A 288,358-nucleotide genomic window follows, 5' to 3' on the forward strand; every position below is an offset into this window, starting at 1 on the left:
GTATAATTAAAATAAAGTACACTCGCTTTATTTTTTCAGTAAGTCATTTCCAACCATAGAGATCAAATAACAGTGCAACAGCAGCATGAAATGTGGTTATAATAGCCTGAGACCACATTTCCTGAAACTAAAACATTGGAGATAATAGTGTGAAGGTACAAATTAAATGCAAATAAAACAGATTCCCTATTGTTGCTAATCCCTGGATTGGGTTTCAGTGGGGAAATTTAGCTGTAATGGTTAACTTCTTTGTACAGTAATCAGTGACACGTTAGCAGTTACATTTTGAGATCACTGATGGAAACTGTCGGTGAGGGATTAAAGAAGCCTACCTGTCCACCTTTCAGGAAGGGAATGGAAGTGGCCTGGGGCAAATCAAATGAAAATACATTGCCCAGACTGCCTCCGGGTCACTTACGGCAGTTGGCAAACATTCACTGACTTGTTTCCTAACTGATGTACATTTTTGTGGCAACCTACTTTCATTTGCCAGCAGAAGCTCTTTTTGATTTCAGAGGTGTGTCAGCATGTCTTAGCAAGATCCCATTTTCTAGGATGACTGTTCTGAAAATATCTCAAATTTTAACACAAATTCTAACGGCTCGTGTTAGAATTTCTGGGTTTCCTACACTGTAATAAGCCTACATACCATGGAGATCAAGTGTGGCTGGTGTAATAGAGATGTTTTTTTTTAAGTTGGAAGCAGGATTTAAAGTAAACCTCACAGAATCACTTTTCCTCTCAGCCCAGTTTCACATGGATCTTGCTGCTAGTATTCAAAACGCTCGTTGAGCAACTGGTTTCTTAGAATTTTCAAGTACACTGACAAGGGTAGCTGTTCTGATGAGATATGGCCTTTCCCTAAATAAGTAACCAGCTCATGTTTTAGAGTTTTCCAGTAAACAACCTCTTTCTAGTCTTTTATAAAATAGCATTCGTCTCCTAATTCTATCATTTGCAGCTCTCAACTTTCAGGACAGTTTTGGGCACATTACACTCTATACTGTTACACTCTGCAACTACAAACAGCAGTAATCGTGTAAGCAAAACAAATGACTTTTTTCTCACTTCCAAAAACTATCAGACACTACCAGAAAGTCTGCAGGAAGTCCCTTCCTCACCTTGAAGCCCTTATGTGTCTGGAAGAATCAAAAGCTACATTTACACAAGTTAATCCAAACTCCCCTTCCTCTCCAGAATAAGGTGCACAGAGCCCTAGGGGCACACAGAGTGACACACTGGGGCACAGAATGATTAGAAGATCAGCTTTTGCCTGCTGACACATTAAAAAGAAATGAAGCTGTACTACTTGTACATATACTATTAATATAGACAACAGTGAAGTTTAGAAGGAAATGTACATATATTAGGGTGAATACTCAAGATTTTTAAACTATTTTCATGCATGATTTTTAAAGTTTGGAGACTACTAGGCCGATGACTGCTATTAATCCTTCAAATTTGGTATGAGAAAGAACTCTCAGAGACTCCATGTAGTAGGCAGACTAACGCCCCCTTCTCTCTCTCAGGATTTCCAGGTCCTCTTCTCCCAAACCTGTGAATATGATACCACAAGTGGTGAAAGAAACTCCGCAGATGTCACCTAGGGTACAGACCTTAAGATGGGAAGATTATCCTGGATTATCTGGGTGGGCCCAATCTAATCACACGAGTCTTCAAAGATAGAGAACATTTTTTGGCTGCAGTAAAAGAGAGAGAGATGACAATGGAACAGGGTCAGATAGATGCCATGTGAGAAGACTCCAACTCCCCATTGCTAGTCTTGAAGATGGAGGAAGGAGCTACAAGCCAAGGAAGGCAGGCAGTCTCTAGAAGCTAGGAAAGGCAAGGAAAAGGATCCTCCCCCAGAGCCTCCAATAGGAATGCCACTCTGTCAACAAGTAATTTTAGCCCAGTAAGACCTCTGACCTACAGAACTGTAATAATAATCTGTGTTATTTTAAGCCACTAAATTTGTGGTAATGTGTTATAGCAGCAATAAGAAACATATACACTCCATCTGCCCTAACTAATTCTGAATGCCAGCATATTAGAACAGATCTAAGTACTACACCAAATGGATTCAAGTTGCAATCACTTAAACAGTTTTTGGCCAATAACTCCTGAGTGTACATCACTAGGAAAACAAATCATGACATAAGTTGATTAAATAGTATTTGCAAGAACGGAAATAGATAGGAACAAGCTCTTCAGCCAAGAAGGGGTAAGAGTTTTCAGATACGATTTTGCAGTGCCACCAAATATCAACAAAGAGTAAAAAGGCTGACCTTGGAATAAGTTGCATTTTCACTAAATTTAAGGCACTTAGAAAATTTTAATACTCATTCCTCAGTATTGAACTTCAGAAGGTAAAATTTCCAGGAACGACAGTATCGTGCTGAAAACATTATTGTGCCAGCATGAAATAATATCATTCTGTAGGAGGTAATAAGGGCATAAATTATGTCAAATTGTATTTAGTTCATGGATGCTACTGTGCTTCTTATGGGCAGATACAGCTAACAGGCAAAGAACACCTGCCTGTCTCCCTCAGAAAATTAAAGTCGTGTGCACAAACAGCAGTCTAAGAAATTAGGGAACTGTTTGTGGCAAAATGACAATGTGCCGTGTTATAGATACATCTCCTAAAGAAACGGAATATCTCTTGTTACAGCAAAACATAATCTTCCTCCTGGTCTTGGTCATCGTAGAAAGAACCATTAAGCCATTTACATTACAAGTGGTGGCTTCTACTCCGGTTAGGTAATATAACGTGCTAAATGAACTTGCCGCTATGCTATACAGTGCTCCATTATGGGCTCTAGCTATTAACTGGCTTGGGGTCATCGGTCACTCCAGTTAACGTGAGGAATCTATTCTCCTTCAAGCAAAATGCTCAATAGCATCTCCTGTTGAAATGGGTCAGATTCAAGCAGCATGTATCAAGCAACATGTGCCAACGTACATGTGTATGAGTTCCCCTGCAATTATTTACTTAGGATGAAAAAACAGACTATTTTGTAAAGTTTAAAGAAAGTAATTACAGACGTCATTGTGTACCAAAGTTGTTTAAAAGGCCGAAGAAAACGTGGCAGGAGGAAAATGCAAAGCTCTATAAGCCTCATTGTGACTTAACCCTTCTGGAGCCAAAGCACTAAGGGGGACCAGCCACCTTTCTCTTCTTTGCCCCTGTCTGAACATGCATATAGAAGACACTGCAAACAGAACCATCTCTTTTGCTACAACCTGGGTAATAATGTGCTCAGTTAATCTATACAACATAGAGCCATCCTCTCAAAAAGTAATTCACTTCTTTAAAAACTGGAAGGAAAATAAATATGGTGCAGTAAAATTGTTGAGTAGAGGAATCTATCTGGACATTTCACAAAACATTTCATTATGCTGACAATTCCCAGAAGTGCTCTCAAGAGTGCTTTAAGCTGAGGATTACTGCACTGGAGCTGATGGACTTTTTTTGTAGCCCCTTTAAAAGGCAGTGAACCGTTTTTCTATTTTATTTAAATAATGCCCCTTAAAATGGATTTTTAGAGGTATAATAACTCCTTAAGAGTCAGTTATGCTAAACAGTTTCTCTTGATAGAAATGTTGTAAAACTCGTTAACTGCACAATTTCAGATGCCGGCTTGGTGAACACTAACTGACATGTGAATGACCAGAGTTTGTAAAATAAATTGCAATAGTTGTTGTATCACACAGCTAGCATTGCACAAGCTGGAGGCCACAAGGGGCTCCAACCTGACAGAAAATTACTTCAAGATGAATGAAAAGTGCTTGTTTCTCTTTATTAGTTTTTAGAGAACAATGAAAATGTTGAATTGTTTACAGAGGGCTGATTAAATGTGGTCAGTGGGGCCACGTCCCTACTGCTAACTGTTGGCCTCCCCTTCCCGCTGGCCCCCAACCTACATACTCACACATCACGCTCTCCAATCACCCACCCCCACCCTTTGCTCCCTGCCACATGCATCTCCTTATAGGCTATTATAGCTGCACATCTGTGTGTGAAATGTGCTCATTCCGACATTCCACTGCTGCTCGGAGCTGCAGACGCCTTTGTTAGGTAAAACACTGTTGTCAAGCCTAACAAGCAGGTCATGCAATTTGCTGGACACTGTGGCAGAGAACAGCCCAGGATGAATTGCTTCGGCCTCAAACAATGCCCAGTTCCATATTGGAATACATATGTATTTCTTTCATTGTGCAGCACTACAAAATGTTATGACTTTTTTTTAAGACTTTGATTTTTAAAAAAAAATGTTTCTAGAGTTAGACTACCACAAAATAGCCTGTTTGTTGTATTTACTTAGGCTAACTACTGTCTTAGGGCTAAAGGAAAAGGCATGAAGTGCTTTAATTGATCATTTGTGGTTTAAACCCCATTTCTGTTTTACCAGAAAGCACGGAGAGAGGAAAGGCACTGGCTGCTCTCTCAGCTGACTGGAGTACTTAAAGGGGTGGTCAAAACCAGAGCATTTAGGAGGATGTTGTGGAGAAGGATTCTCACTTTATATTTCCACAAAGTAAACAGCCCTGGATGGAAAGAAATATGAGAACTCATTAATAAGCATATGCCAAGCAGGAAGAAAACAGTCTTTTTACCAGCCCGAGCTAAATGAATCAGATCCAGAAAATGTTCTGGTAAACTAAAAAATTAAGGAAAGGCAAATCCCTGCCATTTCAGCTCGACAAATAGCCTTCCATGGCTCATTCCCTTCCTCGGTCCCCACCTCTCCCTTACACACACACATGCACACACATGCACATACACACATGGGGGATAATCAGCAGTAACAGAGAACAGTTCAAATGCTATTTGTGGCATTCTGACACAATACAGAGCACACACCCCTAATGTGCAAGCAGGAGTCTCTTCCCCTCTGTGCAGAACATGCATTCTGAGCCTATTATGTGTATAAACAATGGCATATGTAATTACCTTCCTAGGGTGGCAATTATTCCTCAGAATCAACAACCAGACTTAAAGCATGTTCCCCCAAAACACATTTGGGGATTAATTCTGGGTCGGTTACATCAGGCTTTGATTTATCATATGATGTTAGGCCATGTTAAAAAAAAAAAAAACATTATGAGGTAAAGGCTAAAGGTTTGACTCAGATTGGTCTGTTTCCAACTTTGCTTTCTCCCAGTTGCTCTTCCCTCCCCCATTCTCAAAACAACGGTGATTTGCTGGATTTTATCTGTTAGACAGTCTGCTGTTCAGGAATACTAAATGCAATTAATCTGGACTATGTCCAGATTTGACCTGCTCCCCAACCCTCGGGCAGTAAGAATTTCTCCTGGGATACAGCAGAGGGTAGGGGTTAATAGTTTAGGCTCTGAAATCTAAGAGATCTGGATTTAGATCCCCATGACTTAAGCAAGATACATGTCTCTGCACTGGATAATACCCACTTCAAATGGTTGTTGTGTGGTTTAAATGAGATAATTAAGTGAGAGGACATGTGTAAAGCACTGAGCTCAGCGCCTGGCACATCATGAGTACCCAGTGAATGGAGTGATTGCTTTTCTACTGATGGACAAGCCAGAGGAGAAGCGGGGCAGCCCAGCCAAAGCCCCGTCCCTGTGCAGAATAGGGGGAGGCGCAGAAGCAGAATGGACACTGGTACAAATGACAGGGCTGAACCGCTGAATTCAAGACACCAATTAAGAGGCCAAGGGGACTAGATTATATATGAAATACCCAGTTGATCTGGACTTCTTCTAGACAGATTAACTGTAAACTATAAACCAATAGAGGTGCTACTCTGTTAACAAGACCCATCTGTCCTTTACAGAGCCTTACGAACCACAGATGAAAAAATCTACTTTTACAAGCCTTGATCATCAAATGTTTACTGAATACATACCTACTATGCATCAGGCACTGTACTAGGTACAAGGAATACAGAGGGGGTCCCTCCAAAAAATTTCCCAGAACAGTAAATAAATACCTACAATTTAATACAATACAGATTCCTAAGTCAGACTTCCTGGAAGCTACTTCATGCGAACTGAAAGTGACATAACAAATAACCAAAAACACCATCAGGACTTTGGGGTTGACGCAATTCATCCTATTAAGGATGAATCATATAAATAGGCCATTGGTCAAATTAGAGCTATTTCTTACTGAGGAGCAAAATAAAATGTTTAGAAATTAAATAAAAAGAAATGATTTGATATTCACAAATGATACGACTGATAATGGCTTAATTTCCAGAATATACAAACAGCTCATATAATTTAATAACAAGAAAACAAACAACCCAATCTGAAAATGGGCAGAAGAACTAAACAAGCAATTCTTCAATGAAGGCATACAAATGGCCAAGAGGCACATGAAAAAATGCTCAATATTGCTAATTATCAGAGAAATGCAAATCAAAACTACAATGAGGTGTCACTTCACACCAGTCAGAATGGCCATCATTCAAAAGTCCACAAATGATAAATGCTGGAGAGGCTGTGGAGAAAAGGGAATCCTCCTGCACTGCTGGTGGAAATGCAGTCTGGTGCAGCTATTATTGAAAATAGTATGGAGAATCCTTAAAAAACTAAAAATAGAGTTTCCATATGATCCAGCAATCCTACTCCTGGGCATGTGCCTGGAAGGAACTCTAATTCAAAATGATACAAGCACCCCAGTGTTCATAGCAGCACTATTTACAAGAGCCAAGACATGGAAACCACCTAAATTTCCAACGACAGATGACTGGATAAAGAAATTGTGGTGTATATATATACAAAAAAAATTACTCATCCATAGACAAGAATAAAATAATGCCATTTGCAGCAATATGGATGAACCTGGAGATAGATGGGTCATTCTAAGTGAAGTAAGCCAGAAAGAGAAAGATATCACTCATATGTGGAATCTAAAAAAAAATAAAAGACACAAATGAACTTAACTTGCAAAACAGAAACAGATTCACAGACATAGAAAACAAACTTATGGTTATCAGGAGAGGAAAAGGGGCGGGAAGGAATAAATTGGGAGTTCGAGATTTGCAGATGCTAACTACTATATGTAGGATAGATAAACAAGTTTCTACTGTAGGGCACAGGGAACTATATTCAATCTCTTGTAGTAACCTATAGTGAAAAAGAATATGAAAAGGAATTTGTATATTATGACTGAAACATTATGCTGTACACCAGAACACTATAAACTGCCTATACTTCAACTTTAAAAAAAATAAAAATTTTAAAAAAGGAATGATTTGAGAATGCTCCTCAAATTCTTTAGGGAGCAATATAATGCCCCACTCAAAGAACACTTTAAATCTATTTTATATGGAACAATACTGTTTATTCAATACGAGGGAAACGGCACTTACACAATTCATTTCTCAAACAGCACACAGTGCTATTGGCAGTATATACTGGCAGCTTAATTAAGAAGTCTGTTGATGATGTCTCGAAAAAACAGTTGGCCACATTGTCAGTTCAGATGGACACTACTCAAGACAAAGACATGTCTATTGTTGGCTCATACATACTAAAATTTGTCAAAGACACTACATGAAATGACTAATATCCAGTCATGTTAGTGTCTTAACACTGGAAAAATCATTACTTATTTCCAGATTAGAAACAATTTTTTGGAAAAACCTTATAGTCATTCAACTTGTGGAACACAGAGGACAACAATGAATACTAAAATAGTTAGCCAAGTTTTCATACACAGCCATCGCTCAGGTCTGTTTTGCTCCTTCCTTGAACTTTCTTGGGTCCATAAGCAACACCCACAAGCTGATCCAAACCTTCCCCTTCTCTATGCTAATAACTCATTGAGAATGACAGGCCTCTTGGGCATGGAAGGCAGAAGCCTAAAGAAACAAAATGTGAATTCACCTCCCCACTCCCAAAGAAACGTACAAACACAATGTATTTTTCCAACATACAAGCTACACCCAAGAGGGGAAAAAGAATTTATTCAAATTTACTCCAACTGGAATATATATCTCTAAAGCCTACTGAATGTATGTGGAATCAATATAATGGATCCTAATTATCAGAAGTCCAAAAAAATGGAATTAAGATGTTCTGAGTTACCCACATCAGGAGTTTTGTTTTATTTTGTTTTGTATTGTATTAAAGAAACTTAAAATACAGAATATACTTTTCCATTCATTTCCCGGCTTAGGGACACACTTAAGAGCAGAAGACCAAAAAAAAAAAAAAAAAAAAAAAAATGTGCTCTGAAACTAATTGTAAATCCACTGAAGGCAGGGACCACATCTCATTTGTCTCCCTCATTTTCCCTCCCCTATTTTGTGCAGTGATTCACACATAGTAAATACTCAATTAAATTGAAAAGTCAATGGATGTTTCAATTCACTTTAATTCAGAGGCATTGTGCTGATTTAAGAAACAGCTGAGACAACAAAGATAGATTCAACCTTTCCAGATTTCTGGCTAGTCAGGTACACTGTCTTAAAAAATTCCTTTGCCAAAGCTTGCATAACACCAGCATCATTAACTGCTGGCCACTGTGGCATCCTTAGTATCTTGATTTGTTTCCATTTTTGCTGATGGTAACAAGATGATTCTCCAATGGTTGTCTTTCCAACAAGAAAACGTGAAAGGTGATTTGAAGCAGGTATTCAGTGAGGCAGGTATTCAGTCAACCCCCATCCTACAGAGAGTACATCTGTGAACAAAATGGAAACAAACTGTTAATCTCAACCTTTCTAAGAACAACTTCTCAGAAGTACAATGGTTGGTCTTTTACTAATCACTAAACTTATTTAGTTCAACATTTCAAAAACAAAACCAGGATCTTTTATGGTGATAATGTTGTTTAAAGTTTTCTTTCCTTACCTTAAATAATGACTTTGAAATCCATGCCATCCCCAGGTGCAGATCCAAGCCTAATAAAATCAGAAATACCACATATCTGTGCATTTTGAAAACAGAGTTTCCCTACCCAGGTGGGGATACTGTGTGTTTTTCTTTGCCTTGATAAATAGGAATAAAAGATCTCCTGAGGTTCTGAGCCCCACCCCTTCATGAACAGCACAATTTCTGCCTGTGTCCCAACAGGCAGCACCAAAGTGTTTGGCTGGAAAACAACAGCTACAGATAAAGAAGCCTGTTGAGAAGCAACTTGGCCAGGCTGGAGCACACTTTCTTCAGCAAAGGCTCCGAACTAACTGTTTGGGTAAAAGAAGAATGCGTGAACACATCAAACATCAGCTCCATGGCAAAGGCCCCATGAGAGCAGCACGGAAGGATCCAGGCAGGTCCCACCGTAGGCTTTTCAGTCACACCTATGCACATGGATATTAGTAACACTATCTTAGACCAGGAAAGGCAGACATCTTTGCAAGAAACACCGTTACTCATCCACACGCTCAAGAGCTATTGTCCCTTTAAGCTGTCCCACCACCGTGGGATATAAAGTCAAAAACCACTCAAGTAAGTTTGGCCTTAACACAATTTATCAACTGATTTTATTTATTTATTTATTTAATTGGCCAAAAGTGATTGCATATATGTTTAAATCACTCTTCAGCTCATAAGCAAAAATGTCATAACTACACAAGAATCACTGTAGGTTCTTCCTTCTCTGTCCATTATATCAAACTTGTCACTGAAGCCTATTACTTCGCAATTCGAAATGTCTCTTGCAGTCCCTTTTTCTTCTGAATTGCTACTAAAACTACTCCTTTGTCAGGCCCTGTTCTCCTCAGCCTGGACTATGACAGCCTCTGGCCTCCTAGCTGTGCCTAGGTCTCCTCTACCGTAGTCTCAATGCCTTCCAGGTGATGCTCCTTCCATGGGTGGACCTCCACCTTACCCATTCTTTCCAAGATCCCTCTGAGCTGAGGCCCCTGAAATCTCCAGTTAAGAGGCTCTGCATAGCTGTGACCTTCAGCCCATCATCAGGCAGGCAAAAGGGAAGCAACCTCAGCCCACTAGACAGTGGGACTGAAATTCCTTTTTGGCCATAAATGCATTGTATTGCACTGAGTTTACTCTAAACTGCTTCATCATCATTTCTCCCTTTGTTTCCCTACGAACCCCAGACACACTGGCCCAGTCTTCAGAACTGGCTTCTGCACTGACTAACTTCCCCATTTCTGACAATGCTTTGTGCCCTGCCCTGAACCCAAACCTACTTGACAAGGACAGCCTATCCTCAGATTCTATTCCAGGACTCCAGCTGCTTGCTGGGGTCCAGCTGAGATTAGACTGCCCAGCACCACGCCACCACCATTCCTGACTCTGACTCTCACCTTCTATGTAAATTCTAGTTGCTGAACTGGATCTCCTCAGATCCAACACCTTCCCTGAACCATTCCCAAGATCATGACATCCTCTGGGACTCTGAGGACTGGACTGCAGGCTCTCAGACCCTGAAATACCTAGTCTTGAATTCCTCCTGCTTCCTGACAATCTATATTGCTGAGATTTTGCGTAAGAACCCCATTTTCCCAGCCTAGATATCTATCTTTCATTTATTCATTCATTAATTCAATTAGTCAGTCATGTATTAATTTATCCTCACTTCATTCCATAAAAAAAAAGAGGGTTTTTTAAGATTAAAAAAAAGGAAAAGAAAAACTTCACACACCATCTATAGCCTAATCCCTGCCTGCTTTTTGAAGTATTCCACTTCCTTATTCCACTCATTTTCTGGTCTCCAACATGAAGTCTCTGCTTCAGGCATACAGGTCTACTGACCTCTAAGGTCATTCTGAATCTTCGCTCACCTCCACTTTTATTCTTTCTTAATTAGCTCCTTTCATCCTTTGGCCTCTCACTCGTGACACGATCTAAGAAGCCTTCCCCAAGACACAAATCCACATTGACCTATCCCTTATCTGGATTCCCCTGGAATAATCAATATCACATAGTTTAAGTGCTTGGTTTGCACTAAATGTTTCACATACATTAACTTCCCAGATAGACCATCAGTCTGTGAGAACTGAGATGAAGGCCATGTCCTGAACTTGTTATGGTGCCTCCAAAGTACTTGATGGTGACCTCTAACAGGAGGATAAAGCTCCACTTCCATCTTCTCCTTATCCTTACTCCACTCCTCAGCCCCACCACCATGGAGAACCGCCAAGTTACTGGACTCAACTAAACCTCTTAAAAGGAGGTGGAACTTTTGGTGGATTGAGAGGAAAAGTTAAAGTTTTGACCTGTAGGTTTCTGTGGTTTCTTTAGAGTTTGTCTCTTGGGGTTTTCACTCTCTTTAGATTGCTTCTCTCTACTTCCATGTGGCCAGTGAGGCAAAACAGGTCTGGAACTGCCTCCTACTTCAGACATGCTCCCCAACCACCACCCCCTCAACACACCCAGATAAGGCCTAGGGCAGGCTTAATTAGATACAAGCAAGACAAATCCTGGGGATTTTTGAGACTTTCTGCCAAAGATTAAAGCCAGGGGGCTTCTTCCATTGTGAAATGTTGAATTAGCACTTACAGATGATAAAGTCCACTGTCAAACCATGTAATATTCATGATATCTCACACATTTTGAATATTTAAATATATCATACACATGCTGTATATACAACTTTGATATACTACTTGGAAAGAAATGGAAAATGAATGTAGGCATATTCCAAAGTCATGAGATCATCTGTCACTTGTCCAAGTCTGTGGCCAAAACTCCACGTTGAAACAATGTTCTTAATTAGCATATGATACAGAGACTGCCAATTGTCCCCTAATACCTGTTCCCTTCTTTTCACTTTATTAATAGAACCCCTGAACTTGAGAGGTACATGACCATAAAGACTATTTTCAGGCCTGCTTGGCAGTTAGGTATGGCTAGTAGGATGTGAGTAGAAGTTAGGGGTACAACATCTAGGGAATGTCTTTAAAAAGAAAGCTTATGAATCTTCAGACATATGAATGAGGCCAACACCCAGGGATAGCAGAGAAGATAGAAGTTTGTTTCTCCCTTGCCCAATGTCTAAGCGTAAACAGTCTAAAGCTGATATGGCACCTCCACTGTATCAGGAAGCTCCTTCTAGCTTGTTCAAGCCGCTATATTTTGGAGTCTCTTAACCAGAATATAGGTTAGGCTGCTATAACAAATACAGCACTATAATTCTAGCTTTGCCACTAGCTATCCACCTTTGAACAAATTATTTACACTCTGTGAACTTGTTTCTGTATCTATACCTACTTCATAGGTTATTGTTAACAACATGAGGCTGTGTCTTTTTTTTTTTTTTTTTGCTTCCCATTACATCCCCAGCTACTAGCACAGTGTCTGCACATTGTAAGCATTCAATAAAATTTAGTTATTACTGCTGTTCCTATTGTTATGCCAAATCTAGACAAGTAATGCCATACCTTAACAACTAACCACTGGGTACTTCCAATAAAGACCTGAAATAATACAACTAATCAACATGGAGTGCATTAGAGTAATCACACTTTCTGACCCAAACTTAGGAAACACGGTCTGACAAAAGGGTTTTGTCCTGACTTGTAAATTTATTATTATGAAAAATTTTACATGTTAAACCATTGGTTGTCAACTTAATGAAATGACTTTATTTTTTAAAATTACCTGCTTAAATTGGGACAGCCCTGGTAAGGCAAAGGCATATAGCCCCAACAGAATTACTGGTTCTGTCCCCTCCAGGTTTATTACAAGGTTTCACTGTACATGCATATTATGCACAAAAAAACCTGATTTTTATAACTCATTTATAATCGTGAATTTATACTGTAATAGTTCAGAATCTCCAAAAAATAATTCTTATATTTTCCCAAAGGAATACAGACATTTCTTGCTTCTACAAAAATAGCATGGATGAGAGTTTTCAGTAAAGTACATTTCTCCTATTGAAGAGTACTTAATACACACACACCTGGCTGCTTGCATTTCACCACAAGAGGTACTATTTGCCAGTCATCAAAGTAATTCAGTCTGATCTGTTGAGGTGATAGATTTTGACAAACTGTGTAAGCCAGTCATTAAGGGGAGAATAGATTATAGTCTCCATGCAGGACATTATAGTGCTTACATTTCTCTGCCATACAGCCTATGAAACATAAGCGGAAAGCAAGAAGATAGAAATAAAGTTGAACATGGACTTACTGCTTCTCTCTCCAATGAATGATGTGAGCCGATCACCAGTCCACACTTTCTACTACACACATAATAAGTTCAATTTCTTTCTGGCTAATATAAAGACCTTGCATAAAGAACACAAAGATTATGCACAAAAGTGACTATTCAGTCATTTAAACCTAACTTGAGACCTTGTGTTTCTACTTCTAAAATATTATTTTTTCCTTTTCATCCTAGGTATTTAGCCTTGCTTCTGTATAACTGTCTTACGTACTTAAAATCTTCATCTAGAATGGAGATTATATTCAGAATGAAATTCATTAATTAGGTGAACTGAATAAGCCAAGTCTGAATTAATGAAAAGTCTAAACTATGAACTATTGTTAAAAAGATCATGATAATAGCAACAGTTGACGTTTCAGAGTTTACTACGTGAAAATCACTGGGCTGAACACTTTACACGCATTATCTCATTGAGTTCTCACAGAAGTCCTGGAGTAGGTATTATCAATCCATTTTTACAAATTAGAAAACAAAGCCTAAGAGGTATTAAGTAACTTTCCCAAAGCCACATAGCTGATGAGTGATATTTTCAAACATGAGTTTGACTTCAAAGCTCATGTTCTTTACCACCACACCAACCTGCTGGGGTTTTCCCTTTATCAATAATAAGAAAGTAATATCTCAGATGAGGTTAATAAAACTCAAAAGCGCTGAGGAACTCCTTACTGAAAAAAAAAATGAGAAGTATGTGAAATTAGCTCACCAATTATTTTAGATCAGTAATAATTACCTGTCACTTATGAAGTACATACTGTATACCAGGCACTTTTTATACATTAAATCTAACCCTCACAGCAAGCCCATAAATTAAATAACTATCTCCATTTTATGATGAGGGAAAAGACACTCAGAGAAGGTAAGTAATTTGTCCAAGGTCACATGGCTAGAACGTGGCACAGTCTTTACGTTCTGTTGTCTCCACACTACCTCATTACCTCTCCTGCAAGACCCTTCTCCAGAGTGCTAGAAAAGGCTTCTTTTAAAAGGAAGCGTGCCAAGCCCCTGTGATTATTGTACATTATTTATTAGCTCAGGGAAGCTTTAGTTCAGAGACAATGCAAAAGTAAACTTTAACCCAGGCCCTGCCCTCATTATCATAAATTCCAAATTTAGTGGGGTCCATGTTAATGGGTTTTACTGTATATAGAAAAGAGTTTAATAGTCACTTAGCCCTGCTCTATCTCCATTAACAAATCTAAAAAGCCACACAAAGGTGAAGGAAGGAAGAAGAGTGACCTCAAAACTAAAACAGATAAGAAATGCCTATAATTTGTACTCCAGCAAAAAGTTGTAATACATAACATTTGCGTATACCACAAAACAGTAAATATGCCAATATGTAACAACAAATGCAACCCTGCAAGTTTAAGTGCTCTATTCATCAATTAAAGAAAATTAATCCTAATCAGATGTTCATATTAAGGAATATAGCCATAGCAAATCGGCAATAATAATTAAAAGTCCATTTCAAACCTCTTTTGTGAGCAGTAAAATGATCTAACATAGCCAGGCTGCCTGGTCCTTTTTGCAGTGTTGTGTAAATGTGCAATTAGGTGAAAATTCCTAGCTGTTTTACATGGTCATCTTCACTACTCACGCTGCACACTTGTTTCTAATGAAGACACGCTTCCATGTGCACCCTGAGTCGGGAAAATGTACAAGGTGTGACAGTCAAGCACATGTCTACTCTGAGAGCCAAGTCCATAATACACAGGGTTTTTCCACAGAGGTCATCACAGTGTTGCAAAGATTTTAAACAAATTCTACCCACTTCAGAGGGGACTATTTGAAACAGTCAGGAACCCACAGCTCTGTCATGTTACACCATGGTTTCTTTTTTTCTTTTCTTTAGGTCAGCTTGTAAAAGAGCCCCCACATGCACCTTAAGGGAAATAGCCCTGGGACACAATTGAAACAGTCCAGGTGAAGAGAAGCCCAATTATCTGTTCAGGTCTGATGCACTGTCCGGTACATGGCGCAACCAGGTTTAAGATCATGTGTGGTCTGCCTAGACTCTCAACAGATCACCTGCTTCCTAATGATAGCTGAGCTTAAAGGGAGCCAGTTAGCTAAGGGCCGTCTTAAGGGATAGGTCTGCAGTACTGGATACCCAGAGTGAACTAATCTTCATTGCTACTCTATATGAAGGATAAAGGTATAAATTTCCCTACTATATGAATGCTAATTGATCCAAATATCTGAAACTGCCATAACTCGGGTAATCCTGAATCTTGTGTTGCTTGACTGGTTTGCAAACCAGGTTTACTGAAGTATTTTAGGATTCAGTCCTAAATACTAAAGACTTAGGATTCAGTCTCACACTTTCACTTGCCACCCATTTGGCCAGAGCACCATATTTATTACTGTTTCTTTAATAGTCTATTTTGATTTCAAGTCATTATAAGGCATTACAGAACAAGAACATAGAGTCTTATTCTCTGAACTTTTCAAAGTCAGAATGAGAAGAAAACATCCTTCCTGAGAGTGTGGGACAAACTCTGAGCTCTCTCAGAATCTTTCCGAATTTACAAGTTTCTGTCATTAGTCAATTAAATCTTACGAGATTCTAGGAATCTTTCCTACAGAAACACTAACACAAGTTTATAAAAATAAAAACAGTACCCATGTTCACTAAAGCACTGTTTGTAATTGAAAAATGTTAATTGATCTAAATGGCCAGACTGAAGAATGGTTTATTAAGGACCATCTAAACCACAGAACGCTGTGCAGCCATTAGAAATAATATGATAGGTCTCTACTGACATGGAAATGTGTTCAGTGAAAAAAGAAAGATGCAGAATAAAACATACAGTGTGTTACCATTTGGGGGAAAAAATACAACTGTGTATGTATATAAATTAATGTATATATGGAGAATATAGAAAGACTATATGAAACAAAAATATGTTTTAGAGAGATATAAGTATAAATACATAGTTATATATATTTATGTTAATGTCATATTCAAGTTAAAATATTTCTACTATATACTTATATATATACACATCTGTACACACAAAAAATCAGGAAGAATTAGTCAGTTTGGGCTGCTATGACAAAATACCACAGACTGGGCGACTAAAACAACAGACATTTATTTCTCACAGTTTTGCAGTCTGGGAAGTCCAAGATCAAGGCACCAGCAGATTTGGTTCTTGGTAAAATCCTGCTTCCTGGCTTATAGACAGCTACCCTTTCTGTATCCTTACAAAGTGGGGAAAGAGAGAGAGAGAAACCAACCCTCCGGAAAGTGAGATGGGAAGGGAGGACTGTAACTTTTTACTTGTACACACTACTATATTTATTTAGATTTCTAAGCAATTTCCAAAAATTGAGACACTCTTCTTCTCATGCATTCTGAACAAATTAAGAATTAATACAAAAATAAAATAAATGAGAGGCTAGAATATAACCTTCACTACTGATTGAGACCAGGGTGAATGAAGGAGGCAGCTCAGTGGGAAAGCCACAACAAGTCTGGCTGTCTAAACTACAGAATGAGGCCATCTCCACAAGCCAGGCCACGGCTGGGCTGGGCTGGGCCCCCAGCCTCAGGGAGAATGTGGCTCTCAGCAGGCAGGCCCTTCCCAGGGGTGGAAGGAGGGAGACAGTAAGTTGAGCTGGCTCACTTATTCCCTCCAAACTTACCAGTTAGGTAAGCTGCTCTCCCTCTAGGGCAGAGTGAGAAAACTGATCTGTCAAACAGGAGTAAAAGCTTGGTCTGAGAAAGTAGCATTGGTGGCAGCTCAATCTACCTCACAACAGGTTACAGAGTCAGTGGTGAGAAGGCAGAAGCAAGAAAGTAGATGAGTCAGGAAGAACTGAAAGAAAGAAAACAGAGTAGGGAATTGAGGAGAGGGTTCTTTTAAGGACAAGGCCAACAAAATGTCAGATGTGGAGAGCAGAAGAGTCAAAATAATTTACAGTAAAAATCTAAGCACAGCAATGTAATCATGAACACAAGCGAAGCTGGACACCTCCTGCTGAAACACAAAGAACAGGAAATAGCAGGAAAAGCTACAGTGATTCAAGGCAGAGATGAAGGGAGAAAACTGAGTTCATATCATGAGCTCAATTTTGCAAAAAGGGGGATAGATTCTAGGGCTAAAGCCAGACAACAGAAATGAAACTTGCAAACTGCCACAGGACTGGTTATGTTAAAGTCATAGTAAAGCTCAGAAGAACCAAGACCTACTTGTAAATGTTTTATCATACTGTGAAACTTTTGAGAAATTATGTGATTTATTATTTATAAGACATTGCTGAGATTAGTACTGATGTGTATACAGTCTCTACATCATTCAATATCATGAATCATAATATTAGTTGATTCACGTGCTCCTTTGTCCCTGGGAACGCTAAGGAATAAAGGTTTTGATAAATAACGATGGTTTGAGCTTGACTGGCCTCCTGCAATTGTTCATTGCAATTCTGGCTACTATTACACCATATTCCCCAAGTCACAGTGCAGTATAAAGTAAAATCAAACAGACCGAAGAAAGCAGTGGAAAGATTTATAGTCTAGAAGTCTGGCTCCATACTTTTAACTGATAGAGACTAAAACTTCTGTACTGCAAGTTTCTGTATTTCCACTGATCTGTTTTCATGCCGTGGTTTCAGTGGCCACAGAAGTCCTTCTGGTAAACAGATTCTTCTGGTAAACAGGTTTCTGGTAAACAGATTTCTGTGAGTTAAAGAAAGAGGGGAAATCTTCATATCTTTCAACAGTCCCCAAAATTATATCCTTTATCAGGTTTTAAAGTTATGTCCCAAGTCTCTATTCCTTGGTGTGGTTTAATTTTACAACCAGCTGCCTGCCCCCTCTTAACCAGCAGTTTTTGACGTCATTCAGGTTTTGTAAAATGTGTGCTACAGACACATTTACTTGGGCTTCTGGGCTGCTGTTAAAGTTTTAGTGCTTTTGGTTAAGTGTGGAGGCTGGCACCAGAGGATCAGTAATGGTGATTATCATGCAAATCAGCCTCCAGCTAGTCCAGCTCCTCCGAAGGACTTCCAGCTCTGCTTCCTGAGTCCCTTCATTGTCCCCAGGATAAAGCGAGCCATCTTCGATGCTGACACTGGACGCGACCGAGATTGGTTCTCCTGACAGAGATGAGTGGGCAGCAATGAATCTTTCACTTGGGGTAGAAATACAATTTTATTTAAGAAAATAACCATACATAATTGGACTTCTGTCACTTTAAATTTTAATGGTGAGAGTAATATGGAGGCTTCTGGAACTTTAAATTATGACTTTCAGAAGCTTCACACTGAATCTTTCAATTATTCTCTGTAAGTACTTTCTCAAAGCATGTGCCACCATGACATTGATATCACAATTCAAATCTAAATTCAAAACTGACTGCAAGGCTATGAGCTATGAGCTGGCGTGCCGGCTGCCTCATTTTATCTTTGAACATCTGATGAGGCGAAATCAAGAGGCGCTCTCCCAGAGCCCAGCCAGCTGTTTGCCAAGTATTCAAATACCCTGGCAAGCGGAAGAACCTTTCAGATTTCCCCGCATCAAAATTAGAGACAACCCCCTATTTTCCCCATTAGTCTTGGCTCACCTACATCCTTTCACACAGGCCCGCCTGACTCACTCAGCTAAGTGGTCGCTCTCCTCGCTCACCTCTCGGGTCCCGCAACTCCCGCTACTGGATCCAACGTGTGCTGCAGAATGGCAGCCAGTTCAGACAAAACCCTGGGGGAGAGTCTTCAAGTCTGCATTTCCTTGAAGTGGATATGAAAGAGGGGCTGAACTGATATTTGTAGAAGTAGGAAGACAGAGAGCAAAGACAGTGTGTGAATTTTATTTAAAATGCATTCATTAGACTGGAACAAAAACTGCAATTGGGAAGACAGTGCCAAGGGAAAAGTGAAAGGCTTTCCTCTCACTTTTATTTTGGTTGCTTAACTTCCTTGTTATATACCTATTTTCTTGAATCATTTTAATATTTTAATCTTCATATTAAAACAAGTGGGAATGAATAATTATGTAAAGGTTCAGCTATAGACTGCTTCAATTATTTTAAAATGAGTCCCCTACCTCAGTAAATACAGTGCCAAATTTACAACTGTAAATAACTAAATCCAGCTGCACTAATGAATTTACAGTAAAAGACAACCCTTATGTCACATTTTAAAGATCCTGAAGCAGTTTTCCTCAGCTGGATGACTTCAAACAGAGGCTATGGACAATCTGTGAGGAGTTTAGAAGGAGGATGGGACTAAGATACCACAGACAACAGCCTCTACCCAAATAGCTGGCAAAATCTCCTGAAGTTGGACACTAAACCCAGGTTTCCAGCTGGGCGAGAGGGTCTCAATTCCTTCCATAAAAGCTGGGCCTTTCCTTGTTCATTTCCTGTGATGTGTTTACACTTGGACAGAAGGGGCACAGCAGGGATGTGTTCAGGGCACATTTAGGGGGAAGCCATCTCACAGGAGTCATGGATGCCAGATGTCAAACCAGTGTAGGCTGCTGAGCGAGCTCTGAGCAGGATGCACAGGCATCAGATCACGGTTTGAGGAAACTCTGCTGTCCTGATCCAGCAGAAATTTATGTCACTTTAAAAATAATAACAATAATAAAAGAAGTTGCTATTATGAATGTAAAAACTACCTAAGAACCAGACAGGCTGATGGAGTTCCTGTTCTGCCAGTCAAGTATATTCACTCCATCAACATAAGACAAATAACTTACTCCCAGGAGCCATGGGCAGTAAAGGTTAGAAGGCCCACATGTGGAGTGGCTATCACAAGGATGCTGACCGACAGTATTTCCTGAAAACTGCCTCAAACATTGCCTTACATGAGATCAGGACTATAGTGCTCAAGAGGACACATTTCTAAGTCACTGACCATGGACAGAGAAACAAAATTTTTAAAACCCACACTGATTTCGGAGCCCAAAGCACTACAATAACACATCCTGACTTGAATATTTAAGGCTTGTGAAGTGTTTCAAACACAAAACAGTTCTACATAAATCATTCACCCAAACATTTACTGTGTTTCTATTATATGCCAAGTACTATATGAGCCAGTTTTGCTTAAAACATAATCCTCATACTACTGGATTTCTCTGCAGAATTTAGTACCACTGTGGCTTGACCTTTCACCTTAAAGTACCTTCACAGACGTAAAAGTTCTCTTCCTCGTAGAGAAGTCAATGTCTCAGATCATTCTGTTCCTTTCTACGAATCCCTCTTTCCTAGCCGTGTCCTCATCTCACTCTAATTAAGAGGAGGTGAAGGGAAGTATTTGAAAATCTTCAAATTTGGGGGGACATTTTTTCAAACTATACAGGTATTTTCCAACCCCATATGAGACTCATTACCTATATAAACCACTCACTATTTCTACTTGGTGTAAATCATATCTCTTAAGAGTTCGGGGAATGAAAACAACAAACAAAAATAAACTGAAGATCACTGTACTAATAATAACACTTTCTCTTGATGATTTTATCACCTATATATTGATGATTTCAAAAATCATTTTAAGCCTAGACCCACATACATAAATGCCTAGCAGACCTCTATTTTCAAATGACCTCCTAACTCAAACTCAGTAAGTGCAACATCAGATTATTATCTTTACTTTTCTTCTTTTCCCTTTCTTAATAGTATCCACTTAGTGGATACTTTACAATCCCCATTCCCACCCCACATACAACAAACCTGTCTCCAGGTCCTTTCTCTTCTTCCTCAGGAACACATCTTGCGCCTGTCAACCATGTGCCACATCCCATCTGGATGCCTGCAGTAGCCTCCTCACTGCCACCCCCTCCACCAGCGGCCTCTCCACTTCACGTTACTCTCCACATGATCCTGATTCCTACTTATTACAACAGGAAATCCTACACTGCAGCACTCATAATATACAAGATGATTTTTAATACCAAACAGACCAATTTTTAAATATTTATATATTTTAAAAGGCTGAGACAGGTAGAAGTAATACATCAAACTGGGATTTTAAGCTAACATTAAGTTTGCTTAGTAGAAGGAGCTGGAGCTCACCTCCTCTCACAGACACACCAAGACAACAACTAACTACAAAACAACTAGTGATTAAAAAAAAAAAAAAGACTGGAAAGTACCAGAAAGGATCTTCTTAAAGAATAAAGCACGACTAGACCAGTAGGTGGGGCAGACTCGCAGTATTATCAGGTCCCACACTCCCAGGGGGGCGACCCACAAACTGGAGAATAATTATATTGCAGAGATCTCCCAAAAGAGTGAGAATTCTGAGTCTCATATCAGGCTCCCCAGCCCGGGGATCTGGCACCAGGAAGAGGAGTCCCCAGAGTGTTGGGCTTTGAAGGCCAGTGGGGCTTGAGCAGGAGCTCTACAGGACTGGGGAAATCAGAGACTGCATGCTTAAGTGTGGCGCAGAACATCTCACGCTCACTGAGACCAAGGACAAATGCAGTAATTTCATAGGAGCCTGGGGCAGACCTACCTGTGGGGCTTGGGGGGTCTCCTGGGGAGGCATGGGGCGGCTGTGGCTCACCTGACGGGTTTGGTCCAGCAACTTAAAGCAATCATGTATATATACAGACTGTTATACCAAACCTTATGGTAACTGCAAACCAAAAATCTATACTAGATATACACACAAAGAAGAAAAACGATTCCAAACATAACACAAAAGAGCCACTAATTCACAAGAGAAGAGAACAAAAGAAGAAAAGCAAGAGAAAGACCTACTAAAACAAATCGAAAACACCAACAAAATGGCAATAAGAACATATATGTCAATAATTACCTTAATGCAAATGAACTAAATGCTCCAACCAAAAAAAAACCATGTATGACAAACCCATAGCTAACATTATACTTAATGGGGAAAAGCTGAAAGCATTTCTTCTAAAATCAGGAACAAGACAAGGATGTCCACTCTCGCCACTTTTATTCAAGATAGTTTTGGAAGTCCCAGGCACAACAATCAGAGAAGAAAAAGAAATAAAAGGAATTCAAATTGGAAAAGAAAAAGTAAAACTGTCACTGTTTGTAGGTGACGTGATACTATACAAAGAAAATCCTAAAGAGGCTACCAGAAAACTACTAGCGCTCATCAATGAATTCAGTAGTTTTAGGATACAAAATTAATGTACAGAAATCAGTTGTATTTCTACACATTAACAATGAAATAGCAGAAAAATAAATTAAGGAAACAATCTCATTTACCATCACATCAACAACAACAACAAAAAAAACCCAAGAATAAATCTATCTAAGGAGGCAAAGGACCTGTACTCTGAAAACTGTAAGACACTGATGAAAGAAATTGAAGATGACAAAAACAGATGGAAAGATATACCATATTCTTGTATTGGAAGACTCCATATTGTTAAAATGGCCAAACTACTGAAGGCAATACAGATTCAATGCAATCCCTATCAAATTGCCAATGACATTTTTCACAGAACTAGAACAAAAAAATTTTTTAATTTGTATAGAAACACAAAAGACCTCAAACAGCCAAAACAATCTTGAGAAAGAAGAATGAAGCTGGAGGAATCATGAGCACTGACTTTAGACTATACTACAAAGCTACAGTAATCAAAACAGTACGGTACTGGCACAAAAACAGACACATAAGTCAATGGAACAGGATAGAAAGTCCAGAAATAAACCCACGTACTTAGACTGAATTAATCCATGACAAAGGAGGCAAGAATATACAATGGAGAAAAGACAGCCTCTTCAATAAGTGGTGCTGGGAAAACTGGATAGTTACATGTAAAAGAATGAAGTTAGAATATTCCCTAACACCATATACAAAAATAAACTCAAAATGTATTAAAGACCTAAATGTAAGACCAGATACTGTAAAACTCCTAGAGGAAAACATAGGTAGAACACTCTGACATGAAATTCAGTAATATATTTTTTTTTAACCATCTCCTAGAATAATGGAAATAAAAACAAAAATAAACAAATGGGACCTAATTAAACTTAAAAGCTTCTGCACAGCAAAGGAAACCATAAACAAAATTAAAAACCTACAGAATAGAGAAAATATTTGTAAAGGACACGACTGACTAGGGACTAATTTCCAAAATATACAAACAGCTCATACAGCTTAATATCAAAACACAAAAAACCCAATCAAAAAATGGGCAGAAGACCTAAACAGACATTTCTCCAAAGAAGACATCCAGATGGCCAACAGGGCACATAAGAAGATGCTCAATATTGCTAATTATTAGAGAAATGAAAATCAAAACTAAAATGAGGTATCACCTTACACCAGTCAGCCTGGCCATCATTCAAAAGTCTACAAATAATAAATGTTGAAGAGGGTGTGGAGAAAAAGGAACCCTCCTACCCTGTTGGTGGGAATGTCAATTGGTGCAGCCACTATGGAGGACAGTATGAAGTTCCTTAAAAAACTAAAAACAGACTTACCATGTAATCCAGCAACTCCATTCCTTAAAAAACTAAAAACAGACTTACCATATGATCCAGCAACTCCATTCCTTGGTATATTTTCAGAAAAAAACTGTAATTTGAAAAGACACATGCATCCCAATGTTCACAGCAGCACTATTTACAATAGCCCAGACATGGAAACAACCTAAATGTCCATCAACAGATGACTGGTAAAGTTGTGTTGCGTATACACACACACACACACACACACACACAAGAATATTACTCAGCCATAAAAAAGAATGAAATAATGCCATTTGTCACAACATGGATGGACCTAGAGATTATCATATTGAGTAAGTCAGACAGAGAAAGACAAATATCAAATGATATCACTTACATGTGGAATCTAAAAAAAATGATACGACTTCTATTTACCAACCAAAAACCGACTCACAGACATAGAAAACAAACTATGGCTACCCAAGGAGAAAGGGTGGGGAGGGGTAAATTAGGGGTTTGGGATTAATAGACACACATTACTATATATAAAATAGATGAAAAAAACAAGGACCTGTATAGCACAATTTCTTGTAATAACATATAATGGGAAAGAATCTGAAAAGAAAATATATGTATGTATGTATATGTATGACTGAATCACTTTGCTGTGCACCTGAAACTAACACTGTATAAATCAACTACATTTCAATAAAAAGTTTTTTAAATAAATATGTAAAGTGACAGAAAATAGAAAAAAATACATTGTTTGCTTTTTAAATAAATTTTTATAAAAATTAGACAATTTAAATAAAAATCTAACTCGGGGAATACACAGATTTTTTTTTAAAAGATAAAAGCGGTACATCAGTAAATGAACTTTGGGAAGCTTGGTCCTACAAAACAGGTCCAAATTTCTTAACATAATATTGCAAACATTATATGTCACCTTCAGTCACTTTCTCATCCTACATTCCCTGCACTTTACTTTGACCATTTGTGTATCTGCTTAGCTACATAACAAAATGTCCCAAACCTAGTGGCTAAAACATTTTATTTGGTTCACATTTGTGCAACTCAGTTGAGTCATCCCGTCCGGGCTGACAACAGATTTTCCGTGGACTCTCCCCCATGTCTGTGGTCAGTGGTGGATTAGCTGGTAACTAGATGATCTAAAATAATCTCACTCACATGTCTAGTGACAGCATACTGTCAGCCGGAGCCTCTATTCTCCTGCAGGTGGCTACTTATCCTCCAGCAGAGTAACGTGGGCTCATTCACAATGTGATCTCAGGGTTCCAAGCACAGAACCCCCAATGCATAAGCACTTTTCAAATCTCTGCTAGTTTCACATTTGCTAATGTTCATCAGCCAAAGTCACACGTCAACCCAAATTCAGTGATGGGGAACTAGACTCCACTTGTTAATGGAAAGATCTTCAATATCACATTGCCAGGAGTTGGATGCAGTAAAGGGAAGCATTTGTGACCATTTTTACAATCTACCACTCACTCTTACCACCTCTCAAACATGCCAAGCATTTTCATACATGTGCTTATGCTGTTCCCATCACCTGAAATGAATCATCAATCTCCTTCAGTCCTTCTGGCAAATTCTTATTTCTTGTCCTTCAAGGTTCTGCTCAAATATAGCATTCTCTGACATATTCCTCAAATTAATTATGCTGTCATATGTTTCCATGGTCCCTTGTATTTGCATTTATTATAGAATTCAATGAGTTGAATTATAGTTATTTATAATGTCTCCCTAATGGACTGTCTTTGTACCATCAGCATCTAGCACAGTGCCTGGCAAAGAATAGGCATTGAATAAACATTCACTAAGTTGAACTTAAATGAAAACATTCAAAACAAAGATTAAAGTCTCCTTCAAATAAGACTACATTTAAGTAAAGACTTAAGGTGCGACTATACAAAACTGACCTTACGCGTTAGAAGAACTAGTTAGATTCACCTCATCTAATTTGAAAGGCACCAGGTCAATGCTCCCAGCCAAAAACATATTTCCTGTGGCACTGGCACAAAGTCTGAACTTCCAGCATAGATTATTCTAGGTCTTGAAATGTTTTGCTGTACTACAAAGACAATAGGCTTTGGAGTCTGAAACACTAGGACTAAAAACCTAACTATTTGTGTGCACCTAACAATTTACTTAATACATTTCTCTTTTACAGCCATACAGAGTTATCTGTGTTGCAATAACATATGCAAAGCACCTAGCACAGTACTTGCCATACACCTAACACACATCAATCCCCAGAATTTCCTATTAGAAAAGGAGTCAAGTCTTTATCATTAACTTCTGAGGAGAGTGGGCAAAAGGTAAGAAGAAGGATAATGTGGAAGTACAGGAAGGGGTAATAGTCAAAACAACTTCACAATTTAACCAAGAGCCAAGCCTGCAGCTAGTAATTAAACAGTTACATCAGTTTTCAGTGACCCCATCAAGGAATAAAAGTTCCCTCCCACCCCCAGGTATACAGTGAACATCTCTGGTGATGACAGGACTTACGAATTTCTGTATAATTTTACTGGCATCAATATGGAATCAACATTTATACATATGCTTTGGCAAGACTACTGTGCAGAGAGTTAAGGGAAAAAAAGAGGATGTTTAAAAGGATATTATGCTAATCTTTTTCATTTCCTCACTTTTTTCCCTTTTACATTTAAAAGGGGTAGTTGTTGTAAACAAGTTTTTTTCTCCCTACCTAAGGAAACATTTTTTTTAAGTGAGAAAAATGAAAAGCACATTACACACAATTCTAAACTTCAAATTATGTCACTTCTAAAGAAAACGTTACCATTAAAATCAAGACAAAACGAGTTTAGACACACTGAAGTCCTGTTTCAAAGTTAAGCCAAATTTAATACATTTTAATAAAATCTTTAAACTTTCAAAATCCGAGTAGGAACTTGAATCCTATAAGAAGTCTCTACAACTGTCCCTCCTGAAGCTATTCTCACACGCCAGTGGCAGCTCTGGAACACTTCTGCACTTACTGTGCGCTATAAATGAACCTCCATTTCCCTGTTATCTTTCACCGCAGCTTCACTGTACACTTTCTGGTATGCAGGATTCTCCTAATCCACCTCTCCTCAATGCCAGCACCCAGATTGTACTCAATAATTGTTAATTTATGTCTGACAAGGAAATGTGTAAGTAGCATTTGCTGATGGCAAATTCATTGGTCCATTCAAGTTCAGATCAAGACCTCTAGAGACCTTACGGACGAAAAAATTCTGCCCCCTCAACGTAAATCAAAATAAAAATATTACTAAAGCAGAAAACACAAAACTCACGTATTTGTTCAAATTAAAATAACTTGTTCTGGCAAAATTTTATGTAAGCTCATCAAAGGCTGAATTCTTACAAGTGTCCAAATTCTACTGCAGACATGCAGCAGGACAGCTTAACATATTATGAATAGAAACAATATAACATATTACTTTGTCTGCTGTTATAATTGTATTGCAGTTGTGCACAGAAAAGGAGGTGCAATAAATGATTGTCAGCAAAGACTCAGAAGCACAAGTTCTTCGCATTTTATTTCATTAGACAACTATATTTGATAAAATAAGCACCAGATTATATTTGAATAAATTTTCATTAAATAATGTTTCATAGCCATCACAAAGTCTAGAATGCAGATAATAATTACAGAGCCAAAGCAAAACCACCATAGTTTTTAAAATATATAATACATAATAATTTGATATTCATATTCATAGTAACAGATATTGGTTAATACCTCCATTAAATTTGAATATTTTATGCTTAGATATAATTGTTTCAGCTAAACTGTTTCCACCTAATATATATTAAAATCTGAGCGTGTTCTGTGTGAATTGAATACTTTATTTTGATATAACTAAACCTTTTCTTACAAAAAAAATGTCCTGGATACCTAGAACAACATAGATAAATCAGAAAATCCTTGTGAGTTATTATAAAAGTGCTTTACTTCTGATTATATAGGCACTTTAAAACAGTAGGTTTTTTAAACCCTAAACTGACTGTAAAATACAACAAGAATGCAAATTTTGGAATGAGATTGAATAATTTAATAGCTTATTATGGAATCAGATCTAATTGGTCCTTTCTCTGCCCAAGCGAAAAAAAAAAAAAGAAAAAAGAAAAAGATTTCCCCTGTTGGCATTGGTCTAGGAACTAATGTTGTATTATGTCCATTAAATAGGAAGCCAAGGATTATGTGAACAAATAATATCACAGCTCTGTGGAATGACTGATAGTCTGCAAAAGCCAAGACTGGTTTCATCTTTCTTGAGAAGTTATCACTGATTTGTTCTCCGTCATGTGCAGTCACTAAGGCCGGCAGAGGTAACAAGTGTTTGATGTGTGATACTCGAGTCACTTTTGCCAGACTGCATTTATTCTAAGTTATACTCATACTTAGTGTGTGTGTGTATATAAATATATATGTATGTTCTTGGGCTTTCGTTTTTTCTTGTTTCTAGTGATGGGTCAAACAGATATGACAATTATCATACACTACCTTTTAAAGCTGTACAAAAACAACATATATCTGTTTCTTAGCAAGGGATGCTTTTCCACTGTAGATTAAATAAATGACTGTGGAGAAAGTACTTTAATATAAGAACTTACCCTTTGTTCATTGCCTTATTTGCACAGCTTACAACATATCCCTTACCTTTTAGCATGTATTATCCATTTCAATTCAGTCCATTCTTTACAATCTACAGCAAGCCAATCTACAGCAAGTTCTTTTTTAGTTGAAAGGAAATTTTAAGGGAGGAGGGTGTGGAAAAACACATTTAATTTATCCTATTGAAAAAAGACCATTCTATATGGTTTCTGAGCACTTCTGCATCTTCTTACACACTGTAAATCAGCTCAGATATCTTAATCAGTGGCTAGAAGCATATCCTTATCAGTAACATATTCATGAAAGATGGTATGTGTATGAGCTGCAAAATGTTTGGCAGAGACCCAGGAATAAAAAAGAAAAAAAGAATGTGGGAAAGAGTTGATGGAATATCTTTGTGTGTCAACCCTATGAATTGGGGGAATTTTCTATCATCTCTGTTTGTTCTGTTTGGAAGTATAATACACAAACCAACAAAATGTCAGATTTCTGTGACTTGATTTCATCTATATATAGATATACTCACTGTACAGTGATCCAGGGTGGAAGCATATCTATACACAGTGGTGTATATAAAAACATATATACATTCTCATGTCTCTTTCTGAATTTTCCTATTCATGATATTATTTTATTCAAAGTTTAATGCTTTTCTGTTTTGATAATCTAAGCACTGTTTAAATATTATTTCACAAAATCAAGAGTAGTTCCTGACAGTATCTGCAGTCAATGGTCTACTCAAACTGGGCAACTCCCCGGAACTTAGGAGCCACAGCAGAAGACTGTGTGTGTGAAAGAGCAAGACAATTCATTAGCCAATTCTGCAGCAACTCAAAGTGGCGGGGGATGTCAGCCCCTGCTCTGGTGCTTCAATACTAATGAGAGTCATTGCATATTCATAACCTCAAATACAGTCAGCTTCTTGTAAAAACTTTTGTCACCCAGGCTTCATGGCAAGAGCAAAGCGCTGCACAATTCGTATCGTGGCACTTCCGCCAAGTGAGTGCGAGAGCAAGATTGATTGTTTTGCAATGCAGCCTGACGTGGAACTAAAAGATGCTGCCCCAAGGGTCTTAAAACTCTGCTTAGTTTGATTGCAAAGCCCCAAATAATCAAAGAAACAAAAAGGCAGTGAAGGTGAATGTATATGTCTATATATACATATAACCACATATACACCATACATTAAAAATACATAAAAGAATACTTCAAACAAGAAATTTGGCTTATTGAGTCCTCAGAGTTAATTATCTGTTAGGAATGTACCACCACTCACATCAAGTATTATGTTGAAAGAAGAATGGTGTGTCCTAGTAAACTTGGCCTCAAGTCGCAGAAACACCATGGCATAGTTTAATAGAAACAGATTTCTAAAACTGTCTGAAGTTTCCTGTCATTATCAATACCAAAGCTTAGTGAACTGAACCTGTCAGCTCTGCCAATTCTAGAGCTACCTGGAATCCAATTCCTCGGGCAGCTCTTTACGTTGTTGTCACTGCCTCCCTTGCTTTATCATCATCATCATTATGCTTAGCTTCCTGAAGTGAGCTGTTCAGTGCGCTTGCCAGGAAATCCTAAGGGCCCGGCACTACACCATTTGACCCCCCGAATACCTGTCTGTTTGGGGTAGCTACCAGCATCCCCCGGAGTCAGAGAAAGGAAATGTATGTTTCAGCACCCACTTTGAAAAAGCCTTGAGCATTTTTTCACTCGTAATGATGTCTTCAGCTGGAATGCCAGCATACTTCCACATTTTTCTGACAGGCATACAGTCTATAAACTACCCGTAAAAATTAAACAGGACAGTGAAAGAAAAGTTTCTAAATTTGATCGCACTTGAGTTGTTGAAAGTTATTTCTAGATGCATAATGTGTACAAATATCTGCATAGCTAAAGAAAAGTCAGGAATATTGGGAGGATGATGGGGATAGATGAGGAAGTGTTGTGGGGGCAGGGGCTCACCAAACTGTTTTATATCTTAGTCACAGACACACAAGCTTCAAAAATAGAAGGATTTGTGTTTATGATTGATTGAGGTAACTGATTATCCACAGATATTTTAAGTGTTGAGACATTAAATTGTCAGCTCTATCAGTTTGATTGCAGTAAAACATGAAAACATTGACTTTTGTCTAGTTAGAGAAATTTATTTTTCCCAGAATGACAATCCTTTAAGTAGAAGCCAGGCAGCTTGCCAGCTTTCCATGTCATACACTGAAGTTTGCAAATGCAACCCATATTTTCAAGTGTTTTTCAAGGTTCAATGAATGGTGCATAGGTCTTCTGCAAATAGTCTTATAATAAACAGATTCCTGCAGTACTTCTTATTCTTTAAGCTTGAGAAAAGTACTGACTCATTTTGAAGGAAAAAAAAAAAACACTGTAGCTTTGTATTCATGGAGAATATGTTACCAGTGCTCTTCAGTTATTTAAAGTATCTCTCAAAAATAAAATAACCCTCTTTGGACCACCATGCTGTGAACAAGTTTGATTAATATGTTTTATAAGCCTGAAATAAATGATCATCATAACTGTCAGTAAGCTGACAGCTTTCAAAGTCTTTGTTCTCAGAATGAGTAATGCGTCTGATCTTCTTAAGATACCATATCCCAACCTAAAAGGAAGATGTTACAATCAAGTAAATTCTACTAAAATTTGATTGCCATTACATCAGCCTTCTACTCTAGATCCTTGTGTGTATTATATGTGTGCATACTATTTTATAAAATAAAAATACCACATCTTATTTGTTATTATTGCTTGTCAGAACACCTGTGCTTTTCACTGGGCATAACTGTGGTTCCACTGCTTAAAACCTAGTCCATTTTAAGAATCAAAATGTCAGATGTTATATACAGTCAATCTCTTTAATAAAATCTGTGACTGGGGAATCATCACAGAGCCTAATGATTGAAGTGAAAACACCAATCAAAAGACAGATATGGTCATTAATTCTACAAAAACACTGATATTTCTATATTTTCCAAGCATTTATCATGATCATTAAAATACAAGATGTTCTAAAGACAAGCAGACTATTTAGCCCTCCATGTCTGAGTTCTACAGACAGCAGTAGGTAATAACTGGAGAAAAGGGGGTCCCTGAACTGCTAAGCAAGGGTACACCAACTAGAAAAACTTCTTTCCGACCCCTTCAGCCAATCACTTTGTGTCCTGGAGCACAGGATTTGGTTGCCCTTATCCTATCTTAGGGGGTACTAACTATTAGAAGTGGTCATTATATTATCCAGTCTCCTATCCTTTTATTCCAGTTACCACTTATGCTTCACTGCTGTCCTGTGGCAGAACTTTACAAAGCACCCTGTCTATAACTGCCAACAATTATAGCTCCTTTTGTCAACATACTTTCCTCATCAATTCAGTTCTACCTATTTTCATACCATGCCTAGATTATTTTCCATTTAACATCCCTTTTTTTAATTCATACTTTTCCTAAAATCTAAGAAAGGGTAATTTTTATACCAATTGTGCTTTTTACTCCTTCATCATCTTTGTCCATAAGAAGCCATTTTTTGTTTTATTATTTTCCAAATTGCCAAAAAATCACAGGTTCTGTACACATTACTGCTCCTCCTCTTCTTCATTTTGAGATATGAATTATTTAACTGTTAATGAAGTTTATTTTCATTCTTTATCTGCTCTCTATGCCATAACTACCCCCCTTATAATTTCAGTATATCGTGGCAGTTCTGGAAACAATGTTCCTTCACATCTTACACACTGATTTTCCTTCTTTTGTTATTTCTCATCTCTTAAGAGCTTTTAGTGTTTACCTCACAAATTAGGTCAAAAGAAGATAATTTTTGTTCCCTTTTGTTATTGTTTCTTTCCTTTAAGAAAACTAGAATTCCCTTGCACCAGAACTAAAATGATCTATATGCTATTCACATCTTACAATGATTCCATAATTTCAGTAGTTCCACGATGCTTTCTAGACCTTCAAATTCTGTTCACCCTTAAGTACTATATAAGCACAGGGATTATGTTGTTAACTCTAGGAAACACATGGAAATGACACCGGGCTCAGGTAGGGTTCCTTTCTGACATTACAGGTGTTATTTCCAAGAAGTACACAGATAGTACTGACTCAGTACAGCTGCGGACGTGGTTACAAGAATGATACCTTTAATACTGATCCTTTGACTGCTCTCTTATCTATCTTGAATCATTTATTTTTCATTATCTGTCCTCTAACTTACAAAGCCCCCTATGACCTTGTGATCTTAGTGATAGCAGCCTCCCTTACCTGATTATAAACATAAACTAGAATTTCCACACTCTCCTCCTTTCTACGCCTCATTCCAGTTGCACATATAAACCTAAAGAAAAACTAAATTTTACTGCAGCTACCTTAAAATTTTTCTTTTTAACTACTTACAAGTAGTCTCTCTTAGAATTCCTTGATCCCTTGGGCCAAAAATAAGCTTTGCCTTAGTGCTTTACTTTTTTCCATATGTTATGTTTTGTGTTGATCAATATTTACCAACAATCTCTGCTCATTAGCAATATTTAAAAGGATAAGTAGTTTCTTCTTAGAGCTAGTGAAATATTAAACATCTCCTTTCATATATAAAATCATTATTACATGTAAAACTTTTTGCTTTCTCTCTTTTCACTGCTGGAAGGAACGATCACTTTAGAGCAGTGATTCTCAAATTGTATTCAGCAGTGCCTCAGGGGTTCTTTTTAGAAGAAAATAAGTGAAGGGGGACACCAAATAGACAGTGCTCTGGGCCGATTTATCTAGCACACCACCACTTTTTGTCTACAACTTTTTATTTTGAAATGAGTTTGAACACACAGAAAAGTTACAAGCATAATACAAACAACTACTGTATGTGCTTAACCCAAATTTTAACATTTTGCCACAACTGCTTTATCATTCTTTCCTACCCTTCCCCCTCCTCTCTTTTCCTCTTCTTTCTTTCATTTTCTGAATTGTTTGAAAGTTACAAAACCTTGTTCCATTACCTCTAAATACTTCAGGGTGGATTTCCCAAGAATTTTCACTTACATTGTCACAGTGTAATAATCAAAATCAGGAACTTTAACATTGATATCATGCTGTTATCTAATCTATAGAATTTATTTAAATTTTGCCAATTGTCTCCAAAATGCCCTTTATAATAATTCTTGTTTTTCTGGCCCAGAATCAGCCTTTGTCTTTCATAACACTGACACTAATAAATAGTACAAGCAATTTCCTTTGTAAAAATCCCTGAATTAGGTTTGTCTAATATTTCCTCATAATTAGATTTAGATTATACATTTTTGGTAAGAATACTATATAAATGATCCATGTTCTTTTCGCTGTATCACATCAGAAAGCACATAATACTGGTTTGTGCAGTCACTGGTGAAAGTGACTTCGATTAATTACTCAAGTAGTAAAGTAACCTGTCTACCAGGTTATTCCACTGCAACAGTTCTGTTTTTCCTTTGTAATTAAAGAGTAATTCTTAACCACTGATTTTAGCATTCATTGATGATTCTTCTCTATGGTTAAAATGATTGCAAAATGGTTATTTTTCTAACACTACCACTCCTTCTACATTTATTAGATGCTATCCTATTCCCTTGTTTATTTGTTTGTTTATTATAAGTATGGATTCATGGATTTTTTTTAATTTAATGGATTAAAATTTATTGCCCTAGTTATTTTGAAGTTCAAATTGTCTCAGCTTTGGCCAGTGGGAGTCCCTTTAATCTGACTACCAGGGCTTTTTGACATGTCCCTATCATTTATTTGAACTGTAACATCACTTTTATTTATTTTATATTTTGGAATTTGTTTCTAAACAATGCTTTTGAAAGTTTGAAACCCATTGTTCTGCTATAACACTGTTTTCTCCAATTTTCCTTATTTCAAGTCAGGTTTGTATAAAAAGTATCCAGAATATAGAGAAGACTGAGAAAAAATGATGGTAACCCCTTTGTTTCTGTGGTCATACTGGCCAACATACTGTCCCTCCAACCTGGCAGGCACGCTCCTGTATTAAGGGCTTGGCATCCATTGTGTCCTTGACCTGGAAACCTCCTCCCCATGCAGCTTTGTAGTTGCTCCCTCATCTCCTTTAAGCCATACCTCTAACATCGCTTTCTCAGGGAGGCCTCCCCTGACCACTTTTATTATAATAGTACAATGGTTCTCAAACTTCTTAAAGTACCCTTTGAAAACCCCTTTGATGATAACCCCTTCATACCCAAAGTTTCATTTCAAAGCAAGATATAAAATGACAATATGTTTAACCCATGAATGGTTAAGTCAGAAGAAACATGATCTTTACACTGGTTTATTTCACCACAGTGGGTTGACAAATTTTCTAAAGTGTTTCCCTCTGGGTCATGGAAATAAAATAGATATCACCCACAATGCTGTTTCTAACTTCCTTATTTGATTATTTATTCAATTGACTTCCTTATTACATACAGCATACCCACTTCTCTATCACCTTACTATGAATTAGTCTAATTTTTAAAACTATTTGCTCCTAAAAAAAAGCATCAATAAACAAGAATAACGTAGAACTATTTGTCTTTCCTATGGAACACTCTCTAAAGGAATAACTATTAGCTACTAACTTAAGTATTAAATACTTAATATTTGCTAATCCCAAGCAAGTCTTTAAAAAACAAACAAAAAATCCTCAACAAAGAATCACAGATAATAACATCGAAGAGATAGCCAAGGCTTTACAAGTAGTCAAGTGCTTGCACTCAATTTCTATAGAAAAGCTCACTTTTCCCTGAGCACATTGCATCAATATACAACTCAGTGTGACTACATTTCACAGATCAGGGTTAAAGGTGCCCTTGCTAAAATACACAGCAACTTCCATGATTTATAGGGCTTGCTCAAAGCAAACTCGGTAAGTCATAACTATGTATCATCAGTTTCTTAGGACATCTTAAGTTTTTCAAACTACTTAACTCATCTTTTTTTTAACATTTTTTATTGATTTATAATCATCTTACAATGTTGTATCAAATTCCAGCGTAGAGCACAATTTTTCAGTTATACATGAACATATATATACTCATTGTCACACTTTTTTTCTCTGTGAGCTACCATAAGTTCTTGTATATATTTCCCTGTGCTATACAGTATAATCTTATTTATCTGTTCTACAATTTTGAAATCCAGCTCTATCCCTTCCCACCCTCCACCCCTTTGCAACCACAAGTTTGTATTCTATTTCTATGAGTCTATTTCTGTTTTGTATTTATGCTTTGTTTGGTTTTTTTTGTTTTTTTTTTTTAGATTCCACATATAAGTGATCTCATATGGTATTTTTCTTTCTCTTTCTGGCTTACTTCACTTAGAATGACATTCTCCAGGAGCATCCATGTTGCTGCAAATGGCATCAAACTACTTAACTCATCTTTTTATAAAACTACTAACATGCTTCATACTTCAAACTTGAAAAAGTATATTATTTCCAACTTCTGTATTGAGGGCATTTAGGGTGGCTGACTTTTCCCCTCAATGTCTGTTTTTCATTAAATTACATAACAGACATTTTTTAGGTTTTCAAGATGCTTCAGCACAGCGGAATCAATATATCTGTCAACATTGTAAACAAGTAAATCTTTACAAGCCACAAAATGATGAGACACCTCCTTACATAGGATAATAGAGGAAATTCTACCAACGTGTAACCTACGTAAGTGATGCACATGGAACTATACCTTAAATCTCCTGGCAACCTAGTCCATTTAGTGAAATCCTTGAATAGTTTACCAATAATACATCTAAAGGCCTAACTCACTTTCATATGTGTGTACTTTGGGCACTGTAAGAACTAGCTGATTTTAAGTGAAACACATAATCTCCAAAAAAAACCACGTAAATTCAGTGACCATTTGTTTTTTCATTATAATGTTACTTATCCTGTAGTATTCAATCATCTAAGATAAAGAAAATACCACAGTATTTAGTCTTCTAATATATGAAGAACTATATTTATACGTATGATGAAATATAACTCCTTGTTCTTGAGATCTAGACCTAAGCTGTCCAATATGGCAGCCAGCAGTCACAGGTGGCTGTTGAGCACTTGTAATGTATCTAGTCCAAATTGAGATACCCATTGAATTTCAAAGATTAATATGAAAAAAATGTAAAATATCTCACTAGTAATTTTGTATTGATTATGTGTTGAAATATTTGATATACTGAATTAAATAAAATATATTATTAAGTTCATCTGTTTCTTGTTACTTTTTTAATGTGGCTACTAGAAAATTTTAAATTACATATGTGGCTGACATTTTATTTCGGTTGGAGAACACTGGTCTAGAGTAAAGTGGGCAAAAGTCATAATTATGAGGCCAGTTCCATAGTGTGTCATAAATATCCTGCAACCAAACTACTTTCTAATTTTTTGAGGTTATTAGTTGATCATCAAATCCCATGAGTAACAGAAGACCAAGTCTAGGTGAACTCAGTTTGCAATGAATACAATAATAAATCTTACACATGTTAATGATATCATGGTGGTTAATTAGGTAACGTGGCAACCACCTGTTGTAAGCATCTTAAAAATGACTATGAATACTATTACTCTGACATAGCTAAAGTTTATAGATTTTATTTTTATTACCTCATTTCCATAAATACTATACTGAATATTCTTATGAACAGTTTACTGTCTACTGAGTATCTCTATTTAGATATAATAGGCATTTTAAGTTCAATATGTCAATACTGGAATCATTACCTTGCTGTTAGGAGGCAACTCTACACGACGTTTCTGTGGGTCTCAGACTAGAAACAGCATATCCCTCCAGGTTAGAGGGCAATTGTTCCCTGACAAGGATAATAAAGATAATGTCATTCTCCAAGACAAAGGTTGGGCAGGTTTGTTACTAGGCCCTTACAAGATTGGGAGAACACAGATCCACTGTGTGCACAGCATCTATCTGGGCCTCATTCTGTATTACGGGACTTGGGGAACCTATATGAACATGAAGATCATGCTGTCTGCTTTGCTTTGAGCAATAAACTATCTAAGTCTATCTAGCTGAGCTCATTGTTTCCTTATCATAGGAATCTACAGAAGTGTGGTGAAGTTCTCTGGTGAAAACAGAATCAAAACTTTTTTTACTAAAAAACTTTTTTTACATACTATGTGTGTGTGGTTTTTTGTTTGTGTTTTGTTTTGTTTTGTTTTGTTTTGTTTTGTTTTTAGTTGAGTGGTGAATTACATTGACTAATTTTGAATGTTAAACTTTGCATTTGTGGGATAAAATTTAATTGATCATTATGTATTATCCTTTTTATATATTGTAGGGTAAAATTTGCTAAATGTAGGATCAAAAACCATAAAAGTCCTAGAAGAAAACATAAGCAGAACACTTTTTGACATAAATCATAGCAGTATGAAAAATAAACAAACTAGTGAATATAACAAAAAATTAAAAAATAAAACTAGTAAATGTAACAAAAAAGGAACAGACTCACAGACAGAGAGAACAAGCCAGTGGTTACATGGGGACAAGGAAGTGGGGAGGGACATGATAGGGACAGGGGATTAAGAAGTACAAACTACTACCTATAAAACAAATAAGCTACAAGGATATATTGTATAGTACAGGGAATATAGCCAATATTTGATAATAACTAAATGGAGTATAATCTTTAAAAATTGTGAATTACTATGTTGTATAGCTAAAACATATAATTTTGTACATCAACCATATCTCAATTTAAGAAAAGCACAATGGGATATGACTAGATACAACATATCCACTAGAGTGACTAAAATTAAAACCTTAATAACACCAACGGTAACAAGATGGAGGAGCAACTGAACTTTCATACATTGCTAGTGGGAATATAAAATGATACAATCACTTTGGAAAACATTTTGAATTATACATTTGAAATTGGTAAACCTAATTATCTATAATTTATACCTAAAAAAACTGAATTTTAAAAATCAACTTGACAAACCATTTTTAAATTAGTCAAATAAAGTTCTAGTAGTATATTGTAGTGGTCTAATATTTTTTAAATACTAGCCAATTTTTCCACCTATTGTTCTCTGGTTCTTCCTCCATTCAAGCAATAGATAGGCTCACCTTCCCTCAGGGAAAGCACTGACAGCAGAAAGACAGAGTCTTTTTCCTAACCTATGAATTTTAAAATCTTGGACTTTGAGAATAATGGAAAGAACTCAGAACATATGCTTACCAAAGCCAGGCAGGTAAATAATATAAAACAAAAGGGAATGTGGAGACTAGAGTGAGCAAGCCAATGTTATAAGGAGTCACTATGCAGCTCCAGCTGAGTTTTACCACATGGAAATGTGGGCCCAGTGTTGCCAGACTGTTTTCCCCCGAAAGAAATCTGGAAATTCAGATTTTACCTGAAGTTTTCCCAACTTCTGAACTAACTCCCAAGCAGAAAAGCACTTCTGTGAGTCAAATTCAGCTCATGGATTTGTAACATCTGGCACAGAAAACAGATTTAGAACACCTTAAAAACAAAAAGAAACAAAAAACCCACAAAACTTCTTCACCCTCCAGACTTAACGAAAATTCCCTGGAATGAGGAAAAGAAGAGTCAAAGGATCAATGAATACATTGTTCTTACAAGAGAATGGGACGATCTGTGTCACATTTCCTTGGTACAGACTGGAAGGCAGGAAGATCCCAAAGAACTGGATGGCTAATGCGAAAGGCAAACAACATATTAGCCTCTTAAGAGTTTCCTAGGCTCTACGCAGCCCCTGAGAGGCTAAACAAGTGGCAGCCTCAAGGAATTCACCAAGTTTTAATGGAGTTTGGGGACCACAGAAAGATTACAGTGTTATCAATAGCATGGAATTAGCAGAAAGAGTTACTTTACCAGCCAAAACTTTGTGGACAGGAATGAAGAATGAATCAACAGTAACCTGTGATGACTGACTAACTTCAGAAACAAAATGAAGTATAAACATTTCTACAGATGCCACCACTGTAGAAAGATGAAGATATCTTGTAGGACCCATCACCTCACCCAAGAATTAGCAGAGCACCAGTAGGATAACCCTAATTTTAATATTAAAATTTCAGCCACGAAGGCAGAATAGGGGCTCAGTAGAAACTGAGCTGGAAAATAGTAACAATAAGTATTCACCTCGAACACCTGACATTGTAGACTGAGAGGAATTTCTAAGCATCAGCTGCAAGCAAGGAAGTTATCAAGGGGAAGGGGGAGCATTTTATTTTACTTCCTTTAGATGAATTATGCCAAATAAATATTGGATTTGGAATTATATCCTACAGTTAGGCCACCAGAGCATAAGACTTTGATCCACTACTGCTCAATATAATAGAACTAAGCTCCTCAGACCTTTGTAACTTTACTGGAGGTACTGAGTTATCAAACACATTAAGTGCCCAAAACTCATCTGAAGTAATAAATTGTCTTAAGGCAAGTCTAAATGATTGGTAACACTGGACAAAGTGAGTAAAACTTACTCATTCTGCAACTATTAAGTAAATACATTAACAATACCACCAGAATTCACTGGTTTACACTGGTTAAAGTGTTGGTCTAAGGCATTAACAAGGAGAAAGCAGAGGTTGTCACAATGTGTGTTTGTATGTGTGTACAAAAATTGTATTTTCTAATTTTTCTAAAATGACCACATAGTCCTTTAATTTCTGAAAATAATTAGAAAGTACGTGTTTTAAAATACGTCTTTTAATTACCTCTTTGATACATTCTTAGAAATTTAACAGTACATCGCCTGATTAAACGTGATTAATACTCAGATCTACACTGTGGCAATTATCCAAGTAATTCAGGCAAAGAGCCTACTTTAGTGTGAATACTCAGATAATTAATCAAGCTGTGGCACAATGGGACCTCTGAACTTCAGTTTTCTAATGGGAACAAGAACCTGCACAGCCTAACATTTCCAAAAAGATCTAGCACAGAGTATGGATAATATAATAAGCCCACAAAAATATTCACTGAATTAGCCACCACTGACTTCACTTCCACCGGCCTTTGGAAGTGTTAATCAATGAAATCATCAATGAAATCTTTCTAGGAAAATAGTCACCTGCTCCATCATGGTACTGAAGAGCTCTTTCAAAGGTAAACAGACCTTGAGTAGAGTCATCCAGTGCAAGCTGTCCCTGAACAACGACTTCCCACTCCTACCAAAGTATATATGTTAATAAATGCAAGTGGGTAAGTGCCTAAGAATTCTGATAACTTGCAGTTCTGCTTTCATCTGAGGAAATGTTCCTAGAGCGAAGGGAGTCTACATTGCCTCGCTGCTCTCAACCCTCTTAGTGTAATGACTTGCCATCACACTTAGAATGAAATCGAAGGACTTTACTATGGCCTATCAGCCTTTTCATGATCTGCCTCTGCCTAACTCCTAACCTCATTTCCTACCACTCTCCTCCTCCATCTACTGTGTTGCTTTCTGATCTTTGAAGACACCAAACGTAAGCCTTTGCTCTTGACTCATCCCACTGCCAACACACACTACCATGAAACTCATATGGCTTATTCCGTCACTTCATTCGGATATCTGCTTAAATATCACCTCCACAGAAAATACTTTCTTGACTGCCCTTTCTAAAGTAGCACACTCTGTTATTCTCTATACCCTTAATCTGTTTTTTCCCATAGCAAATCAAATATATATTTATTCATCTGTTGTAATGTAAACTCCATGAAGATCAAGACTTCATCTCATTAACTATTGTATCTCCAGGGTCTAGCAGATTACCTGGTATAAAGTGACATTGAATTATAATTGACAGTGAATCTTTTGAATTAACTAAGTTGGAGGCTTTGAATATTCAAGAAAAGCTTTCAGCAAATGCTACTGACAATGGAATGAGAAGTAAGAAGACCAGTGATAGTTATGGTGGCCATGTGAATCTAGAATACCTGCAGATGGAAAAGGTAAATGCCTGGAGAAATAGGATTAGTATCAGAATTAGAGTAAAAATGTTAACAGCTAAAGGACAGTAGGCAGGATGGAAGCAAAAGGAAGACTAGACCTCAGATGGTTGAAGCCTGAGAAGAATTGAGAAAAATCTTTTTTCCTATCCCATGCACTCTCCCTCATTTTCCTTCCTGTCACATTTCCTCTAGTAATATCTACCCACTTTTGCCATTTCTCTTCCTCCTCCTCTTTTGCTTCCTCTGTCATAAATTGTTTGTTTTACACTCATATATTGCCTTCAAAGAGTTTTTTTTTCCTGTGAATCAGTATCCTGAGTAGAAAAAAGCTCTCTAATGAAAAACTCTTAAGAGTATATTTTATTATATTATAATAAATAATATATAATTTATAATATATAATATAATATAATATATTAAAAGTATATTCCTCATATGCCAAGGAGAACAGAATCATCAACATCAATATTAAGTACTCATCATGAACTCAACAGGCTGAAAAAAAGAACCATGAAGCCATTTTCTTTCATCTCCTACATCAAGAATTCTGAATGCTTTGTGCCTTCAACAGTTTAATTTTCTTCTCTTCTTTCTCCAGAATATATCTTTAAAATATAATCAACATCTTTTTTACCTTTACTGAGGTATAACTGATATACATAAAATTGCACATATTTAATATATACATTTTGATGAGTTTGAACATATGTACATACATCATCACATCACCAATCAAGGTACTAGAAACATATTTACAGTCTCCAAAACTTTCCTTGCATTCTTTTGTGTTTGTTTTTTTTAATTTCTGTTGTGAAAGTACTTAACATGAGATTTATCCTCCACATGTTAAAGTACATAATACCATATTTTTAACTATAGGCACTGTGTTGTATAACAGACAATCAATATCTTTGACTTTTATCCTCACATTCCATTAAAAAAATCATGACACATCTACTAAGTATATTTGCTAAAATCCTAAGCCTGGCATTGTCTTTTTTATTAAGTTTATTCTGATGCTTATTCAAGTTAAAACAAATGAAAACTGACAAGCAGCCTCATCAGACTCATAAATGATTGTTTATGTATATATGGCTATCCCAATCCTCATCAAATGACACTGGGCTTGGTGTTCAAAAGGACTCTTTGAAGAGTAATTTCTAATATATTAGTAGCAGCCAACATAATGATATCTATTAATTTCAGTTAAATACCTCCCAAAATATCATATCCCAGAACGTCATCTACTCATTTTTAAATTCTCCCATAAGAGGTTACAGGTAGAACATGATCTCTGTAATTCAAAATGAGCCTTGAGAAAGTAAACTGTAAATCAAAATTTTAGGAAAAAATTCATAGTGAACTTCATGTTTTGCCCATTAATCCTAGACACCACAGAAAAATCAAACCAAGGAGAAATTGATTTTTTTTAATATCAAGCATATTTACAAGTGACAAGGCATTAAGATTTATAAACTACATGATGACCTACTCAGAACTAATCAATATACCCGATAACAAACAAGATAGCCAGTCTTAAATGATTTATTCCATTATTTTGGTAACTATGCTTAAATTAATTCCAATTACAATCATAAGTTCAAGACTTAAGGAGAAAAAAAGTTAATTCTACAAATTAAAAATCTAAAGTCCAGAGTATTAATCTCTTCTACATGTTTCCCTGTTTCGTCTTTCCAATTCTCCCCACCCACACTCCCTGTCTCTGTCATTGTATATTCAAATCTAGAGTACTACTGAGTCTCATAGGGTTAGTGTAAAATATGTATAGATACCAGTGTGACTTTATTATTTGTTTTTCTTAGTTACAGGATTGAAGAACGCTAATTCTAATGCAAAAGGGTGTATGTATGCATGTATATGTGTTTGTGTATGTATATATATATGTATGTGTATATATATACATATATATATTTATATCTCCCCACCCCTTACCAAAGCTGTGCCTTCACTGACATAAACATTCCATAGTACAGAATATAACAACAGTTCATATTTGTCTATATTAGTACCACAACATATTTACTAACAGAGAAGGGATAGGTCCAACTTTAGGTTAGCAGCCTAATCTGGCTTAAAACAAAATGCATCTTCCTATGGCATTCCCATTCTGAAGCAACTCATAACCATAAAAGGTAGGTATTTACAGGATAAAAATCTAGAACAACAGTTAAGAGCAGCAAAAAATTCTGCTCTTCATTTTCATTAACTTGGTGTTAACTTAATGAAATGTGACACTGCTATCAGCATAATACAATAAATACGAAAAAGTGCCCAATGTATAAAGAAAATATGAAAATCCCTTATGACAACAGCAAAAACAAAAACTGTTTTCCTCTTTTCCTTTTATATGTCCTTTGTGTTAGCTTGAGAGCATATGACCTTGTTATCTACATACTATAATAGAAGTTAAATTGGCTGCCCATGTGCCTAGATGGAGGCTTCAAAAATAACTAAGTAAAATTATATTTCCCTGCGCCCCATCAAATATCCATCATACAGGACCCAGTTCTCATCTCCCCAAGTTAGAAGCTCTACTAAATGCAGTGAAACAAGAGAAAAATAGCTAAATAACTCTCAGAAGTGGCATACATAGATATTATATTTTTGTTGAAATCTCAAAACTTACATTCTCTAAAAATTTAAATCACCTTTGAAACAGAATTTATTAAAATTCTAAACTCATATTGTATTTATTTTTTTGTAAGTGGATATATATTCCAAGCAACATGTTCGTATTTGTTGTTACTCATATAAATAAAAGCATATAGTCATTTTAGGGATTAACAGAAAAACAGACATCTGCATAGAACATTTCCCTCATTAGATATTATCATGTTAGCATATTTTTCCTATTTCTGATTATACTACAACATAAAATGAGCTGATTTTTACCCTTAAGTTTCACTATAATGTATATTGCCAATAATGCAAATATTTTAATTGCACATTAGAAGAATCTCATTTTCCTCTAAAAATTGCTACAGAAATTAGCCCTGAAGAGACCTTATAACACATACAAAAAATCAAGATATGGCTGTCAAACTTGCATACCAGTTACCACTTAACACTAAATATTACTTTAAGCATTACTTTTAAATTAAAAGCTATCCTTTTGAAAATTCCAGGCAAGATCACATGGGTCATTAGAATGTTATTTGGCCTCTTCCTAAATTAGTGCAAAACTGAATCAATTACACAAGAATCAAATAGCAAAAAACTATACACTAATCAACTGACTTAACTACTAGCCAAACTGTATATTCAAAAAGCAATTCACCTTTTTGTCAGAAAATCACATTTTAGGCAAGTTGGGAGTATAAATTGATACTTTTCTGGAAAGCAATTTGGGGTAATATATATAAAATAGTAATGTTCATTCTCTTTGACCAGTAACTCTACTCCTAAGAATTATCCTAAGGAAATAATCTGAACTACAAATAAAGTTTTTATATATAAAGATGTGCATTCCAACATTACTTACTGGAGAAGAAGGAGAAAATATAAACCTCAAAAAAAGTTTAGATTTAGCACTATTTACAAAATCCAAGACATAGAAACAGCCTAAATATCCATCAACAGATGACTGGATAAAGAAGATGTGGTATATTTATACAATGGAATACTATTCAGCCATAAAAACTGACAACATAACGCCATTTGCAGCAACATGGATGTTCCTGGAGAATGTCATTCTAAGTGAAGTAAGCCAGAAAGAGAAAGAAAAATACCATATGAGATCACTCATATGTGGAATCTAAAAAAAAAAAAACATAAATACAAAACAGAAACAGACTCACAGACATAGAATACAAACTTGTGGTTGCCAAGGGGGGTGGGGGGGTGGGAAGGGACAGACTGGGATTTCAAAATGTAGGATAGATAAGCAAGATTATACTGTATAGCACAGGGAAATATATACAAGATCTCATGGTAGCTTACAGAGATAAAAATGTGACAGTGAATATATATATGTTCATGTATAACTGAAAAATTGTGCACTACACTGGAATTTGACACAACATTGTAAAATGATTATAACTCAATAAAAATGTTTTTAAAAAAGCTTAGATTTAAAAATAAATACTATGCAGCTATTTAAATCACAATTATGAATAAAATGCAATGACCTAATAAAATTCTCAACACAAATATAAAACACACCAAAATATTTACAGTGATTTCCTTTGGTTGGTATAATTATGTTATTTTTATACATCTTTTTTGCATTTTTAGGAGCTAACACTGCTATTCAAGAATATTTTAATATTCTACACTGAACTATCATAAACAAAGGGGTTTTGTTAGAAGCTATTTCATTGAGTGATAGTTATAAAATATTTCACACGCATAGTGAAGAAAAAGTTGTGGGTCAAAAGTAGATGACTGTCATTAGCTGGCTTCTCCTGACACACCAAAGACAGTGGCACAGTTCCTCCTTGCTAATATCCATCAAAAATCAAATTAGTAGAACACTCATGTTAACAACTTATATTTCCATCTAAGGGTGAATTTATTTAACAAATGGCTGCATTTCCCAGTAAGGACAGTTAGTACAACAAAACTGCTTGAAAAAGGGATAGAAACCAATATTTACTGAGTATGTAACAGACATGATGCTAAATGCTTTACAAATTTCATGTAATCCTTACAGTACTATAAGGTAGTTATTATTCTTCCCATTTTTCTGAGGAGGGAATTGAAGCTTTGAGAGGTTAGGAAACTTAGCTAAGTTCACAAAGCTGGTAAACAGTGATACTGAAATTTGAACCCAGCTTTTCCATATGCAGAACCCCTAATGATATCAGTGAAGGAAATTAAACTAATCCCTGTAATGATGGGATTGTTCATCCTGTATAAGATAATGGTCCTGAAAATACTTCAACCCTAAAGCACTAAAATAAATAGTTTTGAAAAAGGCAATTCCTGATTTACTGATCATTAATACTTCTTAATAGATTCCACATAGTCAAGATAAAAGCAAATAAATGTTTTAACTAATGTTCAACAAGATAATGCCTAATGTTAACTGTCTCTGGAAATAATAAGTGTTTAATAAATCCTTGTGGTATTGAACCAAACTAACATGAGACTAATGAAAATAAGAATAGAAACAAATAAATATCTCCCTATCACTTTCTAAAAGCTATATGAACACAGTCTCAGTGAAGACACAAAAAATTAAATTTATTAAATTATAATATATAATTGATATATTACACAACTATTGATCATAGGTAGAAAATGGAGGAGGGGGTTTACATACATATGGAGAAAACATAAATCCCACACACAAAGTAGTGTATTTAGTCCCTAATAAAATTAATGCAAACTGATTAAGGATCCAGAATTAGATGAAATAAGAAAGAAAGCTTCCATTTTAACTCTTAGAATCCAACCATTAAAAATTTTAATCTGAAAGTTACCTTCCTTTAAATGAAACATTCCAGGGATTTCTAGAATGTTCTTATTTGGATAAAACTATTTGAAATCATAGCCTCTAATAATTTTAATAGTCTGCTAAATTTCTGCTAACCAAGGGAGAGTTAAATGGTTATGGTTTTGATTCACAAACACATAAACTGAATAATTTTTGCCTATTTTTACCAATATATAAAACCTCTACCATCTATACCATTAGGTGATTAAACTAAGTTAAGGCTCATGTGTTCCATAAATTTCCTAAGGTCAAAATGTTTGTTGCTGGCAAATGAACCAAGGGTAAATTTTTCACAAGTTAAAATAGAAAAGGGAATTTAAACTCCTACAAACAAGTAAGGAGCAAACTGGGACTAAAATAACACACACTAAACAAATACATATACTAAGTATGTGTGTATATATAGTATAATTTTTTGTGTTCTAATAAAACTTTAGTTTTTATTTGCATTCTTTTTTATTGAAGTACAGTCAGTTTACAATGTTGTGTCAATTTCTGATGCACAGCATAATGTTTCAGTCATACATATACATACATATATACATACAGATTGGTAACTTGTACAAGATTTGTAAATACAGATCAAATTTTAAACAGTGCAGAGAGTTTTCAAAATAGGTTAAAAAAAAAAAAGAATCACACAGTAATTTCTGAAAATGTGATAATTTGTCACAGTGACTCAGATGCTAAGGTTGTTCATCTTACTCATTGTTATACTCCCAGGACCAAGTGTAGTGCCTGCAACACCACAAATAGTTAATTATATCAAACTGAGGTTACATCTTTCAGCAGGCTATGCCAAATTATTTTTTAAGAAGTTAAGATTTCCCATCTTGAACACTTCAGTCGCATGTTGCCTATGTGGATCTTTCTAGCGAGAGGATTGGTATCTTTCACCACAGATTCAAATGCCTATATGACATCAAAAAAAGTTAAAAGCTACACAGAGATGATTTCTAAACAAAATATGGACATGTTGAATGCAGGCTGTCACTCCCAAACACAGAGTAGAGAGCTAAGGAAGGCACCTCTAGAAATAGTTCAGAAGAGAAAGGTCAGCTCTGGAAGAAAAAGAATGGGATTTTTTTGGCTGTATTTTTTTTATCTGCTTGTTTGTTGCCCTTGTTTCACCTGTGTTAACCAAAATTAGAAAATCACTAAATTCTTCATTGAATTTAACTGGCACAAATGCAGTCACTGACACAGTCACAGTATTACACTTCAGAAAGGTGTACCACTGTTACTGAGTTAAATGCACCTACAGTAAGTTGAACAAGCTGAAGTTACATAAAAAATATCTTACCAGATAATACTCTTTGAAATCCAGAGTTCAGCTTATTAAATATTCTTTTTATTTATTTCTGAAATCCTTGCTTGGTCTAACTCAATAAAACAGTGACTAAACCTGACATGATAAAGTAAGCTAGATTTCGCACTTGTTCTCTCTTTATATATAACTTAAAATATTCTCTTACATTTTTGAGAATACCTGTTTTGTAGGTGAACACCACACAGACCTGCCCCACCAAGCTCACTCTATGTGCCGATCCTCATGCCAACTGTAACTAAAATGCTATAATTCCACATCATTACATTAAGCAAGAGCCAAGTTGCAGATTTTACACTGCCTGATTACTAACATCACATTAGCTCACTACTAGTGGTTTAGCCACTGTATCAACTATTGGTATTAAATCTTTGGATGCAATGAAAGTTAACAATGCTATTTTTATGTTGTGCAAAAAAAATCATTCAGTCTGTTTTCCCTTTTTGATTACAGTTCATTTAAGGGAAAAATATTGCTGTATAGCTTGACAATGTTTTATGTGTCTTCGGCTGATAGAACACACAAAACGTTTGAATAGGCCCATTTATTTGAGCAGACGTATTAAATAATACTTTAAATGTGAACATGCATGTCATAAATTTTGTAGTCTCTTTAAAGAAGGATAAATCTGGTATTTAAAATAGTCTTTGTTCAAAGCCTTTTTTTTCTAACAGTCATAAAGGGACTCTGATTTGTGCTGCATGAACAATGCCAGCATCATCATTTTAATGTTATCCATATGGGCTTCTAATAATAGATAAGAGTCTACATTTGTATTATATGTCTTAGAGACATTTAAAATCTAGATAAGGAAAGGCTGATTTCATTGGCCCCATAGTTAAAGGAAAGCAGACCCTAATTAAAAGAATTCTGTTCTGAATTAACTAGTTTGACATGTGCTAATTGACAGTTCCTGTGAAATGGTTCTAATTAAAGTCAATATGTCTTTTTCAATTAAAAGGAAATTAAGAATATACTAATATACATTAACAACTTAATCTGCCTTCAATATCCCATACATCAGCTGCTTTCTTCCCCCCTAACGTTATTGAAGAACCATCTGATATGAATCATCTACTGTTTGCTTATGGTATCTCATTATTACTTCACACGAGCACAGCAGTAGTATGTGTCCCCTTGAGGAAGAGGATAACCTGCACATGCTTTAATTTTCAGAGCTCCCAACTCTTAGTTCATTAAAAATAAACCCACCGTTTTGAATTTTAAAAATGGACATTCTTACTAAGAATCTTTGCTAACTGAAAACAAAGACAAGTGTTCTCAATTAGTTGGTCTTTTTACTATAGGCCTTAGAGGTAATTGCATTCTGCTGGAAAGAAGGCTGGACTATGTTTTCATCATTTGGCTTGATTCAATACAAAGCTTGATTTGAGCAACATACAACAGAAAACATCTTTCAAATCATGTTCTGTTTCTCGAGTAAAACTTTGGGTAAATCTCAGGTGGGATTTGCATTGTGTATATAACAGAAAAATAGAAAGCAAGATTGCTTAAATGCCAGCAGAAACAGAAGGCCCATCATATTCATTGAAAATGTAGCATTAGAGAAGCTGTTTATAGCAACATAATTAAATATTCAAATGTGCATTACCAAAGCTATGGTGTTAGCAATTTTAATACTAGAGAAAGTAATTTTAAACTCAAGCATCAATACTAATGTACACAGCGTTAACATCACATGGAGAACTATGGAAAAGATTAAAACTATTTGTTTCTTAGTAGATGATTATAATTTAGGTATTTTAGTTATAATAAAAATATTTTTAAAGAAAGTTTTCATATTGTCAAGATACTATACACAGTCCTCTCATATGATATAGCTAGTATTTCAATACACATTCCATCACAACCCTCTTTTTTCCAGAGTTTAAAATTTAACCATAAAATGTGGCTACTTAAAGAAACAGGAAATTGTTCTGCTTAATTTTACCAAAACAAATTCATGTTTAATACAGATCAAGAAAAAAAGTAAACAAGTCATTTCCACTTTTCCACTTTTATTCACTTACATTTTTAAAAGATTACATTTGCTGTTACCTGTAGCATTCTGAGTGTGTGTGGAAGAGATGGAGAGAGAGCCTGAAGTCAACCAAAGATCTCCTATTGAAGTATTTTCCCCAGATATACTCTATTACTCTTTTCTGAGTAGTTACCAAAAACTTTCATGAAAATCATCTTAAGTGAAAATCTAAAAGCATCTGAAGTCTAGTGAATTTCCAGAATGATTAAATGCATATTAATCCATGTTTAAAAAAGCACATCCTTACATTATAAATATAATCAGATTCAACACTCAAAATGCAGTGCTATTCATCACCATGTCAAGCCCCTAGTTTGACTTTCAATGCTAGGATCTTGCTCCTCGAGCTGGCATTGACTGGAAATGCTGCAGTAACAGCATGTACTCAGCTCTCTGAAATGGGAGAGAAGCCAATGTAGCAACTTTTCTGCCCAATTAAAGAGCATTGTCTATAGCAGGCCTACACAACATAAGGCCTGCAGACTGCACACAGCCATGAAGCAATTGTTCATGACCCACCCACAGATTTCAGAAGGGGGAGCAAGTAGAAGAAGACAATATGGCACCCATGTCAGCAACAAGAGATAAGGCTGTTCCATAGGTTCCACCTCTCAATTCATATGTTACAATGACAATACCCCATATCTAAACTCACAATGAAAATCAATGTGATCTGTCAATCTTTCCAACATGGGCATTCACTATACCAAGTCTAGACTAGTACAAAAATTTCCTAAAGGGGAGAAACAATATTGAACTGAAAACTAGGAAAACCCTATAGCATTCATCTGACAGCTTATACTCTTCAAGCAGTCCACATTTATTGATGATCCTCATGCTTTATTTTTTCTGTAAGAATTTTTCATCTTTTCTCTTGCTCCTGCCAGTTAATTGCCAATGGGTGACAGTAAAACTTATTGTCCAAACTGGAACACTTTTAAGAATTAACATGGAAGGGAGTGACATCTTGTACAAGATGACAGAGTATAAAGCTCTAGTGTCAGTCCCTTCACCAAAACAACTATTGAGCTAGTAAGAACTGTCAGAATTAAGTATTTCACAACTATGGGATCTAGTTGAAAACTTGTAGCATCCAGGCAAGTGCTTGACAAACAAAGAAGCTGATAAATTTTGGTGAATGTTACCATTATGCATAGCAGCAACAATCCTCAAGCACCAATGAAAGTAACCATGGGGATGATGGCCTGAATTCCTGATAGAACTTTTTGGCATTGAGGTGGACAACAGGCATCTTCTCCTCCAAAAACCAGAGTTCTGTGTTTTGATCTATTCGGCAGATCACTAAGGGGCAAGCACAGTAGCTGGCCATTGGCTCAACCCTAATAGATTCAACTGCTTCCCTGGCATCATTAAAGGAAGTTAAAGAGACAGAATACCCTTAATGTTTTTTTCTCTTATTGTATCCAGGCATCTAAGGAAATGTGTCAGGTCACTGGCTGACCAGAGATAACATAACATAGACAAAGAGATAACATAACATAGACAATGACCACACAGGACAAGGAATACAGACTTTGCAAAAAAACAATTTGGAAAAGTCACTAAACAAATGGACAACTGCAGATTTCATCAAGTAACAACAACAATTCTTGGTGTAGTGGGAAGAATCTGATTTCCAGTATTACATTACAATATTTAAAATGTCCAGATCTCAACAAGAAAATTACAAAACACACACAGAGAAATAGGAAAGAATGACTCATTAATAAGAAAGAAAAGAAAGAAAGAAAGAAAGAAAGAAAGAAAGAAAGAAAGAAAGAAAGAAAGAAAGAAAGAAAGAAAGAAAGAAAGAAGAGAGAAAGAGAGAAAGAGAGAAAGAAAGAGAGAAAGAAAATTAATTGACAGAAACCATCCTGAGGAAGCTCAAACACTGAACTTACTGGACAAAGACTTTAAATTTATTATCTTAAGTATGCTTAATGAGCTAAAGAAAATCACAGACAAAGAACTAAAGAAAATTAGGAAAACTATGAACAAGGAAGGAATACCAACAAAGAGACTGAAATTATTAAAAAGATCAAACTAGAAATTATGCAATAGAAAAGTACAATAGATAAAAGTTAAGCATTCACGAGACAATCACCAACAGATATGAGCGGGAATCATCAAATTTGAAGATAAGACAATTATAACTGCCCAGTCTGAGGAATAGAAAGAAAACAAAGAAAACTGAACAAGGCCTAAGAGACCTATGTGCCACCATCGAATATACCAACATAAACATTATGAGAGTCCCAAAAGGAGAAGAGAAGGAACAAGGCAGAGAAAAAAATATTTAAGTAAATATTATTCAGAAAATTTCTAAATTTGATGAAATATATAAATACATATACCAAAGACTCTCAACAAACTCCAAGCAGGACAAACTCAGAGAAATCCACAATCTGGCATATTATTATCAAATCAGTGAAAGACAAACACAGAGAGAATCTTGAAACCAATGAGACATGACTAATCACATACAAGGAATCCTCAAAAAGATTAACAGCATATTTTGCATCAAAAACCATGGAGGCTAAATGGTAGTAGAACAATATGTTTAAATAATTGGAAGGAAAAACATATCAATCAGGAATTCTGTGTTAAGCAAAACGATCCTTTAAATATGAAGAAGAAATAATGACATTCATAATTAAACAGAAGCTAAGGAAATTCATTACTAGTAATCTGCTCTATAAGAAATGCTAAAGGGAGTCCTTCAGGTTGAAATGAAAGGATACTAGACAGTAACTCAAAGCCATGTAAAGAAATCTAAAGATCAACGGTAAAGGTAACTATATAAATATAAAACATAGTATTACTGTATTTTTTGTATGTGACTCCTCTTTTATTTCCTATTTCACTTAAAAGAATAATTATAAAATGCATAAAACAGTAATTATAAGTCTAGGTTAATGGGCACACAATGCATAAAGGTGCAATGTGTGGCAATAACAACATAAAGGGGAAGACACAGCTAGATAGGAGTAGAGTTAATGTATGTTACTGAAGCTAAGTTGGTATCAGTTCAAACTAGAGCTTTATAAATTTAGGGTGTTAACTGCCATCCCCGTGGTAACCACTAAGAGAACAACTAAAAATATATGCAAAAAGAAATGGAAAGGGAATCAAAATGGTATACTAGAAAAAAATTAAACACAAAAGAAGTCAGTATTGGAGAGGCTGAAAAACAAACAAAAAAATGACACACAGAAAACAAATAGTACAATAGCAGAAATAAATCCTTCATTACCAGTAACTACTTTAAATGTAAATGTGTTAAACTCACCAATTAAAAGACAAATATTGCAAAATAATTTTTAAAAAACATGATACAACTATATGCTGCTTATAAAAGATTCATTTTAGACCCAAAGACACAGATAAGTTGAAAGTGAAAAGATGGAAAAAGATATTCCATGAAAACAGTAACCAAAAGGAAGCAAGACTACCTATACTAATACCAGACAAAATTAATTTTACATCAAAAACTGTTGCAAGGCACAAAGACACTTTACAGTGACAAGAGGATCAATTCACCAAGACGGTATAACAATTATAAACACATACACATCAAACAACAGAGCCTCAGAATATATGAAGCAAACAGTGAAGAACTGAAGGGAGAAATAGTCTTCAATAACAGCTAGAAACTTCAACAGCTCACTTTAAATAATGGATAGGACACATGGACAGAAAATCAGTGAAATAGGGGACTTGAGCAATACTATAAATCAACCACATCTAACAGACATATACAGAGCATACCAACTAACAATGGCAGAATATATATTTTTCTCAATTGCATGCAGAACATTCTCCAGAACAGACTATATGTTAGGCCATGAAATAAGTTTCAAATTTCAAAATACCAAAATTATACAAAATATCTTCTCTGACTAGAATGGAACAAAGCTAGCAATCTATGACAGAAGGAAAACCAGAAAACTCTCAAACACATGGAAATTAAGTAACACACACTTGAGCAACCAATAGATCAAGGAAGGAATCACTAAGAAAATTAGAAAAATACTTTGAGATATAAAAATAAAAACACAACACACCATCATGTATAACTGAAAAACATTGTAAAATGACTACAACTCAATAAAAAAAAATATTAAAAAAAAAAAACACAACACACCAAAACTTATAGGATGCAGCAAAAGCAGTGCTCTGAGAGAAATTTATAGCTATAAAACACCTACATTGAAAAAAGAAGATTTTAAATCAAGACCCTAACTTCACACCTTAAGGAACTAGAAAAAGAAGAGCAAACTAAACCCAAAGTGAGCAAAAGGAAATAATAAGGATTATAGCAGAGATAAAACAGAGACAAGAAAATCAATAAAAAGAATCAATGAAACAAAAAATTGGTTCTTTGAAAAAAATCAACAAAAATGAAAAAACTTTAATTAGACTGACTGAGAAAAAGAGAGAAGATGCAAATAACTAAAATAAGAGATTAAAGTAGGGACATTACTACTGACCTCACAGAAATCAAAAGGATTCTAAGAAAATACTATGAACAACATTACACCAACAAATTAGACAATCTAGATGAAATGGACAAATTCCTAGGGAAACACATATTACCAAAACTGACTCAAGAAGAAGTACAAAATTTTAACAGATGTATAACAAGTAGAGATTGAAGCAATAATAAAAATCTCCCCAAAAGGTCAAGACCATACGGCGTCAGTGGTGAATTCTATCAAACATTTAAAGAAGAATTAACAACATTCATTCACAAACTCTTCCAAAAAGCAGAGAGAGAAAACTTTCTAACACATTTTATGAAGGCAGCATTAACCTGATACCAAAGATATAATAAGAAAACTACAGATAAATATTTCTTGTGAATATAGATGCAAAAATCTTCAACAAAATACTAGCAAACCAAATATAACAGCATGTAAAGAAAATTATACACCATGACCAAATGGGATTTACTTCAGGAATGCAATGATGGTTGAACTTATAAAAATGAATCAATATAATACACACCACCACATTAAGAGAATGAAGAAAAAAAACACTAGTATCTCAATACATACAGAAGGAACATTTCACAAAATTCAGCACTCTCTCATAATAAAAACACTCACAAACTAGGATAGAAGGAAACTTTCTTAACATGATTAGGTGAATTTATGAAAGACTCAGTTAACATCATACTCAATAGTAAAAGAATGAAAATTTTTCCCCTAAGATCAGGAACTAGGCAAGGATGTCACTTTGAACACTGCTATTCAACACTGTACCAAAGTTCTAGCCAGAGCAATTAGTCAAGAAAAAGAAATAAAATGCATCCAAATTGATGATGCCTTTTAGAAACAGAAAGAAGTAAAACTGTATTTGCAGATGACATGATTCTATATATACAAATACCCATAGAATCCACAAAGAAAAACTACTAGAGCTAATGAATTAATTCAGCAAAGTTGTAGGATACAAAATCAACACACAAAAATCAGCTTTGTTTCTACACAGCAGCAATGAACAATCTGAAAAGGAAATTAAGAAAACAACTCCTTTTACAATAGCATTCAAAAGAACAAAATACTGAGAAATAAATTTAACCAAGATGAAAGATTTATGCATTGAATACTATAAAACACTGAAAAAAATAAAGAAAACCTACAGAAATGTAAATATATCCCATGTTCATGAATTGGAAGGCTTAATGTTGTTAAGCTAACAATACGCCCCAAAGTAAACTACAATTTCTTATACTTATATATGGAACTGCAAGGACCCTCAAATACACAAAACAATATGGAAAAAGAGAAACAAAGCTAGAGAATTCACACTTTTCAATTTCAAAACTTACTACAAAGCTACAGTGTAGTATCAGCATAAGACAGATACAGAAACCAACAGAATTGAATTGAGAGTCCTGAAATAAATTAAATCAGCCATGGCCAACTGATTTTTGACAAGATCATTCAACAGGGAAAAAGAGTCTCTTCAAAAAATGGTGAAGGGAAAAATGGATAATTATATACAAATAATGAAGTTGAATCCATACCTTACTTCTTATACAAAAACTAACTCAAAATAAATCAGTGATCTAAATGTAAGAGCTAAAATTGTAAAACTATCAGAAGAAAGCACAAGGGTCATCTTCATAACCTCAGATTTGACAATGGATTCTTAGACTTGACACCAAAAGCATGAGCAATAAAAATAAAAATAGATAAAGGGGACTTCATAAAAATGAAAATTTTTTGTGTATTAAAGGACATTATCAAGAATATGAAAGGACAACTTACAGAATGGAGGCAAAAGTTTGCAAGTCATTTATCTGGATTAAGGATTAATACCCAGAATGTAAAAAGAAATCTTACAACTCAACAAATAGACAAACAGACCAATTTTTTTAAATGAGTAAATGAATAGACATTTCTCCAGAGAAGAGATACAAATACCCAACAAGCACAGAAAAATACTTTCAATATCATTGGTCATTAAGGAAATGTATGATGAGAAAACACTTCATATCAACTAGGACAGCTTTAATCAAAAATAAAAAATAACAAGTGTTGGCAAGGATACAGAAAACTAGTAAACCTTGTACATTACTGATAAGCATGTAAAATAGTACAGCTACTATGGAAAACAATTTGGTTTTCCTCAAAAAGTTAAACACAGAATTACCATATGACTCAGAAATTCTGCTCCTAGGTATATCCCTAATAGAAATGAAAACATATGTCCTCACAGAAACTTGTACATGAATGTTTACAGTAGCATTATTCATAAATAGCTAAACAATAAAAACAGCCTAAATGGCCATCAGTGGATAAATGGATAAATGGGTTGAGGTATGTATGTAGTGTGTGTGTGTGTGTGTGTGTGTGTGTGTGTATTCAGCCATAAAAAGAAAATGGAGTACTGATAACATGCTACAACTAGGATGAATCTCAAAAACATTATGCTAAGTGAAAGAAAGCAGAAACAAAAGGTCACATATTGTACAGTCTACTTAAATAACTGCTTATAAGTTCTAGTGTGGTTTTCTTTGATCCTTTCAAACACCATGCATTTTTCAAATAGTGACATGATTTACATGGATTTAAGCTAAAATCACCATAGGATTTCCTATATATGGCTCTTCTTTTTCAGTACTTCTCCTGTTTTAATCTCTTCTTCTCTAATGATTGATTTTATCTTTTCTCATTAAGAAAAAGTACAATTATACAACCAAATTTAACATTAAACTAGTTATTTCAAAGTGAGAAAATAAGACCAAGTACATGGAGAAAATGCAAACAAAATTTTAAGTAAGATATTGAGCTTTTAAAATGCAGTTTCTGTAATGAAATGTAAATGTTTACACACTTTTCACCAAGAGATGGGGGAGAACCTAAGCTTGGTCAAGACCAGGTAATGGAAATAAGTTAGAAATCCTAAGATAACACCTATCTTCACTTTCTATTTGAAAAAAAAAAATTTATTCCAAACATTTTTAATCTTTAATATATAACTGTGTACTATATATTTAATACATAACTGTGTACTTTGGGGGGTTAGGTTTTTATTTTTTAATTTTTAATGGAGGTACTGGGGATTGAACCCAGGACCTTGAACATGTTAGGCATGCACTCTACCACTGAGCTATACCCTCCCCCTCCTAAATCTTTATAAAAGTTATATTTGTATATACAAATATGGCTATTATTGGACATATAATTTAAGAGAAAATAGATTTCAAAACATTATTTTCTCAACTAGTTATAAATTATTTTGTAAATGTTCTCCTCAAACAAATTCTCTGAATTTTACATTAAAACCAGGAAAAGAATGTTTTTCAGATACTATAAACTAAATACAGTATATATTTCTCAAAATTGTTTTAGAAGATAAACAGTATTATTGCTAAAATCACATCATGACCATGATCTGAACATAAAGAAGAAACTCAATATCCCCATGCTGAAAGATTAAAAGAAAATAAATTAATGAATTATTTCTCCAAGACTAAGTATCTGTTTCTCACATATTATTAGGTATCTTTGAAAATTAATAAAATCAAAGTGAAACAAACAAAAAGAACCTCTGAATTCCTTTATTCATTCATAGACAGTAATACGAAACAAACGCAAAAGCCACATTTCATCTTTGTTTTTATGTAAATAATTAACAAAGCATTCTAACAATTTATGTCTTGCTTTGATCAAGAAGGCTTGTCCATGAGGAAAAGAAGCTCCTGTGTTGTTAATGCTGACTGAGCCCATCCTATAAATTCTAGAGTTTTATGTAGAAGTCTACTCAAGGAATCAGATTTGGGAACATGGCATAGCTTGGCCCTGATAGAAGAAATCTCCCCCTTTGTCAGAATTGCTTTTATTCAAATACTTCTTATTAATTTTCCCTTCTCTTTCTACCATGTCTCCCTACCTTGAGTATTTTGAAATAATTAGGCATCTTCTTTTAAAATACACATTATGGAAACTGTTTTCACTGTTAAACAGCTGATCATGCCTTCTACATTTGTTGATGAGTTGAAAATAGAGAAATACAAAGTAATTTTAATGTGTTTCTAGCTTTGCCAGCTAAAGTAATTTTTTTCAGGCATTCTTAATTTACATACTATAACTTCTGTGATATTTTCCTCTTGTTAACTAAATATTCATCCTTGGTATCTCAAAGAACAACAACTTTTCACCAAAAACTAATCCCTCCATAGGATTCAAGATCTCTGAGTGCATGATAGAGGACTGTCTATTCCTCACCAGCAAAAGAAAGACATACTTTATGCAGGTACTTAGGTCACTTTCTAAGCGTTTGCTGTAGTTAGCTTCCTCTTTACTGTGAATACACTTACCTGCATTAAATGGTACCAATTTTCAATAAGGCAGCTTACATACAGAAAAAACAACATGAGAAGAAACCTAATGACTCTGAAGTGCTCTGTCCAAATGACTGGACTTTCAAAATGCAGCCTTTTCTTAAATTTTTGTAATACACTCATTAGAGTACTTTTTTTAAAAAGATACAATTCTTCCACATACTTCAGGAATTAGTAGTAGCTTTATCTAGTCTTTCCTGTAGACTGTGATAAATACCAAATAACTCAAAGCCCGGCTTTCTGGTTGAGTTTCTATTAAAGTGATGTGCAGGGCATGCATGAAGAATGCTGAAGCAGGAAATGACTTGGACAGCAATGGAGATACTATGCTATGTTTGCTTAAGCTGTTGTGTGAAAGGCAGACCTTCCCTCTCCCCTCATCACTAGGGCTGTGATTAAAACTCCAGCTGCCTGAAACCAAATAGGAGGTTGTATTCTCTTCACTCAGCTGTCAATCTTTCAACTAGTTGGTTTACAGGTTCCAAGAAAAGACATGCTCCTGTTTTAAATGTGGATGAAAGACCTAGTTCTTACAAATTCAGTTAGACAGAAAATTGAGCTTTCTCTCTTAATTCAGCATCACTGTGGAACAGTGACAACTACAGGACCTTGAATTGTTACTTTGTTGAACCCTATTTTTCCTTATTAATTAATGTGTCTTTTATTATCTCCACCTATAAATTCATATTTAAATGTATATACTATGCTCAAGTACACTTAATGTAATACATATTTATAAATCTAAGTTGATGTAACTTTGACACAGAAGACATCATGAATGTATGAAGAAAATGATGGTGAATGTCATAGCCTGAAGTATTGGGAAAAATCAATGTTAAGATCCTCATTAATTTTCTCACACTCCTCACTCTTTCAATAAACATGTCAGTAAATGTCTTCACTGCATGATCTCAGTCAAGGTTCAATTAGAAAATATTTCACTTTTAAGTTTGCTGATTAATGTACAAGTTTAAACAGAAGTGTGCCATTTTTGCACTAGATTTTCTAAGTGCTCTTTTAAAAAATAACTGAAGTATTATGTTTCAAAACTTAAAAAAAATAAGACATACAACAAAAAATAAAACCATAATAATAATATATTTTGGGGTATCTTGGAGTCACTTAAAGTAATCTAAAGAAAGATTTCATTGTCTTTCTTGCATTATATTTCTCTCTGGTTAAAAACATTATACATAATACGAGATAAAAGCTTACAAAAATAAGTAGGAATAAAATTCCTATTATTTTTTATCTCTTAAGAAACTCAAAAATGTGATTAGGAGGTCCAAGATGATGGTAAAGGAAGACCTGATCTCACCTCCCATGAACACACCAAATCCACACCCACATATAGAGCAACTCCTCTTGAAGAAGACTAACGGCTGACTGAATAACTATTGAACATAAAAGGACCACACAGAAATGGGTAGGAGAGACAGAGACACAGTATCCAGAGGAACCCGACCCCTAACACAGTAAGTTCCAGTAGGGAGGAAAATTGCTAAGGGGCCTGAGAGTAGAATGGCACACCCTGAGAGACACTGAGAAAAACAGCAGTTTAAAGGGCACGTAGACTGTATAGAAAGGAATTCATTTACTAATCCTAGAGCCTCTGTCAAATTGAAAGAGAACTGCTAAAGCCCTCTCTAGAATCTGAGGCACCAGGAGCCATTGTTTGAGTACCCACCCCTCAGGACTTCCCTGTCCATGCCTTCTCCAGCTCCAGCCACCCTACCAAGACAGATTTGGCTGAGGAACTGCTCCCAGCCAGGGCACACTTCAATCCTAGCAACCCCACCAACATGGCCTTGAGTATAGCACTTCCCAAGGGCTAACCTCAGCTTGGGCCTGCTCTGGCCCCAGCTGCCCTGCCAAGTCAGCTTCAGATGCAGTGCTCTCCAGGGGCTGCCTCCAGCCCCTGGCCACTCTAGCTCCAGCCAGCCTGTCAAAGCTGTCAGGTGCAAGCAGTCAACACAGTGGATGCTCCCACACAAGGCCACTCCTTCAAGACCAGGAGAGGTAGCTATCTCACCTAATTCACAGAAACAAAAACTGAAAGTCAAATAAAATGAGGAGACAGAGAAATATGTTTCAAAAAAAGATGAAATAAAATCCAAGGGAAAAAATCCTAATGAAATGGAGATAAGTAATTTACCTGATAAGGAATTCAAAGAAACGGTGATAAGGACGCCCACTGAACTTGGGAGAAGAGTGTAGGATCTCAGTGAGAACTTCAACAAAGACTTAAAAAATATCAGAAAGAACCAATCAGAACTGAACAATACAATAACTGAAATAAAAATACACAAGAGGTGATCAATAGCAGATTAAATGATACAGAAGAACTGATAAGTGATCTGGAAGACAGAACAGTGGAAATCACCCAGTCAGAACAGTAAAAAGAAGAATTTTTTTAAATGAGTAGAATTTAAGGGACCTCTGAAACAATATCAAGCAATACTAACATTTGCATTATAGGTGTTCCAGAAGGAGAAGAGACAAATAGAGAGACAGAAAATGTATTTGAAGAAATAACAGCTGAAAACTTTCCTAACCCAGAGAAGCCCAGAGTCCCAAACAAGATGAACTCAAAGAGATCCATGCCAAAACATATAATGAAAATGGTAAAAGTTAAAGAGAGAATGTTAAAGGTAGCAAGAGAAAAACAACTAATCACACACAAAGAAAACCCCCTCATAAGATTACCAGTTGATTTTTCAGTAGAAACTTTACAAGCCAGAAGGGAGCAGCAGGATAAATGTGGAGTGCTGAAAGGAAAAATACTTACAACCTAGAATACTCTATCTGGCAAGGTTACCATTTAGAACTGAAGGAGAGATAAAAGAGTTTCTTAGACAAGCAAAAACTAAAGGAGTTCATCACCACTAAACTGGACTTACCAAAAATGTTAAAGGGTCATTTTTAAGCAAAAAAGAAAGGCCACAACTATAAATAAGATTATACAAAAGGAAAATCTCACTGCTAAAGGCAAATATACAGTAAAGGCAGTGGATCAACTATGTAAAAAGCTAGAATAAAGAGTAATAGACAAAAGTAGTACAATCAAGTATAATTACAGTAGGTAGCTAAGGAATACACAAAATTTTTTAAAGGTGTAAAATATGACATCAAAAACACACAACATGGGGGTATTAAAAATGTAGTATTTTTAAAATGTCTATAAACATAAGTGACCATCAGCTTAAAATGGATATATATACAGGTCAACCTATATGAGCCATATGGTAACCACAAACCAAATATCTACAAAAGATACACAAAAAATAAGGAGAAAAGAATACAAATAACACAAAAGGAATCTATCAAACCACAAGGAAAAAAAAAGAAAAAAGACAAGAACCAAGAAAAATTATAAGAAAACCACAAAGCAATTAACAAAATAGCAATAATTCACTAACTATTAATGATTATCAATAATGATTAATAATGATTTTAAACATAAATGGATTAAACGCCCCAATCAAAAGACATACAGTAGCTGAATGGATATAAAATAAGAACCATCTACATGCTGCTTATAAGAGACTCATCTCAGATCTAAAAACACACATAGGAATCTAAAAAAAAAAGACACAAATAAACTTATTTATAAAACAGAAACAGACTCACAGACATAGAAAGCAAACTTATGGTTATCAGGGGGAAGATGGGATAGGAAGGGATAAACTGGGAGTTTGAGATTTGCAGATCTAACTACTATATATAAAATAGATAAACAACAAGTTTATACTGTACAGCACATGGAACTATATTCAATATCTTGTCGTAACCTATAATGAAAAAAGAATATATACATGTATATGTATGACTGAAACATCATACTGTACACCAGAAACAGATATAACATTGTAAACTATCTATACATCAATTTTTTTTAAATGGAAAAAGAATTTAACTAAAATAAAATAACCTGTGTCAGAATGGAAATATGAGGAGATATTGGTGAAACAAAATAGGTAATGCATTTATAATCACTGAAAGTGGTGATGGGTACATGGGGGTTCATTATACCATCCTCTCTTTTCACATATATTTTACATTTGCATAATAAAAATCACAATAGAAAAAAATTTTAAATAAAAATAAAAATACACATAGATTAAAACTGAAAGGATGAAAAAAGTTATTCCAAGCAAATGGAAATAAAAAGAAAGTTGGATAGCAATACTATCAGACAAAATAAACATTAAAACAAAGACAGTATCAAAAGAGAAGGGAATATATTACATAATGAAAAGGAAGCCAATCCAGCAAAAGAATATAACATTTGTAAACATTTTAGCACCCAATATAGGAGCACCTAAATATATAAAGTAAATATTAACAGAAATATAGGGAGAAACAGACAGCAATACACTAGTACTAGGGGACTTTAATACCCCAGTTCCATCTAAAAGCAGCAGAATACACATGCTTTTCAAGTACACATGGAACTTTCTCTGGGAAAGATCGCATGTGAAGCCATAAAACAAGTCCCAATAAATTTAAGACGACTGAAACTATATTAAGCATCTTTTCTGACTATAATGGTATGAAACTAGAAATCAACTAGAAGAGAAAACTGGAAAGAACACGAACACACAGAGACTAAACAACATGCTACTAGAAAATCAATTTCAACAAAGAAATCAAAGAGGAAATTTAAAAATACCTTGAGACAAATTAAAATGGAAATACAACTGTGCAAAATCTATGGAATGTAGCAAAAGCAACTATCACAGGGAAATTCATAGTGATACAGCCCTATCTCAAGAAACAAGAGAAATTTCAAACAAAAAAATCTAATGCACATTTAAAGAAACAGCAAGTGGTTTGGAGAAAGTTAACAACAGCATGTAAATCAATGAAGTTAGAATACCCCCTTATACCATACACAAAAATAAACTCAAAAAGGCTTAAAGACTTAAATATAAGATAAGACACTATAGACTTCCTAGAAGAAAACATAGGCAAAACATTCTCTGACATAAATCTTAGCAATGTTCTCCTAGGGGGTGTCTACCAAGTCAATAGAAATAAAAGCAAAAATAAACAAATGAGACCAATTAAACTTGTAAGATTTTCCACAGCCAAGGAAACCATAAACAAAACAAAAAGACAACCTATGGAATGGGAGAAAATACTTGCAAATGATGCAACTGACAAAGGCTTAAGTTCCAGAATTTACTTATACGTGGAATCTGAAAAGCAAAACACATGAACAACAACAACAACAACAACAACAACAACAACAACAACAACAACAACAACAACAACAAAAACAGAAATAGACTCAGATATAGAGAACAAACTGGTGGTTGCCAGATGGGAGAGAAGTGGGGGGATGAAGAAATAAGTAAGGGGAATATGAGATACAAGCTTCCAGGAATAAAAATGTAAGTCATGAAGATGTAATGTACACATAGGGAATTTAGTCAATAATACTGTAACAACTTTGTATGGTCACAGATGGTTATTTGCAATCATTTGCAATCATATGGTTATTGCAGCAATCATTTCATAATGTATAAAAATATCAAATCACTATATTGTTCATCTTAAACTGATATAATATTGTATGTTATTATCACTGAATTGTTTTAATTTTTAAAGAAAAAGATACTAGAAGATTGTTAAAACAATTTTTCTCATACTTTTGCAAAATTCTTACCTCTGCTCAAAGTTCCAAGTAAATGTGTCATTCCCAAAGGAGAATTTTCTGAAAGCTACAGATCTCTTTGAGGGATCTAAAGATTTAACTAGGACTTGTACATTTCCAAACTATTTAATGCCCCCCATATTTTAACTTATAAAAATGCACAGCAAAAGATCAAGTTGAAATGTATGCAATACAAAAGTTCCTCTATGTGACATGCTAATATTAGATACAGTTTTAATTAAACAACTGTCCTGCAAATAGAGGAGTGTAAAAGAAAGTGATAAGGAAAACACAAGTTAGAGAGCAGGACAAGTGAAACAAGACATAAAATCAAACAGGAATAAATGTCATTAGCTGTAGATTCTTTGAAGATTTAAGAAATACCTTGAATCAATAATCTGCCCCAGTGTCCACAAATTATACTTAGGTAATTTTTTCTATTTTGTTAAAAAGAATTTACATTCACTATAATGGTGTTCTAGAAGCCTTGTGACTTAATTTATTGATCATTTGAAAGAAACACTAAGTTAGTTGACCTATGTTTCCCTACATAAAATTTTCTTTGATTTAGAGAAAGAAGAAAATAAGAAAGGCAGAGAGGAGAAAAAAGGAAGAGAATGTACTAAAAACACCTTAAAATAGCTATTACAGAAGATCAATAATATTTTCAAAAAAGTGAAAGAAAGGGGAGAAGACCTGATAGGAAATGTCATAATTCTAGCTATGATGTATATCTTATATAATTGTTTTATACGTGTGAATGTGTTTTCCTTCAGTCAGCTAAAGAAAAGGGATGATGGACATGGGTGATAGAAAATAAATGCTGTTGATCTACTTCTGGCAGTATGACAAAGTGAATTACTCCTGTCCCAAACACAAAGAAATGTCAGATAAAATACAAACAAAGAATAGTAATACATAGCTTAGAAATACCCAGGCTCGAGAAGAAAAGAGTGAACTCAAAGCCAGAGTTACAAGAGTATAAGCTGACAGCATGACAATTTAGGGAAGTACAGAGTAGAAACAGCAGGGCCTAGGAGCCAGTCACTGAGGTTTCAAGGACCTTATATGGGATATAATATATGGTTTATGGTCCACACAAGTAAGGGAGTTAGAAAATAACTAAGACACCTGAGTAAAAAGTTTAGATAATAAAAAGATTGCTTAATTCATTAAACAGGGCATTAAAAACAAAAACACAGCCTCTGCTCACATGCTCAGGAGAGCAGCAAGGAAGCAGGTTCCCTGCCAAAAGCCATAGATAAAAGAAAAAAGTTTCCCATGAAGAGCAAAACCTAAAGAGAGTTTTGGGGTTCAAATTTATATTACATGCTTGGTATGGTAATCCCATGCCAGATAAAAAATAGAGCCTAAAAAAGGAGATTAATCAAAAGCTAATTAAATTACTTACCTGTGGGAAAGGAGAGAAAGTAGAAGAATAGAAGCTAGACTTCTCCAAATTTATCTTATTTTATAGATTTGACTTTGAAACTATGTCAACATCTACATAATTATAAAATAAAACTGAATCAAGAAATTTAAAAGTGATTCCCAAAACTGTGAAACTAAAAGGAAATAAATTAATCTATGTATCAAGTTGATGGCTTAAACACACAGAGAGCAGTTACTTCAAGTGACTCCAAAACAGAGTAATTTGAGTATATCTTTAGTGGGAATATAGCAAAGATCGAAAGAACAGCAAAGAAATTTTAAATGATTTCAGTAACCATATTATTAGTAATGGCACTGGTAGTGTTACACTGATTAACACAGAGAGAGTAAATAACTATATTAATGTCACTAGGAACCAATGTTGTCAGCATATGAGAAAAAAATACAAGCACAAAAACAAAAAAGGTTAACTCTGTAATCCAAATTTGAATAAAAAATATCAGGATAAATTCATGAGGTATTTTTCCTTAAAAAAAAAGTTCATCTTGCCTACCTGTTCATATTTCCACTAAAAAGGCCAAGACACATTGGCAAATCCAGGTCACTGAGCAACCCATCATCCAGATTGTGGTCTCTAAATACCATTTTGTACTAAAAAGAACTAGGGTTATTAACAGCTAATTCCAGATCTAGGGTAGAAAACATACAAGATAAGCCTGAAATATCTTACTATACAGAAAACAAGAAGGTAACCAAAGGCTAATGGTATTGTGTCAAAAGGGCTCAGTAGCTAACTTGAAGAGATAGTAAAAGATGAAACAATTTTGGGAAAAAGATAATATTCCAAAGGATTAAAATACTAAATATGTTGAAAATCCATATGTTCATAACAATAATAAAAAATTAGAACTTTTACTGCCTTTGGAGGATGCTAGGGAACCAACTTATTGTGAAAACTGGTAAATAAAAGGCAAGAATCATGCATTATTTTTCTTACCTTTTCTTTATTTACTGGACCTCAGAGTAACTGAACAGTGGTTGAGAGCAAGTTCTTTATAGAAAAGTTCTAGCTAATAAATAAAAAAAGAAAGATTTTACAACTCTGAATAGCTCTGACCAATCAGATTCATCAACAGGTGCTAAAATCATTAGGTAAACAACAGATGGGTAACTTTATAATGCATGGATCAGGCTGACAATACCCAAACTACTGATCAATCTTAACACTGCACACACACACAAAAAAGCTACCAGGTGTTATATGCCTCCTGTTGTGATGCAATAGAAAGTATACAATATCACCTATGAAATATTCTTGCCCCAAAAAAAGAATCAAGCCTGAATAAGCCTTTGTATCTAACTACCATCTACAGGAAACAGAGTAACATATTTAACAACACCTAGGATACAATCAGCAAAATCCTGAATGTAGATATACAGAAAAGAGTTAACACAGAAGGCCTGAAAATGCTATCCTTAGAAAAGCCTATTTACAAGGGTAGACACTTGGCTGGTGTCTGGGAACTTGGATTTCAGTAGAGTTCCCACCATTCCCAGAATTGGTAAGAGTACTCAATGTGCCTAAACTGTACACTGCAGTCTACGCCGAACGTCTGCTTTCCTTCTGAGAGTCTGGAATTTTGGCACAAGAGGCAGAGGGTGCCTACATAACCAGCCTCCAATAAAAACCCTGATACTAAATCCCTAATGAGCTTTTCTTTTAAACATTCCACACATGTTGTCACAACTCATTTGTGAGAGTTAAAATTAAGCACATCTTGTGTGACTCTACTAGAAGACTCTTAGAGGTTTGCAGCTGGTTGCCTCCATGCTTCACGCCATTGGTCTTCTCCCTTTGCTACTATTACTTTGTATCCTTTTGCTATAATAAATCACTTCCATGAATACGCTGAATCCTGTAAGTCCCCCTGGTGAGTCACTGAACCTAGAAGTGGTCTTTGGAAACCCTAACACAGTGGGAAACTTCACAAATTAATAAACTGAATTCTTCAACAAATAAAGTGCACAAGAAAAAAAGGAAGGAAAATCTGTAAAGAAATTTAATAATAAATGTTAAATTTTACTATTTTGTTTCAGTTCCTCTGATTAAAGATTACAAACCCTAATGGAAAAAATTTTGTGATTAAAAAACTGTACAACTTCAATTTAAATTAACTTCTAAATAATTGTACAACCCTGACATTTATCTCCTGAAGTCATTCAGATTTAAAACTGCACTAAGACTTTTGGGATATGCTATATAAATAACCTAAATTTGACTCAAGAAGAATATAAAAAACCTGAATACATTAATGAACATCAAAAATTAAATCAGCAGTCAAATACCTATCCACAAGAAAGCATCAGTCCAAGGCTGTTTAAAGACAAGTGTTAACAAATCTTAAAGAAACAGATAAACTTGACTTTAAACAAGACATTTTAGAGGACAGAAAAACAGAAAACTATTCAGCTCATTTTATAAGGCTAGTATAATCTTAACACTCAAAAGGACAAACACTATAAAAGAAAAATATATAGTCCAGTCTCATTTACTAATACAGATTTTTTAAATTCTATACAAAATATGAGCAAATATAATCAATTTAATCATGTAGAGTGTGTCTATCTACATCATCTGTGTGTCTATATATATACATGTATCTACATAACTACATCACGATCAAGGTTTATCCCAGTAACTCAAGGAAAGACTAACATTTACTTGCAAAGATGCTACCAACAAGGGATTAATTTTTCAAAATATATAAACAGCTCATACAGCTTAAGATCAAAAAACAAACAACCCAATAAAAAAATGGGCAGAAAACCTAAATAGACATTTCTCCACAGAAGACATACTGATGGCCAACAAGCACATGAAAAGTTGCTTAATATCACTAATTACTAGAGAAATGCAAATCAAAACTACAATGAGGAATCAACCCACACCAGTCAGAATGGTCATCATTTAGAAGTACACAAATAATAAGTGTTGGAGAGGATGTGGAGAAAATAGAATCCTCCTATACTGTTGGTGGGAATATAAGCCACTATGGAGAACAGAATGGAGATACCTTAAAAAACTAAAAACACACTTACCAATACGATCCCGCAACCCCAATCCTGGGCATGTATCTGGAGAAAACTAATTTGAAAATATACATATACTCCAGTGTTCATAGCAGCACTATTCACAATATTAAGACGTGGAGGCAACCTAAATGTCTATCGTCTAAATAAACAATATGGTATCTAATACAATGGAATATTATCCAGCCACCAAAAAGAAGGAAACAATGCCATTTGCAGCAACACAGATGGACCTGGAGATTTTCATTCTAAGTGAAGTAAGTTAGAGAGAGAAAGACAAATATATGATGGCACTTACATGTGGAATCTAAAAAAAAAAGATACAAATGAAATTATTTACAAAACAGAAACCAACTCACAGACATAAAAAACAAATTTATGGTTACCAAAGGGGAAAGCAGAGGGTGAGGAGGAATAAATTAAGAGTTTGGGATTAACATATACAACTACTATGTATAAAATAAACAAGAACCTACTGTATAGCACAGGGAACTATAAACAATATCTTGTTATAACCTATAAAGGAAAAGAAGCTGGAAAAGAATATATACATGTATAACTGAATCACTTTGCTGTATACCTGAAACTAACATAATATTGTAAATTAACTATACTTCAATTTTTAAAAAGGTTATAAAAACCTATGAATGTAATTTGTCACATCAACGTATTAATGAAAAAATTATATGATCTTTTAAAAAGATAAAGGAAAAATTCAACATCCATATATTATCTTTTATTAAGAACCTCTTAGCAAGCTAAGAATACAAGAAAAGTTCCTTAATCTGATATCGAATAGTAAAACTTTAAAAGTATTTACAGACAGAAACAAAATGAAAACGTTTATTACTTACTGCTTCTATTCAACCTTGTACAGGAAATCTTAATCAATTTTAAAAGTATTAAAAGCTTAAAGACTGAAAAAAACGGTCATTATTTTCAAATAATATGATTACATAGAAGGTCCAAAAACATCTACAAATTGTCAAAACTAATAATACATTTCAACAAGGTTACTGGACACAAGATCAATATGCAAAAAATTAACAGCATTCCTACACACAAGGAACAATCAAGTAGAATATAATAAAAGATTTCATTCATAATAGAAAAAAAAATCATAATGTACCTAAGAAAAAAAAATCTAACAAAATCTGAGTAAGCCCTCTAAAGGAAATTATGAAACTTTATTGTTAGGCATAAGTGGAAACTTAGATGAATGGAAAGATATACATGTTGGTAGATGGGAAGACTAAGTTTCATAAAGAGGTCTATTCTCACTCAATGACTCTATAAATTCAATTCCAATAGAAATCCCATGAGGGCTGTTAATAGAACTTGACAGTATGACCCTACAATTCACATGTGAGAAAAGAGACTGAAAACAGGACTATTTGGAAGAGTATGAACAAGGTGGGAAGGCTTACCCTAACAGCCATCATCATATTATAAAGCTCTGATAATCTAGGTGGCATGATATTGGCACAGAGATAAACAAACCTAACCACACAGAATAAAGAATCCAGAAACAGATCCATTTAAATATGGCAATTTGGGAGACGAAAAAAGTTAGCAATATAAGTCACTGAGGAAAGGAGAAATTATTTTTTTAAGTGATGCTGAGAAAATTAGTTATATATATAGGGAAAAAAGTAGATCACTGTCTCACAAAATAAGTCCCAGGTGGATTTTAAAAAACCTAAATCTAGAAAGCAAAATTATAACACTATTAGAGGAAACAGCAGGAAATTAACCATATGGCAACAAAATAGGAAAATCTTGCTAAATAGGACCCAAAAAAGTACAAACATTACAGGGAAAGGCTAAAAAACTTTACACAATAAATTTTAAAATTTCTATACACCAAGTCATCATAAACAAAGTAAAAAGACAAGCCACAAATGGGACAGATTTATAATACATATAACTAAAAATGAAGTAATATGAAGAACTTCTAAATCAAAAAAAAAAAATTTAAAGGACTATGAATAGGCATTTCACAGAAAAGTAAACCGAAATGGTTAATAAACATGTGAAAGGTTGTTCATCCTCACTAAATATCAGGGAAATACAAATTAAAACAAAGTAACATTTGACACTAGAGTCTAATAATTTTAAGTACTACCAAATATGTGAGGAAAAAGAAACCTTATGCACTGCCAGCTGAAGCATAAATTGCTATAGCTACTTTAGGGAATGGGCTGGCCACATTATGTAAAGCTGATGATGATTATAACCAACAAATTCATACCCTAAAGAAACTTTCACACATGTATGTAAAGAAACAAGCATAAAAGGGATCACTGCAGATTATTTCAACCTTTAAAAACTGGAAACAGCCTAAATGTCCATAAATCAGTGTGTCATTTTAGATAAATCTCAGAAACATTATGCTGAGTGAAGAAAATAAGCTCCAGAAGATGAGTAGTATGATACCATTTGTACGAAGTTGAAGAACATGCAAACAATGGTTTGTATCAGAACTTTCTGCAATGATGAAAATGTTCTATATCTGCACTGTCTAATGCAGTAGCCTAAGCCACATGTGGATACTGAACACTTGCAGTGTGGCTAGTGCTTCTGAGGAATTTAATGTATTTTAATGACCTTTTATTTCTTTAAAACAACAAAAATATATAAAGCAAATATGTCAAAATACTAACATTTGTTAAAACTGATGAGCCTGATTAGTCGAATTTTGCAGTATGTTTGAAATACTTTCCCATTTAATTTTTCTGACATTCCCTAATTTAAATGTTTCATTTTAGTTTCTTTGAAATATTTACTAATTTAAATAACTTTTTGAAAGTAAACAAAATTTGAATTTTTATCGTACCGAGAAAGCTAAAAATCCAGATCAGTTATCGTATGTGTAGTCTCAATGAATACATATAACAACGAAAAAAGCAGACAACAGAGAAAAACTTTGACATAGTATAGTTCCTAACTTACATAATATTTACAGTTAATTTTCAATAGTCAACAAAGATATTTTAAAAATGTGTTATTTTACTTAGACTCTGTATGTAACAAATGGAGAAAATCATGCATTAATCCTATGGATAAATTAGAACTATTGTAAATACATTGAATAAAATACTGAAAATAGCAGTGGATGAGGAGTGGCCAGAGCATTAACTTTCTAGTACCAGTTTACATTAACTTTTTGTGTTCTATTCAGGTGAGTTTCCTCATTTGTACAGGATGAACTAAAGAGTCTCCTAAATCACTAACCACTTTTTCTTTGGGGAGGGGTGCTGAAATATTGGTTTCATTTATTTCTTTTGATGAAGTGCATTAACAGAGGTTACTTCTAAGTGACAGGATTATAGGTTAAGTGTTATTCTTTAAGCTTTTCTATTTTTTTCAAATTTCTACAATAAACATTTACTAGTTTTATAATCATAAAAATATGGGATCTGTTAAAGTATATTGTCTGTAATATTTTTTTAGTTTTTTTTTTAACTGTCAACTTTTTTTAGATTGGAACTTTTAATTAAGTTTCCTTTCTTCTTTCAAATACGTACTTGATAATTTATTTAGAGTAATCATTCCTTTGTATCAAAATGTCAAAAATCTCCACACCTGAAACCCAAATTCCCTTACTGCTGTCTGATTCTACCTCTTGTTGTCCATAAAATAGGTAGAAAAAGAAGAGAGTAAATACAAGATCAGCTAGTCAGTGACCTATGGCACTCAAAAACCCTTATCTTTCAAAGCTGGAAGTTTTTCTACTAGGCTTGATTTTTCTTGTGGCTATCCAAAGATCCTCAACAGAAAATGTGATTCTCTATATAAGCTGCATCTTTGCTCATATGAATCTTTATTCACCTTATAAAAATTTAAAACTTATGCATAGTTCCCATGTATCTTGAGCTTGATATTTTCTAGTATTACCCAATACTAAATATTCTATACCAAAAACTATACACTCAGTAAGTTGCTACTCTTCGATAAACCTAAATTGTAAATAGCCACACGGGGCAGGGGGGAACATAAGCAGCACCATCCTCATGATTAAAATATACAATCCAAAGGCATACATTTTTCTCCTCCCAACTTCTAACCCACGAAGTGATTTTTACCTCCAGTACGCAGTGAAAAATTAAAATTCATTCAGGGAACTCACATGATAAAGTGAAAGGTGCTGTTGTAAAGTCCGGCCAGTTTTCCTGCAAACTAAAGAAAAGCTGATAGTGTATAAGCCCTGAAATTATTTGTAAATTACCTGCCATTCAGTAATCAATAAGAACTTAAATATTATTAAAATATCTCTTTTATTGCATTTCAGCAAGAGAAATATTTTAATTGGAGCAATTCTTGTTAGCATGTTGAATTAAATGCTTAGGGAAGCAGTCCTAACATTATACACTAGTGTAACCAGGATTTCAAAATGCTAAATAATTACTTTTAAGGAACTTTAAGCTTAGATTTAGGCTTTGATTATGAAAAAATGAAGAGAAATGTTACTTTATAAAACTAAAAATCTTTTTTTAATTTTTAAAATTCCTTATAATTTGTGAAATTCAAAGCACATAAATAGTTCACATCAAAAAGCAAAACTGACAAATTTAAAGTGAAACTAATGGCTTCCCTTTATAAAGTTAAATTTCAAAAAAGGTAAAACATCAATGAAAAAATAATATAAATTCTTAATGCTCCCATTAAAATCTTAGAAAAAGAATTTTATTTGGCTAGCTTCATAGTTTCCAAAGTTATATCTTCCTACTTTTTAAAGCAAAGAAATACTGCGTATAAGTGGCATGTATAAAGAAATAACTTAGCATGTGAAATAACTTAGCATTGTACCAATTCCAAGTATATAAAAGAAAACCATGAGATTTTTTCCCTAATGGTCCAGTGTTTATATTTAACATTACTTTTATAATCTATTTCATATAATTCTTTATAAAATCAAAATTGTTTGTTCATCTCGCCAATATAAAATTACTTCCACCCATAATTTTATCAGAACTCCTACCACTAGAACTCTGTGATATATAAGATACATGTAATAATTGTTACTGGTTACTAAGAGTAGTTTCTCACCTCTTTTTATCATTCAAATATGTACCTATTACTTTTTCTGTTTCTCTGAAATGTTGCATGTTCTCATATGACCACATACCTCTCTTTAGTAATTTTAAATTTAATTCCGAAATTGTTTGATTAGTGTTCATCTCCTCCACTAGATTACAAGTAATTATAATTTGCTCCTGTTTTATCCTCAGCATCCAGCGTAGTGTCTGACTTAGAGTAAATGATCAATAAACGTGTTAATCAAAGGTGATAGTAAGAACAAAATATTGTTTCTTTCACTTTTAGAAAATCTCTCCATCTGCTGTATATAAATTGGGCCTCAACATATAGGTGACTGAATGGAGATAATGAGAGAAGACCTCTCTCAAAGTACAGCTGTGTATCCAAGAAATATACCATTTTTAATATCTTTTGTATGCCAATTTTGTTTCTTTATGGTTAAATTTAAGGTAATCCTTAAATAAATCCTTATTAAAGAATGTATCCTTATTAATATCTACATCCAGTGATTTCTAGGATCTGTTGAAAAGGCACATAATATGAAGAGAAATCAATAATCATACCATTAACAAATTGATGGCCACATTTTCATAATTAATGTAGTCAAATACTAGAGCCAGGGCAAATAACTCATACCTGACACAAACAGCATAAAGATGAATGAAAAAAAAAAATGAATGAAGTTTTCTCCTCAAAAGGAACTATCTTTAGTGTGACTACTGCAGTATTTTGGCACACACAGACACAATGTATACATGCATTACATGTAAATACACTGCACATGCACACACACAGAGTATTTTCATATGCGGTATACAGGTGAACAACAAAGTTGAAAAGAAAGACTACAAGATTCTAGAGCTGAAAGATGCTTTAAAAATAAGAATATACATGACTGAAATCTATGTCCATATTAAACTTCTCTCTAATCCTCTACTGACAACAGATAAAGTAGTTGGCCTTTCTGGTGTATTCTCACCCTACCTAATAAAGATTATGGTTGGTATCTCTCGTATGAATGTTATTAAATAGAAATAATAATAATACTTTACATTTGTACATTTTTCTTTATACCCCTTCTCATTCTAAAGAAAGTATTTTTGGTGGTACGTCTAATAGCACTTTACAATTTACAAGGCATTTTAATATAAATTCTCGTATGAGCTATACAGCAACCCTGTGAGTTATATGAGTAAGTACTCTTAGCCTAGTTACAAATGAAGACACTAAGGGCATCAGAAGGTAAGTGAATTGTCAAAGATACAAAATTAATAAATAGAAAAGCTAGGACTATAACCCAGATGTACTGACTCTTCATCATTTCATTGCACCACAAACAGTAATGTAAATACACTTGAAACTCATTGCAGCAATACTAAGTATTAACCTAGCAGGATACCTTTGTGAAGAAACTAGAACAGAATAATCTGAATCCCTCACAACATCAAAAAAAGACATCTCATTATTTTATTTAGAATTACATTTATTTCACTGTACAATGCATTAGTTAAAAAAGATTCACTAGAACAGCACAAATCTACTAAACAAGAAAAAGAAACCTGGTAGTAGATTTACTCAATCACACAGTTAATACAAACCATCATGTACTTTGTTTATAAATTATAATAAAAATATTTTCCTGAATCTTTCACTGATAGAATACAATATTTTCAACTAATTCACATTATTATTTGATATACAATTTTCAAGAAGATTATTTACTCTGTCTTATTTTTCCCCTCCCTAAAACTTCAGAAGTTTTTTAAAAACTTCTAAAGGTTCTAAAACAGAGGGAGTAATTGCTTGATACCTTCTTGCTAACACTTAAAAGTGTTGTACAGCTGCTAATGTATGTTTGTGCTGGCATTGCGGAGTGGAGCTTTGGGAATATGAAATCTGATTTCAGAGAAACCAGAGCTAGCTTCAAAGAAAAGAGCAACTCTCTCCAGCTGATAAGATTTTTCCTAAAAGAAAACCACCACCAATTTAGAAACACTGATGATATCTCTTGTTAGTCCTCTATAATCCACAAAACTTTTTTTCATTTATTTGATTACATATTTCCATTTCACAGTTTCTGCGGTGATGGTTTAATTTTTGTTAGCTTACTTGTTTATTGTAGGTTTCAGAGTATAAATCCCATTGTTTCAAAGTACACTGAGTGGGATTTTTAAGGCCAAAAAAAATCAGCTATGTAATTGCAAAATATCCTCAAAAATCTCATCAGAAAGAACATATTTAAGAAGTATAAAGTATTTTCTTATAGATTTAGAATGTTACTGGGCAATGATAATTAGGGAACATCTTCATGAACTCACACTATAAAACTTGAATGTCATAGCTAATCAAATTTATATTCTTCTTTTCAGAGAGAAGAGTGCAATAAACAAACTGGTCAGGAAGTATTCTGGGGAAGACTGGGTTAAAGAAGGAAGAATGAAACCGTGTGGGTAATCTATTACATAACTCTCTTTGTAGTTTACAAACCTGAATAAATGTGAACTGGGGGGAAAAGAAAAGTAACATTCATTCAAAGGACTTCTACAACATATTATAGGTATAAAATTATCTTTGAAGTTTGAATAAGGGTTTTGCAAAACTACATTTATGATAAATATCAGTAATGTGAAACAGACCTAGTAGTGTTTATCTAGTGTCTCCATCCCTGAAGCTGTGTGGAAATAGTTGAAAAGGCACTAAACTATTCTTTTCCAGTAAGTTATTAAACTGATGAATTTACAATTGTAGTGTAGTAGAACACAGTAATCCTGACTTCAAATCTGCATGGAACCTTACAGTTTAAAACATTTTCACATACGTGATTTCATTCGATCCTCCCAACAACCCTCAAAACTCCACACTGTATAAAAATAAAAACAAAATGTCCATACACAAATGTAGGGTGATAGCAGTGAAGAAACTGCTCTAGGCTTAAAGGGGATCAGTGTCAGAACTGATCATTTAACCCACAGTATCATGCTTCTTCAGGCTCCCTACAATATGCATATGAGAAAACATCATGCTAGAGGCAGGAGCAGAAAGCTATTTAAGTAAATTTAAAGCAGATTAAAGTCTAGTAAACTATTAAAATTTTATATAAAACAAAAAAAATCACTAAGTGACCTCTTTCTCAGGGATTAGGATCTAAAGTGAGTCTATAAGGAAAATTCGCATATGGTCAAAATCCGAATTTAGGGCAATGGCGCACTGAAGGTGGACATACTTTCTCTCATAGCCAGTTATCTTTTTTCTCTAGTTGAGTACCGTATGAATTAGTCAGCTTGCATTTCATATTATATTAAAAATGCATTTCATATTAAAAATATATACATATCTTTAAACCCTAGAACCACACTCAGCCCAACACACACAAAAGAACTGAGACTGACAGAAAAAGATTTACATCTCACACTCACTCTCAACTCATATTTATTGGGCAGAATATTTTAATTTATCTTTTTGGCTAAACCTCCATATATGTATTAAAGTAAGGTAATTGTATGATACATCTCTACTGTAGAAGTCACCAAAATAGAAAACATGAAAGTATATACCCACACTAACATTCACATATGTACGGAAATGATATACAAAAAAAACTGTCCATATTTGATGATGCTGAGAGGATTCAATTTTTATTTCTACACTATATATTTTGGTAATAACTTGTTAGTCTATATATAATCCCCATTAAAGAATATGGAAGTATACATAAACGTATATTATATTTTCCAAAGGAAGACCCTCTAAAACAGTGCTTTCTATTTAGACATGCATGTTAAGAGCCTCATGTTTATTGCTACTGCCCAATAATTCATGATTGACATAAAGGAAAACATCCACCTTGATTACAAGAAATGTATGATCTTTTATAGAAAATGATTCCACAACAACTGCTACTACATATTTTGTTCAACATAACACTTAAAACACATGTTTGAAAAATAAGACTAAAATAACATTTAAGAAGTCTAAACTAAGAGAAAAATTGCCAGAATATTATTCATCAGCAATGACTAAGTACAAATTGACACTTCTACTTTAGTTTTTAAAAAGCCTGTTTATAGAAAGATAGATTGATCATCACTGTATCTAAAGTCTTAATGTTAAGATTCATAGGGTTTTTAAAAGACAAATTCACATTCACTGTTCTTTATGGTAATATATACATCCTATTATTCCATGTAAATCACATGTTTCAAAAAGAAAAATGTAGTCTACCCATTTAAAAACTGAACTACATATGTACATATTGTTATAAAAGTTTTCACATGCTCAAAAAGTAAAGATTGTTTAAAATTTTAGTTTTTAGTTGTTTACTTTTGCATCTTTAAGTTGGAAATAGCTTTGCTTTGGTTAGTCTCCATTCTCTATGAACACTTCCATATTCTCTTTTTCTGAAGAAAGAATGCCAAATACCTGAAAATGTTATCAAATCTACAGTATCATTTTCACATATTTACCACACTCAATTATCCAAAGAAAAAGGTAGACAGGTAGATTATCCACTGAAAGTTTAATGAGATCAAGCAAAAAGTAATTTTACTGTATTAATATTCTCTTTTTTCTTTCAACAAGAAGAAATATGCAGGTTCTACTGAATGAAGAATGCCATAATCTAAATTAGAAATTATTTAATCCAGGACCAGATTCTCAATCTATAAACCTCAAGAACATTTTAAAAAGTCACACAGCTCATTCTTAAATGCATTTGCACCAGATATGATGGAGACTGAAATGAACCCAAATCAGTTCTCATCTTCCATCAAAAAAAAGGAAAGTATTCATATGAGCAAAATTAGATGATGGTCAAGGCTGAAACTTCATAATAATATTGTATTCCCGTTTCATGGTAAAATAAAGCTTCCACATATTCCTCATCTAATCCACATATTCCTCATCTAAAAAAAAAGCTGTGACTTACATTTATTTGAACAAAGTTAAGAATTTAAATTACAAAATCAAGCATTTGGGAATGTCAGAATGCTTCATCAATAAAAACATGAGGTGATAATACTTACAAAAATGTTACACATTTTGTATCCCCTAAATACCTGAGAGGAACAATGCAACAGTATGAATTTGCAAAGTTCTATACTTTGTTTATATATGAATTTAAAGAGTAAAGATAAAACTAATTCCATCTCTTAAAAATATAGCTGTTAATAAAAATAAACAGTATGAAAGGCGATTCTTATTATTTGCTTAGTGAAATTCAAAATAGAATATAAGTTATGAAGAAAAAGAAAATTATATGTATGAATGTATGTATGTATGTGTGCTGTGTAGTATGTGTAGCCTTCTTCAACATATGCTGACTAGCCTGGATTAGTGATGCCAAAAACTATTTCTTACAGAATGCAAATGACTTGGAAAGCTGTTATTAGTGCTAGAGACATAAGGAAATAAAATTTCCTGAAGCAGTCCCATATTAAAGGTACAGGGCTTACCGAAGTTACTGGTAACTACACCAAAGCTGAAAGGTGCCAAATACCAACACATACATGAAGAAACATAAAGGCATCAAGAAGCTTAAAACTGACTGGGGCCAACCACTGACTCAGTAACACTTAGATTATAGAAATAATGAAAAATGTGGCAATTATCTTAATTGACACAGAAATTGTACCAAAAATTTTTAAATCCTCTTTCCTTTCCTTAATAGTTTACTTACTTCTAAGTACCTACAATTCTCTTCTTCTCTTTTCCTGGGGAGTCAAAGCCAAAGTGGTCATAGATGAATTATTTAATCAGATGATACATAATTTTCAATAACAGAAATTAATTTATATTATGGAGATACTGAGGATCCAGAAATCCTAGCTCTGAATTTAGAACTAATATTGCACTGAAACTTGAACCTCACTTTTATTCATGTAGATCTGTTAATATAAAATATAAGCAATGAATTGCTATGTTGTAGAAAAAGGAGTAGTTATTTTCTTTCAGTTTGTACAAATATTCAAAACTGTCATACTCAGCAAAAGCAGTGGGTAACTTTTGTAATAAGTTTATAGTTTACAAAGTTCTTTCACATAAATTGACTCATTGTCTCCTTACCTTAGACCTATATCCATTTTACAAATTAAAAACTGTGGCTCAAACATGTTAAATGATTTGCCCCAAAATAAATCATAGATCATAACTGAGAGTCTGAAATTCAGATTCCAATATCTGTTAATAGTTGTCCTTTTTTTTAAGGGTTATCAACTATAGTCCCCATGTCTTACCTTTACAGCTATACAAGCTTTACCTTTGTCACTATAGCCACCATGTTTTCTGTGCTACAGAGGAACTGACCTGGCTGGAGCTGGAAACAGGTTGAGGTACCAGTTGTATATCATGTAGATGATTTCAGAACCCTTACTTTAAAATTTCTATCAAAACTTGTTTCTGAGTTCCAGTCCCAGATGACAACCTAGGAGGTCCCTAAGTCACCTCCTTCCATGGGCACACCAAATCCAGTTACATACAAAACAATTCCCTCTGAAAGAAATTCAGAAGCTAGCTTGGGACACACATATCAGGCCAGCAAGCAAACATCCACATCAAAACAGATATTTACACATCATCAAATATTGGGAATCACTAAGAACAAATAAAGAACAAAACAAATAAATTGTTGGATGATCATCTCAATAGATACAGAAACAGCATCTGAAAAATTTTATGCCCATTCATGGTAAAAATTCTCACAAACTTGATATAAAGGGTACATACCTCAAGATAATAAAGGCCATATATGACAAGCCAAAGCTAACATCATACTCAGTGGTTAAATTGAAACTTTCCTCTAAGATCAAGAACAAGACAGGAATGCCCACTCTTGCCACTTTTATTCAACATACTGGAAGTCCTAGCCAGAGCTATTAGGCAAGGATGAGAACAAAAAAGGCATTCAAATTGTAAAGAAGCAAAACTGTCTGTTTGTAGATGACATATCACGTTTAGAAAACCCTAAGTACTCCACCAAAAAAATGTTAGAACTAATCAACAAATTCAGTACTATTTCAGGATATAAAATCAATATGCAAAAAACAGTTGCATTTCTACACACTAACTTTTTATATCAGAAAGAGAAATTAAGGAAATAATCCCAGTTATAATTGCATCAAAAAGAATAAAACATCTAGGAATAAAATTAAACAAGGATGCGAAAGATCTATACACTGAAAACTATGAGACGTTGATGAAAGAAACTGAAGAAGACAGGTAAAAATGGAAAGACATTCTGTGTTCATGGATTGGAAGAAGTAGTAATATTAAAATGTCCATACTAATCAAAGCAATCTGCATAATCTGCAGATTTCAGTTCAATCTCTATCAAAATACCAATGACATTTTTCATAGAACTGGGAAAAAATTGTACGGAACCACAAAAGACTCCACATAGTCAAATCAATCTTGAGAAAAAAGAACAAAGCTGGAGGAATCATACTTCCTGATTCCAAACTATGCAATAACAGTAATCAAAACAGCATGGCATTGGCACAAAATTATACACAGAATGAAACTAGACCCCTATCTTCTACCATACACAAAATCAACTCAAAATGGATTAAACACAAGCAAAGATCTGAAATCGTAAAAGTCCTAGAAGAAAACACAGAAAGTAAGCTCCTTGACATCAGTCTTGGCAATAATTTTTGGATTGGACACCAAAAGCAAAAGCAAGAAAAGCAACAGTAAACAACTTGGACTACATTAAACTAAAAAGCTTCTTTCTACTCAGCAAAGTTAACTATGAACAAAATTAAAAGGCAACTACCACGATGGGAAAAAAAATAGTTGTAAATTATACATATCACAAGGGGTTAACATCCAAAATGCAAAGAATACATACAACTCAAGAACAACAACAAAAAAAAAATCTGAGTTATAAATGGGCAGAGGAACTGAAAAGACATTTTTCCAAAGACATACAAATAGCCAACAAGTACACGAAAAGGTGCTCAACATTTCTAATCATCAGGGAAATGCAAATTAAAGCCACAGGCTATCACCTCATGCCTGTTAGAATGGATATTATCAAAAAGACAAGAGATAACAAGGTTGGTGAGGATGTAGAAAAAAGGGAACCCTTGTACACTGTCGGTAAGAATGTAAATTGGTGCTGTGGGAAACAGTATGAAGATTCCTCAAAAAAGTTAAAACTACCAGTAATCCCACTTCTCAGTATATATCCAAAGGATATGAAAACAGGATATTGAAGAGATATTTGGTACTCCTGTATTCTTTGCAGCACTGTTCATAATAACCAAGATATGGAAACAACCTAACATCTGTATTTTTAATTTAGATCAGAGGTCCGACCTGATTTGTAGGGTTTTAAATGATCATTTCATTAATGACTCTTAGAGATTTTTGTGCCAGAAATACGAATCTCTGGTTCCACCAGGGATCACCTAGCCCTATCCTTTAGGCCCTAGAGAAGTCCCACTTGCTGGCCTCGTCAGCCTAGGTCTTTGCCTCTTATCCGAGGCAGCAGCAGCAGGACCAATAGCAGTAACTCCAGAGAGTGGTGAAGGGAAGCAGGCAATCAAGGGGATACAATGCTAATTGCCCTCTGAAAATGGATTCACGGTATCTTTCACACTTCAAGGTCCTGATTTACTTTCTCCTTAACATTTTATTCACCGAGGAAAAATGACAGAAATACCAAATTTAGCAAGTCAGAGAGTTCTTTAGTCCTAGAAACATTTGGTCCTATGCAACTTAGCTTGGAGTTGGGAAAAACCTTTAAGATCGATTCTAGCCTCCATAACAAAACAGATTCAGAAAAGCTCAGTGACTTGTCCCAGATTACCTTTCTTACATTATTTTTTATAAAGAGTAAACATTTTTCAAGTTTTTCTCTGACAACCTTTACATGGGAAAAAGAAGTAAAGATCTGCCCAAAGTTATTAAATATATTCTTTTAAAAGTTGTCATTTTCTAATTTGTCCAACACAGTCTAGTTGGAAGTCAATAAATAAAGGAAAATAAACATGTCATTTGTTTAATAAAAAACAGAGAGAATAATAATTAACATAAGGAATACCTCACACTGCAGCAGTGTTCCTGATGTCAAAAAAATCCAAGGAAAGAAAATTAGCAACAAATGACTTCCCAAACTTCAGGGAAATTTTTTCTTTTAGAATTTTCTGAAAAGAGTAAAGACAAGAACACGTGTGAATTCAGATATTCTCAGAAAAAATCTGTTTAAAGACAAATGGGTTTATTTCACGGTTCTACAAGGAAAAAAGAAATCAGCCTAATGAAACACACTGGAAAGTCCCATCCTTCCCACGCCTGTCCTCATCAGTACAATAAATAATGAAAGCCAAGGTAACACTGGTCATGATCCAAACTACATGCTTTGGTTTCCACTAGGAGTTACACTAAATTTCCTAATGAAATGTTTTTATTTTTCCCTTTATCTGGGTGATTTCTTTGTAACTGCTACCATCCCACAAAAGTGTGTTTACAGTTAAAATGGCCTGTGGCTTTACTTTGTGTTTGGGAATGGTTCTTTTGCCATCTTTTTATTGTCCCTCATCTTACCTTTTTCTACTTTAAGAATATCCAGTGCCCACATCTTGATAAACAAAATATTTCAAATACAAGGATGAAAACATACCAAAATTGACCAAGACAGAAGTTGTAATTCGGCAGTAGTGTACAAACAGTAGAAAACAAATTAGTGATGCAGACAAACAAAACAGCCAGGGAACTGAAGAAGTTTCTTCAAGCCAAGCTTTAAGGCCAGAGAAGGTAAATCTAACATTCACTTTACTGTTTTTTCTATCCCTGGGAATGAATTCCCACTCTAAGCAAGAACATCAACAGCAATAAATCTAAAGGAAGGCAAGAAATTTTGAGGAAGCCTAATTATACCTTTTTTCCTTATTGTATACAGAGCAAATCTTAATACTCAACAGCATAACATATAATAGTAGATGAGCTCATTCACTAACATATCTCAGTAGACCATTTAAAGGCTACCTCTGGTGGCCTAGGTGGAACAGACACACACTGCCTCTTTAAAAAAAGCCTACAATTGCCCCAAGTTTTTCTGCCAATATTTTTAATCTTCTTGCTATTTTGATATACTCACTCTTTTTCTAAAATGTACTCTGCAATCAATTTTGCAAGTATTTATCATAATAAATTCAATTTGTGGACCTCTGTCCCTAAAAAAGAGTCAATCTAGATTTATTTTATGTAAAACATGAATTTATTTGATTGCCTCATTTATATACTTAGTTTTATTTTTCAATTTCTTGGATTTCTATAAAATTCAGACAGCAGGATTCAGACAGAAAGAGAGTGGGAGAAAGAGAGAGAGAAGATTTTGTAATAGAATCCTACTTGATTCAACTCTCAGTAGTCTTTTGGCAAAAGGCCTCTGTGAGAACCATTTCCAAGACCTCAGTCTGAAAGGCAGCCAAAGACTCCACAAAAGAACAGGCCCAAAATGACTTATTACCTTTAACCTTTGACCTTTTACCCAGTTGCCTTATACTTTGTGAACTTGAAAAGTTGTGAGAGAATGCTTAGCCATCCTGTTTACAAACAGCCTATTTATTCCACAGGAACAGCTTGGCAGGACATATCCAGGTCACCTGACCTTGTGTTGTCACAGAAACCATGAGACTCAGGCTCCTCTTGTAATTAAGCCAAAACTGCAACATTCTGACGGGCTGAAATCAGTGTTGGACTGTGTAGCAATCATCAATCATTTAACTCACTTTAATATTGCACACTTCACCAAAGTATTAACACACAAAATGTGAATGCATCATAATTGAACTACAAATGGTATAAGTCATGCCTTTCATGGAAGAGAGAAAAAGCATACATTTTTAACCTGAATATTACAAGTGAGTCTCAATTATCACACCGTCCTAGATCTTGCTAAATTTATCAGTACACAGCAAAAATCACACAATCTTTTAGTTATTCACGTATTTTCAAAACTCTACCTTTGTTTTAGTCAGTCTTTATGTTACATTAGGCATTTACCTGAAGAAATTACTTCATTAAATTCACTATCTCCACCATGTTTTAACTAATCCTTCAAGGCTGCTGCTTCGATCACTTTGGTGATTCCTTTAAAATCGATTATATAATTAATTAAGTCTCACAAATTATTAGTGAGTACAAACGTAGCCAGATTTCTTTTTAATGTGAAAACTGACTTCAAGAATGAATATACTAGTGAGTAATCACATTTCAAAGGGTCGTTTATTATTCAATGCATTTATCTGCAGCAGTTATTTTCTGAATTTCCTCACTGTACCCCAAATATAACCAAATTTGCCAAAATACTATATGCACACAGCTTATCAGGAATACCTACCATCTGAAATAACGTTAATGAGTTTTCCTAACTGAGGAAAACTGTAACATTTTATTTACGTGTGTATTTACCACTAAGAAAAATTGCTTCAATGCTTCACAATAGAGTGGCCACTTGATAAATGGTAAATATGATCTTTAATTTAGGAAAAGACCTCCTTTTTTTAATCTAAGAATGATAATGACGATAGGTAACATTTATTGAATTTTGGAAGTACCTGACGTGGATTAGCTCACTTAATCTTTACAACAACCCTATGAGATAAGACACCATTATCATTCTCATTTTATTGGAAGAGGAAAGTGAGACTAAGAGAGGTTAGGCCACACCCTAATAAGAGGAAGATTTGGAAATTAAACTTAAGCAACATGACTTAACTTTACTACCTCTTAGATCATGACCTTTAGAAAATAACTCAGCAAGTACACAAGTAACATAACATGTTATTACTTAGAATATAATATTTGTAAATACCACTTTGCACTTTATAAAGTACCTTCAAAAAATCTCATCTGAGTCTCATAATAATTCTGTGAGGTAATTTCAGTCCTATTTTACAAATGAAGAAGTTAAAGGTAAGAAAGATAAAGTAATTTTTCCAAAGTCACTTGGCTAATAAATAATAGAGTGAGGATGTCAATCCATGTCTTTTAATACCATACCTTGTTTTTTTCCTATTATAATGACTCTCCTTATTTCACAATAAAATCTTTTCTAAGATCTTATTCACTCAATGACAAGTAGAAGGAAGGATTTCCAGTAAAAGTAATAAAAAAAACTAAAGGCTTTCTCAATTTAACATTAAAATAAAGCAGTATTATAGTGAAACATTTTGGTGAAAATGAATCCCATTTCCATATTTTAAAATTATGTAATTCCTAGTAACAAGACATTCACATTCCTTACTTACTAAGCATAAATACATTCTCAGTCCAAATAACGAGGGAAAAGGGCTAGGAGAGCCTTATATCCAAAGGATACTCCTACAACCCTATCATGCAGAGAAGATCACCCAGAAAATAACTCAATTAGAACCAGGCTGGTGTAAAAGCTACACCAAGAATCTGACTTAGAACCTCTACTGGGCCTCCTCCCTTGAACATTTTTAGCAGGGTTCACCATCACCTGGATTATCAGCAAAATTAGGCTAAGCATATGACATGGAAGGTCATTTCCCAAGAGGGACTCTCCTAACTCTTGATTCTCTATTTGTCCAAAAGCCAACAAGTGTTTCAGAAATCTGAGGTTTCAAAACAGATGCCTATAAAAGTTGGATGGTATACAGTTTTAGAAAGCAGTATCTTTTCCAAAAGACTGAATATGACATCTGCAGAGCAGAAAGTACATTAAAGAAAGTTAGTCCACATGTTACTAGAGTAAGGAGTGTTATGAGGAGGCCATTCTCAGACTGACTGAGAGATCCATTAGAGAGAAATCGAAGGAATAAGACCTTAACTTTGCTCATTTGTAATAGATTCTCTCTTTAGCCATGTATGCAGCATAGCTGCAGCTATTACCAAAAAAAAAAAAGTAAAGAAAAATATAAGAGGGAAGGTAGAAAAAGGAATACATGAAATAATGTGAAAATAAATACATGAGGAAATTTTTTTAATATTTGTTCTTTAATAAATAAGAAATAAAGATTTTATACCAGTAGAAAACCTCCCTGCAAATAAAAGTCCACAACCAGATGGCTTCACTGGGGAATTCTACCAAATGTACAAAGAATTTACACTAATCCTTCTCAAACTCTGCCAAAAGACTGAAGAGGAGAAAACACTTTCAAATTCATTCTATGAAGCCACCATCACCCTGATACCAAAATCAGACAAAGACACCACCAAATAAAAAATTACAGGCCAATATCGTTGATGAACATAGATGTAAAAATTCTCAACAAAATATCAGCAAAAAAAATCCAACAACACATAAAAAGATAATACACCAAGATCAAGTTGAATTCATCCCAGGGACACAAAGATGGTTCAACATATGCAAATCAATCAATATGATAAATCACATCAACAAAAGAAAAGACAAAAATCACATAATCATCTCAGTAGATGCAGAAAAAGCATTTGCTAAAATTCAACACCTATTTATGTTAAAAATTCTTACCTAAGTGGGTATAGAGGGAACATATCTTAATAAAAGCTATTTATGACAAACCCACAGCGAACATGATACTCAATGCTGAAAAGTTGAAAGCCTTCCAGCTAAAATCTGGAGCAAGACAAGCATGCCCACTCTCACTGCTTCTATTCTACATAGTATTGGAAGTCCTATCCATAGCAATCAGACAAGAAAAAGATATAAAAGAGATCCAAATTGCAAGAGAAGAGGTAAAATTGTCACTATATGCAGATGACATGATACTGTATATAGAAAACTCCAGAGGCTCCACACAAAAACTACTAGAGCTGATAAAAGAATTCAGCACTACCAGGGTACAAGATTAACATACAGAAATCGGTTCCATTTCTGTACACTAATAATGAAATATCAGAAAAGGAAAGTTTAAAAAAAATCTCTTTTAAAATCATATCAAAAAAAAATTTAGGAATAAACCTGACAAAGTAGGTGAAAGATATATACATGGAGAACTACAAAACACTGATTAAGGAAATTAAAGACGATTTAAAGAAATGGAAAGATATCCCACACTCTTGAGTTGGAAGAATTAATATTGTTAAAATGGCCATACTACCCAAAGCAATCTACAGATTTAATACAATCCCAATCAAATTATCCAGGACATTTTCCACAGAACTCAAACAAATAATCCTAAAATTTATATATGGAATTACAAAAGACCCAGAATTGACACAGCAAAACTGAAGAAAACAAGCAAAGCTGAAGGAACAACCCTCCCAGACTTCAGACAATATTACAGAGCTACAATAATCAAAACAGTGTGGTATTGGCACAAAAACAAGACATATGGATCAATGGAACAGAATAGAGAGCCCAGAAATAAACCCACACACTAACGGTCAATTAATGTTTGACAAAGGAGGCAAGAATACACAATAGAGAAAAGACAGTCTCCTCAGCAAATGGTGTTGGGAAAACTGGACAGCTGCACACTCCCCTACACCATACACAAAACTAAACTCTAAATGGCTTAAAGACTTAAATATAAGACAAGACACTATAAACCTCCTAGAAGAAAACATTTTCTGACATAAAACTTTGCAATGTTCTCCTAGGGCAGTCAACCAGTCAATAGATATAAAAGCAAAAATTAACAAAGGGGACCTAATTAAACTTATAAGATTTTGCACAGCAATGGAAGCCATAAGTAAAGCAAAATGACAACCCACGGAATGGAAGAAAATAGTTGCAAATGATGTGACTGACAAGGGCTTAATTTCCAGGATATACAAACAGCTCATACAAAAATGAACAATCCAATCCAAAAATGGTCAAAAGACCTAAACAAGCAATTCTCCAGTGAAGACAAACAAATGGCCAATAGGCACATAAAAAAATGCTCAGTATCTCTAATTATCAGAGAAATGCAAATCAAAACTACAATGAGGTGTCCCCTCACACCTGTCAGAATGGCCATCATTAAAAAGTCTACAAATGATAAATACTGGATAAATGCTGATAAAACTACCATAAGATATCATATATGTGGAATCTAAAAAAAAAAAAAAAAAAAAAAAGAACTCATTTACAAAACAGAAACAGACTCACAAACATAGAAAACAAACCTATGGTTACCAGTCAGGGAAGGGGGTGGGAAGGGATTAATTGGGAGTTTGAGGTTTGCAGATACTAACTACTGTACATAAAATAGGTAAACAACAATTTATACTGTATATAGCACAGGGTGCTATATTCAATATCTTGTAGTAACCTATAATCAAAAAGAATATGAAAATGAAAATATGTATGTATATGTATGACTGAAACATTATGCTCAACACCAGAAATTGACACAGCATTGTAAACTGACTATACTTCAACTTTTTTAAAAAAAAATAAAGATTTTAAGAGAAAAATTAAAATAGAAGTCCTTAGAGAGAGAGTTCCTTCTATAATAAATTAACAGGAAAATTTAAACAATCAGAACACAACATGACAACATGAAAATTTAAAACACTGTTAACAAGCTGATATATATAACAGAATAAATCTGCAAGAAACAAGGAATAAAGAAAGACAAAAAAGATTAAAACAAAAAGCAATTTATTTACAAACAGATCAGCATCAAAGGATCTTAAGACCTATATGGATTAGCCCATGATAAGCTTTTTTGGCAAGCCTATCATGTGCAATCAAAAGAGCTTCTTGCATATGCCTCATGACCATAAATGCACTCTGGGCTGCCAGTTAACTTACTAAATTGCTATGATAAGTTTATTTTTAAATGTTTTAAAATCATCACCGGAATTATTTCAAATATATATATATATTATAGTTGTCACTGATTTTTAAATACATTTTTACTGAAGAATAGTCAGTCTACAATGTTATGCCAATTTCTGGTGTACAGTGACATCACATGGTATTTTTTTTTCTCTTTCTGGCTTACTTCCTTAGAATGACATTCTCCAGGTCCATCCATGTTGCTGAAATGCATGACATTATTTTATTATTTTTTATGGCTAAGTAGTATTCCATTGTATAAATATATCACAGCTTCTTTGATTTTATATACAGGCAAGAATGATATTTTGGGGACTGGGGAGGGGTGGAAATAATTGTGCCATGAAAAAAAAAGGGAAGTCATCAATGTTAAATATCCTCTTCCACCAAGGATGAATATGCCTGATGAGTGTGTGCCATTTGTTTAAAAAGAAAAAAAAAAAAAGGTAAGATCTTTCAGAGTAGTGTTGAGGCCTATACTCCATCAGGATGTTGCTGGATTCCATTTCTTTTTATTTCAAATGCTGCAGCCCACTCTGCTACTGCTTCCAAAGCCCATCATTCTGTGGAGCTCTGATGCTTTACCAAACAGGCTCAAGGAGCTGTCCTTCTGGAATCCTATCTGACTGCTAGCATTCATTTATTTCTTTGACATTCCATCACTAAAAATTGCTGTGAAGCCCTCGGTGTTTCCTCTGTAAAGCAAATAGACAATAGTTTCAACATGATTTTTGACACAACTCAAAAAACGATCTTTTACAGTTTTAGTTGAGTTGTGCTAAGATCTAAAATAAAAATATATCCTACAAATAAGCATTCAGAGATAAAGAAAAATCCTCCTTTTAAAAGAATTTAAAACACACACACAAGTGGACGCTTTTTGCCCACTGAAAAAAAATACAATAAAATTGTTGTGATACAACTGGAATTGAGAGGTTCTGGGGTAAAAAGCATAGGAACATCAACAAAGAAAGATAGTCACAATTCTGTTGTACTGATGACACTCAAACGGCTGGTTTAACAGGAAAAAAATGGGTTTTACACATTAACAGTTTAGAAATAAATACTTTAAAACACTTTCCAACATTAGCTCTCAATTCGTTTCTCTCACCTCAGGCTTCCCCAGCTCCCCATAGAGGTACACCATTGTCCCCCAGCCTCCACCCTGCGGTTCTGCCTTACCCTGTATCTGGGTTCATTTTGACTGAGGTAAGAAATTCCTAAACTGCTTGAGTGCAAACTTAGCACCTCTTACCATTTAGTCATTCACCTCATTAAGCAGGGGGAGCACAGGAGGTGAGGATAGTAAAGGCTGACCAAATGGTTTCTGGAAGGCTCACTCCTCCCATGTGATAAACAGGGCTACCAAACCCAATCTTTTGAGGCTTCCCTTACCTCTAATGTAACCTAGTCAGAACTAATGAGTTCTCATTATTCTTTTTCTAGGAGCAGCAGAGTAAGCCATGAATTTTCAATCTTCCTCAGTAGAAATCACAGCCCTAATACTTATAGCTATGGTTTTAAGTCTGGTTGCTATGCCTCCTCTTTTAAGGACATCAATCAACTACTTCCTATATGCCTGCTCTCTTAAATTGGAATTACCAACTCAATTTCTTATGTTTGGTATACCTATGAAGGCCCTGCAACTTTACCTTGAATCCCCTGAACAAGAATCTTTATTCAAAGTATAACTAGAGATAAATGAAAATTTGAACATCACACCTCAAACCCTCCTGCATTCTTATATTAGGACAGCAATCCTAGTACCTGTCATGCCCTAGAAATAGTCTATTGTCAGCCCCAGTCCCTCCATCCTATGTTAGCTACCTAGCCAGAATGTCTCACCAACAAGAGGGGCCAGGACTTAAATAAGAGGAGTAGGCACCTTGGGTGCAAATTTAAGAGGGTGCCAAAAAATTCACCAATCAAGATAAATAATATTTTAATGCCTTATTTTAAATTATCAAAATTTATGCAAAAATTTATGATGCACAAAATTTGAAAATTTTAAATTCATACATAGTCAGTATTACTGATTTTTCTTTTTGCCTCAAGCTCCAATATAGCACAACACAGTTAGTGGTTCTGTCTCTATTTAAAATTTTGATATTTTGGGCATCATGGATTTCATGCCTGAGGCAAGTGCGTTGCTCACCTTACCCTAGTTTCAACCCTACCAACAAGTACTAGGACAAATACATTAAAGTGTGATTTTAATAGTAATACTCATGAATAAAAATTGGTTTAGGAAATTTTCTGTAGTTGGAATATGAAATTTGATAATCATTAGTATGAAATAAAATTTGTGAAAGTACAATAGTTTATTCAAGCCTCCAAGTTTTTAAATTATAAACTATCTTCTTGAATTTCTATTTTCAGTAATGGAAGCCTAAATTATTTAGACCTTGGTATTATTGGCATTTGGAGCTAGATAATTTTTTGTTGCAGGAGGCCGTCCTATGCATTGTAGAATATTAAGAAGCACTGCTGGTCTCTACTGACTAGATGCCATGGCTCAACTAACCCCAAGGGTAAGAATCAAAAATGTCTCCAGACATTGCCAATGTCCTTCATGGGGACAAAATCATCCCCAGCTAAGAATACTACTTGAGATCATCCCTTCTGCTGAAAACTAAAAATGAAGAATTTTTTTTAAATGCCATCACCTTAAAGCACTGAGCTGACATGATAATGGGGAACTGTCAGGTCAAATGCTGAGTGAAATATAAACCCAATACTACCTCTCTAGTAAGCAAAACATCAACTCCTATGAAGACATTTGCTCACTTGCAAATTTAAGCTTCAGTTCTCAAACACTGAAGGTGAAGAGCCTTACCTAAGGTGGAGTAGGTAATAGAAAACTCATCATATTAAGTTGGACTTAGAAGGCAATACCTAGAATGAAACCGGTCCTTGCCATGCCCAACTCCACCCCTTCAATGAAGGTTGCTTTGGCACTAAGAGCAGGGGTAAAAAGAGAAGGAAAAAGAGGGGGATCTCTGTTCTCAGATACAAAAGAATGAAATTGGACCCCTAACTCATACCACTCACAAAAATTAACTTGAAATGGATTAAAGACTGAAATATAAAACCTGAAACCATAAAACTCTCAGCCTTCCACTAGTGAAAATCTTTGCCCATAGGCTGGCCCTTGTAGGCATCTGCTGACCAGGTTCTCATTACCTTGATTGAGTATGAAATCTCAAGCTGTGATTTTGGTGAAATGGTACTAGGTTCTTTAGTACAAACAAATGCAAATCCTCCCTATAGGAAGATAGCTATCCTCTATGCCTCCAGGACTCTCCAAAAATTTTGCAAGGGCAATGAAAAAGATAACAAAGCACACAAGGAAACAAGGTTTCATGGGCAAAAGCCTGCATAAATAAAAGACAACTGAAAGAGACCCATTAAGACTTCAAATACTAGAATTATCAGAAACAAATTACAAAACTATGCTTACTACATTAAAAATAAATAAATAGCATGTTTGAAAATATATGTAGGTATAGGAAACTATAAAAAGTGAAAGAGTAGATCTGAAAAAGAATCATATATAATTTCTAGAAATTAAAAATACAATGACTGAAATTTAAAACCCAATATATACAAATCACATATATATGATGAGATTAATATCCAAAATATATAGCTATTACAACTCAATAGCAAAAAAAAAATGGGCAAAAGATCTGAATAGACATTTTTCCAAAGAAGACATACAAATTGCCAACAGGTGTATGAAAAGGTGTTCACCATTACTAATCATCAGGGAAATGCAAATTAAAACCAGAATGAGCTAACACCTCACACCTATTAAAATGGATATTATCAAAAAGACAAGAAATAACCAGTGTTAGCAAGGATGTGGAGAAAAGGGAACCTTTGCACATTGTTGGTTGGAATATAAATGATATGGCTATTTTGGAAAAAAAGTATGGAAGTTCCTCAAGAAATTAAAAAACAGAACTACCATATGATCCAGCAATCCTACTTCTAGGTATATATCTGAAGGAAATAAGATCATTAACTCAAAGAGGTATCTACGCGCTCATGTTTACTGCAGCATTATTCACAATAGTCAAGGAATGGAAATAACCTAGTCAAGGTATGGAAATAACCTAAGTGTCCATCAACAGATGAACAGATAAAGATACATGTATATACATATGTATGTGTGTATGTGTGTGTGTGTGTGTACACAATGGAATATTATTCAGCCACAAAAAGAAGGAAATTCTGTCATTTTCAACAGTATGGATGAACTTGGAGGACATTATACTAAGAGAAATAAATCAGAGAAAGACAAATACTGAATGATCTCACTTACATGTGGAATCTAAAAAGTCAAACTCATAGAACCAGAGAGTAGAACAGTGGTTGCCAGGAGAAGGGGTAGGGGAAATGGGGAGACATTGTCCATAGGATACAAAAATTCAGTTGTAACATGAGTAAGTTCCAAGGATCTAATTTATAGCATTATAGTTTAAAATACTGCCTTGTATACTTGAAATTCGCTAAAAAAAAAAAAAAAAAAAAAAAGTAGATCTTAAGTGTTCACACCACAAAAAAAAAAATGGTAACTATGTGAGGTGATGGATCATTAATTAACTTAATTATGGTAATCATTTCACAATTTATATGTATATTACATCATCACACTGTATACCTTGAAAAAGTAAATTTTTAAAAACTGTGATTTGCCACTGAGAAGTTATTGTGATGTATATTATACTTAAGAAAAACTTTTTTAAAAGCTACTGTGTATATAGAGGCACACAATCTGACATTAGTGAAGCAAATATTCATAACTGAAATAATGGCCACCAATGAGTGGTCATTATACTCTTGTGCTATCAGTAGAATAGACCTAAAGTCCATATGTTGAGGTCCTAATCCTAATTTGACGGTATTTAGAGGTAGGACCTTTGGAAGGTAATTTAGATCTTGAGGGTGGAACTCTCACGAATGGGATTAGTGCCCTTATAAGAAGAGACATAAGAGAGATGATCCCTCCTCCCCACTATGTGAAAATACAACAAGAAGGTGGCCATCTACAAACCAGGAAGAGGGCCCTCCCAGACGCTGAATATGCCAGCACCTTGACCTTAAGATTTCTCAGCTTTCAGAATTGTGGGAGATAAGTGTTTGCTGTTTCCACCCAAGTTATGGTATTTTGTTATAGCAGTCTGAAGTGACTCAGTTACCTTGAAAAAGCAACTAACCACTTACAGGATTTAAGAAAGAAAAATACAAGTATATGAAATTGTGATAGGCTTTTTTACAGAGACACATGTAAAAGACTATATATTAAGCAATGCCACTGAGGAAATGCTTGTCAAATCCTTTGAGAAAAATGACAAATTGTTAAGCAACCAGGGTCAATATGACCAATTCAAACATTAAATAATATACTATTATTAAGGAATTAGTAGTATTTTTCCTCTTTTAGCAGCACATAAATGATGTATCTTAAAACTGATGGTATTTTAGTCAATGAAAAATGGTATTTGAAGAGATCAACAGATTTTCCAAAACTGATGAAAGGCATCAATTCACATAATCAAGAAGCCAAAAATTTCCAAGCAGTATTAATAAACGGAAATCCACACTTAAACACATCATCATGAAACTATTTAAAACCAAAAGGAAAGAGAAAGATCTTAAAAGCAATCAGGGTAGGATGTGGGGAGGGGCAGAAAAAGATTACTTTCAAAAGAAGGTCAGATGCCAGGTTTTGCATGCCATTCTTTCCCCGTACAGGCACATACAGAGCACTCAATTAATATTTTTAATGAACAAACGGGTATCAGCTATTCTCTCTGGAACGGATAGTTTTCATTTCAAGAAAGCTGCCGAGCGATTTCCGGAAGATGGCGGAGTAGAAGGACGCTCGCAGGTCACCCTCTCCCACAGATACACCAAGACCCACAACTAAAGACCCACTCAGCCAACCAGAGCACCTGTGGAACTCCGACAGAACATCGCCCTCTTCAAAAGATAAAGACGCCAAAAATCTGGTAGGAGAAAAGGAAAAAAGAAAGAACAAAAGGCAAAGCAGCGCGGGACGGGTCCCGCGGGGAGGGAGCGGCAAAGGAGGACTGGCGCTCGCTCGCTGGGTCTCCCCTCTCCAACTGAGAGGCCAGCGGGACGGAGCGGGAGCCTCCGAGGCTTGGATCTGTACAGAGCAGCCCTTGACTAACAGAACTAAGTTAAACGGGCACAGAGCGGCCCCCCGACACCCAGCCTGAGACGCGGGCCGACAGCCGTGGGCAGACAGCCGTGGGCAGGGCCAGGCTGCACAAGCCGGGCCAAGGACGGAAGTGGCTGCACGGAGGCAGCCCCGGGGGAACGCAAGGGGCTGCGCGCAGTGGATGTGGGTGCACAGGGCAGAACCACCTGGGCCTTCCATAAAACAGCAAGGTTGATGTGCTCTCGTGGGAAGGGTGCACACCCCCATCTCTGAAAACCCGCGGAAAGTTTTCCGGGGAAGAGAGGCGGGGCTCAGGCACAGCCGCCATATCCTCCGCGCTGCGCACCCAGGTGGGGGCGGGGGCGAAACCTGCATCCGCACGGAAGGGCTTAGCAGCCTCAAAGGCCAGACTGAGACTGGCCTGCAGCCCGGGGCAGATAGGATCCTTCCATCCTGGTCCCTCAGAGAACTTGCTCCACAAAGACAAACAAGGAGCTGGGTTTTGGCTGGAGCAGGGACAGGGCTGTCCCTCGGTCTTCCCCAAGCCCACCCGCAGAACGCCGGCCAGGGCGGAGCGCCGACCAGGGCGGAGGGCGCAGCCGCACAGAGCAGGGGAGCTACCGGAGGCGCAGGTAAGCGAGAGCGGACCCCCGCCTTTCGGGCAAGAACACAGCCCCTGACCGAGGTGCTGGGCGGGGGCACAACCTGCCCTCCTACCCGGCCAGTCTGCAACATCTGACTGCGGCATCCGGAGGGGCAGCGACCCGCCCGCCCACAGCAGAGAGCTGCACCTGACCCAGTGTTAGGAGGAAGCGCGATCTGCTTGCAGACAGGTGCTGGGAGCAGCACAGAAGAGGGCGCCAACGGAGGGCCTCTGAAAACAGCAAGCTGAGCTTCCAAAACAGGACGAAGACAGAAAGACTTCACATTAAAAGCACACAGACTCCAGGAGAACACCGACAAACCCCCCCCCCTTTTTTTTTTAAATGTTTTTACCTGTTCTATTTTCTATTACTCTCTTAATCTTTACTTCTTAATTCATTTCTATTTCTCTTGGGTTTTGATGTCCTGCTATTGATTAGACACAGGTTTCAAATACATCTATTCATCTCCCCCCCCCCTTTTTTTGTAAAGGTTTCAAAAGGACGTCTCAACCCGATTAATACTCTGCTTCAACTCACTCTTCTATTATTCATTATACACTGTTTTCAAACCCTCTTTCTCCCTTCTTTTAAAATTCTTTCTCTCTCTCTCTTTTTTTTCTTTTTTTCCTAAATTCTATTCCTAAATAGGCATCAGATAGATAAAATCCTTAAGGACCAAAATAAACAACTGATACTCCATAAACCACAGTGCCAAAGAGGTATGAGCAAGATGAAGAAGCAGAAAAACCTTTCCCAATTAAAAGAACAAGAGAAATCCCCTGAAAGAAAGATCAACGAAATAGACATCGATAGCCTACTAGATCAAGATTTCAAAAAAGGAGTGATCGAATTGCTGAAGGAATTAAAAGAGATAGTGTTTAGAGATATAAAATATGTCAAAAATGAAATTGAAGCTATAAAGAAGAGCCAAGTAGAATGGGTAAACTCATTGACAAAGATGAGGAATGATCTAATAGCTGTGCAAAGCCGAATAGATAATGCAGAGGAACGAATTAGTGATCTAGAAGACAGGGCAATAGAAAGCACCCATTCAGAAGAAATACAAGAGAAGCAAATAAAAAATAATGAAAATAGCATAAGGGACCTATGGGATAATATAAAGCGTCCCAATCTTCGCATAATAGGGGTCCCAGAAGGAGAAGAAAGATCAAAGGGGATTGAAAAGGTTTTTGAAGAAATCATGACTGAAAACTTCCCAAACTTAAAGAAGGAATCAGATATCCAATTACAGGAAGCTCAGAGGGTCCCAAACAGGAAGAACCCAAATAGACCCACACCAAGACATATCATAATCAAGATGGCCAGAGTCAAGGATAAAGAAATGATTCTAAAGGCAGCAAGAGAAAAGCAAAGAGTAAGTTACAAGGGAACCCCCATAAGGCTCTCAGCTGATTTCTCTACACAAACACTACAGGCCAGAAGGGAGTGGCAAGATATATTCAAAGCCCTGAATGAAAAAAAGATGCAGCCTAGGATCCTTTATCCAGCAAGGCTATCCTTGAGGATAGAAGGAGAAATAAAGAGTTTCACAGACAAAAAAAAGCTTCAGGAGTTTAGCAACACTAAACCCATGCTAAAAGAAATATTGAAAGGGCTATTCTAAATAGAAAAGCAGCAGGATGCTACAGAAATGAGAAACACACAACCGGAAAGGTGATAACTCATGAATTACAAATAAAGTAAACATGAAATTATAAAAGAAGACATACAAATCACTGAGAGTGGGAGAGGGAGGCAGGGAAATATAGAATATTTTTTTCTTTCTTTTTTAATTTTTTTAACAGTAGGATGGGTTTGAGATCATGTTACTATCAGTTTAATAAAAACAGTTAAAGTAATGGGTTGATAGATTTACAAAAAAGGGTAACCACAAGCCAAAAATTTACAAAGGAGTCACAAAATTAAATAAAATCCATGATAATACAAAGGAAAATTACCAAACCACAAAAGGAAGAAGAAAGGAACAAAGAGGATATACCAATTCAACTGCAAAGATAAGTTCAAAATGGCAATAAACACACATCTATCATTAATTACTGTAAATGTTAATGGACTAAATGCTCCAGTCAAAAGACACAGAGTGGCAGACTGGATAATAAAGCAAGAACCTTCAATATGCTGCATACAAGAGACCCACTTTAGGGAGAAGGACACATATAGATTGAGAGTGAAAGGATGGAAAAGGATATTCCATGCAAATGGAAAAGCCAAAAAAGCAGGTGTTGCAGTACTGATTTCAGACAAAATAGACTTTAAAACAAAGGCCATAAAGAAAGATAAAGAAGGACATTTTATAATGATTAAAGGAGTGATACAAGATGAGGATATTACACTCATTAATATATATGCACCCAATATAGGAGCACCTAAGTACATACAAGAATTACTAACAGAGATAAAGGGGGATATTGATGGGAATACAATCATAGTTGGAGATTTTAACACTGCATTAACATCACTAGACAGATCTTCCAGACAGAAAATAAACAAGGCAACAGAGAAATTAAATACTACAATAGAAAAACTAGATTTGGTGGATATTTTCAGAGCATTACACCCCCCAAAAATAGGATATACATTCTTTTCAAGTGCACATGGAACATTTTCCAGGATCGATCATGTACTTGGACACAAAAGAAACCTCAACAATTTTAAGAAGATAGAAATTATCTCAAGCATCTTTACTGACCACAATGCCATGAAACTGGAAATCAACAACAGAGAAACAAAGGAGGAAAAAAGGAAAGCATGGAGATTAAACAATATGTTATTGAAAAAACAATGGATCAATGAGGAAATCAAAGCTGAAATAAAAAATACCTTGAGACAAATGATAATGAAAGCACAACCACTCAAAACCTATGGGACACAGCAAAGGCAGTGCTAAGAGGGAAGTTTATAGCGATACAGGCCTTCCTCAAAAAAGAAGAACAATCTCAAATAAACAATTTAACCCACCACCTGAATGAATTAGAAAAAGAAGAACAAAAAGCCCCAAAAAGCAGCAGAAGGAAGGAAATAATAAAGATCAGAGAGGAATTAAATGCAATAGAGATTAACAAGACCATAGAAAAAATCAACCAAACCAAAAGCTGGTTTTTTGAAAAAGTAAATAAAATCGACAAACCTCTGGCCAAACTCACAAAGAAGAAAAAAGAGAGAGCACAAATTAGCAAAATAAGAAAGGAAAATGGAGAAATTACAACAAAGAAAATAGAAATACAGAATATCATACGAGAATATTATGAAAAACTATATGGAACCAAACTGGATAACCTAGAGGAGATGGACAAGTTTCTGGAAACATACTGTCCACCAAAACTGAATCAAGAAGAATGTGAACACTTGAACAATCTGATCACTAGAAAGGAAATAGAAATAGCAATTAAAAACCTCCCTACAAATAAAAGTCCAGGACCGGACGGCTTCACTGGGGAATTCTACCAAACATAAAAAGAAGAACTCATACCAGTCTTTCTCAAACTCTTCCAGACAACTGAAAAGGAGGGAATACTCCCAAACTCATTCTATGAAGCCACCATCACCCTGATACCAAAACCAGGCAAAGACACTACAAAAAAAGAGAATTATAGGCCAATATCACTGATGAACATAGACGCCAAAATCCTCACCAAAATTTTAGCAAATAGAATCCAACAACACATAAAAAAGATTATACATCATGACCAAGTGGGGTTCATCCCAGGGATACAAGGCTGGTTCAACATACGCAAATCAATCAGTGTAATACATCACATCAACAAGAGAAAAGGACAAAAACCACATGATCATCTCAATCGATGCAGAAAAAGCATTTGATAAAATTCAACACCCATTTATGATAAAAACTCTCGCCAAAGTGGGTATAGAGGGAACATATCTCAACATAATAAAAGCTATATATGACAAACCTACAGCCAGCATAGTACTCAACAGTGAAAAACTCAAAAGCTTCCCACTAAAATCTGGGACAAGACAAGGATGCCCACTATCACCACTCCTATTCAACATAGTCCTGGAAGTCCTAGCCACAGCAGTCAGGCAAGAGAAAGAAATAAAAGGGATCCAGATTGGAAAAGAAGAGGTAAAAGTGTCATTATATGCTGATGACATGTTACTATATATAGAAAACCCTAAAAGGTCCACACAAAAGCTACTAGAGCTGATTGAAGAATTCAGCAAGGTAGCAGGTTACAAAATTAACGTTCAAAAATCAGCTGCATTTCTTTACACTAACGATAAATCAACAGAAGAAGAAAGTAAAGAAACAATCCCCTTTAAAATAGCATCCAAAGTAATAAAATATCTGGGAATAAATCTAACCAAGGAGGTGAAAGAATTATACACAGAAAACTATAAACCATTGATGAAGGAAATTAAAGAAGACTTTAAAAAATGGAAAGATATTCCATGCTCTTGGATTGGAAGAATCAATATTGTCAAAATGGTCACACTGCCCAAGGCAATCTACAGATTTAATGCAATCCCTATCCAATTACCCAGGACATATTTCACAGAACTAGAAAAAATCATAATAAAATTCGTATGGAACCATCAAAGACCTAGAATTGCCAAAGCATTACTGAAGAGAAAGAAAGAGGCTGGAGGAATAACTCTCCCAGACTTCAGACAATACTATAGAGCTACAGTCATCAAGACAGCATGGTATTGGTACCAAAACAGACATATAGACCAATGGAACAGAATAGAGAGCCCAGAAATGAACCCACAAACTTTTGGTCAACTCATCTTTGACAAAGGAGGCAAGAATATACATTGGAATAAAGACAGTCTCTTCAGCAAATGGTGTTGGGAAAACTGGACAGCAGTATGTAAAACAGTGAAGCTAGAACACTCCCTTACACCATATACAAAAATCAACTCAAAATGGATTAAAGACTTAAACATAAGACAACATACAATAAACCTCCTAGAGGAAAACATAGGCAAAACATTATCTGACATACATTTAAAAAATTTTCTCCTAGAAGAAATAAAAGCAAGAATAAACAAATGGGACCTAATGAAACTTACAAGCTTCTGCACAGCAAAGGAAACCAGAAATAAAACAAGAAGAAAACCTACGGAATGGGAGAAAATTTTTGCAAGTGAAACCGACAAAGGCTTGATCTCCAGAATATCTAAGCAGCTCATACGACTCAATAAGAATAAAATAAACAACCCAATCCAAAAATGGGCAGAAGACCTAAACAAGCAATTCTCCAAGGAAGACATACAAATGATCAAAAAGCACATGAAAAAATGCTCAATATCACTAATTATCAGAGAAATGCAAATCAAAACTACAGTGAGGTATCACCTCACACCAGTCAGAATGGCCGTCATTCAAAAATCCACAAATGACAAATGCTGGAGAGGCTGTGGAGAAAGGGGAACCCTCCTACACTGCTGGTGGGAATGCAGTTTGGTGCAGCCACTATGGAAAACAGTGTGGAGATTCCTCAAAAGACTAGGAATAGACTTACCATATGACCCAGGAATCCCACTCCTGGGCTTGTATCCAGAAGGAAATCTACTTCAGGATGACACCTGCACCCCAATGTTCATAGCAGCACTATTTACAATAGCCAAAACATGGAAACAGCCTAAATGTCCATCAACAGGTGACTGGATAAAGAAGAGGTGGTATATTTATACAATGGAATACTACTCAGCCATAAAAACCGACAACATAATGCCATTTGCAGCAACATGGATGCTCCTGGAGAATGTCATTCTAAGTGAAGTAAGCCAGAAAGAGAAAGAAAAATACCATATGAGATCGCTCATATGTGGAATCTAAAAAACAAAAACAAAAACAAACAAACAAACAAAAAACAAAGTGTAAATAAAGGACAGAAATAGACTCACAGACAGAGAATACAGACTTGTGGTTACCAGGGGGGTGGAGGGTGGGAAGGGATAGACTGGGATTTCAAAATTGTAGAATAGACTACACTGTATAGCACAGGGAAATATACACAAAATGTTATGATAACTCACAGAGAAAAAAATGTGACAATGAGTGTGTATATGTCCCTGAATAACTGAAAAATTGTGCTGAACACTGGAATTTGACACAACATTGTAAAATGATTATAAATCAATAAAAAATGTTAAAAAAAAAAAAAAAGAAAGCTGCCTAATACATTATGTAGTGATAGTTTGATAGTTTGACCCTAAGTATTTCTGTGCCTTGTGACATAAATACCTTTTTAATGACCAACTGTAACAGTTACTTTTATGTGTCATATTGGCTATGCTATCATACCCAGTTACTTAATTAAACACTAATTTAGGTGAAGGTCCCAGACAAGAAGTAATTCTGCCTCCAGAATGCAACATTATCTTCCACCTAAGTTTACAGACTGCCAGCTTACTCTACAGACTTTAGACTTCCCAGTCCCCATAATCATGTGAGCCACTTTCTTGAAATTAGTCACAACTGTGCACGTGCATACATATATGTCATATGTTATCTTACTGGTTGTTTCTCTGGGGAACCCTGACTAATATACCAACTAAAGTCAATGACTGTTTTGAAGCTTTAAGGTACTAAGTAGACATATGAAGTAGAACGCACCAACATAGTATTATATGTTGTTTATGACCTTCAGTTTTAACTAAAACAAAATGCCTTTTTTCTGCTCTTCTTTGATATCAATCCTAAATTACTGATTTCAACCAGCATCTATCACCCTTAAAATTCATGTCGCTTGAATCTTTTTGCATAATAATATAGAGATTTCTTGGGATCAAAACCATTTATCATCAAATCCAATTAAAAGGAGGTTCTAAAAGAAAATTCTTTTAAAGATTATCCATAACATCAACAGCATACAGGCCTAAAATCATACAGAGTGCACTTATACCATATTAGTGTTCATGTAATAAAAAATAAAATATCATAATTGTGTACTCTACACCTATTAACCTGTAGCTCTACCCTTTAGCATATGCCTAAACAAGAGATATAAAGAGCTTATCAATCTATGCCAAGGATTTAACCAAACATATTCAAAAGGGCCATAAATGTTAACACATCAGATGCTATTTGAAAACTCACTTTACATCACCAGTATAGAAAATGTCCCTTTTATTGTACAAAACTAGAAGAAGTACACCAATGTAATGCTGATATTGAGAAATGCAAAAATATTTATGTAATATGAGACAATTGGACCATGTTACAAAAATGAATGTTTTATTTTCCTGTACATTCAGATAATATATGTCAAGAGTTAAACTGTAAACTCTGGAATACAAGCCTTTGGCAGACTTTATTTATACTGGACATCCTGACCCCTTTAAACACTCACCTACAAAGGCAAATACCAGAAATTTCTTCTTGAATATTTTCCTTCAGTTTTCCCATTATCTCCAGCTACTTCATTCCCTCTCACAATGACTATACTAATGTTAAACTGTTCAAGGGAATCAATTAATAGAAGCAATCAAGTCGTACTTCACAAAGTGGAGACAATTACAAATCTATTTTATTTAGTCAACCTAAACAAATGATCAAACTTATTCAGTTCAGCCTCAAAAAATATTTTTTGTCTCCTCCTCTCCAACCCAGTCTTCCTCTATTCCTGAGTCTTATGGTCAAGTCACAGCAACAAAAGCCCATTTTACCATATATTGCCTACCTCAGCGTACTTAAAGAAGTGTAATAATGCTTCTAGATTCCAAACATACAGCTATATCACAGAGGTAAAAAGCAGAGCCAGGCTGGAAAGTGGCAGCATTTTATGGCCCCACTTTAGTGTATGGTCATTTCACAAAATCTACCAAAGTTATAAAAGATTTAAAGTTTTTTTCTATAATTAATAAATTGATCCTTTTGTCTCACCATTTCTAATTCCTTAATTCCAATTCTACTAGAATGGTTTATATTGTTAAAAACATCTTTGGAGGATTAATCTTTTGGTCATAATTTTTAAATGAATGTAATAACTGATTACATATATATAATTCATTGCCTAATCAGGAATAAAATTTTAATCCCATAAAAGATGTTTAATAGCAATTTTAACTACTAGGCACATAATTAATGGTATTAGGGGATTAGGAATTAAATTTCAAGGTAGTTAAAGCATAAATTCAAGAACTTTAGAAAATTTTAGAGAGAGCACAACACTAAAATAAAAAGCTTATAACTGTTTATAAAATTATATGTAATTATAAGTTACTATTCCACCTTTTCATATAAATTAATATAGTAGGAGAATATTATTCAGAAAAAAACTTTTGTAAAACATATTTTAAAAACAATGAAATAGCAATAAACAACTTTTGGTTCTAATATAAATAAATCTTATTCATAAAAGAAAGCAAAGAAGGTAAGTTAAAAAGCAGTGGAACTCTGAAATACTAATTCCTCTTCTTTTACATCAAGGGAAATGATGGCAGTGCAATTATATGACCTTTATACATGCGAAGTTTCCGTTAACTTTGATGATTTTGCCTTTAAAAGTAACAGAATTAATCTATCATATATAATATTTTTATTAGTAAGAGGATCTCATAATAATACTGTTAAACAACTGGGGCCCTATACTCCCATGCCTCAGAATGTAGGCTTTTACTACACTTTTACTACTGCAATGACTGAATTTTGTGCAAGATTCTCAAATTTAAAAACATTAAAGGCACCCATTTTATTTTCAATTGCTTGGGTGGATGGGATCAAAGAAAATGCAGTTTTACTATAGGAATTTTCTGCCATTCAAATGCCAGTGTAGTTATGCATGAAGAATTCTTACTAAGTCAAAAGAGAAATGAAGGCATTTGAAAGCAGAACTGATCTTGATTCAGGTTTCAGGAATGGGAAGTCAAGATTCAAGCCACTATGGACCCATCTCCCTACTCAGAGATCCTCTCTATTACTAACCATCAAAAATGCTTCACATTTTAAAGTCTGCAACATCATGGCTTCATTACAAATTAGGTATTCAGGGAAAACTGCACTTCCTTCAAAGGAAAATGTTAAAAACATACAATTCCTCCATCATGCACTTTTTTCAAATACTAAGAAAAGGAGCATAACTGTTTTGTAATCTAGGCTCAGCCAACTGAGCCCAAGCAGCCTATAGGACTGATATCAATAGGATTTTTATGCTTGATGGAAAATCATTCTGAAGATTTTTTTTTTTAATCAAAAATAACGTCATCACTGTGAATTCCACACTGGGATACAAAGGCAGGAATTACATTTTTTGAAAAGGCAATTTAGATTTCCTGAAATAAAGAGTTGATTATATCTCTTATTACTGTTACAAGAATTTGATATATCACAAAGTATAAGACTTACAGCATGTGCCAACTATCAACCAGGAAAAATGAACCTGATTCATAATTCACTTTGAGAATGTCTAGTCAATCAAGTGATTTGCAATCATGAAGGCTGCCAGAAATGGAATGAATAATGAGCCACAGTAAAATCCCTGGATTTTTTTAGTATTCTTATTTCATTATGTGACTTTTATTGCCACTTTTGATCACTGTTTCTCAATATCACAAATTAAATCGCACATATTTACTTAGAAGTTTTTGACTATTAATAGCCTATTAAACAGGCTAAAGGATATACAAGTTGAATGACCAAAGTATTTAATGTCTTCCTACAAAATTAAAAGTCTTAGTGTTTATAGCTTGAGCAAAGAAAATTTCACTCCTTACAACCCCCTCAGTACTCTCTTTATTTTATTTAAATTATTTAGTGAACATGCTATTTCTGCATAGCTTATACTAATTCAAATTTCCTAAGCTATTTCTAGTCTAAAACAAGTAAAATCATTTAACTAATCTAGTTAATATCAAATGCCTTAAACCTCCCTTTAATAACTTCATTGTATACTATTTACTCAGTTAAAATTATAAGCTGATGGCCAAAGAACATTTGACCTCCAATATACATTATTAAGTAATATATATTTCTTATTAACCATACATAATACATATTATTAAATTATAATATATAATCATATTGAATTAGACAACATATATATATAATTAACACAATTTTATTACATTATAACAACTTAAAGTTTGGCATATTACTAAAGGGGTAATATGATAAATTCGTATTTTTCAAAATGTAAAACTGCTAAGCTATGTAAGACTTTGTCATTCTGATAATACTGCCCATTATTAGCATTTTAATCAGATTGCATGACGTAAGAATTACAGTTTTAAAGCAAACAGGACTTTAAATGTGATATTAAGTAGGTTCATTCTTTGACTTACTTTTCGTAATTTTCCAGCAGAAAAGGCTTAATCCAATTTTAGATGGATTGTAACACCAGAGCACATGTGGCCCTCCTTAAGGAAAGTAATAAGTCCTTAAGTCAAGGTCTATTGTACTCACTGAAATCTAATATTTGTGAAAAACTCAACTAAGTTTTGTGGGTTAATTTCCAATAACAAACGTTAGGTTGTTCAAGATAACAAAACTCCAGGTGTACACTATATTGACTCCAAGAAGCCAGTATGATTATGGTAAGACCTCAGAAAAGATACTGTTTCCAGATTGAATGTTCCCTGAAAAGTGTAACAGCACTCTACCATGGAATTCACTTTATCACCATTATCACACCAATTGTGAGGATCATCTTTTTCTTTCCTACCTTTTCTTTTCCTTTCTTTCCTAGATTAACCATTCGTTCACTCATTCATTTTTTCATTCAACAAATGCTTATTAGACATCTACTATGTGCCAGATATTGTGCTAAAAACTTGAGGACAGAAAAGTGAATTAGACACATAGGCTTTGTACCTGCCCTTAAGAAATCCATAGTCAAGCTAGAAAGAGACATATAGGTAAATAAGTGCAATAAAATACAGGTTCTAGAACTATGTACTGGAAAGACTCAGAGAACATAAGGTTCAACGACAGAGGTCAGTAGACACGAAAGGCTTCAGAGAGACAGCAAAGCTGTATCTTGAATGAAAAGTTGGTATTCACCAGGGAGCAAGGAGGAAAGATCACAATGGAAAGAGCGAAATATGAATAAAGAAAAAGTGCCAAAGAGTTAATTATGGTAGGTTGACCAGCAAACTATTCAGTTGAAGTGAGATCAGCATGTAAGGAGTATATATGATGTTGAGTGACAATGGAGAGGGCTGCCAGAGGTAAGCCTGAAGCACATGCAATGGCCCAATAACAAAAGACCAATATGTACACTAAAGAGAACACAACATACACCTTATAAACAATAGAAATCATTGAAGAATTTTAAGCATAAAAATCATAGGACCATAGGTTTCCATAATGTCTAAATACTTTATGCATTTGGCTTTCCTCAACAATGGTCAAAGTAACAATTCACATTTCATTATGTATCTGTTAGAGAACTAATATTGTCATGTTAGCATCACTGTTTTATAGTCATATGTAAATAATCTCCCAGAACAAGGCACTCAGCCTCTAGCAAACTTGTGAACTAAACAGCAAGTCTACTACCTAAAGAGTAGGGCAGACAGTAAAGATACACCACGTTTACCAAGGAAGCATCGTCATGATCCTACTAAAGGAATTCATACCTGGGATACATGCATATGCATACACACACAACATTAAGTATACTAACATACTGACAGACTGTCAAAAGTTATGTACACATAAAGTCACAAAACCGAATGTTTCACACAGACACATCTTGGTGTACCTCATTCAGGCATATAAAATCATTGTGAATTACCCAGACTACGCTTCAAAGTGAAGCAGCCTAGTCTCGAATTGCATACATAACAGCTTCCTGCAGCTTAATACTGCACTGATAAACAGGAGCTTTGACAGATGCTCTGAGGTCAGACAGCCTGGGGCTGGATCCTGGGTCAGCCACTGACCTTATACAAATTATTAAACTCTTTAAGTCTTAGTTTCCTTATCTATGAACCTAGGATAATTATTCCTGCTCCATAACACTGTTGTGAAAATACAATAAGATCCAGAAAGTACTTAGTATAGAGCTAAACAAATACTAATTATTCAATAAATAGTTTATTATTACAGCTATGATAGAAATTATTCTAGTTATGATAAACTCAAGTTTATACACTAAATAATTTTATTTGACTTGCATTATACTATTAAAGAAATGTCCAAAGTCTAGTCCAACTGAAAATGTTTGATGTAGGCTTAATGTGAAAATAGTAATATTAATATGAGATAAACTGTCTAAAAATAATGTTTTCAAGGGAAAAAATTTTGAAAAAATGTATCAAGTTACACTTAATAACTTACAGAGCATGGGAAGGAAGAGTCCAATCTTACAATAGGAATACTGAAAGCCTTTTTGAGAAATAGAAAATTGTACAATCAAACCTATTTTCCAAATACAGTGCCATATCATTACTTTTTTATTTCATGGGCGCTTACAAAAAAATTGAGTACAGATGGTAAGGCTGGTTATACTCATGTAACGACATGTACTTGTAGTGTAAGGATCCTCTCCCTCGAGTTAGTTAGCTTTTGACTTAGTGAGCATCAGTCCTACCAGTTTCTGACTTTGGGATTTGTTTATACCCCAAAAGAAAAAAAGAAAAAAATAACAATAACAACAAAAAAGGCAGAATACCAGCAAAGTAAGACTGTAACAGAAAATTTACTTTGACAATTTGACAATGGAGATGACTCAAATGAAAACAACTAGAATAAAGAGGTCCAAAACAATATGAGTAACTATCAAGTTACTTCTACATACACACATTCATATATGTATGTATATATACACATACACACACATTCATGTTAAGGTTGGGTCAAGTCACAAATGTAATTAGCACAGTAAAATGAAGTTATGATTATTAAATATGCATTAAATGATACTAACCTGAACTACAGCTTGCTATGTAAATTCACTACTAACTCTTGTAATAATGTTAACTGTATATATGTAGTCATCCACTGCACGTCTGGGATAGCAAGCCTGCAGCAAGCATTAACAACGGCTACCAGTTGAAAGACCAAATAATTTATGTATTGGAAAATGGAAAAGAATCTATACACTGACACTGCGGTTATCCTGAAATTTCCTAAAATAAGTAATATATTTTAAAATAAGTATGTAATAGATGAAATTCTGTTCTAGCCAGTATTCATTCAAAAGAAGTCATGAATTATAAGTTAGCTAGCATGTGTTATATGGAAATAAGAATAGAGATGACAGAGAGAAACTAATCAAGCTACTTTTAGGCATATTCATAAATACCAAATTATTACTTTCATTCCTTTTTACTATTAGGCTGACTTTTAAGCAATCCTTTAGACTGAAATAACGAAGCATTATGGTTCAGCATTCTAATAATGTCTCATAAGACAAACATTAAACCAAACTGTTGTTTGATAGCACTGAAAATATAACATAATGCAAGCATGATCTTTCCTGTTTGAAGATGACACGGACTCACCGTCAACAGAGATGAGCTTCAAGTTGTTTTTCCACAGCGGAGATGGACTTGCTGATCTAGCCATTCTCTTGCCAGAGCTCCCTGATGAATAGCAGCTTACATCTGCAAGATGAGTGTTACCAGTGGTCACAAACAATAACAAAATTAAATGATCAATATAAAAATGAAGCCTATGCCTTGCTCTCAAACCAGTATGTTTTGATGAACTAAAAATAAAGTCACAGAAATATATAAATACTGCATAATACATACAAAACTATATATGCATTTATTCTGATACATTAATCGTATTTTATGTATCACTGACCTAAAAATACAAATAATCAGAGCCTGATCACTATCCCTAAGTAAAAATGTTCTCAGCTGCCTTAACTAAAACAAAAATTGCTTCTGACATGTAAAATCCAAAGTGTATAATGAAAATGCTCAAAACATGAAAGCATGCCAACTTTACATCCCTCATCACCAGTAGCAATAACTGAGGAAATTATAGAATATTTTTGTTAATGTTAGCAATATTCTCAATAGCATTAAATGCAGCATAACTACAGCCAAAATTATTTTGACATTTCCCAGAATTCTGAAAAATCCTCTACTTTTTTATGAAGAGAAAAATACTTTCATTACTAGCTACAGTGTTCATTTATGTTAATGCAGAACAGAGATTTTGTAATCAAATATTCCTGATAGGGAATTTTATCAGTTGCCAGTTGAGCTTTCTTCATAAGACCTATGGAGCTGGTTAGACATTACTGAAGACACAGTTTTCAGTAAAAGTATTGTTATGTGCTTCTTTATTATTTAAGGGAGTAAAAAATTAGATTAACATTTGTTTAAAAAGTCAATAAGAAGCAGCTAACAACTCAATACAATTCAAACAAAATCACAATGCTAAGTACCTATGAGGAGCAAGGCACTCACTATTTGAGGGTTTTGTGACAGGTATAAAAACAACAAGACATGGTACACAATCTCAAAGAATTCACAATATCAGTATTATTGAAACCTTCTACTTTCAGCTCTACATAGCTGCTTGTAATAACAAACATCTAAATTCTAACCCAGATCCTCTGCTAGCACAGGATGATGGAGTGGAAGAGCACAGCATCATACCAGAACACGGTAGCTACCAAGGAACGAGGCTCTGAGGCTCCTCTTGCAAACACAGATAAGAAAATTTCAATAGAAATGTTGAGAACATCTGCTACAACCTGTGATATAGGTCTGCGGCCACCTGTAAACAAATGAACTGTGTTAATTTTAAGGCACTATACAGATGTTTCTATACAGTGACAATTGTGTTTTCAAAGATCATTCTCCTTCTCAACTCTTCATTATATTCCTGACCATCATCCCCTAGCAACTCATCAAAACTGGGAATTAGGCTGCAAACTCCTAAAATTCCTTTTCATTTTGGTTTCCCATTTCCACAATGCCTAGCAGCATACCTTACAATTTGTGAATGCTTAATAAATGTTCGAAAAGTTGAACTGAACTAGTAGTCATCTTACTCCTTCACCTGTCACCCCCAAAATTATCACTCATTCTAGCTACAGCCACCATACTTGGCAGGACAGTATTAGATGAAAAGACAAGATTATTTATTAATTCAACAAACATTCTGCTCAAACATCTACTCAGTACCACACTAAGTTCCATGGATACTAGTGTAAATAACACATGACCCCTGCCCTTAAATAACTTAGTCTAATGAGAAGGATAAAGCTGGAACATAGCCATAATAACCCTGAAATCAGTTTACAAGTTTTGTAGAAAATGTTACAGATACTAAAAGGGAGGGAAACTGGCTTAGAATAAAGGCTTTAGAGAGAAAACAGCATGTGAGTTGAGTACTAAAGAAAGAGTAGCTGCTGAACAGAGGGACAAACAGAGAAAGGGAATTCTCAGCAAAAGGAAAAGACAAAAAATTATAGATATGCAAAAGGGTGCACAATATACTGAGAACTTGAAGAAGCTCTGGGGAAAGGAGCAGATGAGGAAGAAAGGGCATAAGAAAGATCACAGAGGTGACTTATTATGCTAAAAAGCTGAACTTCTGTCCTGACCAAAGGAGGTAAGCCAGGAGCATGACACGATTGTTGAAAAGACCTTGGCAGAAATGTGAAAGATGGGAGGAAAGACAAGACTGGAGGCATGGGACCAAATCACATGAGTCAAAGCTGACTTGACTTTAATAGTTCTGGAACTATGGTGACCCAATTCACCAATGACCATCAGGTCTGTTACCCAGTGGATCTTGAATTCAGAAATATATTTAGAGAATACCTCAGACTCTAATTTATTTTAGGAAACTGTTTATGTGACATAATCCTAATGAAAAGCACAACAGGAATTTCAAAGAAATTATATCAAGTTACCACAATATTAATAATGACTAGCTCTGGGTAGTGGGATTACAGGTTATTTTTTTCTTGTTACTGGCACATTTGAAATTTTCTACACAATAAAATTAAAGATCAGTCATAGAGCAATTCCTTGAAACTTAAAAGCTACAACTGGAATTAACCCTAAAAGGCCAGACCCAGGATTCCTTGACAATATAAATGGCTCCAAAGCCTCCTTTCACCACCACTGCCCACTATACGTAAAATGTTCATTCCTACATCAAACATACACCCATGCCCTTTCTGCTTCTGTAACATACTTTGTCCTGAATGCCTACCTAAACTCCACCCTCCTCATACCACCAGCTATAATGATCTTGTGCATGCATTACCAATAGCTCTTTATCTGCCCCACACATTGAGACATCCAATCATATCATTTAATTGATAGCCTCCCTAAATAGTCCTCCAGTTTGTTCTTCCCACAATATTTAGAAGAATACTAGTTCAAGAAAAAGAATGCTAGTGCAAAATCAGTCCTATTCCAAAACAAATATTCAAACATGACTCATTTATGGATATATGTGCATATAATTATACCGATGACTTGATAAACTGCAAATTTATGTATATAACCACTCCAAAAGAGTTTTCAAATCTATTAGTTCAGAAAAACTGTCTATTATTATGAGTTGAATTGTGTCCCCCTAAAAGTTGTTGAAGTCCTAACTCTCAGTACTCGTGAATGTGACCTTATTTGGTAATAGGGGTTTTGCAGATAATTAAGTTAAAATAAGGCCACTAGGGTGGGCTCTAATCCAGTATGACTGACGTCCTTTTAAACAGAGGAAATGTGGCCCCAGAGACAGAAACAGACACGGGGAGGACACTACATGAAGACAGAAGGAAGGATCAGGGTGATGCATCTACAAGCCAAAGAACACCAAAGACTGTCAGACACCAGCACAAGCCACGGGAGGCTTGGGACAGACCCTTTCCCTCACAGCCCTCGGGGGGAACCAACCCTGCCGGCACCTTACGCTCGGACGTCCAGCCTGCAGAGCTGAGACACAATAAATGGCTGCTGCTTAAGCTGTCCTGCTTGGGGTGCTCTGTTACAGCAAGACCATACGCCCACTAAGGGAAATGATGATTGCTTTCCCCGAAAGTCACTGAAGACGAAAACATTCAGAAGAAAGATTGTAAGTCAGAAATAATGAAACTTCTTGCTATTCATTTTTAAATTTTGTAGCAAAAATGCTATTTAATAGCTAAACCAACCTAGTGCTGAAAAACTCTAAGGGGATCTGACTCATTCTACATCCTATATATGTACCATTTATACCTATAACATCACATAATCAAACACTGGAGAGTGTTATCATTCTATAGATATCGTGACATAAGAATAACATGAGATTATATAGATTATCCTTTGTTTTGTAAGACAGTTGCTCTATGTATTTTTATGTACCTGTGAGGATATGATTTGACCCGTAAGTAAAATCAAAAGGTAGTATAATGAGTTACTTGATAAGGAGCAACGAAATGAGCATAGGTCAGAAATGGACTCTGGAATGACACAGACTTCAATTAAATTCTTGCTCTATTACTCATAAGCTATGTGACTTAAGCAAATACTTAACCATGTTTGAGCCTCAAATTCTTTGTCAGTAAAATGAGAATAATATATGAAATGTGTTTAGCATATAGTGATGACAATAGGGCTTTACTATTTATATAATAAGAAAAATTCACATATTAAGTTTTTTTACACTTCTCTAGGGTAAGACAAATAATTAGGCAAGTTTATGTAAGAACAAAAGTCTTAATCATATGTACTATGCATAAAAATATTGCCTTTTGCTAGTGTCTCACTATAAAATGTAGGACTTTTAGAATTTTAAAACTTTGTCAAAACTCAAAACACATTTAAATGTATTAACATTAGAACTGGTAACAAACAGGATCTTGGTGACTTTTGGCTGTCACAGAGATCAGTTGGTATGCAGCTTTCAAAGCTGTACAGTACCACTCCTTTATTCCCTTAGGTCACTAAGTTCTAGCCAGTCCAAAAAACAAAGCAAACAAACAAACTACCTTTACAACTTATACTGACATCAGGTTAATTCTAACAGTATGACATAATCCACTGTAACCTTCTACCAGGCATTACTCATGTGATTTTTCCTTCTTTTTAAATATAAATCTTTTAAATATAAAATACACATGCCAAAAATGTAACCAACTGAAAAGGGACTTATTTTGGAATTTGTATATTCGTATTGAGAAACAGGTAAATAATGCAAAACCCAACTGATCACCAAAATTGAAAAGGACCTTGTTATATCATGCAAGCACTCTATGCAAGACACAAATTAGACCTTCACTGCTCCTTGCAATACTTATAAAAACTTGTATCTACAACTACATCTAAAGAAACAGAAGAAACTACATAATTAAGTCCAAAAAGATTGCATTTATTAGGGAGAGAATGGTGGTATTTTTTGTCAACCTTTTAATCTAAAACAGCTATTTATATTGGTGAAATTTGTCAGAAAATGTATCAACAACCCATTTCTCCTTGTGAGAAAGCCAAATAGTAAATTATTCTTAGCACTTTTAATAAACTTTGGTGAACTATAAAAATAAGTTCAATGCTATAATAAATCCAGTATTATTAGCATCAAAGCTAATGTGGGGTCAAGACCAAACATAGGTATTTATCTAAACATTTATGAAAACATGTTTTGCCTTCATACTTAGTGTACTTCCTAACTTAAACTCACATAGACTTTGCTAGTTGAGTTTTTTTTTTTTTTTTAATGAATCTACTTCTTGCCAAGTGTGGAAAATAAAGGCCACTTTTCAGAAAACATTGTTATGTAATTATTTTATATTTACAGAAAGATCATTAAAATCGGCATACTTAAAATACAGTATGAAGAAAAATTCTTAGATCTTACATTTTTAAAAAACTGCTTTAAAGTTAGCAAATGCCATATTCTATTTATTCAAGATACTATATTAAGAACAACAAAATATTAAAACAGTATGGCGATCCCTCAAAAAAATAAGAACAGAACTAACATATGACCCAGCTATTCCACTTCTGGATATTTATCCGAAGAACACAAAAACACTAATTCAAAAATACATATGCATGCCCATGTTCATTGCAGCATTATTTACAACAGCCAAGATATGGAAGCAACCCAAGAACCCACTGATGTATGAATGGATTAAAAAAATGTGTGTGTGTGTGTGTGTGTGTGTGTGTGTGTGTGTGTGTGTGTGTGTGTACGGAAATAGTAAGCCACAATGGAAAATTATGCAGCCACAAAAAAGAATAAAATCCTGCCATTTGCAACATGGATGGAACTAGAAGGTGTTATGCTAAGTGAAACAAGTCAGATGTAGAAAGGCAAATATCATATGATTTCACTCACAGTGGAATCTAAAAAACAAATGAAAACACAATATGAAACAAAAACAAACGCATAAATACAGAGATCAGATTAGTGGTTACCACAGAGAAAGGGAGTTGGGGACATGAAATGGATGAAGAGGGTCAAGTGCATGGTGATGGATGGTAACTAGACTTGTGGTGGCGATCACTTTGTAGTGTATACAGATGTAAATTACAGTGCCATACACTTGAAACATATAATAAAAAAGAATAATATCACTTTGGTTGGGCTCAGATTATAATTGTAAAAATTTGAATTCTTGAATTGAATTCTAAGGACTATGCCTTTATCTACTTCACATGCCTTAAGCATGACAAGAACTCAATAAATAAGTTTTAATTATAACTTAAGAAGAATAAGCACACCAGAAACATAATTCTCCTAAGAATCAAATAATAGGAAAAGCCTAAAAAGCTGGGAATTCCAAAGATGCATGAACAAAATTTTACAACATGCAAAGCTAACATTAGTAGAAGAAAATTCTATCCTTTTTAATCCATAAACAAATTCTAAGGTCACAGGTGGAAAGTGTACATTGGCTGTGTCAATAGAAAATACATAGCTAATGCAGGTTTTAAAATAATCTCAACTCAGTCTAAAGCAAAGTCATTAATAACTGAGTAGAAACAGTGTATACACTGAAGGACCTATAATCTTGGTAGTATATGTGGCCAAAAGAAAATTATCTTTTTACATTTGGTTGTTGTTTCTGTAAATAACACACCACCTTTCTGCAAAAAGCTATCATAACTAAGAAAGTGAGGTAATGTGTGGATTCTTGTGTCTCACTGGGATCTCTGATTTTAGCACTGTTGGTTTGGTGGTCAAAGTTCCCTTTACTCCCCACCACTGTCCAGATTCACATTGTGGTCAGGGAGAAAACAAGTTAGTCAGGGGCGGGTTTCCTTTACCCATATCTTTTCTCTTGGGTTTTACCTACCTGTTGGAGCAATATGGGGAAATGTAACCAGTGTAGAAAACTTATTATATTACACACTATAGATGCTCACCAGAACTTTCTACAAGACAAGAACTGTCTTTTGAAATACTTCACACATATACACACGCATAGCTTTCTCTCCAGACAGAAATGAATGAAATCATATTCAGTGAGTGTGAGCAAATAAAGCAATGGCTAAATAAAAAGGGTACTGAATGCTGGTATCTGATTACATTGGGTCTCTCCTCCCCAAACCAATATGACAGGGAAAATTTTCCTACTAGGAACTGCTGAACACATAACCTAATTGACCTTAAAATCCTCAGAGAAAAATGTGTTATCTGGTTTACTGTTAAAACACAACTATCGTAAGAATATTTACACATTGAGAAAGCTACTATTAGTAGCTTCATCTGCCCTAAAAAGAATGATTACTACTATTACAAGTTTCCAAGTATGTATTTGCTGAAGGAAGCAAACAATTTATGAAACCAACTTTTTGGTCTTGAAGCAACAGATTTGGAGAAAGGTGGTTTTATATAATTCCACTTCTAGTTACACTGCTGTTTTTTTATAGGAGAGGCATGGTACTGTCTGTGTGAATATTATGACTCAAGCTTACTCATCTTAACTAAGAATGAAATAAATTTGATAGAGTAAAAACCTGAAAGAGAATGAACATGCATGTAATTCTAATTTGCCATTTTTAGAATGGGGGTTTTTCTCCAAAGAGATTTTAAAAACATGTTTCCACGCTATTCTATTTGTGTTACTTTCATTTTAGGGCTCTGGTAAGTTGGCTGCTAAATAGAAACAAGAAACAAACCTATTTTCAAAAAGAAAGTCATTTGTGATTTGACCATAGCATAAGCTACATAAAAAAGAAAAAAGTAATTTGTTAAAATCCTGACTGCCAAAATATACTGAAGTTTAGATAAACCTACATGTAAAGAGACACTTGTGTTTGTGCCCATCCCTGTTTTCCTGGTCCAGTTATCATGAAAAGATCAAAAAATTAACTGTAGGGTAAGAAGCCTACTGCAAGCCTCATTATATCCAAACTGTCATTTTTTCCAAGAAAGTCCAGAAAATATAGAAGGGAATCACAGGCTCTGCAGGACACATAGTCTTCTCATTCTGTAAGAAGTTTTCAGGCTGCTATGGCTTCAATGCTATTCCTTACAGAAAAGATATTCTGAGAAAGAAAACTTTCTCACATGCACAATCACAAAATCATACATGCCTTTGGACAGTCGTTAATCACAGGCTAGAGCAGCAGCCAGCCAGTACCCAAAGATGACACAGCGTTGACTGAGGAAAAGAGTGCTTGAATGGAAGTTGGGAGAATTGAGTGTCATTCCCAGCTCTGCGATTTACCTGCATGGTCTTGGGCAAGTTACTTAACCTCTCTGGGCCTCTGACTATTTTATTTTGTCATGGAAAACAAGAGGTAATCCAAAACCTTTTAAAAATTATGGCTAGAAAAGGTATCAGAGAATGGAAAGATCTATCCCCAACTTCACAGATGAGAACAGTAAAGCAGAGAAGTACACCTAGTCACAGGTGACTAGATTAAAAAGGTTCTAACAGTTGTCACAGCTCCAGCATTTTAAAAATTATTTAAAATGACAAGTCACTTATGTCAAATTTATGGACCATGTTTTAAAAAGTATGTAAAAGCCCCCAATGTTCATAGCAGCACTACTTACAATAGCCAAGACATGGAAACAACCTAAATGTCCATTGACAGATGACTGGATTTAAAAAGCTGTGGTATATTTATAAAACGGAATACTACTCAGCCATAGAAAATAACAAATTAATGCCATTTTCAGCAACACGGATGGACCTGAAGAATGTCATCCTAAGTGAAGTAAGCCAGAAAGAGAAAGAAAAATACCATATGATATTATTTATACGTAGAATCTTAAAAAAAAAAAAAAAGAGAGAGGGAGACAAACATAACTACAAAACAGAAACAGACTCACAGACATAGAAAACAAACTTAGGGTTACCAGGGGGGAAGGGGGTGGAAAGGATAAATTGGGAGCTCGGAATTTGCAGATACTAACTAATATATATAAAATAGATAAACAACAAGTTTATACTGTAGAGCACAGGGAACTATATGCAATATCATTGTAGTAACTTATGGCGAAAAAGAATATGAAAACGAATATATGTATGTTCCTACATGACTGAAGTATTGTTCTGTATACCAGAAATTGAAACAACATTGTAAACTGACTATACTTCAATAAAAAATATATTTTTTTAAAGTATATAAAAGGCAAAATGATTGATAACTATCAAATTTAGGATGATAAATAACTCCCCAAGAAGCCATAACTGAATACAATCAGAAAGAGTTTTGATTGTTCTTGTAACATTTTATTTCTCAAATTGAGTTTGGAGTATATGGATGTCTGTTTCTCTTTATATACCATTTTCTGTCTGAAATATTTTCTAATCATTTTTTAAGTAACCACCAAAACATCTTTAACCAAAAGCTGAGTGAAATAAATGAAAATATTTCTCTGGAATTTTAAAGGTCAATGGAAATAGTGTATGGTTTCAAACATTCTCCTGCTGAGCTTAAAGGTAAATATCACTATGTCTCCTAATATAAGAAAAGAAAGAGTAGTAGAGGCTACAAATATATATATGTACACACACAAACACACACACATATATATATATAATTATTCCCAATTTCCAGCTTAGTAAAATATTAAAAATACACAAATGACACAAAACACAAAATGAACTGTATTATTAGCAGCATGATTAACCATTTAAGAATACTGAGAGAAATACCTAACAATTTGCTCTCTAAACATAAGCCTAAGAGAAATATATTCAAAAGTCTCATCTGAGAGCCTAGTGTTTAATCATCAGGGTTCTTTGTTTACTAGTTTTCCCTAAGACAAATAGGAACTGCAATGATTTACCAAAAGTAAGCAAAGGCCTTTCTAAACCTCTGCATGGAACCTACCTGTAAAAACTTGGTGCCTCTGAAATCTCTGTAATTTTCCAACAAGAAAGTATAGGTCATTCAGCAAAATATATTTACTGTATACTACCATAATAGCTATTTAATTGTTATCATTATGATGCAGATATATAATGGAAACAGATGTTCCTTTTCCCTTTCAGCAAAGCACAGGAAAAGCATAAATTTGCTGATACTGCATGGACTACCACCATAGCACAACAGAGGAAAAAAAGACATTAGCACATGACAATATTAGTTTTTACTACACAACTAATTGCATAAAAAGTATAACTTGAGATCATTAAATCAATATAATTTTCAGCAGTACAGAAGGGAAACAGATTTGTATAACCAGCCTATCTTACATCTGCAGTTGGGAAAAATTTTCTAAGAGACTAAGTATATGCAAAATGCTACCACTGCTTTCAGAACACAAGAAAAGAGTGTTGTTCTGCTTTCTTTGCTCATGTAACATGAATTAGAATGCTGCCTCTACAGAGACAAAAATTTTAAACGGTACTAGTATAAACTAAAAGAACCTTTCTGAAAAGCGGTCACATCAAGAATCTTAAAAAATAGTCTATACCCTCAGTCCAAGTAGTTTCTTTTCTAATAATATATTGCAAAGAAATAACCTGAGGGATGATAAAAGATTTATTTTAAATGCTATTCATCATAACTTTATTTCTAATAAGGTAAAATTAGAACTCTAACTTTCCAATAGTAGAACAATGATTAAATTGTTGCTTATGTCAAAACAATACACAGTGAAATAAATCACTTTAATAATAATTTTAATTATATACGAAAGTTTTCATTGTATAATGCTGACTGGAAAAAAGCAGGACACAGTTTATACCTGCAGTGTGTTTGTTTGTTTGTTTAAATATATATACAATTATAACGTATTTATAAATCTAAAGTGTTTAGAGGAAAAAAGTCTTAGAAAAAAACTCACAAAATGTCAATTCTAACTTTGCAAATTCTCTATTATGAGCAGATATTACTTTTTTAATCAGAAAAAGATATTTTTTAATTTAAACAGTTAATTCTATGTCCATGCTCTAATACTCTGTCCTTGTCCAAAGTTTCTAAAAATTCTTTGGGTCAAATACTCTTATAAATATTTATAAGTAAAGGACTTAGTTACACTAACATGCTATTTGACCCTAAAATCTGCCATAGAAAGAAAAGTATTTGTCAGTCACAAAGACAACACATTTTTTTCTTAAGCAGGATTCTTAAAAATTAGAGAAAATTTTTATTGGACAAATATTATAAATTCCCACTTAAGAGCTACTAATATGATGTGTTTTAAGTCATGAAATCAAGGAAATTTTTCAATTAAAAATGTCTAAGGCATATGAAGTAGCCTATTAACTGCTCTCCCAATATGTGAATAAAAAGTTTGCACCAGCTTTCATAGGACTCCTAGTTTCATGATTCTGTTTTCACAAGGAGCTGATTTGTCTTAGGCTATTACTGTCTATTACTTCTAGAAGTCTTGAGGAAAGGTGGGAAGCAGCAAATTCTGGCAATCTGCCTAAAGAGAAATCAATGAAACAAATTAATCCTTCGCAGGCTGCAATGACACAGTAATCCATCATTCAGAGCTGCTTTTATACACCAAATCAGAGAGCAGAAGAAAGAGCCCTGGGGGACATCACAGACAACAACTTACACCAACACTGGGAAAATACAAGGAATCAGTTTATTTAAAGAGGATAGATTTCAGTTGATTGCCTATTTCATCAAATAAAGATTTTTTCTTTCACAGTGTGGTGAACCCAGGGCCCAATGACTATATCTTTGGAATTCAGTACCATGTATATTGGCTGACATCAATAAGGGATGAATGTTTTAAAATAATTAGCATCATTAATCAGTATGAACAAATATCTTGCTAGAGTAATATTACTTTTTCCATTAAATTTCTAGGTGTTAAAAACATTCTCTATTTTCAGTTGGGACTAATTGTAAGTTCACCTACTAATCTACAACTTAACTGACCAATTCATGGTAAACCACATTTGAGGTAGTTTTTCACACATGAAATGTAACCATGTAAGATATGTATAACTTCCTAAGTACTATGTTCAGTTTAAAAACTTGAAAACTGTAATTTCATCTCTTGTGGCATGAATTTCAACAAGGCAATCAGATTATAAATAAATAATTTGTTTTAAAATCATAAATAGTTCTTTGGCTGAAAATATAGCTGACAATGCTGAAAGATAAACTTAAATGTGCTTTCTTTTTAAAAGTAAACTTATAATCAATGTACAGCAATACATTTACACTAAGTATATTTATTTATACATGCAGAAAGACATATGCCTCTACATTTACTTGTGTTTATGTAGAAATTTATGCACCGGAGTATGTCTTTCTAGAGCAATGTATTCTGAGTGAAAGTATATTCCCTAAATGAAAACTAATGACAAGAACTATAATGTCATACAGTATTACTATTGTTAAATGCATGCATCTTTTTCATGGTTAAATGTGAGGAATTAGTGAAAGAAAAGAATTTTCAAGAAATAAACAAAAACAAACCTGTCCCAATGGTCCCTGAAATGTTAAAACCCTAGAATATCTAACCACAGATCCAAAACAGAAAGAAAAAGGTTAAATGAATACTAACTAGTCAATTTTTGAGTGGCATTTTCGATTCTGAGGTCCATGGCCATAAGACTGCAATTCCTGGCCATGCTGATGCATTTTTAATTCAATGCATAGATCTAGTATTTATTGATTTAATAAGGTTAGGGGCATTACATTGTTGCTGCTACTGATGAACTGTCAGCAATTTAATCTAGTGAAATCTAACAGAGGAATATATATTTTAGAGAAGAGGGGGAGAGAGAGACACAGAGAGAGAGATAATAGCTCTGCAAAGGTAATGCTTTCACTACCTATGATGGTGGCAAAAGCAAAGCCCCTTCTTCCCCAGAATGCTTTGGGCTCCACACATGTATTAAAAATGTTGGCCACCAACTGGTCTCACAATGAAGAGACTGCAAGAAAGCCTTGCAGGTAAACTTTTAATATTAGGGGAAATAATGACTTATCTCCAATATCCACCCTCTGCCTCTCCTCATAGGTTTTGAGGCACATGTGCACATGCATGCACACACATACAAACACACACAAAGATCTAAGCCCTTACCTGTCACCTATCAGGGTTTAAAGGAGCCCTTCAGCAATTTCCTCTCTCTGGACCCTAACATTGTCCACAGCATCATTAGAATGCAGGCAGACAGAAAAGAAGGGAGAAAATTCACATTCTCAAAGACAATTCTACCAAAATACAATTAAAGGAGAGAGGTTTTAAAGGCTATGTCAAAAGATGGAGGTATTATAGGATCCAGAATCAGAGAAGGAGAGAAAAATCCACCCAAACTGCTGAAATAAACACTTGAGGAGTGTTAGAAAGTGTTCTACTACACTGCTGTGCTACCCTGCTTGTGGGCTTATTTCTCCAACCTGGACACCTGGGAAGCATGTTTTGCTCCAGCTTTTCCCTGACTTTGAAGAAATGGATAATCTAAGGAGCGGTGCTGCTGCTGGGGTCAGTAAAACTATGCTAATTGGTGAACCTAATTGCTTCAAGCAGTCCTGCCTCTAAACAGGGAGAGCACAGTTGATGGAGTCAGTCTGTTCCTAATAAAATGAAGAAGCACTGAATTAAATTCCCAAGGAAGGCACTATAAAAGTTTCCACAGTGTAACCAAATGACTTCACCTATGCTATTACCCCTAAGATGACATCTTTGAAAGAAAGCAGACCCCAGTCAGGCTCCATATTCATAAATTGGCTGAGTTTAGGTCAGTGAATCTGGATTGATTTAAAAAGGCTTTTTCATCCTTCCAATCAAATGAAGTCATTGTTAATTAGATGCTTTCTGTTAACAATGTCATTCTTCTCCACATTACCTGCTCACACTTGCAGCGCCTCTAGTTCAACACCTGGAGCACCAGTTCCCCCGCAATCAGTCCTCACAAGTTTGACTGGAGGGTGGTGGTATTTCCGTTTCTCAATCCCTGTCTGAAGGAAGATACTATTCAGTGCACTAGTGACGAGATACATAGCAACCCTCTAAATTGAGAGATAATAAAACAATCTCTGGGAAAACTCTCCAGAAACGGTCTTCCAAAAATAAATTTATGAACTACACAGCAGTTTCTCTGCGCTGTTCCCGCCTTGTAGACGGATGTTTTCAAAGATGCCAAAGGCCACAAAGTTAACCCCCACTGACTCTCCAACTTCTTAAAATCAAGCTCCTCCTTCAACTAGAAAATAGGGTTTGAGGTTTCCCAGACTTGCCCGAGGCCTTCCCCCTACCCGCTCTCCACCCAACACGCGAAGAGGACTAGCTGCCCAAGACAGGGCAAACTAGTGGGCGGCCCCGGAGGAGACCGCAAGGCTCCGAGCGCTCCGGCCAGAGAAAGGAGAGAATTGTAATGGGTCAGTCGTGCAAAAGCGGTCTCGCTCGACGGCGGGTCTCTGAACCTTACAAAGTTCGGCGGAGGCCGCCTCACTGCCTCCCAGCCCGTTCCAAAGAGCTTTTCCAGCGCCGACTCAAGGGGACTCAAATCTCCAATGCCGACCGCGGGCCTGGGTTCGAGGAGCGCGCGCCACCGCCCGGTCGTGCCCGGCTTCTTTCTTGAATCTTCCCCCGCGCAGGCCCGGGACTTTGACATTCCGGCGGCTCGCGGGGTGAGGGCCTTCAGGGCCAGCGAAGGCGCAGCCCTAGTGGTCAGCGGAGGGGCCCGAGCGCCCACCCCGGGCCCGGGCCCCTCCGTCGGCGCGGGGCGCCACGCTTGCGTCGAGCGTTTGGACGCCAACCCCGCGCGAGGCTTGGTGCCCGGATGTGAGCCTCGCTTCCGGGAGCTGCTTCCCTGGGGCCCCGCTTAGGGCGTGTGTTCCTGGGCCTCGAAGGAAGGAGTGGGAGGGGCCCCGGCGCCCCAATGGGGAAAACTGGCGCGCAGAGTGCAGAAGTCGTTCGCAAGCGAGCGCCCTGGTGGGGTGAGGAATGTGAGGAGACACGGGAGTGAGGGCCCTTGATTGCCGTGCGGACGGCGCGCACTTCGGGCAGGTGCCTCCTGGCCGCCCTCGGGGCCCGTAGCGCAGAGGGCCATGCTGATCAGAGGGCGTCGGCGGACAAGTGGCCGCCACTGTCACCTCAGGACCCCTGCAGCCCGAAGGCGACAAACCCGAAGGCTACATGCACTTTATCCGCGGCAGGGAGCTCCTAAGCGAGAGTCGCCGACCAGGGCATGGACTTGGGACCCTGTCCGTGGCTCAGGCTCCCGAGGACCAGACCATAGCCTTGGAGTACTCCCTGGCTGGGGCTGCAGAGGGTCGGGGGGATGGGGGGTGGGAGGCTCGACGGCTAAGCGACTGTGAGTCTTGAATTCCCAGACATCACAGTCGATGAGATTAGACAGTGACGGTGGAACGACAGAACCACGCCGAGACAGGCACACTGCGAGTTGGGACACTGAGTTGCTTTCCTTCTTCTACCCCAAAGCTTCGTCCTGTGACAGTGCACGCCTTCTCCTCGAGAGGGTTTGGGGAAATTAAGTTTCTCGGGACCCTTTCATCCCCGTTATGTGGACTCAGGGAGGAAAGCAGACAATAACAGCAACCGAAACACCTGCGATCTCTCAATACAATAAAATATGGACGGTGATTGGAGTCATTTCTCCTTCCGCTTCCAGAGGGAGCTCAAACCTGAAGCATCAAGGTTATCCTTCTCCTAAGTGTAAACAGGATACTCGCAAAACCAGCTAGGGACACCACCGCCCGCACCTGGAGGGGGTTCCCCTTTGCAAACAGAAAACGCGATCTGATTTTTTTTTTTTCATTGTCATGTTCATGTGAACCTAAGCTGGGGACTTGCGTAGTGTAATACATTCCTCTGGCCCTCTGGAGACTAAACTAGAACTGAGCGAGGGAAATCAGGTGAGGGAAAGGGAAGGCGCTGAGCAGAGAGAGAGTGGCGGGCAGAAGTCCGGGTGGGTGGTAAGCAGGGGCGGCTGGGACCCGCGGCGGAACCCAGACGCGCGCGGGTGAGTCCCCGAACTCCCGGCCCCAAGGCTCTAGACCCCACAGAAATACGGCCACGTGCTGAGGCTGCTGTGCTCTGGCTCTGCGATTCGGGGCCATCTACAAGAACGCGCGCCCGCGGGCGCGCGAACACACACACACACACACACACACACACACACACACACACACACACACACACACAGCGGCGCCTGCCCCCTCACTCCTGGCGCTGGGGTATCTCAGAGGTTGTCCAGGCAGCGGAACCCCGTGAGTTCCAGCCGAGCACCACCACTTGACCATTTCACTCGCTGGTGTGGCTCTAGCCAGGTCTGGAGGGCAGACGAAGGTGCCTGTCTTGTGGGGCTCCATCCCCGCGCTGGGGAAGGGCTGATAAAGTGGCAGAGCCCGGGGAGGGGCGACGTCCTCCCTGGCTCAGGGCTCCTCTTCGCCATTAGGTCCGGTCGGTCACCTGTCATCCCGAGCTTGCCAGGTCTTCCTGCCCCGCTCTCTGCGACCATGCGACAACACCCTGCCAGCCGGAGCTGCGCGCCCTGGTGGCTCCCGGGTGCCCCAACCCTGAGAGCCAGGGCTCACCCCTCACTGAAGCCTCTAGATACAAACAGCACCGGTGTCACTTTACTGGCCTCCTGATCCCGGTCTTATCCTCCCACCCAGCAGTGACTCGCCGGTATTTGGGGTGGTTGTTGTTCTTCTAAAAGTATATTAAAGGATCATTGGCGTCTCCCCGTCAAGTCATTACGCCCTTATCCCCATCAATTAACCACACCTCACAGGGCTGCTATTAAGAGCTAAATTGAGCTGCAAAAGTGAGTATCCCGTTTCAGGCAGATGTTGTCAACTCCTGCTGAGATAAGCGGCCGGCGGGACCCGATCGCAGCTGCCGCAGCTGCCAGAACTGTGCTGGACCTGGCTAAGGACTCTGGTCGCAGGGCTGGAAGGGAGGCCCCTCCTGACGTCTAGCTGGTGCTCCAGGAGCCGGGAGGAGAGGGGAGGGCCCTAGCTCTCGAATCTCAACTGCTGTGCACATCAAGGAGAAGGGTCTCCAGAGTTATGCCAGGGGAAACGCCAAGAGCAAGCCGTGCGTCTTTGCGCAGAAAAGTAAAGTGGAGAGTGTTTCGAAATGCCCTAGCAACCTGCCGGAGATCCAGAAGGGAGACCGGGGAGGTATGGGAAGAGGGCAAAGAAGTGACTTTCCCTGGCAACCCTCCAGCGACACACCCAACTTCCTCTTCCCTCCACTCCAGCCTCCTTCCTCCCTGATAGCAGGCCCCCAGACCCCCTTTTGGAGGAAGGCGCGGTGCTATGGAGGCACTGGATCTGGAGCTAGGGAATCCTAGACAAAACGTGGCGTTTTAGGACAAAGAAGATTCACCAGAGATCGCCACGGCCTTCTGCCTAGATGTAACTTTCCACTCCCTCTCACCCCATATCACTCCTGAGGACTTGGAGCAGGGCTGTGGCACGCAACTGGGAAACCCCGGAGGGCCGAGAGAAGAAGGGAGCAAGGAGACGTGGCCCCCGCTGCAGTTACAGGGCTTTCCTCCCAATAGTGGCCCCAATAAATTTAGCCAAGGCTAAAGGAGATTAATTTCCCAGCATAATCCAATTAAAAGATTTCTAAAGTAATCTTTTACGAAAAAAAAAGTGCGCGGCTAAAGAGGGGACTGGTTTTGATGACAGTGATTTATCGCTTCAGCACAGCATGCGCTGGTCGCTCGCTATCCTGCATGCGATTTGACCAGAGCATCCCATCGGTGCCTCCAGCCCAAACCTTCGCCTTTCTGAAAGACAGCCATCCATCACGCCAACCTGAGCAGGAGAAAAAGTGCAAGGGACTGGGGTTGCCTACAAGCACCAAAGACTTTTTAAAGTGCTATTAGATTTATGGTCTCTTTTTCGACGCCCATCCAGAGTAATTAGCACATATGTTCTAAATAGATGATAGTTTTGTGAGCAATAAAGCAATTACCCATCGTTGGAGCTGACAGTTCCTCCAACTAAACTCCAACCAGCAGCTAATTGGAAAAGTCATTTCAGCTCCATTGTCTGCAATTAGTCCTGCTAAACTACTACACCCTAACTAGCTGGTTTGAGGTTAATTTATTCAGTGTTTTATTTGCACAGACTAACCATTGCCATGCAGGGACTTGCCTTTTGCCCCGCCGGACTGCGCCCTGGGACCAGAAGAGCAGGTGGGAGTGAGAGGCCAGTATTTTGGAACCAGGATTGTTCCCAGGGGAGGGAGTGCGGGGCCTGGCCTCAGCTTCAAGGTCAGTGTCCAGGGCGCGCCCTGGGACAGAAAAAGCCATTGTTTCTCCTGCTGGGCAGTAACCAGGGAAAAAAAACTGCTCAGTTCTCAGTTTGTGCCACCTTAATGTAAACCTTAATGTAAAAGAAAAAAAGTCAGCATAGAGGAGCAACTGGGTTCTGAGTACATCCTTCCTGCTGCACTCCCAATCGTGACCCTGGGCCACTGAGATGTCTCTAAGGCATAAAAGTAGACTCAGACCTGCCAAAACAGCAAAATTCCGAGCCCACAGCCTGGAGAGGGAGCTTCCAATTCTTGGAGTGGTTCAGAAAATGAAAAGACTAGAAAGGTCAGGAAGCCCTGCTTCTGCCTTCAGCCTCTCCCAGCACAGCTACTGTCCCCTTAAAACTAGGTTTTCTCCATGAATTTCTTTCTTTGCTTTTTCTTTTCATTTTTTCCCTTCTTTCTTTCCTTGTCTTTTTTCTTCTTTTCTTTCTAAAGTTAAGCCAAACAGGTCCAAGATTTGTGCACAGTGAGTGGAAAAAATGTGTTAAACGACGGTTTGACGCCCCACCGAAGCTTCCAAACATCCAGCGGCTGGGATTCTTCTACTTAATTTAATCTTTATTGGACAGGGCAGCTCCTACGCTCCTATTCACCAGGAAACCCCGGGAAACGGATTCGTTGGGGTTCAGAATTGAGGGCGGGAAGGAGAGGAGTTAAAGAGGGATTAATCCTCTCCCACCCAACCTCGAACTCTGGAACTGCGATCTCGGGCAGGCTGGGGTAAGAGGGGAGGGGGCCTAAGGTCCCAGCCCTGACAGCCAAGGGTCTCCGGGATCTGGAGCAAGGGGCGGGGAGGCTGGCGGGTTGAGATGGGAACTTGTAGCCCTGGTAACCGAGTATTCCCTTAAAGGAATTTACAGCGAAGTGTCCCAGGCTCTGGGAGCAATGTGAATTTTATTTAGAAGAACATGGAATGGCGGGGGGGGGGGATGTGGGGGTGGAGAATGGCTTCCTAGGGAGTAAAGCCCAGTGCTTTCAGTCCTAGAAACCAAATGTCCTTTTCTGGATAGCCATTCATACCTAAAAATCTGAGGGCTGTTTCTGCTTTATGAAGTGCATACAACAATGCCTAAGGAAGACAACTTAGATGGTACTGTAGTCAAGATATGAGACATACTAAAATAATTCTCACTTCAAAACAAATTATAATCAATTACTCAGCTTCAAAGATTTAAAGATATGTTATCTATAGCAAGAAAAACTTTTAAACTGCCTAATGTCAGGCTCTTGTTTTCCACTTATTTATTGTGTTTTAACCAATTTAATTCCAAGAAAAACCAAAAAGAAAAAATACTGGGGAGAAATCGAAAGTAATGGTCTCATCTTACCCCATCACCTCCCACCTGTCACACAATCTCCACCCTCTGAAGAGAAATCCTCCGGTCAGTGTGGCTTCCAGTTGAAAACGGAAAGGAAATAAGACATCTTCACTAAAAGGTTGTCCATCATGTCCTCAATTATTTGCTTTTTTTCAGGACTTAAATATGACATCCCAGAGAGTGGAGGCAAGAAAAAGCTGAAAAAAGAGTCAGCTAAAAGTATCACCTGGGCTTGGTGGAGAATCCGAACGTGAGTGTGTGTGCAAACTTATGTGTAAAGGCAAAATAACCCACCCAATCAACCCCCAACCCAGAATGTATGGGAAGCATTTATGTGAACATCCACGTACCCTGAAAAATCTCTAAACACATGTGTGCAGAGATGTAGTCCTATGCAAGCTCAGCTAGCTGTCCGCACAGCACACATGTATTCACTTCTGGAGTAAAGGCATTTTCATTGCTCCCATAGTTTCTTTCCATTAAGAGCGATTAGATGATGTCTATTCAAAGTTGCTGATCCAGAGAGAAAATAAGAGTAGATAAAAGGAGATTTCAAGTGACCTCCTCATCCCTTTCACACCAACCTGAGCCCTAGAATAGCCAAGGATCAACTAACACAAAAGCCCTTTCCTTTTTCTTTTCAGCTTCAGAAGATTTCATGCAAAGGGTTAACAATAAAACATAGAACTATTGCTGAGTTTTGTTAGATCATGCACTTGGAATACTTTATTAACTCTTCCCATAGATGGGTTAGGTTTATTGTCCAACTCTGAAGTGGGTAAATAAAATATACATAGCACATCAGAGAGCATAATTATTTACTGCTCCATGTGGTTTGTATCAGTGGTGTACTATGTTCATTCTTTCACTTAAACTTTGCCTTGTCTCCCTCTCCCCTGCTGATGGAAGACACTGTAAAAATCATATTTTTACACTGACAGTTTAGAAGAAAATGTTTGGTTTATTATTTACATCAAACTTCTGATAGGTAAAATAGGATTGTAGCATGACCATAGTTACCAACAGATCTGCTGACTTCATCAGCCAATACTTTTCCACTAGTTTAGTTTACTCTATAGGCAGTGAAGAAAGTGGCTTTGAAGACTTAAATATATTGGAACAGTTTTTTAATCAGTGAATGCCCAACTCACATCCACTTCTAATGGGCTAATGCGGTAGTAAAAGAAATAGGTGCTCTGACAGGTAACTATTAAGGGAAATTATTATATACTGTAGTTGGTGGTATTGTCAAGGTACTTTAACAAGCTTCAAACTCATTTCAAAACTTCCATTTTTCATCCAAACTCAACTCATTTTCCTTCGGAAGAAGAGCCAGACAGTTATTCTTCACTCAAATTAAACATTTAAAATAAAGAACTACATTTTGTAATGCAAAAGTCTTCAGTTTTTTCTTTTTGCATAAATGCATTTTTATAGCTAAGGCTTGATTTTTCTGAAAAGTAAATATTTGACCCGGGCTTCACTTGTGTGCTAAGAATGACTGTCACTCTTCTTCCCTTAAAAGGCTTGATTTGCATCCAAACGTCAGCACTTGCTCTCCTCTCCCCACAGCAACTCCTGGGCCCTCTAACTAGGGCCCCAGCAGACAGGGCAAGTGCTTCCCTTACCTCTCTTTTTCCAAAACACCTGCTTTAACTGGCCAGTCTGTGATAGAAAACTAAACTGCTTTCTACGGTAAAGCACTTATCTCTGGACATTTCGACCCCCAAGGTGACAAAGAAGAAAAGCTAAGGCTACAGCAAAGTGATAGTGAGTGCGAGAGCCTGTTGGACCCAAATTCCCACTGCATGGGCAGGCTGAGGGCGGGCAGCCCAGCAGAAGCCCCCAGCTTGGCCTTTCCACTCTTGTCTTGATATTGACAAAGACAGTACTTTTTACAGCTGGGCAGCCACAATTCAGACTGAGTTCAGTCTTGCAAAAAGGGGTGGTTTCTGACATAGGCAAGGCTTTTGTTTGTTTGTTTGTTTGGGGTCTTGTTTTTAATAATCACAAAACATTATGCAGGCATTTCTGTGCCGCCCTCCACCCTTTTCTTCAAAAGATCTGTTCAAGACCATTTTAAATACATCTTCTTCAACTTCATTTTTCACAGCCTCAATCTCATACCAAGGGAGACTAATTGATTCGGCACCTTTAAAATAAGCTCTTTGGGAAAGGTCTGCAATAAGATCAGAAGAACTGACCTTTCTCCTAACAACTGAAGGCATGTTCATCTCTCCAGATGGGCTTGATAAAACAGGGTTAGTTCTGTGGTCTCTCTAAACAGAATAATACCTTTTTTTTTTTTAACAATTTAGGGGGTAAGAAAGCGGTATAGGAGAGAATTTTCTGCACATATCTGGTCATTTGTAGGATCTCATGGCTCTTGAGCTAAATTTAGAAAACATTTTTACAAAGCCACCTTTTTTCACTGTGATTTACCAAAAAGCCAAAATAAATGTTCTGGTGAGTTTGGAGAGAGCAAAGTGCCAATATCAAAGAGGTCACAGGATTAGTGAAGAATGATTCCAGCCTTAGTAGAAAGAAAGATAGTGAGGAGGGGGTGTTAACTAGAAAGTCTGCCTGGAAATGGACTCTGGTACCTGGAATGTAAGTCCTACTGCATGTGCAGCCACAGATCTCTGCTTCTCTCCTTCTCCCACCAGGTCACAACTGTTTATTGGCTGTCCAGCTAGGAGAGAGCAAGTGTTGTGTGGAAGGCTTTTAAAAAGTGATTAAGGCTGAGCCATGATGCTAGCAAACCACAAGGAGTATTGTAAGCTTACAGACTGATTCCTCTTCCCCAAATGGAGGGGTACCTTCTCTAGTCTTTTGGGAAACCCACGGTGGAGACTGTGCATGCATTAAACTGGCCTATGGGGACCAGGAGGGCAGACAAAGACTTGAGAAGTGAGTCGGAGTCCAGGCCCTGGCGATGCTTTTCCTGTCTCTACATTGACCTAACCAAGAGAGAGAAACCTTGGAGAGGGCCGTATATAGGGCTACCATGCCCACAGTCTCAAGTAGAGTGCTGAAGCAAGGGCCACAGTGGATCTGGGTCCAAGAGCCAAGTCTACGCAGTGAGATTCAGTTACAAGTCCCAGGAAACAAGGGCTTGGGCCAGAAGGGACGGAGAGAGATCTGGAGAAGAGAGGATGAATGAGAGAAAGATGCGAATTCCAACTGTTTTTCTGCTTCTGCAGCTGATCGTGCCTGGACACGTGTGAAATTTCAGTTTTAGGACCGCAAAATATGATCACTTTTCTATTAGGTGCCCTCCCCAACAACAGATATTATCTCCTGGTTGGGGGTGGGGCACACCAGGCCTCAGGACCAGTGTGCCAAGTTGAACCAGTAACAAAAGACAGCCTCGTAGAGAGAAAGCCACAGCTCCCCCAGGACCTGAGCTGACCCCTGGGTCCCTCCACGGAAGCCATTTTGCCGGGGTGGAGCTGTGAGCACAAGTGGAGGCACTCTGCGGATGAGCAAAAGCGGTCGGAGAACAGAAAGAAGGTCCCGAAGAGAAACTGAGCCCAGAGTGCCTCTTGGGCTAGCTAAGTCCAAGAAGGGGACAGCGCCTCTCCCCGAAAAGCCTTGGTTTCTTTCTGTTCCCTCTCACGACAGAAAGTTGAGCATATGCGCTGCAGAAACGCGCTCTGTTCTCCTGCTTCGCAAAGCGAAGGGTTTCCACTGCTCCGGGCACCGCCACCCAGAGCCCCCCCACTTCCGGGACTGAGGCCAGGGGCTGTACCCCCTCCCTCCCTTCCGGAGACGCGGGCGGCTTTGCCTGAGACCTCTCAGGGGCTCCGCTTCTTCCCATCCCCAGGGTCACTCCCGATCCCAGGGGCCTCTTCCAAGTTTGGAAGCTGAAGGCGGGGGCTGGCATGAAGAGCCCACGTGAGGGTGAGTGGGCGCCGCTACTCTGGTGAAGTCTTAGCTCGCCCTCTGCCACGCCTTGCCCCTAGCCTGCAAGGCCGAACCGAGGCCAACACTGCTTGGCTGGCTCCTTCCCGCGCCCACCCAGCCCCCGGGCGCGGCCCCGGGCGTCGGCTCCCCCGCCCCCCGCGCCCGCCCCGCGCGCCCTCTGACGCAAACGCGCGCCCCTGCCCAGTGCCGAGGAGAGCGCTCTCTTTGGCTTTAATTGAAGCTCTTCCCTTCTTACACACCCGCTCGGCCCTCACCCCTGGGAAGTGACCCCTCCCCGCCCCCAGCCCTCTGGCTACGGCGCGAGGAGTCTGGCAGGGCTGCGGGGCTGGTGCTCTCTCGCCTAGCTGCCGCCGCCGCCGCCGCCGCCGCGTGTTCTCCGCTGGGGAGAGCGGCTTGGTGTCCTTTTTAATCCGCTGACACTATCGCCCACATCAAACAGGCAGCCATCGATCGCGTTACGTTAGGGGATCCCGTTACAAACGGCATCCGCAGGTGGGCGGCAGGAACCCGAGCTCGCCAGGGCCTGGCTGGAGCCAGGCGGGGCCCGCGCAACAGGGCCGGCCTGGCGGACTCCGCAGCCGGCTTCACCACGGCTCCGGTTCGGCACCAGTGGAGGCGGCGGCGCGGGTGCCAAACCTGTGGATCCGCCGCCCCGGATCTTCCGACCCCAGGCTGGAAGCCCCGCAGCGGTTTCCCGCTGGTGGGGGGTGGGGGTAGAGAATGGGAGTGCGGGAGACCTGTTTTGAATTTGACTGACTTTTGACTGGTAGGATCCTCAGCTCCAGGGCGGCGCCGCGGCCGCGATCCTGGCCTCCGCGCTGCCGCGGGACAGAGGCTGGTGAGGGTCTCTGGAGCAGGCCCAGCAGAAAGTTGTTTTCATCCTGAACCGGCTGACTGGACTGCGGCCGCAGCCTGCAGAGGCCATGCGAGCAAAGGCTGCCTCCCGGCCTGTCCGCGGTATCAACCCCGAGTTCAAAAGAAACGATAATCATTGCGGTACTTGCCTGGTGGGGCAGGATTTAGTCGAGTCTCGCATCTGGTGCCCACGACTCCCGGTCCAGGGTCCGAGGGCGTCTGGGCCCGCGGGCCGGGTGTCCAGGAGGCCTCCGGTTCCCTGGCGCTCGCTCTCGCTTCCTCTTCCACTGGCTCTCTCTCCACGTTCTCTTTCCTTCTCCCTGTCTCCCTCTCTGCCTGCTTCCTCTGCCCTCCACTGCCTGCCTCTGTACTATATTGGGGAGTAAAATTTAGAATTTATAAATAGAAAGCCCGTTCTTTTAATCAATTTTTCTTTTTCTTTCTTTCTTTCTTTCCTTTTTCTCTTTCGTCCGTCTTTTAATCGTGTTCATTTCACCTTTTAACTGAGAGCGTTTATTTGGGGAGAGGGGAGAGAGCAAGGAGCCGTTGCCGGCCCCCCTCGCCTCCTCTCCATCAGCTGCGTACAATGGGCCGCCGCTTGCAGAGTGTACTTGTCTCTTCATTATTCGAGCTGGAGGGGCTGTGGGGCAGACACGGAAAAGCCTTTATTCTGCTCTTTAAAACCGTCTCTCGTCACTAAGCGGTCGCCTCCTGACTTGTAGGCTAGAGAACCCGGGAAGCACAAAACGCACCCCAAACACGCAGCGCTTCCCAAACCCCTCCCTGGTGAAATTTAAAGTGAGAATGAGTATTGAAATAAAACAAAACCCTACCTCTGTCAATATAGCGTGGCCATTTACTCCCACATTTACCTGAGGGCGTGTTGAGGCTTGGGATGCTGGAGCTGAGACAAACTTTTACGCTCTCCCGAGTCGAGGGGCGGGCGGGCCGGCGCAGCTCCCACCCCCGGCGGCGGCAGCGGCGGCTTTGTCACTCCGCGCCGCTCCACGCCTGCCTGAGCCTGCCTAGGGGAGCGATCTCAAAACGAGGGGGGTGCGAGTGTGCGATTGGAGAATATGTAACTAATAGAAGTATCATTTTCCCCCAGTACGATCTTTCAAGGAAAAAAAAAATCCATTGAAAGAATTTTCAAAGTGCTGTCTTCATTTGGAGAAAAGGCACAGGCAGCCTGCCGGGAGGGGAGGAGGGACCCGACTGTGCGCCTCCCGGGCGCGGCTCCCGTCCGCTAGGTGGCAGCCGGAGCCAGCTATTCCTGCAGGCCTCGCGGCGGGACCCGCTCCTCCCGCCCTCCCCTCCTCAGGCGACCAATCGCCTTGGGGAATCCGGCTCGCTCGCTCTTTCCCTCTCTCTTTCCCTCGCTCTTTCCCTCCCTCTCTCTCTCTCCCTCTCTCTCTCTCCCTCCTCTCTTTCTCTCTCCCCCTCTCCCCCCTTTCTCCCTCCCCTTCTCTCTCTCCCCTCTCCTGCCTTCCTTCCTTCTCCCTCCTCCCCTCCCCCATCTCCCATCTTATTTCCCTCTCTCACACCCCTTTCCTCTTTTTGTGGGACTGAGATTTGACTGCACTAACCCCCCCTCCTCCCAAAAATATAAGCAGCACTTACTACTGTTTTATTAGTAATTGTTGAAGCGTTGTTTAGTTTGGAACAGCCTGAAGATACCAAAGTGAGGGGAAAGGAAGAAAGAAGGAAAAATCAGATTGACTGAAAACTTTATTTTTAAAATCATCTTTGGGATGAAGAGAAACCGTTGATTCGGATTGATTTGGTGGCAAGAGCTGCAAATTCCAGGAGTGCGTTTTGTTGTAATTAAAGCTGTAATTTTAAAACCAAAATATACTTTGGACCAAAAAATACGGAGTCCCCTACTTTGTTTCTTAAATGAATACAAAGTGAGCAGAATCCACTTATATATGAAAGAGGAAAACAATCCAAACCCAGTATATTTCACGAATCATTACAATGGTAAGAGTTTAATTCCCATTTAAAATGTTCCTAACATTTTCAGTGACACTCTTCACGCTCATAGAACCTAATTTCACAAACTTTTCAGAAGAAATCAAAATAATTTCCTTCTAATTCTCTTTTTACCTATTGCAAAGCATTCTTCCCCTCGCCATCCCTTCCCCCTCTGGCGTGCGTGTGTGCGTGTGTGTGTGTGTGTGTGTGTGTGTGTGTGTGACCATAGACGACCCATACTAATCAGGTCTCAGAGTAAATAGCAGCGCAGGGCGATCTCAATGTAAATTGCGCTTGTCAGAAGCACACCCCCCTCCCTCACTTTCTCTCCTCCTCCCCTCGCCATCCCCGTCAGTAGGTAGCTAAGAGGGAGGGGGGAAAAAAGAAAGAAAGAAAAAGAGGAGGGGGGAGGGGATCTCCAACCAATGGCGTGCGGGAGGCTTGGCTAACCTTAGCCTCCCATTTTCTCTCCCCCCCGATTCAGGGCTCTGACCAGTCAGTCGCCTTTGATTATCAGTTGCCAGCAGCCCTTCTCTTGGCTCCTTGACACGAGCTCCATATAAGGCAGCGATCTCCATAGAAACGTGTCAGTTTCAATAGTAGTGTCAAAGTTCACTATATACAGACATTCGCGCAGATCCCCCTTTCGGAAACACTGCTCTGCGAGTCCTCCCGTTTAAACGCATTCAATTTTGGGGTCTCTCTCTCTCTCCCTCTCCCTCTCTCTCTCTCTCTGTCTCTCTCCTCCGCCTCTCTCTCTCTCTTTCTCTCAATCTCTCTTTCTCTCTTCTCTCGCCCTCTCTCCTCCTCCTCTTTTCTTACATGTACTACTAGTTGTTTCCCTCGTATTCTTCTTCTTTCTATCCTTTTTCTCCTTCTTCCTTGTCTCTTTCACTCCATTCCTGAAAAAGAGTGAGGGCTAAACTTAAAAAAAAAAAAAAAAAGGAGGAGGAGGCACCCCCTTCGTATTCTTCTTATCGTTATTTTATACATATACGATTTTTTTGGAGGGAGGGTGTTGGTTCCCGGCTGAAGAGCACTTATTTAAAATACTAAAAAAAGAACATTTTTGGGCGATCTCCAGGGTTTTTTTAACTAGCTCTGTGTGTTATAGCAGAAGAAGCAGAAGAAGAAGCAAGAAAGAGGAAAAGAAGAGGATTATTTATTCGACCTACTTTGGATGTCTCTGTCGCTTTTTTTATTTTGCAATTCTTTTTCTTCTGATTTTTATTTTTTCTGTTTCGCTGTGAATTCGTCGCCGGCGTGAATTATCTTGTATTTTTCTCCCCCTCCGACACCTCCCGAAAGAAGAAGGCAGCGAGAGCCCGGCGCCACCGGCACAACAAAAAGAGCAAAGTGTGTGATCCTCCTCGCTGGCTGCCTCCCGCTCTCCAGCGCTGCCTTCCTGAATGGCTGGCTGCGTCCGGCCCTGGACCTGGCCCCCCGACACCAGCGCTCCCTGATCGTCGCCAGCAGCCTCGCCCTGCGTCCTGCTCGGCTCACCGCGCTCCCCTCAATCCCGAGCCCAGCGAGGGCTCCCGCCGGGACAGCGGCGGCGGCGCGGGCGGCCCCGACCCGGCCTCGGGCTCCGGCTGCGGCTCCGACTCCAGCTCGGACTCCGGCCCGGGCCCCGGCTTCCCCAGCGGCACTCGCCGCTGCAGCTGAGGCGGCGGCTCCAGAGGCGCCTGCAGCCGCGACCTCCGCCGCCGCCGCCGCCACCGCGGCCGCCGCCGCCCTCGCCGGTTTCCTCTATGTCTGCTCTGCCGGCGCGCAGCGCGTAGCCCGAGCGGCCGGCTGGCGGGCGGGCGCCCGGCGCGGGTGAGCGAGTGTGTGTGCGAGTGTGTGTGTGCGCGGGGGTGCGGGCGAGGCGGAGGGTGAGTGTGTGCGCGCGCCGTGGCCCATGCCCGCCGCCCCCGGCGCTGCGCCCCGCGCCGCTCCCGGCTGCCGCCTGTGCCATTTCTGATTTTGCAACTTGGGGAAGAAGAAAAAAGCGAGAGAAGGGAGCTTGCTCGCTGGGGGGGGGTGGGGAGGGGGGGGAAGGAGAGCGTGGCCCCCCCAGGATCGGAGTGCGGGGGGAGCGGGCGAGGGGAGCAGGGGTGTTGGGGGGGGAGCCTGAGAGCCTGGGGGGGCTGCAAAAAGAGAGAAAGAAAACAGCAGGAACCACAACAAAACGCCAGCAGGGCGGGCGGGCGCGCAGCAGCAGCGGGGCGGCCGAGGCAGTAGCGGCGGCAGCGGCGGCGGCGGCGGAGGCAGCGGCCGGTGCCCGGCTCGGGCTCGGCTCCCGCGACCCCGGGGCGCCGGGTGGGCCCCCCTCCCCCTCCCCCTCCCCCCTTCCCCTTCCCCTTCCCCTCCCGGCGCGCCCGCGCGCCCCGCGGCCCTCGGCGAGCAGCTCGGCTCCCCCCAGCGCTCCCCGGGCCCAAAGATATGGCAATGGTAGTTAGCAGCTGGCGAGATCCGCAGGACGACGTGGCCGGGGGCAACCCCGGCGGCCCCAACCCCGCAGCGCAGGCGGCCCGCGGCGGCGGCGGCGCCGGCGAGCAGCAGCAGCAGGCGGGCTCGGGCGCGCCGCACACGCCGCAGACCCCGGGCCAGCCCGGAGCGCCCGCCACCCCCGGCACGGCAGGGGACAAGGGCCAGGGCCCGCCCGGCTCGGGCCAGAGCCAGCAGCACATCGAGTGCGTGGTGTGCGGGGACAAGTCGAGCGGCAAGCACTACGGCCAATTCACCTGCGAGGGCTGCAAAAGTTTCTTCAAGAGGAGCGTCCGCAGGAACTTAACTTACACATGCCGTGCCAACAGGAACTGTCCCATCGACCAGCACCACCGCAACCAGTGCCAATACTGCCGCCTCAAGAAGTGCCTCAAAGTGGGCATGAGGCGGGAAGGTGAATATTTCTTCTCTGCTTCTCTCCCTGAGCTTCGCCCGCCTCCCCGGCCCTCTTTCTTTCTCTCTCGCGGGGGTGGTTGCTGTATGGGGCTGGGGCTCCTGCGGTCCCGGTCCGTCCCAGCTTCCCCTGTCCCCGCTGCCTTCCTCCCCCGGCGTCTCCCCCCCCCCCCCCCAACTCCCCAGCTCGCTGCCGCTGCCTCCCCCTCCCGGCCTGCGCTCCTCTCCCCGGCTCCTCCACCCCGCCCGCTGCCTGCTCAGGATTGTGTCCCTGGGATCGTGAGCTGTGGCTTAAAATCCCCTTTCTCTGTGCTCGGTGTGTGTGTCCCTTTCCCGCGTGTGCGTGAGGATGCTTGGGGGCTGTGCTGGCATGAACTTGGGGAGCGGTGCTTATTTCCCCCAGAAAACTGTTTATGTGTTTTTTTCATTCCACTTTCCCCCCCACCTCTTCATGCCCTTTATTTAAAATGGGGGAGGGCTGGAAACTAGAGTACTCTGAACCATAGATTCATTACTGCATCATCCTTTTGGAAGCTTAGCTTGGAAAAAGAGGAGTGAGATTTATTGCACTTGTAGGTCTAATTAGGGGGGAAGGGGGGCTTCTGGCTTGTTCACTGGTTCCCTCTCCTCTTCACCGAGCTGGGGCCGCCTCCTCCAGAGCTGTGGCCTTGTTTTCACCCCTCTACTTTGAAAGGAAAGTTTGTGACTGAACCGTGCTTTCATAGTTGTGTCATTTTTTTTAAAGCATGATACTCGTTTTATTTCTTCATCAAACTCCACCCTCTGCTTAAATACTGCATACAAATTACAATTTACAACGGCATTTACCGATCCTTCTGATTTGGCTATAATGCATAGGCTGCAGCTGGCAGGAGCTTCCACATCATTTAATCCCTGTGTTGTATGGGTTTGGTTTCTCTTAACACAACTTTTGATGTTGTATTTAGATATGCTTCATGTTCATGTAGCAAGAGATGCAGTACTTTTCTTATAAATATATTTAGCCATTTACAGTTAAAGTTTATCTCCTGACAATCATTAAAAATGTCTTATAGTCAAATTAGTGAACCAGTCAATTTTGCAGAATGCAGATTACTCCTTCTTGTAATTGACTTTAAAATTATATTTTATATGCCACAAGAAAAGAAATTGAATTCCTTCAGATCTCAAGGAGGAGACAAATATGACGACTTCATTTCTAGCTCCAGGGAGATTTTGTAGGCATCTGAAAAAAAAAAACAACTTTGAATTGTACTCTCATTTAATTGAAAAATAACTGCCAAGTTCAAACTATAATTAGAAAAAAGTATTCTAGCTGTTATGTTTCAAGAACTTAAATTTCATTGGGGCATGCATTAAAATTAGAATCAACGCAAACTTAAGAAAACAGTGTACAACCTGAAGTAAGATAACTACGTGTACATGGACATATCTATATTAATTTGTTGTGGGGGAGAGTTTAGTAGCCCTAACTTTTCCTAAAGTTGTCTTTGTTTACATGGCAATTTAAAACGCTGGCATTGTTGAAGTAAAACATACACATTTAAAAAAAAAAAACTTTGGTCAGCTTTAAGAACTCAAAGCATGCTTACGTTTTGCATTCAGATGGTTAATGAATCCAGTGTTTTTGCAGTTGCAAGCTCGTGCATTCACTGGGCAAAAGCTGGCTGCAGGTTGCAGTGGCACCGCGCAGGACAGACATTAATTATATTTCCCACTTTTTTCAATAATGTTTGGCTACTGTAAGTTGAACTTTTTCTTGAATTTTTTCAATTTTCTGTTGCTTTTAACAGTGAGAACTTTGTGTGTGGGGCGATGGGGAGGAGTGGGTAGGGGAGGGGTGCTGGATACTTGTTTTCTATTCAAAAGTTGTAAGTGGTTAGTAGGGTATGTAACTTGTATCTATTTTAAGGATAATTCTATAGCATTTTTAGAGACTATGGAAACGTTTTGGGCAAAACCTCCTTGCTTGCAAATGAAGAGGCAGCTAGGCGTTTGCCTAGAACCACAACCCTTCTCTGGTTTCGCCTGTTTTTGTTTTTGTTTTACCCTGATTTGGTTCTTTCTGGAGGGGTGAGTGGGATCTCATTAATCTGTGTGTTATTCCGTGGTGGTGGAGGTGTGGGTAGCACTTTCTTGGCCATGCCGGGCTGGGGGCCTTGAAGTCAGGCCTAGTTCTGGTAGGGCTGGGAAGGCCAGGGGCGCAGGAGATGGCTGGGCATTCCGAGCCGCGGAGCTGGAGGGCTTCGCCCCAGATTTCCTCCCGGTGTGGGCCGTGAGTGAGAGCGAGAGCGAAAGAAGACGCGCCGGGAGCCCTTGGCTTCGGGAAGAGGCTCCGCATTGTGTCGGGTGCGCTTCGGCACGGCGATGTTCGCAAGCCCCCTGGATGCACATTGCCCCTTTTCTCTCTTTCTTTTTGTCAGCGGTTCAGCGAGGAAGAATGCCTCCAACTCAACCCAATCCAGGCCAGTACGCACTCACCAACGGGGACCCCCTCAACGGCCACTGCTACCTGTCCGGCTACATCTCGCTGCTGCTGCGCGCGGAGCCCTACCCCACGTCGCGCTACGGCAGCCAATGCATGCAGCCCAACAACATCATGGGCATCGAGAACATCTGCGAGCTGGCCGCGCGCCTGCTCTTCAGCGCCGTCGAGTGGGCCCGCAACATCCCCTTCTTCCCGGATCTGCAGATCACCGACCAGGTGTCCCTGCTACGCCTGACCTGGAGCGAGCTGTTCGTGCTCAACGCAGCCCAGTGCTCCATGCCGCTGCACGTGGCACCGCTGCTGGCCGCCGCCGGCCTGCACGCCTCGCCCATGTCTGCCGACCGCGTCGTGGCCTTCATGGACCACATCCGCATCTTCCAGGAGCAGGTGGAGAAGCTCAAGGCGCTGCACGTCGACTCGGCCGAGTACAGCTGCCTCAAAGCCATCGTGCTGTTCACGTCAGGTGAGGCTGCGGCCGCTGGGAGGGCAGGCCGCGCCGGGAGCGACCGCAGGCCCCGCGCCGCCCGGGCCCGGCCTCCTGCGCGGCGCCGCCGCGCCCGGCGCGGCCGGGCCCTCGCACGACCTTGGGGGGGCCCGGCGGCCCCGGCGCGGGGAAGCGACCGGTGGCGCCGCTGCCATCTTGGGAGCGTGGCGGTGCGGGAGCTGAGGCGGCGCGGATGGGGACGGCGAGGTGGCCAGGCCCAGCGGCCTGGACCCCCGCGCCCGGCCGCAGCGGGGGCCGGTGCGTGTCTGGTGGGGGGCGGGGTGGCGGTGCCGTGGATCCGTCTGGCTGCGCGTTGTGTGCGGTGTGCTTGTGTGTGTGATGTGCGTGCGCGTGTGTGCCAGAGCTTAGCGTTTCTGGGGGAGGAGAAGGAAGGAAGAGAACGTGGAAATGTGGCTTTCTCCTCTGTGTGGCACGTTCCCCGGCTGAGTTTCCCAACACAGTGAGACAAACAGAGAGAGGTGGAAGGAGAAGAATACGTGCAAATAAATCATAAATAATCCCGCTTTATTGCTGCCTGATTTTCCCTTATCGGAAACCATTCATGTTTGCAGTTGCTGAGGTTATTGAGGGTCGTAAAAAGCGGATTCGACCTAAACAAGAAAGATAAAAAACAAAAGCAATCCTGTAGAACCCGCAAGTATGGGAGGATTCCTACCCCTGAGATAAATCTCATAGGCATGCAAAACGCACGAACACTGGAAATTTAACAGAGTGCCTTAAAAATATCAAATTAAATGTGGGCAGTGGTAACATGCATGTTAACAATTTCTCTTATGATAGATGGTTCAAATTAACTTCCAGGAAAGTGCATTAACGTTGCCTTTGAAGGCTCTGGTCTGAGCCTCTGAGAACACTGCCCGCCTTTTATTATTGTAACCTGCAAGAGGGAAACATATAAACACCCAGGACAGCAGGTAATGGGGGGAAATATAAACAAAGCCAGAAAGGACGCTGGTGGGGAACAGAGCTGCTCAAACTGGGTCTCAGGCCTTGCCCACTGTGAGTAGGGTTAGTTGCAGTTTTACCATCATTATTGGCGCTATTGTTTTTAATTCCTCCATTCAGAGAACAAATAAACCATCTTAATAAATCTATCCTAGAGCCAGGACCTCCAAAGGCCAAATTAAAACCATTCTTGAGCAGAGATGGCAAAACTCCTTTCCCAAGGCCTTGTTGAACAGTAAGCAGTGGTATAATCTATCAATATTTCTTGGCTTTCATGCGTGAAGAATCGTATTTACATTGTATTAAAATGACTCTTAAATTTGCACAATATTGTAATGTAGCAAATGTAGTATTAATATCGATCTGAACAGCAGATAATTTATTTAGACAAGAGCATCTCATTTGTATGCAGGGTGGCCTGAGCCATGGACTTGGACTGCCCCCCTTTTACTTTCAGTGCAAATGCAGGTCTGCTAGTGGGAGAGGGAGTTATTCTTTGCAAGAGGATAAAGTGCGAACTTAAAACAAATGGAAGATTTATTGAATAGCCTCCTCGGTGTTTGAATGCATTTTATCTTAATAAGTCTTCTTGATGGAAACGTGTTTTTCAAAAGTGACAAAGAGCCTGGGAAGCAGCGACCGGGTTGGTTTAGCTCTGGCAGGCCTGGGGCCTGGCTGGCTCTCCACTACCGGGCTCTTTAGCCAAATTAATCAGGAAGCAAGCCAGTGTCAGGGAAGCTGGAGTTTTAAAATCTCATCTAGTGAGGTGTCTTGAAGTAGAAATGTGACTTGGAGCTGGACAGAGGTCTTCTCAAGAAAAGTCTCACCTTCCTTTTCCTTGTCCCCCCCTAAGGTTCTTTGAATCCCCTTGACTTTTCTGATCTCATGCCCTTTCCCAGAGAGAGGCAAGGACTGTGCAGGCTGCAGGGAAGGTTGTGGAATTATTCATGCTTTTCTTTCAACTTGCCACCCTAAACCATCCCTGGGAAAAGTGTTCCTTTAAAAAAAGTTTCCCCAAAGAAGTTTCTTGAACCAAGTCTTCAAGGTGCAAGGGAGGCCGAGAAGTGAACAATAACATTATTTTGTTCGAAAATTGCAAGCAGAATATCTGAAAATGGAAATAGAGCTGTCAGTAGTAATTCACCCCCCTCTTCCATACAACACATTTCCACTTTTGACTAAACTTGTTTTGATTGCTAGCCAGAAGGGAATTCATGGGAAGCCTTCTCAAAATCATCCAACTTTTAAGTGAACTTTGAATGATGGAAAAGACAGTTTTAGACATATTGTCCAACGAAGTTTGCTCCGGCTAAGTATTTGAAGCTGGCACGGGGGTTCCCTGTGGTGGTTTTCACATTTGGCCTCCGGATGGTATGTTTAATCCTTAATATTCTGGACAGCATCCAACGACTAGGTCATGACCTGAACTTACTTTTTTTTTTAAAAAATTCATTAATTCATACACCCAAATATTCCCTCAAATAAATGAGACTTTTCCCTGAAAGGAGCCATCTAGTTAACATAAATACAATAAATCCATTTTCAGCACAATAATAACTTTGATTTCCAGTTATGGCAGCTGATTACATCTATATTTCCTGAATACTGAACTCTTCTGAATGCACAATATGAAATACTTTCTGTGCACTACAAAGGCTAGGCCAGGAGGGCCCGAGCAGTAGTGGTTATTTATTTACATAATTTCTTTTCCATATACTGTAGAAGAAATATTGAGAGTTCCCACATTGACACTACTGTATAAAAAGTGAGACATGGATTTTGCACGTTCTGCCTCCTTTTCTTATCTGGGATATAACTCCTGGAGCGTAACTTGTTTCTGCATCACACACCCTGCTCACCTTATTTTGCTACCACAACCACCCAGTGGATCTGAGAGCTCAGACTGTCTGTCCACAGTTGGGGGAATCCTGTTGCAGAGATACCCAGAGCAGGAAGGAATATCTAGAATGAGAAGCCAGGCCCGATCCTGCCCGAGGGAGGCCACCAGGCTGGCCGGGTGACACCTTGCAGCTGGGCCCAGCTACAAGCATTCTGCCTCTGAAGGAGTGAAGAACTCACACAGCCAGCACAGGACCCAGGCATGCCTCCCCTGGGCTTGTCTCCGTCGGTGTAGCCTAGCTGGGAGAAGGTAGTGACCTCGCACTCTGGGAGCCCCAGTTGTGAATATCAGATATTTTACAGACCTGAAGAGATGCCATGTGGGTCCTTTAAAAAAAAAATCTGCTGGGGCAGCAATGGGTCCCTTTCATACTGCGCTAAGGCTGAAAGGGATTCTGTGGCCCTATGGGCAGATAATGCATGTAAAGTAAGATATAAGTAAATATGAGTTTGTATGGCGGTCATTCAGCAAGACCAGGTTAGCAAGCAAGGCCAAGGGCAGGCCTCACAGTCCCCTCTCTAAGTATCAAAGCCCCGAAGTGCTCGTGCCTTCACCCTGTTAGCAATAAAATCTCACTGACTTCCCAAGTCAAGCGAGTGTGGATGCACATAAATGGCTGGCTAGAGTAATTATACATCTGAGAGGAACCCAGTCTGGATCTGGGGTCAAAGGAGACCTGCCTCAGAAGCTCTTGAATTATCACTAGGTTTATTTGTATTTTTGCTCAAGGCCATAGCCTTGTAGATGAGGGTATTAGAATGCTTTGTAAATCCCAGTTCTTGAAATATGGAGACATAAAGCTCAGAAACTTAGCAGACACACGTTTCATTTTGAATCATTTGCTGTGTCTTCTTAGAGTCACACTTGCCCACTCACAATTATATAATGTCCTTTTGGGGGCACTGCCATGCATGAATTTCTTCCCAGATCTATATATTAGCAAACTCTGCCTTTGATCTCTAGTCAGCCTCCTGACTGGCTAAGGGATCCTCTGTGATCTTCCTTTTTTTAAAATATTTATTATTAATATAAGAAACAATGCGGGTGTTTGAACTTGGAGAGGAAGCCTTCACTTCATTCCTGTGATTCCACCTTCCTTTTCATTTGCTTGCCTCTGGTTAGTTGATAGAGTATAAACTGCTGTCTTGAAATATTTTAAGGAGAACAAGAAGGAGCCTTGGTTTATGTTTTGAGATGGTGTACAGGTGCCTTTTTCTCCCTTGGTCTTGCCACAGGAAGCCTATCTCCCCAAGTCCTCCCTCAACTCCCCACCTCTCGGTTCTCAAGCAGCAACGGCTGCCTGCAGCCCAGCTTTGTGTCTGATCACGAAGATGTCTCCTTTCTGCAGCCTGGAGTAACTGAGCCATATTCCTCCTGATTATTATACAGCTTACAGAGATGTGACCAATTTTCAATTACTTGATCTAAGGCACAGATAGAAGTGTATACCCTTACTTAGGATGTGCTGCAGAGTCCTTGCTTGCATAGATAGTGGATCACAAATCCTGTACTGCTAAAGCTTGGGCTTGGTCTGATTCCAGGCACTCCAGCCCATGATTTCTTACCCCCTCCCATGTCTGTTCACTATACAATCCAGGTTCTCCTTGAGGTTTCTGGTTGGGGTCATTTGGGTTTCAGAGGGGGACTCTAAGAAGCCTTTTAGAACCGCCTCCAGGCTGCATATTTCTTCAGGGCTCCTGAACACACCAAAACCAGGGGCAAAAGGGGCAGAAGTCCTCCCTTTAATGAGCACAGTGGAAAAGACGCTCCCCTGCAGGCGGAGGACAGGTTGCTACGCATAGCAAACATGGCTCCAGCATTGTACATTATTTAATCCAAAGGTGAAAGAGGAAAAACAAAGGGACTAGAGCGGTTGCTGCCTCTGCATGTGTGTGCTTCCTCTCTCCAGCTCCCCTAGGCTTGGTGGGGTTTGATTTGCTTTTATTTTATTGGGGCCTGGGAGAAGAAATGGTAAGGAAGGAGTAGGGAGGCACGGACGGGAGGATTTCTTTTCTTTTTCCTTCTATTTCTCTTTTTTTCCCCTCTGCTCCTTAAAAGAAAAAAAAATTAATGGCTCGTTGTTTGTGACTTCGCTATTCGCTGACCTAACGGTGTACCCCCTCCCCTCGTCTCTCCTTCCTGTGGCTGCTCGGGCAGATGCCTGTGGCCTGTCGGATGCCGCCCACATCGAAAGCCTGCAGGAGAAGTCTCAGTGCGCGCTGGAGGAGTACGTGAGGAGCCAGTACCCTAACCAGCCCAGCCGCTTCGGCAAACTGCTTCTGCGACTGCCCTCGCTGCGCACCGTGTCCTCCTCGGTTATCGAGCAGCTCTTCTTCGTGCGTTTGGTAGGTAAAACCCCCATCGAAACTCTCATCCGCGATATGTTACTGTCTGGGAGCAGCTTCAACTGGCCTTACATGTCCATCCAGTGCTCCTAGACCTCGGGCGCTTCCCACCTGCCCCCGCCCCCCTAGAGACTCAGAGGACGGCGGGGGCTTTGGACTTCAAAGCCGCAGGGACAGCGGGCGGCTGATGCAGGGTGCAGCGGCCGGGCAGGCCGGGCAGAGGGGAGGAGGGCCGGGACGACAGGAGCAGCCCACCCTGCACAAATGCAACCCGAGCTGCAAACCAGGAGAAAAAGACTCTTTTTAGGATCAGATCTGTGAACACGTTGGAAAGGAAAGAAAAAAGGACCTTGTGTCTGGTGAGAAAAAGAAAAACAATTTTGGAAGACAGGACCATGAAAATTTTAATAAAACAGAAGGAGACTAATGGACCTTCCAGGATTTATTGTGGACGGATGTGGATATATTCTGTACAGAAAACAGCACACATGGAGGTGGACTGAATCCTATGTAGAAACACACACACACACAGACACACACAAACACACACACCCCCCAAACATTGTTATTCATTTTGTAAAATACTAGTCTTTATTTTCATTTTTTTGTAAAATTTAAACATCGTATGCACATAAAAAAAAGAAACAAGAATTAGGGGAAAATAACATTTTCCAGATAATTATAAAAAAAAATTGTCCTGTGTCTATGTATCTATATCTGTTTTGTATTTTTTTCTGGTTCCAAACCAGATTTCCTGTGATTCTATACTAATAATTTTTGATATAACCCTTTGCTTCTTATAATGAGTGCGATATATGTTGTCAAGGCTGTTCTTCAAGAATTAAAATTGAAGTGAAAATTTAAACAAAAAAATAAAAGAATTTAGCAAAACCCATGTCTCCGGTTGCTTGACAGATGTCATCAGTGCAAGAAAACCCTCCAATTTCCACCCCAATAATTATTAGAATGGGAAAAGTTGGGGTGGGAGGACTCTTAAGGTCCGTTACCAAGTTGGCTAGATTTATTTCCTAAAACCAAGCAGCTGTCTTGGTTTTGTAAATGCAGAGGGCCAGGCTCTTCGGGGGCCAGGGTGAGCAGGGAGGGCAGGGCACTTTGGTGCTGGCAGCAGCTTTTGTGAACTTGTAGGTGGTAGGCAGTTAGCACGGAGCTGGGCCCGACGCTGTGGTAGGTGCCCTGTGAGCCCAAGTCTGCGCTGCCTGCTTAGTGACTGCAGGTGGGAATTTGCCTGGCTGGAGAGGCATAGAGCCCTGGACGTGGGGGTTTCAGGATGGAAAAGGCCACTCAGACTTCTCTGCACCTTGCCTGTGACCGGAAGGTCGGAGTCTCCCCAGCTCTGGGCAGGAGTTGAGGCCTCAGAGCTGTGAGCCCTGGCTTTGCTCCCCTGCTCCCCAGGTAGCTGCTGGGAGCTGGCTATGGTTTGTCTTTCACTGCAGACCCTGTAACGGGTTCCCTGGAGGGCCCTCAGGCTCTGTTGGGTGGGCAGAAGGGCTCCACTGTGGTACTTAGGGGTATGGACCTAGAACCTAGGAGTTGAGGAGCTAGGCTGGAGCAGATTCTTTCCAGAAGTGACATTTGAGTTCTAGTGGCCCTTTCAGGGCAGAAACCTCCCACTGAGGTCTCTCCTTGGGTGTGCGTGGGGGGCTGCTCTCTCTAACAGCTTTCAGAGCATGAATGTTTTATAGGATCCGAGTCAGCACTGAGAGAACACATACTGCCAAGGGAGCGTTTCCTTAACATATTAATAAAGCCAGATCTTTTAAAATAACACCTCTCGCCTCTTCCCCCTCCCCCAGCCACAAATAGGTCTGGATGAGGCAAGAGCTTCCCTTTCAGAAGTCGTTGGCAAAGTTTTGCTTTCAATTTGCTGTCTAGAAGTTTCCAGGTTGCCCCACCTTTAAAAAAATACATTAACAAGCTCTAACCCACCTAAAGTTTTAATATTCTGGGAGCAGTGCAGCCTGGCAATGCCATGCTCGCTGTGAAGAAGCCCTGCAAGTCCGCCTGGGGACTGGGCTGATACCATAGGGTGGCTGGGCTATGGAGGGTATAAGGTGTGGAGCCCCTCAGTGGCTGGGGCTCTCCTGCCTTCCAGCAGATCCCACCTGGCCCTGAGCTTCATCCTTTGCACCACACCCAGGGGCAATGTTTTTGACCCTAGGCTGACTTCCTTGCAGATTGGGCACCCAAGGCTGGAGGAGTGCAGGAAGAACTCATATTTAACTACTAACCTCCTCCCAGAAAGTCTCAGGAAGCCCTCCCAGGGAGTGTGGGAATTGGGGTGGGGTAGGCTGCTGCTGGGGCAAGGCGGGGGGAGGGGAGCTGAGCTGCCTCCAAGCGCTCACCGATCTTTCCTGCCTTTCTCGAAATGAGATGTAAATATATTCATTACAGTGTGATCCCTATGATGAAAACAGATAAACATTTTCATAGGTCGGAAACGTATTTTTCAATTAATTTCTATATGGAGGCCCAAGCACCAGGCACCGCGCATGGGAGGGCTGGGCTGTAGGAGGCACTTGTTCCAGGGCCCAGAGATGACAGTGCTAACTGGGCTCTTGCCCAAAGGGGTCAGGAGGGTTGCCCACAGCCTGAGAAATCCCAGCGACCTTTCTAAACCTGGGCCTAAGACCGGGGTGATTAGCACAGCAAAAGAAGACCAGGCCTTCCTACTGCCTCACAGACTCCCTCACAGGTTTGGTCTAGGAACCAGGAGGCCTCGGGGCTGAGCAGAAGGGAAGGACAAGAGATGCGCTCCTCCTGAGCTGGGCGGGCTCCTCTGGAGTCCAGCAGGCAGTGGGTTTCTCCTCTGCTGTCTCCGTAGTGGCTGGGGCAGTCCCACATGCATTATCCACAGAGAGACATTCAGCTTCAGAGGGCTCTGTGTGTCTCAGAGAGACGGAGCCTTCCAGGGACTCAGGGACCATGAGCGCCCCTGCAGAGAAGGAGAGGCTGTCCGCGATCCGACTTGAGACTTTCCACTCTCAGAGCACGCAGTCGGCCCCGTGAATCTGCTCGCGCTAAGGGAAGGTTTAGCAACTGAGACAGAGGCATCTGAGCCACGAGTTGAGCCTCCTGACAAGCAGGAAGCGTTGTCTCTGCCCCGGGCCATCTAAAAGCTCCCCAGCTGGGCTGATCAGTGGCTGCGGCCAGGGGACTAAGGGCGGAGCGGCTTGAGGCCTCCTCGCAGTGCGGAGGAGCAGCCCCAGTCGAGGTTGGGCTGCCCCCTACACCGCTCAGTGTCCTGTGCTTCCTCAGACCTTAGGAGCCACTGGGCAGAAGGCCATGTGAAGCAGGTGGGAGCCTCCTCTGCATGGGTGGCCGCCCGGAAGCCCCTGAGCAATGAGCCCACCTTCGAGCCAAGCGCCAGGGGGAGCCCTGGGACCCGGGTATGAGGCGGCAGGAAGGGGTAGGCCAGACAGTCAGCTGGGGGCGCGCAGCGCTAAGGACTCGGCAGGGTAGGGCTGGCCTAACCGGGCGGGGGAGAACCGACAGGCCCCCCAGGGCCAGAGAAAATACATCTTAACAGCTGGAGAGCGGAACACACAAGGTGACTTCTCTCTGGAAATTACCTGTGACATATGAAAGTCAAACGTTTCCATTTCTAACCCAAACACTTGCTGGGCGACTTAGAATTTTAGGGGCTTTGAAGTCGATTTAAACTACTTTAGCCACAGTCTTGCTGAAAACATCAAAAAAGCTGTCTCGGGACTTGCTCTCCTCCGGGAATCTCTGGGGAACCTGGCTGAGCCTCATCTGCCACGGAAGGGACAAGGGCTGGAGCAAGGGAGTTAAAATATGAACTTTGGCCCCAAGCTCACAACCCAACCTGCAACCGGGCCTGGCGGAAGCACGGAGATGGAGAAGGGCCTCCCTCCCGGCCGCCAGAACAACGTTGGGCTTCCGGGGCTTTGCCCCTCTTGAGGGTTCACACTCTCGATCTCTGGCAGCCGCCAAGGGTCTTAGTCCGCTCCAAGGAACCCCTCCGCCGAGCTTTGCGCTCAGTTGCACTGAGGGTCTGGAGGCCCCTCCATCCAAGCCTACCTGAGCTCGTCTGCTTGGAGCGTGCAAAAGTTTATTTTTTAAAATGCTCCTCCTCCGCTTACAGGCAGTCCTTATATCCCCCGCAGTGGCAGACTCACCTCCATAAGCTCCTGGATTCCTCAAAACAAATCACCTGAATGCCTCTGCCATGGGAAACCTTGATGAAGGAGCGTGGGGAGGGTATGCAGGGAGACACAAGTGGGAACTAATAAAACTCTTGTTAGAGGGCCTGCTCGGGCTCCGTGGCGTCACTGGGCCTTTTACTTGGAAAGCCAAAGAGTTGTATTCCTAAATGAGTTAAAGACCCATTTACCTCTGTCGTGTTCTATTCATCAAGCCACAAGTTGAGAGTTCCTAACATGAAACTATTTGTTTGCTTACACAACCAGCTGGGCGCAATTTCACGTCTGAGATATCTATCTGAAAGCGCCTCTCATTTATTATCTCTCCTTGTCAGCGAATCCATTTTCCAGCTCCCCCTCCCCCGTTTGGACTTTATTTATTTATTTATGGTGGGACATCTTTGCCTGGGAGGACCTGGGTCTGGAATGCTCCCAGGGGAGCGGTCGCTCCCTACGCGGTTTCTGCTGCACCCAGCGCGCGTGGACCAGGGGCCAGCAGAGGCGAGCTCGCCGCCACTGCCACCGCTGACCCCAGCCGGCCGGCCGGCAGGCCAGGGTGTGGGGCGGGCAGCGGGTGGGCCTGGCCGGACCCCGCGGAACTGGCTTTCTGCCTGGATGTCCTCCCCGCTATCTCTCCCAGAGTAAGCCGCAACCACCTGTGCGAGGAGGGGGTGGGAGGAGGCCCGAGAGGGGAGTCGAGGAGCCTCTTTCGGAGATGGGGGCCCGAGATACGGATTTGAGAGATGCATTCACAAAGCCTCACCTAGTCTCGTGGGGCCAATTTCTTCTCCGGGCCGGAGCGCCGAGTGAGTAACCAAGATGTAAATAGTTGTGTGATGGGTTGAGGGAGGGGGCAGCGCATTTATTGTGTGTGGGGATGGGAGAAGGCTGCACGTGGTTTCAATTTTGAAGCACAAAGAAATAACATGCAATGCAGAAAATAGGTTTATGAATGTAATTGAGAGGAAAGAAAACAATTAACACAGTGCAAGGTTGCACACTTGATTCGCCACCCCTCGCCTTCTCTTCTACCCCAATTTTGAGAAATCCGGATCATGTGAATAGAGTAGGTCTAGGCAGTTGGATCCGGCTGACAAGGGAACCCCTGATGGAGATCACAGTGATGGGTGGATAATGTGTCTATCCATCTCCTAGTTGGCTAAGGCCTCCTCCAACCAAGCTGAAAGCAAGAGATCAAATCCCCAAGTCCAGCGTATAAAACAGCCCCAGTTGCAAAGATAGTGTCTGTAAGGGAGGGGAGGGAGAGAGAGAGACATAGTGGGAGATTTCTTCAAGACAGACCAGGCTGGTCTCTGCAAGCTATCCTATTGTGTTGATTTAGGAAGACATTTGCTGTATATAACGTTTAAGGCTGATAATATCAGTGCGCAGCCAGATAAATAAAGCGTTGGCCCAACGGTGGGGTCAGCGATCGATCTCTGGGCTCAGAGGAAAAAGGAGAGAGACAGGGTCGTGCACGAGCCTCTGTCTCTGTGCTTGTCAGTCGGCATGCATGAGCCTGAGCGTGTGTGAGCGTCAGGGTGTGCGAGAGAGAACCAAGTCTTCAGCTGGCCAAGAGGCTCATTAGCATTCCTAACCCATGGACCTGCGCTGACAACTAACAGAGATATCCCGCTCACCACCAGGCCTCCTATCCTTTTGTCTTCAGATCTGGAGAAGAAAAAGATTTCTCGGGTGGAAGTTGGGTCCTGAACTTCCATGTGGTTGTTGGAGATTCAGGGTATTGAAAAATACAAACAAAACAAAAACAAAAAAGAAAACCCAAAAACGTTCCAGGATCTTGCCCGATCTTTTACTCTGCTTTTAAAAACTTCCCTCCTAAAAAAGAAACTTTTTTGATTTTCTTTCTCCAAGTGTAATATGCTTGTTGAAACTCCAAGCTTAAATGAGAGAGAAAATCCTATGAAAATATTTTGCCATTTCTCCTTGTTGACACTCAGCGAGGTGGATGTTTATATGTTTGGCTCACATACACATGTAAAACTGGTACTTGTAGTTAAAGATTTCTAGCATATAGCAACCAGGGGTTGTCTGAGATTTTTCTCTTCTTTTTTCTGCTTGCTTTTGTTTTTATCATGATAAAGCTCATTTTATTTTCTATAATAAATGTCCTGCTTATTACTTAATCACTCTTCGTTGTTTGAATAAAGCACATCTTTCAAAATTAAGTGGGATCTAATTTTCTAGTAACTACCAGAAATAAGCAATTTTAGAGGCCTCCACTCTTCCAAGAAACAGTTAAAAATTATACTCATTTGTGCAACTTTAATCACCTTACACCTGTTGGGGGTGTCTCTTAACCATCTCTCACAGGGGTAAATATGCATCCACTCTGCTCTCCTAGATCCAGTGCCTTGAACTCTATCAAACGTGGCAGATAGTTTTACATTGGAGTGTACAAATTATCCCATGTTGACAGATGTTTGTCACTTAGTAACTTCTTTCCAAGTTTTTCCCCCTCCCCTAAGCCTTCTTTCTAGCTTGCTTTGTTGTTTTAAAATATGCATGTCTCTCACTGGAATGCCAGTCACGAGTGCAAACTTTGTGTCCAACCTCCCACATGAAATGATCCTTTTAGAGGGAACTCGATATGTCTCAATCTGCACTTCACTCAAAGCCTCTGGGTACGGGGCCACTCACTCACTGGTCCTGGCTCCAAAATAACTGAGCAGAAACGAGTTTCCAACTAAAAATCCCCTCGAATGTCTCCCAGGGAAGAAATATAGCTCCTATAATTAAAGGAGGCAACGGCCAGAGGGGGAATGCAGCCGGCAGCCAAAAGAAAAGTAAGAGTTTTATTTATTTGCTGATTGAACTTGGGTTGTCATGACCAGCAAGTTTATCCACACTGGAAGTGCTGGAGGTTTGTACTGTGTGTGCACAAGAGGGAGAGGTGGAGAGGAAGGGGAGGATGACATGGAATAGGAAGAATGGAAGAGACAAGGACAACTTTGGGAGAGAGAAAATGACCTGTGGCACAATGTAGGGAAATTTCCTTGCAGAAGATTTGAGTGAAAATTTGTAGCTGAGAGATATGGGAGGAGGGTACTCAGAGGAGATGAGGGGTAATTATAGTAAATTCTTGAATGTGGGGTATCACCAGGAAGAGGACTCTAACTGTTTTCCCTAGAAAAGTAATGTGACAGCAGGAAAATTATTAGCTGTGCTGTGTGTGGTGGTTTCGGTATGTGGGGGGTGGAATTATGAAAAGAGGAACCAGTGAGGAGGGAAGAAGTTCCAGGACTCAAAGCAGAAGTGTCAGGGAGCCAGGAGCCCTCCAACCTCCTTGGCAAAAGTTGCCTAAGAGGTGTGGACGTGAAATCTTCTCTAGAAGACACATCATCTTTGCATCTTATTTTAATTAGTTCCATCTATTTGAGTTGATTCTGGCATTAGAACCACTTATGGTATGATTCAGCTCCTGAGATGAAGAACACCTCCCAATCTCTTCCACCCCCCCCCCCCCGCCCCAAGCTTCAAAACAGAAGGAGTACTCAGGCTGGGCAGCTCATTTCTATTAAAAAGGCAAAACTTTAGCCCTGATGAAAAACAGATGAATTTTTTCTCCCTCTCTCTGAAACAGTTACTCTCTTTTACTGATGTGAAGTGACGTCAGCAATTCCCGTCCTATCCCCTTGGAGAGAAGGGAGCGAGAAGGAGGGGAAGGAAGGAGGGAGCTGGGAGAAAGAGCTGGAGAAAGAGAGAAAAAGCAAGCCGAGGGAGAGGGATAGGGGAAGGGGGTGGGGAGGAGAGGATGAGAATCAATATTCTACACTTTCGGCCAAAATTCCATGAAGAGTGGGCAAAACAATGCTTTGGAAGCCGGTGATTGATAGGACACCTTTCTCTACTCTCCCCCAATCTACATATTCTAACATATGGAAAGCTTACAGGCCCTGTGCACTTATAGAAGCCGATAATGCATTAGCTCTCAGCAATATTTACAGCACCACTTTTAATATACACCAGATGGTTCGCGACTGTGCCGCCTCAGCCAGCTCACTCCTCGATTTTACTCGGCGGCACTTTGTTGCAATTACGCTCCATGCTGAGACCAATTTTATTGGTGACCTATTTTTCATATTTGCAGCATTTTATGTTAAAAAAAAAAAAAAAGCCCTCCTCTCTGGCCTTTTCGTAAAAGGGCAGCGCTCGGGAAGGGAGAGCTGAGGAGGACGGCAGGGCTGTCTAGGTGGATGTTAATATTTATTACGACGTTACATACCTCGGGTTTAAGTGAGTAAACCGGATACACAGAAGTGCTGCGGTCATTATGCTTGTTCATTCACCCCCTGTTTGTCAGACCCCCACGGACTGTCTACACGGCGCTCTTGCCTCAGAGTCAATACATCCGACCATAAATATTGTATTCCATTAATTATCACGCCACTGGCTTATCCCGGGCGCCGGCGTCCTCGAGCGACGCAGGGCAAATGAGGACGCTTCGCGAGCAGATTTCGAGGCTGGGAACCCCGCTGAAATTTCGGCAGTGCCTGGGAATTCCTAGAGCCCGAGCGCCGGGCTCGAGTCGGGCTGGAGTCGGGCTGGGCCTGGGGCTGGCTCGGGGTTGGGGGGGGGGGGGGTGCGGCGGGCGGAGGCCCGACGCCGCCAGGAGCGCTCAGTACCTGTTATCTTGCGACGCAGAAGGCCCCAGGGAGAATCCCATTTGGCACACCAGGAAAGGCTTTCAACTTTATCTCCCGCCATGTAAATACCCCCGAGTGCCCGACTCAGGGACTTTGTTTTGCACCGCACAATATAAATATCCTATTTGCTACAACGCAGGTGTGCTCTTCTTGCCCAAACTCTTTTTTTCTTCCTTCCCTCGTTTAGAGTAACTCTTTAAACCCCCACCCCCTGGTTAAAAAAAAAAACCCCACAGATGTTTACTTTATTGATATAACCTGTACCGTGGTTAGGCTGAGGATAATGTGCCTCAACTAACAGTCATTTAGCAAATAATAGAGGCGTTCTGGATGCTTTCCAACGTTACACATGTACTTGGTCATAAAATGATACGTGAAAAAATTAACATCTGCTTTCCGAAAATAAAGTGTGCCAAGTAGCTTTTTATGAATGCTTTTCTCATTTTAAAAAGAAATATGGAGAGATAAACTGGCACCCAGATGTATAGCATATTTATAATGGTTTTAGGATTTAAAGGTAGCGTACTCATTGCAGAAGCCATTTAAAACTGACGGTTTAAAAGCTACTTAACCCCAGACATCTTCGAATTCTGAAGTCTTCCAAATTTTATTATTTAAAGAGGAATTTACTGTAATTTAATTGTGTATCTAGGCATAACTCTGTGCAAATCAAGGCGCTGCAGCCTGAGCTCAACAGAAATTCCAACTTGCCTTTTATTTACCTAATTTCTCAGCAAGGTTCCCAGGCCCTTAAGAAGGCAGAGCTGGAAAGTTTAGCTGGGCTCTTTTTTGTTGTTGTTTAATTCCACTATTAGGAAATGAGGCCTACCTTTGAATTATTTCATTAGGATTTGGCCTTTTGGGGGAAGGGGTGGGAACCATAATCATTAGTGGCTTTTTATTATTTCTACAATAAATGGCTAGATTCTTTGTTGAATAAGCTGCTTGAATGTTTTGCAGATGTTCCACTTAGACCAAATCTGACCCCCTATTTCCTCCCAAATAAGTCGCTTAAACTCTCCCACCAGTGCATTTACTGGAGAGCATACTCCCCCATCCTGGCAAGTTTGTAAGTGTCGAGCATATTCTTATGAAATTTCCACCTAGCTGCACACACACACACAACCACCTTTGCACACACACTCCCACCCACTGAGCTTCTGAGCGTGGCAGAGGGTAAGAGAGCAGAAAAAAAGACCAGAAACTGGTGAGGCGGAATGGAAAGGAGGAGGGAAGTCAGTGCAGTGGTTACACCCCTGTGCGGAGGCGCGCCCTCCCTGGGCCCCCCACCCTCCTTTGTGCCTTTGGGTTGAAACCTGGGGGGTAGCTCGGGTCCGCTTCCCCCAAAGTGCCTTGAGTCTTGATTTGCTCAATGCCCGGGGCGTCCGCCCAAGGTGTTTGGGGGCCGTCCCAGGGAGCGGAGGCCGAGCCGAGCCGGGCCGACCCCGCAGTCCTCCCGGAGCATCCTTTCGGCGGCACCGCCCAGCCGCTGCGGCCGTGCGTGGGCACCCGGGGCTGAACAAAGGGCTCCGTGGGGCGCGGGGCGCGGGCACGTGACAGGCCCGAGCGCCGCGGCGCGGGTCCCGCGGGGAGGGGCGCCGACCCAGGGTGCCGGGTGGCTTCCGGGCATAAAAAGCGCGGCCGGCCTCGCGCTGGCTGCGCCGGGCTGCACTCCTCCGGGAGGAGCACAGAAGTACTTGTCTGGCTCCGCGTTGGGGAAGCCGCTCCTCTCATCTCTCCAGCTCTTACTTGAAAAGCACTTGGAAGAAACTGTGTGTGCGGGGAGGGCCGCGGGGTGGGCCGGGGCCTGGCTGCGAGGCTGAGGGGGGCCGGCTGTGGGTGGATGGGGAGGAGGTCGAAGAAATAGCTCTTTTCTGAGTGACAGGAGTCCTTTTCAAAGAGCAAACGGGCTGAGGAGGGGAGCGTCTAATATGAATAGGAGAATTTTCAAGGTTTCGCAGAGTGACTCCCCTCCCCCCCTTTTAAAGACAGGTCTTTCTTTTTTCTTGTCTTTTTCTTTCTTTCTTTTTAAGGTAGGAAGTACGTGTGCAAACGTGTCTTGATGTGTTTCAAGAGAGAATGATCCATTAACTTTAAGAAATCTTGGGTTGGTAAAAATTACTGAAAACATTTTAACAGGTTTTTGTGGACTCACTGGCCAGAGTGGTAAGTCAAGCTCTCAGACAGGGGTCTTCAGTTAAAGACGATATGTTTGTGAGGGAAAGAGAGAGAGTATCTTACTAAGTTTTTCCTCACCCCAATAACAAAACCTATCACATCTTCACTTCTTACTAGAAAAGGGAGTGTCCTTATGAACACCTCTAAGGTGTTAGATGCCTGTGAGAAATAAGCTTGGGAGAGGAAAGCTACACACACACACACACACACACACACACACACACACACACACACACACACACACACACACACACACACACACGGGTTTTTAAAGCCTGCCTGTATTTATAATTCAATCTTAGAAACACTTATAGTATCTGCATTATCAACCCCAGCTCTTAAAAAAATTGTTGTTGGAGGACCATGCCTTATAGATGAGAACACCTTCCTCTTAAAAAAAAAAAGATTTAAACCCACAGTACCAGTTGTTTGTTGTTGTTATCATGATTATGATGGTTATTATGTCATCCCTCCTTTTTTGCACTTGATCTGATGAGAGAACTTTTTTAAAGAGTGTGAAATGAAGGACACAAAGACAGTATATCAATGAAAAGAAGAAAGTGGCCCTTTTAATGAGAACTAAAGAAAACCCAAATGTAGATGAAGTGTACCGTAAAAGCTGCTTCAAAGTCCATCTTAATTCCCTTGGGCTCAGTCATCACAAACATGTGATAATTGGGAGTTCTGCACGGAGGTAAGGCGGCTGTGGGTTGGGGCTCCTGCAGCTGCACCTCCCTGCCCTCTAATTCCAAATACGTTTTAACCAAGAACTTGGAGACCTTATAGAACCCAGGTTTGGCCACTTTGCTTTCAAATGCTATTTACCCACTAAAGTAATTAATTTTCTTCTTGAGTAACTGTGCTCACCATCCTCCAGCCCAAGTCACCCCCCAGCAGGTCAGAATATGCTGGGCCATATTCTAGGTTTTTGACTATTACTTCGTGGGCAACTCTGTTTAATTTTCTATTTATTTTTGGACCCCAGCCTTTCTGGATCACAAAAGTCCCCACAAGCAACACAGCAATAAATCTGAACAAAAATAAGACAGATTTCCTCATCGATGTGTAATAAAGTTAAAGGACATTGTTTTGTCAGACAAGCGCTAAGTAGAAAATAAATCTCAGAGTCTGGGGAAACAAAACGGAGCGCTGCTGGCATGTGTGTAAATTTACTTTTAAAAGCAATAAATCAATGTTAAATTAAACAGCTGGGTACCCTGTCTAGGCGAAGTTTCTGTGTTTAAGAAGACCTTGATGGGAGAAATGTGCTATTTAACCAGACACCACCAACAACAAAAAAGTTAAAATTTTATTGTGATCCGAGGCAAGACTGGCCTGGGAACTTCCCTGAACTTCAGAGAGGAAGAGGGGCAGGAGAGGCAGTGTGAAGTGTATCCACTTTCCACCCTCAGATCTTTACATATGTTTTCAGGCAGAAGGAGACAAGGAGGTTTCATAGAAATGTTTTAGATGTTTTGTAAATTGTTGGATAAGCTCTGACATCCTCTTTTCATTGGCTTAGGGGTTTTGGGTGGGTTATGGTTTTTGTGGGATTTTTTTCTGTAACTACTATAACCTGTGGAGATATTTTAATGAGCACATTGAGCCTATTATCTCTTTATTCTCAGTGTGGTGGTTTTGCACGGTAAATAGCAGAGTAGAAAATAAGGAGAATTGTTATTTCCTATCTATTATGCTTGTTTTCACTGAGAAGCAAACCTGAGATTGGAGTAGCACTTAACTGGGATATTTTAATATTCATTTTCTAAGGTTTTTTGTTTGCTTGGTTTTTTGTTTTGGTTTTTGGCTTCTTAATTTTTTTTTTTTTTTTTTTTTACAAAACATTTCATTGGGAAACTTTGTATGTGTGGGGTTGGGGTAGGGGGCAGAACAATAGAAAACACAAGCTCTGGCTCTGTATTCTAAGAACAATGTGAATCAATGAGTTATTACAAAGACAATATTCAATAGCAGGAAATTAGGAGTAGTTTAAGGCTAACATGAACTGCACTGGATTCCTCCCCCCACCAGTCTTAAAGTGAAATTCCAGAAAGACTCAACAGAAGTACTTTGAAAGCATATGTATTACCGAGATGGACCCCTTAGTCTTTTGAATTCAGATCGACTGGTTTAAAAGAAAAACATGGGGTTCTTGCCTATACAGAAACCAGCAAATTCTTTACTTTCTTCATATCAGTCTCAGAAGCTGTTTTGTTAGCCCATTTCCACAGAATATTCATATAATTAGGGAACCTCATTCAAACCCCAAAGATAGGAAAAGTGCTGTTTTCCCCCTTAAGCTACAAACTAACAGGGATATTTGGCAGCATCCTGGCTGTCTACCTTTGACTTTTCTTCAGCCAAAGGAATTATCAAAGACCCGGTTGCCTGGGGAAGAATAAAGTTATATTATTTATATTTTGAGGGCAGCATTCAGTTTCTGTGACCGGCCGTGGCTTGTTAAGGAAATGTGTGTCTTATGCCACTCAGAGAGAGCTCGAATCGCCTGTCAGGAGACAAACTCAGAATGACTTCTCAAATCCTGCTAGGTTTTCCCAGCGATGTGCTTTCCTCTGCGCTGAAGTTCTGGGAGTCATGTCAGCCCAAGGTGAGCCTTTCAGGCACCGCTCTTTGTCCCCATCTGGAGAAGAAGGTGCAGAATGAGGTAAACGCTGCGCTGGTTTTGGAGCTGGGGGTGGTGAGAAGGGAGAGGCAGCTTGTTCTAATTAAAGACAATAAGCAACCCTGTGAGGAGCTGTCCTTTAGCCTTAGCTGGAGGCAGAAAGGGTCGGTCTCACCTCAGTAGTTAAGTCTGTTTGAGCTGGCCGGTGGGGCGAAGAGCAGAAACCTGAAGGAAGTGCTGGGCTCAGGTGAGACTGGGCCAGTGGTCAAGTCGTAGCGAGTGCATCTTGAAGTTCTCCTTTACCTCCCAATTCCCTGGTCGCTCTGTGCTCTGTGCTGGACTCTGATTCTAACTTTGCTTGCTAGATGGCGCTCGGTGTCTCAGGACTTTCCATTTCAGAATTAAAACGGCTTTTTAGCACCGTTCTCAACTAGTTGTGGGCATTTGATTAGCAGAGTGCTGGTAATGTTGTTACTGCCCTTGTTTTTGTCACCCTTGTTCACTTTTTGATTAAGGTAGTGCCCAGGTGGGAGCTGCCCACATTAATCCATAGAATAATAAAATTGAGTGAAACTTTGCACCTTAATTTAGGGCACATTTATGGCTCAGTTACTCATTCTGATGCATTTCAAAAAGCACGTTAGTAACTTTTCCTCCAGTAATGTGATTGAGGTTTTCAGGAAAAAGATAAATCAGCAGATTCAGATGGTTATTTACAGTCCTTGAGGCTTACCACCAAGAGTCCACCTCCCGACCCCCCCCCCACTACCCTTTTCCATTTTAGGATGAATTCAGCTAATCTTAGGGAACTTACTACTTTCATTTATCATTATGGTATGTCATTCATTGGTTGAAAAGTATTATAATTTGTTTAAAGCCCAAATACTAAAATTCATGGCCACAAAGAAATGTGTTTTAATATTAGTAATAAAAGCTACCATAAACCTGGTGAAGTGTGACTTGTGGATCCTAATGCATAATTTTAATCACTAGGTGATTCTTCCCAGATATTCAAAATACTTCTTTAAAACTCCTTTGTGCTGAAGCACAAAGAGACAGAAAATCAATAGTTCTAAGTTTCTGATGGAAAAAAATTAAGATGAGCCAAAAGAAAATGTATCTTGTTTTGTCGAATGAAGATGTCAATTTCACAGCACCCACCGCTCTCATACCATCGTATGTCCCTTAAGGAATAGGTTGCAGGTGAGGAAGGCAGATGGGAAAAAAGTTTCTGTATAGATATTTTACAAACAATTTAACAAAAGAGAGTTTAACTTGCTACTTGCATTTAGGATTTAGAGAACTAATTTGTTTAGAATGTCCCATCTTTGGGAGAAGCAGTAACATTCAGAGCTGTGTGGTTGGGAAACCTTTTGTCGAACCTTGGCTGCTTTGGTGGAGAACTCCGCAAAGTCTCTCTCTAGGTGTTAGGCTGAAACTAGCAGGCGCTGAAAACCTAAAGCGGAAAATTTACAACTTGATCAGCCCCAGCCACACACCAAAAAAACCTGCTACTGGTGCAAACATATGTTCTAGATTAAGTTAGGCAAATGGCTCTCGTTTTCTCAGGGTTGAAAGTTGATCATAAAAAGTCAAATTTGAGTGTGCTATGCTTCCAGTGGATCACTGGATCCTGAAACGCTTACAAATCCCTCCCAACCGTTTACTCAAGAGATTTCATATATTTTATTACCTTCTTGAGAGCTTGGTTTAGAATCTCCTGCAAATTTAATCCAATCAGGTATTATATTCTAGGGACATGTATAGTTTTAAGAGTTGGGTAAGTTGAACCCTAGGCGCATTCTCCTCTGTAATGTGAGGCTGCTGGGCAGCTAACGTGTAGCTCAGTTGCTCTTAACACTTTGTCTACTTTGTCACCTACAGACTAACTTTAAAGAGCAGAAATTTAACTCTTGGATTTATTTTAAAGTTTCTTTAAAGTTTTAGTCGCCAGAGGAGTAGGTATTTTTTCTTCCCCACAGCATGAGACAAAATAAGAGAGCATTACCCAAGCCTTTAATTATGTCAGGAAAGACTGAAATCATGATGCTTCTTTTAATGGGGGTAACTGTCCTTTGCAAACTCCCTGTGGTCACCCAGCCATCTCCCAGCTGAATTATTTGAAGACCAGCCTGGCTATTAAGATGTCTTGTAAGCAAGTTTAGAATTAACTCCCGGTTCTTCAAGATAGCTAGCTCCCCAGGCAAGTTGCAGAGGATGGAGCCTGGCATCAGACACCTTGGGTCCCTTCCTATGTCATCTCGGGAACCCAAAGTCGTTCCCTATTACCTGCCCGTATTCGAATGATCATCCTGCAGATTTTAACCAATATTGTCATGTTGACGTTTGGTAGTTATTGTATACATTTCTCCCTTCCCCAAGGGGTCTTGGAAAGTGTTTAAGAGATTATTGATTTCCAAGAAACCAAATAAAGAAGCCTGTTCTTTTATAACATATGAAATACACACTTCTTTAACTAAATAGGCAGTGTACATTTGACATTGACAAATGGGTAAGAGACAAGAAAACTTATTTCAGAAGACTTTGAAGGAGGAAAAAAAGGATAGGACAACAGAATTCCTATTCAAGTGTGGGACTGGAATTAAAGAAAAAGTTGGATGGGGATAGGGATGGCTATCCATACTGTAAAATGGTTTAAAGTTTCTTCCAGTATACACAGATGATGAGCAAACTTTGTTGGAGAAGCTCCTTCCAGGGGGACCTAATCAGTATCACTCAGTGTCTTGATTGATCTGTTTTTAAAAATGAGTTTTCCTGTACTTCTTTTCTCCACATTTTTCTCTGACAAAGTGGTCCCACCTGGGTCTGGGAGTTTCTGATTTGCTTAGAATAACCCAGAAAAGTCATTCTGAAGTTGTGTCAAAATACTTTTTTTTTTTTTTTAAGTTCCTGATTAATTAAATAGAGATTTTAGCCACCCTGTGCCCAGGTCATAAGGGATATCCCCATGGAAGGAAAGAAATTGCCCAAAAGCCTGGTTAAGGGAACGAATGCTAGGCACCCAGGAGTTCAGTAACTGCCATCTATTCCACCCTAATCTCCACAACTGCCTGCACCAACGGGGGAAAGCCCCACGTCCTTCCCCAGACCTGATTCCCATTTCTTGCTCCTGAACCTCCGGAAGGTAAGAATGAAATATTCATTTATCCAAAGATGGAAGCTCAGTTCATGGAATAAGCTCCCCCAAAATATACCATGGAGATATTTCAGCTGTAGTTTCAACAACTGAGAGGTGCATCCTAGTCTAGAATATGCGAGTCTCCAAGTTACTGTTATTCAACAGGTCCCCTTTGCTCCCCTGCACGCTTCAGCTGCCAGGCAGCATCTCCCGTCCCCCTAGTTTTCACAGGAGGGGTGTGAGGCTAGTTTAAATAGCTCCTGGCATAGCCGAGTTTCTTTGCTAGCACGGACTTGCCTTAGTATTTGGGCAAAACGACTCTTGAGACCGCAAAAATAACCAAACTATGAGAAAAAATTATCTTTGGGGATAACTCAGCAGTGACTTTCCACACTAAAAAAGGGACAAAAATTTGGTGTAAGCAGCAGTATATGAGAAAGCAGACTAAATTGTTAACATACAAAATATTTAAAAAGATATTTGTGTGTCTTACAGGATAGAAAAATACGGTGTTTTGAAGCAGAATTACTGTTAAACTGAGGAATTCATGGAAACTTTTCATTGTAATACTATGCCAAATAGAAAATAATTTTATCCTGAAATGTATTGTTATCCATCTTACTGTACAGAAGTAATTTTGAAATCGGTTTATCGAGGCTATTTTATAGGAAAGAAACCCTTACTTTAAGATACCAGTGTTCTCTCTCTTTTTCACTTTACTGGACGTTTCTGGTTAAGTTTGGATTAAGTTGACTTGAAACTATTTTTGTACAATCGATATGTAATAGAAATTTGTTTTTAGTCGTCTCGCCTGCTCTAAACGTAATACTTCTGTCCTCAAGGTCGGTTCGAGAGAGTAGATGATTAGAATAGGGTTCCAGAGGGAGGGAAAAGATTTCATTCAAAGTCCAACAAGTGAGGCAAGTTTCAATAAAGCAAGATGTAATTTGAAATCTTTAAAAACTAGTTTTGTCTTAAGATTAGTGACTTAAATGTTGCAGGGAGACCATGAATGAAAATGATACCACAAGAAAGTGATCTTCCTTTATTGTGCTTTGCCTAGCCCGTAAAGAAGAGAGGGAGACGCACGGAAATTGGAGCTTGGAGTTAAGGTCTGAAAGTAGGAGAAGAGGTGGTGGTCGGTACTGAGCCAGATGCGCCCCCTTTTTAGTGCTGTCAGATAAGTTGCTGTCAGACTCTTAAGCGGGCCGCCGGCGGGGCGCTCGCTGCACAGCCACCTGCCTCGCGGCGGTAATTAACCAGTACCTGGGCGCACTCGATCGGTGAGACGGCTCTAGCTACCGACAGAGCTGTGGGACCCAGGGCCCGGGGGATCTGGAGGCACATCTCTTGGATCACAGGTCTCTCGCGGCTGAGATCACCAGCCCAGGGAGAATGGGCTCACGATATAGAGCTCTTAAACCGGTGCCCATACAGCTCTGGCCAGCTAAGGGGTGATGGTGAAAAGTTGGCCAAAGAAAAGTTGTGGGGTTAAGACTTCTACCACAAAAATGACTGAGAGTGGCGCTGCTTTCATTATAAAATAGACGCAAATTCGGGGAGCAGGCAAATGGTGTGTCAAATCTAGGGCGCTCTGGTTAACACCCGGCATGGAGCAAACAAGACTCTCCACGCACAGACAGTATACTTTTGAAACCCATTGTCGCTTTGGGCTCGGGTCCTAAGATTTCGAGTGCCAGTTTCCAATGGTGAGGGAGTGGTCGGAGAGAGGAAATTAGGCGAGGGCCGGAACTTCGGAGTTCTTGCCGAGGGGAGAGGGAGGGAGCGCGCTGAGTGCTGTCCATGGTGCTGGGAAGAACGCGGCTTCGTTTCGTTGTACCCAAACCGAGGTCAGGTGTGAAAAAGGGAAGAGAAACCGAGAACTTCGGTTCGGAATTTTTTTCTCCCCATGAATATGGAAAATAACGCTCATGGATGTACAGTTTAAACAGTCCTCTACGAGGATGGTTCTACCCTATTTCCCAGCCTGTACTGCTTAGTCAGACAGCAGTGTTAACTGGTTAATAGGATGGTTTCCTCCTTAAAGTGTTCTAATATTTCAAGGTAACGTAATCATCAGTTCTTGTACAAAGTATAGAGGAAGGCAGAAAGAAAAAAGGTGATTTGAGACTTTAAACATATCCAAAGGCACTTAGCCATTTCCAGGTTTGGTAGGATGTACCAGCACAGCAAGACTTAGCCTGTTAGATAACATGAGTTTATTAAGAGAAAGTATTAAAATAAAATCCAATTTTATTTAAATAATTCTCTAAACTCCACACTGGCTGGCCAAATGCTGCAGTTGTATTTTTTGTTAGCTAGAATAAAAGGAGCAATTTTTCTATTGTAGTGTGTGTGTGAATTTGAAATGGCTGATTTCATTTTAAGTTCTAAAATGGTAATCTAACAACTGTATTCTCTTAAAACAAATTTGATTTTTTAAAAGATAGGTGCCCAGAAAGCAAGATGAAGGTAAATTATTTTAAAATTAGGATTACAGAACTAAATAGAAACATAGTTTACCTACTAGGTGAATCATAGTTTTGTTTAAAAAAAAAAAGAAGAAAAAATAAAACACATGTAGGATTTTAGCCACGTGTGTGAAATACATATTTTTTCTCTTTACAAAAAGTGTATGTGTGTGTATTTACATATGTGAAATCATGTGAAAAATTTCAAGTAGAATATTAACTGTGTTTGGTCAAACTGGAAATGTGAAAAACAAGAAAAGAATTTATCCTAACTGTGTTAATCATGAAAAATCTTAGTCTCAGCAACTTGAATCCAAGTGACAGTGAAAAAGGAAAGGAACAAAAATTCAAACAGCTGACACAATGATCAGCAGCAACTGACAGCATCTCATTTGATATTTGATATCAAGCACTAGATCAATATTTGCAAGATCAATGCAATTTTAATGGTTTTTCTTTCAAAACTGTATGAAAGCCAAATTGTGACACTCTGTGCTAGGGTTATTTTTAGAGCTGGCTATTCTAGGGGATGATATTAAGTAATTTACTGAGGCAAAAGCAAAAATAACATAAAATAACCCCTCCCAGAACCTCCCAAACCAAAACCAGTACAACAAACCATCAATATTTCTTCAGTTGATAAATCCTGATTATCTAAATGCCCAGAGAAGGTGTGAACATTTATTGGAAAAAAGCCTCTTGTGTAATTAGGGTTAAAAAAAAAAACGAAGAAGAAAATAAGCCTTTGGAAAATTATTTGGAGGTACATGAAGATGAGCTGCATCAGAAACATCTTTTTCACACAATGGGATTAGGTGGCACTTGAGCAAAAAGAAATGAAAATGATAAAAAAAAAAAAAAAAGAGAGAGAAAACCTAGCCCTTTCAGGTATAGGGTCAATTGCCTCATGTGTGGAATTCTGTGGGAAATTTTTGTGTGTCCCAGGCAGAGGAGAAAACTGAGAACCCACCTGAAACTCGTAGCAAGGTCCCCAGAAAGGTCAAATAGAGAGAGAGAAAAAAGTAATTAGGTATATGTATTATCTATTATTTTCCTTTTAAGACTTTATACATTAAAAATAAAATGCAAATTGATCTGAGTCACATAGGTCACCAACTTATACATCTTTAAATGGTAATCTAGAAGGGTTTTACTCTTTATTTTTCAGACTTTAATGCTTAGTCAGACAGCAACAGTAACTCATTTGCGTACGAACTCATTTTGTTTGACAAAAAAATGCTAAACCTGTATTTATTTGTTTTTACAGATTCAATTGTGAAGAATTTTCACTCAGAGGAATCCACGACCTTCAGTCCAAACATCAGTTTCTGGGGAAGTAGATGATGGGGTTGGTGCAGAGGGAGTCTAACTAGATGAACATTTCAGAAAGGACAGTGACAAGGTGAGATGTGGTGATTGTGGATAGCATTAATGATAAGCAGATTAAGTTTTTGCACTAAAAGAGAGAGTGTCTTGCATTTACAGTTCAACTTGAATTAAGAACTTGGGAGAGAACGGTTTCTTTTTCACTTGAAATAATAGGAACATTTTAAGAAATTTCTGATGCCTCACCTAAAGACCTTTCATCCTTCTCCAAGGTAGAGAATGAAATACTTCAAAACTATGCAATTCTTAAGTTCTTTTAGCTCAATGTTTTTTTCTAACTTTTTTTTGATGACAGTAAATTACCTGATAAATTGTTAATATACTATTACCGACAGATCACTTTAAGTAAAAGGCATTGTATTACATACTTTTTAAATGAAATTCATGTCTAAGTCTTTTTGCAGTATGATTAAATCATGCACCTAGAATATTCTTAAGAGCCTAGGTAAAAGTATATTTTCCAGGATTTTAATAACTCCATAACAAACACTCTCTGCTTATGTCTCTATGTTCTATTGTATTTCAAGTCTGGCAGATTGCCTATAAACTAAAGACACCAACAGTTTAAATCAAGTTTTCTTTAATGAAATAAAACCAACCTTAAACACGAATACACATTACATACAGAGAATTTACAGATGCAAATGAAGTTGAGGCATTCAAAAATATTTATTACAATGCCTTGCAAAATTTGAACATAAAAATTTATTTAAAAGAAAGTAAGTTTACAATCCTGGTGACCAACATATAATGAGTACCTACTATGTTACTGGCACTGGAAAGGCATATACACACTGTATATGTTGTCTCTTCTGGTGGAATGAGCATATTTACCCCATGGATGGGTATGTATATGTATGTATGTAGACACACACAGACATATATGCATATAAATATTTTTTTCTATTAGGTCTTTTAAAAAAACACCCTGAGTTATTGCAAAGAAGAAAATGAACCTTATATTCAATTGTAGTAATCCAAACTTCATTTTGGCTAATCATAATTTGACCAATAATTTTTTTTTTCCTGATAGCATGAAGGACAGTACTTAGAATTTAAAAGTTCAGTGTTCCAAAAATGCTGCTCTTCTTAAGCCACTTTGAAGTAATGCTGGTAAGTCTAAGATCCAGATCTACATGTTAATCTCTAGTTTTGCCTTCAAACAGAATTCAGTTACAAAGAACTTGGAAAGATTTTGAATCTATTCAGGAGAGGAAAACTCTTTAATTTTCTGACGAGTAAAAACTCCCCAAGAAACTTCATATAGCTTCTTAGATTTTGCTTAGCATACGTGATAAAACATTGATTGTTGCAGTTTGGTGACCCATGAAATTTGGGGGTTAGTTTTCTCTTCAGACCAGAGCATATAATTATGCAAATAAAGAGCTGTCACTGATCTAGTGAAATACTCACAAACACATGCACTCTGAAATTGGACAGAAAAGTGAAAATGGTTGGTGATGTGATGGTGCCATGGTTTGTTTTCCTGCCAAGTTTCTATCCAAGTTCATTATTCAAATTGTAAACTTTAAAAAGAGACATATTATTCTTGGGGTGTTGGTTGTCTTTTCATTTCAGATTCTTTGTATTGGTACTGCAGGCTGGCTACAAAGTACAGTTCAACATTATTTTTCCTATGACAGTCTCCCATATTACCCAATGTATTAGCCAAGGAAGAAAAACTGGAATGATCTGGAAAGAAAGATGCAGGCCATCTCCAGATTTCTTTCTAGAAACATGTTTCATGTCTGTTTCAAACAGAACTCAACTCCAACAATACAAAGAATATAGTGAAAGGTTTCTCACAAATCTCAGGGCAAAGGATAGGGAAAAGTTGCCTGGAAGGCCTCTTGGATTAAGTCAAATTTCCATTTTCAAGCTTTTTTACATTCAAGGGGAAAATACTGGTCACTGCGTGATATCCACTTAATGGTCAAAATTTCAGGATGATTTTCTCCCATCTAGCAATTAAAGCCCACTACATAGTATTTGGTGACTTTAACCTTTATGGTTCATTTATAATTACCACTCCTCTAAAACCTTTGTGCTAAGAATTAACAAGAGTTCTTCAATCTAACCATGCTCTTTGGCATCAAGGTCTCCCAATTCCAAAGTTATCACTGCACAGGCTGTTGCATAATTTCAGATGTCATGGAGAGTCTCGCTGATGAAATCTGAGAAGGCTCATGTCAGACCACTGACTGCTAAAGACATCACTACATGAAAGATCAGTGGCGTGAAACTTTAAAAACATCGATCCAAATGAATCAATTAAATCAACATTCATCCCTCCTAAGTGTGAGGTTTAAAACTATCATCGTTGCTTTTTTTCCTTAACCCTACATAGATTTCCAGATAAACGCTGGAATGCTTTGATGGCTACTTCTATTCTCGAATCTCTGTTAATCGACTTTGTGCTATTTCCCTCTTTTCAACATCTTCCACTTGGTGTACATTCTTTACTTTTTGTACAGTGCATGACAGTTGCAATGCTTTAAATCTAAAACCACCTAACAAAGCTCACGCTTTAGGTAGGGTAGCTTTAAGCTCTGTGAAGTGTTGATTAAAAACCCTTTCCCAGACTCAAACTGATCTTTTTGGAGATTAATAGAATATTAGATAAAAGGAAGACGAACAATTCAAGAGACTCCCACTCAGTCACACTATACAAGGAAGGAAGGAAGGAAAGTATTCAATTTTTGAAAGGGAGTACCTCCTGGAGTCTTTTATTTTATATTACTATAGCTCCTAATAAGTAATCATAAAATAACCACCAGTATTACCTTTTTTTTGCCACCCATATTTCAAAAATGAGAACATCTCACATTTATTTAAAGACACTTTTCTCTACAGAGGAATAGGGAAAGTTTTTGAGAAATTTTTAGACCTTCTGTAATAGTAACCTTTCTTAAATGAACCAGGATTACAGACACCAAAAGGAACCTGTCGATTTACAGTTACAAACTATGATTATAACAGGAGACACCCATGTGTCTGGACTGGAACTCTAGATAATCCAGATAAAAATGAAAAACAAAACAAAACAAAACAAAACAACTAAACTTATTAGCACTGATAATATAGTTAACAAGTTTTGTCACCCACACTCTCTCAAAGGAATTACAAGTTTTAAAGAAGGAAAAGCTGTAAAATAAATGTAAACAAGGTATTTCTAGATTAGATGTAATACATCAAAGACCCGTATAGGGATCTGGGAGCAATTTAATCTCATCAGACTCCTTTTGGAAAACATATTTGTTTACCGTATGTAGTAAAGTGTGTTTTATAAAACGATAGTTTAACAATGGGTTCAAATTTCCTTGTAGCTAAGGAGATGTTTTAGATCTTAAAAAAAAAGTCTTATAAAATGTTAGTTCTGTGAAAGTTCTAAGCCAAACTGTGACTCAAATCAAAGTTAGGATACTGCCTTACAGCAACAATCATCGTAATAAGCAGCTATAAGGTTTAAAGTATTGGTAAATGCTATCCTATGATTCTTTTTAAGTTTCTGCTTTTATTAACCTCTATATATGATTAAACTTCTGAGCAAGAATCATATGCTGCCGCTTGTTGGGGAAAACATTTTTATTTTAAAGTAGTAAACAGAAATATGTAATATATAGGAAACTCCTGTGCTTTAGTTTTTTCTTTTCTTTTTGTATAAACAATAACGCAATCCAAGTTGAAGCACAAAGCAGAAACTTGAAAAAAGAACAATGATTACAAGTAGATGTCCCCCTGCCCCAAGCAAATATCCATGAAAACTTTTAAGGGCTGCTTGTGTAGGTACCTTTAGAAAGTTCCAAAGCCAATATCTGGCTTTTAAGTTTGAACAGGACTATTTTGAATTGCAGATTTATCAACAACTCCTTGCTTCCCATTCTAATTGCTCTAAGAGCTCACTATATACTTGAAAAAAGCTCACTTCCTAACTTTACACCTTTACTCTCCTGAAAACCTGTTTAAAAAAACCAAAATGGGAGATGATCAGAGCAGAAATATTATTAACACTTGTGTCCAAACAGGTAGGCTACTACCAGTTGATTGTGGTTACTCCAGGAAAATTGAGGTGAATAGGATAATACTACACTATATCACAAACCCATAATCAACAGGTTAAATATTCTACATTATAAGGAATCTTATCGGTTATCAGTTGGAGGTCTGGGATGGTTTGCCTAGTTCTCTCCCGGCTGCTACAGCGCAGATCCACAAGTAGAAATTACATTTACACAACTTAAGTTTGCAAATAGCTCTCCATAGTTAGACAAGGCCTAACAATCCAGTAGTTTTAAAGCATTAAAGACAATTAAACAGTGATTTACTTTAGTTACAAGTAAAGGTTTTTAAAAAGAGGTGAGAAATTGAAGAGAAGAAGGAGGGGAGTAATCTGGTTTATAAGCTGAGCATATTTACTTTGCTCTAATTCAGCTGCAGAAGCTTCACAAGTTGAGCACTGTACAAGTGCTGATTTTAAAAAAATGCACTAAAATTAGTTTCCTGCGAACATTTTCATATACTGAAAACACCACATGATTTGTAACACTTTGAAAAATATATTCAATCCACACCAATTCTCATATCCTCTCAATGGAAGGTACCATTATTTTACACAGCTCACTATTGCTTCTAAGCTAGAAAAGCCGCAGACCAACATGCTTGACGTTGTTGGGGTTGTGCAAGGTAAGCCACTCAACGAGTTGGAAAAAATGATGTTCTGATTTTTCCTCCTATGTTGTTTTTGCTAAAATAACATCAAAAGATATGCATATAAGACTACTGAAAAAAGATCACTTCAATTTACCATCATTAAAATTATGAGAGCTGATTAAGGGATTTGTGTACCAAACATGTATTATCAGTTTTAAAACTTGCTGAAATTGGTTCATAATATAAAAACATTTTACCCATGAGGTGGTTATTTTAAGTTATTTTTCTGAGGAGTCAGACAGTTCCAAGTCGTTTTGGGTACACTTTAGCATGTCCTCAAATAAGGCAGGCAAATTGTTGCATACACTTTAAAAAATGATGAAAAAATATTAAATCCAGAACCTCATCTATGAGAATCGTCACTAAGTAATTAAATGCTACCAGTAATTAAAAATTGGTAATGTTAAGATTTAATATTTGAATTTAAAAATCAGCAAAATCTTAACTTATTTTACCTCATATTTCACAGTGTTGGCCAGATCTTAACTGGATTAAAACACTTAACTGTTAAAACTGTAGAGCAAAACCTTAGAGAAAGTGGACAACTACAAATTACACCACTGGATTGAGAGAATGTCTTTCACACCAGGTCTTTTCTCTTTCTATTTCAGAAAACTAAAATAATCATTTTAGCCCCACCTAGCCTTTCAGAAGGAAAAAGCTCAAGAGCACACAGGTTCATTTTCCTGATGACAATAAAAAATTCTATCCCTAAAAAGGTCTAGCTCCATGAAAGCTCAGAATAGACCATTCTAGTTAGGATTAACAACAAACTTCCTCCACGTAAGTAAGATTTAAAAAGCAAAACTTAAGTATGCTATCTAAATTACAATACCACTCAATACACATTACGTATTTAAAAAGTAAAGTCAATTCTAATGGTAAAGTCGGAAATTCCACTGACAATGAAATCTTTAGCACTTAAAAGATTTACTCATTGTTATGTTTTGGTTTAAACAACCTCTTCTGAAATTAGAGACTTTGGTAAAATCTCAAATTCAACTGGCAAGGATTTTCAAAGATAACCTGGACCCGTACTTTATAGATTTTTATGCGAAGTTTTTCTTCTGGTCTCGAAATGAAAATAGATCTTTAGGGAGAGAACAACTTGCCCTCCCCAAACTACAGAGCACATTATGGCATTCATGTTCTGAATTTAAATTTGGCTTTTGGGGTGGGGGAGGCGAAAGTTCCTTAAAAAAAAAAAAAGGCATAAGACACCCTTAGGGAAAAACCTACTTAAAATGGAAGTTTGAAGCCTAGAATAAAACTTTGCTTCTGTTCGGAGAGGGGGAAAAAAAGGCCATGATTCCGAGGGGAGGAGGACCGGGGCAGGGGGAGCGGCGGCTGCGGGCGGTAGGACCGCGCGGACGCCGCTCGCCCCGCAGCGCCGGCGCGGGCTCCGTCCGGGCAATTAGAGGCGCGCCGGCCACGCCGGGCAGGGCGCTGTCAGCCTTAATCTGCGCGCTGACGGGCAGCGCGAAGCCCGAGCTCAGCCCGCAGGAAGCACGACTAGTGAACCCATATTGCTTTGACAGTTGCACTCATCTAGAAATAATGCAAAACGCTATTTAGATGTATATATCACGACCCTGTGCTCTAGGAAGAAAACAATCTAATGAGGGGCTGGGAGTCTGCTCGCCGACAACCAGCGGTGGGGAGACGTGTGGATGCATGCTCGAGAGTGCTTCCTCGGCTTCCCCTCCCCCGTCTCGCTCGCTCTCCCCTTACAGCTCCTCGTGCTTTACTCGGTGGGAGCGCCGCGTCAGAGCCGGCTTGAGGGAATTGGTCTTGGCCTCAGAGGCTTCGGTAAAGAATTTGAAAATAGACGGGAAGCTCTTCCAGGAAGTTAGCTCGTGACGGTCGGTGCCTGCAAAAAAGCAGAGATTCGGTTACGAGGTGGCCTCGCGCGGTCCCGCGCAGGTGGGACAGGGCCGCCGGGTTCTTCGGAGGCCCCGGCCGCCCGCGCTCCCGCCTCGGAGCCCAGCCCCCACCGGTCCAGGGAGCGCGTCCCCCGGCCGGGCACGCCTCGGCGCACCACACCTGTACCTGACGGTCCACTCTGCCCCCGGGGCTCCGAGGGAGGCTGCCGCCCGCCGCCCCCGGCCAGAGCCCCCAGCCCGCCCTCGACGCGCGGCCGCGGCCCGGACTTCCCCGCGGTCGCCCGAGGCGCGGCCGGCGGCCCCCGGGGCCTCAGCCCCTCCGGGCCAATCGAGGCGCACGGCGGGAAGGGCCACTCCCTCTCCCGCCTCCAAACCACCCACTTACCCAGGCTCGGCGCGCGCGCGGGGATTGGTTTCCCCTGCGCGCGGACTCCGGCTTCTGCACCCGGCGCGGAGCACCCGCGTTTCTTTGCTTCCCGAGAAACAAACAAATAGGATTTCTTTTGCTTCTCTCAGAAGCTGTGCCGTGAGACCCGATTGCCTCAGCGAGGTCACTGGGACCCAATTATACGGGATGTTTAATGGAAGGCCAGGTTCAAAAGAGACGAAACCTAGGAGTGTCCTAGCAGGCTACATCTTTTTTTTAAAAGCAGATTTTAAGGGAACAGTTTTAGAAAAACTAAAATGTTTCAAAGCAGTGACTACTAGAAGAGCACCTAGGAGGAATCCAATTTTCAGGTTTAGTTGTCAGTTTATGGGGTTATTTTATTTTATTACAGCTTCTTTCTGTGGCTTCAATTTAATATTGACGTACACCATTTTTCAAATAAAATCTATCTTCGGTTTAAGCCAGGCAAGAAATAACATTGATATAGACGTAAGAACAGATGAGGACATTAATCTGTTTTTGACTTCTTGTGATAGTTTATATCATTTTACTAATAGTTTCAAACGGAACAATTTTTTTAACGAAAAAATAAAAAAAAAATTACAAAGACTCTCCCATAGAAATAATGAGTGAATAGCCTTGAAAGAGTTGAAATCTCTTCCTAGATCACTCTATTATGCAGAGAGACACTGCCTGGAAGTCTCTGGATTGAGGGCCTCTGTCTGATACTTTAACATTGTTAATGATAATTCTTTAGTCTGTAATAGTAGGTCATTGCTATGGTTACTCTACAATGGTGCAACACTTTGCTTTCCCCTTCAGCTATTCGCTGAGACCTGGTAACCACATTTGTTGCCTAGCAACAGTTTTGTGACAGTATCACAATCTGGGAGTTACAACAATAAGGATGCTATGGCTGCCGTCGACCAGAGAGCAGAAAGCTACAGTCTGTGCATGTGACTTAGCTGTGGGAGCTGGCCTTACTAGAGAACCCCCTTCTTTTAATAGGTGCCCTCAGGAGGCTCTCTATCCTCTTCTCCTCTGCAGACTGGCCTTATGAACCTGCATCTGGAACTAAGATCTAGTATTAAAGTCATATCCTTGAGAAATATCCCCCAACACTACTGTGTTCAGACTGCAAAATAAGGTCATTTCTCTGTTTGCTTACTCATTTTGGGCAAAATTCAATGTTATTCACTAGAAGAGAGAGATGAATGTAGGTTTATCCTGGCAAATCCTCAAGTGCCTGACTGGATTTTTGACCAGTGTCAACAGAATTCCTGGGGAAAAACCTATACATACACACACACACACACACACACACACACACGCCTGCACTGATAGGTGTGTACAATTTCAAGTTCTTTAAAATATATGTGACATTCACATATTCATTTTTATTACATAATTTTCACCGATTTATTCAGGTAACAACCTTAAAAATTCTTTTGAATAGGGAGGCATTTATATTCTCCAAACACAAAAGAAGTTTGTGAGCAGTTCTTGATATGATCAGACATACCTACTTTAAATAATAGTTTGTGGGTGTATCTAGAAGGGGCCTAGTTTCCGGATAGGTTTATGGAATGTCTATCCCTGATTCTATAGTGCTTGCAACTCTAGTTTCATTTTAGTAATAACTACTAATTGCACACTTATAATGATAAAATAAAGTCAACTGTATTGACTATTCTCAGATGCATACTACATGGAAACACCCATCCCCAAACACAATGGAGAAAAAAAGGTGTTAATTGTATCTTTTCCTTCTCATTTCCCATGCTTCCAGGCTCATTTGGCGTTTCCTCCATAGTGATCACACTTAACACTTACTAGTGTTACCAAGGCTATGATCAATTTGTAAGCTTTCTCAGTAAACTCTTCTCATAATTCCTCCCAGCCCTTGAAAACAAATCCCACCCCAATTCAATCTATGAATCTAGAGGGACCTAAGGAGTCAATGGTCTGAAGCAATTTTAACTCCTTTATTTTTTCTTTCTTTGTGACAGTCTTTCTGAAGGATGAACAAATTTCCCTGGTGATAAAAATCACTACAAAGGCTTTTTAGTTTTAGCTTATGATGAGTCTCTGCTTGATTAGTCCTGGGCTGAAAAGACCAAAGTCCCTGAGATAACTGAGGAGCTGCATCGGCTCTCAACATTTATCCTTGCAATTTAAGAGTATAAATAATGAGAATGTGTGCTCAGAGGAGGGAAATTGCTAGGAGTAAAGTAATAAGCAAGGTGGGTTAGAAACAATTATAGAGAATGGAGTGAGTGGGGGAGGAAGAATTCTCCCTAAAGTAAGGTGTGTTAACAGGAAAATCATACAAAAATGGCTTTCTTTTCTAAATTTTTGAAGTAGATATTTAAAGTAGCATTTGGAAGTTAGGTAGTTGCATGTCCATCTGGGGCTTCATATACACATTTTTGAAAATTCAGGACCAAAGTTAAATGAAAATATTCACATATTAATATAAATACCCACCCATGGCAATGCTTAGAGACGGGAACTTTTGACAGCAGCTTTCCAGTATTTAAAAAATATACCACTTTAGGGGAAATTATTCCATCAGAATGGAAACACTAGGCCATTACATTCTCTATTCATAAAAGCATTTAAAAGAGGAACGTTTAGGCCAGTCAAAAAAGTAGCCATTTACTAATAAGCTGCAATGATGTGCAGGTAACATGGAAACCAGTTCATTTAGCACTAACTATGTTATTTGAAGGAGATAAACACGGTTTTATAATCAGGGCCTGGTGTTTCCTCTACCACTACTTCATCCATGTCAAAGGCTGTTTTTTTTAGGGCCTGTGAACTCACTCCATTTTTCAAACCTCTATTTTCCTAATCTAAGTGGTTTCCACAATATAGGAAATAAAGCAAAGGGCTTTTCCATGCTAAATATCTGCCATGTTCTCAGGGAATGATTTTCATATTCTTTTGGCTTGTCAGGCTTGTTTTTACTAGATAATTCACCTTTGGGGCAAATTCAGTTTCCTAACTCATAAAATAAATTCAGTATCAAAATTAATGTGCAGGATCTCAGTTCTATATTACATAAAAGTACCTTTGCTCAGTCTTAATCAGTGGTTCTTAATGAGCAAGGAAGAGGCCTCTGGAGCATTTTGGAAATTTGTATAGAAATTCTGGAGGTCAAGATGATTGGAAGGCGCTATTGGCATTTAGTGGGAAAGGGCCACGGGTATGGACATTCACCAATTTGCAGCGCTATTACAGCATGATGAAGAATTGTTCTGCATCCCACATGGTTTTCAAATGTTTCACCAGCTATTCACGTAGTTGAAAAATCTGTTTATAATTATATGCGCTTAGAATTTAGATCTGTTTAACAAATAATCTCAAAGTACTTTTGGCATGACTTTAATATACGTGGAATTTTCTAGGAATCCAACTACCATGTAAATTGAAGGAATTTTGTACTTTATGTTGCTCAAAATATTACCAAGAGTAGTTTACCATATGAGAAAATCTCATCACTGATGGCCTCCCTGCCCACAGTGCTTGAGCCACCAATAAGCATCAGCCTGCATTTGTAGATGTGGAATTCATGGTGATTCTATGTGCAGGACCCACATAGATTTTTCCTGAGTGCTTTAAATATTCATATGTGTATGATTTTTATTAAGGTTATTTTTCTTTTATTCTGTCTGTTAACAAGAGCAAGACAATAATTTAGCAATCTTGTAAGTAGGTGAATTATGTTATCTCTAGAATTTATTTCAAGATCGTAAAAGCACTGCGGAGTATTTGTTGTAATGGGAGGTATTTAGATGATCAAGGGTCAGCTTAAATAAAAATGAAGTTAATTCTTTTTTTTATTACATTAGAGATTAATTTTCCCTATAATCTGAAACCTACTATAGCTATCTCTTCTATCCTTATGCAGAGTAGAAGGTGCCTTTTGCTTCTCTTAATGTTTCTTCCAAAAATACTGTTTGTCAATGATGTTCTTCATTGTGAAATAACCAAAAGGCAGTGGACAGGGGATCTTCCAATAAAAATACTACACTGAATGAATATTTATCCTTTATAGTTCATTTGTTTTAAAAAAAATGAACTCTAGCAAATTTTAAAGGGGTAGAGACAGCACAAATGGTCAAAAAGATTAGAAAGTTTAAGTATAAAGGATGAGACTATAAATCATGTGAGAAAGAATAAATTGCTAAAACGTATCATGTGCTTTCCCAAAAGACTATGTATTTAAGAAAAAAGTGTCTTGTAATGGAACTGAGAAAGAGGGAGGCTACATTTATGTAATAGCATTTAGAAATTAAACAAAACATGGCTGGAAATAGCTCTGAGAGTGGAATGCTCAAAGAAAAAGATGAGAGAGACAAAAACACTGCTGTATCTTCTGTCTTGTCTATTCCCCTTACTTCTTCCTGTGATGACTTTAATCCAAATGTCTCTTACAAGTCTACTTGGTCCATACTCCCCTTCACTTGATCTTAGTGCTTAGGTTTTTGTTTTTGTTTTTTTTCTGTCAAAAACTATGCCAAAATATGCTATTGAGTTAGCAGCCAAAATCCTGATGTTTACTTTGGTATATGTAGACTACTCTGAAGCTGTACCGCATTTTATGCAGTAGATGCCTTAAAAAGTATAGGTAAATATAATTTCTGTAAATAGGGTAGTTTTAAAGGAAAAAGTGAGTTATTTACTTCTTCAATGAATCTTTTAATAGAGTGAAGAATTCTCTAGGAAAGCAAATAATCATTCTTCAAATGATATTATACACACACACACGCTCGCTCGCTCTCATACACATAATCAGATTTGTCAGAGATGAGGTTTACTAGTACAGCATGATAGAGACAGTCTGAGTAAGGTCTCACTAAAAAGATAATTTAGAGGAATTTCTTGGTCAGCCATTTACTATTCTAATTATTGCTAGTCATCTTATTTTACATGGTTCTAGACCAAAAGGTCATGGAATAATTTTGACAATCTATGCGTAATTTACATTTTGGGGTCTGATTTAGAATAGGGAATATAACTGTTCACAAAGTCACCTTTTGACTTTGTGAATGAGAAATTTTTTTAATCTTTATTTCTGGGGGAAAAAACTAGCACGTGCCCCTACCCTCTCACTAAAACTCCCTTCCCCTGCAACAAAAGACTTTGTTTTGAAAGGAAAAGGTAATGGATAAATTTTATAAGTTTCCTAGGATAAAGGGGAAAGAAGAAAAACTAGAAAGATCTGAACCACATTACTATTAACAGGATAACACGTCTATGGTACTTTCAAAATGACAAAGCTTGATTTTAAAAATTGATCTTTAACAAGAAAAAGAAATATGGGCAATTAAGAAATAATGAAGACCCTGTCAATATAGCTATGTTGATAATAACAGGTAAGGGAATTCTTGAGAAAATCTAATATATAAAAATCAGGAGGTCTGTAATATGCATTACTGAGTCCCTGTGGGATTAACTAATGAATTTATGAGCTCACTAGCAGTTATTTTTAGAAAGTTATAAAGAATTAGAGACATAATAGGGCACAGAAAAATAATGTGCCTTCTAAAAGAAAGAAAATATAACTACTAAAATCCATTTTAAAGTGAATTCCAGAGCTTCTAAGGAGAACATCATTAACAAAAATATAAACTTAGTAACATTTGAACAAAGAAGCGCTCCTAATGGAGACTCTCCAAGTTAGAAGCACAAGGGTGAGACTCAGCCACACTGAGGGTAGTAAGCGGAGTGGGGTGGGGTGTTCATCGGGACTGCGTGAGGGAAGTGCCAAGAGCAGCTCAGTAAACAGGTTGCAGGGCCTGGTTCAATTACTTGTGTAACATACAGGCATGTCTCTTTCCATTGTTAACACTGCTGCAAACCCATTAAAGCTGAGATTGTGTTGAGACCCCAAAGGCAAGTCATCAAGCTTGACCAGAGATAAGAGGCTGAAACAAAGACAGAAAATCAGTGGTAGAAACTTCTGGGTCATTTGCAGCTTCTGGGGAAGGCTGTCCTTTCCTCTAGCTTCTTTTCTATATCTCTCATCTATGGAAGGTGAGTGAGGGGGTGGCTGGGGCACTGGGCAGCTTACGACCCAAGAGACAACTCTGGGAGGTAAACTTCGGCAGAGTAGAGAGCCTGCAGTAGCTGTTGGGTCTCTGACATTGAACCTGGCAGACCTCTCCAATCAACCTTCTTCCAACTAGTAAAAAATGGACACATTTTTATTGCTTCAATTGCCTAACAAACCCAGACAGCTGGTGTAGAAGTGCTTTCTTTGGTTTTAATTTTTGTTTCACAACTACTCTTATTGTTGCCACAAGGGTTGGCCTCCAGGGATATTCCCTTTAAAATTTGAGCCCAGATGTGGGCAAAAGTTCTCTTCTTCCAGTTTCCTTTTGTCAGTTTCAAAAGTAACGTTATCAGTAGATCTTAAGAGCACAAAACACTAAACAAGGAATGCAGAGAATCATAAACAAGTTACTTCCATAAGTACAGGTTTCTGATCCTATCATTCCCAACACAACCAGTAAAGAGCTTTACTGGGCCCCATTCTAACATAACACTGACTGAGAGGGCTGCTGCAGCTTTACAAATACCTTGTCAGGCTCCCCTTTTCTCCCAGCTTCTCTGTGTTCCTAGCTAGTACCTATGGCTTATGGCTGCCAGTTTGACGTGTGTGTGTGTGAGTGAGTGAGAGGGAGAGAGAGGGAGAGAGAGGGAGAGAGAGGGACAGGAGGGGGCAGAGAGAGAGGTGGGGAGGGAGGGAGAGAGAATGAGAAAGTCTGAGAGGGAAGAGATGAGAGAATGAATTGCAAAATACTCTCCTTATTTCAAAACAAGACAAAACCATTTACTAGTTCAAATATCTGAATCTTCCGTGGTCCTCCTCGCTCAATTGTGGATTCTATTCTAAAGGACAGATTTTGTGGGCAGTTTTTCCAGAGGTCCTGTGAGCGATTAATTTATACATTCATGTGTGTATTTATTGTACGGCAGGCACTGCTATTTCCTTGGGCTGGGGATGCGGTGGCGAGAAAAAATATATAAAGACTCTGCTCTTGGTACACAAGTGCTAGTGGGGATGAGAGACAATAAACAAACCAATGAACATGATCATTTCAGAGTCAGAAGCACTGTGAAGAAAACACAACAGGGGGATGTGAAGAGAATGAGGAGGAGGAGGAGGAGGAGGAGGAAGAGGAGGAGGCGGCGGGTCTAGGAGCTGTGGTTGTCAGTTAGACTGGGTGGAGAAGACTTCTGACCTGAGACCAGAGTGCCAAGAGGGAGCCAGATGAAGGTCTGGGGAGAGCGCTGCAGGCAGAGTTCTGGAAGAACAAAGGGAAGGAGGGGCTCTGAGGAGGAACGAGCTGGTTGCCATCAGGGAACTAAAGAGCTGGATGCCTGGAGCGAGGTGGGGGAGGGGGGAAAAGTGGTACAAGGTGATTCAGAGAGGTGGGCGGCTTCCAAGCCACATGAAGTCTCTCAGGCCTCAGTGAAAGGTTTGAATTTTATTCCAGGCACGATAGAAGAGCTGTTTGCAGAGTTTCTAGTAGAGGAGAAATATAATCTGACTTGCATTTTAGAAGAGTATACTAGTTGGTACATGGTAAATGGTGAGTACCTGATGAAGGAGTGGAATGATGGATTTAACTCTTCCTGACAGCATTTACTAACTCCTCCCACCTCTAAACCATTCTCTGGGGCTCACTCTTCTGCATACTTCAGAGTAAAAAACCTATCCACTGCTAGTTCACACAAATAAATAAAAGTGAGTAATAGTAATATGCAGTAAGAGTTGAAAGAGTACCTAAAAAAAGACATTTCAAAGTAGTGAATTAAAAAAATGGAGTTGAACTAGAAACAGCATTTTCCTAACAATCCTGCTCTTGTTACATATGCTGATACCTCCAGTTTCTCAGCCCTAAGAAGGACTGGTGTGTGTAGTGCGAAGGTATTGGGATGGGGACCCTGCTGTCATAGCATTCGATTTCTACAAGCCACCCAGGGAACTGGTGCACTTTCTCTCCAGGCAGCCTTCTCCACTGAGTTCATTATTTCTAGGAATCGACACAATATTTTCTTAGCTACTCACCAGCTCAAAGCCTCTCAGTCATCTTTGATTTTCCTCTTCCCTCGTTTGCCGTCTCTTGATCTAATCAGTGACCAAATCCTGACAATTACAACTCAGCAAAGTTTTTCCAGTCTCTTTCTTCCTCTCCATTCTCCTGTTACCACTCTAGATTTAATGACCTATCATTTAGAATCCAGAAACTTCCTCCTAGCTCATTTCATTGCCTTCAGCCTCTTCTCTTCTATCTTGTACTCTGCTACCAGATGGAAAATCCTAAAGTACAATTTGTGTCATAGGCCTCTTTCTCTGCTCAGACATATCCAATGGGCTCCATAATCTATCAAATTAAGCAGAAATTCCTTAATGTGGTTTAAAGCTCTCCATTCCCTGAACCCAACCTTCTTTTCTGGGTTTAATCCCTCAACTCTTCTTCTAGAAGTATCCCTTATTCTCCTAGGCCCTGGCCAATTAACAATTTTAAAACTTTTTCAAAATCTCAGGGGCTGGACATCTGTGATACTGTGATTCTGAAGTCCAGCTGGAGAAGAAATGGATTACAATTGTTAAAGAACTGAAGCTTATGTAGACCAGTTTGGGGAGAAGTGATATATTTACAATACTGAGTCTTACAATCAATGAATGTGATATATCTTGCCATTTTTTTAGATCACATTTAATGCCTCTTAATAAAGTTTTACCACTTTCTCCACAGAGGATTTGCACTGCAGTTTTGAGATTCATTCATTTATTCACTAATTTATAATTAAGCTTTTTCTTTTGAGATAATTATAGATTATATGCAGTTGTAAGAAGTAACACAGATGGATCCTGTGTCCCATTTATAATTTTTCTCAAGAAGAACACCTTGTAAAACCATAGTACAATATGACAATCAGGATATTGATATGCTACTGTCAAGATACAGGACATTTCCATCACCACAAAGATCACTCATGTTTCCCTTTTATAGCTACAGCCACTTCCCTTCCAGGCCCTCCTTAATCCCTGGCAACCACTAATCTGTTCTTCATTTCTGTGTTTTTTGTCACTTCAAGAATGTTATATAAAGGGAATCACACTGTGTAACTTCATAGGATTGGCCTTTTTCATTCAGCTTAATTCTCTGGAGATTTATCCTGGTTGTTGTGTATCAATAGTTTGTTCTTTTTCATTGCTGAATAGTATTCTATGATATGGATGTACCACCGTTTAACATTCCCATCTTAAAGGATATCTGGGTTGTTTCTAGTTTTTTTGGCTACCATAAATGAAGCCACTCTAAACATTCATGTACAAATTTTTGTGTAAAGTGATCTTCATTTTTCTGAGGTAAATGCCCGAGAGTGTAACTCCTGGGCTATATATTACTTGCATGTTTTGTTTGTCAAGAAACTGCCATACTGTTTCCCGAAGTCATTGTACAATTTTATGCTTCTTCCAGCAATGTGTGAGTGATCTAGTTTCTCTGTATCTCTGCCAGTAATGTACTGAAATTGGGGAGACTGATTCTTCCCACTTTATTCCTCTGTTTCAAAATTGTTTTAAGTATTTTAGTTTCTTTGCCTTTTTATATAAATTTTAGAAGAAACTTGTCTACATTATTGCTGGGAGAAGGCAGCACTGTCCATGACTTGATTGGAAGAGGACAACTGGAAATTCGTCTTGGAGCTTTCCTGGACCCTGCCCTCTATGCTTTTCCTTGGCTGATTTTAATCTATACTCTTTTGCTGCTCTAGACTGTCACCATGAATATAACAGCTTTCAGTGAGTTCTGTGAGTCCTTTGGGAAAGTGATCAAACCTGAAGATGGTCTTAGGGACACCTACTTGCAGTTGGTATTAGAAGCGAGGATAGTCTTGGAGACCTCAGAAAGTCATATCTGCAAGAAAAACCTTGCCAGGAATTTGACAGGGATTATGTTATACTTGTGTATCAATTTGGGGAGAACTGACATCTTTACTATGTTGAGTGACTGAATCTATGAGCACGATATGTCTCTTAGTTTTTAATTTTTTTCTAGTATGACATGTTTGTTGATGCTACTATAAATGGATCTTTAACTGCTTATTGTTGGTATATAGAAATGCAACTGATTTTTGTATAATGATTTTGTATCCAGCAACCTTGCAAAATTATCCTTTTCATCCTAAAAATTTGTCTGTAGATTTTGATTTTTCTGCATAAGCAGTCATATCATATGTGAATAATTTCTATTTTTTTCTGTTCTAATTCTTACAGCTTTTATTTCTTCTAGCCATAAATTTAAGAAAGCTTTAAAGTATAAACAAAACAGCCTCAAATGTATTCATACCATTTACTCTTGAAATAAATAAAATATCATGTAAAGCAAATTATTATGAATAACATAAATCTGGCATAAACTTGCTACATTTTCTATTTTGATTGATTTCTTGATGATGCACTTGAAAAAGAAAAAGAAAAGAACAAAAAAGTTCTGTCAGGTACTGTCAATATAGTTGCTGACTACTGGTCATGAAAGCTCCCTGTCACTTTATGACAGACACTGACAGCTTCTGGAGTATCACTTATGCTACTAACACCATGATTTCTTTTCATCCTAGTTAAGGTAATGCAGAAAGAGACAATTTTTATTACATTCAGTCTCCAAGTCTAGAGCTGCCCTCACCTGTCTGGTACTACTTTAATTTTATTCCCAGTTCTCTTTCCCAAAGTATTTCCTCTCTGAATGTTCTTTTCTTAAAAAAAAAAAAAAAAATCCCATAATGCAACTGCCTTCTAAATGGGAAGAATCCTTAAAGGATCCTGAACTTATTTATATAACACCATTAATACATATAGAGTAACATCTGCCGTTAAGATAATAATGGACTGATTTTAAATTAAATACATATATTCACAAGTATGTCATGTAAACGTAAATTCCTACTATTGACTAGCTTAGAAAATGACAGGGAACATATTAGATATAACTGATTACTTCAATACTAGATAGTATTTTATAGTATCAGGACAGAGAAAATTCATGAGCACTTAAATTAACTAAGTTCCACTAAGGACTGATTAACCATAAAGATTGAGCAGAACCAGGTAAGGCTAAACAATTACTAGAAAGGGTTATGAAAATTATTTACAATTACAATCTTTACTGCATCTGTACCAAGCTTTGTCCCAAAAAGACATTTCAAAACTCTAACTGGATTTTCCATATAGGCTTTTCCGCACCTGTCCAGAAAACTCACAATCTTTCATTATTGCTCAAGGACTTAAATTTTCCTCTCTGGAATTAAATTTACTTCTGAGTTTGTAAATAGTTGCAATTCTGGAGTGTGAGATACTGTAATGAATGTAAAGTATATTTTACATGTGTTACAAAATTTGGCAACTACATATTATTCCCACTTCCTTGCTTGGTATATCAGCTCTAAGCAACATTTTAATTATAGAGCCAAAAAGGTCCCCCTTTTCCCTAAGAATTTTAAAACCAGAGAATTATTACTTGGATCTTGTTAAAGAAGCAATGGATGGGAATTATTTCCCAAAGAATCTCAAATATATCCTTTGGGCATCACTGTAGGTGAATGGCATCTATTATTTTATTTCTATTCCACAGAGAAAATTTAAAAAGTCATACTGATGGGAAAGCCGCTGAATCTACTTGCAAGGTTAACTAAGGTGGAGGATTAATTTGCACAGTGAAAAAGGAAGATGTTGGTTACTGAAAATAAGGCGTCTTCAGTTAGTCAGATTTCAATGCTCTGGGGGCAACAGTTTATAACTATTAGTAGATACATCGATCGTTGAAAACTTTCCTAAGAAAAGTTATAAATGAAAGAAAACCTGTATCAAGACAAAATTACTTCAAGAATCCCAATAGTAGAGTGCTATAACTCATTTACTAGAAAAGATATATTTACAAAATGTGAAAAAGAGGGCTAAAAATTATATAAACACTACAGTGATTTAATAGTGAAAATTTTAATTCTATCATTAAGAATATAGTAGCAGTTATTTTTGCTTGTTTAATATTTATTTATAATCTTCAATGAAAAAAGCATTTGAGATGGCTTATGTATACATTAAGAGAAATAAATGAAGAGTAAAAGGAGCAGAGAAATAGGATAAAGGCAGGGATAGGGTAAGATGAACACATAAGGATGACTAATACAAAGGACTGTACAATTGCCAGATGATGGCCAAAAATTTGACCGAGCTTCCTATTGACAAAGAGGACAACACAGCTGATTATGGGTCACTGCATCTAGGGGATAAAAAGCAAACCAGTCGTGGAGAGCAGTTGTTTTTTAGACTTGTGTCTTTAGTGTAGACCTATGACATGCTGCACTTGGGAAAAGTAACTCAGGGGACAGTAAGATAATGTGTTTCAGGTGACCCGACAGTCTGTGATATTCTGGCCTGCTCAAGAGACAAGCACGTCTAAAGGAATGGATGGTCTTCATCTCCTTTAGACCTTTGTATTATTTTAGACGATTGTTATTATTTTTTATTTTTGCCCCATAAGAACTGAGCAACAGAAAGTCTGAGGTTACCTTCTCTGGCAAAAACTTGGATGACCGATTATTTGCTATTTTGAGGTCATCAGTGTGCTTTAACATTTGCTCTAGAAATTATGAAGCCTAGGCAGGATGTGTATGTGCCCCAAGAGCTGGCTCCTCTACTGACAAAAAGGGGGACAAACGGAGTGAGTGCCTACGGGAGGAAGGGCCACGATTTTGTCCAAAAAAAAATCATTTTGACTTCACTCGGATATGTGACTAGATTACAGAGGTCTCCAATTAGACCCATATTAAAGGTGGGCACTAAACACTAAACAGAAGTTCTGCACAGTAGTCATGTCCCCAAATAAAATGATGACCCATGCCACAGTGGCATGATATGGAAGCAACTAATGCAATACAGAAAATAACTATTAAGGTCATAATTAATATGATACTTCTAAAAAATCTGCATATTCTTTCTTTATATCCATACCATTATTTTTGCTAAAACAGCACCCTGAATGTGTCTTGAGTGTGGGAAGATGAGTATTTGTTCTCAGCTGACGAAAGATACCATCTTTCATAAGCCATGAACACAAACATACTGGAAAAAAGAGCCTCAAAGTCAATGCTTCTAACTTTAGATAGCCAATCAATAAGTCATTTCCTAAACATGAGGTTTCTGTGTAACCATTCCAGATCAGTATTTTTAAAAAGAAGATTTTTTTCCAACACAGTGCAATAAGCTTGTTGTAGACTTTAACATAGAAAGCAACACTCTTACTTTTATATAACGCATATCTCTTCCTGACATGAAAGAACAGCCAACAGGATGACAGGAGGCTGGGGTCTCAGTGAAATACGCTGGACTGTAAAAATCTTGTTTCTTATCTTTAAAAGTGAAATAGAGGAGATGTTAAAAATCTGGGATGATGCAACCCCATGACACTGAAATGTAGTACCTACCATAATTTTTAGAGAACGTTCTTTGAAATTTTGGGAATAATTTTTGCTTGAAATTTAAACATATTTTATATGTGCAAGTCAAAGCACTGTATTTACTTTCTAATTGATAATATTTCACACTTTATTTCAGAATTGCATTTGACCCAAATATATATAGCAGTTCAAGTTTTAAGACTAGAGAGGAAATATCTAACTTACTAAGATAAGTGAATCTCTTAAAACTAAAATTATAACTGAAGAAAGAAGTTTTAGAAAAAAGGATTTCATGGGAAAGTGAGTTTTAGTATTCATAACTCTGGACTTAAAGTTTTTTTCTCATACCACAGACTTCAGAGCAGCCTCACGGACAGTCATAATAGTGCCTAACTATATAGTTAAAAAGAGTATTATATACTTAAGTTTTATAATAAGACAAAGAAGGTGCATTATTACAAAGTATCAGTAACTCTTCAGTTAAAAAAAAAAAATTTCTAAAAGGGACTGGAATAATCTCACAAGACAAATAAAAAATTTCAGATGAAAAGTATTTTAGATTTTCACAAGTAGAAAAATAAAAATCTCCACATCCTTTAATGTGTACAGCTACAGTTACTCTTGTATTATTCAATAACCTATCATGCCAAAAAAAGAAAAAAAAAAGGAAAAAGAAAGAAAAAATCCTGCTTTTTAAAGGAGGTCTCTGGTAAAACCTTCTAAGTGCTAAAGTTTTAGGCCCCGGAGCAAGATTCTACAAATTTAACACCCCTAGAAATGTTGACAGATGCCTAATTACAGTGTTACATATGGTGGCAAAACATATACATTGTGAGTGGATATTTTTATGAACAATTATCATTTAAAACAACTTTGGAAATAAAATTCATTTGTAACTATGTCATTCTCTAATAAAATTGTTCTGTTTATTCAGGATTTTTTCCTACATTTCTTCTTATCTAAGGTCATCACAATTCTTGCAAATGAATTCAAACATGAATATTTTCTTTTGGTTAGTAGCTCAAGTTCCAAATTTTCTTTTTTAAAATATCAAAAAATTTAGTGGTAAATCATGTATAGTGATGTGATTTTGATGTTTCAGACTGAAATATGGAAAATGCTGTTTTAAGTGTATTCTAAGAAAATGAACCCAGAAGTATTAAATTTAAAAATAAAATTTGTTTTAAAAATAACTTCAGACTTACAAAGAAATGGCAAGAATAATATATTTAAATCCTGAATATCTTTTTATCCAGATTCACCAGCTTTTAAAAACATATGTCACATTTATTATATCATTTACTCCTTCACTTTGTGTACACACTCATTTAAAAAAATATACACAAACACGTGTTATTTTTTTCTGAACTATTTGAGGGTAGGTTACAAATATCATGCCCTTTAGAATATATTTCCTAATCACAAAGAAATTCTGTTATGTAACTGTAGGAATCAAATTCAGAAGATTTTACATTGATAGGATACTTTTTAACTCTACCATTTGTACGCTAATTTTGCCAGTTGTCCTTACAGCATTTTTTCTTTCCAGTACAGAATCCAATCCAGGATCACATAGGGAAAACTATTAATATTTAACAATTATTTCTTTTTATTTTCACCCATTTTTGTGGATGTTTAAAAGATAGTTTCATTTGGTATCTTTTATAAGGTAATTTTATTTGGTTTCATCTTCAGGTTGAAACTTCAGAATGACAACACTAAGTTCTATCACATTTTTAGTGAACTATCTTAGTAAAAACATAAGAAAGTGATTTAAATATTCCTGGTTAAGCTTACATATCTAAGAGTAACAGATACCCATTTGACTCCATTTCTTAAACTTGCAATTCGAGTAAGAAGAAAATTCCTGACTATCTCAGTGGGTACCTTCCTGCCATTTTCTTGCTAGCCCTTGGAAGGTTATCTGATTTAAAATTAAAATCAGTCAAGTTCTCAGTTTGCTAGGAGTTCTAGTAAAAAATTCAAGGAAGAGATTAAAATCAGTGACTACAGAGAAGTTTCTAAAATATTTGAGGCTTATATTTAACTATGATAATTTTCTTCCATACCCATTAGAAAATGTAGAATCAACTGCATACATTGTTGCTGATGGCTTAGAAATAGTTTACACAGCTGAATTGAGGGACTTAAAATTTAAGATCTATTTCTGGCTAGTTTATCAATATGCATGAAATTCTGGGTAAGCTGTTTAACTTTGATTTGTCTCAAATTATCTATTCCTAAAAGCAGAAAGAGTATTGTTTACCATACAGATATACTACTAGGATTTTACTAGACAGTTAACCTAGAGAAATTATAATACAAAATGCATCAAAGAAACACAAACACAGCTTATTATAAAGAGTCATCACAAACAGTTTGCCTAGGAAAGCAAAGAAAGGACTTAATGCTCAATCTACGGTTGTTGTACAGAAAAGTAGAAAACACAGATAAGTAAAAAGAAAAAAGTTAAAATCACCAATAATCCTTTTAATCAGAAATAACCTGAAATAAATTTTTTCAGACTTTTTTTCCTTATACATAGACATATACTTTTTCATTTACAAAAATGCATTATTTTAAGAATGGAAAAATTAACCATATTTCAATACAAATGCCAATTAAAAACATACTGAGGCTTCTTGTTCTGATAATCAGGTAACCCTGCTCTGGTAGCAATAATAAACTGTGGACAAAATATAACATACAGCTATTTGATGGCTCTGGAGAAGGTATGAACCACAGAAGATTAAACCCAAAGAAAAGATCTGCACTGTGTGGTTCTTCACTTGAGAAAATTCTCCTTTTTACAAGTGCAGAGTGGCTAGAACCCAAAGGCTGCAATTACTGGCTTGAAGTGTCAAAAGATGGAGTTCAGGGATGCCAGAACAGCTGAAAACTAGGAAGTAAAATTCGTGAAAAAAAGTAGCCACTCACAGAGTGGGAAAGTTCCAAATATGTATATAAATTCCTTTCCACTGAAACCCAGAAGAATTATTCCTTAGGAGTAAAGATGATGTCTCAGGTCTAAGGGTTTACCTTAAAAATAAGGGCAAAACTCACCATAACAAAGTGTAAAATAAAATCTGAACAAACTTAAGGTCATCTGCCAGTAACTTAAATGTCCACTAGAAGAAAAGCCAACACTCACTAGAAGAGTAAGACAGAATCCAGAGACAACGACTCGTCACCCACAATATCCAACATATAACAATAAAAACTTACTACATATACAGAGAAATAGGAAAACGTGATCCAAAGTGAAGTGTGGGGTGGGGGGAAGAAAACAACAGAGAGACTTAGAGATGAACTAGATGTTGAAATGAGCAAACCAAAACTTTAAATCAACCATTATAAATATGTTTAAGGACTTAACGAGATGTCCATACTGAGTGAAAGAGTGTTTCAGCAGACAAACTGAAACCTTAAAAAAGGACTAAGTAGAAAAGCTAAAACTATATATAGTATAATACCTGAAAGGAAAATTTACTGGATGGACGTAATAGCCAACTGGAGACGGCCGATGAAAGCTCAGTGAATCTGAAAACTGATCAACAGGAATCATCCTAACTAAACAACAGAGAGAAGAAAGATTGGGAAAAAAATGAAGACGTTTGAGTGACCTGTGAGACAATATAAACCATTTAATTTATGTGTAATTGGAGTCCCAGAGGAGAAAAAAAAGAGAATATGGCAGCAAAAATACTTGAATAAAATATCCATGAATCCCAAATTTGGTGAAAAACATTAACTTATGAATCAAAGAAGTTCAGCAAATGCTGAATAGGATAGATACAAAGAAAAGCATACTAGGCACATCATGGTAAGACTACTAAATCCAAAGACAAAGAAACAATCTTGAAAGTAGCCATGGGAAAAAAGGACATAATACATACAGCAGAACAATGATAGAGATGACAGTCAACTTCTCATTATAAACAGCGGAGGCCAGAAGACAATGAAATGACAATCTTAAAAAACGAAAAAGGGAAAAAAACTCATCAATCCAGAACTCTACTTCCAATAAGAAAAAAATGCCTTCTAAAAATTAAGGTGAAATAAAGACATTTTCAGATAAACAAAAACAGAGAATTTGTTATCAGCAGACATTCACTAGAAGACATGCTAGCAGAAAGTTCTCTAGTTCTCTAGCAGAAAGTTCTCTAGGGAAATGATATCAGATGAAGCTTGAGTCTATAAGAAGACATACCCATGAAAAAAAAAAAAAAAAAAGACATGCACAACACTGAAAATGCCCTTAAACATAAGGGCAAAAATAAAGACCATTTTTTTCTTCTGCTAATTAAAAAACAAAAAACCCAAATGAATCTTTAACACCAAAACTGTAACAGTGTATTGTGTATGTAGTTTTAGGGTATGTGAATTTAAGATCTATGACAATAACACAAAGGACAGGAGGGTAAATGGAATTACAATGCTGTAAGCTCCTTACATTTTGTATGAAATTGTATAATATTAACTCTGAGTAGACTCTGATAAGAAAGCATCCATCAATCCTTAATCCCTACAGCAACCCACTAAAAAATAATAATACAAAAATGTATACTTAAATGACTTTAGAGCAATTTAAAAAATGACTCAAAAGAAGGCAGAAAAGGAGAAACAGAAGAACAACAAAAAATCCTGGACAGATAGAAAGCAAATAACATAATGGTAGATATAAATATAATCATATTAATAATTATATGAAATTTAAAAGGACTAGTCACTCCAATTAAAACTAAAATGAAAAACATGACAACACAAATGGTGAGAACGTGCAGCAACTCAACTAAAACTCTCATATATTACTCACAGGAGTGTAAAAAATCACTTTGGGAAACTGTGGTTTGTAATAAAACGTGTATCTCTACCTCACATCTCAGCTCTCCTACTACTAGCCATTGATCCAACAGAAAAGAAAACACATGTCTATAAAAACGTGAGTAAGAAAATATTCATAGAAGTTTTATTTAGAACAGCCAAAAATCAGATACAGCCCAGATGTCCACCAACAGGAGAATGGATACACAAATTGTGATATAGTCAAAAAGTGGATACTACTTAGTAATTAAAAAGAATGAACTAGTGATACACGTAGCAATTTAGAGGAATCTTTAAAACATTATGTTAGGTGAAAGAAGCCAAACACAAAAGAGTACATGCTCTGTATGCCATTTATGTGACATTTACAAACAGGTTAAAAAAAAAAAAGACTCTGGAAATATAAATTAGAACAGAGGGTATAGGGGTGAGGAGGGGAGGGCAAGGAAAATTGAATGGAAGGATATAAGAAGAAAATTTTGGAGATGATGGAAATGTTCTATATCTTTATAAGGGTAGTGGTTACAATGCATATAAACACTTCAAAATGCAACAATTTGTACACTGAAGATCTGATCATTTCACTATATGCAAAATTTACAATTAAGAAAAGAAATCAAAATAAAATTAAATATACTTCAAAACATACTTCATAGACAACAATAATAAAGGTACCATACTTCATATACAAACATAATATTTAATTTACATCAATGAATCAAACTTATTGCCCAGGGACATATTTTTTCATCTCTGTGTAAAATCATTGGCCCACCCAAGGATTAAATCCTCCTGAAAGTACTAGCAACTGAGCTAGTCAGTCTACATCAGTCCTTGTTCTTCTGTAGTCCTCAATGATTTAAAATTAAGCAAAAGAATATATCTATAGTAATTAGATGTGTTTGGTAAGTCTACTTCAAAAAGATGAACTTATCCACTAAATTGCAGAGACCCCCAAAATTATTGCTAACAAGATTTCAAAATCACCTTATTTGCCTGTAAGATGGTGACATTCTAATCATGTATCCTTGGTGACTCTCCAAGTAAGGAACTTGTCAGATCAACACGGTGCTGGGTTCAACATTTACGCGTAACAGACAGTTCTGGTCCTTATGAAATTGCCAATGATAAAGACAGTGTAAGAGCACTTTGTCACTTAAGGATGTGCAAAGCTTCCAGAGAATGTTAAAAATTATAGTCCCAAAAGGACAGTTCAGTAAAAATTCACCAACCCTTTTTATTACATAGACTACTAATATGAGTCATTACATCCCAAGGCAGCAGAACTAATGGGCATAGAATAGTAATTTAAAATCTATGACATTTTAACAAAATATATGACAATGAAGTAACACAAACAGGCAATGTACCTAATGTTTTCCAAGAATAAAAAGAGACAAGAGCATTTTTTATTTGAGTTGATTCAAAAAGTATTTGAAGTTCAAATAAAGTCTGATATCAAGCTCTCCTCACTCAAAAGAAGTTTTAAATGACTCCAAAGTAATTGGAGGATCCTGGTCTGACAGGACTAAATAAATTCATGTTGTTCATTTTTCTCCTGGTTTTGGAAGAGGGAATGGGAAGAAGGAGTTCTGACTATCACTGGCTTCTCCTCCAGTTTGAAATGTTTACTATGCTGGTTTAAAATTGCTGATTTAAACTAATGTTTAATAATCAGGATAATAATTTTCAGCAACACATAGATCCAACCGTCTATTAGGGTACAGTTTCTCACATGAAAAAATGATCTGAGTTTATGTTGTGTTTTGTTATAGTCTCAGTTGCCATCAGAGTTAGGAAAAAAATTACTTTAAAGAATCTTTAGGGAATTGGTCAAGCACATTTAGGAAAATTATCAGATCAATTGTACATTTCCAACAACTTAACATATACTTTATGGTGAGATGGTGCTCCATGGCTGTTGGTAGGAACTGACATAATGATTATTGCATTTGCTGGTTAACTTATTCAATAGTCAACCTTTCTTAAAGTTCACTCCATGGACCTCTGGTTTTGTGGGATGTTGAGGGCTGTTGATTTTAGGTTCTGTTCAAAGTTTAGCAAAGCTTGTTACTGCAGCTTTTCTCAGAGGCTCCAATGTTTTAATGTGCACTGCGACACAAGAATGGACGATTTCAATGTGTCCCATCTCCCAAACATCTCTGACCAGTGGTTTCTCTTGGGAGAATTTCATGGATTTTATTTCACAAAACACTTTTTGGAGTATTTTGGTCTAGAGGTATTATAGATATGAACCAGAGTTGTAGAATAAAAGTGAGAAAGAGTAAATGTTGCTTAAGTCACTTATTTCTCAGTGCTAGTTTCCTTAAATGTAAAATGCTATTTCCTAGCTGTAACCTTAATCCCTCTCCTTTTATATCTGTAAAAATAAGACGAACAGCATTAATACGTGCATTGCAGTTTGTGCTGAGAACTTAAGCTGATGTATGTAAAGTGCAAGTATAGTGTCCAGCACGTGGCCCTGCTGGAACAGTAGGAGCAATTATTATTATTTGAGTATTCTGATACAGCTTATATGAACTGGATGCTTTCAGTCATACAGAAAAAGAAGACGTTCCTTCCCATTCTAGCCCATTCTTGTACTTTCACAAAATTAATTTCCAAGTGAAAGGACCTGAGAAGACCTGCTCATTCGAAGCCTTTTTCCCATTAGAGCATCTTGGCACTACTAGTGCCACAGAAAAATACCTTTTTTTTTTGTATAGCACTTGATAACTTCTGGTTTATCTTCACATGTATTATCAGATTCTATCTTTACAATACCAGTGAGGGTGGCAGAAATTATTATCCCTAAGTCACAGATAAGAAAACTGAGGCCCAGGTTGGGTAAGTTATGAACTATCCAAAGTCACAGAATTGGCAAGTGGCAGTGTGTGGACTCAAATTTAAGTTTTTGGCTTCAGTGTCAGTATGTTGAATATCTGAATGAATGAATGACTCAGATGGGCCACAGCCCCATTCCCCTTGCCCTGATTTTGCATTTTAAAATAATTTAGTTCCATTCAATAAATATTTATTGAGTTGCTCCTACATGTGAGACACTGTTAGGTGTGAGGACACAAAATGAATGAGACATTTTTGTCTTTGTCCTTGAAAAGCTTATAATCTAATGGTATTCAGAAAATCAGAATACAGAAAGGAAATAACAAAACAGGTGAGCAGTTTTCAATGTAATGACCTTGAAATGCTTAACAGCATCTAGTTCCCCGGAGGCCACCAGGAGAGACTACATGGTGGCCATAGCACCGGCTTTGTGTAAGAAGGAAAATTTGAAGAATTCCTTCAATGACAGTGAGGCCTGGGGTCCTCTCTATGCATATTCAAAGTCACTAATATTCCACCACATGGTAAAGAGAATGCTGTGGAAGCATTCAGTATGGTTTCTCTAACTTTTCAGCTTGAAATACCTTCCTTTCTTTGTGTCTATACTTCCTCTCTCAACATATCACCAAAGTGCATTTTCTACTTTAGAATGCCTAGTTGTAAGAACATCCCTTAAAAATGTATTTTTCCTTTTTTTTGATATCTTTATATTTCTATTCTATTTTCCTCATTCCTTTTAGCATGGTCATGTTTTTTCAAATGTGTTATGTATCTGGACTATATATTGACTGTTAACGCCTGTTTGTTCATAGAATTACTTGAATACACTCTCAGTTAAGAACCTTCCGTTAAAAAAAAAAAAATCAAATCTCTCCTTGATAACTGCAAAACTTTTATCGTCACCACTCTGCTGTTTAGAAAGTTTCCTTTTAGAAATCATTGATTAGTTCTCTGGCTGAACCTGAGATCCATTTTCCTGTTCTTATCCCCGCAGTCTTCTGTTGCTAAAAGACACTGTTGATATGTTAGCCGTAGCTACAGATTCACAATCCTGTCATCTCTATGACTACTTCTTTTTGTGTCTGCTTCCTCTTGAAAACATCTGTTTGTAGCTGCAGTGGAGTGGAGAACACACCGGACATAGAGATAGAACCCCTGGGTGAGATGTCTGGTTCTAACACTTTCTACCTTTATGATTCTGTGTAAATCATCTTGCTGAGCCTCAGTATGATCATGGATAAAATGCAGATAATAATAGTACCTACTTTACATCATTGTTCTTGATGACTCTATGAGATGTTATGTGTGAAAGTACTTTATACATTTTAAAGCAACTTCTAAATGGAAGTATCATTTGCCAGTTTCAGATATATGGGATTTTTGTGTTCTTTACTCTCTAGATACATTCTAAGAGCTTGTTTTTTAGTTATATTATCATTTGCATATAAATGACTGTGTATATATATAAAGTGGAGCCTGGCTTGAACCAATTTATAGGACAGCTTTAGTTACAATACACTAGCAAAGGAAAACTTATCGCTTTGCCTCGTATCCATCCATTTTCCTCACTTTTCTTACCATGTTCAGTGACTCTATCATTCGAAGTTTGTGAGTCTTTAAATCTGGTAACACCATCAGATATTCTCTACTTAACACTTATAGTGGACACTTGTGGTTGTTTTTTTGCTGCCCAGCATCTGGTTCTCCTTCCATGCCTTCGCAAATACCATGGTGCGTAGGTGGTAGTGGGGGACGGGTGGGAAGTTTCACCTTTTACAACCAGTTAGTAATGCTCAAGGAAAGGGGCAAGGAATGTGGTTGGTCAAGTATATTTCCATCACTTCTTCTAAAGAAAACAACTCAGTCAGTGATGTCACATTGTTCTGTGGTACAAAAAGAGCACGTCGTCTTCAAGTAGTTTAAGGAGTAGCCATAGCAAGACTAGACAAAGTGTGAAGAAAAATTAGCTAAAGGAGAACCACCTCTCCCCTCACTCCCCACCCAGTCACTCTCTAACCCTTCATCTTGTTAAGTGTTTGTCCTAACACTCAGTAGCATCTGAAATGATTTATTTGTTTCTTTATTTACTAGATTGTTAATTGCCCATCTGCTCTGACGAAAATGTAAGCTCCTTCAAGGCAGGAACTTTGCTCCGTCTGCGGCTGTATCTGTTGCCTGGGAGGGTGCCTAGCCCACATCAGGCATGAGATAAAGCCCTGGGAATGACTGACTGGTAAAGTCTTTTGAATAGTGGGAACTCAGTAAACGTTGAACTGAATTTTTAAAGGTGAAATACAGATATTTTCTGAGCTAAGTACTTAACATCAAATGTTTTCCACAGAAAGGAATATACTATTATGAAAAAATTAAAAAATTCAAAAATGCTTTTCAAAAACTATTGGTGCCAATTTCCAAATACTAAAAATGACAAGATAATGCAGGTTTTGGTTCTAACCTGCTGATGTGCCTGTTACTCTCAGTATCCTAAATCATTTGAGTAAAATGATCATAAAAAACATGATTGTAAAAGCTTCTGGAAATACAAGACACATAATTCAAACTGTGGATTTGGTTAAAAACGGAATTCAATACCACTTTACAGCTTTGGTATTAACAGGATTCTCACTAAAAAGAGCTATTTCTATTCCACAGAAATAATTCTCAGGACTCATGTACAATTCACATTCATTTTGGAAAAGTATAGTAAAAAGAAGAAATAAGACACTGTTCATTATTTTGATTTTCAACATATTTTCACATCTAAATAGATTTTAAAAGAAACAAACACAAAATGCAACACTCTACATATTTTTCTTTTGTTTCCCACCCAAAAAAGGAAAACCAAAACTATCCACAACACTACAAAGCAGATTTTTTGAAATTTTTTCAGGGATGCAGCTTTAGGCTCTTGCATAATCATTTACATGTAGGAAAAAAAAAAAAAAAACCCTTAATTTTGAGGGGACCCTGTGTTTCAGTAAAGCTTACCAGGGCTATGTTTGGTTAGTTAAAGCTTCTTAAAGTCTGGGACCATGGATGTCTTTTTTCATTTTTTTAAGCTGTCCCTACCCCCAGCCAGGGGTTAGTTGCTGACTATTTGCACACGTCATGTCTCAGTAAGTGTGAACTACGGATCTGGAAGATGAGCTTCTGTAAAAGGTGTGACTTCCATATGTCAGGGAGAAGCCTGAGAATTGGATACAGGAGTAAGTTAACACTCTCCAATATCTGTAGATCTGAGGTAAGATAAAGGGAATATTGATACCCTAGAAACTGTGGCCTCTCTCTGACCACAGTTAATAGTAGCAATTCCCAACCAATCTGCATCTTTCTGAATATGTTGGGAGCCTGCTACTACTCTCTGAAAGAATGTGCTAGAAGTGGGAAAACTGGGGGATAGTTATTGTTGGCAGGATCAATACATTAGGCTACTAACCACGTATGAAGGAAGCTGGATGTTAAGTTTCCTTGGGCCTTACTGCCTTTCTTCTAGATGTGTCATATTTGATCTTTCATGACATGTCTTATACTTTGTCAGCAATCAACAAAAAATATATAATACAAATAGAAATGATTATTTGCCAAGACAGAGATGTTAAATTAAAAACAAATTAGTACCTTGTAGTCTAAGTATAACACTGTCTTGAAGAAAACAGGCTGAGGAATGACCTCGTAAGGGTTCGGTTCATTTTAGTCCAAACACTTCCTAAGTGCTTTGTATACACCAGACACTGATGGGCAGTGAGCCCACAAAGAAAAACACGACTCAGGGCTCATCCCTGAGGTTACACTACTGACGCCCCCCTGGAGAGAAATCTAAGACACACCTGCCTTATTCCAAATTGTACTATAGGGTAAATGGCCTTAAAATAAAACGCCAATGTTATGTGAGAGGTCATAGTCAGATACATAAATTCTGCCTATAATGAAAATGACACTGCATTACAAACTTTCCAGTGGAACTGAGAGACTATTTCCACTATATTCTACCTTTAGCGAAGTAAACTAATATAGGTACTCTTCTGCTAAAAACAATAGTAACTGCATTTGCTACATGTGTACTGTTTTCTTTAAAACAATGCTTATTTTTTCAGAGTTTTAGTAATAAATGGCTAGTATCTACATTAGGTAAGTATAAGGCTCCATATACCTTTTTTCTCTGTGAAGGTTGAACATTCTTCGATACAATCTTAAGTTATATTTCTTCATGTTTCCAATGGAATATCAGCTGTATGGTAGCTTGTCTGGTATCTCTTTTAGTCAATATCATAAAAACGGTCACTTAAAAGACTCTCATCAGAGGTTTTAGCTTTGAATTCTCTAACATTCAATTCCTGCCATGAATGTGTTTGAGACAATGACATTTAGGAGCTATGTTTAAGGCACATTTAAATGGTCCATTTTCTAGAGTTTTCCATCTTTGGTTATAGTAAAGTTATAGTAAGTTATGGTATAAATTAATGTGATCTCCTGTAGGACTCTCCTGAGTTATGATTTAATGTTATCTTAGAGTTTTATTGTATTGTATCTCTTTTCTCTTCTCCCTGCTTACAGGCTTTTATTGATCATCAGTAAAAAAGTTAACAATATAAAAAAAAGAAGTGAAGAAAATCCCATCTATAATTGCATCAAAAAGGATAAAATACTTAGTAATAAATTTAACCAAGGTGGTAAAAGACTTATACACTTAAAACTATAAGACACTGATGAAAGAAACTGAAGAAGACACAAATAAATAGGAAGATATTCCATGCTCAAGGACTGGAAGAATTAATATTGCTAGAATATCCATATCACCTGACACAATCTATGGATTCAATGAGATCCCTATCAAAATTTCAATGGCACTTTTCACAGAAATACAACAAACAATCCTAAAGTTTGTATGGAATCACTAAAGGCTCTGAATAGCCAAAACAATCTTGAGAAAAAAGAACAAAGCTGGAGCATCATACTTTCTGATTTCAAAATATATTACAAACCTATACTTATCAAAACAGTATGGCACTGGCATAATAATAGATACATAGATTAGTAGAATAGAACAGAGACTCCCAGAAATAAATCCATGCATATATAGTAAAAATTTTTTTCAGCAAAGGAGCCAAGAACATACAATAGGGAAAGGATAGTCTCTTCAATAAACAGTGTTGGGAAAACTGGACATTCACAAGGAAAGGAATGAGACTGGTCCTCTATCTTACACCATACATAAAAATCAACTCAAAATGGATTAGACTTGACCGCAAAAAAGAAAGAAAAGAAAAGAAGACATTAATGAACTTACCTTCAAAATAGAAACAGACTCACAGACATAGAAAAGAAACTTATGGTTATGGGGGTAAAGTAGGTGGGAACAGATAAACTGGGACTTCAAGATTTGTAGATATTAACTACTATATATAAAATAGATAAAAAACCAGATTTCTTCTGTGTAGCACAGGGAACTATATTTAATATCTTGTAGTAACCTATAATGAAAATGAATATGAAAACAAATATATGTATGTGTATGTATGACTGAAACATTATGCTGTACACCAGAAATTGACACAACATTGTAAACTGAGTATGCTTCAATTAAAAAAAAAAAAGAAAAAGGAAAAGAAAAAAAGACTTGACCGTAAGCCCCGAAGCTGTAAAAATTCTGGAATAAAACACAGGGAGTAAATACCTTGATACTGGTCTTGGCAATGATTTTTTGGATTTGATACCAAAAGCAAAATTACAAAAGCAATCAAGAAGTGGGACTACACCAAACTGAAAAGCATCTGCACAGCAAAGGAAACCATCAGCAAAATGAAAAGGCAACCTATGGAATGGGAGAAAATATTTGCAAATCATGTATCTGATAAGGGGTTAATATTCCAAATGCATAAAGAACTTTATACAACTCAGAAAAAACAAAATTAAAAAAAAAAACAATCTGGTTAAAAAAATGGGCAGAGGAACTGAATAGACATTTTTCCCAAGCAGATGTACAGATGGTCAACAAGTACATGAAAAGGTGCTCAACATTACTAATCATCGTGGAAATGCAAATCAAAATAACAATGAGATACCACCTCACACCTGTTAGAATGGCTACCTAACAGTTCTAAAAAGAGAACTACAAGTGATCCAACAATTCCAATTCTGGGTATATAGCCAAGGAAATACAAACAGGATATCGAAGAGTTCTCTGTATTCCCATGATCACTGCAGCATTGTTCACAATAACCAAGATACGGAAATAATCTAAACATCCATGAGCAAATGAATGAATAAAGAAGATGTGTATCTGTTTATATATATATATATACACACACACACAACAGAATACCATTTAAGTCATGAGAAAAAAGGAAGTCCTGCCGTTTGTAACAACATGGATGGATCTTTAGGGCATTATGCTAAGTGAAAAAAGCCAGACAGAGAACAACAAATACTGCCTGGTATCACACATGGAATCTAAAAAACTCATCTCATAAAAACAGAGAAGAAAAGTGGTTGCCAGGGCCTGGAGGGTAGAGGAAATAGGGAGAGGTTGGTAAAAGAGTACAGACTTTTAGGATGAGTAAGGTAGGATGTATAATATGGTGACTATAGTTGGTAACACTGTATTGTGTAATTGAAATTTGCTAAGAGAGTATAACCAAAAAAAAAAAAAAAAAAGAAAAGAAAAAGAGAAAAAAGACAGTTAAAGTGATAGATATGTTAATTAACTAGATGGGAAGAATCCTCTCACTATGCATATGTATATCAAATCATCATAGTGTACACTTTAAAGAGCTTACAATTTTATTTGTCAATTATAACTTAATAAAATTGAGAAAGTAAAACATTATAAAATTAACAGTATAAGAAATGTTAACTATTTTATACAATACTTCCACGGAATATACAGTCTATTATGCAGTTAGTGTTTTATAATAAGAATCCATGTGATTTCATTTCACTTTGATTTCAACCAACTTTTTTTGCTAGGAGCAGGGCACATGGTGGTTATTCCAACAGATGTGGTCACTGACTTCAAGGAGTACACAATATAATGGGAGAAGTACACATTAAACAAATAATTTTACTAATAATTGCTTGGTTACAAATAAACAATATGCGATGATTTCTTTGGTATTTATACAAGGCAAATATCTCTTCAGATGAATGTTTATGCTTTTTGCTTTTCAAGTGAGAAAGATATTGTCAGCTATTATTTACTTTTCTGCCCTGACTGTAAGGAAGCTAGAGATAAAATTTTTATGATAAATTAATCACATCATAGGCTGGTGGACAAGTATCTTTATCTCTAAACAGTTTCTTATCTTGTAAAAATCTTTCACTATTGAGTCTTATATGTCTTATTTCCTGTAGGCTGACCAAGGAAATAGGAACAGAGTATGGGGAGGGAACACAGCTATAGAGCATAAATAAAAAACAATTATGTCTTCTTAAAGTTTTATTTCACAGCTCTATTTGAAAATCAGAATTGTTCTACATATCCATGTTGTATAAAACAGTATAAAATTATTTTAGAAGTCTCCACTTTGGAGTTGTCTCTAAAAACCTGTGATGCTACAAAAAAATAGGGGTATTAATCCCCTTTAGCCCCATGACAGAAACAAGGGACTGATTAAAATTTCATGGAAGTACCATAGAAGACACTACGTTAAGAAACCAGAATTTCATAATCTTTTGAGACTCTGCAGTACTTTAATGGTACTTCTAATAGTGCCTAACACTTGGAAGGATTCCACAGTTTGGCTCCTACAAAGTGGTTTTTGACAGCAAATGTGCAGGAACCAGAATCTATGCTGAAACTTGAATCTGAGCCACTTAGACATCATGATGTTGCCCAAATGTGAAGTGGTTTCCATTGGCAATACCATAATATCTTCTCACTGAAGCATGAAACTGGGTTTGGGGGATATTTAGCTACCAAAAGAAGCAGACATTATCTAAGTCTTGATCAGAGAGAAAAAAAAATTGAAAAAGACTTTCTGGCATTCATTCAGTGGAAAATGAAGACACGAAGAAGCCAAACGAAGTTAACAGCTCTAAAGAGAGGCTAGAAATTGTGGTGCTCTGGAGTCCTCATCATCACTGCCATGCTCACTGATGCCAATGAACATTTATTCAGCTCTCACCATGTGCAAAGTGCAGTAACAGGGGCTTTGGTTATTATGGTCTTGAAGGTCACAGACTTTATACTCTGCCTCCTTGAAATTCCTTTGCCTGGCATGGGGTTTCTGAAGATAGCAGATACTCAGTAAATACGTATGGTTTTTTATGAATGAGACTGCAAGGGGCTTACGGTCTAACAGGGAGACAGAACACAGGTGGCTTTCTCTCTAGCAGAGGTTTTTATACTAACGCCTTTATACTGCTTCTGTCTAGCACAGTGTATAGCCCATAACAGGTATCTGCAAATAGTCAGTTAATCAATAATGTGCAAATAATTTTATAGAAAACATTTATGGAGCACTCACTATGCTAAATTTAGATGCATTTACTACATTGAATTCTCGTGATACGGAGGCATGGTTACTGTCCCCATCTTAGAGATGACATAGCTAAAGTTTACAGGGGTTAAGTAATGAGGTTAGTCACTCAGAGCAACTTGTAGAGGCAGGATCTGAACAGTTCACACTGTATCGTAATGTACATACAAGAAAAATAAACAACATTATAAGGCAGCATATGTTACAGGCCAGCTGAATGACAGTGATAATAAGTCTTCTAACATTAGATTAAGAAGTGACTACTGAGGACTGGGCAGTAGGGACAGCTCCATGAAGAAAGTGGAACTTGAAGTGGGTTTTCAAAGTAGAATAGGAATAGCTGAGTACTGAGGAAGTAAGAAGATAAGTGAACAAAAAAAGTAGGTAGAAATGCTAATAATGTATTTGGAGGTCAGAATTGGACTTGTTTGGATGGAATAGAAGAGTTCATGCAGGATGGTAGTAGAAAACCTAATTAGAGATTTACCAGGAATAAGAGAGTGAAGAACTTAAGAGTTTGGATTTCATTCCTTATGCAGAAGAGGAGCCAACAAAGTTTTTCATTTTTTCCATAGAGAAAGAGGTGTGAAAAGCTGCTTTTTAGAAAGATGTGCAGGATACAATAAAGGGTGGGGACCACATGCCCAGTTAGGTCGGGGTGAAGAAGAGCTAGACTAAGATGGTGGAAGCAGGAAAGCAGAAGGTACAGATGAAAGAGAAAGAAAGAACCAACAAACATGACTACCTTGATGATGGAGAGAGGGTCTCTGTGTGTCAGATGCTGATAATGTCACTGTCAGAAATGGGGACATTTAGGAAGGAGAGTTGGTACCTGGAAGACTACTAACTTATAATTTAAAACATTTGATTCCTATAGGTTTAAGGCATTTAGTAATCAAATAACTTAATGAACATTTGGATGCTGTTACAAGCCAGGAACTGGGCAGGTACAGGTGACAGAATGGTGAGCAAGAAAGATACAGTCACTGTTTTCACAGAGAGCAGACAGGCATCACATAAGTAATTACAATAACAGCGATGAGGTTTATGATGATGATTAAATACAGAGTGTTATGGAAATATATCCTGGGAGCATATATACAGTCTAGTCTGGGACTTCCATGAGGAAGTGACATTTAAGCAACAGATCATGGTAAGAGTTTGGTGCCCCATATCAGAGATAGTGCCAATCTTAATACCTGCTCACCAACCACTCCTTTTAGTGAAATGACATTACTTATAGACCTGTTTCAAGGGACAGCAGTAGGGGTTATCTTTTGTACCACCTGACCTGGCACCTCCCAACCATAGTTGAGTGAGCCAGGGATGGCTACTAATCTAAGTGCATCCAACTCACAGGACCATCATTTACAGTCTGAAGCGAAGAGATGAGAAAAAAAAATTTCTGGAGAATTTGAATGGAAGGAACCAAGAGTTTGGTGGGGGATTGCAGCTGAAGTATAGCGAGAACTGGAGAGAACCGGAGGCCACACATTTGCCAAAGTTCTGAATGGGCAGACAGAGTAAGTAAGAGGAAGAAGCTTGGCAAAAAAACAAGAGTGAACAGAGGAATTACAGAAAGAAACAGAGACTCCTCCAGAGAAATATGCCTTATGAGAGGCAACTGGCAAGAGTAGCTGTTTGACACAGAAATATTATTTGTCAATGATGTTTCAATCACAAGATGATGAGTACCCTCACAATAACCCTTACTGGATTCATTTCAATTAGAGCAGCATTATAAAGTCTAAATGGCTTAAATTGAATTTTCAGCATAGGGTTCAGTTCGTTCATATTTTCTATAAGAATCTTCTTTAGGAGACAAACTAGAAATCCAATCCAAGTTAGCTGAGTGGGTCTCTATTGCTTATAGACAAAAAGGGCTTAACTAAAACACATCATCCCTTCATGGATAAAAGTAAACTAAAAAGGAGGTACTGTATTGAGTTCAGCTACCAGGGTAAATACATTATTATATATAAAAACAAATCTGTCTGCTACCTTTAAATGTCTCTAATTGTCATAATTATAGCATGCCTTTCTCAACACAGATGCATATGATATATTCTTAGGAAAACTGCCACAACTGTTGATACTTATACTCAAGTGTTATATTTGTATGCTGTATACCATCCACATATACACGAAATATATTTATACACACCTAACTAATGTCCTTGGTAAGACATCAATTACACAACTGTGCAAACAGAATTATCTGACTTCCTCACAATTCTGCATGCGTGCCAGGAGCACTGAGATGAGGATCTCCAATATAATTACTGTCTCTTCCCCGACTGCCTCCCAAGTGTCTCACTGGGTAGATTTGGGTGGGATTACACAAGTCGGCTCTTGATAACTTCATCTTTTGAATCTTACTTATACTCTCTTCTTACTCTGTCAGCCAGTCTCCTCTATTTCCCTCAACTGTGCTTTCTCCAGTCCTTTACCTGGTTGAGACCAAACTATGAACAATCAAGCGATAAAACAATTAGTTTATCTATGCCAAACAACCTATATAGGCTAAAAATATGAACTTTTCTATAAAGTTATTATTTGGGACTCAGGGTAAGGTAGCTGAACTAGTGTTCCCCTTCCCCTGAAAGGAAAGGGAGATGTTTCCTCCTGGTTTTTCCTTTTCCATTTGGGCTAAACTCAGTAAATTGCTTCAGCCTAGGAGGAGATGAGAAAGAAACAGGAGAAAACGAGTAAAGAAGTGATTTTAACTGGTAAGGGGATAGAGACCAGGACCAGCTTCTTCTCTCTTGTTTCATGCAAAAGGATGGACTGTGCAAGAAAAAACTTGTCTAAGGGCACTCACGACAAAAGAGGGGTACTGTCTTCCTTTCAGATCACAGCTGGGCTTCAATGGTAGGATATGGAGCAGAGAGTGAAAGTTCAGGCCTTGGTGACAATGAACTAAAGGTAATTTACATACGGGTAATTACAAGTGCACTCAAAATAAACAGTGGGTTGCTTTCCCAATGGAAAAGCAAACATTGCAATGAAAAATTATACCTTTTTGTTCAAGTGAAAGGAATTTGTTTCCAGACATAATTTCTTCAACAGCAAAGAAAACTTTTTGAAAGAAATGATAGTATTTTATAATACTAACTGCATTATTTAAAACTCATTTAATTTTACTATAGTAAGAGGAAAGCTTACCAAAGGGGTCATGAATCAAGAGTGTTCTTATAAACATTAATTCAGTAAAGTAGGTGTTATAAAATACATTCTCTGGGTTTCTAACATGCTTTGAAAAATAACACGGATCATAACATGAAAATACATACACATAATATGAATTATACAAATAAGTAAACAGAAGTTGCACAAATAGATATATCAGCTCTACCCCTATGACACATATTATAAAACCTTCACAATGAAAGTAGACTGAAGGCATCGTATCATTTTGGGATGCACTTCTTAGTGGCATGATACAGAGAGTTACCTTATAAATTTAGACTTAGCTATACAACTAAATAGTGGATGTAATCTACTAAAAAAAGGGCTAAACCTTTGTCTAGCTCTTTTAGTAGTGTAGATATAACGAGTGCATGTTAAGTAACTTCACTTTAAAGAAAACCAACTGACTCACAGATAACAGACTCTGCAGTTTATCTAAATTCTGCAGAGTGCTTAGAAGTCGCTATACATACCCCAACAGCATTTTACATCTACCTTGAATAATAGACTATGACATTGAGATAATATCTATGGTTCACAACAAACTTGGACAACAACCAAGTCTGAATACATGAAAGCACTCGTAGAAGAAAGTGAGGGAGGTACGCTGGAACCGAAACATGGCTGGCAGAAATACACAGATATCAGTTCTAATGTCAAGGAAACACAAACCACTTTGTATTATTTAGAGTGTGAGCTGAGAGAACAAACAGGGGCAGGTACATGGTGTCCTATTACTACAGAAGAATCTTCTGTGTTAGAGTTTATTTTACTCAGAAAACTGCAAATAAATACTGATAAGAGATCACGGTGTGTCTGATAATCTATGAGAACAACTGAACACCGTCCCTGCAGCCGCAGGAGAAGCCTGCGCGTCCTGAGCTCTGACCCCCGCGCCTTTATCTGCGTGTGCGTTCTCCACAGGCCAAGCAAACAAAGGCCAAACGATGATTTACACATGAATCAACTTTCTTCGCAGCGCAGGCACCAGAGACGTTTCTTCTCTGCTGCTGAGAAAAAGGCGGCCAGGCCCAAGCTTGTCTCGCTAGCAATCGCACAAGTGAAACAGGGCTTTGCGGGAAAATGGCAGATCAGCAAAGGGAAGCTGCTCTGGATGCATGATAAAAATGGCAGCCACAGAGGACCAGATGAATATTGAGTCTGAAAACAGGCCTGACAGTAACCATGAGTCTTTATCCTATTCAAAACAGGGAGTGTCATACAAACTGAAATGGAGATACAATCCCGATAGAAGATTATACAAGATGCCTGGGTGGGTATCTTTAAAGACTTCAACCTTTATTTGAATACATGTAGACACATGGATCCTCTGCACCCAGATCATATTCAGAGGACCTACAGTTACGCCACATGAATGTCGAAATGACGTGTGGAGGGCACAGTGCCCACTTTGATAATGAGATAGAAATCCATCATTTAAATTAAAGGATTTAGATTAAAAAAGCCTTGTTCATGAAAAACTGGGTACACATTTTATACCACGAAACTTGTAAAGGAAAAAACAATGTATACAGTATATTTTTCTTCAACCCAGAACCCATGGTACTTAGGTCAACTTTTATAAACTCATTAAACTATCAAAATATTGCTGTAACCTCTCTTACAAGAACACATAATAAACAGTACTTGCTCTGGCTCATTTAACGGAGGAAAGGAGATTTATTATTAAATTTGTGCTAATAGGCCATTCCAAAGATGATTATGAGATCTTCCAACAAATGACAGTACTAACTAAACCAATAAAATTCATTCCCCTCATCACTTCTGTAGTTTTGTGTCTGCCATATTCCGTCTGCCTCCTGGAACGCTTACCTTCCTACTCAACAACGTGTCTCTCTGCTTTCCTTCAAATGCGGTTCAAAGCTCACTGTTCAGGAGGCTTTACCTTAAAGCTCCAGTTGTGGTGTGGTGCTTAGAAATTGAAGACCATCAGTAATGCTGCTAATTATGTACAGGGACTGCCAATGCACAATGGTGGGCCACAATCTTTAAAATAAACTTTATTCATGAGTTGTGAACATAGGAAATGTGGTATAATTTGTGGTTCATAAAAGGAAAATTTGAATTCTTATTCCTTTAGAGTCCAGATACGATCTGAAAACTCCATACCACAATCTGTCCTCTGAGACAATGCCCCAAATAACACGAGTTATGGGATTAAGTCATATCAGTCCTTGGGGATGAGCTACTTGTATAGAACTGGCGGGGAACAGGTTTTTGATACTATTTGTTTCTCTCTACTTGTTACAGCGTTAGTTTTTTATTTTTTTCTACCCTTTCAATTGCTTCCCTTTGCTCTTTTCTCATTCTGTCTTCTTCCTTTTGGTTGAAACTCTCTTTTGCTCTATCTCTCTTCCCAGTAGCCTATTTATTTCCCTAGCTTCTGGGTATTTAGTAGTTTTTGAAGTCAACATTAGAATTTTCCTTAAACTGTAAGCTCCCAACGGGTGAGAATCATACCTAACATTTCCACAAATCTATAACCCTTTATAGTGCCTAAGACAGCGTTAACCATTCAGAATATTCTTGAGAACTCGCAATCAACTGGGTATAGGGGGGATGTACTCAACATAAGAAAGCACACAGATAACATCATACTCAACAGTGAAATGCTGAAACCCTTTCCTCTAAGATCAGGAACAAGGCAAGGATTCCCATTCTGGCCACTTTAAGTTAATAAAGTATTGGAAGTCCTAGTCAGAGCTATTAGGCAAGAGAAGAAATGAAAGACATCCAAACTGGAAAAGAAGTAAAACTGTCCCTATTTTCAGATGACATACTATACATAGAAAACTTCAAAGATTCCAGCAAAAAACTGTTAGAATCAAATTAATGAATTCAGTAAAATTGCAAGATACAAAACCAAAACACAAAAATCAGTTGCCTTTTCATATGCTAATAATAAACTATCAGAAAGAGAAATTATGAAAATAACCTCATTTACAGTAGCATCCAAGAGAATGAAACACTTAGGAATAAATTTAACCGGGGAGGTGAAAGATCTATACATTAAAAATTATGAGAAATTGATGAAAGAAACTGAAGGCACAAAAAAATGAAAAATATATTCTGTGTTCATGGATTGGAAGAATTTCTATTGTTAAAACATCCATAGTACCCAAAGCGATCTACAGATTCAACACAACCCCTAACAAAATTCCAATGGCACTTTTCATAGAAATACAACAAACAACCCTAAAATTTGCGTGGAGTTACAAGACTCTGAATAGTCAAAGCAATCTTGAGGAGAGAGAAGAACAAAACTGGAGGAATCACACTTTCTGATTTCAAAATATATTACAAACCTATAATAATCAAAATAGTACAGTATTGGGATAAAAACAAACACATAGATCAATAGAACAGAACAGAGTTCAGAAGTAAACCTGTGTATAGAGGGTCAATTAATTTTTGACAAAGCAGCCAAGAATACACAATGGGGAGAAATAATCTCTTTAACAAATGGTGTTGGAAAAAATGGAAACCATTATCTTGAAGAGATATCTGTACTCCCATGTTTACTGCAGCATTATGGACAATAGCTAAGGCATAGAAACAACTTAAGTGTCCATCAACATGGTTATACATACTCAATGAAATATTATGCAGCCTTAAAAAGAGGAAAATCCTGTCATTTGTGACAATATGGATGAACCAGGAGGACACTATGCTGAGTGAAATAAACCAATCTTAAAAAAGAAGAAATGGGTGAGTTGCTAGGGGCTGGGTGGGGGGAGAGGGAGGGGTTGGTAAAAGGATACAAAAAAGAAAGAATATTCTTGAGAGAGGCCTACTGTTGAGGACTCTTAATGCATTTTCAAAAGTCAAGCCACAGTTTTGCTATTGATATTCACTGGCTTATTGAGCAAATTTACAGGTAAATTCATAAAACACTTATTTCACACCTAGAGATGAATTACATGACAATTAGACATGAGAGCATCAAACGTCACTTTCAGTGACCTCAAAGAGATAAAAGTTTGGATTCCTATTCCTTTCTTAGCTTTCTTCATGTTAGTAAATGACACCACTCTGATGTTCAAGGTAAAAATCTAGGAATCAGCCTTTATCCCCTCACTTCCTCTCACTTCCCACATCCAAAGGATTAAGACATATCGGACACTCCCCAATTCCACTACTATGATCATTCAAGTCACCAGTCTTCTGCCTTGGCTACAGTAATATCTCCCTAAGCAGTCAGCTGCTTACATTCTTGCTTCCCTACCAATCCACTTTCTTTCTATAGTCAGATACTATCACTCTCCAACTTGAGAACCTCCAGTGGCATCCCACTGTACTCAAAGCAAAACAGAAATGTGGGCTCCAGGTCTATGTGTCCCTGAACAACCTGGCCCTTGCCTTTATCTCCTCCTTGCTCTACATGCTTTAGGAGCACTTGCCTTCTTTCTGTTTCCTTGGTCTGTGTAGAGTAAATCTGGATCTTCAAGTCTGAAGTAAATTCAGCAGCCTTTTCTGAGGGTAAAGGCAATATACTTAGCATAATTCAGGACCTGTTAGTTCCACTTAGAAACGCCCTCAGTGTCATTACAAAAACAGCAGATTATTTTTATTCCCACAAAATGAATATTCACACTGGAACAATTTTAAGCCCAATTTCATTCTTTATTGGTTGTATTCAGATATGTAAAATGAATAATGGAAGATTGTAAACATGTGTTTTGTACATTTCTAAATATGTAAAAATTATGAGTTTAGAAAGGGACAGACTTTCTCAAGAACTACAGTCAGACTTCTGTTTATATAAATACAAGGGTAGACTGTACACCTTATAATGCTGAAAAGATCCGCATTACTTTCATTTATAATTGTACTATTTTAAATAATTGTACTAAATATTTTTCTTACTTGGGATTTTAGAAAAGTGCTTTATGAGAGGAAAGTGACTTTCTTTTGGCTCCTTATGGGAGCATCCGGAATGCCAGTGTTGCAGGACTTCCATTGTGATACACAAAATGCTGACATTGATTATACACTTGAAAATGATGAACTGTTTTCCTTATTAGTATGGGAAACATTATAAACCCTTAAAATAAGATATTTAGCATAGATTTTATCTGACAGGATGCTGATAATTTCAAACCCTCTAGAATCTTGAAGAAGCCAAACTAGTCTAAGAAAATGAATATAGACTGTCATTATTACTGTTGTATCAATTGTTACTGGGTAATACCTGTCAATAACAATTTTATTATAGTTTTTTAATCAACTAAAAAGTACAGAATATAAAGAATCATAATAGAGAAATAAAAAACCCCAGCAAATTAAATTTTTGCTATGTGAAGTAAAGAGTAAAGACAAAAATTTAAATGTAAAAAAGTAATTTTGGATGATAAAGTGAACTACTGTAGAATTAGAATGTTACTTGAGAATTTGTTCCAAATGGCAAATAGTAGGAGCTGAGGACTCATCTCTGTAAAAACCTTTATGTATAATTAAAACTATCTCCAACATTTGATCAATAAAAAGGATGAATTACAGCTCTAATCAGAAACTGAAAATACCATCAGACTTTATATGCTATTAAAAAATAAAGCAAAATTTGGTTTATAGAAAAAAATGTGGACTTGTAGTAGCTGTTTCTTCTCAGAATTTTCCGTAACTTTCAAACGAGCTCTTACACTGAATAAGAGACTCAAAGCTCAGGAAAGATACCACTTTAATGCCTGGACTCTTTTTTTTAATCTTTAAAGTGATTGGTTGGTAGCTGAAACAAATGATCATTTAAAGGTAAACTCTAAAAGGGAAGAAAGAAAAGAATTAGTTTGGAAAAGGGCCAAGGTTGAAGGCAGTGTGAAAAAAGTACAAATGTTACAGATGTACTAAATCTTATTTATTTCAGTAGATAGAATAGAAATGGTAAGTATGTAGGCACAGTAATAAACATTGATCAAGGAGACAGTCACTTTGAGGAAGAGCTGAGTGAGGCTTGCTGAAGCTCAGTTTATTTTATTATTCTCTTGCACAGGTGGGTCTAAGTCCTGTTGAAAATAATCTCTGAATCTTAAGGAAGTATTTCATAAGGGCGTTATTAACTATCGGTTCTAAATTACAAACACACATACGAAAAATCTAATGGTTCCAAGCTATTTTCCAGATCTGGATTGGGCATGACAATGTTCAATTTTTTTAAATGATGGAACTCAGAACAATATGAACTAAAGGGTTAACCACGTTTGCACAGTAGTTTTGGCAAAAGGTGTGACAAAAATGTGGTTATGCATCACTGATATTCTAGTGCGTATAAAACATTTCTCAAGATAATAAGGAAAAGAAGAAAAAACAAGGATGATGGCTCAGGAATACTTCACACAATAATAACCACAAAATTTAGTCTAGGATTAAACTGGGCTTAACTTTGAAGAAGAGAATTTAAAAATTTCCTTATTTACAAGTAAACTATAATTTGCATGTATGATGTTGGGCATTAGCTATTACTAATCTTTAATATAAACCTACAGAAAATCACAATCTGATTTGACTCTTTTAGTCACACTACAAGAAGCTTAATGTGTGACTATGGACATTACCTCAGTCTCCTTCATTTCTACATGGTCTCTTTGTCATTTTAGCCACGGCAGAAACCAAACCAAACCAAACTTCATTTTATTCAGTAATACAAATACATACGAAAAATAGTTCTCCAGATACTGAAGTGTAACATTTTTCTACTATCACTTGATAAAGGCAAGGTTTTCAAAATTAAAAGAATATCTTTCATTTTCTTCTAGTCCCATTAAGTTTTTCTACTTTACAATCTGGATTTTTATATATAGCCAGTAGAACTGACATTTCAAGTGTGAGGGTATTTTAAATACAATAATTTAAAATGGATTGTTTTTAAGCGGCACTGCTCTCTGACACTGATATTTTGTTTTCGGATACTGAATATAAAGCCATTTCCTCAAGATATTTTGTGTTCACCATAAAATATTTAAAATGTCTCATTTCCAAGAGTTCTGGTGGGAGTTCATGACAGATGTGTTACTTCTTTTTTTTTTTTAACAGCATTATTTTGTCTAATTAGCACTGATGAGTTACCCATGGCAGTATGAACTTACTGCGAAGAAAGAAAAGTAGACCAGCTTCTTTAGAGAAAAGAATAAACTGGGAACAGGTGGAAGAAAGGCACTTATTTATTTATTTTTTACCAAGTATTTTGTGGCAAATGCCCACAAACGGCTCAGACAGTTCATTTATTGATGCATCACCATATGATCAATCCAATTGCCTTTAGTCTCAAACAGAGAAAACCTTGGAACACAGCAAAGCATTCTCCAGGTGTTAGCTTAGGTTTGTCATTATTTCCTATTTATAGACTCTGTCTAGTAAAAGAAGACAAATTACTGTAAGTGGGGGTAAATGTGATTAAATGAGTCCTCTGAAGATAAGAGGGTACATGGACAAGGGTCATTAACACAGGTGACCTTTCTCTGCCCAGATCATATTTTTATTTTGTGGATTTGGAAAAAAAAACCCACAAAACAAAACAAACTACAGAGCACGAATAATTTCTACTACATATATCCAAAGAGAGACAGATCTCTTTTATCCCAATAAGCATTTTCATGCTTTTGCAGTATTTTAATAACACACTGCTGGTGCCAAAATACTCTCAGAATACACTAAGAACAATATTGGAGAAATTATTCATCCCAAGGAGGCTAATCAGAAACACTGAGGAAACGTGGTTATAATCAGACCAGATACAAGGTCTAGAATGTAAATTAGTGGATACCAAGATTGTCTGAATCAAATGAAAAGTTTAAATTTGTAAAGTTTCAATTAAAACATCTACACTCTTTCTTTCACCCGATTGTAGCCCCATATGGCAAGGTCAGCCCTTTCAGTGAACAAACAGCTCAGTCGCCTCCAGTGTGGCTGTTATCTTCCTCAACAAGGGGAGACATTTGGCACAGCCTAAAGCTGGGGCATGAACCCTGGCTAAGCTTAAGACATTTATCTGACAGCATCAGCTGACACTCCACAAACACATTTGCTCTCCATGACCTCAGAGCATTCGTGATTAATCAAAAATGTATCTTGGATCTTGAGAACAAGCTACAACCAGGCACACACAAAAAAAGAATATGCTCTCGATCTCGCTTATCGACTCAAGAGGTATATTGAATTTAGAAATAGCAAATAGAATAAAATGATCAATATGTTCTCACTTGTCCATGGAAGAGCAAACTTTAGCCCTCAAGCAAAAGACATTGATCATGTAAATGTTTCTGAACTGCTTTCAAGCTAAAGAATGCCAAAGGTACATGGCTTATTGGGGGTGGAGAAGGGGGCCAACCAAAAAGGAGCATTTGCTTTAACTTAAAAAAAATCTGTAGCTTGGAGACATAAAGTATGTTTGCAGTGTGCTATATGTTTAAAAACCTGTGTGTTCCACTTAAAACCTTTTTTGGTAACGTGTTGCCAAATGTTCTTAATAAAACATTATAAAAGAGACTTTAAAACTTAATGAAGGAACATTATTTGTGCAGAGCAAACTCCCTGCCTCAATTTAAATGAGACACAGTTATAACATATCCCCCATGTACTGTTTACAGTTTATAATTTATAATTTATGTCTCTTGGTTCAAACTCACTATTTTCTGCAGTCATCTGCTAAGTAATAAGATTAGCATGTGAATATTGTATGTAATATTCTGCTTCCCGACATGGTAGAATTTAGTATATTTTAATTTTTTTTTGTACTTTTCACTTTCTAATAACAATACTGAACTCTAATTAAAGCAATGGGAAATAGAAGTCATCTGCCCCACCCCTGGTAATACGAAAATGATTATTATTAAAAACATATCTACAATTGAAATTATTAAACCCCATTCTTGCCTGGTTACCCACTGGTTAGGTTACAGTTGTTCACGATCCTACGGCAGATCGTTCCACTAAAGAAAAACTGCTTGTCCTGGTCCCTGTTGGCATGGCAAACAAACTTTCATAGCATGTGCTCACTCTATAAAATGGTGGTACTAATTAGAAGAGATAAACTCATGCTGAGACATGATATGAATCGGCTTTATGTATCTACTAAGCTCACAGCAGTGCGAGATTTATACTGTTGTTGCTTTAAACTAACACTAAACAGAAAATTCAGCTTCTAAATCTGTACGATAAGCAAGCAAAAGTGATTGAGTTGAAAAAACAAAACCTCAGCCCCTCATTTTCGGTTTCACTTCTTAAAATGTTTCCTGTGCACTCAGAGGTTGCCCAGCATTTCTCTCCCATATGTTTACCTAACTTAAATTCTTCAAACATGAATTGCAAGTACCAGATAGCACAGCTGTATGTTTTGACATCCGTGGTGAAAATGAGCAGAAAATCTAACTGTTCCATATCAAGAAGTATTTTTACTAGTGCTAATGTGCCTTAAATACCTTGTTCCACAGATGAGTGGCCTGGCACCTGCTGCATGAGAAATAGCCAATTACTGTTCAGTGTCTCTAATTTTCTGATTCAATTAGCATGCTTCAGAGCTTTCCAGTTTAATTGCAAACTACTTCACAGTTAGCTCTCTGATTAATCATTGCCCATCTGCAAGCCATCGGAAAACTTAGTGGAACAAATTTGTGTACTTTGGAATGCTGGGAGCTTAGCAAATCAAACTTGTTTTGGTATATAAAGCTTTAATTTTGTTTGCCCTTTTCAGCTGCACTTGTAAGAAGCTCTGTACTGATTAAACAGGAAGTCCAGACAATAATATGCTACATTATGCATATAATTACTGTAAATACAACCGAGATTGTAGAAACATCATTTAAGGTTAGGCTCTAACATGAATGGAGAAGGAGGTCAAGAAAACACATTTGGAATCAATTTCTTTCCATTATGACCAAATGTAAGTATCAAGGAAAAAAAAAATCTGTGTGACACACAGTGATGTCATTACAGCACCTGTTCCCCCGAAGGCATTTTAAATTCTGGCTTTTCATGTATTCATAAAATCTTTCTTGTTATTTAATTAGTAAAGTACTAAGTTTTATAAGCTTTGTTGACAAAACATATATTAGGGATTTTAAAGCAAACTGGCACCACATTGTTTATGCTTCATTTTCCAAGCTTTCTTGCTGGTCCACTAAACGTATGAATGATAATGTCAGAAAACAAAACTGTTTTAATCGAGCTTTGGCTGGAGTTTAGATTATATCTTAACCCATAATCATGATTTCTTCATTTGTGAACAACGAAACATGCACTGCATATTTTGTTCACTCCTATGAAAACCACAGAGGGGCTTTTGCATTGTATGAGGAAGGAGGTTCTATAAAATTAGCTCCAAAGTCCTTTCCACTGCTCGGTTTCTGTTCACATTTTACAAAATCTGGAATTATTCTAATGTAATACATTTTATGGTATAATTTTTAAAAGCTTCTAAATACATCTACTATATAAAAGCTTCTCTTTTCAAGACTAACTTGTAAACTCAGCAGAGCAGGGACCCGTATCTATCTTAGCACTGTATCTCCGGAGCCTCACGGAAGGCCTGCATATCCGTGGTGCTCGATTACTATTTTGGATGAAGGAAATGGAAGCAGTACGGGCTCTGAATTTTCTATGTCATGTCACTGTGCCAGGTTGGGGACTGTGTTCTCCTTCTATAACCTTGACAGGATGCAGTCATGTTATCTCATAAAGATGTTGACAAATATCATCATTCTATAAATACTTGGCTTCCAGAATAATACAGAGAGAAGAGAGCTTTGCTAATTATGATGTCTTGTAATGATGTGCTATTAACAACAAATAACAAAAATTAGAATTTTCCTGTCTTTTCTGAAGATCCTTCCCATGTTATGGAAATGCGTAAAAGCTGAAAGTTAAAACCCAACTGATAGCTCTAAAAATAACATTAACGTTGGAAAAATGGTCCCTGGAAATTGCACGATGAAAAAAGTTCACTTAAAAAAAATTTGCTGATAGAGATACTCAGTGTGGAGTGACTTTCTGACTCTCTTTAACAGTAGACACACGTGAGGCTGAGATTCCACGAGCACTCAAGTAGTTTCTATTCTGTCTCTGCTAAGGGCTGTGAAACTCAAGTGGGCTGACTTGAAGCTTCTCTGAACTTCAGGGGAGGCAGCCAATGTAAGAAATGCTGAGCAGGCATAATCTGATCACAGCTCAGGCAAGTGAGCAGGCTTGCTGCCACATTCTGCTGCCCACGAGCATGGAAGCACGGCTGGAATCCCCACTAAGATCAAATTACAAAATAATCAAGCTTTGTGGCCAGGCGGGCATGAGAGGCGATGCTGAGGTCATGACATAAATCAGAGACTAGCCTGGGCAAAACTGTGAGGTCAAAAATAACATTTTTTATTCCACACTTACAGCACGGTTCTCTATGGAAAACAAACTGTTAATGATGCTTACTTAGTCTTGTAATTCAGGAAAGGGCAAATGGCTCTCCCCACACAAGCTCCCACCAATTGAGCCTTATGTTTAGAGATAAGCAATTATGCCCCCAACATCAAAGAGAAACAATAAGCTGTCCAAAATGGAATGTAGCCAAGGAGAGACCCAACTGGGCCTTGCTCCCTGCCCCGGGGTTTTCAGTCCTACCTCTACTTCTTAACCACTGTGTAGCCGAATGTCTGTGTACATCAGAGAGTGATGATGGAACAACTGAGTGGATAATGAATGAAAATGATTGCAGAGTGCACTGAAAACGCTTAAAGGACCCAAATATGATTTGAGAGGGTGGCACATCTTGGGCCAAGAGAGTTATTTCCAGAAATTATCCCATTATGCAAAAAGAGCAGAATATTCTTTGGGAAGCTGGCTGATGTAGATGGTTCTAATAAGGCACCAAACCCCAGACAATGATATTCTATAGACAAGTGTTACGCTTGTATATGGTTCCCAACCTGCTCTAGAAATTACATTCTAGTTCCTGAGAAGTTTCATCATGATTGCCTGTGTTGTACTGTATATAAAAGACATTGAAATTACAGAATATAGTTAGCCTTTCCATAGGATAAAAATATAAATGTCAGGGTGGAGATTTTTAAGAGGACAACTGCAGAATTCCTGGGGAACTACGGTGTGGTAAACTTTTGCAGTGGCAACCATAATCAAGGTGGGCAGAGGAACTATTTCGAAGACAACAGACAAACAAGCAAAAACCTAAACGCAGTGTAACCAAAGCTTTTTGGTAAACAATAGAAGCAGGCATACCAACAAATTGGTGGCAAACCATTTTGTGAGTACTTCCAAGAGGGGCCTCAGGGAAATACTTGTAGGTGGGTCAGTGTGAACTGAGGGCTATGTGTTAAGTTTTTCACTTGTCCCCCAGTGTACTGATGATTACATCAGTAATATCTTTCTTAGAGATGAAAAAAAAAAGTCTACCTATTTGCACACTACAAATTCAATGAGCGTTTTTAACTTTTAAAAGGAAAAGTATGTGACTACAGAGTTCACAAGAATTTTTAAAAAATGAAAATAAAGGCAAAACATAGTTGCTTTTAGATAGGAAATCTTACAAGAGATATGAAATTTAACATCTACTGTACTTTAAGCCTGTATCTTATTGATAATTTAAAATTATAATTAGTGTTCTTGGGACCGAATGCTACACAGAAAACTAAATATGCACATATGTATGAGATGTGAGATGCTGCTGCAGGAGAGAAATACCCTATTTTTAAAGCAAAAAAAAAAAAAATCCTGCTGAAGTCTATCCTTTCATTTATATGTCTCATGTAAATTACACATAATTTTAAATCTTCAACATGTTGAAAATGGCCAGGTCTCATGGCACTTCTTTATTATCTTCCATTTTCACTTGGCCATGGCAATGAAGGCTTTCTAGAGATAATTAGGGATTGAAAATCATATACTTTGAATTGAACCAAGAAATGACCACTAGAAAAAAATTAATTTTTATTTATACAATCTGGTAAAAAATATATACATATAATTTTTCTACTTTAAAGGCATTTTCTTATGCAGTAACACCACAAAAATAGCTTAAGTTTAAAATAGTGGATTTCCCATATGGTTAGTCCACAGCAAGATAAAGTTGTAAATGAGGGGACTATGTGAAGAAAACATAAAAAAGCCTTAAGGGCACATACAAAAAATGTGATATTGCATGATTTACATGCACAATTTTATTGCCCAAAATTCAAAGAAAAAGCTTAATATGTCGTAATTTAAACTGTATTTCACATCAAGTATTCCTGATTACGTATTTAACTCTAAGATGCATAACTCAATTTAGAGCATAATGTGGGAGAGGAGTTAGTAAGAATCTAACCTTTTGCATTTCTTGACTTTTTTGGGCTTGTGGTAATGCTGTATTTATAGAGATTCTACACTTTCAAATTTAAGTCTTGAAATGTCAGAAAAATCCCAAAGCTGAGATCTCACAGAAGGTGATTTTTAACAGTCCTTAAAAGTAAAGACTTTATGATCTTCTGACAACTGGAGCTTTCACATTTTAAGATTTAGAATTTTCAGTCCTAATATTACATAAGCACACACACTGGTATGCTTTTAAAGATTCCATCATCTTTGATAAACCTGGAAAGAAGCGGAAAATAAGAAAATAGAAAAGTTGTGAAGTTCAGTAACATTATAGAAGTACAGATATAGAGCAGCAAAAGACTTGACTTTAAAAGTCTTCATATTTAAACGTGGTCCCCTGTAAGACATATCTTCAATGTAAAAGAGATCACAACATCCAGTTAATATTTGATTATTTACAGTAATAAAACATGTAGATCTCCCAGTATTTTGGAGCTGGAACTTGGATGAGAAAATAGAAGCCAAGAGAGGCTAAGTGACTTGACCAAGATCCCACTGCAAGTTAGTTTTAGACTTATGTCTAGAATATGTCAGGTCTCTTGTCTCCAAGTTTCTTCACCACTCTCTCATGGCTAAAATTTTATACATTATTCTTGGAATTCATTTATTTTCAATGTAATCAGTGTGACTACGGGCAAGTCACAAACTCTATAGTTTTTTCATTACTTTCAACTCAACAAATATGTTTCTACCACCTACTTGAGCCAGATGTAGAGATTACAAAGCTGACATGACATGCGTTAATCCCATTTTATGGTTTAGTGAAGGAGAGAGAACTGGTAAAGGAATATCATTAGAGGTATCATTAATTTGACTAGAACGTCTTTGAAATCCAGGGTGCCGTTTAGTTTCTGATCAGCAAGATTAAGAAAGGGTCTGAACTACATAAAGTCTAAGCCCCTTTCTGAAAAAATCTGAATTTCACTTTCCCCTCTATTCTAATTTCTTTGATGGACTTTTTGATAAGTAATTGATAAGACCAAAGTTTCTAAATATTGAAAGTGATTTCAATGGAATACAGAAATATGTTTATGAATGTGCAACAAACAAAGCCTTTTATGTGCAAATAAGTTTGTGAAATTTTGGGTTTCTTTGGTATAGGCCTTTAATGTGTAAATGTTCATTGTAACTCCAAGAGGAAATTTTAATATGCAGTGTTTCCCTTTTTTTCATTAAGAAAAAAACTCCCCCAAAGGACCTTCCATTACTATCTTTCTACCTCAGGATTAGTTTTCTAAGGAGCCTAAGTTTGGGTAACTCGAGCCCCAGTATTCTCTCAACTGGTCTCCATCAACATATCCTACACATGGGCTGGCTAGTTAATCCTCATATAATGTTGCTGTCATTGTATTTCCCTGTTCAAAAACTTCCAGTGATTCTTTGCGGCCTGTAAACTGAAGTTCCTCCTCCTTAGGTTCTCTAGACACTGCTGGCACATTTCTCTTCAACTTTCTCTCTCACAATTTCCTTAAACAGACTCCAGCCAAACTGTCACTGAAATTACCAAGCTCTTCCTGTCTGGGCTCCCACTACTTTTCTCTGTTGAGCTGGCTTCCACCTTTCCATCACATTACTGATGACTTCTCTGATAAAATCAGTTTAGACTCTGTCTTCTCAATAAATGAACAGAGTATGCAACCTCTGACCTCGTTATCTAACCAGTTTTCCCCAAATTGTTATGATCTTCTCTTTTTATTTGCATTTCTCTTTTATGTGTACATTTTATACCTCTTTTGGCTACACTGTGTAAGCTCACTGAGGCCAGGCACGGGCTTTTGCTTGCCAGAATTTAGCACGTTCTCTTATACCTAACATCATTTCAAAGGATGGGAATGGTAAGACTATTAGTGAGAAAGTAAAAATCAGAGAAAAGAGAAGGACCTAAACCAGGAGCCGAAATGTTCATTTACAAACTAAATGCATAATGGTTTAGAAATACATCAACCAAATTTCCCAAACATCAAATGGTGACGGCTCAGGCAAGAGTTTTCAACCTTGACTGTTGCCATATCCTAAATGTATAATACAACTGAAATATTTATTTAAAATTGAAACTCTCCTATTTAATGTTTTCTTAATTTAAATATTCTTGAAGAGCTTCAATTTATTACACATAAAAGAATAGTTTTAGTTCCAAAAGAGATTTCCACTCCAATGAAGAAATTTTCAATAAGGAGGGTGATCCTTCTTATTTGTAAGTATTAAACAAATACTTTAAAAGGTCATCTATTATAATTAATAAATTGATTTGATGAAACTGCCAAATACTTAACAGTCTCTGTAGTGTAACTTTAGACTGCAGTGTAACTTATTTTTTTTTTTAACATTCTTCACAATTGATTTGGTCTTGCCCATTAAAAAAATGAGTGTTGCTCAGTAATACTGGCACTGCAATTGTAAATTATTCTGAAATTTGGATAATATTTAACTTCAAGTGACACAAGCTCTTAGTGAAAGAAAAGTTCTAATTTTTAGATATAAAAAATTGCCTCTTTTAGCAACTGAAAAAAACAGCTTCTGAAAAAGTTTTGATTAAGCAAAAAAAGTTTTTTAAAAGTAAAATATCCATTTTTAACCACAGATGAAAATGAACTCCTTTTAAAGTACAGAAATAACACTGCCCTTCCTGAATATCTGAATATGCAGTATTTCTCTTTTACGCATTGTATTATATTCAATAGTTTGGCAGTTCTTATAAATGTGATTAACTATGTCCATTACTTGAGTTAGCATGTGTATACTTTCTTCTCTTTTTTAACCCTTTATAGAGGAGGTGGAAGGTACGAGCCATGACAGCAATGACCCTGTTGGTCTCTTCACCACTGTACCCCAGGGCCTAGGACTGTACTGCGTACATCATGGATACTCAATAAATACTTGCTAAATAAATGAATTGCTAGAATATATGCTCCATGAGGAGAAGGAACATACTTGATAGTTTCATTAATTACAAATGTGGCCCTCTGGATTCAGAGTTGTAGTGTCTGAATTCTGGTTGCACCATGCCATAGCTGCGAGACCTCTTCAGACCTGTTTCCTCACCTGCTAAATGGAGCAGAACAGAAATAGGATCTGCCTCGTACAGTGATTGTGGGGACTCATCCACAAAAATACTTGCACACAGGGAACCGCCCCATATGTGCTGGCCACTATATCATCAGCAACAGCATCGTTATCTTCTCCATTTGTCTCATTTGCCACTTACCTCCTGTTCCAAGCACATAGCATATGCTCAGTAAATATTTGTTAAGTGAAGAAATGAATCAATGAAGTGCATCTGTATCTGCGTACAAATAGGTCTGATTACCCTCAGTAGACTTCTAGCCAAGATTTAGACAAACAGCAATTTTTAAAAAAGACTCAAAAACTAGTGTGACTGAATTACTCTTATCTGACCTGCTATTTGGCGATCTAGCTACAAAGTCCTGGTTACTCTCTAGTTCTTGGGCAACAGGTGTTCTTTCTATTTCCTTTTTGAACTTGTGGTACTGCCTAGCACAGAGGTTTGTATCATTTCTACTAAAAAGAAAAAAAATCATATTTAGCAATCAAGTCACATAAGGTAAAATCTGAAAACAAATGAAGAGACATTATAGAATGGGTAAATGTTAGAATTCTCATAATATTTAACTACATTATCTTAACAAATCCAGTTTGCAGCATTTATATTTCTTGCAATGTTGCTATACATTGAAGTGTCATAGTGAGAATCATTACTTCTACACTTTCTAACTTAAAACTGCAGTAAAAATTATGTAAATAGCAACTAAAGAGTTATATTTCTGTGAACTGCCTTACTGGGAGTGGACAACAAAAGTCAGTCTCAGGTTGTATTGCTTTGAAGGAATTATTTTAGATCTTATATTCATAATATTTTTCATCAGAAATGTTCTCTATTAAATAATACTGGTAAGTTTCCTAATTTATTTTGAGCTTTACTATGGAAAGATGCTCTCAGATTAGAGTAGCATTGTTATAGTAAAGGTTTATATTAGTTCCTTTTAATTTATAAAAAATGAACATGAACTTCAGCAGCAAAGAGTTAATCATTTTTTATTAAAACAAAATAAATAGTGAATAATCATTTTAACTGGGTGAAGAAAAGAAGGAATGAAGACAGACAAGAGTTAATCTTAAATTCCTCTTTTTACTTGTGCACATTCTTTGGGCAATTATTTTGTTTCCACTGTAGTTTCCAAAATGAAAATAAACTGTAAAAAACTCATAAAATATCCATAAACCCTGGTCCTCTGCATCACACCATCTCCCACGAATGTACTGAAAAAAGAACTGCAGGTCCTAAAAGCTGAAATTAGTGATTCTCGAAGGTTCGCTTGCACACTGCAGACTAAACTAGGGGTACTTGTTGAAAATGCACATTCCTGGGCCACACCCAGGCTTTACTTCTGACGTCTTGGAGTGTGTGGCTCAGAGTCAAATGAGAAAAATGTGTCAAGGTAGAGGACAGAAAACTAACCCGGATTTGTTCTATCTAAAATCTAAGAACTTTCTTCTAGTTTCTTCTTTCCTTCTTTACCTATTTTTACTTTCCCCAGGCTTGAATATGGGGCTCTAACTGTTTCTCAGATGCATTTCCAACCCTCTTGGAGATTCCAGAAGCAAGCTTAAGTTGTAGCTGCCTGATCATTTTTATACAGACTGGACCTGGGTTGCTGAAATTCCAACCTTAAATTTGAAAGGACTACTAAACAAACATCAGTTTAAAAACATATATAACTCATCTCCCTCAAATATTATAATTGCTATAATGAATTGACTACCAATATGTGTTAGGCACTGAGTTAATTAAGTGCTTTATGTACATTATCAGTTTCTTTGACACATAGGCACCCACCCTGACCCCAACACGAATGCCTCACCGGAAGCAAGAAGGGTGGATAGTTCTGATTCTGCTTTTGCTACTGATTTCTAATAAACTCAGACTTATTCTTTAGCCACTGGGGATGAGTCTCTTAATGAAAAATGAAGGCTGCCAAAGGTGTTGGTGAGAGAAGACTCAGATGTTCAAAGGATGCTTCTCTTTACTCAAGACCAACTGTAATCTTAGGAGACTCTAATTTCCACATAGATAATCTATTTAGTGCTCTGACTTCTCCATTTCTTGGTCTTCAACGACCTCCTCCTCCACTCCACTCCACTCCACTCCCCATTCTTGATGTTTACCTCTGGTCACTGCATCACTCTTCTGAAATAATAAATTTAGACACTCCGCCAATTTGACTATAACCGCCTATCCTATTAACAATCTTACTCAAATAATCACATTTTCCAACCTTAAAAAAAATCATATAAAACTTTTAGTCCATTCACTCTCCTTTTTCCCTACTAGACTTTTTCTGTTTTCACTTCCCTCCTTAACTGTTTATTAAGCCTATGGTTCAGAATTTCGATGTTTTCCTAAATGGCCTCGCCTCCTTGTCCACTAAGCGCACTTGCCTAGAAAATCCCATGGTTGCATGAACCCAGCTGACTGGCTTCCCTGGATAACAGGTTGTTGCCCCTATAAACAAATCACCATCAACCATAACTGGGTCCTCAGTACTGCTCAGCTAATGTACTGTCATCTTAGATAATTCTCTAAATGTTATAATGTAAAGGCTTAAAAAGTCATAAAGGCACTAAAGGAAAAGAAATAGAATTTGTGTATAATTGTAGGATGGGACTTAAGGCAAGACAATAATGCCAGGAACTACATGAAAACTTCGCTAAAGCCATTGTAATGAAATACATGGATGCCCAATACATTACATTTCTCAGCCTTCTTTGCAGTCAGGTGTGGCCATTTGACTACATTCTTCACAATGTAATGAGTGTGGGATTTATTTGTGTCATTTCTGGCCAGTGCCTTACAGAAGTAGGTATGACTCCTCCCTGTTCTTATCCTCCCTTCCTGGGATCTAGAACACTGATGAACCTGCATCCCAGCTGTGACCAGGCAGATGACAATTCTGCCTAGGTGATGGTCAAGAACCAAGACAGAAGGAACCTGATCCCTGAATCTGGCTGTGTGGGGCAGTGCCATCCACTTATCTGGAATGCCCACCTTGGACTATTACGTGTGAGAGAAATAAATGTCTATATTCTCTATGTATCTGCGGTCTTTTTTTTTTTTTTAAGAGCAGCTTAGCTTTACCTTAACTAATATAGGCAGTTTTCTTCTTTTGGCTGGTTTGTCCTTTAAGAGCAGAAACTGGCTTATGCTTCTTTGTGTCTCCTGTGACAAGCACATAGCACTTAAGTTAATGTTAGCTGAATAAATCTTGAAGATAAAGTGGTACCTTGCCTATGCTGACTCTTGTGGAAGAACCAGAGGCAAAGAGATAAGAAGAAACAATACGAGAAATATTTCATATGTTACCATATCTGGACACCTTTGAAAACTTTTTGGTCTAGTGATAAAGGGTCTGAGAATGCTTAAAGACATGGAACTAGGAAAAGAGATCTAGAACTTCTCCAAAGGAAGGGAGTAAATGGGGATCATCAACTTCACCAGCAGCAGAAACATCATTCAGTAATACCTTACATAGGGGATACTAGTCTATTTTCCCCCTGGTAATGCTGCTTTATTGTTTTACTGTGTATGATAGCTAGTCCCCAAAGACAGGTACTTCCTCTCCTCCACCCCACTCATTCCCACCATGCACCATGCTTCACGACATGAATGCCTTTGTATAGGCTCCTCCTCTCGAATTTGGGCTGGCCTCATAGCTTTCTATTTGAATACAGAATATGGTGGAAGTGATGCTATCTGACTCTTGAGGCTAGGTCATAAGCCTTGGAGCTGTCTGAGACTTTTGGAGTACTTACTTGCTCTTTGAATGTTCCTTCTTGGAACCTAGAACATGCTGGAGGAAGCCCAACATACATGGAAAGGTCATGTGTGGTGCTCCAGTAGACAGCCCCAGCTGAATTCCCAGCCAGTCTAGCATCACCTGGCAGCCTTGTGCATGAGTCACTTTGGACAACCTTTCAGATGACTCCAGCCCCAACCAGAATTTGACTATAACCATCTGAGAGATCCCTGGCAAGAACATCCCAGCTGAGCTCAGTCAACCTATGGAACTATGAAAGATGATAACAGGTTGTTGTTTTAGGCCGCTATGTTTTTGGCCTCTATGTTTGTTATGCACAAACACATCATTAGAACACTAAAACTGATATAAACCCAAGCCTTGGGGGAAGGGTGTTGTAGCTCAGTGGCAGAGCGCATGCCCAGCATGCACGAGGTCCTGGGTTCAATCCCCAGTACTGCCATTAAAAGCACACACATACAACAAAAAAACAAATGAACAAACCAAACCAAGCCTTTGCATAATGTTTTGAAGGCTTTTTGAGCATTCCTTGGAAGTGGTTTGGGCTATTAAAGAACACTGCTTCCCCAAAGCCAATGTAACAGCCTTACTTTTTTCTTGACTTAATGCTTTTTTTTTTTTCTCTTAAGTTTCAAAATCATCATAAAAAACAGTAGATGTTTGAGAAGGCTATTCAAAACCCTATTCTTCTTTCAATGTGCTTATTTCTGCAGGGGATATAAAACTACGTGTAAAAAACAAATAGACTAAATTATGCTTAACTTCCTAAGAAAGACAAGTTGGAGTGGAACACGCAGTCAAAAAGTAAGTACAAACATATCAGAATGGTATTTTGTAGTGATGCACAGACTGCGATTTGCAGCATTCATTACTAAATGGACATAGTTGGAATGTAGTCATTGTGGTATCCAGTCAGAAGGCATTGCCAGGACCTGGTCTGGTATCTACCCTATACATTCCCCAACAAAATCAGATTCTCTCCATTTAACCATCTCTCAATCTGTGCCACCTCCTCCCAACTACAGCTCTGGGATAACTTTGTTCTGCAAAATCAATCATTTGCTTCCAGAGGAAAGTATTCTAAAGGCTTGGTAATCTTAGAAAAGGGCAAGATCGTTTGAATCCCCGAAATAACTTAACAATCTGTAATGTTTGAATGCAAGGAGTTTAATTTCAAGTCTCAATTTCTATGCCTTCTTCTTATCAACCCCTCTAACATCCAGTGTCTTAAAGCTGTTTTTGGTCTATCACTGTAGTATCCTGACTTGCAGGCATTCCTGTGCATGAAATCTTTCCTGAACCTCCATTAAAACTTCCTTGTGCTCCATTCTTACAGCGATTTCACTAAATAGCTGACTGAAGAAAAAACTCAAGATGACACTCAAGGCCAAGTCACATGGATTCTATTTCTGAAAGTCTGTGGATTCTAACCCCTCTCTTCATCTCCACTCTCATTATGGGCATTTAGGCTTTATTACCTTTCGCAGGGACTACAAAAATGGCCTTTAAACTGCATTTTCCCCTATCTTTAGACTTTCCTTCTCAATATATTTCACTCATAGCTGCTAGATCAATCTTTCTGAAGCAGAGCTTTGATAGTTCATGTCCTCACTTAAAAACCTTTGCTCTTCAGGGCTTAAAGAAAAAAATATATACCTTCCCCTCATTAGTCTATCATTTAATGTCCTCTGTCATCTCATTCCCACTTAATTTATAACTTTATCTTCCACTGACTCTCATGATGTGTCTACCAAACTCTCTTCTTGCTACTGTCAATGCTTGTGTGACATATTCTATACTCCTAAGTCCTTGCTCATGTTGACAGGCCTAGTTGAAGTATTCTTCCCTTCTATGAATCTTCAAATCCTCCCTGTCTTTCCAGGTTCAGCTTAATGGACCTCTCCACCCAATGCCTGAATGTCTTGTTGGATCTTTTAATTAGACAAAATCACCCCTTCTTCCAGATTTCTCTATTATTTAAATCAACATCTCCCTTGTGATCCTTATCCCTTTCTCCTTGGATTATTAAGTTTATGAATTTTTATCTCCTTCCTACTGTCCTTTATTCTACTAAGAGCAGAATATTCTGCCTATGCAGTAAATGCTTAATAATCACTGTTGCATGGGTGGGGGTGTTATTATTTCAATATGTTACTCATTCTAGATAATATTTAAATTTACCACTGGTCAGAAAGAGACTAATATGGGGGTGCAGTGGTGAGAAAAAGGAGAGATTTTGTTTTGGTGGGAAAATATGAATCAGAAATACTGCAATGCCTGCAACTGCACACAGCTCTCCTCTATGTTACTTCTTCTCATTTAAGAAGACAAGTTTGGCTAGATCTTCCTGTCACGTTGAGAAAAAGGATACTCCATATCTCCATGTTCACATTTATTTAGTTCTTATTCATCTTTACACTTGTTCTCTTCTCAAAACATAGTAAGAGAAAGCACCACCTCATCTGTCCTCGTGACCACTGGGCCTCTCATTTATATGCTTTTCTCTTGGGTTTTGATACTTTGTGTATCTCTCCCCTTTGCAAACACTTGGGAGTTACCTTGTTTTGGTACGTAGCACCTCTCTCTCTTGCCCATTCGAGTAGCCAATCACTTACTTTCTTTAAATCTTTTGTTTAAAACTTCCCATCTTATTAACAGATGCTTACTTATATCATTTTATGACACTATTATTTAAGTAGGTAAATAATCCTACAAACAGCAAGCTGAATGAAAATCTCACCTCATGTATGATATGGAGCTTTTATATTCTTTAATAAGTGTCGCACATACAATTTCTTTCTACTAGCTATATAATTTTCTTGTTCAATTTTGTGTTTGTGTGATACCTTCATAATGAATTCAAACAATCACCTTAGTGAAAGTTTAATCTTAATGAAAAAAATTTTAAACCAAAATAATGCAGGGAATTTACAGATCACATTGTTTCTTACCACTTCAGCAAGGCACATTTTCCCTAATAACATTGGTACAAGGTAGCATTTTATGCTGTTTTATGTAAAAGTTTTGAGGGGGAAGTAAAATCCCTACTAAGTTGGTAGAATGAAACATATCTTAATACAGGTATTTTAATTTCTCTTAATTAAGACCTTGCAGAGAGTCTGCATTCATGTTCTATGGGAAGTTCATATCCACATATTTAAGGAAGCAGTTTGCTTCTTTTTAAAATGGTTTAACCATTTAAAAAAATGCCTCTAAGACGAGGATCCCATATTACTTTAGAGACATAATCTCATACATATAATATTTTATACAGTAACTTGCAATACATTCCTCAGAGTGAGCCTTGGAGGACTATCTTGGTAAGGATGATTTTCAGAATTTGGAGACTGGGTTCAAGGGCTCAGGGAGGTGAAGTGTGTGTGTTCAGCACAGTCATAAACTATACATGACTGATCTCAAGTTGGATCCCAGGTTTCCTGTTTCTAATTCTTTTTGATTATCCTTTAACAGTAATTTTGCTTTCATATATTTCTACACTGGCAGCCCCAATACACTCAATTTATTAATTAATTCAAAAGATATTTTTAACGTGCCTGCCTGATTTGTGCCAGGCTCTCTTCCAGATGTTTCTGAGAAAAACTAACAAAGTTCACATTCCAGTGAGGCAGGCTGGAGAGGCCAATAACAAATCATAAACATAACAAATCACCCAAATACACAGGGGGTTGGACTGCCGTAATGTCACAGAAAAACAAAACAACGCAGAGAAGAGGCAGAGATGTGATTTTAAATAAAGTAGTCAGGATAGAAATTATTCAGAAGGTGATGTTTGAACAAAGACCTGAAAGAGATGAGGAGGTGACCCTGGTGGATATTTAAGGGTAGAACATTCCAGGCAGAGGCCAGTGCAAAGAAGCCGCAATCAATCATTCTCTGCATGTCAGTCTCTGATGAAAACAGGAAACTAATGTAGTCAGAACAAAACTCTATAGATGAATACTCCAATATTTGTGATACTTTTTTTTATCATATTCTATTTAACACTGATCTAATAATTATTTATAGAGTATAAAGTGTATGCAAGGCATTGAAGGAATAATGATAAAAAGACAGACACAGTTTTTGTCCTCAGGAAGCTTACAGTTTAATGGATGTGGGAGAGACATGTAAATAGATACTATATAGTAATACGCACTATGGTAGGGGGTGCCTTGGGGGCAGAGAATAGAAACACGTCACCTAGATTACAGAAGATGCGATTTTAGAGAGAAAACTACTAGAGATTAAGGTCTTTCATTTCTGCTTCCAACAGCATAGACATTAGATTGTACATAGAATCAAGAAATAAGCGCTTCACATGTGTTTAATCCTCACAACGCCATATGAGGTCAATCCCATTATTACTATCATTTTCTAAGTGAAGGAATGAGAGCACTGAGCAGTAAGGCAACCTGTCTAAGGTGACGGAGATAGAAAGTGTCAGAGCAAGGATATGAACTCAGGCGGTATGGCTCCAGAGTTTGTGCTCTGAACCACTGTCTTACATACTCGTTGAGCAGCAAGCTTGTGCAATAATTTGTTAATGAATAAAGACCTCCAGGTATGTCCTAGCTGCTTGGAGGTAAGGCTTGGTATGGACTATCTGAATACCTTGATTCTAGAATGACTTTTTTTATCAGCGTGATCTAGAATGTAGGAAGTCTGTTTTGTTTAAAAATTAAAATCCAGTCATTGTGTTCATACTATATTATGAACTTCTGACACTGGTATTCACTAGTCCATTAATACAAAAGTCTGCATTAGGAGCAGCTCTTTGGAATCCTCTCTCCCTTGTCTTCTGACATTCTCAATAAATAGAGAACGACATCTTTAAATCTTAGTGTGGTCTATTGAGTGCAACAGATTTTGTCCGATGTCCAGGGTCCATAAATCAATTAAAAAAAATCTGTCCTCTAGAGCCTCAGCCCTGCTCTCAGATACTGCCTTCACTGAGAGAAGCTGGCTTGGCTCTTGCCTAGAGTTGGTAAAAACATTAGAGATGTTCTAGACCAAATCACAAATTACATGACTTCTTCCAGGCTCCCAGAAAGTTGCCAGATGGTAACTGTCCTGAGTAGAAATCGCATTACTGACCTAGCTAAAACACCCAGATAGCTCTGAGCAGAGGCACACGTGGATGTGGGATTGTGCTGTGTAGCCTTGTAGAACTGCATATTTGCTCTGCTGAATTTCTAAGACCTGATTATTTCCCATTTTCATCATGCCCAGCTCCTTGACTAGTTAGACAACTGGAAATTCTAACTGGGGATTGTACAAATCCTACCTGTCGAGGAAACAACATCCTCTAACAATAAGTAACACAAATTTTGGTTGGAATTCTTAGACAGACATAAACAACAGGAAAAGCAAATGTATGTGAAAATGTGGAAACGGCAGGCAAGGGAATTAGAATCCTATCACTTTTAAGGCCACGGATACTTTTCTATAATATCTGTAAGAGAAAGCCATTGAATGATTTAACAAAAACTGTATGGATATTTATAGAGCTTACATTTAAACATCTTTACTGTACAACCTGGTTGTTTTCAGGAATGTACGTAACACTAGATAACAGTGAAGCTTCATGTCTCATAAATCATTCTGAGGATGGATCCATCAAAATGGAATGTCCTAACAGCTTACCTGATGGGGGAGATACAGAATATTTGGAAACAGTCACATTAAGGTATACACTTTAAAAAGAACAGGAATAAAAAATATTTTTTTCAGCTGAATTTGAGAGTAATGCTAGTAATAATGAAAAAACATAAAAAGAAGTCAATAGGATGAAAGAAATTTGCCAGAAATAGTGATTAAACAGTACTATTATATGAGTGTTAACGTCTCATGTAGTGAAAAGAATCATGATCAATTCTCTATTTATAAAGAGAGCTCAACTTACTATCAAAGAAAAATATTGACCAGACTTACAAAGACGGGCAAAATTCAACAGTTGTGATGACTAATTTTTAGTTTAGCTTTTAATTCCATATTCCTCTTAAAGAAAATAAATGTTTCCATAATATAAAAATAACACAATTTTAAAAATTAAGTGAACAGAAATATATAACAAAATATATAACTGCTTCTAAGTACTATTATACTGGTCTGAACGTATCTTGAAACATTAAAAAAAGTTCTCTCCCTCTCAAACACTAGACTGCCTTTGAGAGTTAAAGAGTTCATAAATTTATAATAGTAACCAAATGAAAACAGAGTAAACTTTCTACATGAAAATATGGCTCTCCTAAGGAAAGGCTAAAATACAAGGGAAATGTAATGTGCATTAGATTCATATTGTGGGGAGTATGTTTGTAACTAATCTAATGCTTGCATACATTATTCCAATGCTTTGAGAACACAGTAACAATTGTAATCTCGCTCTGAATCAAAATAACAGAATCTGTCATTTGACATGTTGGAGTGTCTGCACTTTACATTATTGTTCATAGAATAATTGTATGCTTCTTCTTACTTTTATTTTGTAGCAGTTTATCTCTTAAAAAATGCTACTCAAACTATCATCATCAGAAATCTCAAAGTCAAAAATCAGTCACTATATTTCAGTAGACTTTTTCAACATGCACATACACATGCTTATGCATATCTATTCTGATAAAATGTGACTCTTACATGTCTAGTATGTTATTTCATCACAATTTGCATTGTTATAATAGGTTATTGATTGAGTTCCAGTTTAAGGGACTAAGGTAGTATTCGGTAATGACTGAGTGTTACAAGTTTATTGCAAGTGCCCAAGGTTCACTCACCCCAAGCAATTTGGTCAATAACCAATTTTTATACTTCTATCTCCTTTGAAATTCCAAACCAATAATCCCTGTGTGTGTGTTTTTTTTAATTATTTCGGTATCAGACTAACATTTCCCATGGAAATCAATATGGGTGCGATCTATTAGCCAAAAATCTGCAGTACTGCAATGCAAACATATTAAAAATATTGATCTTGCAAAGCTACTGATGTTTTGATTGACTTTAATGTTTGTAAGCAGCAATAACAGAATTTCAATGACTGAAACAAACTTTTGATTAAAATTATAGATTTTCTTGGAGGAGGTTTGCTATTTTACTGGTTTAAAGCATATCACATGGCTTTCTAGCCTGACATAAATGACTGCAGTGGGATATACTTATCCAATTCCTTATTTGTAAATATTTTAGTCTTTCATGGCTTACACATCTTAAATCTACTCTGAACTGCTCTGACATTTCAATTCCACTTCTTATTATATCACATAGTATGGCAGAATTTTCAGACTGAGAATGGCAGGAATTGAGAGCTCTAATCCTTATTTTACTATTATGCAACCTTTGGGAAGGCATTTAACTTCAGTTTAAATTCCCCAAATGTAAAATAGAATTAAGCTTGGAAATCAATGGACATTCTTACTACATTTTGAGATCAATGGACAACAAAGACCATAACATACACACAAAAGATTGTGTGACCCAAAGATATGTTGCTTAAAAGAAAGCACCAAATTGTGCAGCTGTTTAGCGACCACCTAGCAAGGCTCTCATTTATGTATGAAAAGACTGAGCTGAGCTCCCCAAAGTTTCACAGACAACCCAAGTAGCTTGTCAGAGGCCTTTCTTGACAACCCTGTCTAAATATGCCACTGTGCCCCCACCAGGCATTCTCTCACCCTTTAACTTACTTACTTTTTAATCCTAACACCACTATGGCTTTTATATATACACACACACACATATATATATAATTTGTCTATTTATTATCTATTTTCTCTTTTGAAATTTAAGCTCTATGCAATAGGAATTTTGTTTGTCCTCTCACTGCCAAATCCCTGACATCTAGGCTAGTGTCTGATATATAGGAGGAGGATATATAGAATAAAAAATATAAATATTTTTTGAATGAATGAAGGAAAGAAGGAGCCTGAACTGCTGATGGAAGGGAGTTGGGTTGAGTAGGGGTAAAGAGCAGGGAAGGACTTGATCCTCTTACTTCTCAGTAAGGCGCTGTTCCAAGGCTTCCTTCTCAGTATGTTCCTTTCCTTTCTCAGGATTTCTAGGTGTAAGTATCCAAGGGGATTTGGACTCATATCGATTGTACACATTTTTGTCAGAGTTTAAGAGTATTTTCTAGTTTATTTTAACCATTTCATCATTCAATTATAAATCCTTCCCCCTGGATTTTTTCTCCATGTCTTTGCTCTACCTTCCACCATGTTAAAATGGTAATAAATTCTCTAAGTTTTACTTGTGTCATTTCACTGGAATAAAGGAAAACATCAATAATATAAGCAAAAAATAGAAATTAAAAATTATCCACTTATCAGTTGTTTATTTCATTTCTACTCTAATCACTCCTATATAGTCCTTCAGTGGAAGCACCAAAAAATAGCTTGCAAATGTGCAGGGACTTCAGCCTCCTCAGAAATTCTATTAGCTTTCTCCCAAATTACCCTAAATACATACACAATGTACTTGTAAGCTCGAAAACAAATCCCACCGGCCCTCTTCCACCAGGCTGCTGCCACCATAAACCTTCGGGAACCACCTCTGGTGCTGCTGCTCCCTGGTTGGTGTTAAGGGAAGCAGCGGTTCAGAACAGCTAGATCTGGGTTAGAATCCCAACTCTTGTCTTTATAGACTATGGAACCTCAGCTTGCTCATCTGGAGCAAAATCACAACGCTCCCTGCAGAGACGCACCGGGAGGGGCAGAGGCGGGGCAGTAAAGCAAAGGCGCGCAGCCGGTGCGGGAACACGGCTGGCTCCCTTCTCCTCCTCACTCAGGAGAAAAACAAAAACAGCAAAAACAATAACCGAACAATGCTTCCTGTTTATTGGTCCTATTTTTTCCCCTTAAGATTCTCTTCTGTGAATAGACTCAGAGAAGTGGAATCTGTTCATAATGACAGAGCAGAAACTGAAACTGAAAAAAGGGGTTTAGATATTCATGTGAGATCACATGTGGTTCTGGGGAATCACTGAGGCAGATGGAAGGTAAAACTATTTGAAAGACAGGAATGATTTGATCAAATAGACTGGAGAAGATACTCCAGAGGCGAGAGAGGAATCAGAGACGTCGGGGTAGAAGGCGAGGCTGCGTTCTGGCGGGACAGCAGCACTACTCTTCCCCTGGTTGTCACCTCTGGCTGTTCCATCTGTAAGTGATCGGCTGCCCCCAGTGCCTGAACATTCCCACCCTCCTTAATCCATTCCGAGAAACCACCTTCAACTTCATAAGCACCCACTCTTGATCTACCCTTGAAAACAGCTCTCTGCCTGCAGCTCCACTAGGCCTTCCGCTGAAACCCCCGAGGTCTAGCCGTTACTCTGGGGTTCCAAAGCAGGTGAGCTTTGAAAGGGATCCTAAGGTCTAGAAGCAGTAAGCTGAGCTAGTCTTCCATTTTCAGTGGCGTCTTACTGTAGCAATGCCCACAAAATAAGGAAGGTGAAGGGCACCTGCTAGGGGACACGCATACAACTGAAGATTAACAAAATATTAAAGAGAATGATGAGTTTTCTCAAAGGTTTATTTCTATTTCTAAAAACGGGAAGGACTAGAAGTATGAGATGATGAGAAAAGACAGTCTGCAAAAGAGAGAACATGGTTCTATTATTTCTGCCCAAGTGAGCAGCGGGACTTGCAGTGGGCTGACAAACTCAGCATCACTGATTCTTTGTCATGCCCCTAGCACTGGCCTTACTTCGACTCTGCAGTTGAAAGCCTGACTGAAAATATATTCATAACTTAATCACACACCATCCCATGTGGCACGGCACCACAAGAAATGTGTCCCTTTTTCTCTCCAAGTCATTGTTAGAACCAGCAGATCTTCACTTTGGGGGGACCCTATACCCCTTTGGGAATACAATAAAAGCTATAATTCTCTCTCTGTAACTCCAATTCAACCCAGAATTGTAAAGGGTTTAAGGAACTCCCTGCAGCTCTCCATGCATCCCCAGGGCTGAGGGTACTTAAGGGTGATCCTTCTGAGTCAGAAGATATCCAGATGCCCTCCCTCCTCACAGCACTGCAGGTACATAATATGATGATATCTGCTTATGGGTGAAGGAGGGAAGGAGGGGAGAGAGGCAAGTTTTAAATGGAAAGTGTTATTTTTTCTTCAAGTTAGACAGTATTCAGATGAAGGAAAAAGACCATTCAAATGCCAGGACTTGGATGCATGCAACATAAGTTGAATGCATGCAAGTTGGAGACTTGGCTTAACTCCAAGTACAAAATACTTCAGCTCCATGGGGGAAGCTAACCATAGGCCAAAACCTCAAAGCATATATGTAAAGCATTTAGTATTTTTAAAGGTCCAATATTTTAATTTCTCAAGAAAGTCTCAAACTTCTCAGAAATTTAAATAATGCAAACATTTTAAATATAGAGGGCTAGCAGTTGTTGAGAAATATTTTGGCATGGATTCTAATGGAGATTTGTTGATCTTTTTTCAGGGACACACTAGAAAATTTAAAACAGTGAGCACTTGGAAGACACCACCCTAATTTATAACTATTTTAAGGCACATCAGATTAGGGTCTGAAACTTCCAGATGTTATGCTTCTAAATTGTAGGGTAAAGCATTTGTCCTCTTAACTGAAGATAAAAATTAGGAAAAAAATATATTTCAAAGGCTCAAACTCTAGTAGCCCTCCCCCCACCCACATATTATTCTTCACTTAAGCAACTACTGGTCAGAGAACATAGAACAAAAGCCCTCCAGTGAAAACTCAATGAAGCTGGCAGAGAAATGCTTAGTAAAGAAAAAAGAGAGACTTGAACTCAAATAACTTTGTAATTGAGATTACTGCTAAACTTTTGAGGGGCTCAGAAGTTTTCAATTAATAGGGTCCTCTTCCTACAAACTGGCTTTAAAACTTTATATTAAAAATGTGACCAGAAAAACAGTTTGGTGATTCCTCAAAAAGTTAAACAGAATTACTTTCTGAGGCAAGAATTTGACTGACTCCTAGGTATATAACCAAGAGAATTGAACACAGATGTTCAAACAAAAACTTGTACATAAATGTTCAAAGCAGCACTATTTATCATAGTTCAAAAAGTGGAAAAAATCCAAATGTCCATTGATTGATGAATGGATAAATAAAATGGTATATTCATAAAATAGAATATTATTCAGCAATAAAAAGGGATGAAGAATAGATCCATGCTACAACATGGATGAACCTTGGAAATATTAAGCTAAATGAAAGAAGCCAGACACAAGAAACCACATATTATATGATGTTTTTGAATATGAAATGTCCAGAATAGGCAAATCCACAGAAACACAAAGCAGATCAGTGGTTGCCAGGGGCTGGGGGGAAGGATGAATGGACAGTGACTGTTAATGGGTATGGGGTGTCTCTCTGGAGTGATGAAAATACTCTGGAATTAGTGTGGTGATAGTGGCACAAAACTGTGAATGCACTGTAAGTCACTGAATTGTACACTTTAAACTGGTTACAATGGTGAATTTTATGTTATGTAAATTTCACTTCAATTTAAAAAATGTGGCCAGAATTCTTTTTCATTTTATTTGTTATAATTCTGGTGAATAAAGACATTAATGAAACAAATTTCGACTGACATTAAAAACTGGGTATTATTTTTGCTTATCTTTTTTTTAGACTTATAAAATCTCTATGTTTGATTAGGGGGCCTCACAGAAGGGGAAAATTATTTAATCAGTTGCATTATTAAGAATATTATCATAGGTATCTATTTATAATTCTGGCAAAACAAGACAAGGACAAATAGGGTAATGAATTTACTTTGCCCCCAAATTCATTGGGAGCCAAGCAACTCTGCTTTAGATAAAGAAACAAAATCTTACCAAAATGTACAGATTTAACTGTCAAAAATGAAAGGAGTTATTGCTTTATATTCACCCTTCTTGATGTGCAAAAGCAGGTTTTTTTTTTTTTTTTTTCCTTCTTATAGGGTACAATGCAAGATCTGCTTGGTAAGATTCAAGAAGTTTGAAATGAAGTAACTTTACCAAATATTTACAAAGCACCTAATTACATATCTATACAATAATCACTATATTAACTTGATTTTTAAATATATTTTAATTTCATATTTAATTTTTTAATTTAAAAATTCATTAATTTTTAGCATTTGCTCTTTTTTTAATATAAACATTTAAGGATATGAATTTCTCGGTTTAGTCATCTAGCTGTACCAAAAAGTTTTTGTATTTTCATTATGGCTCCAGTCTAAGTATTTTCTAGATTTATCCTTTGATCTGTAAGTTATTTGAAGGACGACTTCTTTTCTCTACTCTTTCACTCCCTCCCTTTCTTCACTCCTTCACTTCCCTCCTCACTCACTCCCTTACAGGTGAGTAAGAGTTGCAACAGTATGAGGATTATCCACATCTTTCTCCTAGATTCAACAGTAGTTAACATTCTGCCGCATGTGCTTCGCTGCCTTCAAGTACTTTTTTTTCCTGAACCATCTGAGAGCTAGCTTCAAACAAAATAATTTACTTAGCAACTGCATCGCAAGTGTTTGTTTCCTGTCAAAATCAAAAGAGCTGTATTGGGATACATTCTTTATTTATAGTCATCCACCTTCATAAAAGTTAGAAAACACAGTATAATAATTATCTTGATTTTTCTGTAAAATTTCTTCGTTGTTCTGTAAGCATTCTGAAGGTAATGTGCCTCCTATTTCCTTGGTATAATATTCAAATTTCTGACCTGGAGATATTTTTCCATCTTAAATGGTCCTCTGCACCTTCCAATTCAAATTTTCCTCCTTTTCCAAGTCTCTTCTTCCACAGACACACCACACATAGTCATACATCTTTCTGTTAGCCTCTGAGTAAAGACTTGCTGTGTATATTTATTTTCTGCTTTAATCTAAATTTTAGTTGCATGATGCATTACTTCAATGACATCATAAGCTCCTTCAAGATAGGATGCAGGCCTTTTTAACCCCATGGTGAGTGGATATGGATACTAACATTCTTTCTCAACTTAACTACAATCTTCCTAGCATGATAATTGTTGAAGGAATGTGAATGCATTGAAGACTCTGTACACTGACTTCTATTGAGTATATGCATGCAATATTGTGCTACAAACTCATATAAGTTAACACTATAGTTTGGTTGACAACTTATTTTTGTGTCATTGAATCCAATTTCATATTCTCTGGATGAAAGACTCTGCCTGCTCAAAGTGTTCTTACAGATTTTTGAGTTCAGTCACATATAAATATACTCCTATAATTTGTCAAGTAGAGGAACTAGATCTACAGAAGTTAACTGCCTGAACTAACATTATGAAACTTTTAAAAAGCAAAACCAAAACTAGAATTAAATGAGTTATTACATCTAAAGTGCTTAGATCAGGGCCTGATTGACAGAGGAATGGCTTAAAAAATATTACTAACCTCAAAATCAAGGTGTTTTGGATCTCTACTTCAGTGCATTTTCCACTAAAACACATGACCTGAGAATTCTACAGTAAAATAATGAAGACAACCACTTGGGGAGCATGTTAAACATTCTTTTATGAACAAGAGATATGTGACAGGAAATTTGGCAGAGACTGTCATCAGAACAAGCTATGCCTACGCTTCCCCACCAGAGGTGGTAACCCGGTTATCTGTGGGCCTGATCTAAATGGCAGTTATTTTATTAGACCTATATAATAGCTTTTAAAACTTAAGTTAGTCACAACACTTAAAAACTAGAGAGACTTCAAATAAATATATATATTTCTGGCTTCCTTGGGAAAACTAGAAAATCTGACAATGCTGGGCTTGTTTTCCTGAATGTCACCCATCAGTTGGGGTTGGAATTTGTAACTCCTGTCCTTTAGCTAAGGTCTTAATTATGATTTATAGAAAAAACAGAATGATAACTTTGAATCATGTAGAAAGAACTACTTTAGTTAGAAAATACTAAGTAGTATTTGTTTGCTAAAAATAATTGCTAGCCATACCTAGGTAGCTGTTTCCTATGGCAGGGAAATGGATTGTTATAATAAGGATAAAAACAAAGGTGACTGTAGTGTTTAAAGGGTTAATTATACTTTAACCAGAAAATCCACTTAAAGAGAGGAACCCCCTCTCTAGACTTCAGTTACATGAGATACCCCTGTATTTTTCTTTTATGGGAGATGCTGGTCCAATAACTGTGATTCATGTGTTAAATAAAAACAAATGACACAATTATATTTGGAAACATTTTTTTTTCCTAATTTAAATATAGCCCTTAAGATCTGAAAATGTTTTTGTTAGCCTGCTTTTGACCGGAACTAAGCAGCTATAAGGAAAAAAACATTAAAAATAAAAATAGGTTACAACACATTAAATATCCTCCCACTGCCACCTTACACTTTTTGGTGCTAAAACATATGCTCTGCCACCTGCAGATAAAAGTCACACACTGAGAGTGTATATTCTGACAAGAATTACTAGTTTCAAGCATGCCTAGTGATTTTGGACAGTAGCACTTAAGAAACCTTCAATCTGGCAGTTTTATCACTGCACATTTTGTAAAGTAGTCCTACAGTCTGAAGTTGTACAAGTTTGGGGATCTGACCTTTGGGAGAAAACAAAATAAAATAAAATAAAAAGGATCCCAGGGTAGCATTTTGATCCAACCTGTTCTCCTTCTTTTGGTCAGATACAAACCTGTTTTTTGGGGGGAGAATTTTGTATTTTCTGATAGAATAAACCTATCGAAAGACCAAGACAACTTCCACTCCCAGGCACACTGGGAAAATCTGTCATAGGAGTTAAAAATTATTGTTGCACCATAAGGAATTTATTTTCTTATTTTTATACTTCCTTTACCCTTACTTTTCTATTTTATCTCATTCTGTATTTATATAGTTAATGTTTCATCTTGTTCCAAAAAGCATTTGTGGCTTACAGAAAAGAAACCCAGGCAGGACTTCCAGAGATGGCAAGTTAAGAGACTGGCAAATCTTCTCCCCAAATACAACTATAAAAGTCGACAAAACTGTCAAGTACAACGATTTCAGCACTCCAGAAATCAACCAAAGGCAAACAACAAATTGAGAAGCGTTTATTCATGAAAAACTGCTGAACTACAGGTAAAAACAGTGTCAATCTTGTGTTGCCTGCAGCTCAGCAGGGACGGTAGAGTTTCCAGGATGGGACTGGCTGTGAAAACCTGCAGCTTTGCTGCTAGAGGAGCATGGCTCAACCTGAAGTAGGAGGAGAAAAACCATGCCCAGTGGTGGTATCAGCTAATAAAGCAAACCTGGTGGGAAACTAACCACAAAGTCCATGGCCCTCCTCGACAGAGGTTCTGATCTGACCTGGGGTGAGCAGCAGACCAGTGGACTAGTCAGAAATTTAACCCGGAGATCCTGGAGGTGAAAGAGCCACCGAGAGACTAGATGAACCTCCACACGCCCCTCTTCACTGGGAGGCTGAGCACTGGCACAAAAATCCCAGGAAAGCCCAGTAGAACATAAACGGTTGACATAGATTTGAAAACTGCATAACTTTTAATATACTCTGCAACTCACACACAGATTCATCTACAGAGCCTTACTGGCTTGGGATGACTGAGCAAACTCAGGCCTTTAAACTAGGCAGGCAAAGGGGTGATCTTTAGGAAGCCAGCCTAAAACAAAAATAGGAATTTAAAAAAATATTGCAGCAAAAACAATAACTCTGAAGGAAAAAAAATCAGAATCTAGAGTTGCTGTCATGACTCCTATTCAATATAGTAGCCAATACAGTAAGGCAAGAAAAGAAATGAAAAGCATGCATATTGGAAAGGAAGATGTAAACTGTCTTTATTCATTGATGACATAGTCCTATATGTAGAAAATCCTAAAGATTCTACCAAAATTATTCTAGAACTAATAAAAAAATTTTAGCATAGTCACAGAATACAAAATTAATATGCAAAAAATCAATTTTAATTATTTATACCAGCAATAAACAATTTGAAAAAGAAATTAAGAAAAGAATTCCACTCATAATAGCATCAAAAATAATGAAAGTTTAAGAATACATTTAACAAAAGAAGTGCAAGAACACTAAAAAAATTTCTAAGAGAAATTGCAAATGATCTAAATAGAGAATAAAGAAAAATTTATATCACCTAATTTCAAAATTCATTATAAAGCCAAAATGTTCAAAACACCACGGTACTGGTGTGGAAAACAGACATATAGATCAATGGAACAGAATATAAAGTCTGTTAATAAACACTCACTCCACGTTAGTTGATTTGAGAAAGGTCCAAGACAATTCGATGAGGAAAAGGTAGTTATTTTCAACAAATGGAGCTGGGAGATATCCACATGCCAAAAAATGAACTTAGATCCCTACCACATACCATAAACAAAATCAGCCAAAAAAGAATCACACCTAAATGTAAGACCTAAAACTATGACACTTCTACAATAAAGCATAGGAGATAATCTTTGTGACTTTGGGTTTGGTAAAGATTTTTTAGATAGGACACCAAAAACACAGCCCATAAAAGAAAAAAATGATAAACTGAAAAATTATCAAATTTTGAACTCATAAAAACTTCTGCTCTTCAAAAAATATCACTGAGAAAAGGAAAAGATAAGCTAAAGCTTGGGATAAAATATTTGCAGATCACGTATCTGATAAAAGACTTGCATCCAGAATATATAAAGAACTCCTTCAACCCAATAATAAGACAAACATGAGATCAAAAACAGGAAAGAGAAACACAGATATTTCACCAAAAAGGACATACATATATTAATAAACACAAGAAAACACACTCAACATCAAGTAGTTATTAGGGAGATACAAATCAAAACCACAATGAGATAATGCCTACTAGAATGGCTATAATCAAAAACACTGAGCATACCAAGTGTTGGTAAGGATGTGGAGAAACTGGAAACCTCATACTTTGCTGGTGTGAATATGAAATGGTATAGCCACTTCGAAAAATAATTTTATAGTTCCTTAAAAAGCTAAACATTAACTTACCAAATGACCCACTCCTAAGTTTATACTCAAATGAAAATATTTGTCTGGATTCAAATGTGAATGTTCATAGCAGCCTTATACATAATAGCTCTAATTTGAAAATAATTCAAATGTCTATCAACTGGCAAACAGATAAACAAAGCCATATATCCATACTATGGAGTACTATTTAGCAATAAAAAGGAATGAACTAGTGATATGAACTAGTGATACAACATGGCTGAATCTCACAAACATTATGAACAAAAGAAGCCAGACATAAAAGATCACATAACGTATGATTCCATGATGTTTGAAGCAAAGGTAAATCTATGGAGATAGCAGACTGGGGCTGTGGGTGGGAGCAAGACTGACTGCAAATGGGCACGAAGAAACTTTCCGGGATGATGGAAATATTCTAAAATGGGATTGTGGTGATTGCACAACTAAACATTTTCTAAAAAATACTGAATTGTACATTTACAATGGATTTATTTTATAGCATTAAATTCTACTTAAATAATACTATTAAAAATAAATACAATATAGAATTACATGAAAGTACAAAAGGATTTAAAGAAGTAAGGCAAAAGTAAAAAATGGACAAATAAATAACAAATGAATATGACTAGTACCATTTAGTGGCTACAGGTGAGATGCAAGTTTGGCTCTAAGCTTTCAAATGGCTAAAGCTAGGAGGGGAATACAATGGGTATGTCAGTGGTTCCCAACTGGTAATGCTCACGCTCTTGTGGAACAAAGTCTGGAAACTGCTGGAATAACATACTATAAGATTTTTGTTGTCCATATGATAATAGAATAATTGTTTGGGGGAGAATGGAGTTTTGGGAAGCTTTTCTCCTGTGGTCCTCCTAAGATGTAGTGGGTTACTGCCTCTAAGTTAGCCACCCCTGGCCCATCGTCGGCCCTGACTGGGTTGCAGGGGTGCACAGAGACAGTGATCCTCCAGTCCTCAGGGCAGCCAAGGGAACAAGGGGCAGCTGGAGCCTGTGGCCTCCAGTCTTGACCAGTCCCTTCCATTCATACCAGGATGCTGAACAGGTAAGTATTATATTTTTATAATATGTGACATAAAATAAAAAGCATTTCATCTAAAAGATACCTATAAAAGCTGTAATGGGGAATTTTATGTAACTGTTTCTTTTAACAAGCTGATTACAAGACAGAGAATACAATTCAGTTAAACTATTTCTGCAAGGGGCCAAAAAGGTCCAGTTACCTACTATCTGGCTTCATTTTCAGTATTACATATAGTTATAAAACCTATCTGAACCCCTTCTTTCAAGTGGCATTTATGTGAATGAATTTACGTTACTTATTAATGAGGTCACCTTCATTCACCACGTGGCCAAGTTTGAGGAAAGGAGCAGGCCATGCTGCTGCCCCATGAACACTCCCCACGGTCTCAGAAACCGTGAAAGGCCTCACAATGCCCACCTCTCCGAATCTACTTCTTTACATGCAGTTTTTAAGTTCACTGTAAGTACAATATAAACTACACTGCAATAATATACACTTGTAGGATATTCATTTCATTTATGAGGGACTGACCTTCGATTTAAAAAATTACAGTTAATCTTTAGTCTGAACCTTCCCCTCCGTCTCCATTTAATTCCACACAGAATGACTGTTTATAAGATGTGTCACTGGGGAGCATTAAGATTCTACCCTTTAGAATTTTTTCGAAGCATGAACTTTCAGGTAAAATTGCTGGTGCAGAAGCTTACCACTATGGGGTATGACTTACGCCTCTGTATATTCTCCTGGTCACCTGCAACCCTTCCTCAGGAGAATATTGTCCTAGTGGAATTTTCCCAGCAGATATGACTTTGAGGAGATAGCCCTGATAAGTACATTTGTCAGTCTTTATGGTTCTCCACCCCATTAGTCACATCACTACACCAGAGTTACACCAACTACAGACACTAAAATCATCTTACATATTAATTTCCCATATGACACATCAGATTCCTGTAGCAAGAGCTTCTGTTTTAAATCAAAAAGTTAGGTTCTTACCTATACATATAAAACCAAAATATTCCATCAAACTAAAACGAAACTCCATTCTTCCCCTAATGAATTTTTACTATCTGTGAAAGTGAAGCAAGAGGATTTTATTCTTCCTGTATGGATACTGCAATCACTTTTGTTTACTCTGAAAATGGAAGAATGAAAGAGTATGAACAGACAAGGTTCTAAAATGCATGCATACTCAAAAGAGGATTTTGGAGAAAAGTACAAATGTGAGGACAGCAAAAAGAAAAAAAGTAGTCCATTAATGTTCAGCACTTATGAATAAAAGCTTAAGCAAAAAGTGTAGCTAAAATTTTTTTAAAAAGCACCCTCATGCCTCTTTATTAATTTAAACTTTATCGCAAATACAGAACTGTACTCTGCTGCAGTCCCCTTAAGTCATCTTGTTAAATTTTGTCACAACATGTGTTACCGTCGTTCTACACTTTTACCTTTGCACTTTGTAGTGTGTAGCAGAGCAACGTAATTAACCACCGCTAGGTAGTGTTTACGTTAGTTCTCAAAAGGTTAAGAAGCTGATTATAGCTAAAATCAGCTTTGCCTGAGGCTTCAGGGGCTCTGTGTAATCAAATTAGACAAGCAGGGCACAGTGTCACCTAACACAAACCAGTGGCACTTTCTTCTTTGCTCTGACTCCCCCCCTTTTTTTTTTTAATAGGGGAACAACTAAGGCTTTGTGCTTTTTTAATTTTAATAGATAATTTTAAAAGACTTGTTTCTAATAAATTTGGCATGCAGTCTCGTAAGATGTCCACCTGTTCAAAAGTAATGTGAGCAAGGAGAGACAATGTTGAAAAAAAACTTGAGAAAAAAAATCTTGCTTGTTAAAGGGAAGTCTTCACTGAGAGAGACTGAGATGTTTTAAAGAAAGTATTTTCTTAAAAGGCAGGTGACAGCATGATCACAGGTACATGACATTATGAACATTTCCTAGCTTTGGACAGACTGTCAGTTTTGTTCTGCAGAAAACCACATAATGGTTTATCTGCTTCCAAGAGAACTCAGAGAACTTTATAAACCTGATAGATAATGCATTAGCATTTCTAAGAAGCCATGGGAAGCCCACTCTGCGGACTTACAGCTCATCTTCCCTCCATCTCTACTCTTTGAAGTCAGCAAGGTGAACTGTATAATGGACACATTTAAGGAGGAGGTTTAATAAGGTGAGAAGAGCAAGCCAGCCCTACTGCAGAGACTCCCTTTCCACAAGGTCCTATATTCAAATGCAGTAAGAAGTATTAGTCAAATCCAAATCTTGCTACCTTCAAGCCTAAAGGGAACAAAAGCACGAACACTAGATACTTAAAAAAGAAAAGCAATGGTAAATTTAAATAAAATCTAGAGTCTCGTTCTTAAAAAATGTATGGATCACTATTAAAACTATATCTGACTTTAACCTCTTGGTTTAAATCCTACATATTTCTTACTGTGCTTGAAATACAGAAACAAAATGAACGTAAACATCCTACAAATGAGTGATCAGGAGAAAATGAGTTTTGCTAATGATTTATTCAGGGCAATAAAATCAAAACTTGTTATTTTAATTGATTAAGTCATAAAGAGTTCCTGGCAAAGTCAAATCTTGCTATTTGCACAGTCAGACAATTTCTGCTAATCCAGCAGTACTTAACAAATTCACATGTGGTTAGCTTGTCTTGCTGTAGCTGTATATCACATTTCTGTGCTGCAAGCTGTGCAAAAAAAATCAATATGCCAAGTTTAACAAAAGGACAGGAAACATGATGTTCTCCTATATTTTCAATGAACCTCAAATGACTCTGCTGTTCATACTCAGTGCAATTTATGGCAGAGAAATGTATTCTTCAATGAAAAAAATCTACAATGGAGTGAATTACATAAATCCAGAGCTGAAGTTCTGCCTTTTTCCATAATAACAATTTATTTAGAAGATTCTGACATTCTGATTCAATGTGCACAGCACAATCAGCCATTCACAAGGCATATTTTTTTTTCCCGATGAAGGCTAAAGTATATTCTTTAGACCAAATAAATATATACTGTCTATTTATGGTGGTACTTTGATATACATATTTAATTTAGGTTTTGGAGACTTCTTTTGATGGTCTCTTTTCACATGTGAAACATAGGATGAGATGGTTTCTACCCATCAGATGCTTTAAATTGTAACACGGAGGGAAAAAGGCCCAGTGGGTCCTGAGTTACTGCATTGGTTAATTGATTCTAGATTCTACATCTTCTTTTACTGCGGCAGAAGTACATTATGTGTGGAAGTAGATTAGGATGAAAATGTTAAGAATGAGGTAGGAGTGGTCATGACCAATAGGTCAGCACAGAGTGGTGCCACTTCTGCCTTCTCAAGTCACTGATGTGGAACTAAATGTGGCAAAACAACCGGTAAGCTGGACTTCAGCCAAAGGACTCAGACCTGTTGCCACAGTTGCTTTTTGTTGTTGTCATGGTTGCTGCTGATTTTTTGGGGGGAAGGGGGGTAAAAAGGGTATTGGCTTTAGGAATCTTCAAAAGGGCCATACACATAGAAAAATAAGAAAGCTAGATAATCCACAAATACAGACAAATTCACTTAAACATATGGAAAACTCTGGTAATTTCTCTTCATTCCAATGAGCAGCAGTAAATGGATTAATCGTACTTAGCTGGGGAGAGCATGTCAGTGACCAGGATTGACGGTATAAACTGCTACACAGAACACACTCAGAGAATCACACTTATTTCTAACTTTCTATTAGTGTGTTATTTGCAAGACAAACTTCATTAGAGATTAATAAACCATTTAAAAGAGGATGGGCATAAAGTTCCCAGTCTGAAAATAACAATGTAATTTTAAGTGCTGAATAATATTAATGTTGCTGTAAGAATTCATATTCTTATTTCAAAATAGAGGATACAATATGGCTCGGCATAGTGATAAGAAGTTTTTTATGGCTATTCAGGAAACCCAGAGCACAAGAGCTTGGGAAAAAATATACCAATGTATACAAACCATAATTTAATTGTGTATTAAAGTAGACTCTTTAACGCCTGCAAAGATAATAAATAGTCATATATAAACTCTCGTTAGTTGTATGACCCTAGTATAAAATCTACCCCCTGGAAATGAGAGAACTAACACTTTTTGGAGAATGCTTAATTATTTTAACAACAACATACAAGGGTCTATCCATTTTACTTCTAAAGAATGGTTTATTACTGAGAAAAACTGCCTTAACAATGTTACTGATTTTAGGTTTAAATGGCAATTCAGATTTTTTCCATATTTTTCATCTTTATAGAGTTTGTATTTTCTAGCTTTTTCTTACCTCTAAGTATTCTTTGGTGGTACTTCTTTCCTCTTTACTGGAAAGCATCTATTAATGAGATTTCCTTACCACTTTATTACTAATAAATCAAATCTGTAAGGATTTGCTTCTGACATAAATGCCTACTCTGTTCTTGAGGCAACACTGCCAGGTCTCTCAGGGATGTCTTCTTTGGACATCTGATAATTTTGTTAAACTCAGCTGGAGGGGTTCAACATCACTTTTCTAGCGCGATTTCATTTCTCCAGCATCGCTGGTATCTTCTCTTCCTATCTGCCCATACAGGAGACTTCTCCATAACTTTCAGGTACCTCAAAATACCAGAATCTTCACAAAATTATCCCGAGTTTTCTACCTGCTATTAATTATCTATAGGTCAGAATAAACCAGGTGCTGCAAACGGAAACATTTGGTCTGCATGAAGTCTTAGACTATGGAGTGTGTGCTTAATTCGGTCTTAATTAAGGCCCTAGGAGAGAATCTCAGAGCTGGAAAAGATCATGGAAATCATCTACCTACCTCATATTTCAAACAATGAGAGATCCAGGGAAACGAAGTAACAGGCCCAAAGCCACATACTGGTTAGTAACTCTCATCATTCTATACTCACATCGTATTTTTTGAGTCCCCTGCAATTATTATGCTTTTCAACCAGAACTTGGGAGAACCACCAATTAATAAATTTCCTACAGATAAGATTTCCATCACTTTCAATCAACACAGTCCTTCTGTTTCTACTGTTAACCCTTCCAGGCACTTTTGCATCGTATCTTTGCATGACTCCTGGGGCTTTCTCTTCCTCAATTCTCCCTTTCTTTCCTGTCTGTTAAAAGACATGTGCAAAGAATATCTTGCTCACAATGTGCTGTGGCCACATTATTTCATTGCAGAAACCCCTTTTTAATATCCTTCCCAAGTCAAAGGCAACTTTTCAAAAAGTCCATCTACTGTCTATCTTCAATAAGGTGAAATGTTCACTTCTTATTTTCCTACCTGTTTTGTTCCCTTCCTTTAAGTAATACAGACATAAACTTCTTTGGTTTCTATTTCCAGCATTCCAAAAATCCCAGTCTTTAAAAAAGCTCCCTTTTGCCTTTTCCTTATGCTCTGTTCTCTGAGCACTTTAGGGTAGGTTCCTTTCCCTCCCAATCTTCTACACCAGAAGAGAAGTGCATCATTTGGTTGTTTACCTTCATCTTTTTAGGCCACATGCCTTTTCTTTTTCAACTCCTTTCAAGATACCCACTTATGAGTCTTTCTTTGTAATCCATCTAACTATTGGACTGCAGACAACAGTCACATGCTATCACCACTACTTAATCTTCAATCCTATTTCATCACATCCTTTAATTTTAGAAACACAGAAGTGTAGAATTGAAATAGGTATTAAAGATTCTTTAGTCTAATCCCTCCCAAATGTAAGAATTCCTTCTATCAAATTACTGAAGAGTGGTCACTGAGACTTCCCTTGAATGCTTCAAAAGATGGAAAGCTCATTAGTTTACAATGCAGCCCATTCCATTTCTCAAATAATATAATCATTATACTGAGCTTATTTAATTTCCATAATCCACAATCAAAGCTTTTGTCATAAAGTACTAAGAATGTCATATTTGGTTCAGGGTTGAGAACAGCTAAATCATTAGGTCTCTGTGAGTTCTTTGGTGCCATAACTTGAAGATCTGGATGCTCTCTGTTAGATTTCCAGTGCTGCCCCCCCCACCCCTTTCCCATGGTACTGAAAACCCGCCATCAACTTTATCAAATTATTCAAGGAAAATAGTTTGAAATTTTTATCTTGGCCATTTAAAGAAAAACGGAAACTCTTCAACTGATGATACCTCTATATCAAGAAGCTGGTCTGCATAATATTTTAGTACCTACTTAGTTATAAGTAAAGGAGAAACTCAAACTTTAATATATCAACTTTTATATAGCAGGAAAATTATAGATCCACGAAACTTTTATTATTATTATTACTATTTTCTTAACTAGAGAAAGCATGTGCCTCCAAAAATTGCATTTCGTGCATTTATGATGGACAGTCCATGTTTTAGATTTCATTCCTTTTAACTTTACTGCTTTACAGAGCCAGACTCACCTTTTAATATTATATTTTGTGACCCCCAAGTAAAACGGTAGGTGTATACACAATCTTACCTATGTGTGTATATTATACTTCTGAAATTAATAAAATGAAGAACACTGTATGTTTAATACGAACATAGCTTAAGGCCATGTAGTATAAGGCCTATTTTGGGGGAAAGTGAATAAATAAAAAAATATGGTTTATTTTTTAGTGGTAAAATCCTGAAATTAAACAGATAACGCTAACTCTTTGGACTGGTTTAAACTTGAGATTTGTTTAAAGGATGATTTTTAATTTGATAGGTTTGGAAAAGGGGAAGGTGGGAAGCAGAGGGGTGGAACCCGGCAAGGCAGCTCTGTAAGATGAATTGCTGTTAGGGTGAAGCGGCTGGTTACAGTAATAGCTGGAAACCATAAGTGTTGCAGGCTTTGAAGTCAGTTCAGCTTTGATGTCTTACTCTCATTGTTAATCGTAAGATAGTGTGGAAGAAGAAAAAAGTAAGACTGCCCGATACTGTCCTTGGTGTCATTGCTCAGGAAATCCTAGCATGAAAAGAGACTGGTGTCTGTGTGAACTTTAAGTAGCACCGGTCTGCTATTTTAAAAATGTTTTAAAATTATTGATGTGACAATTAAACTTGTTTGTTAGGTTGGGGCAAGCACATGGATATACAAAAACATTCTTACATTCATTATTAGAACATATGGGTCAATCAGTGGGGACTCATGTATTAATGGTGATTTGTGGTTGTCACTATGCTGACTACTGCTTAGATCCAAGTTATATATACTTGGTTCCCAAACTTGAGGAATTTGTCTGCTGAGGACTGATAACCTTGCCTGGAAGGAACCTTAGATATTATTTAGCCCAAGACTGAAGCCCAGAAAAGCTGGCTTGTTCTGGAAACAAAAGATGAAACTGCCAAGTGCACACACACACATACGCATAAACTAAATGAATGATGACCAATATACACCGTGTAGAAATGAAGGTATAAAAACATCTTCTGAATTCTTGTCTAGAAGAAACATTATGGGAATTTCATGTTTAGAGCATTGTTTTCCTAACTTCAGTCATTTCTGTAACACTTTTATGCATTTTGCCATATTCACAAACTACCAGTACTATTAAAATTCCTATTATTTTCTTTACATCAATTTATCTTTTTCTCTTCGCCTAGTCCAAAGCAATAATATCCATTAAAGAGGCTTCATTTGTTACTCATATTTTTGGCTAATACATATTAGAATAAACAAATAAGTGCTAAAATAAAAAGTGGTTCATCTACAAACCACCAGTAATATGCATATAAAACACTGAGATGGAGAACTCAAAGGAAGAATATATTCTAATTACTTCTTGTAGAACTTAAATGAGAACTGTGATTTTTAAGTCTGTACTCTAAGTATTTAGATGTCCATGTGTCCAGTGACCTAGGAAAACCTGAATTTAAAATTTTCTTTTCTTTTCTTTTCCTTAGGTTCATGTGGCTTGATGATTCCTACTTTAAAACTTTGTTTAGTTACTGGGGCCTGCCCTAGCTTACTTCATGGGTAATAAATAATCCACAGTTTAAAAAATCTGTGATACACATGATAGTAACGATAGTCTGAGACCAAGTTGGTAACATAAAAAGTTGAAAGGGAAAGTTTCCTTTTGACTCTTTTTTAATAGTGCTGTCTTGCTGCTTATTGCTTTAAAAGGGAGGGAAAAAAAACCTATCTAGGTAGAAAGAAACTACAGAAACAATCTTGATGGGAAAAGGAAAAGAATGATTAAAGTTCGATGGCATTCCTCTTGTTTATGTGTTGGTATCGTGTAATAAGACGAGGAAGAATCCAAAGCCAGATACTAGAAGAGGGGGGTTAACCACACCTCATGAAACAAAGGGTTATTCCTCTGTTAAGTTCTTACCCTTTAAGTGCATTAGAGTTGACTGTAAACATAAACAAAAGCCACTGGTGGGTAATTAAAGTTGAAGAAGTAGCTCATAAGAAGTGGAATATTCAGTACGTATTAGAATCAGTTACACAACATCTGATTTAATAGTTAGATTTTTTTAGCGTTCCTCTTATAATACATGTTAAATCATCTCAACAAATTATATTCTGTAATATAGCAAAATGACAATTTCAGTGTAGTCTAAGGCTGGTAGGACAAGAACATTAAAACAAATTAAGCTATAATCCTTTATCTACATTAAAAAGCTGGAAATCTGCAGGCATTTGTAACAAGAACTTTAAAATGAATTTGCCATTCCCAGAGTCATCTCACTAGACAGGAAAGAGGAACTTGGCATGTGACCAATAAATTATGAGAGAGCAACACCTCGGGGTTAGAGGGCACTGATGACTTCGACAAATCTCACCAGCGAGGGCAACAGATTAAGCTGGGGGATAGGATGCCCTACAACCTTAACCTGTTAATACCTTTAAATTCTTAAGAATGACCTCTAGTCTGCTCTTTCTTATTAGTTGTTAGTTACACTAATTACAGCTTAACTGGTATTGTTGGTACCAGTTTTTCCCTCAAAAGACATGGAGAGAAAGGTTATCTCTAATAGCTTCAAATAACTTCAGCCAAATTCTGCTCTGCACGTTAGAAGCACTTACCTCCCATTTTGAATGGGTCTTTTATAGACATCAAAGGAAAGACACTAAAAGCAATGTGTGTTTGTGGATTCTATAAAGCATTTCATGTAGGAAGCTGTAAAAATAAGAACAGTAACTTCTCCTGTGACTAGAACTTCAGTATAGTTTAAAACGAGGTAATTTATTTTTTATGTTTATTTTCAACATATAGGGACTGGTGATTTCAAATATAAGGAGCTAGTTATACCTTAACCATGCTAGTGAAGTAAAAATACTTAGCCCATGAAATCCCCTCAAAATTTACGGTTTTCAGAAAGGGATAATGAAATTTCTATCATGATCTTTTAGAACCGTTTTAAGTTCAACATTTACATTGATGGTAGCCTAACATTATATGGAATTGTACGTAGATTCCAAAGCCCATTTACAAAGATTCAAATACCATCTGTGAAGCTGCAGTAAATTACCCTGTAACATTAATCTTTAAACCAGGCAGTCAATCAGAACAGAAACATACCAAAGAGATTTAAAGCAAAAGAGTCATAACTGAGTTATCGAGATTAATGTAAATAGTTTCACATATAACATTGTAGGTTCTCACGTCATGTTGTTTTTGCTTTGAATGAAACATATAAAATTACTTCTATATCTTAAAAATAAATGACTAATATCTAAGTGACACCAGTGGTTTTTCTTTGTGCATGTAAAAAAAAAAACTGTGAAAATGATGGCTGTTCACCTAAGCGTGCTGTGAGGTAACAAATACAATAAGAAAATTTTGATTTTATACAATTGACGCATTAGGGAGTCTGTATTAATGTTACAAAAAGAAACTTAGTTTTACAAAAGGGCATCTTTACACGTAGCCTGATATACTTAAAAGATGGGACCCACAAAATTTTGACTTAGATGAAACTCTTTGGGAAAATGAAGATGGATAATGAGTGTTATGTACCATCAAACCCCAAATGCCTTTGATTTTAAGATTCACCGACACTCCACATACCACTTGGAAAAAACACTGCCAATTAAGCTATGACACACTTTCCTATCACATTGAATGCAAGATATATTATTCAGACTTCAAGTAGTTGAAACTGTCTTGTAATCACAACGAAACACAGTATTTTATAATAAATTGATTTGTCTATCAATATATTTAATATGTTTCTTCTCTGTGTGTGAGAGCAATCTAACTTTGAAATAGAGTCACTAGGTTATATTAAATATCCTTACTGTATTTAAAGCATTGAGAGGACACTGATCATACATTTTCTGTCTTCTCTAAGGATAAAAGAGGAGGAAGAGCAAATGATGCACTGGGGATTTCAGTTTGCTTGACTTGTTGATATCCCCACTTCTTCCCATAAAGGATTTAAGGCAGATAACAAGAAGATCACATACAATAAAATAATTAGGGGAATAAGAAACAGAAAACCAGAATTGGGGAAAAGGACAACAGCAAACAGATTGCAAGAACCTATCTTATTTCAATTAGACATAAAAATAATTTGTGGATAACATAACAGATCCCACATTAAAAAAATCTTTTTACTGCAATTAAAAAAATCAAACATAATATATTTATCTGTGAGAGTTGAGGGACAATTTTTCCCCAAGTATAGAACTCTGGTAATCTGAAAGAATTTCTATAAAACAGATGATTACAATCTATTACTATGGGTTAGAAGAGAGATACCAAATGAAAGCATGACCAAGAGAGAAATTAAATATTGGGGAAAATAAGCCCCAAATACTAGCAGCTCTCCCCTGAGAAGAGTAATTTGAAGCATAATGGATAAAGTAGGATTAATAGGAAGAACTAGTGGACTAAGCCTGTGTATGTTCAAGTGTTAAAACTGGTCTATGGTACAGATGCTATTAAGCTATCTTAGGATCCAGGTGAGGAAACGAGAGGTGCCAGCCCAGGACCCGACAGCACTGGCGGGAATGAATGCTACTGCAGCTAGGCCCTCCGCGCAGTGGCACACGGAATCCGTAAACACAGTAAAATGACTCAGGGCATTGTGTGAACGATTTCAAAGTCACAAGCATGAATAACAGTCTGCTGATGGATCAGTTCAAGTGTTCAAAATATAAGATCTTCTGGTATTGAGTTATCCCATGTTTTCTCTTCTCTCTGCATCAGATAACATACGCATCTGATTGTGACACATATATTAAATATTCCAAGAGACCAGAGAAACTGATACAAGGATAACTCTAGTGGACATATCCAAAGCTCTTCTTTGGGGAAGCACACAGTCTTCAAGTCACCCAGTCCTTTGCTGGGCTGCAATTACAATGTCCTCCCCCCGTCCCAGCCCCCTCATAGACATGGCTGGCCCAAGCTGGTCATTCACAGCCAGTCCTACTATTCGGTCTCCTTGGCTTCAGTGATTAGCTCAGGGATCATCACAGTACCCAGCAGGGCCAATAAGAGTTTTCACTAAGATTCTTACTTGAATGCTAGAGCTTTTTATCTGGGCTAATGCTGAATAGAAAATGTTGCGACTAATTGGAGCTACCCTCCCTTTCTATGTGAAGGAAACCCTGTCTGCGAGCAAGAAAGAATGAGGGCAAGAGGCAAGGAAAAGTAGAGAAGGAGATGGAGGGAGAGTCTTGGTCACAGAGTTTGAGCTCTAGTATCTAGTAGTACCAGAAGCAGATCTACCCCTGGGCCTTTCTATTTACATGAATCAATACCTGATTTTTTTTTTTTTTTTTGGTAAGCAGGTGAATTGGAGTTATATAATTTATAATGATGAGCGTCTGTACTAAAACAGAAATTGAAAAAGCTACATTATATTCTACACTTTTTTCAACTCCTATAAAATGTGAAGCTGATATTAATGTGTGCATATTTGAATGCATGTGTACACATCTGAATCTGTAAAATAACTACATAGTAAATTTTACTAGTGGCATTTTTTAAATGTTAATACGTGTTTAAGGGCAAGAAGTGTCTGGATTAGCCATGCAAGTCCTATAGATAACTAAAAAGGGTAAGCCAAAGTAACTCATACCAAGTTTCCTAATACTTTAAAATAATGAAGGAAGGAGGGTGGTGGGGGAGGAGAAGCGATTTACTCTGATGTTTTTCTAGGCACAGTTAAAAGTAGCTTGCATTTATTGACAACACAAGAGTTTGGTATTGGGAGGAAGTGGCACAGAAACGTACTGGGGAATAAGGGAAAGCTAGCCTCAGATCATGGTTCTGTTGCAGATAATGTCAAATAATGCAATTGCAAATATACAATTCACTCATCAACAACTGAGAACTGGGTATATCTATTTCTCTTGCTAAGAAAGCAGAAGACCTTGGACAATAAATGCTTTTCCAGAATGAATTTTCATGTTGCTTGAACTATAACATATCAACCGCTTTAGGAACTGACTGGAAAATAACTGTCATCTGGCATCATGCTTCGTGTGAGCTATATTCCACTTCAAGTTGAGTTATAAAGAACTCCAATAAAAATATCTCAGTGTTCTCAAAATAATTACTTATCTCCTACTTTCTAAATATCCTTTTTAAATTCCAACATAGTTAACTTCGAGAAACCTAAAGTTTTCAGGCTCTCTGCCTTCTAGCTGTTCTCCGCTGGTAGGAAGGGTCTGGAAGGGCAGTTCCCCAATGGAATGCCCCAAACACGAGCCGGACTCAAATTATTTACCTAACAACTATTTCATTATAGAGACTTTGGGGATTTTCAGATTTATAGAAGTGACCTCAATTCATAAGACACATATCTGTCAATGCTGGATCCTAATAGATTTTTGGCCTATCTTCAAAACAAACTTTGCTGAAATAACTTACACTAAAAAGGGTCACTCAGTATTTAAAGACAAAGCATGGGTGTCAAGACTCAATGTGTTTATTGATGGCTTCTGACACTGGTGGGTTTGCAAGATTTAGGAAAAAAATTTTAATCTTCTTCAAATTCTACACTGATACTATGGAGTCATTTTAGAAAGTTTCTTAAAAACTACTTTAAGTGTTAAAGCATTTCAATATTCACAATGGAAGCAACACTGGACTTTGTAACTGAAGATCTATAGGTTTTGAATTTTATTTAAAAAGGTATTATTAAGCACTGCATCTTTCTTTATGCCTTGCTAAGTACTTTTCAATAATTCTTATGAGAGTTTCTGTTTGTTTTTTGGTTGTTAGAATGATTCTGTACAGGAGCATATCAATCATTTTTATTTCATATGCAAATAAAACACAGATGAAATTGATTATTTATCTGAAATCAACTGTCTGGTATGCACATTTACTGATATCAGTTCTGTCTCCAGTACCATGCTGGGCACCCTCTTTGGATGTGAGCTGTGGACAGAGACAGAATGACTGTGTTCCACGACAGTCAATAAGGTTTCCAATCAGATTATTATTATTATTATTTTTTTTTTGCAAACAAAGGCAACTAAGCTACTACTTAAGACATTGTCTTTGGTGCCTGATGGGTTTTTCAATTATCAAACTCTTCTCAGTGTTTCTTATGATACTGTAATAAACTAAAAGGAACTGATTAATAGCTTTTTATCAAAAGCCTACCGGAGACAATTGACTCTTGAGAAGAATAGACCAGTGGATCTACTAACCATTAATTTCTCCAGATTTGCTGATCAGTAGTGCAAAAGCAAAACCATCTGGAAGCTTTACGCCTGTACAAAACTATTTTATTTCCTGGAACAAAGGCCTTCAGAACCTTGGATCTTAGTATTAAGACTCAGGCTATTTGTCAAAAGCCAATATAAGAACCAGTCATGTGAAGAAATGATTTTGTGTCTTAAACGACAGCAACAGCAACCGAAGTACTTCAGTTCAAGACATTATCTATTGTGTTATTCAATGTCTCCTTAAGATTGAGATATTAATCTTTAAATTTAATGTTGAGGAAATACTTTTCCTAATGCATTCTGAAAGATTCGTTTAATTAGGCTTATGCACTGGGAACTACGTAGCTTTTTGCTACGGCTGTCAGGATTTTAGCCACTGTATTTAACTCTCAATTGCAGTAACTAATCACAGCCTGGATTCCAGTCTAAACCAAGCCCTTTCTCTTTTCCTCCCATTCCTGACTTTTGGTCTTCCCTCTCTCCCTTCTCACACCCTCCACTTAACAACCTCTAGTCATCCTTCAAGTCTTCCTCAGCTCAAGTTGTCCCCGCTCTAAATGGGACAGACAGCCCTCACTGACTTAGATGCTCCTTCCTCTGTGTTGCTCTTCTGTCCTTCCCTCTAACACTGCCCACTGGTGAGGTGATCCTTGGTTTTCTCACTTCTTTCCTCTATCTAACCCAAGTGAACCTGGTCTAATTCTGAATCTTCAGTGTCCAGCCCTTAACAAGTGCTTAGTAAATACTCCATCTGTGAGGAAGTACAAGGGTACACTACTACTGCTTATGAGACTGTGGAACCTGGAGGAAAAGCAGGAGTTAGTTTGGGGCCACAGCAAGGATGTCCGGGAGACGGCCCAAAGCTGTTCTGCTGGGCATTATCCTTTTGCATGCCATGGTCTAATGTATTACCTTTGATCTACACAGCTCATACTCTGCATAATAAATTTACAATATGACTATCAGTATATGTGTGCACATGTTTTTTAAAAGAACAGGTTAGAAACCAAATCATTACTTTATTTATACTTTCAAAACTTAATAATATTTGCACAAATATTGAGCACTAAAAATACATGTAGTCAGATACTGTAATTAAATGTACATGCAGATTAGGACAGGTAGAGTTTCACGGGTGAGTCTTAGAAGGCATATGGAGGTGAACATGCTAACAATTTATAAGATGTTCCATTGAATAAATGGAATCAGTATTGTCCTCTTTAAAACAATGATAGAAAATCTATACTTGCTTTTTTGTAGAAAGTGGTATTTCATTTATATGTGGTTTTATTTCAACTGCATTATCACTGGATCAACTGTGAGAAAATATTTAAATCTCACAAATTCAGGCACCTTCTGTTTCCTAAATGTTCACATGCTGTATATATGTGCACAGAGAACTTTCACCAAATAATTAGTTTACTGACTAGTGCAAAATTCTGTTTAAAAATTTTAAAAATACAATTTTTTTTATGGAGGGTGCCATTTTTGGAAACACAAATAAAAAGGATTAAGATTCTTTCACTTCTCATTTAAAAGTATAACATTCTTGTTAGTATTTTCCTTAAAGTTCTTGGCCCAGAAGATAAAAATTTATGGCTTTAGATTAACTACTTTAATGATGTGACACAGAAGCAGCAGAACATTCTTTTCTGCCTATGGTGCTGGTGTGACTGCCTTTTCAGGAGAGGAAAGAACAACACAATAAATCCCCGTATGGTAAGTCTTTTCCCGCCTCTTTAGTTTAAATCTCAATTTTGCAAGCAGACTGGTGCTGTGAAAATATGTTTGAAACGAGGTAATCATTTGTAATATTTTCATGTACTTAATGACTTATTATACAGAAAGAATGATTTACATTTCACATACTGAGAAAACTTACTGTCTACTTAAATTTAGCAATGTTCTTAAAACTATCTATGAAAACAATCAGTGTCTAAACACTTGCTATTGGCTGTTGCACCTCTGCTTTTCATAAATACAACATGATCACAGCAAATTAAAGGCAAGCCACTTGACTGTCCTGTTACATTAGCTTGACGAAATTAGTGGCTGGCAATGCTTAGCGGAAAGTGACAAGGCTTTCTCAACAGGCTCACATACCGATTTTCCTGGGGAAAGGAAGAATCATATTTTTATCAAAGTATCCAAAATTTCCTTCCTAAGATAATGCCTCTCAATCTCGCTGATGAGAGTCCAATTGTTCTGCTCCTAAAATAGATAGAAATCAGTAGCTACTGTAATTCTTCAGCCCGTAAGGTCATTCATTGGGAGGGAAAAATGTTATTTTTCTTGAAATTTTCCTGAGGGGGAACCCTGGAGTGGTGATGTTACCTGTGTGAATGGCCTCGAGACAGAATGCAGATCTGGGGCTGTCTGACTCTATGGCTAATGCTCTTTCCTTTCCACCACACCAGCTCTTATTTAACTCCTTTGCAGGAAAAAATAAACAAGTCTCTCTGGGTTCCTACACCTTCTTCCAAAACACACACCTATATTTTCTCTGTATCAGGAGTGGCAGGTGTTTCGGGCTGAAATGAGTTCCTCTCCTTAATTTATATGTTGAAATCCTAACCCCCCAAACCTCAGAATGTGACCTTATTTGGAGATAGGGTCTTTACAGAGGTAATCAAGGCAAAATGAGGTCAACAGGGTGGGCCCTAATCCAATATGATTGGTGCCCTTATTAAAGGGGGAAATCTGAACACAGAGACATGTATAGAGGGAACACAGTGTAAAGAGACATTAAACAGAAGGCAGCATCTGCAAACCAAGGAGAGAGACCTTAGAGGCCTTGAACATATCCTTCCCTCACAGCCCCAGAAAGAACCAATCCTACCCACGTCTTAATCTTGGACTTCAAGTCTCTGGAGCTGTGAGACAGTAAATTTCTGTTGTTTGGGCCACCAATCTGTGGTACTTTGTTGTGGCAGCCCTGGCAAACTAACACAGCAGGCTTTGGACAGCAAAGCCAGAGCACGTGGATGTTCAATGAAGAAACAGCATGAGTAAAGGCAGGACTGTGCTTGCATTTGGGAGGCAACTGTGACCACAGCAGGAGACCAGGAAGGAAAGGTTTAAGTGGTGATCACAGTAGGAGGAACACTGTCACCAAACTCTGTCCATTCCTATTCCCTGTATCCTTGTAGCCTGTACATTCAACCTGCAGTGCATTGTTTTGTTCTTATTCATGGAGACTCTTACAATTATTATAGCTAGAAACAACTTCAGAGATCATTCCTTTCAATTATAAGACGTTATATGGGTTTTCAAAAAGTCTATCTAAATCCTTCCAAAATCTTATCATCCGTTCCCCTTACTTAGTTGTCATTTGACAGCTAAGGGAACTGACTTTATAAATGTTTTCCAGTTACTACAATTTCAAAAGTCATTTCCCAGTATCAGATAGTAAGTCTTCTAGCAACTGAAACTACTGTCTCTACTTTTTCTTTTCTTTCATTCATTCAGTTTTGGCTATTGATCACTGAGCACCTACTATGTGAAAGTTCCTATCATGCAAAAGAGGAATTTACAAGCTATACATAAAGCACGGATAAGGTACAGTGAAGATATAATGAAGAGAAAAATGATTGGGTGCCTACTGTATAAAAGGGAAGTCCTAGGGGTTTCTTATTATATGATCTGATTTTATCTGTTTATCAACTCTCACCCTGTGGATTGCTAGACATATACTACTGATGAGAAACTGAGGCTGAAAGATGTGTTTGTTTGTTTGATGTGGGTGCCTCAGCATACTTTAAGCTCCCTGAGGGTCAGGATGAACCTGTTTTGGTTACCACTGTATCTTAGCACATAGGACACCACCTGCTATATAAGGTACTCAATATTTATTCAATGACTACATTAACAAATCATTGAATCTAGCTTAAATTTTAATTAGGCTGGCATTTTAGCTTGTTTCCCACAAAAGTTCATATGCTGAAGTCCTAAACCCTAGTACCTCAAAATGTGACATTATTTGGAGAAAGGATCTTTATACAGATAATTATATTAAAATGATGTCATTAGGGTAGCCCTAATCCAACGACTAGCATCCTTCTAAGAAGAGGAAATTTGGACACAGATATGTTCACAGGGAAGATTGTGAAGCAAAGGATAAAGGATACCATCTATGAACCTGGAACAGAGATCCTCCCCCCATAGCTCTCAGAAGGAAGCAACCCTGTGACACCTTGATTTCAGAACTGTGAGAAAATAAATTTCTGTTCTTTAAGCCCCCCAAGCTGTAGTACTTTGCTATGGAGCACTAGCTAACTAACACATGGCATACTGAAACTAATTCTCTTTCCACAAAAAAGGTCTATGCTGAGATTTGCCCACTACTCAATCAATAATACCCAAAGTTTCACAGCTGTTCCAGGAGCATCACCATCCACTCTAAGACAACTATTCCACTTAACGCATCTTATACACTGCCCTGGCCACTGCACAGACTTCTAAAAGAAGGTCTACACCATACAACCTGGAAGGAAGAAGAGGACTAACTATCAAACGATATAGTTACTCCTTTTGAAAAGAAGAAATGATGTATAACAAGTTGTACAATTTTAGAAGGGAACATTGATTTTAAAATGTAGTGAATTCCAGGAAGGCTTCACTTTTTCCTTTTCCAACCATAGTCTTTGGCAGGCCGTCAGCAGAAGAGTCAATAGCAGAAGTGAAGCTGGTTTGTATTTTGTGATTTTGTTGGATACTGGAGGAAGGAAGCCTAAGAAGCTCAAGTTCAATGCCAACAGAGCTAATTTTGTGGCTGCAGAAGTCAGAGCAGGGCTCACAGCTAAACAGTGAGGTGGCAGAGCAGCAGCCCAACTGACCTGCCTGCAGGGTTGTTTTCTGGAGGTGGCCCGTCAGGGAAACCACAGTCTTCTAAAGCTTCTTGCAATGGTTCTCCTCATTGGTGTCTCCACAGACACGCTAACACCTCGTTTTAAGGATTTTGCTGGGTATTGGAATAGATTCCCTTCATGACAGTTCATCTTTCAATCAGCTAGGGCTGTAATCACAGGAATGACCCTGCCCTCAAGTCTGAAAATCCACGGATCTCATTTGCATTCATCTAGGTGCTTCAAATATGACAAGTAGGGAGAATACTACTGTGAAAAAACCAGGATTTTGATATTTCCGAATGCTTTTTAAAATTGAAAAGTAAACATTCAGAAACATGAAAATGATTTGGGCTTATATTATATTCTAAATATAGGTTAACTACTCTGAGGTATATAAACACACTAATTGTAATTGTAAATTACCATGCTGTGCCGGAAAACAGACAAATGGCAGGTGTCTTCACTCACTGAGCTACACTGCAGCTCTTTAACATTAATGGGCATCTGATTTTTAAAACCCCTATTTTTTCAGCAATGTCTTCCTAACTGACATGTCCCAATATTCCTTCGTTTGATAACTGGCTTTCTTTTTGTAAGAAATTACAAACTTGACTAAAAAGGAAAAGGCCAGATTTATTAGTCTAAAATATTACTTTATAATGAGAAATTACCATTTAGAGACAAAAAAGACCAGAAGAATGACTATTTTTAGAAATCCTACACTGCCTAGAGACTTCATTTAGAAATATTTCTTGAATTTTTAAATTGTATAATACATACAGTAGATTTTTAAGAAAATTACCAACACCTACATATACGTATATATATTTTACGATATGATATATACCCTTTTCTTTAAAAAATAAAAAAATGACATCATGGAGTTTAATAAACTGTTTTGCCTCATTTAACAATCTATCTCAAACTATGTTTGTCAATTTTTATCATATATGGTGTTTCTTTTTATTTACTTAGTGTTTTGTTGAACATTGTTTCTAACTTCTAATTGTTAAAATTTTTTAAAAAATGCTGTGATGACCATCCTTACCACTAAATTTTTGCAAACACATACTTATTTCCTTATAAACATTCTTAAAAGATGAAATGATGAGCCAAATGGAAAACGCATTTTAAAAACTTCCCATGTGAATCACACAGTAGCCTTTCGTGAAGGTTGCACCAATTCACATGCTCATGAGCCAAATACTTGTTTCTGTTATTTTGTTCATTATGACCACAATGCTGTCTTCAAATTATTGTAGTTTCATAACACCTGGTAGGACAAGGCCTCCCTATCTCTTTATCTTGAAATTTTCCTTATTTCCCAAAGCTTTATTCTTTCAGTTTAGAATCCCTTTGTCAAGGAACACTCCCATATTCCACTAGGATTTTATTGGAACGGCATTGTAGTTTACATTGTAAAAACATTATTCCACATAGATAATATAATTTTGTACTCTAAAAAGAATTAATCAAAAATAGATTCTGCCAAGGAAACCAGTACTGTTTAGTAAGCAAGACTGTTTATAGACGAAAGTCATAAACAAAAGTGGTTATTCTGAAAAAGAAATCCTTATGGCATAGTTTTAGTATAATAAACAATGATGTATAGTATATATATATTAAACATATGAAATTACAGAAAATAGATGCTATTTTAAGAGCAAGATAATGTTTTGGAATAAGGACAGTTTAATATCTCAAGTTTTCTTAGACAAGAGATGGGAAAACTTCTAGGAAAAGAAATTGTTCTTTATGATAGGAATTAATTAAAGTGCCAAGGACTGATAAAAGCATAAGTACAAGAAAGGCAATAATTAATACAGTACTTAGTTCGAATTTGAAAGACTGATAGAAGGAGGGATTCAGGGCCTTTATACTATCCAGAGCTAGACATATCTAGAAAACACAGACTCAAAGAGAACCACGAACTGCCTGTTAGACAGGCACTGTATCAAGGGAAAACTCTTGAAAATAAGATGGCCAATGGGAAGCTGTTTCTCAAATTCTAAAATCGTAGATCTAGAGAGTCATGGTCCCCTTTGAAAACGTAATGAAGGTTATCATCATCGTCTTCAAAGAAAATGTACATATGTACAAACACACTGTTCTGCTTATGTGTTAAAGGGCTCAGCATCTTCAGGGTAAGAATGCTTGCCTTGACTAGAACAGACAATTCCAAAATTTACATGAACTGCCAAAGCAGTCTTTTGTAGGTCTTCTCTTCTTTTTGTTATCTTTTCTTGTGGTTTGATGACTAGAGAGGTTCCTTTAACATTTGTTGTAAAGCTGGTTTGGTGGTGCTGAATTCTTTTAGCTTTTTGTTTATCTGTGAAGCTTGTGATTTCTCCATCAAGTCTGAACAAGAGCCTTGTTGGAAAGAGTATTCTTGGCTGTAAGTCTTTCCCTTTCATAACTTTAAATATATCTTGCCACTCCCTTCCAGCTTTTGGAGTTTCTGCTGAAAAATCAGCTGACAACCTCATGGGAGTTCCCTTGCATGTTATTTGTTGCTTTTCTTTTACTGATTTCAGTATTTTCTCCCTATCCTTAATTTTTGTCAATTCGATCACTATGTGCCTTGGTGTTCTAGTTCTGTGAAAAACGTCGTATTTTGACAGGAGTTGCATTGGATATATCTTGTGATTTTTGATTTGCATTTCTCTGATATTAGTGATGTTGAGAAACTTTTCACATTCCTTGGGGCCAACTGCATTTCCTATTTTGGAAAAATGTCTGTTCAGTTTTTCTGCCCATATTGTAAATGGGTTGTTTGTTTGCTTTTTAATTGAAGTATAGTTGATTTAAAATGTATTAGTTTCTGGTGTATAGCATGGATGGACTTGGAGGGCATTATGTGAAGTGAAATGAGTCAAACAGAGAAAGACAAATACTGTAAGGTATCACTTACATGTGGAATCTAAAAAAATTCAACAAACTAGTGAATATAACAGGAAAGAAACAGACTCACAGAGGTAGAGAAGGAACTAGTGGTTACCAGTGGAGAAAGGAAAGAGGGAGGGGCAAGACGGAAGCGGAGGATTAAGAGGTACATACAATTATCAAGTATAAAACAAGCTACAAGGATGTAATGTACAACATGGGGAATATAGCCAATATTTTATAATATTGGAGTAAAGGAGTATAACCTTTAAAAATTGTGAATCATTATATTGTATACCTTTAACATATAATATTATACATCAACTATACTTCAATTTAAAAAATATGACATTGTAAAATAAATACATAAAGTTAAAAAAACCCAAAAAAACAAATAAAAGGAACACATCTAATGTTTCATGATTAAGAATAAGGTTTGCTGTTGGTTTTTGTAGGTATTATTTATCAGGTTTTAAAAGTTTCCTTTTATTTCTAGTTTGTTAAAGCTTCATAATTATTAAATTCTACAAATGTTTTTTCAAAAGGAAAAAAGAATACTTAACCTTGTCTAAAGGAAATAAAAGATAAAGAAAACATTCGATAAAGAAATATTTTTAAAACGATGGCAAAGACCCTATTGAGCCAGTGGTTGGAATTTATGGTTTTTTTTATTTTTTTATTTTTTTTGGAATTTATTTTTAATGTTTTTAATTGAGGTTGGGGGAAATCTGGCAAATATAAAGATTTTGCACTATTTTTTGCTATCTGCCTTTACTATTCCACTGAAATTGTTCTCACTAAGGGTACCCATGATATTGTTGTTAGTGAAATGATATATCTTACTCCACTTCTTATGTTAAATAGTAATATTTATTTAACATAATTGTTTTTATTTAGTATTAATTTTATTTTTATGATTTTATATAATGTATTTATGTATTATAATAAACTGTCTTATTACTATAATAACAAAATATTAAATAATACTTAAAATTATCAAAAATAAATTTGATCTCTGTATATTGGACACTGTTCACCACTGACATCACACTCTTGGTTTTCTCCCAACTCTAAAAGGAGTTCCCTTTCAGTTTTGAGGGATCCGATAATTAACCTTTTTTACCCATTTAATCTTAAATCTTTGAATAATCTGAAACCCTTTAAATAAAGGTTTTTTTCTCTTTTCACAGTCAAGAGGGCCAGTGATAAAACAATCTCATTTTAAATTATGTGAAGGCTGCTGAGTGACAGACAACAGTACTCGCCTAAGCAGAGGGGCAGCCGTGCAGGTGCGGAGACTGGTTCCTCGAGATTGAGAGCCAGTTACGATTTCTCCAGATCTGCAGGAGCTGCAGAATTCAAGCAGCAGCCTGAGCCAGAGACTCTTCACAGCTTTTAGGAGGTAAATGTTCGCAGCACAATCACAGTTGTTCATCCTGGCATTAAACACTGCCTGACCCTCTGCAGCAACATCTCCCTTCCAAGGCTTTTCAGAAGGGTTGTCTAGGAAAAGGGAGACTGGGGTTGGTGCTGTATGACTTTCAGTGGGACAGTCCAAGAGTAAATCATTAGTCACCTACTGAATTTAAAGCCGAGCAACTCTAAAGTCTGGCTCGTTTTCACTAACCTACATGTGTCTTCAGTGCTCTATCTTCAGACACTGACAAGAGGAAAAAACATACATTGGAAGAAAACAGAAGAAACTAGACAAAAGCAATTAATAAAAATAAAAGCCAAAATTAATTAGTTAACAAAAACAGTAGTGAAATAGGATAAAGATAAAAAAAGCTTGTTCTCTGAAAATACCTACAGATAAATTCTTTGTAAGACTAAGGAAAAAAGAGAAAAAACTCACAAGATTAGTAAGCAAAAAGGATACATAAACTCAGATATAATATAGATGACAGAATTAAAAACCATAAATATTATATGACAGCAGATATGAAAACACAGAGGGATTAATGAGTTCCAGTTAGCTAGTATATTATGACCCAACTGACCAATGAAGAAGGAGAAAACTGGAAAAGACCAATTTCACAGAAGAGATTGGAAAAGCGACTTAAGATGTACCACTGCAAAAGCCACAAGGGAGTGTTGGAACAACTATCACAAATATCCTCTGAAAAGCATATCTGAGCTCAAAGAAAGTAAGGGAAATTTCCAGGGAATAAACCAAACGGAGCTGAAAACCAGAGAAGTAAGCTGGAGCTGGGCTGAGCTACTGCTATAGTTTCCCAATCGCAGGAGCAAAGGGATTTAAAACGCAGTGACTGGAGGGACAGGAGATAAACTTGTGAAACTGCATAAGGTGAGACCCCTACCCACCAAAGCTGGGGTACTCTAAATGACAAAGTGACTTAGGAAAAAAACACATCTTTCAAGAAACTGGGGAGAACAAGCAAACTTCTGTGTTTCAGCAGGGACTCTGGGTATGCTCTGTGTACTCTTTTCCTATCCCACCCTCTAACCTTCCCCTGGAGGCAATGATTATCCTGGACTCTGTGTTTACACAAAGTTCTGCTTGGTTCTGACAGAAATGATATACTGAAATAGTCTTCTGTGGCTTGAGTTTTTCACTCAATACTGTGTTCATAAGAAAAAAAACCCCTATGTTTATAGATAATCACAGGAATAACAGACACAATTAATTCTCTATTAATAAAAACAACAGAAACAAAATATCCAAAACTATCTATGTATTGTAATATACCTTAAAGCCAATGCTAAGGAGAAACAAAGGGAAAAACACAAAGCAGCAATAAACTTCAACTTCCATCCCCAAATTTTCCTGAACAACTCCCCTCTCCCTTCCTTCTGTATGCTTAACTTCTTTAGACAGAGAATGGAGAACTTAACGCTAAAAGCCCTGAAATGAGCCCCAGGGACCGGTTTCCCCAGCTTGGCCCTCCCCAGAGAGGCAGGCCCTTCAGCTGGAAAGCCTGGGGAGGCTCAGGGTGGTGGCCGGGGTCTCTCAGAGAGGAGGGCTCCTCCTGCAGTGAAAGGGGCAGGGGAGTACAAAGGTGTAAAGTAGGGTCTCGCATAGTGGGGGGAACCAAAATGGAGTCCCGATGTCAGGGGAAAGCACACCGGTCCCCCTGGGAAAGGAGGCCCGGCTGCCTCCACCTCCTCCAGTGGGGAGAAATCATTGCTTGGCCAACCACCCATCTTGCTCCGGTTATAGAACCAAACTCGGACCAGGTCCTTCTGCAGCCGGAGCTGCTCAGCGATGTGGCAGATCTGCTGGGGTGTGGGCTTCGGGCACTGCAGGAAGAGTTTCTCCAGGTTGTTTCCGATGCGCCTCTCCCTGCTTGCTTGTCTCTGCTTCCGAGCCTGCTGCAGGATCATCTTCATTTTGCATAAGCCCAGAAGGTTCTCGGCGTCCACTTGTTCCAGCCACATTTTCAGGAGCGGTCGCAGCTTCCACATGTTGGCAAGGCTCAGCTGCTGGGCTTCGAAGCGGCAGATGGTCGTCTGGCTAAGCACCTTTCCAAAGAGAGCCCCCAAGGCGAACCCCACGTCGGCCTGCGAGTACCCTAGGGTCATCCTCTTCTGCCTCAAATCCTTGGCCAGCTGCTCCACCTCTTTCTTCACGGCTGAGACATCCTCTGGCAGCGCCAGCCTCGGGATGCACCGCATGACGATGCAGGGCCTGGGGAAGGTGCCCTCGGAGGGGTCTGGGAACCAGGTCCCCGCCTCGCCAGCTCCGACCCGGGGCCCGCAAGGTACGGGATGGGCTCGTACCATCCCGCCCTGGAATTCGTACGCCGGGGGAACTGGGGGCAACCCCCACACCTCAGGGCCTGGATAGATTCTGGGCCCGACCCTGGGTAGGACCATCAGCCTGCCGGGGGCCTCCTGGGCTCTCAGCCAGATCTGAGTGTCAACCCGCACTGGCACCGGCCCTCTGGGCCCGCCCCCACCACTGCCTGGCAGGGGGAAGTTTGCGGGCTTGTGTCCGTCCATGCGGTAAGACCGCTCCCTGGCAGGGAGTCTGGTAGGAACTGATTGTTCTCGAGGCATCAGAACAGCCACCAGCCTCGCCCTCGAGCCCCGCCCGCCCCCCAGAGGGCGGAGATGGCGGTGCAGGCGGGAGAAACGCGCCAAAGGTGCGGTGGTGGGGAAATCTGGTAGGACCCTACTGGTAACTCCTTGGGTCCCCAGGGTTAAGGGAGGAGGTCTCCTACCCTGAACCTTGCTTTCAACTCCCTCCAAGGTGTAAGTCTCCCTTCTGGGCTTTGTACCTTCAAGCTGTCTGGGATCCCCTAGCCCCTGCCTCCATCCTCTCCCTGAAGGCAACCCAGGCATTTACTTTCAGCCCTTCAGAACAGTGGTATCTAATCTCTTTCCTCCACATACTCTGAATGATCACGCTTGGCTTCACAGATATTTGTTAAATATCTTCATGCCAGTTTTTTTTTGTTTGTTTGTTTGTTGTTTTTTTTTAATGCCAGGCAGCATTTTTATGCTACCCCTCAATTCATTAACTCTCCCCTTACTGCTATCTTTACCGTCACAAGTACTGGCAACAGTACTCCACTGCACATCTTCAGTCCCTGTGCCCTAGGAAACCTAAGCCTCCTCGCCTGAATTTCTAGTTAACATCAGTTTACTGTCAGATTCTACCCTCACCCCTACACCTTGCCAGATTCCACTTTCTCACTGGAGCCAAGTTTTCTGATTAATTCTGTTTCCCCCACCAATCCTTCAAGTCCTTTGTTACCCACCATCCTACTTCAGTTTCCTGGCTCAGAGTTTCCACATAAAACAAAGACCGATATCTGTTTCATCTTTCTCCCCTCTGGAGACAGGTCTCTGGATGGGCCTAACCTACTGTTCCTCACTGAGGATGCTCCTTGCAACACTTGATTCCAACATCAGGCTCCCTACCCCTGGCTCCTGTCCCACCAGAGACCCAAGGATCTTAGAGTATTTGTCCCTCCATCATGTCCTTAGCTCAGGAAGCCAGTCCTAGGCCCTGGGTGGAGAAAGTCAAGGAAGGAGGAAGAAGAGAAGATTAGACTTCAGGTTCAAAGCTTCCAAGGAGGAGCTTTGGAAAAGAGGAGACAGTGATCTTGGCTGGACAATCCCAGCCTCTTACTCTTCACACTCCAACTCCACCCTGATGAGATTTACCCTACCCACATCTACTGGGATTGGTCTTGATGAAGTCATAGGTGACCTTCCAGTTGTCCAATCTGGTGGCCTTTTAAAAATCTTCATACTATTAAACTTCTCTGCAGTATCTGATAATGCTGACTTTTCTTTTTGCTCCTGTTTTAAATTTCCTTGAAATGCTGGTAACAGCCAAATCTGTATTTCAGTCCTGACTTCTCTGTACATTTCCAGTCTGTATTTCCCATTGCCACAAATCAAATTCATTATGTGCAATTCTAAACCTGCCTCTCCTCTGGGGCTCCCTGAGCTGGTTAACGGCATTATCACCCACTCAGTCACCCAAACTGAAATCCAGGAATTGTTCTTGACCTTTGCTATACTCCGGAGGGCATCAAATCTTACATAGTGGGTCTCCTAAACCAGCTGAGCTCTACCACTTCCTCTACAGTCTCATCTTAACTGTTCTAATTTAGACCATAATTTCTCACTTGCATCAGAATAACCTTACCATTGGCTTCTTCTGCTTCTCCTTCCAAATTCATTTTCATACATCTGCTAGAGGTAATTTTCCCCAAACCAAACCAAACCTTACCTAACTCAACCAAACGAAACAAAAATCTAACCATGTCCTTTTCCTCTTAATTTTTTTTCTTCTCAAAATCTTAGCCCCTTTTTCCCCAGTCAACAAGGTGGGCATTCAAATTCCTGAGTGGGGAACATCATGGTTTTTGCCATCTGGCCCCTCTCTCTTCCTTTCCCAGCCTCATCTACCACACTCTCCCAAACCCTGCAAGCCATCTTACCACATGCTCCGTGACAATACTTCACTTTGCACTAAAGATGCCATGCTTTTCATGGCTATTACAATTTTCTTCATATTGCTCCTTCTATCAGAAATGGCTTCCCCTGCTTGTTGGTCTCATCCTCTCAAATCATTCAGATTCTGTTCCTGTCATCTCAATAGAAAGGCCTTCCCTGACCACCCTTGTCACTCTCTGTTCCTTTTATTAACCTACTTTATTTTTTGATATTAGCAGGTATCACCACCTAACATAAAAATTTTTATCTGTTTATTGTCTGTTTTGGCACTGCCAGGAGAGCAGGTGCTTTGTTTAGTTCACTGCTGTGTCTACAGTGCCAACAACTGTGCTTGGCTCAGGAAACATTTCCTGAATAAAGAAGTGTGCTGAAATTCCAGTCACCTTTAAGTCGCAGTTTAGAGGACACTTTATGGTGAGGCCTTCCCCCAGGTGGAGTTAGTTACTGCTTCTGTGGTCCACCCTTGTACTTGATATATGTTTTTCCTGTAACATTTATCAGTAATAATTTATTTTATGTCTCTGTCTTTCTAACCAGGTACTTAAGGGCATGCATGTAGGTGTTACAAAGCCTGGAACATAACAGAACCCTGAGTGATACGCTGCTCAGTAAACGTTTGCTGAATGAGTGAATGAATCCTCACCTGTACCATTTTGGGAGTAAGGCACAGTTAGTTCCAGTTTAACAATGAGAAACCTGACCCTACCAGGTGTGTCTCCATCCTTTCTCTCCTATACTAGAACAAGGCCCTTATGTAGATGGGAGTAGTAGTACCATGAGACTAAATTCAACTCAACACTCCAGGTAACGAGGTTGTTGATGCAGCCTTAAAGCGCTGGTAGTGGAAAAAAGAATCAAGAAATCAACTGCCATCTCTACAGGCTGTGTGCTGGATTGTTTTATGCCTGCGTATCCGCCGCGATCCTGGCTAGAATGTATGCTGGTGAAGATCAAGGTCCTTGTCTGTCTGGGTCATTACTAGACTCTCAGCACCTGGAGCTACACCTGGCACAAAGTGGGGAGTCACACAAATCCATCTCTTCAGCACTGATGGTGACAAGACTTCCACATTTGCCCTGGCTTAGGTTTCAGGATGACAGTCTATGAAAAAGTTTGCAATATATAAAATTTCACTGATACCTATTTTTTCCAAGTATACGTACATGCTATTTTTTCAAAATTACAAAGCAACCAGTGTCTGCTAAACACAATGAAAGGGGGATCACAAAGAGGAATAAAAGAGAACAACTATATAAATTAAGGCCCACATATTGAAACCAGTCCATTTGCAAAAGAACCACAGAGAAATGGTTCATTAATTATTAAAAAACAGTGGTTGAATAAAAATGTTTTAGTGAACTGAAAAAAGTGTATCCAATCTAATTTGAGGAAAGCTTCATTATATTAACTGAGTTAAAACATAGTAGCTAAAAACATTTGCTAAATTTAAAAGTAAGGCTATATCAACTTGATGGGTTTTAAAGTTAACTTGGGTACTCTCAATTAAGGTTTTCTCTGAACTTGCTCAGATCTCATTGCCACTGTGCCTATCTCCTGGTTTATGCATATGTGCTGTCACGAATAAAAACTCATATCCTTAAGAGAAGTCTTGACATCTGCTTAAAAGTATATTTAATGTGCTGAAGAAATGGGGTGATTAGGGAAAAAAAGCAGGAGCATATTTCGCTAGAACAGAAATAGAGATGAGGGGAGGCAGGTCTCAGGATGCCCAAGACAACCAGCGCTGTTTGGGCCGGGGCACTTGAGAGGCTAATCCATCACCTTCAACAAACACAGAGACCTCTTAGTAAGTGATTAGATTACAATGTAAGAATCAGGCCAGTCTTATCCACAGGGAATTAAAAAGTAAGGATAAGAAACACATGGTCACAGGCCCCATGTATTTATAATCTAAATGGAGGCAAAGAGAAACTGTCTGGAGAGCAGGGCAGCTACACTTGCCCAAAGAGAAGTTAACAGTTTTCTATTATTAGGATTTTTGGAATTAAGAGAAAGTTAAGTTTTAAGCAGAAATCCCCAAAGCAGGATTTGTGTTAGTAAGCTCTTCTTAAGTATCCTCTATTTTAAGATGGCAAAACCAACTGACCAACTGCCAAGATCACCAATGGTAAGAAGCAGAAAACAGTGAAGGCAAAGTTAATAATAAGCATCCATGTAGGTCTTGGTTCATGCTTCATCTCTTTGAAAAGATTTGCTCATACATTCAGGACCACAGTGATCTCCCTCCACTCTGAACTTGGTGCCTTTCCACTGAGATATACTGGCTGCTTTAAACAGTCGGCTGCTTTAAACATGTCTTAGCTCCCACCCAGGAGATATGGAACCTCCCCAGTGGATATTACAGATTCCATTTATTTTGTACTTATGTGCTGAACAATGTCATAACATATGAGCTATCCACAGAGCTCTGAGGATGGTAAGTGCATAAAAACACCTGGATGTGAAGGAAATCTGGTTTTGACTTACATCATCCTGTTGATCAGTTATCTCGTTAACTAGGAAGGTGTTCTTTGCTTCCTTCTCTCTCCAAATGCATCTCTCCCAAAGCTGTTGTTCATGCTCCAGAGAGCAGACAGGGTATTGTTCAAGAATATGTGAGAAGTTCCATTTCTATAGCAGAGGCTCAAAAAAATGCTTTTTGAATGTAATTAAATCAACAGAGTAGACCAGGAGATCTAAGAATAATGTGTAAGTCAGACAGAGAGGGCAAAAGCAGACTAGCTGGTGCTAATTTTATAGTTTTTCCCACTCTGCAGGTATGCTGGTAACTGAGCACTGACCAGGCATCAGTGTGTAAAAAGCACTGTCACCAGAAGGGCAAGTATAGGTCCCCAAGAACCACATCAGTCAAGGAGCACGACAAAAGGCAAAGTCACTGGGAAGTCCGTCTCTGGGTCTAGGAAGGAAACTCAGGGACCTGGGAGAACCGTGCCAGCCGGGCAGTCAGGAAAGACGCCTCCTGCCTCACCTTGAGAGAGTTAACAACACACATCACACCAATTTAGTTCACTGAAACTACCTCAAAATACACAGAAATGCTGAAACAGCCAATCTTTTGGGTGGATTTTTAAGTAGAAAAACTAGAACAAAGTGAGACACTGAAGGTAAGTTAGGCAGTTAGGAAAAACTGATAGGTGTAGGCAAAGGACACGACGTTAAAGGTGTAATAACATGGAAGAAGTGAATCACATCAATGTGGTCATTGCAAAGAATCACTTATTGGTCTAGGAGATAAATTCATAAAATAGCTGACGGCACTGTTCTGCATAGGAGATAACAGAGGAAAAGAACAAAGGCGAAAGGACAGCTATTTGTGAAAACAGTATTATGAGAAGCTTTTACTCTTAAAAAACACATAAAGAAAAACCAGAATGTAGTGTGTTGCCAACACAGAATTTTCTTGATCTTCTTAATTTAAGATTAAGATTATGAAGGACTGTTTTTTTGGTTGCTACTTCATTTCACTGTTATTCTTTTGTTATTGTAAAAATGACTCTGCTGTGATATAATTGTTGCTTAAAACCGACAGCTCATGACACAAATATGACATAACTGCATAGTCAGAGACTACACAGAGAAAAATCTTCCCATTTTATTTTATAGATCCGCGTTATTCAGGAGCTATGAACTTCCTGTGCTGTAAAATAATATTAAGTCCAAAAACTCTACAGCCTTCGCTGGAAGCCTTGAAGAATTTAAAATATCTGTATGAGGCAGGAAGAGCAGTTGAGCTGAGCAGGGCTGAGTCGAATGGCATTATGGTGATGAGTCAGGTATATTCAAAGATAGGCACAAGTAGATAAAGTTTAAAGGTTCTTGTTATGCCAAGCAGGATTTAAACAAACTTTTTAGCTGAGTCTGCCCTTGTTACAGAAGAAAAGCTTTAAGGATCTTCTTGCATTGATTACGCTAGTCAGGGTACAGTCACTGTCTTCTGCATTCAAATGTGGACTCTGCTTACACTTTAAAGCAGGAGAAACACAACTTGTTTAACGAAAAAATTTTCTATTACATTGCACGGTAAAAATGCACCTAATAGAAATGACAGCTTATGACCAATGAAACCAGTAATTCAGGACGTGCCATGGGCTCAGAGAAGTAAATGAGAAGTAGAGTAGAATTTCTGTTTACAGGATATAACTCTTTCAGGAGCTGTGAGAATTATTTTTTGTTAAAGAGATTCCAAATTAATTGATTTTGGTGCCTTGGTATTGCCATCGTAAGTATGAGGTCTCTGTGATTGTCCCTGGAGTCTCGGTAAGAAACTATGAACTGAAGTAAGCCAAAGAGAGTGGCAGAATTTCTTGTAATAATTTAAATTCAAGAAAGACACCTGTCTTTTATGACTGACAGAAATGTAGATGAAACATAAGAAACCAATGAATTTATGGAAGTTTCTCATAAGGATATGTTCTAGGGCAGGTGTCATTTTGAAAGGAAGACAATGTATTAAAGAACTGATAGGATTTCAGGAAGAATATGGGAGAATAGGACAGTAGCAGGAAGAAGAATGAAAGGGAAAAGGTCAGCGTGGGACATATGTACATTAGAAGAGTGAAGAAACAGGGAGAATGCTGAAGAACAGGAAAACTGAGGAGCTGAAAGGCTGGACTTCTGTAGAAGATGCACTGGGAGGCTCTGAGAATAATCCTATGACAAGACATGACTAGAATCAGGACTCAGACAATCTAGAAAACAGGAGAGAAATGACAAAGTTTTTAATTCTTGAGTACTGAAAAGCAAAGAACAGTTTCTTGAAAACTGTAGCCCTTGATTTGTTGGATAAAATAATTTATAATAATAATAATAATAACAACAACAACAACAACAATAATAATAATGACAGGAAGTCCTTGCTTTGCATGGAAGTGTAGGACTGTAAAAATGACCATACAAACTGAAACCGGGCAAAGTGATCATAACAATCAATGGAAAAAAACCTATGGTTGTGCTGTGACCTTTTTTTTTGTTAAAACATTAAAAATAGGGTAGAGGAATAAAAAAATAGTAAAATGAATTGTATTTAGTACACTGCATTTTAAAACTTTAGAAACATTGAGAATTAAGATGCTTTATTTCTTTGTAAAAAACTTATTAAGAGCAGTTTGAATAGTGCCTGCCTTCTTGTCATACAACTTGTGACACAGTTCAAGCAAATCTTTTCTATGCCTTGGCAAACTGTCATACTCCTAAGTGTGGGTCAGCTTCCAACATTTTATCCTTCGCTTCCAATGTCACGAAACATCTCTGAGAGTTCATTTGATGTGAAGTTTTTTTTTGTTTTTTTGTTTTTTGCCAGCATCACTTCCTCTGGGACATCTTCATCTTTTTCGTCTTAAATGCTTTCCAATTTCACTTCCAGCATTTCATGTCTTTGCTGCACTTTCATCTCTGTTGGCCAGGCCATTTCTTTTTGTAAATACAGATAGTGCTATCTGTGTCGGAACTGAATAACAGATACGCAGTAATCAGTCAGTGACAGATTTGAAAGAAGTGACAGGATTGGTCACTGATCATGATGTGCATCTGTAATTTACATTGAGATCTGTACCTAATGCAATTATTCAAAGTTAGTATATTGTGGTAACTGACATTTGAGCTTTGTTTTGGGGGGACTGGTGTTACTTAACTAAACTATGGTAACTGAAATTTGTGTATATTAGAGCCATGCAAAGCGAGGACTATCTGTATTATTGAGTCCTACTACATGCCAGGTACTATTTTGACAGTCCTGTATGGATTGTTCAACTTAATTCTGACCATGACCCAATGAATGGTACTAGCATTATCCTCATTTTAAAGACAGAGTGATTGTAGATCTTCATCTGGCCATATTATAGAATTAATTCTCCACATATTTGGGAAGAATACACTTTTCTCACAGTCATGATAAACCCAAAGTTCTTCATTAATGCTGACTTACTACCATTAGAGAGTCTGAAGTGACAAGTTACACATTCATTTGGAACATTTATCTAGAGTAAAAAGTCAGGGTCTCATAATAATAGGGAAGGAATGTGGATACTTTGAGAAGATGCACTAAATCTTAGATAGCAGTGGGGTACCACTTAATAAAGAAGGGTGTCAGTGAACTAAGAGTTACTCTTGGGCCCTGAAGGGGTTCAGAAGTCCTTCACCAGCTCACCAATTTCAGTAGTCATCCTCTGATTAGGAACAAAGAGAATTCTGCAACGGACAGAAGATTTTTTTCCTTAGGAGAATGAGTTCCTTGAGAGGCAAGAATCTTGTCTAGCAATCTTTAGAGTCTAGATGAATGCTCAGTACATAATAAGTGCTCAGTAAATCTTTGTGGAAATAAGGAATACATATTTACAGTTAGTTTCTCATCTCAAGAGAACCAAAAATAACTCAAGTCTGAAGTAAGACATGGAGTTAGGCTCTAATTAGAGTGGAAACAATTAAATCAACCAACTAACTAATTGGTGAAAATAATGAAATTTGGATTTTCTAAAATGTAAGGCTTGCCGCCTATGTTGATTTTACATGCTTGATATTGTTTCTGAAGAAAAGCAAAACCAAATAATGCTGAGGGATTATACCTTCAAAAGTGAAGTGTTGTAAAAATCTAAGCTACAATGGTCATGGGGGACTATACTTTTCATTATAAAGTTCAATCTGCATATCATCTAGTTCCATAGTTTTCCCACATATTGGTTATATTTAATCATTTGTATCTGTGACCTTAAATTGACAATGTCTTATTTTAAATTTAATTACTTTCCTTCCAGAAACTAAGCAGGAAAGGTGTGGCTATTTTGCCACATAAATTAAAATGGAAAGGAGATCCTAAATTTCTTAGAAGGTAATTTATTAAAATGAAATAAAAGTAAAAAAAATTCATGCTGCTCTTTTAAAATATCTGAAACATTAGCTAAAAACAAAAGAATCCAATATTGATTTTAGAAGGTTATTAGAAAATTTCAATAAAGGGTCTGTTACAAAAGTCTCATTTATAAAGATCTTTGCTATACAAAGTTTAAAATGATGTTTATGTTTATCTGCCCAAATATTTCAACAAGTAACTTTTATAATATTTTAGAAATTAAGGAATTATGTAATACAACTGAATTTTGTCAAAGATTATGCCATGAGATTCAAAACTTATATAAACTAGTGCTTATATGATTTAATTATTATTAGTAGAACATATTGAATACTTGGGGTGAAATATGTATGGTTAAAGGGGATATTAACAGACAATATGAACAGAAATACTAGTACCTAGTCTCAAAGAATATTTAGATACTGTATATCAGTTAAATCAATGTTAATACCTAAAAGCTGAAGTCATCTATCAAATTATCTCTCAAAATTTTTCATTAAACAAAACTATTTTCCTTTAAAGAAGGACTGTGTTTTAAGAACTACGATTTAATAAAAAATTTAAAAAACCCTGCTTTTAAAGTGCTGATAATCAAATTAGAACATCTTAAGATTTTAAAAATAAAAAATATTTGACCTGTCTATAGTGCCTAACGTTCACTTTGAATTTTTATTTCAGTACCAAAGAATATTTTAGATGTTCTGAATCACTATTAGAAGGCAATGCCGTTTCTCTTAAGGGGTATGTTTTGGGGGTATTTTTTGCCAGCAGACTGATTTACTGCTGGTGACTTGATGTGTGTCTGTGACAAGTCGGAGTAGGCAGGGAGGGTTAGATGGGAGGCACATATCACACGTTTGGTCAAACAGAAGTGAAGGGCAGTGGATCCAGGCAAACCACACAGGTCAGGAAGGGGCAGGCAGAGACTGTGATCTGGGGTAGACGTGATTCCACAGGCTGTAGGACAAAGAATCTCTAGGTGGGGTAGACGGAAGCCAGGAAGACACAGGAGACACAAACTGTAAGAAAAGAGTCACACACAGACAAAAAACCAGATGACAGAGAGAGAGTCAGAAGGCAATATAAAGACCCAAGGAGAGCCCTCGAGAGCAGTGACCCAGATAGCTGACAGAGGGAAGGAGAAACAGAGGACAAGTGAAGCACAGCCAGCCATGGAAAGGGAGATCAATACTTAATATACAGTTAAAAAAAAAAAAAAAAAAGAAAAAGAAAAAGAAAATTTCTGTCTTAGGTACCACTGGTCTCAACTTACTTTTCTAACTAGGGACATAGCATTAAGCGCCATGAGACACTGCTATGGGAACTGTAAAAGTAATCTCTCACAAATTAACTCATAATTTATAAATTTCAAGAACAAATACAAATTCATATTATTCAGTTATTTATCCAAAAGCATTCTAAAAAATTAGTTTAAGAGGGGAGGGCACAGCTCAGTGGTACAGAGTATGTGCTTAGCATGCAGCATAAGGTCCTGGGTTCCATCCCCAGTACCTCCATTAAATAATAATAATAAACAAACAAACAAACCTAATTACTCCCCCCTACCAAAAAAGATATAAATTAAAAAAAAGGAGAGTTCTAAAATAATGAGTTTTAAAATTTTTTTTATCTTTAAAGGGAAGAGTTAGTTCAGTAAAAGGGAGTTGCCACCTTTACTGCCAAATTCTTTGAAGGATTTTTCACAAATTGGTTCAGAAAGCTGTAAAAAAAATCATGGTGGCTATTTTTAATTTTTTTAAAAAACTGAGATTTCTGGAGTAAGACTACTTATATTCAATGTGATTACTAGAAAACTGAAAGAGTCAAAATCACAGGATAATACTGGACCTGATTAAGCGTATGTATGTATATGTGTGTGTATGTATACATATATATAAAATGAGGGCAAATGTTGGTGATCTACATAAATATCATATGTTTAGCTAGTTTATTTTAAATGATTCTCTCATCCATTATTTCCCCAAAGTTCCTGATTCCAGCTAATTATAATGAATGATTCACTGAAAGCACAAGCGTTTCTAGTGGTCAACTTTTAGAACATACATCCCTTGTATTAACTATTAATTATAAGGTAACACCAAACAATGAACAGGGAAAGTCACTGATGAATAACAGCTGCAAGGCCAGTTCTACAACAATGAACACAAACTGCCTGAAAAATGCTATTTAGTTAATGAAAATACCACTTTAAGAATTAGAATAGATATTCTCTGAATGGAAGAAAGAGGAATGCTAGAATTCTTGAGCAGTACACGTAGTCAAAAAGTGGTACAGTATCATACATGCTAATATGCCTTGAATTTTCAAGTCTGTTTACAAGGCAAAGTATAGACTTTCAATTACCCAATTATTTTGAGCTATGTCTAAAAATACATTAGATAACACAACTTGTCTACACATTCTGAATGATACCACATTCTAGAAGCAATTAATGTTGATTTTCCATCGCTATCTTTAGAAAGAAGTGATTGTTCACTAACAAAGAAAAGATACAACTTTTAATGCCATTTCCTCAAGACATATTTTCAGCAATAAAGTGAAGTGAATATTTAGCAAATATTCAGTAATTTCAGTCAGTGTAAACATTCAATCTGGACTACTTAAGCCAAGAATAATTAGGGTTACAGTTGCAGGTTTTCGACAATTCAGATTCACCTGGAAATGGCTAATGTTCCAGTTTCTATTCTGGTGGGGAAGGGGCTTGACAGGTGTACTTTATCAATGGCCTCCTTCTACATCCAGAACCAGACAGCATCATCTAAATATTAGTACATTTCAAGTTTAATTCTTAACTCCTAAGACATCTACGATGGTTCTTTTACCCTCTCCCCTTTTCTTTTCTTCTCCTTTTTAAACATTTATACTGTTATCTTTCTAAATTTTGAGGTGCTCAGATTTACAACAAGTGCTCTAAGTAAGCTGGAAGAACAGACAGAAGTCTACCTCAAACCATGACAAGGGTGAGAAAAAATGAGGATACAAGTTCTGGGAGGAAATACGTTGACAGGTATCAGACATCTAGATACAGTTTAAGTAAATTTCCTTAATGGTAGGTGGAAAAAACTTCCTATCCTGTGCGCCTGGTGCGCAAGAGTCACAGGCATGTGAAAATACTGATCCCCTCACCCTTCAGCTCAGCCAGGAGGAGCTCTGTCCATCCACCTCTGGGCACAAGCAACCCTGTCTGTGAACTCCAGAGTGCCATACAAATCTTACACTTTTCTATATGTGTTGCTTAAGGAAGAGTGGAATAACTTTAACTATGTGCTGGTAACTACGCTTTATGGTCACCATAAGCCTTAGAGGACTGCTAAAGTAGATCTGATGAGACCGTCAGCATTTCACGAACCCAGAACAAGAGACTGCTTGGAGGGAAGAAGGGCGCAGATTTCAGAGCTGAGCAGATCCCCTGAAGTCTTGGAAAAACATCCCTAAGGTCAGACAGGCAAAGACCAGGGCTAGAAGGACAATACTAGAAATGTCATCTCAGAGAGGCCTTCCCTGGCCAACTTCCTAAAACTTCAAATCCTCCCCTCCACACACACATACTTAATTCTGTTCCCTCTTCCCGCTGGTTCCACCCCCAACGACTACTACCCAACACACTACATATATACTTCACTTATTTATCTTGTTGATTGTCTGTCTCTCCTACTAGAAGGTAAGCCCTCCGCGGGACCTTTACCTGGTGTAATTCACGGCTATGTCCCTGCACCTGGAGTCACGTCTGGTCTACAGCGAGTTCTTGCTGACGGAAGGCGCGCAGACTGAAAGCAAGGTGCCTGGGGAGCCCGGGAGCACGCTGGGAGGGGCTGACTGCGCGTGCGCCTGAGCAGAAGCACTGACCCACAGCGGGCCCCGCCGGGAACCGGCCGGGAAAGAGCCGTCTGCCAGTCATGTGCCGGCCGAAGCCAGCTGTGCCCAGACTTGTAAGAAGTCAGAAGGTATCAAAGCTCTGTAACCTTGTCTATTTTCAAACATATATGTTTGGCTTTCCTTTCACCCTGGAAGAATGCCTCTTAATGCACAGTCAAAAACTGTAAAAAATGATATTAGCTCTTTCGGGGGAGAAGTAACAGGATATAACATCATTTCTGATTTCATCTTTACTTCTACCCCCGTTTCTTTCAGCTTTATTGTTTCCAGATTTCTACGTCCTACTGAACATTTTTCTTTCGACTATTAGTTTTCCTTTTGATTTCTTCACTATATTTTCTATCTTCCTGTGACTCTGGTTTTACTACACTTATCGATGTCACAGAGAACATAGAAAAACATGAATTAGTTATTTGCTGTTTCAAAACAGAATTGGAGACAGGGAAGTGGAAGGGGGAATATCTCTGCAAACGCTTTCCCCACTCCTATAGGGTTAAAATAACCAATAATCCTTTTAAAATAAAGGATAACCTTAAATTCTAAAATGCCTAATGAGAATATACAGTATCACATTACATTTTTACAGTGCCTTCTTCCTGGTGAACTTAAAATAGCCCTTCAGATACCAAAAAGTTGTCCTCATAACATTTCTACAAGTTAAGTGAGGCAGACATATGCTGTTGCCATTTTATAACGAACATATAAACAACCAAAATATGGGCTATAGAATAAACATAGATCTTATTAACCTATTATATATTTCTCTGAATAACACTGTTTTTAAACAGCTGTTTTTACCAGTATGAAACACCATTAACAGAAAAAAGTGAGGGAACCAGTGACTTGACATGTATTTGAGATGCCTCAAATATCCACTATTCATAATATGTTATAATAACTGAAAAGTCAACTTCATTTTAAGTATAAGGTACAACACTGCCAACTCTTAAATGTGACATTATTACAAGTATTACACTTGCTTTCAAAAGAGAAATAAAAACAGTATGACTCTACTGAAAATAATTATCAGTGGTATTTTAAGTATAATTCAAAAATTTTACTGTACCTGCTTTAAAAATATTCATAGGTAAATAACATTCATAAAATGGAGCTATTGTGAACATTGGATCTATTTTTTGGGTAAAAGGAAACATATTTAGTAATAGAGGAAAAAATTTGGGATTAAATGAGTATGTATTTTTACAGGTAATTTTTCTGCCTTGACAATGAAATTCTTAGTCAAAAGGTAAAAGGTATATTGTAATGAGAAAAAAAAACCTTCATAATTTAGAAATCTGGAAAAAAAGACTTCACTAAATTGAATGGATAGTCTGGACATCCATTACTAACTTGTGGTCAGTACACATACTGAAATTTTCAAACAATATCAACATTTCAAATTACAATAATAGGATTATTGATCACAGAACTTCAGGTGTGTCAAAGGTGCTTTAACAACCTTTTGTATTTCTATCTGAATTTCCTGCCATCACCTCAATTGCTGTCATTTCAATTAAACAGGTCAGAAAACAATTTAATCATTCTTGCTCTTAATTAATTTCCCCCTTTTCTCCCCTCTTGTCCCAGTTACTTCTCATTGGAGCTTATCATTGTCTCCTCCCTTCCCTCAGCCTCCACGTCCTGTCTATTTATCATCAAGGCATGTAGGTTCTTCCCAAGTCATACCTGTTACAGCTCTCCTATCCTCTCCAGTCCCATTGCCGCCACTCCCGTTCATGCCATCAACCATGTATACTGGCTTTACTGTCACAGCCTGCTGAGTCTACTGCCTCCAGATGCTTGCTCCTCTCTTTTATTCATTTACTAAACTAATCTTCTTTAAAATTCCATTTTGATCACGTCATAGTAATGTTGATCACATCATAAAACTGTTCATTATTTTTTAAGGACTCTGAGGGAAATCAGCGATTTTGACTAAAAACTGTTCAGTTTTTATAAGTCGGTATGGAAAATGCTGGGCTTACTGGCCCTCTTCTCTCATTTGGTGCAACCTAGTGTTGATGCCAGCTTCAAAAGGAGGAAGCTACTTCCTCCTAGCAGAGGGCCAGGAAACAGTTCTTTTTTAAAACATCTTTTTCGGGGAAAAAAAGATAGTCATTATAAGCTCTTGTTCATTGCTGTGTCCCAGCTTCCAGAGCACTACCTGGAACATAAGTGCTGAGTAAATATTTGAGAAATAAATGGATACAGGTTTCCCCTACTATCTGAAAGTACAGCACTCCTATGAAACTTTACGTAAGCCAAAATGGCGTAAAGCAAAGAAGCAATTACTTTAGGACACATTTTGCTAATGGATGCCCCAAATAAATCGAGTTAAGGCACAGATGCTCACAGGCACAGCTGAAAGCTATGGCTGCTTGATGCTGAGATGTGGAGTGTAGTTCCTGGGGGAGGAGCTTGGTGATGCCACTCTCGCTACTCCAGGTACTTGCTGCCTCTGTAACAGCCCCCTGCAAGCAAATGCTGAATGCATTTTTGCTTTCACTTTTCTTCATAAGAGCAAAAATCCTCTTCAAATTTCTTCCAGTTAGGGAAAACAGGAAAACCAATGGAGATATTTCATAAAAGTCAAGTGGCATAAAGTGAACTTTCAAAAAGTGGGGAATAACTGTATTTATTGGGGAATGTATAAGAAATCTCCTCCTGACTTAAGCCGAATTTGTTGGAATAAAAACCCACAGGGAACAGAAGGTTACAGAAAGTAGCAAGTTCTGTCTTAAGAAAGATTTGGTCAGAGAAGAGTCGAATAGTGAGGCGACTTAGTGTAAGATCAAATGAGTGTGATAAAAAAGAAACTTAATAGCTTATCTCTGATAAACTGTATAGCAAAGTCTAATGAAGTATTGGAGAAGCAGGGTAAGAATGAATTGTCTTCAAAGAACTTTTTAGTGCCTTTTTGAAAGAGTTGCTAGTAAAACCCAAGATAACAGACAAAAGATGAATCTTACAAAAGCTTAAGTCTCAAAAAAAGTTAAGTTGTTTTCTACTTAGGCTTGAGTGACCGCCAGAGTTGAAGTTTAAACTTGTATTAATTATCTACTGCTGTCAACAAATCACACCCAAAATTGGCAGCTTAAAACAATACACCTTTATCAGTCACAGTTTCTGTGGGTGGGGATCTGAGTGTGGTGTGGCTAGGTAACTGGCTCAGGGTCTCTCACAAAAACACCGTCAAGGTGTTGGTTGAGGTTGCAGTCCTCTCAAGGCTCAAATGGGAGGTGATCCCCTTCCAAGGTGGCTGTTGGCAGACTTCAGGTCCTCACTGGCTCATGGCCGGAGACACCAGTTCCTTGTCACGTGGGCCTCTCCAAGGAGCAGCTCCCACCATGGCAGCTGGCTTCCATCAGAGGGAGCAAGCACGAGGACAGCAAAGAGCCTGAGGTCTGCCAACATTCACTGGTCTCACCATGTTCTTCACCATCCTTAAGCAGCAGGCTTGATAGAACGGTGGAATGACTTTTTGAACACTCACTTATGGTACCAGGCTAGGTGACAACATCTTACAGAGATGAGACAATGTCTTCCAAGATGTGTTATTTGCTCTAAATCAGACTTTAATACATGTGCTATTTCTCCCAGACCTCCAGGGATGAGAGGCAGAGATGGGACTGGCTTCTCTTCTTACTCTCATTAGTGATCTACTAGCAAAACGGCTGCTTCCCATTCCCGTGACTTCAGGCTCTGTTGGGGTAAAGGTCTTAGTTCCAGAGGAAGAAATGCTTCGATGAGGGGTCGCAGCAGTGATTCCGTCGAACTGGAAGCTGAGGCTGCCATCTTGCCGTTTTGGGCTCCTTACACCACTGAATTAATAAGCAACAGCAAGTGCTGCTATATTGGCTGGGGTGACTGATCCTGATCACTAAGGGAAAACTGAGTTGCTACTATACTGTGGGGTAAAGAAGAGTATGTCTGCAATGCAGGAACGCCTCTAGGACACCCATCAATATCTCCTGTGATTAACGTCAACAGAAAACTACAACAATGTAACTCAGGAAGGATTGCCAATGGCCGAGGCCCTTCAGGAATGAAGACACGGGTCATCTCACAAGGCAAGGAACCATGACCAGTTGAGACACTTGCTGAGAGCAAACAGAATATGGATTGAAGGTAGTTACACTTACCAGATAAAACTACATGACCAGTTGCAAAAATGAGGAATGTAATAGTTATGAGTATTTCTTCCTCATTTTGATATGAGTATGTATGCAACAAATATTTTTGTTTTCATCTCTCTTATTACCTTATTGTCACATGTAAGATGTGTCAATAGTAATTAGCTTTATCTCTCAGTATTTAAATTAAAAGATACCAAAGATGAGAAGAATAAACATCAATCAAGGACAAAACAGGGGCTTTGTATCCTCTTCTAGTGTGTTTTCAGTTGTACATGGGATAGCTGTATCTTGTTAGGTGGAAGCATGACTTCATTAATGCCTTTATT

The 288,358-nt window shown here is 37.8% G+C and overlaps 4 protein-coding genes across 8 annotated transcripts in view; 1 reads left to right on the top strand and 3 right to left on the bottom strand.

The window, feature by feature from the left end:
* Nucleotides 1–8,347: 8,347 nt before the first annotated feature.
* On the bottom strand, nt 8,348–135,708 carry LOC135319259 (7SK snRNA methylphosphate capping enzyme-like). The gene is made up of 8 exons (XM_064478774.1): nt 135,670–135,708; nt 135,401–135,497; nt 135,057–135,222; nt 134,334–134,554; nt 123,630–123,741; nt 111,058–111,178; nt 109,945–110,046; nt 8,348–8,674 (listed from the first exon to the last, which is right to left on the bottom strand). Exons 1-5 carry the CDS (start codon nt 135,706–135,708, stop codon nt 123,731–123,733), a joined length of 534 nt encoding a protein of 177 aa, XP_064334844.1. The 3' UTR covers nt 8,348–8,674; nt 109,945–110,046; nt 111,058–111,178; nt 123,630–123,730.
* A 2,804-nt stretch (nt 135,709–138,512) lies between these two features.
* Nucleotides 138,513–148,106, top strand: NR2F1 (nuclear receptor subfamily 2 group F member 1). Its single transcript, XM_031448233.2, has 3 exons — nt 138,513–139,042; nt 141,465–141,992; nt 147,037–148,106. Exons 1-3 carry the CDS (start codon nt 138,583–138,585, stop codon nt 147,315–147,317), a joined length of 1,269 nt encoding a protein of 422 aa, XP_031304093.2. The 5' UTR covers nt 138,513–138,582; the 3' UTR covers nt 147,318–148,106.
* A 20,329-nt stretch (nt 148,107–168,435) lies between these two features.
* Nucleotides 168,436–288,358, bottom strand: part of ARB2A (ARB2 cotranscriptional regulator A) — a 362,845-nt gene continuing 242,922 nt past the window's right edge. For 4 of the 5 annotated variants that reach the window (XM_010987660.3, XM_031448348.2, XM_010987659.3 and 1 more), the window contains one exon: nt 168,436–174,452. In XM_010987660.3, coding sequence (XP_010985962.1) covers nt 174,310–174,452 — 143 coding nt within the window. In that variant the 3' untranslated portion in view covers nt 168,436–174,309. Of the gene's footprint in view, nt 174,453–248,430; nt 248,557–288,358 lie in introns of those variants that run through there. The other variant, XM_064482415.1, reaches the window with a different exon arrangement.
* On the bottom strand, nt 269,923–275,893 carry POU5F2 (POU domain class 5, transcription factor 2). The gene has a single exon (XM_031448322.2). It carries the CDS (start codon nt 271,503–271,505, stop codon nt 270,150–270,152), a length of 1,356 nt encoding a protein of 451 aa, XP_031304182.1. The 5' UTR covers nt 271,506–275,893; the 3' UTR covers nt 269,923–270,149.

This window comes from Camelus dromedarius, chromosome 3, assembly GCF_036321535.1.
Source record: "Camelus dromedarius isolate mCamDro1 chromosome 3, mCamDro1.pat, whole genome shotgun sequence".
Taxonomy (NCBI): domain Eukaryota; kingdom Metazoa; phylum Chordata; class Mammalia; order Artiodactyla; family Camelidae; genus Camelus; species Camelus dromedarius.

Coding starts and splice junctions, on each gene's coding strand:
- LOC135319259 (XM_064478774.1), bottom strand. CDS start 135,708: ATGGGAGATGGGGGAGGGGAGGAGGGAGAAGGAAGGAAG. Junction 135,498..135,669: donor AGGAGGGAGAAGGAAGGAAG/GCAGGAGAGGGG, acceptor TCGCCTGAGGAG/GGGAGGGCGGGAGGAGCGGG. Junction 134,555..135,056: donor AAGCCTCAACACGCCCTCAG/GTAAATGTGGGA, acceptor TCCCCAATATAG/TACAGAGGCAGGCAGTGGAG.
- NR2F1 (XM_031448233.2), top strand. CDS start 138,583: ATGGCAATGGTAGTTAGCAGCTGGCGAGATCCGCAGGACGACGTGGCC. Junction 139,043..141,464: donor AGTGGGCATGAGGCGGGAAG/GTGAATATTTCT, acceptor TCTTTTTGTCAG/CGGTTCAGCGAGGAAGAATG. Junction 141,993..147,036: donor CATCGTGCTGTTCACGTCAG/GTGAGGCTGCGG, acceptor CTGCTCGGGCAG/ATGCCTGTGGCCTGTCGGAT.
- POU5F2 (XM_031448322.2), bottom strand. CDS start 271,505: ATGCCTGGGTTGCCTTCAGGGAGAGGATGGAGGCAGGGGCTAGGGGAT.